This window comes from Taudactylus pleione, unplaced genomic scaffold, assembly GCF_031769625.1.
Source record: "Taudactylus pleione unplaced genomic scaffold, aTauple2 ptg000556l, whole genome shotgun sequence".
Lineage (NCBI taxonomy): Eukaryota > Metazoa > Chordata > Amphibia > Anura > Myobatrachidae > Taudactylus > Taudactylus pleione.
Window position 1 is genome coordinate 21,346,362 of NW_028284958.1, and position 243,366 is coordinate 21,589,727.

At 45.4% G+C, this 243,366-nt stretch overlaps 3 protein-coding genes across 5 annotated transcripts; 1 reads left to right on the forward strand and 2 right to left on the reverse strand.

Annotated features, from left to right (window-relative positions):
• Positions 1-31,863: 31,863 nt before the first annotated feature.
• Positions 31,864-153,076, reverse strand: IGDCC4 (immunoglobulin superfamily DCC subclass member 4). The gene is made up of 20 exons (XM_088452745.1): positions 152,830-153,076; positions 86,458-86,748; positions 81,221-81,362; positions 77,282-77,415; positions 73,606-73,740; positions 64,213-64,368; positions 55,688-56,098; positions 55,414-55,578; positions 51,702-51,839; positions 51,203-51,373; positions 50,184-50,414; positions 45,747-45,854; positions 42,240-42,420; positions 42,026-42,153; positions 41,161-41,331; positions 40,809-40,946; positions 39,386-39,491; positions 34,544-34,781; positions 33,764-33,928; positions 31,864-33,643 (listed from the first exon to the last, which is right to left on the reverse strand). The coding sequence occupies exons 1-20, from the start codon at positions 152,897-152,899 to the stop codon at positions 33,167-33,169; spliced, it is 3,756 nt and encodes a 1,251-aa protein (XP_088308871.1). The 5' UTR covers positions 152,900-153,076; the 3' UTR covers positions 31,864-33,166.
• A 6,712-nt stretch (positions 153,077-159,788) lies between these two features.
• DPP8 (dipeptidyl peptidase 8) lies at positions 159,789-202,024 on the reverse strand. Of its 3 annotated transcripts, none has more exons than XM_088452747.1 (20): positions 201,832-202,024; positions 201,197-201,466; positions 189,230-189,342; positions 188,933-189,106; positions 188,620-188,788; positions 187,971-188,081; positions 187,704-187,832; positions 187,483-187,544; positions 186,407-186,507; positions 176,930-177,107; positions 176,482-176,641; positions 175,876-175,955; positions 174,316-174,468; positions 173,594-173,729; positions 172,755-172,900; positions 172,256-172,402; positions 171,595-171,747; positions 170,703-170,845; positions 170,173-170,284; positions 159,789-162,256 (listed from the first exon to the last, which is right to left on the reverse strand). In XM_088452747.1, exons 1-20 carry the CDS (start codon positions 201,836-201,838, stop codon positions 162,134-162,136), a joined length of 2,667 nt encoding a protein of 888 aa, XP_088308873.1. In that variant the 5' UTR covers positions 201,839-202,024; the 3' UTR covers positions 159,789-162,133. The 3 variants fall into 3 exon arrangements, with proteins under 3 accessions (XP_088308873.1, XP_088308872.1, XP_088308874.1); XM_088452746.1 differs by having other exon boundaries at positions 201,191-201,466; XM_088452748.1 differs by lacking the exon at positions 201,832-202,024 and adding an exon at positions 201,620-201,700 and having other exon boundaries at positions 201,191-201,466.
• A 166-nt stretch (positions 202,025-202,190) lies between these two features.
• HACD3 (3-hydroxyacyl-CoA dehydratase 3) lies at positions 202,191-235,708 on the forward strand. The gene is made up of 11 exons (XM_088452749.1): positions 202,191-202,447; positions 205,066-205,108; positions 205,332-205,405; positions 205,522-205,686; positions 206,832-206,883; positions 213,641-213,751; positions 218,303-218,430; positions 233,334-233,446; positions 233,925-234,031; positions 234,403-234,534; positions 235,078-235,708. The coding sequence occupies exons 1-11, from the start codon at positions 202,370-202,372 to the stop codon at positions 235,152-235,154; spliced, it is 1,080 nt and encodes a 359-aa protein (XP_088308875.1). The 5' UTR covers positions 202,191-202,369; the 3' UTR covers positions 235,155-235,708.
• Positions 235,709-243,366: the final 7,658 nt, after the last annotated feature.

Consider the following 243,366-nt stretch of genomic DNA (forward strand, 5'->3'; position numbering starts at 1 on the left):
GTGCGACTTTGAATCAGGCCCCTAATGTTTATCCTGTCAGGAACGCATTGTGATGTGATGAAAGCCATACCGTCAGTCCGGTATAACAGTACTCTCTATGGAGATGCAGATTCACCATGAAAGAAGGGTCTTCACTGGTCATGCCGTGCAGGTTGCAGCCCCTGTGTGAGTAGCAGACATGACCCTGCTGCCTTCTGGAATTAACTGGCGAAAGTGGAAACAGACAGAATGAGGTATGCGGCACAACTGGAATAAAGCAGACAAGTAACCAGGAGTAGGAGATGGTAGCAGGATTTTAGGCACTAGAAGTTAAATGAAGACAAACTGTATTCCTAGGACAAGGAGTCAAATGGAGCCACTTGAAGCTAGGTAACACAGACTGATACTCTGACACCAGACTAGTGCAGGTTTAAGTGGCATGCAGTGCTGTTAGCACCAGGGAGTGGAACTATATGAGCTTAATTGTCATGTGAAAATTGATCTTGATCTTGAATCTAGACGAACCATGGAGTCAGCTAAACTAAAGAAGGTGCCAACAAGGAGGCAGAATCTGCAGCTTGCTACTGCAGAGATGACCAGGAGCATGCTGGACCCCAGACAAGGTAAGACATCTAGATCCTGTGCATGACTGGACCCCCTGCCTTAAGAGTGGGAACAACCTAGGAATACAAAGATATTTGTGGTGAAATATGTTGACGTAAACAAGGAGCATGAATCTCTTCCGCCGCCACTCAAGAACATTTCTCCGGATGTAACCCTTCCAACTAACCAGGAATTTATATTTTCCTTGAGAAACTTATGAATCTAGAATTTGGTCTACTTCAAACTCCTCTTGATGTTGTATGTTGACAGGAGTAGGAAAACTACGTACAAATAATGCAAAATGGTTTGTAAATAAAGGTATTAGAAGACATACATGGAAGACATGTAAAGAAGAAGGAGGTAATATCATGATGATTACCATCTGATTAATTAGCTGGATAATATTGAAAGGCTCAGTGAATCATGGTGCAAATTTCCTTTAAATGGCATCCGTTCATAGTGAAAAATGAGGAGGAAGAGACGCATTGTTGTATTCAAATAATCTACCCGATTGCGCTGAATGGCCAAGACATATATTTTGAGAAAGATTTCCAAGTTCTGGTTATTTGTGAACATGGAGGCTAGTAGGCAGAATAGGTTGAGGTTGGTAGCAGAAGACAAATTGATCTGAATGTTCAATTGTTTAACTAAGGATCTCCAAAATTTAGAAACTAGCTGACTTCATTCAGAAGCAATGTCTCTGGGACACCTGTGAAGATGGGAAACCTCTTTTGTGTAGAGTGTAGCAAGCACAGAAGCAGATGGTAAACTCAATAGAGGAATGCAGTGTACTGCCTTTAATAAATATCAGTCACCACCTAGATGGTATTACATCCTTTATTGAACAGACTCTCAGAAATCAAATTCATCGATATGTTAGTCCAATGTCTTTCACAAATTGACAAAGTGAGAAGAGAACCATAGGGTATTTGATGTTACAACTTATGCTATACATATAGAGAATATGCTTCTACATCCCAGCAGATAGATGGTCATCAGTAGCTGTGAGAACCTAGTGGGAGACTCTTTTTGAATCCAGTATGTCTGAAGAAATGTGAAACATATTGTCATTGTAGAAGCTTCATATGAAAGTCCACCCAGAGAGAGGTATGACTAGAGGAGCAGTAGTAATAATTGGCAGAGACGTAACTAGACTTTTTGGTGCCCTGTGCCAGAAAGAGCATTGGTGCCACCCCCCCCCCTCCCCCACCCCGACCTTATTTTTCAAATAAGACATAAGATGCACACCCGAAAAATGGGCCATGGCCTCATGGGGAATGGCCAGGGAAAAGATAGGGAAGGCCAGGAGATGCTGGGCATAAAAAAAGAGGAAGCTACAAGTGAGGATGATTATAAACAGAAAATTGATAGGCCCAATCAGTGCCCCCCTGTCCTGCGGTGCCCTGTGCCATGGCACTGGCCGCACTACCCTAGTTACTGCCCTGATAATTGGTCCATGCGCAACTACATGGACAGGGGACCTGTGCAAGCCTATCAATTTTCAGTGGTGCCCAAAGATATTAGTGTACCTTTGAATGGTTTTCCCATTGTGTCAGGCCCAGTTACTCAAGAAATTTGAAATCTCTGTATTGAAACTATTAATAAACACTGATCCTGGATATAGTACACTCTCTATAATTTCCTTTTGTGTTGAGAATACCATGGCCAAAAAAGAACTATCCTATCATTAACTGGCAGACACATGAACTTTCTTTTCCTCCTGCAATTGATCCTAAGACGTATATAGGCTTTGCACTAGAACCTGCAATTGAGGAGCGTAAAGAAAAAATACTTCACTGTTCTCAAGCTTACGCTGATGTATCTGATAAAAAGCAAGCAGAGCAATTGCCTCCGTATAGAAATGATCATTGTCCCATTGATATTGTTTCTGGTCCCAAATTCTTTTTGGGCACATTTATTCTTTTCATACAAACAGAAAAGCAGAATATATGTAATATTTTAACATGTCACATGATTTTATTAGACTTTCCACTTCCCCTGCTGGGATATATTGGATCAGTTTGTTGTCATCTACCTCAATAACTTATTCATCTACTCTCAAAATGTAGAAATACATCGTATTTATGTGAGGAGAGTTTTTGAATGTTTGAAAATCTCTGGACTCTGGGCCTGATTCAGACCCGAACGCTATCCGCAGTGCGCTCGCTATTGTCGATGGTTGCTAATCTGCGCATGAGTATGCATTGCAGTGCACGTGCGCAAACTACACAGTGCGTCCGCAGATCCCTCGCTCGCACAGCAAAGCCAGCCCAGCAGAGTGAGTGACAGGAGAGGCCGTTTGTGGGTGGTAACAGGGGCAGGCCAGTAGTAACGGGGGGTTGGAGGTGCGAACGCAGGCGTGCCTGAGTGTTTCAACGCCATTTTAGAGGTGTGCATAATTAACAGGCAGCGTCATAGTACACGTCACCAGCCATTTTTTTCCTCTGTTTTCCTCGCAATGCTTGCGGTAGAAAAAAGCTACCACAAGCACTGCGTTCACATCCGATAGTGGTCGATGTACCAATATTTTCACAAACTTCCATTAGATGACGTGGGGCAGTGGACATCTCTGCATTCGCTAAGGGGAGTCTGCATACACAAAGCGAACGCTCATACAGATAAGAAGGGCGTGCTTATGCCATGGCGAGCAATCGCTCCCCGCCGCATCACTTTCAAATATTTGAATACGCATCGTGCGAGCGTACGCTCATAGCGACCGGGTCTGAATCAGGCCCTCTATGCTAAGCTCAAGAAATGCACTTTTGAAACAGATAATATTGAATTTCTGGGTCATGTTGTAATAACAAGAGACACACACATGAATAAAATCATAACTCAAGCCAACCAGGATTGGCCAGAAATGCAAGACATTGAAGTGGTGATTGACATACGCCAGTATTTGGGGGGGCAGAGCATAGAGTGGTGACAGGGACCATTGTACAAAATGGGGGGGTGTTGGCCTTGTTTTGTATGCGTACCAAGCCCAGGGTCTGCATCATTGGTCGCAGACTACCTGGACCTGGCAGAGATGTTCAGCCGGCCAGGCTGAGTAAGCTTCAGGCTACACAGCCTGGCCGATGACAGCGATCATTGCGCCCAATGGTTGCGATAGTCACAATGGTGATTTGAAGCACTCAGATCACGCATGCTTGCAGGATGTGTCTATTTCCTACAGACACCTCCTGTGCATTTGCATTTTAGTTGGACGGTATTGCAGAGCCATTTCAGATTCAGGCCTAATGATTTGAAGGTTTCTCTAAAATTGTTCAGCCTATAATAGCCCTTACTCGTTCGTTGGTCAGACACCATTCAATTTGCCTTCAGACAATTAAAAAAGTGCTAATGTTTTAAGCTATCCATATCAACAGACAGCTTTCGCATTGGAGATACATGCTTCAGAGTCAGCAGTAGAGGCAGTATTGTCCCAAAGGAGTGGTCCCAAACAATTTCTATTTCTTCATACTTGAGCTTGTTTCTCCAGGAAATTACTATCTGCTGAAAGAAATTATTAGAATATATGAAAATGAATATATGAAATCTCACAAAAGTTTGAACTCCAGGCAAACCAGTAGTTCCCTGCTCTTCAGCCATTTTAATTCGTGGTAACTTACACACTTGGATTTAAGAATCAGAAGGCGAATACCTCATCTAGACAGTTCAAAAAGGTCTGAACTAAATCGAATTCCACATTACCAATTCTACCTGAGAACAAAGTCATTGTTACTATTACTCCATTAGACTTAAGGAAACGTATTATAATAGTGGTTTCTTCAGATTAGAAGATGAGTGAAAGAGAATTTATTGTAGAGATGCGCACAAGTATAAAAGGTTGTTTAGAAGTTAATTCTCATTTATTTATTCCTTTTCTGACATTACAAAAAGCAATAATTCAACAATTTTATGATTTGCCCACTTCTGAGCATTTAGGCATCAATAAGATCATTGTGTCAATTTCTCAACAATTCTAGTGCTGGGATGTAGTCAGGATACCGGCGGCCGCTATCCTGGCCGCCGAAACCCCGACACTAAAGGCCCGACATGGGACTAAAGATAGGTGTCGAAATCCCAACACCCGGCATAACGAACTAAGGTAAGCCGGGTGTCTTAGGTTCTAGCGGCGGGGGGGTGAGTTAGCTTTAGGGACCCCCGGGGGGACTTAGGGTTGGGCACCCCTGGGGGAGGTCAGGGTTAGGCACCGCCCCTGGGGAGGGTTAGGTTTAGGGTGTGGGAAGGGGGGGTTAGGCTTAGGCACCAATGGGGGGAAGGTTAGGGTTAGGCACCACTAAGGAGGGGTTAGGGGGGGAGAGGGGAGGGTTGGGATACTTTCCAACCCCCGTCGGTATTTCAAACCGTCAGTCTTCCGCTGTCAGCATTACATACCGATTCCCTAGTGTCATTTCAACAATATGTCTAGATAGTACTCAAAACAAAGTGTCTCTTTCGTTGCCCAGTGACAGCCTCTACTAGTTTCTTATTATCTCCTAGGAAGGGAGTTTTTCCTGTCACAGATCATGCACCCTTGAGGAGGATGCACATTAACAAAGTGGTCAACCCCAGGGTTACGCGTTGGTTCTTGACCCTCCAAGAATACAAGTTTGTCATACAGCATTGGCCTGGGGTTCAGCATAAAAATGAGGACGTGTTGTCCCGAAAGTTTGAGAAGGCTGAATGGTCTCGGCTGTCACGAAGGGAAAAGTGTGCTTCCCCAAGCTTAGAAAAGCAAAAGGGGGGATGTGTGGTGAAAGGGGTGGTCTCTCACCTGAATTGCCCACATTCTGGTGGGATCAGCTCCCTCTAAGGGAGAGGAAAACAAGACCAGCACATTCTGCAGCTGCAGTGGAAGTTTGGAACTCCGGATGTTCTGGGCTGCACAGCTCAAAGTGGAAATATGGAAATCCGGGTTTTACAAGTCGCCCATAGCCATTAGGAAATCAGCAGCAAAGGAAGAGTTTAAAACCCTCATAGACCCTGCTCTGGGCACTGATGCTGAATAGCGGCCAGTGAGTAGGCCCAAGTGACTGTAGTGCCAGGGACCAAGGTGCCAGGAGAGCATGGCCAATTGTGGCTGCAGGCCACTGCAGTGGACTACTATGCACAGAAAAAAACATTGCTGATGCACTATGCGATCATTACTGTTTAAATGTATATTGTAGTTAAATATAATTTCAGAGGTAGTTAGCATATCAGTGGCCAATGATACCGGCCTGCCCACCAGCGTCCAGGTCCCTAACACTCTGGGGTTCACATCTGGGGCGCAGGGCACCCCAAACCAGCCCAGCCAAGGACCCCCCCAAGGCATCACACGAAAAAAAGTGACAGTGAAGTGTTATAGTGTATCAGGTGTGTGAAGGTAGCTAATGAGTGTTAAAATAGTAACAAAGGTAAAGAATATGTGAAATAATACATGAATAATAAACAAACATAAAAAGTGATATAAAAAGTGTCTTTGTGTATTAAGTGGTTGTGCCCTGAAGAGGCCCAGCCAGAGCAGCTCGGGGGCCCACGCCCAAATACTCACCCCAAATAAACTGACTCTACATAAATATAGATAGGACTTACTTTGAATTATGCCTGTTACAAAATGCAGTCAGATGCTGGTTTCCTTGCTTAAAAACATATAGAGGGAGGTGGGGGAGGGGTGCCAATCTAGACTGAAGTAATCTCAGACTTCAGATGTGTGTATAGATACACATAACATAGTGTATGGGGAGTGGCTCTAGACTGCACACCCTAATAGTAATGAAAGGTGCTATCAAGCTGAGATTATGAAATACTATGCACAGAAAAAGAAATTACTGATGCACTATGCAATCATTACTGTTCAAATTTTTAATGTATATTGTAATTAAATATTCTTTACCTTTGTTACTATTTTAATACTCATTAGCTACTGTCACACACCTGATACTTTATAACACTTCACTGTCACTTTTCTTTTGTGTGATGCCCTGGGGGGGTCCTTGGCTGGGCTGGTTTGGGGGTGCCCTGCACGCCAGATGTGAACCCCAGAGTGTTAGGGACCTGCTCGACGAGGTGACCTGGATGCTGGTGGGCAGGCCCGTATCACTGACCACTGATATGCTAATTACCTCTGAAATTATATTTAATTACAATATACATTTAAATTTGAACAGAAATGATAGCATAGTGATTCAGCAATGTTTTTCTCTGTGCATAGTAGTCCACTGCAGTGGCCTGCAGCCACAATTGGCCATGCTCTCCTGGCACCTTGGTCCCTGGCACTACAGTCACCTACTCACTAGCCACTATTCAGCATCAGTGTCCAGAGCAGGGTCTATGAGAGTTTTAAACTCTTCCTCTGCTGCTGATTTTCTAATGGCTCTGGGTGACTTACAAAACCCGGATTTCCATATTTCCACTTTGAGCTGTGCAGCCCAGAACATCCGGAGTTCCAAACTTCTACTGCAGCTGCAGAATGTGCTGGTCTTGTTTTCCTCTCCCTTAGAAGGAGCTGATCCCACCAAAATGTGGGCAATTCAGGTGAGAGACCAAACCTTTCACCACACATCCCCCCCTTTTGCTTTTCCAAGCTTGGGGATGCTGTATGACAAACTTGTATTCTTGGAAGGTCAAGAACCAACGCGTAACCCTGGGGTTGACCTCTATGTTAATGTGCATCCAGCTCAAGGGTGCATGATCTGTGACAGAAAAAACTCCCTTCCCAGGAGATAATACTTTAGGGCTTCGACTACCCACCTTATCGCCAAACATTCCAGCTCAACTATAGTATTCTTTGTTTCACGTGGCAACAATTTTCTACATAAGTAGAGGATCTGCTTTTAATGGACTGTGACAAAACAGCTCCTGAGCCTGTTGTGGAGACGTCGGTTTGCAGGACAAAGGGCTTTTGGAAATCGGGTGCCTGCAGAAACGGTTTGGAACACAGAGCCGTCCTCATATCTTCCCAGGATACTTCAATTGTTTTGGTCCAGAGAATTTATTCCAGTTGAGCCTTCTTAATGGTCTCCGTCAGGGGTAATGCTAGGCATGCAAAATTTTAAATGAATCAGCGGTAATATCCTACCAACCCAAGGAAAGTTCTCATCTGTTTCTTGGTGGAGGGTTTTGGCCAGGATTGAATTGCCTAGACTTTCTGCAGTTGGGGCTTCACTTGTCCATTGCCAATCACATACCCTAAATAATTGGCCACTGAAAGTTCAATGGTAAACTTGGCTGGATTTGCCGTAAAACCATGCTGTCATCGGTATAGGCTATAGCGTACCCATGGTGTGGACTCAGCATGCGATCCATGGCATGTTGAAATGTCGCTGGTACCCCATGAAGGCCAAAAGGAAGCATTTTATACTGATACAGACCATTAGGCGTTGAGAAAGCAGTCTTCTCCTTGAAGGTCTCACTTAAGGAAATTTACCAATATCCCTTCGTGAGGTCCAGGGTCGTAAGATACCGGCTATTCGCCAAATTTTCTACTAATTCGTCCACTCATGGCAGTGGGTATGTGTCAAATCTGGAAACCTGAATCAGCCGTCTAAAGTCGTTGCAAAAACTTATGGCTCCTGATGGTTTGGGGACCAACATAATAGGACTTGACCAGTTACTTCTGGACTCCTCGATGACCCCAAGTCAGAGCATCTCTTTCACCACTTTCTGGACTGCTTGCCGCCGCGCCTTATGGATGTGATACAGTTGCTGCTTTACAACCACTCCTTCAGATGTATTTATCTCGTGCCCTACTAAGGCAGTGAGCCCTGGCAGGGATGAAAACACATAAATGTGGGATTCAATGTTTAAGGCGCTCTATGATACATTACTGAACCAATACATCCCTTATAGTGGAGATCAGTGATGCGCACGTCATGTGGATCCTTCTTTCTCATATCCACCGGTCGGAATGGTTTGTCATAAAAAAGAGAATTGTATACATATATTAGATGTGTAATTATTTATCTCTAATAATTGTTAAAGGTACAAATACACCATTGTGTTTAGAACAAGGACAAAAATTATTGAAGACATAGGCGTACCCCAACTCACACTTTAACTAATGGCGTTCCACATATAAAGGTGTCTGTTACACCCATGTGATGTTCAGAAACTGGAATCCCTCACACCATAAAATACTGGATTATTCAGGAAAGTCAGCATATAAAGGTTTCTTTTATCAGAAGAAATTTGATCATAGATGGCGTACCCTACTCACAGTAAATACAGATGTGTTGAAGCATATCTGGGTTTCTTTATGGGGTTTCAGACCTTTCTCGCCACCACAACTCCAACCCCCATTTGGAGGATATCCAAAACACAACTGCTGAGGCAACGATCACTCCCCAAAAAATATTTATTAAAAATAAACCCAAACAATTAGTGTATGTATAACATCAAGAAGCACTAAAAAAAAATGTTGAAGCTGCAGAATGTGAATCGTAATATAAGAAATTCTACTACTGTCAATGGAGGTTAGGAAAATCTCTTGAAGTCCCTAATGCCACAAGTGGTAATTTAATTTTGCCCAGAAGAAGTAGAATTTCTGGTAGAGAAAATACACTCCTGCTAGAAGAAAGAAAATTACACATGGCTCCAGAGTCCAAGGGGTAAATTTACTAAAGTGAGAGTTTTTAGAAATGAGTTTTAGAAGGGACGTTGCCCATAACAACCAATCAGATTCTACTTAACATTTAATTAGCACTTTCTAGAAGATAATAGCTAGAATCTGATTGGTAGCTATGGGCAACATCTCTTTTAAAACTCACTTCTAAAAACTCTCACTTTAGTAAATTTACCCCCAAGAGAGATGAGAGGAAAACCAAACCAAAAGCAGTCCCAAGTGTGACTTGAATGATGAAACCATCAGTCTAACCAGTTGACTTTCCCAGAACCAGTGAGGATTTGTCATTTCCCAGACGCTTGGCAGGTGTCAAGTAGATGATTGGATTCTGCACAATTGATGCTTTAATTTTCTCCCAAATTTCTGGTGAGAGACATATGGTGCTAAGTTTATGGTTACTCAGGGTGACTGCTCTTTGTCCTGGGAGAACTTTTAGAAATTAATATGCACTTGATTAATCAAAGATATGAGATCAGCAAAGAATAATTAATTTCTAATGAAGTCTGAAAGAGCTTGCCAGAAAGTTACAACCAAGGTCCCACTGTTACATTGCAGCTATGATGCCAATGTGCAGAATTGAGTGACACACTAGCCCACTGTACATGGCCATTGGCAGAGGTGTGGGATATTTGAGGCTGCTGAAGATGTGCCTCCCGGTTCATCAAACAAATTTCTGAAAGAGTTATGGAGCAACTTTGGCCTTTCAGAATCAAAATTTCTTAGCAATAATTCAAACTAGCGGGATCATTGATTTAGGAATCCACAATATGTTTTTGGCTCACCATTGTACTTGGCACGAGTAGGAATCTGAAGGGTAGATGCTGTCACACTAATGTGACAGTATCTAATCTTATGGAGCCAATTGCTATAAGGAAACTGCCTTCCCTATTGGCATATGAGTGGAGAAGTGTACTTTATTATGTATAAGGATTACTACATACATTTTCTTGTAATTTGCCAAAGAGAAAATGGTTTGTAAAAATGTCTTACCACAAAGAGAATACTTTTATGGGTAGTAGTTCCTGACACCATGAGTAGACAAAGGTAGGAAACCCCAGAAAGCTCAGTATAGCAGATTCAAGACAGATCAAATTGCAAATCATTTATCTGAAAGGAGAGTACAGCAAATACTAGTGATTGGTCATTGCAAAAAGTGATTTGTTAATAGTTATATGACTAGTACATTATCTGAACTCAATTGTAGACATGCAAGAGCCGACATTGTAATTAATATAGAAAAGACTAGGTGATATGGGAAAGCACTAGATAGATAAAAAATGAGGAACATCCAGGTAATATGTTGATGATCATCCCCAGAGACAGGTAGGATGGAACATATCAGATAGAAGACATAAAAGGAAGTAATCACATAGTAAGTATCCAACTATGTTAAGATCCAAATGTTCATCATGAGCCCTAAATTACTTCCTCTCTGTCTCAACTGGACAGATCTGGTCATTCTGTGACCTGATCTGATGGTCAGACCCCAGGGCGTTCTGCTAGTGCAATTGGTCAATAACTGCACTCACCCAGCAACTGTCACCCAGGCTCTTTCATCCAGGAATAATTCAAAAAGTAAGAACAGAACATGCTCAGGAAACCAGCAAATGCCGCGGAAGGGGTATATGGTAACTGTTATAAAATAAATGGATGTCACCAGTTTAGAAGATGAGCACAAATTTACATAGATGTAAAAACTTTTTTGGGGAAATGAGCAGAGATGAATACCAGAAAGAAGACTCCAATATGTAATCACTAGCGGAAGCACATTAGATTGCTCTACTACGTGCAACCAATGAAGCGTTGCTTTTTAAAGTAAATTGGAAATGTAGGATATTCTTTCTAGCGCTTCATCTGCAGACATACATTGGTATACATTACATTTACTGTCATAGGCCTAACAGAGAAACTTAACCCCTTTTCTGCCACATTTACTTGCACCACAGTCAGTGGGGTTAAAGCTGTTTGTGCAGAAGCTTTCCAGGGAGAACTAAAGGAGATCAGTTACCATAGAAATTAATCGGTGACAAATAATACAAAGGGCATTAACTCTTTCGCTGATGGGAGGTTTGATAGGATGAGAGGGATTAACTGAAAAGAACCAGTGAACTTTCCTCTAACAGTTACAGGGATATCATATGACTGATGGATATTGCAAATATGATTACCCTTGTTACTGTATTATCAATGACAACATATGGGATGACTGCACTACTGACACCTTTCTCTGCTGCAACCACACCTTAACGTAAGGGAACAGAGAATCCTTGGAGGATTGGGCTGGGGATAGTATGAAATATTCATTAGCGGGATGCGGATGGTGGCTTGCATTGTGCGCCTTCAGCAATGACTGTCAGCCTGATGTTCATCTGTGCAGGGAGAGATGTATCCTTGGAATGCAGAAAGTCACCCTTCCTCTTATTTAATGTATTGCTGAGATTTGTATTGTTTTAGCTTATTCACTTTCAGTTTCTTACTCTTGTCCTGTTATTAATAAATTCACCCAAAATAATAAATCACAGCATTAAATAATGTAACTTCATATCTTTCTTGCCAAACGTTGCAGTTACAGAATGAGAGCACTACTAATTGTAGTATGTCTTCTGATCTCCTAATGCACACAGTGTAATCCAGTATCTGCCTGAGTAACTAAGAATGTGCCTATGACTGCCAGCAGTGCATTAGCCAATCACAGACATTTCCCTAGTGCTGGTGACTGTAGTCATCATTTGCACCTGCCCCTGAGCACACAGTGGGTGAATTAAAGTTGCACTCAAGTCAGTCGCATTGTGCGCTTGGCCGCAAATTGTTGCAGCTTGAAACAAAATGGATGCATATATTGAACACTGTGCATCCACATGGACTTAATGAGATGATGTCCTATACATGTTTCCTATGATCTTGGTGACGCCTTAGTTTAAGTTCATTTCTGGTGTATAGCTCTATCAGTATGTTGTTGAAACTTGGACACCATATATTTTTTCTGGGTAGATAATATTTACATAATAATACTTTTTTAGATTGATTGGTTTTCTACTTAACAGTTATTGCAGTCACTATTTAACAAACATATATAGATGACTATTGTCTCAGAATGTAATTTTTATATATTTTTTTTGTGTCTTCTAGTTCTGATTAGAATACGATGTGGGCTTTATGATGAAGTTTAGTATGCCAGCGTGTTTGCACATTATTTCTTATTGTTATTCTTTCAGGTTGTCTTTATGTGTCTCCTGACACATTGTCCGGTTACCCTGTTGTCATGGTGATGGTACACATTTCCCTAACCACGCCCCTGTGAGATGGTCGGACGTTGGCGCTATGCGCATACAGTGACGTCATCCGGTCTCCGAGGTGGGCGGCGGTGAGGAAGACGCTAGAGCACCGGGTGAAGTGATATAAGGTATGTGTTTGTTTTATCATCTGTATGTCTTGATAAAGGAGTAAAACTCCAAAACGTCGACTACAAGGGCTGTGTTGCCAGCATCTTTATTGGGTTTATTTATGTTAGAGTGCCATCCACCTTGTTTTGGATATATATATATATATATATAATTTTTCTTTTTTATATATATATATATATATATATATATATTTATATTATATATATATATATATATATACTTTACATATATATACTGTACATATATAGGGCCTCATTCAGAGGCGGTCGGAGGATGCAAGCGGTCGCTCAGAAACTGGGCGGCCACTTGCATCCTGACCGGCCTCCTCTGTTTCGGTTGTTAGGCTGTGGGTTAACACCCACAGCTTTAACGACCGCTAGGGTGATGGTCGCGATGGTCATCGACCATTGCGACCATCGGGGCTTACGACGAGACCCTAGGGTAGGGTCTCACTTGTCGTAAGCCCCGGAGAGCTTCTGGCTCCCCCAAACGGCAGTCGTAAGCCCCGGAGAGCTTCTGGCTCCCCCAAAAGGCAGGCGTTCCCATGGGAATGCCTCAATTTGGGCTGCCACCCCCCCCTGGACCGCCTTCCAAACGGGGCGAGCTGTCAATCAACATCGACAGCTCGCCCCCTTTGGAAAGAGACCCGCTACGACCAGCACTGTCGGTCGTAGCGGGTCTCACGCATGCGCATGAAGGAGCCGGCTCCCTCGTGCGCAAGCGCACTAGACAAACATCGCCTCTGAATACAGCCCATAGTTTCAAATTAAAGATATAGGGCCTGATTCAGCAAGGATCACAGTTGCTTTTACGCACACAACCGGCCAATCATTACATGCTGCGCATGCGTATGCATCGCAGTGCGCGGCACCACCACTGCGATCGGGACTGCGATCGCAGTGACCACGCAGACCCATCGCAAAGTGAGTGACAGGAAGTGCCATTTATGGGTGATGACGGGGGGGGTGGGACAAATGCAGGTGTGCTAGTTCTTTTCAACGGCATACGCTGAAATACGCAATTCCTGAGTGAGGTCTGACCTGCCTTAACTGTGCGTATGGGTCCGATGTTACTCCATGTTACCGATTATTTAACTGTGTTCCCAAAGTATACGGATGTGAGTGGAGGGAAGTGGGCGTCCTTATGTTAGGCTGCGATTGCAATGCGAATGCAAACATCACATATCACAGCTGATATTAGCAACTGCGTTGCATGCGTATAAGCAGAATAGCGATCCATGCTGAATCAGGCCCATATTGATTAAAAAGTAAGGTGACATCTTAGTGTTTGAGCAGAGATGAATCTCCACACACACATTTCCACATCTGCATTTTGAGTTGCAAGCATCTGAATGTAAATGCAACCTTAATGCTGCTGTATGAATCCAGAGCTAAGATGCACCAATCATCTCCTTAAAACATGTGCACAGTTTTTATGGGTGCAAAAGTGTTAAATGAATATAAGGCACAACTAAGCTGCACTGAATTGCAAATTACTCAAATTAATTTGTGGTTAATTGTGTAAGAAAAATCCATTTTATTTATATTAAAGAGAGAATTTAAAAATTCTAAAGGTTTAGCCAGATATGACTTTCAGCTGCTAATGCTTCCACCTAGTGGCAGGTTTGGGTGTTATGCTTTGAAACACACATGGTTGTCTAATGCTGGGTACACATTGGCAGATATATTGGCTGATCAATTGATCGCAGTGCCGGATTAAGGCTTGTGGGGGCCCCGGGGCAACCAAGTTGTGGGGGCCCACAGCAATGAAATTGATGCTGACCCTTGCATAATAGTACTAATAACACAGATATCAGCATACTGTGGGTGAGACCGGGGAAGGTAGTCTCTGGGCAGCCAAGTGCCACCCAGGGCCGGCCTGACCTATATGCCGGGTACACGGTCGCGTAGAGTGCCAGACGGAGGAGGGCGCCGCTGCAGTCACCTGGCCGGAGGCTCGAGTCCCTGCTGGAGGGGGAGGTGGGGCAGCTCTCCTCCCCTCTCATCTATAGAACGATGAAGTGATCAAATTACCAAAGTGATGATCCACGGCCAGCAGCTGGTCACAGATCATCACTTTGGTAATCCGATCTGAGCAGTGCTGGCTGCACTGAGACCTATGCAGGAGGGGGCGCGGGAGGGTGACGGGTCATGTGCCTCCGGGCAGACTGTGTCACTTTGACACAGCTGCCTGCGCAGGCATGCCACAGCGCTCCGGAGGGCGCCCGCCAATGTCACTGCCAGCCAGACCTGTTCCACACCTTCAGCCCTCTGATGCCGCTGTTGGAGCCAGCAGGTAAGTCTGAGTAAGGGGCTGTGATGGAGGGGTGCTGTGATGGAGGGGCTGTAATGGAGGTAATGCAGGTGACTGTGATGGAGGTGACTGTGATGAGGGGGAGTGAGAGGGGCTATGTTGAGGGGCTGTGAAGAGGGCATATGAGGGGCTGTGATGGGGTGATATGAGGGGCTGTGAAGAGGGGATATGAGGGGCTGCGATGGAGGGAGACTGTAATGGAGGGGCTGTGATGGAGGGGTGCTGTAATGGAGGTGACTGTGATGGAGGTCTGTGATGAGGGGGAGTGAGAGGGGCAAATGTTGAGGAGCTGTGAAGAGGGGATATGAGGGGCTGTGATGGGGTGATATGAGGGGCTGTGAAGAGGGGATATGAGGGGCTGTGATGGAGGGGTGCTGTAATGGAGGGGCTGTGATGGAGGGGTGCTGTAATGGAGGTGACTGTGATGGAGGTACTGTGATGAGGGGGAGTGAGAGGGGCTATGTTGAGGGGCTGTGAAGAGGGGATATGAGGGGCTGTGATGTAGGGAGACTGTAATGGAGGGGCTGTGATGGAGGGGTGCTGTAATGGAGGTGACTGTGATGGAGGTGACTGTGATGAGGGGGAGTGAGAGGGGCTGTGAAGAGGGGATATGAGGGGCTGTGAAGAGGGGATATGAGGGGCTGTGATGGAGTGGCTGTCATGAGGGTGATATGAAGGGCTGTGATGGAGGGGTGTTGTAATGGAGGGGCTGTGATGGAGGTAATGGAGGTGACTGTGATGGAGGTGACTGTGATGAGGGGGAGTGAGAGGGGCTGTGAAGAGGGGATATGAGGGGTCTGTGATGGAGGGGCTGTGATGAGGGGATATGAGGGGAGTGAGAGGGGCTGTTATGACTTGGGCTGTGGTGAGGGGTGCTGTGAGGGGCTGTGATGAGGGGTGCTGGGCTGAGAGGGGCTCCATGGGGGGGATGAGTGAGCTAGGATGAAGGTCCACTGAGGGGCGCCAAAATCTATTCCCGCTTATCAAAAAACGTTGTCTTGGGCCGGCCCTGGTGCCACCTTACAGTGCCAGGTTGCCGGGTGGACAGCCGCTGTCCTTGCAATGGGCAGGGGGAGGCCAGAGTGCACACACTCGCAGACAGGAGAGGGCCAGGAATCGGTCACCGGTGCGTTTACCTGTTAGAACCCTGGTGGTCATGATTTGTGAGAATTATTGATTCGGCCACCTCCTTCCTTCTGCTGGAGCCGCTGTAACAGATGCAGCACTTTGGAGTGGTGGGACTCTAGAACTGTCCCCTACTCACTTTACACCCGCATGCACACTCACATTATTTTGATCCCACTATTGGAGTATTGTGTAACTCTGGAGACCTTTACCTCTACAAATTGCTACAGTGTTAATTCTCACCAGCTACATAGCTTCTATTAAGAAAAGCTACATAACAGAGAACTGCTAAATTTCAGAGACTGTTGTTGGATAGTGAGACCACAATTATAGTGGTTAAAGTAATTATGAAAATATCCACCACAAGCTGATCCACAAGTGTTGAGTTGATATGCATATATGTTTTTTATATTTATTTTTTTTATATTGTGATTTAATCAGAGCCGGATTTAGATCTCATGGGGCCCTAGGCAAGATACCAGTTTGGGGCCCCCTCCCTCAAACAATCCATAGCACTATATGTGAGTACATAATTTTTTTGTTTTTCCTCCTTATATTCAGCTTAATAGAATAAATAACCAGGCAGACAAAATTATGTTTATCATGAAACGTTGAAATTGACACTGACGTGTCTGCCTGGTTATTTATTCAATTAATGAAGACTCCCGCTGATTATGTGTATGTATATATATTAGGGATGTGCGCCGGACCATTTTTGCCGGATTTGGATTTGGATTTGGTTCTAATTCGTCGTCCGGCTTTGGATTTGGATTTGCCAAACTGCGGTGACTGGCTTTGGATTTGGATTTGGATTTTTTTACAAAAATTGACAAAAAAAGCTAAAATCACATAAATTGGTCTTTTTTTTCTTCCTAGAGTATTATTAACCTCAATAACATTAATTTCCAGTCAATTTAGACCATATAACAGCTCATAATATTGTTTTCAACATTATTGGCCAAAGGTTGCAGTGAGCTGACTGGTTCCTAAGCGACAGAGCAGCGGCACAACGACACAGACACCACAGTATAAAGTACATCTATGACACATTGCCACACAGCAGTGGCAGAAATGAAAAGTAGTGCACCCACCCAGTGGTGTACGGCCAGCAGAGTCACAGTACTTGTTTACATAGTGGGCTACGGCCCAAGGAGTCACAGTGCACAATCTTATTCACATTACACCGCACGTAGGGCCTGATTCACATTACACCATAAAGTAGTGTCTCTTATTTATGTTACGACACACAGTAGTGCCCCTTTTACACAATGCCCACAGTAGTGCCCCTTTTACACAATGCCCACAGTAGCGGTGTTCTTTACACAATGCCCCCAGCAGTGGTGCCCCCTATGCAGTCCCCTTAGTAGTAGGGTCCCCTATGCAGTGCCCCCAGTAGAATGCCCCCCAGTAGTATGCCCCCCATTAGCAGGCTCCCCCAGTAGTATGCCCCCCATTAGCATGCCACCCAGTAGTATGCCCCCCTTTAGCAGGCCCCCCCAGTAGTATGCCCCCCATTAGCAGCCCCCCCAGTAGTATGGCCCCCCAGTAGTATGGCCCCCCAGTAGTATGGCCCACCCAGTAGTATGGCCCCCCCAGTAGTAGGCTGCCCCCAGTAGCAGGCCCCCCTCAGTAGTAGCCCCCCTGTAGTATGGCCCCCCCTGTAGTATGGCCCCCCCAGTAGTAGTAAGCCCCCCAGTAGTATGCCCCCCCCAGTAGTAGTAAGCCCCCCCCAGTAGTATGGCCCCCCCAGTAGCAGGCCCCTCAGTAGTATGCCCCCCCCAGTAGCAGACCCCCCCAGTAGCAAACCCCCCCCAGTAGTATAGCCCCCCCCAGTAGCAGGCCCCTCAGTAGTATGGACGCCCAGTAGCAGACCCCCCCCAGTAGCAGACCCCCTCCCAGTAGTATAGCCCCCCCCAGTAGCAGGCCCCTCAATAGTATGGACCCCCAGTAGCAGACCCCCCCAGTAGTATAGCCCCCCCAGTAGCAGACCCCCCCAGTAGTATAGCCCCCCCCAGTAGCAGGCCCCCCCAGTAGCAGACCCCCCCAGTAGCGCCCCCGGACCTTTGACAAGTAAAAAAAAAAGAAAAACTTACCTGATTCCCCGCTCCCGCGCCGTCCGCTCTGCTGTCACACGCTGCGGAGGGAGCCGGAAGACGGAGCTCATGTGTGAGCTCCAGCCGGCTCCCTCCGTACAGCAGCCAATGAGAGTCTGTGTGACTCTCATTGGCTGCTGTGACAAACACACAGCTGCCGCTGGCGGCTGTGTGTTTGTGTCTGTGTAGGGCAGAGCGCTATCACAGCGCTCTGCCCTACACAATAGGAGCCCTGATGTCGGATTCTCTAGTGAGAATCCGACATCAGGCGGCCGCCGTTCGTCCCCGAACGGGGATCCGAGTCAGGCGGTGAACACCCGAACAGGGTTTGGGTGGACTCGGATCCCCAATGTTCGGAGCGGTTCGGATTCCACAGAATCCGAACCGCTCATCTCTAATATATATATATATATATACACACACGACAGGCTCAATCCACGGCACTCGACCATCTGGGGTGCCCTTGGTATGTGACCACACCATCTACATAAAAAACATCATACAAACTCGGCACTCACATGCTTCTCAAACTGCAACTCCTTTGAACATAGGGAATGTTGGTTCCAAAACATTGCAATAATTTGTTAAGCTGGCCACCGCTTCACGGCCACTCCCATCTAGCCAGTCCCCACACTGACTCCCAGACAAATGAACTTGATCTGCCATCTTGGGCTCAAGCTTGCATACAATTTAAACTAGGGGTGAGCGGGTTCGGATTTCTGAAATCCGAACCCCCCCGAACCCCCCCGATCCGAGTCCGATCCGAGTCAGGCTCGACTTTTCCCGCCTGACTCGGATCTGAAATAGAGGCAAAACATCATAATCCCGCCTTCCGAGTCTCGCGGGTTTTGGATCCTATATAAGGTACCCGCGTCGGCGCCATTTTCTCACTCGGCTGTGGACAGTGAAGAGGGAGGGTGGGAGTTAGGGCTGTGTAGTGTAGTGTAGTGTAGTGCTGCTGTTGTCCACTACTTCAAAGTCCATAGGGGCTGGCTGTGTTGTGCTGTGCTGCTGTTGTTAATAGGGGCTGTGTCCACTACTTCAATGTCCATAGGGGCTGGCTGGACTGTGTTGTGCAGTCAGTTCTCCATAGGGGCTGTGTCCACTCCAAAGTCCTGTGCAGTGTCCCAGTCCTAAAGGGGTGCTGTAGTGTTGTCCAGGGGGTGCCCTGTCCATCAGGGGTGCTCCCCCCAAGTGCTAAAAAAATAATATATTTTCTGTGTTTGTGAATTGTGTGCGCAGTAGCCGCACGTGCATCAACAAAGTAGTGCCAAGCGTGCGCCTGTGTCATAAGTAAAGGGCCAGCTGGCTTGACCGTTAAAGGGTGCTGTAACCCCCAAAGTACACTCCAGTCCAAACCAAAAAAAAAATTATTTTCTGTGTTTGTGAATTGTGTGCGCAGTAGCTGCACTTGCATCAACAAAGTAGTGCCAAGCGTGCGCCTGTGTCATAAGTAAAGGGCCGGCTGGCTTGACCGTTAAAGGGTGCTGTAACCCCCGAAAGTACACTCCAGTCCAAACCAAAAAAAAAATTATTTACTGTGTTTGTGAATTGTGTACGCAGTAGCCGCACGTGCATCAACAAAGTAGTGCCAAGCGTGCGCCTGTGTCATAAGTAAAGGGCCGGCTGGCTTGACCGTTAAAGGGTGCTGTAACCCCCAAAGTACACTCCAGTCCAAACCAAAAAAAAAATTATTTTCTGTGTTTGTGAATTGTGTGCGTAGTAGCCGCACGTGCATCAACAAAGTAGTGCCAAGCGTGCGCCTGTGTCATAAGTAAAGGGCCGGCTGGCTTGACCGTTAAAGGGTGCTGTAACCCCCGAAAGTACACTCCAGTCCAAACCAAAAAAAAAATTATTTTCTGTGTTTGTGAATTGTGTGCGCAGTAGCCGCACGTGCATCAACAAAGTAGTGCCAAGCGTGCGCCTGTGTCATAAGTAAAGGGCCGGCTGGCTTGACCGTTAAAGGGTGCTGTAACCCCCGAAAGTACACTCCAGTCCAAACCAAAAAAAGAATTATTTTCTGTGTTTGTGAATTGTGTGCGCAGTAGCCGCACGTGCATCAACAAAGTAGTGCCAAGCGTGCGCCTGTGTCATAAGTAAAGGGCCGGCTGGCTTGACCGTTAAAGTGTGCTGTAACCCCCGAAAGTACACTCCAGTCCAAACCAAAAAAAAAATAATTTTCTGTGTTTGTGAATTGTGTGCGCAGTAGCCGCACGTGCATCAACAAAGTAGTGCCAAGCGTGCGCCTGTGTCATAAGTAAAGGGCCGGCTGGCTTGACCGTTAAAGGGTGCTGTAACCCCCGAAAGTACACTCCAGTCCAAACCAAAAAAAAAATAATTTTCTGTGTTTGTGAATTGTGTGCGCAGTAGCCGCACGTGCATCAACAAAGTAGTGCCAAGCGTGCACCTGTGTCATAAGTAAAGGGCCGGCTGGCTTGACCGTTAAAGGGTGCTGTAACCCCCGAAAGTACACTCCAGTCCAAACCAAAAAAAAAATTATTTTCTGTGTTTGTGAATTGTGTGCGCAGTAGCCGCACGTGCATCAACAAAGTAGTGCCAAGCGTGCGCCTGTGTCATAAGTAAAGGGCCGGCTGGCTTGACCGTTAAAGGGTGCTGTAACCCCCGAAAGTACACTCCAGTCCAAACCAAAAAAAAAATTATTTTCTGTGTTTGTGAATTGTGTGCGCAGTAGCCGCACGTGCATCAACAAAGTAGTGCCAAGCGTGCGCCTGTGTCATAAGTAAAGGGCCGGCTGGCTTGACCGTTAAAGGGTGCTGTAACCCCCAAAGTACACTCCAGTCCAAACCAAAAAAAAAATTATTTTCTGTGTTTGTGAATTGTGTGCGCAGTAGCCGCACGTGCATCAACAAAGTAGTGCCAAGCGTGCGCCTGTGTCATAAGTAAAGGGCCAGCTGGCTTGACCGTTAAAGGGTGCTGTAACCCCCGAAAGTACACTCCAGTCCAAACCAAAAAATTTTTTTTCTGTGTTTGTGAATTGTGTGCGCAGTAGCCGCACGTGCATCAACAAAGGAGCAGCGCCAAGCGTGCGCCTGTGTCCCATAAGTAAAGAGCCGGCTGGCTCATTTCTTAAAGGCTGGTGTAACCCACAAAGTGCACTACTCTCCAGCAAAAATAAAAAAATATTTTCTGTGTTTAGCCGCACGTATATATCAAATCGATATAACATAAATGGAGGACCAAACTTTCTCCGATAAAAATAAAATAGAGAAAGATCAAGAACCACTTCCTCCTAGTGCTGAAGCTGCTGCCACTAGTCATGACATAGACGATAACATGCCATCAACGTCGTCTGCCAAGGCCGATGCCCAATGTCATAGTAGAGGGCAGATACAATCCCAAATGACAAAGTTCAGGAAAATGACCTTGAAAAAAACATTTAAATCATCTGAAGAGAAACGTAAACTTGCCAATATGCCATTTACGACACGGAGTGGCAAGGAACGGCTAAGGTCGATCCCTAGTATGTTCATGACTAGTGGTTCAGCTTCACATGACGATGGAAGCCCTCCTCCCACTAAAAAAATCAAAAGAGTTAAGCTGGCAAAAGCACAGCGAAGAACTGTGCTTTCTAAGAAGATATCACAAATCCCCAAGGAGAGTCCAAGTGTGGTGGTGGTTGCGATGCCTGACCTTCCCAGCACTGGACGGGAAGAGGTGGCTCTTTCCACCATTTGCACGCCCCCTGCAAGTGCTGAAAGGAGCACCCACAGTCCACTTGCTGATATGCAAATTGAAGATGTCACTGTTGAAGTACAACAGGATGAGGATACTGGTGTAGCTGGCGCTGAGGAGGAAGTTGGCGAGGAGGATTCTGATGGTGATGTGGTTTGTTTAAATCAGGCTCCGGGGGAGACAGTTGTTGTCCGTGGGATGAAAAAGCCCATCACGGTCATGCCTGGGCAGAAGACCAAACATTCCACCTCTTTGGTCTGGCAATATTTCTATCCAAATCCGGACAACAACTGTCTTGCCATATGTACCATATGTAAAGGTGAAATAAGTAGGGGTAGGGACGTCAACCACCTAGGAACATCCTCCCTTATACGGCACCTGCAGCGCGTTCATAAAAAGTTACTGTCAAGTTCAGAAACTTTGGCTAAGACCGTAAGCAGTCCAGGGACACCTAAATCCCGTTGTCCTGTTGTATCCAAGCGCCTGCAAACCACACCGTCAACTCCCTCCTCGTCAATTTCCTCCTTAGTCAGGATCGGAAGTAGTCCTGCAGGCCATGTCACTGGCATGACTGACTCTCCTATCCGGGATTCCTCCGGAGGATCCTGCATTGCTACGCCTACTGCTGCCGCTGCTGCTGTTGCTGCTGCTGGGAGTCGTTCATCATCCCAGAGATGAAGTAGGAACACCACTACTTTTACTAAACAATTGACGCTCCAACAGTCCTTAGCGAGGAGGATGAAGTATGACAGCAGTCATCCTGAAGCAAAACGTATAACTGAGGCCTTCACTGCTATGTTGGTGTTAGACGTGCGTCCGGTATCCGCCATTAGTGCAGTGGGATTTAGACAATTGATGGAGGTAGTGTGTCCCCGGTTCCAAATCCCGTCTAGATTCCACTTCACTAGGCAGGCGATACCGAGACTGTACAGAAACGTCAGAAAAAGTGTCCTCAGTGTCCTGAAAAATGCCGTTGTACACAATGTCCACTTAACCACGGACATGTGGACAAGTGGAACAGGGCAGACTAAGGACTATATGACTGTGACAGCCCACTGGGTAGATGTATCACCTTACGCAGCAACAGCAGCAGCGTCACCAGTAGCAGCATCTCAGAAATGCCAGCTCGTTACAAGGCAGGCTACGCTGTGTATCACCGGTTTCAGTAAGAGGCACACCGCCGACAACCTCTTAGAGAAACTGAGGGAAATCATCGCCCAGTGGCTTACCCCACTTAGACTCTCCTGGGGATTTGTGATATCTGACAACGCCACCAATATTGTGCGGGCATTACATCTGGGCAAATTCCAGCACGTCCCATGTTTTGCTCACACAATAAACTTGGTGGTGCAGAATTTTCTGAAAAGCGACAGGGGCGTGCAGGAGACGCTTTGGGTGGCCCGAAAAATTTCTGGCCACTTTCGCCATTCAGCGACTGCGTGCCGAAGACTGGAGCGCCAGCAAACACTCTTGAACCTGCCCCGCCATCACCTGAAGCAAGAGGTTGTGACGCGGTGGAACTCAACCCTCTATATGCTTCAGAGGATGGAGGAGCAGCAAAAGGCCATTCAAGCCTATACATCCACCTATGACATAGGCAAAGGAGGGTGTATGCACCTGACTCAACCGCAGTGGAGAATGATTTCCGTGTTGTGCAAGGTTCTCCAGCCCTTCGAACTTGCCACACGTGAAGTCAGTTCAGACACTGCCAGCTTGAGTCAGGTCATTCCCCTCATCAGGCTTTTGCAGAAGCAGCTGGAGAAAGTGAAGGAGGAGCTAAGACGGAGCGATTCCGCTCGGCATGTGGGACTTGTGGATGAAGCCCTTCATTCGCTTTGCCAGGATTCCAGGGTGGTCAATCTGTTGAAATCAGACCACTACATTTTGGCCACCGTGCTCGATCCTAGGTTTAAAGCCTATGTGGTGTCTCTCTTTCCGGCTGACACAAGCCTGCAGAGGTGCAAAGACCTGCTGGTGAACACACTGTCAGCTGAAGCGAAACGTGACACGTCAACGGCTCCTTCTTCATTTTCTCCCGCAACTGGGGCTGCCAGGAAAAAACTTAGGTATCCTAAGCAACCCGCTGGCGGTGATGCAGGGCAGGCAGGACCAAGTTTGGACATCTGGTCCGGACTGAAGGACCTGGCAACAATTTCTGACATGTCTACTGTCACTGCATATGATACTGTCACCATTGACAGAATGGTGGAGGATTACATCGGTGACAGCATCCAAGTAGGCATGTCAGACAGTCCATACCTGTACTGGCAGGAAAAAGAGGCAATTTGGAGGCCCCTGTACAAACTAGCTCTATTTTACCAGAGTTGCCCCCCCTCCAGTGTGTACTCCTAAAGAGTGTTTAGTGCAGCCGGGAACCATGTCAGCGAAAGGCGTAGGAGGTTGCTTCCACAGAATGTGGAGAAGATGATGTTCATCAAAATGAATTATCAGCTCCTCCAGGGAGACCAGCCTCCAGAAGGTACAGAGGGACCTGTGGTGGTGGATTCAAGTGGGGACGAGTTAATACTTTATGAGGATGAGGATGTACACACTGAAGAGGGTGAGGAATCGGTGGATGAGGAGGATGAGGATGACATCTTGCCTCCGTAGAGCCAGTTTGTGCAGGGACACATTAATTGCCAGCTTGTTTTGTGGGGGCCCAAACGGACCAATCATTTCAGCCACAGTTGTGTGGCAGACCCTGGCGCTGAAATGATTGGTTTGTTAAAGTGTGCATGTCCTGTTTATACAACATAAGGGTGGGTGGGAGGGCCCAAGGACAATTCCATCTTGCACCTCTTTTTTTTCTTTGCATTATGTACAGTTTGGGGCCTAGTTTTTCAAACTGCCATCCTGTCTGCCACTGCAGTTTCACGCCTAGATGGGTCACGTGTTTGTGCCGCCCACTCGTGTCGCTTAGCATAGTCATCCAGCTACCTCGGTGCAACCTTTTGGACATAAAAACACTATTGTGAGGTGTGAGGTGTTCAGAACAGACTGGAAATGAGTGGAAATTAAGGTTATTGAGGTTAATAATAGCATAGGAGCAGAAAAACCTACAAATTCTGTGATTTTAGCTGTTTTTATGCTTTTTTTCAAAAAAATACAGATCCAAAACACAAAACCCAGAACCCAAAACACGGAAGGGTGGTTTTGGCAAAACCAATCCAGATCCAAAACACGAAGAAAGATCCAGATCCAAAACCAAAACACAAAACACGAAAAGTGGCCGGTGCACACCCCTAATTTAAACATGAAACTGGGTCCTGCCTTAAAGAGACAGGACCGCACCCAGGGCTATCAGTTAATAAGCACCTGGAAAAAGAAAAAAAGTTTGTCTTACATTTGAAAAACAGGGTGCCCTAGCAAGTGTGACCACAAAATTTAAATAAACGACAGGCTCAATCCACGGCACTCGACCATCTGGGGTGCCCTTGGTATGTGACCACACCATCTACATAAAAAACATCATACAAACTCGGCACTCACATGCTTCTCAAACTGCAACTCCTTTGAACATAGGGAATGTTGGTTCCAAAACATTGCAAGCCCAAGATGGCAGATCAAGTTCATTTGTCTGGGAGTCAGTGTGGGGACTGGCTAGATGGGAGTGGCCGTGAAGCGGTGGCCAGCTTAACAAGTTATTGCAATGTTTTGGAACCAACATTCCCTATGTTCAAAGGAGTTGCAGTTTGAGAAGCATGTGAGTGCCGAGTTTGTATGATGTTTTTATATATATATATATATATATATATATTCCCATTGAGATAGATACTTCATTTTCATATCATATCTTATACCAGTGTATCAGGGGCATATTATACCAGTGTATATAGGGGCATCTTATGCCAGTGTATATCAGGGGCATCTTATCCCAGTGTATATAGGGGCATATTATACCAGTGTATATCAGGGACATCTTATATCAGTGTATATAGGGGCATCTTATTCCAGTGTAACAGGGGCATCTTATCCCAGTGTATCAGGGGTATCTTATACCAGGGGTATCTTATCCCAGTGTATCAGGGGCATCTTATACCAGGTTAATCAGGGGCATCTTATACCAGTGTACATAGGGGCATCTTATACCAGTGTATCAGGGGCATCTTATACCAGTGTATATAGGTTCATCTTATACCAGTATCAGGGGCATCTTATTCCAGTGTATCAATCAGGGGCATCTTATACCAGTGTATATAGGGGCATCTTATACCAGTGTATCAGGGGCATCTCTTACCAGGGTATCAATAAGGGGCATCCTTCTCCAGTGTATATAGGGGCATCCTATAAAATACATCTCCAGTTCCTGGTAAAAGTATTAGTACATACCAAGCATGGACAGAGGCACCTAGGAAACATCCCCGGACACCGCCATCTCTGAAGCTGTTTACTGCTGTGGGCGGCGGAGGGCCTGGATGGCTGGCTAGCAGAATGGCTGCTGGGGCGGGCCGCGGTGGGGCTAGTTGGATGATGGATGGGAGGGACAGGGCGGCGGGCCGCGGACAAGGTGACCGGGGGATGGAGCACATTCTCCTTTCCTCAATAGCAGGTGGGCGTGTACTCAGTCTCTCCGAGAGAGCTCCGTGCGGGGCTCTCTGGGAGTGGATGCGGGACCGCGTGACGTCATGACTCCTCTGGGAGCACTGTGATCGGTGATTTCTTCGGGCAAAGGGCCCCGTCCACTGGCCCCTTGGATCCCACCAGGCCCTAGGCGAGCGCCTAGGATTCCTTGCGGGAAATCTGGCCCTGGATTTAATTGATGTATCTTTAAACCCCACTCCCATGAGTTTTATAAAGTGTTGATTACTGTTTATTTAGTATGCTCATTTAATAAATAAATAAACATTTGATATACTGTATAACCCCTTACTGGGAGCGATTAGCGCCACCTATTTTTGTCTTTTTCTGGGTAGGAGCAATGTGTGGGGGCCCCCCAGGTGTGGGTGCCCATCGGCCAGTGTGTACCAGCGATATGTCTGTGAACTACGTCCTTCACAGACATATCGTGTTGGCTCTGCTGCACAGTCGATGGCAGATATATCTGTCCATCAGGCAGTCCGGGGGGGGGGGGGGGGGACTGCCAGTCTCCACTGCAATAGCAGAGAGAGTGCTTCCCATGGGAAGCCACTCCTCTGCTATTATGGCAGCCCTATCTGGCTTCTAGGGGTGCAGCTGATGCAGCCCCTGAAAGCCAGCCTGTCTTCTCTAGCAGCTCCGGACTTAAGCCACGCCCCCTTATTTAGGCCCCGTCCCTCTCGGCGGCCAGACCTAAACCCAGCCACCTGGTGACAGCAGATGTCAACCACCGGGATGGCAAGGGAGGAGACGGTTGAATAGACTACAGCCTATGATATGCCTATGATATCCAGACCCCCAGCCAGACAGGTAAGGAGCCGCCACTGGATCTGCTTACTAAAATAATGCAAATTTAAGGGATTGGAGTAGTTTCTTTACAAAAACTGCTCCTACAACCCTCTTAATACATTTAAGTGATACTAAAATAATGTGAAAAGGATGCGAAAACACCCATTTTCACATGCTAAATATGCCCGCTATGCTGGGTACACACCTGAGCGATAATGGGCTACTAGATGGGCCGACCAAACCAATGATTTGGTAAATGGTATGCACAAATAATATTGGGGGAGATGTATGATCTGGCAATATCTGTGTTTAGTGGTATCAGCGCACGTTATGTGCGCTGATACCGCTTCATCTCCATGTATTAATGTGGGGTTGGGTGGTAAATGACAGGGGCACTATTTATTGGAGCTGCTGTCTACAGCGCACCAGTGTGCCACCCAATGTATGAACGATCAGTTGCATTGACTGTTCCGATAGCTGCAGCTACCGATTTCGACAGCACTGTCCCTGTGGCGGCTGCTGGCTGCATGTGAGATCTTGTGATGCTTGCGGGATCTTGCGCATGCCCAGTGGAGCCGGCTGGGCTGAAGAGCTGTGGGCTCTGGCGGGGACCACCAGAGGGGGGAGTTTTCACTCCTCCACTCCAGCAGATGAGATGTTTATACATCTCATCAGTACTGCTTCCTGCTTCACCTCGGTAAAGAGGCGAAGCAGAAAGAGTTATAGCGTGCCGCTATAATACATCTCCCCCATGGTGCATACACAACACACTAACCATGTCTGGCCACAGAAACCGGTAGTGAGGTCATTGTCAGCAGTTCCTGGGCCAGCATATGGGTGGTCGGCAGGTCGGCAGTACAGGCAGACAGATGTGCCAACATATCTGCAAGATATACCAGCATCGGCTTTGCTGCAGGGTCGACACAATATGTCTGTGAACAACGCTGTTCAAAGACATATCTTCTGTACACACAAACAGATGCACTATGCGATATGGCGTTTGTCGGCTGATTGAATGACATATCACATAGTGTGTACTTGGCCATGGATACGCACTTCCATACTCTGTAGGCCTGTTCTGTGAGCTTGCATGGCCCTGGCCTGACACTTTGCGTGTGCACTGCTATTTCTACTTCTCAATAACAACACTCACAGTTGACTGGGGCAGCTCTAGCAGGGCAGAAATGTAGTGAACTAACTTGTTGTAATGGCATCCTGTGACATCCCATCGCTGAATGTCACTGAGCTCTTTAGTGTGCCCCATTCTACAGCTGGTTGGGTACGGGATGCTGGAGCTCAGGATCCCAGCGGTCAGAATCCCGACTCCGGCATCCCGATTGCGTGCACATACAGAGACAGGAACATACAGAGACCCAATATGAGGTGAAATGTACCTAATCTGACCTTACAAAACCATTGGCAGATACTATTTTCTCTAAAACCTCCCATGTTTTTCCTATAATACAGTACATATACTGTACATATGGTTTTTGCATGTATCCTGTACATAAGTAGTACCAACCTATAGAAGATATCTATACTAAACCTAAATTAAATTCTAGTCACAGGGGGAATTAGTGTACCTGCAACTATGAATGTTAACAGCAGAGAAAAGCTAAGTAATACTTACGGGAAAATATATAGCAAATGCCACTTGTATTCCTGACATAAATTACAAAATGGAGCCTTGGAAGCTAAATGGTTATATATATATTCATATGTGTAGTCGAACCAATTTTAAAGCATCCTGCTCATCAGTAATTGCATAATGCTATAGCTGACTGACTGGTATGGAAGGCAATCACAGCTCCTACAGAGGAAATAGAAAGGATGATTATATTTACTTATGTTTAAAATTTCTGCAGGAGTCTCATAAAAGAGCAAATATTAGGATGCATATGGGGTACCCTGCAAACACATTCCAGTTCCTTGCACCCAGTGACATATGGAAGATGTATGACCAGTCACACCAGGTAGAATGACCTTTGTGAGGGCAAGCCATATAGTGGTCACTAAATTGGTATTAATTGTATTGGAGGGAGTCTCTTGAGTTCTTGTTTTCTCTTCTCCTTTGGGGGAGCATTGGGGAAGGATAACTATATACTAGCCACCAGACAATGGGCTCCTCATTGTACAATAGCCACAGACAATGGGCTCCTCACTGTACAATAGCCACAGACAATGGGCTCCTCACTGTACAATAGCCACAGACAATGGGATACTCACTGTACAATAGGATCCTCATTCTACAATAGCCATAGACAATGGGCTCCTCATTGTACAGTAGCCACCAGTCAATGGGCTCTCATTGTACAATAGCCACCAGATAATGAGCTCCTCAATGTATAACAGCTACCAGACAATGGGCTCCTCGTTGTACAATAGCCACAGACAATGTGCTCCTCATTGTACAATTAACACAGACAATTGGCTCCTCATTGTACAATAGCTACTAGATAATGGGTTCCTCATTGTACAATAGCCACCAGACAATGGGCTCCTCATTGTATAATAGCCACCAGACAATGGGCTCCTCATTGTATAATAGCCACAGATAATTGGCTCCTCATTGTACAATAGCCACAGACAATAGGCTTCTCATTGTACAAAAGCCACCAGACACCAGACAATGGGCTTTTCACTGTACAATAGCCAGCAGACAATGGGCTCCTCATTGTACAATAGCCACCAGACAATGAGCTCCTCATTGTACAATAACCACCAGACAATGGGCTTCTCATTGTACAATAGCCACCAGACAATGGGCTTTTCAATGTACAATAGCCACCAGACAATGGGGACAGAAAGGGTCTGCCTGGAGAGACATTGGGGGGCTGGAGAGACACTGGGGACTAGCTGGAGAGACACAGAGCTGTCTGGAGTGACAGAAGGGGCTTGGGTGGAGATACACTGGGGGAGGAGTCTGGAGAGACCGAAGGGGCCTGGGTGGAGATACACTGGGGGGGGGGGGCTGGTGAGACAGAAGGGGGCCGGGTGGAGATACACTGGGAGGGCTGGAGAGACAGGAGGGGGCTAACTGTAGAGACACTGGGGGGGGGGGGGCTGGAGAGTCACTGAGCTGGCTGGAGTGACAGAAGGGGCCTGGCTGGAAAAATACTGGGGGGGTGGCAGGAGAGACAGAAGGGGGCTAAAGCCCCGTGCACACTATAAGTGTTATTCCATAAGCACTGTATTAGCTTGAATAAATATTCCTTTGTGATAGAATTACTCTGGCTGCCTCATTAATAGTTACCTACATAGTATTGTCCATTTATTTCAAGTGGGTGGCGGGGGCCAGAGCGCAGCCTCAAACTGCTTAAAATTATACCCTCACCCGATTTACTATGATAGAAGGTAAGAAGGATCACTCAGGTGAGGTGATTGGGGCAGTTATTCTTGTTTCCTTTTGCCACCCATTCAGCTCAGTGACACTGCTTTTCAGTGAGCCTCTTCCAGTGCATTCCCCCTATGGGCCCTTTATGTCCCAGTCTGACACTGCTGTTAGATATTATGGTCCTTATTCCGTGTTGAGCACAAACATACTGTGGGGCAGATGTATTAAGCTCTGGGAAGTGATAAAGTGCAGAGTGGTAAACGACCAGCTACTCAGCTCCCAACTGTCATGTTATAGGCTGTGCTTGAAAAATGAGTTAGGAACTGATTGGTTGGTCATTTATCCCTCTCCACTTTATCACTTTTCAGAGCTTATTACCCGGGCTTCAGGGTAAGCCTGGGGTGCTCAGGAGAGAGGGGTTCCTCACCTCCCCTTAAATCCCCGGCTTGTACTGACTAGTTTGAGGTGTTAATGCTTTGGCCAGGGAGACCCGGTGAAAGGGTCCTCTGGCTGTGGCATTACACCCCGGCTAGATTTGAGTCTAGGGCTGGTTTTAAAAATAGGGGAACCCCACACTATTTTCCAACTATTTTTAAAACCGGGACTGGCTCTGGGAGCCCAGTGCTGATTCCTCAAATACGGGGGAACCCTACACGTTTTTTTCCACGTATTTTAAGAACCAGGACTGGGTCAGGATCCCAGGGCTGGTTATGCTTTGGAGGGTGGGGGGGGCACATCATTTTTTTTTAACCCTTTAATAAATAACACACACACAAGCAGCCTGCACATATTTTACTGATATGTGCAGGCTGCTTGTTTGGGAGGGAAACACGGGCAGGAAATACGGGTAGGAATGATCACCATCGGGAAACACGATCCTGACAAACGCAGGAGATTGGTAAATTCCAAGATTTATTTTAAAAAAACCCTCCTGGTTCTGATCATTCCTACCCATGTTTAAAAACGAACAGACAAGGGCAGGACACTTATCTTAGTAACTGTACCCCTTAGTGAGCAACAGGCTCCTTTAGCATCATGTAGCCGCTTCCTCTGTGTCTGATATACCTGAGCAGATATCTACTTGATTAGTTATTTAATGCCCAAATGTTTTTGAACTACTGCCTTGTTTTGTTCCTGAGTGGAGATGCCTGTGACTCCTGACCCTGTTTGATTGTTTTACCCCCCCTCTGTCGGCTGTGTACAAACCTCGGCTGTTTATAGGTTTTGATACTGTGGCATCAAATCTGTTTGCAGTGATCTCGTTCATTTTATTTATTCTCCTGCATTGTATAATTAAAGATCAGAAACAATATTCAGGTTAATTAAAAAAAAAAGAAAAAAAGAATCTTACACACCGCTAATGCCTTTAAAATGCATTTATTTTTTGACCTTTGGTGGATCTAGGCCACTATATGTGTCATATTAGTGGCCATTCTTCTGTTGTGGAAAAGAGCCCCCAAGTCTGACGACAGCCCCCTCCACATTCGTAGGGTCCAACCATTGAATACATCTGCAGTCCTGGAGGCTTAACAAAAATAAACAATCAACACTTGTACTAGGAGTTTAACAGAGAAGAGGGCCGCAATGAAACACACCCCTCAATAGAAAACAGACGAGTGCTAAAGACCTACAAGTTAGAAAAGAGTCCCGAGGTGGTAGTGAGGCGCTCACAGAGCGCATACAACAGGAAACATCGTCACAGAAGGAAATCGTGTAGCACCGTCCATATGTTCTCATGCAGTAATGTGTGAAAGTGCCAAGCTTTTGGCACAAGCCTGTGACCAATGAGATGGCTGGGGCTATACAAACTGGCACTGCCTACTGCTACCAAAATAAAATGATTTTAAGTTGAAACTTATAACTGTTAATTACAGTAATTCCCCCTTCCCGTCCCCCTAAGATTGCAAAAAAAGGAATGTGAACAAGCGAATGGACATAAGGCTGCCAGGTAATCAGGTGATACAGAAACGGAATGTGATCAGATGTATCAGAACAAAAATACTATGATATGCTGTACGGGTAATGAGGCCGGGGAGGCACTGATTTGTAGTGGTGGTTCAGGAAAAATCCAGTGTTATAATGTATATCAGTAATCTCTGTCCGTGCAAAAAGGAGAATGCATTACACATAATTATTGTTTCATTGTTTTTGCACTATAAATACAGGAAGGCAACTTATTTGGTGATTTCAGCCTGACCTACGCTTCATCATAGAGATAACAGCACACAGTGCCACACTTAGAATCCTCACGTGCTATCAATTGGTTTTCATTAGACAAAATATTTTGCCTTATAGGGTTTTATTATAATTATTTGCTGGAACCGAGGCAACATTTTAGTGCTGCAGCCTCTAGTTATCTTCCCCTAGCTGACATACTGTAACAGACTGCTGTACCCATAGTGTCCTACTCACTGCTACCTCTAGCTGATCTCCCTCCTGCCCAATGCGTGCGCACTGTAACACTTGTTGTTGCATTATAAAGTTGTCAAAAAAGTCACCAATGTCAGTGCAGGTTTCAATAGCACAACATGGCTGAATAGTCTCAGAATTGTCCACTGCATCCTCTGGAAGGGATTCCTTTGTGGGGATGAGTCCTGTTCTGAATTCTTTGATTTAAGTAAACACGCTACTGATACCAATGCAATATATCTTCTATTCCACATGGTATAATTCAGTGCACAATCTCCTCGGGGTTCACTGGATGCAGCGAGACTGATGTATTGCTTAAAGGCAGTTCTTGCTGAGACACTTCCTCTGAGCACGGATCCCCACCCTCTACAGTGAATGGTGAGTCCATGACTGGCTGACTCTCCTGAGTGTCCACACTCCTGTGGATGCCATTGGCAAGTTGCTGACTCTTTGTGGCCCTAGCATTTAAACTTTGTTCTGTGCTTATGGCCATCAATGGTTGGTTGCTCCAGTCTTGGTTCTCCTTTTCAGTAACCATGGACTGGGTGTGAGGGTTAGAGTTTGGAGTCACAGACTCATTGAGGCTCTTCTCTTGATCCAAACTAAGTTCTTCCTCTTCTTCTGAGTCCAGCCCAGCACAGCGTCCACTACGCTCGGAAGCAGAGAAGTCTGAGTGCACAATGACATCAGCCTCCACTTGATTCTGAGAAGGATTCCTATGATTTCTCCCAACATCAACCTAATGAAGAGGAAATAATTATTTAATGCGTAGGAGGAGAACAACAACAGAAATTAAGTGTCATTCATATAATCCTTTATTATTCTATTGTAATGTTTAGACACCCTTGTCCCACTTTACCCTATGGGGTTCATAAGAAATTTCATGCAGGACCATCCTTAGGCCTCCAGTGGTTAAGTGGTTGGCTGAGCCATTGGCGGTACAAGTGAGGTCTCCAGTCACGGTCTCAGCGTAACTGGTGATGTGGTTCGCCCAGTTTTGAGTGATCGAACCATTCCATGAAGGCTGTAGTAAAAAGAACACGGAGAATTTTGCTAAGGATGTAAAATAATGAACCCTGGACTATACAAATCACTAAACATTCCTATGACAGTTTGAAGCACAAGGCCATAAGCTGAGTGCATCTATACAGGTGGTGGACTCTGAGATGACTGCTAACATTGCTATAGCTGGGATTTAGTTCATTTCCCGGCTGTGGGGATGCCGGTGCTCAGAATGCCGGCGCCGGAATCCTGACGCCAGTCACAATCCCAGCGCCAGCATTCCGTAAGGCCGGCATCCCCATGGTAAGTATTGGGGTTAGGGGGAGGGTTAGACACTAGGGGGAGGGTTAGGCACTAGTGGGGGAGGGTTAGGGATAGACTGCGGGGAGGGTGGGTTAGGTTTAGGGGTAGGTTAGGGTTAGGATACTTACCTGCGGGTGTCGGTATCCTAACCCTGTCAGGATGCCGGCGTCGGGATACTGAGCACCTACATCCCGTAACCAACCCCTATAGATATCTACAGTCCTTAATAAACATCTGTATGATGAATGATATTCCATTCTTACTGACTGCACCACTACTCTCATTGTACAGAACAAATATTGCATTTCTCTGAGTACACTGTATCTGCACACACCTTCAACTTCAGTGGGTTCTTCTCATCTGGTGGTAGATTTGAGACCAGGCCATGGCCTCCTATTAGATCAGTGACCTCTGGAACGGGAAGCGACGGGGTGTCTTCCTGCCGAGAAGGCATCAGTGTCTCTAGCTCGTGTGAGTCCTGGCAGTGGCTCTGGGAACAGGACCCCTGTCTTGCCCTCTGATAAGATGAGGGACCTCTGGTAGTTCTAGGTCCTAATTCAGATCCCACATCCCTATGTAAAAAGCAGGAAGCAATGTCCATCAAATATCTATCAGATGAGTGACAGAGGCTCAGCTGTAATGTACTGAATGCAAGCAAAGCAAATCATGTAGAAGAATAATAAAATCTTTATTTAGTAGCTTAGCTGCTGTATGTTACTGCCTTAATAAATGTATCACATAATTATTAGACTAGTAAAAGAGATGTTGATCATTTTGCAATTATTACTGATCTGCTGCATTATGGGAAGTTAACATTTAATTGCAACCGATTAATTTTAGCACTAATGCAGGATTCACACCTGACCGACGCAGCGCATGGCCGACTGACCCTCCAAACGAGCAAGCGATTTGGTAAGCATACACACTTGCCAATCGGTTGCTCGATATGTCTTCCCAGACATCACAACTGGGAGGGCATTTAAATTTGCCTGCCCAGTTGTGATGTCATTGTCGCTGGTTCCTGCGACCTGTATAACAGGTTGGTTGGTCAGTCGCATGTACACACAGGCAGATGTGCACAATATGTCTTACAGGTATATCGGATCTGCTGTGCTGCACGGTCGATGCGATATCAGTGTGAACGACGTCGTTCACTGATATATTGTATGTACACACGGCCAGATGCACTGAATGATATAACGTTCATCGGCTGTACAAACGGTGTATTGTGCAGTGTGTACCCAGCGTAAGGGTTAACTGTGCAGTAGGTAGCAACACTGTTACAACAATGTTAACAACTAACTAGTTATGGCTGCTTGCCAAGTTCCATGGTAGTGAGTGTAATGGTGCATACACAGTCAGATTTTCTGTCAGATCTGAACGATAATGGGGGGCATCCACTAGACGATTTTAGCAGGTGATTGAACGATAACGATATCGTTATCGTTCAATCGTTTAAAAATCGTTTGCAAATCGTGCAATAATTGTTTCTAACGATGTACGATGCGCGCTCCCGCTGGTCGTTTGATCGTCTCCTCCATCGACTGAACATGCAGGTCAATTTCACTTGATTGCTTACAAATCGTTTACACATCGTTTACACATCGTTCACACTGAATGATCAAACGATGAACCACTATAGCTGCATACACACACAACGATTTTTTTAATGAACGATTTGAGTAAACGATTTTTTCCCTTGAAAAAATTTACTAAAATCGTTTACTAAAGTTGTTCATTTACTAAATGTCATGAACGATTTTTATGAACTACAAACGATTTTTGCATATTCCCTTAATGAAAATCGTTGAGTTGACAAGTCTGACTGAACGACAAACTACAAACGACAAACTACAAACGTGAACGCGCATGAACGAAAATCGTTCATCGTTTGACTCAGAAAGTGAACGATTTTTGCCATCAATTATCGTTAAACGATATCGTTTAACGATAATCATTAAAAAAATCGTTGTGTGTGTATGCAGCTTATCTGCCCACTATAGCTGAAAGCTCTCAATCACAGATTGAAACAACATAGTTTATCGTTAGATCTTTTGCAAATCGTTTGCAAATCGTTTGCAAATCTTTTGCAAATAATTCAGAGTGGAAGATCAAATTTCAAGGGAAACTTCAAGGGAAAATCGTTAAGAGGTTGGACAGGGAGTAGATCGTCTAGTGGATGTCCCCCATTACGATTGTAAAAATCGTTCAATCATTCATATCTGAAAGAAAATCTGACATGTGAGCCTGCAACGATGAACGATGTGCGTTCCCGTTTGTCAAATAACGATATCTGACATCTGATGTGTTTTCCGTCAGATTTGAACGATTCCATTCATTTTAATACTGTCTGAAATCGTTGGTAAAATCGTTGAAATCGTTCATCTGACATATCTGACCGTGTGTATGCACCATAATAGTATATCCCAAATAAAGTGATAGACCTCTGCTGGAATCTGCAGCTCATCAGTAGAAAATAATAAACGTTGGAAAAAAATCAGTTTATAGTTATTATAGTTATTATAGAAGAAAAAGGGGCAATGTCACTTGAAGAATATAAAATGTGTGTGAATTTTAAGTAATTTCCAGTGTTTATAATTTAATTGTCAATTATGCACCACTACTGTATTATATATCTGCACCACAATTATATTATATATGCACCACAATCTGTATTATTGAATTATATATATATATAGATTTTTTTTTTTTATTTATAATTTGTATATTTGTTACGATAGATATATGTATGTAGAAGAAAACACTTTGACAGAGGTGGAGGTACTTCTGCAAATGGCTGCTTAGCTACTACACCGCCATGTTGGCACTCTCCTTTATTGGTTCAATATTAAGTTGTCAGAAACAGCTGAATAATGGTGGGATCTCTAACATTAATCTAAGACGGCAAATTAAGTAAGAAGAAATGATTAGACTATAGCATGCTTGTGCAGCTAATTTATCTTTGGCTCTTCTGGAAGTAGAATCCCAGCAGAGGCTGCAGTCAGGGAATGCTGAGAGTGCTAGATCCACAACATCTTTAACCACTTAAATTACTAGTATTTTTCTAAAAATATCACATTATGTAAATAATAGCTAATTTAATATGATTCAGTTTAATGCTAATTTGTTAATTAAATGAGACTAAACCAAGATTAAATAGCTAAATTAAACAATTTGCTAAAAAAACAAAACTGACCGATTTGGGGATATTTTTTTTTTTACATTTTTTTATTCAGGTGAAAAAACAAACCTGTGTTTTATGTGCGTGCGTGCGTATGTGCGTGCGTTAACACACATTTGATTCTTTTAGAACTGTATAAAGCTACTTCACAGTCCTGCAGGAAGAGCAGTCATCAGAGAGGGGGTGGGTGATCCTGAGGATTGCCCCTCTCTCTTGCCACTGTGCTGCCTGGGAGAGAGGGGGAGCTCAGCTGCTCTGTAGCAAGGAAGCCAGAGCAGACTGTAGACGATCTTGTAAGGATCGCAACCACAGTCTGGGAGGCACCCGCGGCTGCCCTGTGTTCCTTCATTGGATCTCCCCCTTCCCTAGCCCAGCTGAGAGGAGGAGAGCTGAGGGAGGTTGCTGCGGCAACCAAGTGGCTGTCTGAGTGGGCTGAGTCTAAAGCCGGGTACACACTGAGCTAAGTGTACCAGTACAATATGTCGGCCCGACGTGCCTACATATCGTACCTTGGGTACACATTCAAACGAGGTAATGAACGACGGAACGATCCCTCATTCCATCCTTCATTGCCTGCAACGGGACCGTTTGCGATATCCTCCGGTTGGGCATGCAGCACAGCCGACCGCAAGATACTGAATGCGACAGCAGGAGCATGCATATTGGCCATATACACTGAGCGATGCGGCCGATATGTTGTTTTTGATTCAGCCAGAAACGACATATCGAACCGACATTCTCTCAGTGTATACCCTGCTTGAGTGCTGCTGGAAGATTATCTTCTGGCAACCGATGGCAGGCTCCCCTGATGCAACTGTGTCAGGGAATGCCCAGCCTGACGTGGTTGCATCTGATGAGCCCACATCAGGCATGTGGTGAAGAGTTGCCTGCACCGGCACTAGAATAATGCAGCAGGTTTTATGGTTTGAGTCCAGCCTTAGGTTTTTTGCTGTCTTACCCAATTTACGGTACATTTATCTTATTTTCCTGGCCACCTCCCACTCGCCTCTTTCCTCCTTTTTCTTTTTTGTCATTTATCTCTGCTGTCTCTTTTCTTCCCTGTATTCTATATTAGCATTTCAACTTTTTTCCCAAATAAATTTATAGCATTTTCCTTAACCCCTTCAGTGGTAAAGACGAGTGAGACATTTCTTTAGCTGGGAGCCATGAGGGCAGGGACTTATGATATCATCATGGCAGAAGTGTTCACATCATTAAGCCCCAACCTCTTCCAGATAATACAGTACCTACATTTTCAAAAGCCTGGGAATGTCAGGGAAACCATTGTTTATGTTTTGTTTATGTTTTATCTATTCCACAAACCTAGATTTAAATATCACTCCACCATTCCGACAATATGTTCAAGTTTTTAGCAGTGATTCTCTCCAGATCTATGAAAAGTCAGAGCCGTAACAGGGCACAATTGCCCCCTGTTCTAGCCCCACCCACTGAGCGTGTGACATGATGGCGTCGCACAGAGGGGGCGTGTCCGGCAGCTCTGGTAAGTGCAGGATTCCCGATCAGCTGCATATACTGTGCAGGGTGCCCGTCTGGAGTGTCCACTGGACGCTTCACGGGTGCTGAGCAATCCTTGATGCAGGGTGTCAGTCCAGGCAGCCTGCTAGCCAGGAGCAAGGTCCATGGGGCAGCGACAGTGCCACCTACAGAGTCTTCGCGCTCAGGGCCTGATTCAGAGGTGTTCGCTGTTTGCGAGAGCTCGCTCGCTCTGAATCAGGGCGTTTTTTTTTTGTTTCGGCCTCCAGGCCGCTCGCATAGCTGTGGGTGATTGATCCATATACCAAGTCATAATTACATATCAATACCAACTCCTTATATGTGTGTCCTTGCTTTTATTTATCTGATTCTCCATAAAACAGATACAAGTGCAATGAATAGTGGTCGCTAGGTCTATTTTGGTAACCATTTGAAGACATCTCTTTCATTTTATATTTAGATACGACGTTTTCAGGAGTAATAGATTTCTGATTGTCTCACCTCTGTTTGCCCTGCTGGAAACTTGCACACATACAGAGGAGGAGGCACAGGAGACACAGGCAGACCCCGACAATGATACCAGTTACGGAGTTCATATCCAGGACATCTGCAGGGGACATAATTGTGTGTGCACTAGTAAATAGTTTAGCTGTGTCCTCTAACACCAGTCAGATATGACTATAGAGAATGGTTTTATTTCCGTAGATAGGACATAGATAGGATTTTCACTGGAATCTGGAATCGTATCTCGCTAAAACTGTTTTCAGGAAGAAGAACATTTAAAAGCAACAATAATGAAACAACTGATGCTAAACTGCAGTGTTTATTTGTTACACCGATGTAGACAATTGCTTTAAGTTGTAAACTATATTCAGGCAATATGACCCTATGATAAAGGGGTGGGCAATAAGCGGCCCTCCAGATGTTGTTGAACTACAAATCCCAGCATTGCTACAGTTTTAACATGGCCAAATAGCAAAACTGTGGCAGGGCATGCTGGGAATGGTAGTTCTACAACAGCTGGGGGCTGCTTATTGCCCACCTCTCAGAACTAATCCATTACTATATTTCACTTGAAGGACAAAAAAAACATCTTCACAACGGTACACGGTCACAGATTAAATGTTTTTTGCCCTTGTGACAAAGCTTCCAATATGAAATATGGACAGGAGCCGGGGGGGAGAAAGTTTTACAGCGAGAGCCAGCAGGGAAGAAACAGAGAGTGCTAGTCTGTGAGAAGGTTTGACAGCAAGTGCCCAGTGGGTGAGAAGATTTGACACTCAGTAATGGCGGGGGAGAAGGTTTGACAGCAATAGGCAGTGGGTGACACTAATATGAGAGAGAGCAGGAGAGAGAGTAGGGGAGAACAGAAAGGAGATGGAGGAAAAAAATAGTGGATGAGGAAAGAGGTAGAGGGGGGAATATAAAGAAAAAGTGTGGGGGGGAGAGAGAGAGAGAGAGAGAGAGAGAGAGAGAGAGAGAGAGAGGCAGAGAGAAATAACAACACAGTGAAAACAAACACACCCAGGGGCGACAGCTTAGTTGCTAAGTGAGCTTGATATTTATATGATTTTATTGCATGTATCCTATGTACTGTATATATGAGGAGTGTAATAAACCAGTCCATCACCACCATGACGATCCTACACTTTCCCCTACAGAGGAATGATACTGTGGTGCTGTAGGTGGCGATCCTTCATTGTGTAAATGCAGGCACTGTAAGACTGTACATGTCTGTACTGTGTGACTGTAGGGGACAATATGAATGTTAGATGTACAATCTTGCTATGGGTTGTTTCCTGAACGTGGTGTTAGCTGTAATGTCTGACTGTTGTGGGATGGAGCATGTAGTGTTAATATCAGTATAGAAATGGGGCAATTATGTAGTCAGACAACAATAAGAAAAAGAGCTGATATTCTCTACCTGGGGGTCGTGGAGGCAAAGTCTCTGCTGATACCACACTGGAATAGGGCCCCCACCCCGACTCCGTCTTGGCTCCCATCTTGAAGTAATATTTGGTCCCACTTTGCAAATTCTCCACTTCTGTACTGAAAATATTTCCTGTAAAAAAATATAACATAATTAATTGCTAGCACAAAAAAATTTATATCTTCCTCCCTAGTATCTGGCACAAAACAACATAAATATATTATAACTGTCAAGAAGATGTCATATTTTACAGCTAAAAAATCAGGTCCATGTTAAAAGACACACTTCTTTGTTTGTGTGTCTATTTTCCCATATAGCTATTTATTCCAGCATACTAAGGTCTCACCTTCCTTGGTTAAAATAGTCCACGTTTCATCTGGGTGGCTTCGGTTGACAGTGTATAGAATCAGATACTGAACAATTACTCCATTCGACTCCACAGGTGGTCGCCAGTGCACCTGAACTGAATACTGTGACACAGGTTGCAGCACCAGGTCAGCAGGAGGGGATGAGGGCCCTTAAGCAAGAGTCATAAATTAGAAGGAGAGTTGCCTGCAGTTGCATAGAGCACAGGGACAGAGTGACAGTGAAGATGCCCGTGATCCCTAATATGTGTCTCTACTACAAATGAATGAAAAGATAGCACATCCTATGAGATGGTAACGTACAGACAAAAGTGATTAACAATAAAATGCATGGGCTTGGAAGTCTTTACCATAAGATCAGATAGATAGCATGCATAATGCGTCATGGGTTTGATTCCAACCAGGGCTCTCTCTGTGTGGAGTTTCTATGTTCTCTCCTTGTTTGTGTGGGTTTCCTCTAGGTGCTCCGTTTTCCTCCCTCATTCCAAAACCATACTGGCAGGTCAATAAACCCATGTACCATTGATGCAATTAGCACCAACTATTTTCATTGTGTTTATTTTAAACAAATAGTATACAAAAGGGATTAAAAGCAAGAAAACTCCTGGGAAGCCACAGAAAAAGTGGCCTTTCTGGGCACAAAAGGTTAATCCAGATTTGCCCACACTGTGATATAATGACAAACGTGATATATAATATAGTAAGCTGATTTTCTCAATGGGATGACATATGGGATATAGTGTCTGCCTCTTGCCTCGCACTGTGATGCTTATGGCACGAATACAGAGATGAGACAGGAGACTGTCCAATGATATGAGCAGTGACCCATTACTTTCTCTTACTCACTATCTGGAAGTGTCATCTTTTCCACAATGTTATTATAGGGCCCATCAACTCCGGCTGCATTGGTCTGAACTGCAAACTCGTACCTGGTATATGGTTTCAGACCACTGATCAGAATCTCTTCCGAGGTACTGCAAATATACAACGTATGAGTTCTACATGTTCATAGGTCTGAATGAAGGATAAAGAAAGGACATTTGTAGGCTCTTCTTGTTACCTGCTGTGATAGGTGTACTGTGAGGCATTCTTGGCTCCCCATGGTCCACAGCGCACAGTGTAGTTCACAATTTTGCTGCTTATTATGGGCCTTCTCCATCTTACCCACATTGACGTGGAGGTGTTAGGTTCCACCTGAATATGGCTGGGTGGCAGTGGTGGGATCTTGTAGGCTATGAGGTCTGCAGCAGAAATAGGAAAATATATTGTGTATATATCTTCTATATGTAAAAGATAGTCCCTGGTTTAGGGGTCTGCCTGTTCGTTCGGGCTAATCTCTTGAACCACTGGACAGATTTTGATGGGGTTTTCACTATTCTATAGATCATTTGTCGAGGAAGGTTCAAGTGTATGAACCATTCATCTGTGACAAAAGGGAGCCAAGGATTTTAGTGAAGCAAAGTCACAGAAAAATTCTTGCACCAAGCTGCTATATAGGTGCTGACCAGGGTGCTGAAACAGCAAGAGAAAGTGAGAGCCAATCAGATATAGCAATGTGCCCTGTTTCTTAGCAGCAGACTAGAGATGGGGAGGGAGCCAGGGAGTGAGCAGGGTCACGACTGAGCCGGACAAAGAGTGAGAGACAGCCTCCAACGAACCCATGAAGATGCCCTGATGCAGACACAGTAGCCAGGAAGGAGCCAGGGGAGGCACCGCTATCAGAAATTAAAGAAAAAAAAAACCTTCGGAACACAATTGAATGATTTCCATTCGATGGTGGCAAATAGTGGACTGCCACCATCAAATGGTAAAAACACTACCATAGGAACAAAAACATTGATGGTTAGTAACCACTGGATTCTGATGTCCATTCCTAACTGAACCTGCAGACAGACTCCAGCCACCACTCCTTCACCGTAAAGTGCTCCTTCTGCAGCATGGTGTTCCGGCTCAGCCACACGTCCTTGAACAGGAGGCACCTTCCATGGAAGTCAGCGCTGTTCTCGGACAGCGGCACCACGGCGAGGAAGCTCCACAGGAAGTCCAGGAAATACAGGGTACATTGTGCAAAGAGAACATTGCTCATCACCATGTTCGGCAGCTGGTAAGGGGTGCGCATGGAGGCTGCGGAAATATGCACAGGTGCCCCAGCCCCAGGGACATGCTGCTGATAATGCTTAAGGTAGCTGCAATACAAATCTCTCATCCATGATCCTCCTGCCATTCCTAGCACATCCCAGTGGCCAGGCCCCAGCCAGCTGCAAGGCTGTCTGGGTTGTTGTGACACTGGGGAGATGCAGGGGGCAGGAGTGAAAAGCTGGGGACTGTGCTGATATGCAGGGGACTGTGGTGACATGGCGTAGGTTTTTATGACATGCAGGGGGTTTTGGCGAGATAATATTCTAATATTCCCAATTATTGCTGGACAGACCTGATTTTCACTATTAAATGGGCGATGGCTGGACTGAACAAGGCATGGTCTGACTGGATTAGGGGTGTTGCTGTGTTGTCCTAAATATTCATCATAGAATGTTGTGTTGTCCTAAATATTCATCGAAAAATATATACGGCAAATGTTTGCTTACCTACAGTGGTTATATTTAGCTACTGTAGATATGTCCAGCGTGTTTTCCCATCCCTTTATTTTATTAAGAGTTTATTATTTATAAATAAAATAAATTCTTAATTGGCCCACAGTGCCTCAGGTCAGCTGTTTGCAAATGTCCCTTTGTGTTTTTTTTTTATTTTCAAGTTGTGACTATAATGTTATAGTACAGTATGTGCACAGTGCATGCTCTCTGCATGTAAATTCATGGGCACCGCTGTCAGTCATTGCGCTATGGCGATATGTGTCACAGTGTGCATAGTCATTGTCGGCCAGAAGCGGCGACTGCCGCTGTGGAGAGGGCTGACAGAGGTATTTCATACAGTGAGTTGGTTGACAACTTATGCTGGGTACACACTGGCCGATATATTGGCCGATCAATCGATCGGCCAATATATCTGCTGGCCGTCGTTCACAGACATATCGCTTTGGCTGTGCTGCACAGCTGAAGGACAGATATGTCAGCAGACATATCTGTCCATCGGCAAGCGTGTACGGGCGATCTGCAGACTGCCCGTACACACACAGCGGCAGCCATGGGGAGGGAGGTGGCCCCACCCCTGACCCGCCTCCCTGCCAGCGATAACTCGATCTGCAGATATATCTTTCAGGTGTGTACCCGCCTTTGGACAGGTTACACCTCAGCTCATTAGAATTATTTATCATGTAACCAAAGCATTGCACAATATTGATAAGTATGAAATACTATTGCCCTTTAAAGGGTTGAAGCAGCAAGTTCTAAATGAACATCAAGATAACTTGTATTTAAATTTTATATATTTTACTGATGTTCTTTATTTCTAAAGCCCAAATGTATTCTGCAGTATTTGTAAATAAGTGAAAGAAATATAAGCATTCACTATAGTACATTGATAACAATACAGGAAACTAAATTTGAAACAGAAGGAAATAAAGGCAAGAGACTACAATTTAATTATTATGTATAAATTGTCCTGTACAATTATCAGTGCTATTAAATAATAGATATTACGGGGTCATATATATATATATATATATATATATATATATGTACAAAGCTGAGAAAGTCCAGGGTTGCCACATAAATTACTTGTGGTGTACAGGCTTATTCAGACTTGTGCTCGTTGTGGCAGAGGACATAGATTTGCACAACATGTAGGCGCCATCTTGTGGTTGCAGAAAGTTGCATGTTCTGATGGTAGGAGCTGGGCAAATTTACCAAGCCTTTGAAAGAGGACCCGTGGAGGTGGTGTCTATGCCAACCAATCAGATTTTGGCTAGAATTTTAAATAATGTGCCATTACAGAGGTTCCCAAACTTCACCACTAAAGTCCAGGTTTTAAGGATATACATGCTTGGGTCCACATGGTTAAATCAAATGGACTATCATGATGCGGCAGACAAACAAACGGGAGCGCGCAACGTCCGCCATAGTGGATACACATTAGATCATTTTGACGATATGTCGGTCCGATTCGTCATGTCGGGCCAAAAATCATCTAATGTGTACCCAGCTTAAGTCACCTGTGCTCAAGCACGGATATTCTTAAAAGCTGGACTGTAATGGCAAAGTTGGGGAAACTCTGAACTACTAGATACATTATAGATAGAATGTGATTGGTTTTCCATAGACAACGCCTCCACTTGTACTCTGATAAATCTCCGCGAGTGCACTAATGCACCTTATATTACTCTCCACAGGTTAGTGGAGACAGTGCTTCAACAAATAACTTCAGTAGGCATTTTTGTGTGCAGTTTGTATGGGAAGGCATTGACACATGAAAGGGGCAGCCCTGATATCCCCTTACTCTTATGATTAATGTAAAACATGCATGACACTTAAAAAAGGAGTGGTTTTGAAGTGGCATGCAGAATCTGTATAACTATGCGCATTTGTGCAAAATGAACCACACTGTGGGACCACATCTGTCCAGTTCATAGATGAGCCTCAATAACATGTATAGAAAGCAGTGTAATCCCTACCTGGAGGGGTGGTCAGGACCTGTCTGGTTCTTCCCTCCCACATGACGGTCTGTCCTTCCTGCTTCTTTCTGTATGCCACCAGTTTGACTTGGTATAAGTGTCCAGGTACTAGTAATGGAGAAAGTCAGGATTAGGTGAGGAATAAATAACTGTCACTCATCAATGACTAATATAGGAACAAAAAGTGACTAATATCATATAATAATTTTTTTTATTTTCACATAGACCCAGCTTCAGCACTAAGCGCTGACAAGATTTACTCCCACGGTTTTACACCCACATGAATGGTAGATAATTAATGTTTTCTTACATTTTGTTTTATATAAATAATGTATGCACTTTCATATAATATTTAGTAAAGTAGCAAGATGTAATATTCAGTAGAGTAGCTCTTCGTATATTCCACTGCAAGGATCCAAAATTCAGATCCTGCTTCTCAAAGCTGCACCTGCATGTACTAGGTAACAGACAATTACTTCTTATACTGATAGCTGACAGATCAGTGACAGATAAGTGTAAATGTTGCACAGAGAGATGAGATCAGTGACAGATAAATGTAAATATTGCCCAATGTGATGAGATCAGTGACAGATAAATGTACCTGAGAGATGATATCAGAGATCAAAGACAGATAAATGTAAATATTACACAATGTGATGAGATCAGTGACAGATAAATGTAACTGAGAAATGACATCAGAGACAGATAAATGTAAATATTGCACAATGTGATGAGATCAGAGACAGATAAATGTAACTGAGATGAGATCATAGACAGATAAATGTAAATATTGCCCAATGTGATGAGATCAGTGACAGATAAATGTAACTGAGAAATGACATCAGTAACAGATAAATGTAACTGAGATGAGATCAAAGACAGATAAATGTAAATATTGCCCAATGTGATGAGATCAGTGACAGATAAATGTACCTGATATATAAGATCATAGACAGATAAATGTTAATACTGCACAATGTGATGAGATCAGAGACAGATAAATGTAAATATTGCACAATGTGATGAGATCAGAGACAGATAAATGTAAATATTGCACAATGAGATGAGATTAGAGACAGATAAATGTAACTGAGAGATGAGATCAGAAACAGATTTATGTAAATACTGCACAATAGGCCTGATTCACTACAGATCGCTATTGAGATCACAGCTGCAATTACACATGCAGTTCTGCTGCAAAAATATGCTAAAGTCTGCAACTGCTCACCCGGCATAGAGGAGCCCATTACCACTTTCGCACATCCGTAAGACCTCGCAATCCTGCCTATACATCGGTAACATCGAACCCTCACGTTGAAATACAGCTGGTCTGACCTTACTAAGAAATTGCAACTGTCGTCACACGCAGTGCTCAAGCTAGTATGTCGTCACATTGGTTAATTAATGCACACCCAGGAAACGGCATTCAAACAGACAGGCACGCCTGCCTTTCTCCAACCACTCCCCCGTCACCACCCCCAAACACCGACGTCCCGTCCATCGATCTGCGATGGCTTTATATCTGTGTAAGTGATCGCAGTGCAACCGCAAAGCTAACTTACACACGTGCACTGTGGTGCCTGCGCAATACGCACCATCGAATTATCTGTGCACGCTGTTGCCATTGCGATCCATAATGAATCAGGCCCAATGATATAACATCAGAGACAGATAAATGTAACTGAGAGATGAAATAAGAGACAGATAAATGTAACTGAGAGATGAAATCAGAGACAGAAAAATGTAACTGAGAGATGAGATCAGTGACATAAATGTAACTGTTACATGAAAAGATGACATCGGTTACGGTTATATATAACTGAGAGATGACATTGGTGACAGAGAAATGTAACTGAGAGATGAGATCAGTGACAGATAAATATAAATGTTGCATGAAGAGATGAGATCGGTGATGGATATATATAACAGAGAGATGACATTGGTGAAAGATGAATATAACTGACAGATGAGATCAGTGACAGATAAATGCACTGACATGTAAGAGATCAGTCAAAATTTGCTGTTCATGTTACACTGAGAAGGATGAGATCATTAGCAGATACCTGTAAATGTAACCTGCAGAGCAGATCAGAGGGAGTCTGTACATTTTGTAATGATGGGGAAAAGTGGCAGATTACTGTACATGCTAGATTAAGATGGACAAGATCACTAACAGCTGACTATACTCTTACATTTAGAAGTACTAGATCAGTAACAAATGCCGTTATTACACCAGTAATTGGTAACAGGCCTCTAATGAAGACTTGCCAAAAGCCCAGCAAACCTTTAAATACGGCCCCGGCTCTATGCCCTCACTCTGAATTATTCTGTGCTTTATGCCAAACAGCAGAGAATAAGACCAAACGTGACGGGAGAAGCCATTTAATGATCAATCCAGACTACTAGCAGTTATGGGTAGCAAGCCACAGTTGAAGATTCACCAGCAGCCCAGAAAACTATTCAATAAGAGGTAAGAAATCTGTAATGAATATTATTATCCTTTATTTGTATTGCGCCACAAGGGTTCCACAGCGCCTTACAAAGTACAAAAAGAAATTGTTTAGAAACATTGCTACATCAGGAGTCAAAAAAACTGAAATAGACAGCAGGGTGGCAGAACCCAAAGGGTGCCATTGTAGGCAATGGGGAGGATATGGTGGTAGAAACAAGGGAAGGAAAAGCATATGAGTAAAGAGGGTCCTCCTTGTGAGAGCTTACAGTCTAAAGGAACATGATACATGGAACATAAATATGGAACACGATAAACTGATCAGCAAGTAACCAGTGTCAATTGTACATGGTACACTGATGAGCAAGTGACCAGTGACAAATAATTGTACATGACACATTTACATTTAAAGGGAAGAGATCAATGGCAACTGTACATGTTACTCTGAGAGCCAAAATACTGGTTACAGGTGACTGTACATGTTACTCTGAGGGCTAAATACTGGTTACAGGTGACTGCACATGTTACATGGAGAGGTAAGGAACTGGTGACAGATGATTGTACATGTTACTCTGAGAGCTAAAATACTGGTTACAGGTGACTGTACATGTTACACTGAGAGCTAAAATACTGTTGACAGGTGACTGTACATGTTACACTGAGAGCTAAAATACTGTTGACAGGTGACTTACATGTTACATGGAGAGGTAAGGAACCGGTGACAGGTGACTGTACATGTTACACTGAGAGCTAAAATACTGGTGACTGTACATGTTACACTGAGAGCTAAAATACCGGTGACAGATGACTGTACATGTTATACTGAGAACTAAAATACCGGTGACAGGTGACTGTACATGTTACACTGGGAGCTAAAATACTGGTCACAGGTGATTGTACATGTTACACTGAGAGCTAAAATACTGGTGACAGGTGACTGTACATGTTACACTGAGAGCTAAAATACTGGTGACAGGTGACTGCACATGTTACATGGAGAGGTAAGGAACTGGTGACAGGTGACTGTACATGTTACACTGAGAGCTAAAATACTGGTGACTGGTGACTGTACATGTTACACTGAGAGCTAAAATACCGGTGACAGGTGACTGTACATGTTATACTGAGAGCTAAAATACCGGTGACAGGTGACTGTACATATGACACTGGGAGCTAAAATACTGGTCACAGGTGAGTGTACATGTTATACTGAGAGCTAAAATACCGGTGACAGGTGACTGTACATATGACACTGGGAGCTAAAATACTGGTCACAGGTGACTGTACATGTTACACTGAGAGCTAAAATACTGGTGACAGGTGACTGTACATGTTACTCTGAGAGCTAAAATACTGGTACAGGTGACTGTACATGTTACACTGAGAGCTAAAATACTGGTGACAGGTGGCTGCACATGTTACATGGAGAGGTAAGGAACCAGTGACAGGTGACTGTACATGTTACACTGAGAGCTAAAATACTGGTGACAGGTGACTGTAGATGTTACACTGAGAGCTAAAATACTGGTGACAGGTGACTGTACATGTTATACTGAGAGCTAAAATACCGGTGACAGGTGACTGTACATGTTATACTGAGAGCTAAAATACCGGTGACAGGTGACTGTACATGTTATACTGGGAGCTAAAATACTGGTGACAGGTTACTGCACGTTACATTGAGAGGTAAGGAACTGGTGACAGGTGACTGTACATGTTACACTGAGAGCTAAAATACTGTTGACAGGTGACTTACATGTTACATGGAGAGGTAAGGAACCTGTGACAGGTGACATGTTACACTGAGAGGGAGCATGTGCAGTGTGACTCAGACACATGAGCAGACTTAAAACATTGGCCACCTGTGTGCAGCATCGACACTACGTCCGGCCCTATGTGTGGTAGATTAAAAACCACTTACAGCTGCTTAGCAATCTTCCCCCTTAGTGCTGAGTGAGAAATGTACAATCCATGTAAAGGTAACTCACTCAGGTCAGTTATTTCATATTGTTTCCTCTTCTTCTTCAGCTTAATGGGCCCCATATCCCACTCCTTCTCTGGTTGCCGTGGGCAGGAAGTAGGAGGATCCAGGGTCTGACACACCATACGGTAATAGAGCCTGTAACCGGTGACTAGGAAATCGCTGTGGAGCAGCTGCCAGCTGACAAAAAGGGAATCTGTGTGTGCAATGACTTTCAGCTGTATTGGTACCTGCTCCACTGTATAAAGAGGAAAAGAGGAATTACAGATTGTATCTAGTAGAACAGAAAACAGAAAAAGAACTAATGTAAAATAAGGTAAGATAAATTAAATGACATGAAGGGAAGGCAAGGGAAGGGCAGGGCAAGGGAAGAGAAGGGAAGGCAGAGGAAGGGAAGAGAAGGGAAGGCAGAGGAAGGGAAGAGACGGGAAGGCAATGTAAGGTTAGGGAAGGGAAGGCAAGTGTAGGGAAGGGAAGGGAAGGCAAGGGAAGGGTAGGGAAGGCAAGGGAACAGTAGGGAAGGGAAGACAAGGGTAGGGAAGGCAAGGGTAGGGAAGGCAAGGGAAGGGAAGGCAGTGGAAGGGAGGAGACAGGAAGGCAGGGTAAGGTTAGGGAAGGGAAGGCAAAGGAAGGAAAGGGAAGGCAAAGGAAGGAAAGGCAAGGGAAGGCAAAGGAAGGAAAGGGAAGGGAAGGCAAAGGAAGGCAAGGGTAGGGAAGGCAAGGGAAGGCAGTGGAAGGGAGGAGACAGGAAGGCAAGGTAAGGTAGGGAAGGCAAAGGAAGGAAAGGGAAGGCAAAGGAAGGAAAGGGAAGGGAAGGCAAAGGAAGGCAAGGGTAGGGAAGGGAAAGCTAGGAAAGGGAATGGAAGGGAAGACAAGAAAAGTGAAGGGAAATGAGGGGAAGACAAGTCAAGGCAAGGGAATAAAACCATAAAATGGACAAAAGAGTGAAGAAAGTGTGAAATGAAAAACATAGGATGTCACATACACAGGAAATGTACCAGTGCCCCATCCCTTGTAGCTATGTACCTTGTGTCAGGTTGACTCTCTCTAACGTGCGGTACAGCACCCAGTTTGAGGGGACTCCATATCCAGCTGCGGTGCTGGCTGAGATCCGGACTTTGTATACAGTATTGGCCTGTAGAGAGGACAGGGTGATCTGCGTCTCATTTCCATCAACTTCCACCATGGTGACTACACCTAAAATGTCAGGTAAGCATTGACAGGATTAACTTGTAAGGGAAAGGATATGTGTATCACAAGCCTCATCAACAACTACCTGCAACATCATTGGGATTGTCAGTGCTCATGGTATTTGAAAACCTAAACAATATTATTTGCAGAAAAGATTCAAATATTTCACTAGATAATTTTGCTTTCCTTTCCTGTCTGTATTTACAGCTCTAAGCATTGTAATAAAATATGGCAAAAATCTAAATATTATCCATAAAACAGTCTCAGTTAAGTCAAAATAGAAGTTCAAGGTAACAGCTTATGTATAGATAAATATTCTATGCAGGACACATACCATCTCTCTGGGTGCAATATTCAATTCGATACTTGGTGATGAGGCCATTGCTCATCTCAGGCTGTAGGGGGAGCCATTTAACAAGGAGATCCTCCGGCCTATCACTGCTAAGCGACAGCATGGGGGCAGCTCCCGGAACTGACAAAGACAGCAAGTTTCAGAAGAAGAATATAAAATAAATACTTTTCTTCACATCTGACCCATACTGATCATTTGATAGCAGTAATTTATCGGTCTTCATATAAAATTATTCAGCTGTAGATATAAAAATGTCACAATAGAACTTCCAGTCTTACTTATCTTTGTTAATGATCTCTGGGTCTGATTCAGCACGGATCGCAACTGAGATTGCAGCTACGTAATCGCACGCAATGAAGCTACGAAAATATGCTAATGCCTGCCACCGCTCAGCCAGCATAGAGACGCCCACTACTGCCTTCTCACATCCGTAATACCTCACAGACCTGCGTATACATCGGTAACATCAGAGAACATCGGCCCCTCAGCACAATTACAGCAGGTCTGACCTGTCTCAGAAATTGCAAGTCTCGTCGCATGCAGCGAGTACTCAAGCTGAGTAGGCAATCGCAGTTGCTAAACTATGCACACCCATGCAACAGCGTTCAAACGGACAGGCACACCTGCGTTTCTCTAACCAATCCTCCATCACCACGTGGAAAAGCTGACGGCCTGACCACTCACTCTGCGATGGATTCCTCAGTGTGTCCGTAATCGCAGTGCGATCCCTGCGCACGCACAGTGCGGGGCATACGCATGCGCAGCACGGAACAATCGGCCAATCTGCATACGCGGTTGCATGCTGAATCAGGCCCTCTGTCCGCATATCCCTAAGCATAGAGAGTAGAGTAATATCAACATGAATAAGTAATTACTGGGCACTAATTATTTCCCAGCTCACAGTTTTCGTTATTGGAAGTCTAGTCACCATTACACAACCATCTCCTGCCATTCTTCCTACTTATTTTCCGAATGCAATGACCTGTGATGAATGCATCCGTTTTAAAGGCGTGTTCATTGAGCATAGGTTACTGCAACTGCAAAATAAGTGGAAAGGACAGTAGTCATTGGCTATAACTAAAACCTGGGCCTAGTGCAAAATCTTCTATTGGGACACCCAGATTTTATGCATAACAGCACATTTAATAAAATGATTACAGAACAAACCAATGTAAATACAATTCTAAGTTAGAATAAGATTTTATATATATATATATATATATATTATAATATAACTATGTACATAGGGCATTGGGTGTTTTTTTCTGTGATCTGCATTTCCTTTATTGCGTATGATAGGTGTGAATCCAGAGGGAACACCTATCTGAAGATGAAGACAGAGAAGACAGAGGTCCAGGTGAGTGATATGGGGGTGCGCCGCTGTAATTTGCATAATTGTGTCCCTGTCCCGGTGACGATTTGCTGCAGCTCCACATTTTGCATCATTGGGACTGGGTCAAAATAACGTGATTTTTTTTTCTAAATCGCGTCATCATGCCCCTTGCCCTGTCCACTTCACCTTAGAAGGGGTGGCGTCCAACGGATTATAGTAGTCTTACCAACTTTTCCGGTAGTCGGGAGACTGTCCCCGAATTTCAGAGTCTCCCGACAGTTCCGTGAGAGTTGGCAAGTACAATAGAGATTAGGAATTAGGTGGGGACTCCATGGAGCTGGGGTCTGCTTGTGTATTATTGCAGTGATTAGGAGGGGGTAGTGTTCTGCTACACAGTGCACCTCAAATAAAATCCCAGATCTGCCACAGCCACATGCACATAAAAAAAAGTGTCCGTAAGCATCTGTAATTTTGCGTATCTTAGACGTGGGGCCCCTCAATCCAGAAGATGAGGAACGGGCGATCAAGCATAGCTGAGTACAGTAAGATGTGAGTGCATTAGACATGGGTCCCCGATTTGCCTTTCAGCATGTGTCCACTGTCCACCTAATGCCCATAAGGTGTGAAGAGGGTTGGTATTATGTGGGCCCCCCAATGGCGTAGTGGCATGTACAGTAGTGATCATACAGATGTGTCCTCATACATCTAGCCTCAATACACCATGCAGCGTGGCTTGCCTGGCGTGAGGGAGCTGGCTGCTAGCATTGGGCTTCTTTTTTTGCCAACAATGCGTCTAAGTCGCAATTCGATGTGACTAGGACGCAACAGCAGAATGTGCTGATTCATTTGATATGCACATGAGTCTGTATTTGGGAAGCAGTCGGGAAGCCGATGCATGGAATCCCGACCATCGGCTTCCCGACTGTATAATCCCGGCAAGGGTTAAATGACAGGCGTCGAAATCCCGACGCCTGTCATTTTCCCTACGCCGGGAGCCCGACACCGGCTTACCGTTCGAAGGTAGGCCGGGCGCGAACAGCCGCAGGGGGGGGAGGGTTAGGTTTAGGGTTCTCGGGGGGGACTTAGGGTTAGGCACCCCTCCGGGAGGTTAGGTTTAGGCTAGAGGAAGGGAGGGTTAGGGTTGGCACCCCCCCGGGTGACTTAGGTTGAGGCAGCAGGGAAGGAGGGGTTAGGTTTAGAAACTTAGAGGGGCGATTAGGGTTAGGCACTTGGGGGGGTTAGGGTTAGGCACCACTAAGGGAGGTTTAGGGGGTAGAATAGGTTAGTCAATACTTACCTTTCGACGATCGGGATTTTCACTGCTGCCGGGATGCCGCTGTTGGGATTTTAAATCATACTGAATCCCTGTATTTGTAGCACAACGGAACTTGAAATGAAAAAAGCGGCGTCCGCTACATTCTAGCCCTTCGTATACAGATTCGGAGACTCAGTCGTACACAGATATACAAGTGTCGCATATCAAATTTTTTTACAAAAAAAAAAAACTCCCGGTGCTAGCAGAGTCTCATGAGACCTGGCGCGCCGAGAGAAGCTTTTTAGCGCGACTACAGGAAAGATGTGTGAGGACACCTCTGTATTTCTTGCACTTATGGTAGTTACTATTACTTCATTAGCCACTGAAAAGGAAGCAAAGTGTAGCAAACTATATACATATCTGTGCCAAAATCATATGTAGCTACTCTGGGCACAAGCACTCATTGTGCTTGTAAATCATATGTGCCTATTTAAAACAGAATACAAAATGATCAATAGCACAGATGTACATGGGAAAGTACTGTAACACAGTGGTGAGGTTGGCCCATAGCCCCCGCACTCCTGGCAATGGAGGTAGGTCCCCAATTATCTCACAGCATGAGCAGTGAACCCCAGCTCGCAGGCCACCACTCATGCCCAGAAGTGCAGAGCACTACCCCATTACCCAATCACAATGTATTGTCCCGCTTCATTTATGGTGATGACGCAGTGTCATGCTGTAATGTTTCTGCAACCAGGTGAATGTCTTTAATACTTATAAGGTGACCCCAGCACTGGCAACAACCAGACAAGGCACATCCACTGCAGTCTGTAATTATTGACATTGGTAAAACGTTGCTGGTTGAGTAGAATATTCTGCCCTACTCACAGCTCCTCATATCAGCAGCCATTTTGTCTCAAACAAATATGGAGCTGCTACACTCATCATGGAATCATACTCCTAATGATATACAGTGCCTGCTGACTGAGGTTGCTTTCTCAGTCATAGACTAGTCTATATCAAAATTAAATACACCCTGACAATGACACTCAATTATCCTCTCGTAACACATCCACTCCTAGGATTTACTGTCCCCCGTGCCATACCGTCATCCCATGTCTGTACCACTATAGGCTTTGAGGCTCGGCTGGCTCCTTGTTGGGAATACGCTACAACGTAGAAGGTGTAACTGGTCCCAGGCTCCAGGTATTTCACAGTGAGCTCTGTGGTGTCATTATTAACTGCAAACTGGTATTCCATGTTGTCGGAATCTACAAGGAGTGAAAGAGGAAGTTTAACATGCTAGACAAGCATCCTACTGGTATGAATATTATATCTCTTAGTGACTATGGATGCTCGGTGAGCCCAATCCATACATACCTCCTGTCTTGGTGTAATGAAGAGAGAAGCCTATAACTCTTTCCCAGTTGATCTCTGGCCTATCCCATGCCACGGTTACTGTTTTGCTCGATACTGCCAACGCATGAAAGGCTTGCGGTGGACCAGGCAGACCTTCCTGGATTGTCACATGGAGTTTTGCTGTGGCACAAATGCTGCCCAGGATATTCTCTGCCACACACTGATAATAGCCAGCATCCTCCAGAGCAATTTGTGTGATGACCAAGCTGCCTCTGGGCTGAATCCTCACTCTCCCATTGGCTGCAAGCGTCTGTCCATTTTTCAACCAAAAGATGGTAGGCTCTGGATCTCCTTCTGCTCTGCATACAAAGCGAGCAGTGCCTGCCCGTGCCCGAGTGATGGTATCTGGTGGCTGGGTGATAACTGGGGGCACTGAAAACAATACACATACAGAGACAAAATAAGTTGCATATATGACATATACAAACTTAACTTATATAGAGGTGCGTTTGGCACAACAATTTACCTGCATATATATCAAAGGAGCCTCACAACTGCTTGGGGACCCTATTACTATGTAACTGTGAGTCTGTGTCACATAAAACCTTTTCCTTCAAAATATAATCACATGAATGAGTCCAACATAACCAGCATACTCATCTCCTGAGTCTGTACTGCCGCTAGCATTCCAGTCATCTACAGACTGTTATGGTGCCACCCATTTCAAACTGGGGACGTCACACATGAGGTGACGAATAATAAACAAGGTGCTCAGACTCTTCTCATTGTCATCTCTCACACTTAAATGAGTAGAAATAATATAAAAATGTGGATCAGGTTCTAACTTGTAACCGTTCTCTAAGGCACTAAGGCCCTCATTCAGAGCCGCTCGTAAGCGGCAGTACGCTCGTTCCGAGCAATATTTGCACATCTGCGCATGCGTACGGTTTTTAGTACGCATGCGCGAACCAGTCAGTGCGGCCGAAAATCGTTTGTTCGCTATATAGTGAGTGCCTGCTATTTTGAGTGACAGAATGAGGAGTATGTGGGTGGTAACAGGGGAAGGTGCTTGAAAACGGGGAGTGGAGATCAGAACGCAGGCGTGCTTAAAGGTCAAAGCGGGCGTTTTATGGGTGTGCATAATTAATACAGCAGCGTCATTGACCACGTCACTGGGTTATTTTATAGTCAGAACTGCTCGCAATATTGTGGTTGGAAAAACCAACCACAAGAATAGCGAGCAGTTCATACGCTGTTCGATGTACTCGATTAATCTAATAAATAGCGGACATGACGTATGATGCGAGCGGCCAGGGGGCGTTTTTATCAAATAAACGAGCGTATGTTTTGCTCGCTCGTTCAGACATGGAGGTGGCAACAGACCGCAAGGAGCGAACGGTTCATTTGAATAGCCACCCCCTTTTTATGAACGAGCGAGCGCTAATTGCGAGCAGCTCTGAATTAGGCCCAAAGACTTGTATAAAAACCACACAGTATGTGACACTGCAATGTTTCTTTATTGGGCCAGTTTATAGCTGAATGCACGATGTGCACAACTGCACTTGCACTGTGTGGCTGATATTTGTCTGTATCTAGAGATGTACACTTTTATCCAACAGCACTGCCCCTAGCTTGCCAGCATCAATATCAGTATATAATATCAGTATATACTTTGGATAATTATAACCTGAAAAATAGGATTTTGGTTCATACCTGTTGCATCCTTTTCTCTGAGTCCATGGGAGACACTGGAACCATGGGTATAGGCAGGGCCGGTTCTCCCATTACGCATGGTATGCAGCTGCGTAGGGTGCCACATAGTGTTGGGCGCCTCAGCTGCGTACCATGCGGGCCGCGGCAGTCTGTGTCTCTGTGACACAGCTGCACCACGTGTGTAGTGCTGACCGGCACCGGCAGCTGTGTGTTTGCTTTAGCAGCTGATGAGAGTCAGACAGACTCTCATCTTCTGCTGCTCCCACTGCCGGAGCCGGCATCTTCCGGCTCCCGCAGTGGGTAATGGGAGAGACGTCATAATGCAAAGCGGACCGGAGGACTGACAGGGGAGCTGATAGCGGCGGCGGGACCAGGAGCAGGATGTCAGGTAAGTGTTTGTTTTTCATTTTTATTATGTCTCTACTGCGGGGGGGGGATTACTACTGGGGCACTACAAGGGGGGATTACTACTGGGAGCACTACAGGGGGGCTACTACTGGGAGCACTACAAGGGGGGCTACTACAAAGGGGGATTACTACTGGGGGCACTACAAGGGGGGGACTACTATTGGGGGCACTACAAGGGGAGGCTACTACTGGGGGAATTGCATAGGGGGGATCCTCCACTATAGGGACTATTACAAGCGGGGACTACTACTAGGGGCACTACAAGAGGAGGAACTACTACTAGAGGCACTACAAGGGGGGGACCACTAGTGGGGGCAATATATAAAGGGCAATACTGGGGGTACTGCATAGAGGGGGGGACTACAACTGGGGCCACTGTTTAAAGGGCACTGCATAAAGGGTACCACTATTGGGGGCACTGCATGGGGGGACTACTACTGGGGGCACTATATAAGGGGCTTACTACTGGGGGCACAAGAGGCACTGCACAGGGGGGACCACTGCTGGGGGCACTATATAAGGGGCACTGCATAGGGGGTACCACTCCTGGGGGCACTGCATAGGGGGACTACTACTGGGGGCACTATATAAGGCGCTCACTACTGGGGGCACAAGGGGCACTGCACAGCAGGGACCACTACCGGGGGCACTGTAAAAGGGGCACTGCATAGGGGGCACCAAAAAATATACTCGCTTACCAAAAAATTTGGGCTAGGGCCGGCCCTGGCTATAGGTGGAGCTGGAGGAGTCTGGGCACCAAAGTGTTAACATCTTGAAACAGCACAGACACCTCCTCCCCTATACCCCACCCTCTGCCTGTCACAGCCAGTTAATACAAACACATCCCAAGGACAGGGAGTAGAATGAGAGGGGGAAAAGACCAGGCAGGCATAAAGAAAACAGCCACAAGATAGGATGGTGAACCCTGCACTGTTAATAGGCTCTAACTAAGGGCCTGATTCAGCTTCAGACTGAATTGCAAAACTGCTCGCAAGCAGTTTTGCAATTCCGTGTGTGCAGATATGGTAATGCAGCAGGTGGCATCATAGGATACTCTGCGGAACATCGGCTGGCTAAGGTGACCCATGGGATCACGCAGCCGGCCGCCACAAATAAGAGTAAAGAAGCCAGGAAATCTCCCTCAGCTGACAGAGATTCTGGCTTCTCCATCGCCACCCCCTCCCCGCCCACAAACAGCAGCAGACTGTCAGACACTGACAGTCTCCGTGCGGGATCACAGACCCGTTCTGCACATGTGCAGAATGGGTCATGCGCCTGCACAGATTCCCGATTGCAGAGAATCTGCATTCAGCAGTGCACACTGAATAAGGCCCTAAGTCCGGAATCATCTTATTCACCAAAGAGTAAGCCTCGTGGATTCATTATTTTTTTATCCTACAGGCCAGAGTCTGCTTGGTAGCCGGCCAGTCCCTTCTATGAAAATCATAGAGGGCGAAAAGCTAATCCAACCGTCGGAAATCCATGGTCCTGCTTACGTAAATGCGGAGGGCCCACACCACATCTAGTGAAGCAAGGTCGGAACTCGATTCTTGTTACTTGGTTTCCAGAAGAGAGGGTACCACAATTTCCTGGTTGATCTGAAATTTAGAAACCACCTTTGGAGGATAATAAAATCTGCACTGTGGTGATGAAAACTTAGAAACGTCAGAACAGATAGCTAGGAGGAACACCGTCTTCCACATGAGCCAACAAATGTCCACCGAGTCTAGGGGCTCTAATGGATGAGACTAAAGAACCCATAACACCAGAAATAAATCCAACCGAGCAACCGGGGGAGGAAAGGTGGTTGAATATGGAGAAATGACTGAACAGCCGGTAATTTAAACTGGAACAAGACCAAAAAGGCAGAGAGCTGGACTTTCAGGGATGAAAGACGGAGACCTAAATCTAATCCAGTCTATAGAAAGGATAAGACCCTGGAAATGCGGAAGGCTTCTGCATCTATTCCGTACTGTGCACCAGTCAAAATAGGTCCACCACACCCTAGAATAAGCTCTCGTTGACACCGGTTACCTGGCGCAAATCATAATGCACACCACCATGTCCAAATAAAACCTAACCTTTAGGAGGGCTGTTTTAAAAGCCATCACGTCAAAGCTAGCCAAGTGAGACCCGGATGTAGGCATGGGCCCTGTGCCAGGAGCTTCAGTCTGAGAGGAAGATATAAGGGGGGGGGCTACCGACAATCAATGAAGATTTTCACTCCAAGCCCTGCGTGGCCAGTCTGAAGCAACCAGAATGGTAAAACCGCCCTCCAGTTTCAGTTTGGGGAGGATTCAATGTAGCATCGAAATCGGTGGGAAGAGATATATAAGAGGAAATGTCCATAGAACAGACTAGCCGTCTAGCAGCAGGGCTTCTGGATCTCGAGTTCGGAAGTAGTATTGGGAAAGCTTGTGATTGTGGTGGGAGGCCATCATGTCTCTGTCTGGAAGATCCCAGTGGTCCATTAACATCTGGAACATGTCAGGTGGAGAGACCTCATGCGTGCGTGAACGTCCTGATGACTGAGATAATCCATTTCCCAGTTCTAGACCCCTGGAATGTAAACTGCAGAGAGTGGGGAGAAATTGTTCCGTCTAACGGATAATCCTGCTGATTTCTCACATGGCACTGGGACTTGGAATCCAGAAGAGCTCCCAGATGAAGCATCCATTGTGATGGAGACAGGCTGCCTGGAGAACCCGCACTACCAGGAGGAGATGTTCCTGAAGGATGACAGGGGCATGACTTTCATGAAAACACTGGGAGCTGTTGATAGACTAGATGGTAAGGCTTGAAACTGTAAAAAAAGAGAACTGCAAAGCGGAGAAACCGCTGATGGTCCTCTCGAATGGAAATATGTAAATAGGTGTCCTTGATATCCAAGGTCGCCATGAAATCCCCCAACTCCAAGGCATGTATGATAGATCAGAGGGACTCCGTCTGGAACTTGGGAAAAAACATTTAGAGGCTTCAGAATGAGGAACTGATTGGTGTAAAAAACAGTACCTCTATGAAGAGGTGGAACTGGTATGACAAGACCGGAGGCTAGGAGAACCTTTATGGACTCCTGTTTTGCTCAACCAGAAGTCCTGTCGAGAAATACTGGCCTGAAGGGGGCTCTTCAAATTCCAAAGCAAAACCCCACAACACTATTTTTCACACACACGAGTCAGATGTAGTTCATAGCCAGACATTGGAGAAGAGCAGAAGAAGGCCTCCCACCCCGAAGAATCCAAGGTGGGCGTCCATTCCGTCACACTATCTGTTTATCCACAGGCTTGGCCGGTTGACAGCAGCCTAACCAAGCCTGTCTGACCTTGGACATAACCACCTCTTGATGAGGCACCCTGGATCCTAGAGGAGGGGTGAGCTATCGGTTTGCCCTGAGGATGAAAGGATTGAAAGGAAGAAGTCCTGGGCTTAGTAGCTGCAGAAGGAAGAAAAGCTGTTTTGGATTCTAGATCTGCCCACCAGGAACTAAGCTAAAGTGCTCACCTGGTGGCAACAGCTGAAACCGCAACCTTAGAGGAAAGGATACTGGAGTCAATAGCTACTTCTCCCTGATAAGAAGCAGCTTCCTGGATATTATTAACCACGGACGATAAGTATGAGTGAGGAGTTCCTGACCTGAGGCCTTCGTCGTGTGAATCCACCCATCGCTCCAAAACTTTAGAAACCCAAAACTAGGCGAGGGCTGGACTGAGTGCTGCGTCAGCATTACAAAAAATGGATTATAAAAAGGTCACCAGACTGGCGCAATTAGGTAAAACAGCTGTTCAGGTGGAGTGTGTCACTCCACAATATAAAAATAATAATTAATAAAAATAAAGGAACAGTGATTTTGGTTGCACCATTAGAAGTAAATATTACCAATAAAAATGTCAACATAAAAATGGCTTGACTGAATAAGAAAATAAAACTATTTATTATAAAGCAAAATATATAACAATAAAAAATGTTTGGTAAATAAATGGCATGGATATCACAAATATATTCTAATATGATATCATAAAATGTAAAGGGGACCTCTATTTGAAAGATGACAGAAGACAGAAGATATTGAGATATTGTCCAGCAAATAGAATGGATGTTACCAGCTAGTAGAGCTGTTGGAGTACATACAGTTGATGACTAGCAAGAATATCTCGCCTCCACATTCACAGGATTAGGATGTTCACCACTTTGAACGGAGGACGACTCTAGGTCTTCTATAACGGAAGAAATCTCAAGAGTCTGATTCATATCCTGACTGTAGAGGAGTAGAGCTCGGACGGATAGAAGATCTCTGGGTGGCCGAAGGTTCAAACATCTACTGAAGATAGGTAGAAACCTGTACTCGGCCCTGTACTGACTGGGACAAACCCTGTACACATGGAGGTTCAACTGATGTTGGATGGGCTGCTATAAACATGGAGGAGGGGCCGGCAGTAGGTCCATCAACAGCGAAGACCTGGAACAAGTGAATTGTTATGCTAGCTCCAACATGGCCTGGGACAGGTTGGATTGCCATGCTGGTTCCAGTAGGAGGTCCACCACTGGGGAAACTGGTTGCTTTGCCCCTGCAAAGCATTGCCTGCAAATCCCCCATGATCTTGCGGATGAATGAGACAATTTTTCTTGATAGATTCTGCAGGAATTGGCCCCTTTCCTGGGTAGTCTTAGAGGAATATTTGCACGTCCAAGGTTGTGGAATACACACACATAAAACTTATAAGTGGTGATCCTGGGAATTGCTGTGAATAATCTAACAATTTATCTAAGTAAATTTTAAACACTGACTGAACAGATACAGTTGAAAAACAAACTTAAACAGTAAGAATGACATCTAAACTGAAGTGTCTGAACAAGTAATTAAACCATAATTTTCAGTACTTGTGTACTTTACGGACTCATTGCAGAGAGAACCCAAGTGTCCTACACTCATTATTATTATCAATCATGGTAATGTCTTAATCCCCTTCATGGAGAGGACCCTGACATCATCAGCCAATGTCCAGCGTCATTCCCAGAGTCCAGCGTCATTCCCTACCATCCAAGTGGGCATAGAGGGGGAATCTAACCTTGTGGCGAGCCACCGAGCCTGAAGCATAGCGTGCGCAGCGAGCCTGCAAGGGGACAACTTTCTTCTTTAGGTGTGGACAACTTTCAGTATTTGTTATATTACGTAAAGTACACAAGTATCATTTAAAACATTCATTGGGTTCTCTCTGCAATGAGTCCGTAAAGTACACAAGTACCTAATTTCATATATTACATCTAAACCAACTAATATATACAGTATATGTACCAACTAATATATACAGTATATGTATATATATATATATATATATATATATATATATATATATATATATTATATATATATACAAACGCACAAACTAAATTACAACAGCATAAAACCACTTTACAGCAAACACACTGATAAATCAGTGCTCAATATAAAATTACTATATTATTGTTATTATCAGAAACTTACGACTACACTAGGTGAGGTAGTAAAGGTAAACTATAACCTGACACCCTCTCTCTGGCATTATGTTCAACAGATACGTAAAATGGCTGCCTGGCATCTATGAGGAAGAGAAGGGGAACCTTTGGTGCGCATTCTATGAAGGCAGGGAGAACCGGGCAAAGGCTCCTCCCCCATGGCTGACCCCATTGACTTGCTGTTGTTTTAACAGAATCACCATTGCAGATTATGTCCTTGGTGGTCCAGTGGGGAAAAGGAGAACCGGGCCACCACTGAGCCTTCCCACCTAGCGGCCACCGGAGCATGGTTCCTGTGAATTGGCCGGTGAAAGCGCGGTGTTTGTAGCTGCCGGACGCTTTTTTAAAAATAAAGTAAAACAAAAAAAAGAAATGTAATAAAAATACATCTGCATTTTTGTTACCCCCCCATTCTGTGTACTTCATAATTTTCTCTGCATTTATTCTGAAAGAGAATGCGTTTAATGTTTTACTGTTTATTCCTGGTTATGCGCCAATATTCTTCTATACAATGGGATATCTAATTGATGTAGACTAGTATCCTTGTATTGGTGTCTTTTGCTGTGTGTAACCGGACAGTTCCTTTTTTTGTCTGTAACTTTCTACTGCTTATTTCAAAACAATAAACAGATAGAAAAAAAAATACAGCTGCATACTTGCAGTTAGAAAAACGTGCCCAGCTCCTTGGGCACCAAAGAACTACTGGCTGTGACAGGCAGGAGGTGGGGTATAGGGGAGAAGGATCCTGTGCTGTTTTGTGACGTAACAAAACTCCTCCATCTCCACCTATACCCAGGGTTCCAGTGTTCCCCATGGATGATAGAGAAAGTTGTGTTGTTAGATAATGGGATGAGATGAGAAATATTATCCCCTAAGTGTTAGTCTTAAGATCTCCTTGAAGATTGGCTGATCTTAAAGTGCTGTCTGCTCACCAAGAACACGGAGCTGGGCTGAAGTGGTGACGAAGTGCTGACTGTGTGGATTGCTGGCTCTGCACACATAAACTCCAGTGTGATGGGCCTGCAACTGTTGTATCAGGAGATTGCGCTTTCCCACTACGATGACGTCAAAGGGAATTGGACTTCCATCTGTACAAGAGACAGCAGTTAGGTCAGGCTATGTAAGAACAACAATGCTGCAAAATAATGTCAGCACAGACGATAACTCCAAAATACAAAAAGTATACATAACTGCCATAAATGCCTATCCCCACGCCTAGTCCCAGGATGAAAAGATTTGTTACTGGAAAGTGTTGTCCTTGGACATGTCCCTGTATTTTGTTATTTACAGCACAGTAAAATACGTTTTCTCTTCCTAGATACAGTTCATATCATATATCCTTGTCTTGGATTTATAAGTTAATGTCTATTGAAGATTAGTATCTAAAATGCAAAAAGCATATTCACATGAACACGAAATGCTGGTAAATGTAGTAATCCTGGCACCACACAGACAGCTATGTGTATGACGTGTTTAGGATTGAGCAGGGCCGTAACTAGTGTAGTGTGACCAGTGCCATGGCACAGGGCACCACAGGGCAGGGGGGCTGATTGGGCCTGTCACTTTTCCTGTTTATTATCATTCTCATTTGTAGCCTCCTCTTCTTTTATCCCCAACATCTCCTGGCCTCCCCTATCTCTTCCCTGGCCCTTCCCCATGAGGCCATGGCCCTTTTGCAGGTGTACTATCTTATGTCCCTATTTAAAAAATGGGGTGGGGGGGGCGCCAATGCTCTCTCTTGAACAGGGCACCAAAAAAGTCTAGTTACGGCTCTGGGATTGAGAATGTTGGCAGCTATGAATTGCTCCTATAACATCATACTTTTTGATTAATAACACCAGGGTATTCCATTCTCATGCCTAGTTCAAATTATTGCTTGGTAAATTAATTTTCATAAAATATCGGTCACAGGGGATATGTCGCATTGATGTCTGCAAACACATTTTACCCTGGCAGTAATAAGCGGGCCTCTAATTTGTTGTTTAGTTTATTTCTGATTATACCCTGTGGGCCTGATTCAGAGATTTACGCTAATGCAATTGCAGCTACGATCTCTCATGGACCACAATAGCGAAAATATGCTAATGTCTCCAAAGCTTCCCTGGACATAGGGACGCCCACTGCTGCCTTCTCATATCCGTCCAATGGCGTGCAACAGCGTAAACATCGGCAGCCACGCAAGTTCTGAGTGAAGTCTGACCAGTCTCAAACACTGCGTCTCTCCTGACACGCTGTGAGCTCTCATGCTGCACAGGAGATCACGATGGCTAATTTATGCATGCCCATGAAACGGCGTATAAACGGTCAGACGCGCCTGTGTTTGCCTAGCCCTCCCCCCTGTTACCTCCCACAAACACTTACTACCTGTCACTAACTTTGCGAGTGAATCTTTTGTGCGATTGTAATCCCAAACCAATAATTTATGCGTGTGCGCAGTACGGATTTCACACATGTGCAATGGCTAAAAATCGCTCACTCTGCGTAAATATCGGTATTGCGTACATTTCTGAATCAGGCCCTCTGATCACTGAATGAGCAGATCTGAACTGTACAATTATATCTTGTGATCAAGTTATCCGACCAGAAAGGACAGAAATCACCCAATGTGGGGCATATTCTAAAAATGAAATAGCTTACTTCTAATGTTTAAATGTAATTTTCTTTCCGATTTTAATTTAACATTTCGTATATGAAATGTATATTATAATTACAACAGGAGACATGGGGGGTAATTAGGGTGGCCGATCCTGGGATCGGAATGGCAGGATCCCAGGATTTTGACTAAAATCATCGGGATTTGAATCCTGGAATTGGAGCATGCACGCAGCACAAGCAGAGGAGGACTGTCTGGACTGGCCACAGGTATCATCACAGTGGGAGCCAGCCCAGGCAGCCGCAGAGAGAGGAGCACCCAAGCGGAAGCCGGTACTCAGGGGGATAGGGAAGGGGGCGAGAGAGATATCAGGACTGGGGGGGGGGTGAGAGCAATAAGGACTGAGGGAGGGGGAGTAAGAGATAAAGGGCCTGATTCAGACCCACTCGCGAGCGGCTGTCCGCTCGCAAGTGGGTCGATGGTCTGCACTGAGCATGCGCACGACGGAGGGAGCTCCGTCGTGCGCATGCGCCAGACACGACGAGCGAAGGACTTTCCTTCGCTCGTTGTGTCCGATCAAAGGGGGCGTGCTGTCAATGTTGATTGACAGCACGCCCCCTTTGGTGGGCGTGCCGGGGGCGTGCCTCCCTGACGGGGGCGTTCCCACGGGAACGCCTCCCGTCAGAAGCCGGCCCACTGACATCACTAGTGATGTCAGTGGGAGTGATTTTGGCTCTGATAGAGCCAAAATCACTCCGGAGCTTGCGGTTGAAAACCTCAACCGCAGGCTCCGGCTCGTAATTTCGATGGTCGCGATGGTCACGACCATCGCGGCCATCAAAATGCACGCTCGTATAGCCTGTGGGTGGTGACCCACAGCTATACGAGCGTCCAGGAGGACGCTCCATGAAAATGGAGCCCGGCCCTCATTCAGAGCGTGCGCTCTGCTCAGAGCGTACGGCTCTGAATGAGGGCCAAAGACAGAAGGGGGGGAGAGATAAGGACTGAGGGACGGGAGGAGGATAGAGTGCAGCTGCTGCCTACCAGTGACACAACCAACTCAATCCCGGAAATCCTGGGGCTGAGCGTTTCTCAATCCCGAATTCCGGGATTGAAAAAACGTTCCAGGATTGGCCTCCCTAGGGGTAATATAATAGTCTGCGACTTGCAGACATCAGTGAGATTCCAGCGAGTCTGCACGATGTTTTAAAGTGGCGATTATTTAAAAAAAAAAAAACAGGTTGGCTTTGCCTTTTAAACGATTGCCACTTTTAAACTCAGCCCTCAAAACCTAATAGACCTAGGCCCTGATTCATATCCGCTCGCGAGCGCATAGCGCTCGCAAGCGGGTTGATGGTGGCCCAGTGCGCAAGCGCGGCGTGCGCGAGCCCCGGAGCGAGTGAGACCTTCACTAGCTCCGGAGCTCGCAGCAAAACGGGGCGGCTATCGATGTTGATCGACAGCTCGCCCCGTTTTGTAGGTGGTGTTCCCGAACACCACCTACAAAACGGAGGTGTTCCCGAAGGAACGCCTGCCGTTTGTGGGCGGCCCTACTGACTCCAGCTCTATTAGAGTGCTGAGACACTACCACAAAGGTCTCCTCCTCGCAATGCCGATGGTCGCGATAATCGTGACCATCGCCAGGCCGCTCGCACAGCTGTGGGTGGTCACCTACAGCTGTGCGAGCGGCCTGGAGGCCGGCATTAAAAAAAATAGGGATGCCCTGATTCAGAGCGAGCGCATGCAAATAGCATGCGCCGCTGAGACAGGCCCCTAGTTTTAAGCACATTTGACTTAATTAGTACCTCTGTCATTTTAATTTAACCATCAAGCATGGATATCCATAAAACCTAGACTGTAAGAGACCGAGATTGGAAAGTACTGTTCTACACATTTAACACCTCATTCAGAGTCGGTCGTTGCGGCCGCACGGTCGTAAGGGAAAAGGGGCCGGATATGCAAATGATGCACTCGCAAGTTGCGTCCTTAAGATCGGATCGTTAGCTGGCTGACCAAAGGGAGGATGCGGACGTAAGACAAAAAATACGTCCCCTTCTCGTACGCATTACATGTCATCTCCGGCCATATAAGGATTAATCGAGACCATCGGTAACCATCGGAACTGGTCGTAGAGCTTAAGGTTGACCATACCCTCTCTTAAGCACTACGATCAGGTCAGTGTACAAACCACCCATGTCACGTGTGCCATGACACTACTTTGTTAATTATGCACTCCCATAAAACGGCGTTCACATAATTAGGCACGCCTGCGTTCGGATCTCCACTCCCCCGTTTTCAAGCACCTTCCCCTGTTACCACCCACAAACGCCTCATTCTGTCACTCAAACTACCAACCTGACTGTGTTCAAGGAGAGAGAAATTTCTGATCGTAGCAGCTAGTTTGCGCACGCGCATTGCAAACTTTACGCATGCGCAGTTTAGCGAACATCGGTGGCGTACGACCGTGCGGCCACAACGACCGACTCTGAATGAGGTCCTTAGCCTGTTAGAGTAATCGACCATGTTAGAGTATTCGATAATTTGATGTATAAAATGAAAATTGACCTTCATCCAGTAGTTAAAAAAAACTACCACTGGCACCGCCAAGTGCTCAAGCCTTAGGTTCTCAGGGCCTGATTCACTACGGATCGCAATTCTGCTTATATGCACTCACCGCAGTTGCTAATATCAACGGTGATATTTAAATGTTTGCATTCACATTGCGATCGCATCCTGACATAAGGGCGACCACTTCCCCTTACTCACATCCGTATACTAGGGCAACATAGCGAAACAACCGGTAACATGGAGTAACATCGGACCCATATGCACACTTGCACAAGCCCTGACCTTACTCAGAAATTGCTAACATCCACGCACGCTATCAGTGCTTTGGCTGCTTATGGCCACTGCAACGATGTTGAAATGCAATGGCACGCCTGTATTCGCCCGACCACCCCCCCATCACCACCCATAAACGACACTTCCTGTCAATCACTCTGCTCTGGGTCTGCGTACCCTCTGCAATCGCAGTTCTGATTGCTATTGCTAGGTCGCGCACTGCGATGCATACGCATGCGCAGAGCGCAAACATTGACCGATTGCGTGCGTATTAGCAACTGCGTTCCTTGCTGAATCAGGCCCTCAGTCCCCATAGTCTTATTACTGAAAGAGCGCTCGCTCTGTATCAGGGCGTTTTTTGTTTTTTTTCGTGCGGCCTCCTGGCCGCTCGCTTAGCTGTGGGTGACCACCCACAGCTATTATGAGTGGCCAGGTGATGGGTCGCGATGGTCTCAACCATACTGCACTGCTGCCCGGTCATCAGGGGACCGGAACCCAGTACAGTATGGGATGTCAGCTGACCGGAGTCACGGAGGACATCACCGTAGTCCGGATCATGCAGTTAAGTGCAATCAAGGGAGGGGGGGTCGCGGGGGAGGGGGGGGCCATGATCGTGGGGGCGGGGCTTAGCGCCAGGGGCGGGGCTTAGCGTCGGGGGGTAGCAGCGGCGGCCAGCCAGCGCATGCGTGGGCACCTGTCACTGTATTTTTTGCTAAAATACCATGATAAGGCTGCGGAGGGGATTCGCAGGGACAGAGCTTTATCGCAAGCTCTGTCCCTGCAAGGGATTTTTAGTAAATCCCTGTGATATTGCCTGAATTCGCAATGGTAATATCACGCTACAATCTGCATTCCCAATGCGGATTGTAGTAAATAGAGCCCCAAGTGATGTAGCATCTTTTTTGCGTCTTTTTCACTCACAATCACATGCAGCAAAACTGCTCCAGGAAATTCCACTGATTAATGTGATATGTGATACTCGTATATCTGTGTGCGTCTGTGTACATATATCTTGTATATCTGTGTGCATCTGTATACAAAGCACAATCTAACTTGATGAAAAAAAAAGCCGCGCCCGTATGGTAGCACTTCGTATTCAGAATCAGACTCAGTCGCACACAGATATACAAGTGTCACATATCAAATGGATCAGTGCAGTCTCGGGAACAGGTTTTGGCGCATCACGTTGTGACTAAGATGCAAATATCAGCAAAGAAGACGCAAAATAGACGCTTGAAACAAAAGTGTATGAGGACACATCTGTAATCTGTTAGCCTGACATTTGCAGCCCTATGTTTGAATGGACAAGGCATCCAGGCCTCCTTAGAGCCATTGGTCCCAATATACTATCTCATATTCCTTTTATTATAAGGCGCCACTCCCTAAAGCCTTAGGGGTAAATTTACTAAGATTCGAGTTTGGTTGAGTTTTTTCTTTTTTTATCTCAATTGCGGAGCGTACACACGGTCAGATTTGTCAGACTTGTCAGATTTGTCAGATGAACGATTGAACGATTTGAATGATTTGACCAAAGTTTTGAACGATTTGAACGATTGAACGATTTTTGACTGCATTAAAATGAATGGAATCGTCCAAGTCTGACTGCAAACCCATCAGATGTCAGATATCGTTATCTGACAAACGGGAACACGCATCGTTGATCGTCCATCGTTCAGGCATGTCAGATATGAACGATTTTCCTTCAGATATGAACGACTGAACGATTTTTAAATCGTTATCGTCCATATCTGAAGGAAAAATCTGATCGTGTGTATGCACCATTAGCATCACCGAATCTTTGGTGATTTTCCCATTTTTCATCTTGCAAATATACTAAGAAGTGAACTTAGGTGAAAACGACTTTTCCGATGGCGATGCAGATAGAGATTTCTCCCCCGAGTTGCAAGTTTAGATGAGATTACTCACCCGAGATTGCAGTGTTTTCTATCTGCAAAACTCTCCCAAACTAGCAGCCTGCACATATCAGTGAGATATGTGAAGGCTGCTTGTGTCTTATTCCTGTTAAAAAGGGTTAAATCTTAATAAAATTACGTAGGGTCCTCCCCCAAAAGCATAACCAGCCCCGGACTGGTCAGCCAGCCCTAGTTCCAAAAATTACAGGGAACAAAACGAGTAGGGTTCCCCCTTAATTTAGGAAACAGCACCTGGCTGCAGGGCCAGTGCTGGTTTTAAATATAGGGGGGGAAAAATTGCCTAGGTGTCGCCCTATATTTAAAACCAGCACCGGACTCAACCCGACCAGGGGTGCGGGGAAGAGCCCCAGGCTTCAGACCAAGCCTGGGGTTTCAGAAGAGGGGGGACCCCTTTTTTGGGGGGTCCCCACCTCCCCTGAGATCCCTGGCTTAGCCTGACCGGCTTGGGGTGAGACTGCTTTGGCCATGGAGACCCGGTAATAGGGTCTCCATGGCCAAGCCGATGATCTCAGGGGAGGTACTTCCGAGTTTTCCCGATGGTGAGAAGATTCGAGTTTGCGATCTCACCCGAGTTTTACGAGTGAGATTAAAGAACTCTCTCCCAAACTCACCCGAGTTTGTCTTTAGTAAATTTGCGATTTGAAAAACATCCCTAAACTCACCTGAGATTGTCATCTCGACCAAACTCGAATCTTAGTAAATTTACTTCTTAGGGTTAATTGTATGCTATATTACAATTACTCTCAGAGCTATATTTACTATAGTGCGGGTTTTTAGAAGTGGAGTTGTTGCCCATAGCAACCAATCAGGTTATATTTATCTGGCATCTTCTGAAGATAATAGCTAGAATCTGATTGGTTGCTATGGACAACGACTCCACTTCTAAAAACCCGCACATTAGTAAATATTCCACTCAGTATCTGAATATTGCAATAATTGATCTATTCCATCTATGGCTCAATCACATATGTACAGTAAATCCAATCTTGTTTGTGCTCCCACTAGTGACACAGAATAAATATATAAACAAATAAGATTCACTGTTCAAATTAAAATGTGCATAAATCCATCATTTAATGATTTTTTATATATATTTCATTAGCTTCCAAATTTATCTTTATGCGTCTTTTATAGCTTTTATCTTTTCTGGCTGTCGGCTCAAACATCCCTGGCAGCCATCATCATGGTGCAACTTAGGACATGCTGCTTTCTACCTGTACTGTCTGAGACAGCTAATTGCAATATGGTGGTAGGATTGGTGGGCATCCCATTTAATACTTTGCACTTATGCCATAACATGGTATTAAGAACTACACTAACAGTTTGCTCTGTGGCTTGAAATATTTAAGGAATACAAATGTCAAAGAATTCTATTGCAGGAGTATGTGATATACACAACCTGTGCACAGTGGGGTGGCTTCCTTTATGATAATTGAGATGTTGGATACACAAATGATGCCACAACATAGTCATCCATGCTATAAGAAGGTTTCTTTTCTTTTTTTTAATCCAATATTTTTTTATTGAGTTTTTAAATATACAATAATTTAAACAGTACAATAAAAATAATATTACATAAAACAAAAAATTTGTGTGTTTGGTTTCACTTCTTCCTATCCAAATATCATGTATACTGTATATCTTCCACCGCATACATGTCAAACAACAAATATCTATAAGAAGGTTTCTTACTGATCTTTGCACTGCCAATAGTGGCTGTAGCTTCCCCTCTTCTGAAACTAATATCTTGGGGGGAATTCAATTGGGAGCGAGGTTTTCTCAGCAAAAAATCACGCAGACCTTGCGCCCAATTGTGGATTACCGCGGGTATGCTCCCGATACCATTTGTTATTCAATTTTAAAAAATGCAGTGTGAGAAAAAAAAAAAAAAGACTTACCTCTCCGATGGTCTCCACGGCTCCCGGTCATCTCCCCTCCATGTCTGGGAGGGGAGGGGGCTGCTGGGAGATGTAGCTCTCCCTGCTGCTGCCTCCGGGGGGGCTCACACACACTCACACATACTTACAATCACTGACACAAGACCGGGTCCCGATGCTGGAGGGAGAAGACACCACTTCGACACCACTTCGAAAGGTGAGTATTTACTAACTAATTAAGCTAATTGGAAGCTTGCAATTGTTTAATTAGTTATTAGGACGGGTGCCTACAGGGTCCCAGAGCATTTCCCGAACATTTTTCCTTAAAATATGGATTTTAGGAAAAATTGGTCGTGCTCTGGAGGTGCTAAGAAAAAAAACCTCCAGGAGTTTAAAAAATTAAGAACCCTGCACCTAAATGAATAGCAAAAAATCCTGGACCTGCAGGAAAACCCCTGCAGGTGCTGCATTTTTGCTATTGACTCTTAGGGGTATATTTACAAAAGTGCAGGTTTTTAGAAGTAGAATTGTTGCCTATAGCAACCAGATTGCTATTATCTTCTAGAAGTTTCTAGATAACTGATAAGTAGAATCTGATTGGTTCCTATGGGCAAACCTGAACTTCTATAAAGTATAAACCCGCACTTTAGTAAATATACCCCCCCAGTCAGGGGCGTTTCTAGAGAGTAGGGGGCCCGTGTGCAGTCTCCAAGGCTGAGCTGTGCGCCTCCAGCGCTGGAGTTATAGACTCTGAGCACTAGAGTGTGCCCAGAGTCTATAGTGTATGCACAGGTCACCGGGAAAATGGCCACGGTGGCCATTTCCCCTGTACTGCGCATGCGCAAACGACGGGAAAATAGCCGCGGCCATTTTCCAGTCGTCTTACAGTACCGGACCCCCGCGCCGACGTGGGACTCAGGAAAGGTAAGTAATATTATGGGTGCAGGGTGTGCAGTGCGGGGCCCCCCTGGACCCAGGGGCCCGTGTTCCCCGCACACCCTGCACCCATTATAGATACGCCCCTGCCCCCAGTATCTCATAATTGTCCAAGTTACCAAGAATGCAAAGCACAACACTTACCCTGACGAGACCAAGAGATTATTGGTGTCACATCCCCCTCGACTAGACACTCCATTACTGCTGTCTGACCCACTTCCACAGTCAGGTTCTGTGGTGCTGTAATGACTTTTAGTTCATCAGATAATGGTTTCCAATCTGCAAAGGAACACAGACAAGAAAGGTTTGAGGGAAAGATGATGGGTAAGAAGAGCTAATTATATGGAAATCTATCTACGGAACTTAAGCTAGGAACACGCTTGTACAATCATGCTTTCATAATGCTATTTTACTGTCAATTACAATTCTATTCGGAAGTCCAGTTTAAAGTGCTGATTCATGCGCACACACCTTTACAATCAACTGTGATCCAGGAAACTCATCTGTCTAAAATATCTGCTGAAAACACACAAAGGCGGCATTGCTGCTGGAGGATTATGGGCCTGATTCAGCAGCGAACTCATTGCAACTATGTATGCAGATTGGTCGATTGTTCAGTACTGCGCATGCACCACAATACGTGTGCACTGCAATCGCACTGCGATTACGCACGCAGATAAAAATCCATCACAGAGTGAGTGACAGGCAGTGAGAGTCTGGGGCTGGTGGCGGAGGAGTGGTTGGAGAAACACAGGCGTGCCTGTCCGTTTGAACGCTGTTGCATGAGCGTGCATAAATTAGCCATTGCGACGGCATACGCAGCTTGAGTACTCACTGCGTGCGACGAGACTTGCAATTTCTGCGACGGGTCAGACCTACTGCAATTGTGCATGATGGGCAGATGTGCTTCGATGGTACCGATGTATATGCAGGACTGCGAGGTATTACGTATGTAAGAAAGCAGCAGTGGGCGTCTCTATGATGGCTGAGCTGTGGCAGGCATTAGCATATTTTCGCAGCTTCATTGCTTGTGATTATGCAGCTGCGATCGCAATTGTGATCCATACCGAATCAGGCCCTATGTACCATCGAATCGGATGAGAATTGAACTGCACCTGATCTATCGATTGCCACCAGTGTTCTTCCAAGAAAACACGATCGAAGGTATGTACACACTCTTAAAATATTGCATGAACGGGTCGGGAATCAAAGAATGGTCTGACGATTGTATAAGTGTGTACACTGCCAAGTTTTAGAGTCCTGTGATCCAATTGTTATTCTGAAAATACACACACAGGTCCTGATTCAGCAAAGAACGCAGGTGCTAATGCGCACGCAATCGGCCGATTGTTGCGTTCTGCGCATGCATCGCACTGCACGTACGCAAACTAGCTATTGCGATCGGGACTGCAATTGCAGAGGCTATACAGACCTCTCGCAGATTGACAGGAAGCACCGTTTGTGGGTGGAGTCGGGGGGGGCGGACGAGGAAAAGCAGACATGCAAGTGCATTCGCACGCCGTAGTTTCACTATTCTGATGAGTTTTATGGATGTGTGCAATGTAAAGTGGGCGTCCTTATGTAGTGCCTAGTTTGCATTGCGATCGCAGTTGAACAGCGTGCGTACGCAATATTGCATTCCGTAGTGAATCAGCCCCACAGTTGGCAACATTTGAAGATTATTTTCAGGGACACTCTACTACTTGGTAGTTGCAAATACTTAAATTAGATAAATATTAAATAAAAAGATCCACAAACAGATAGAGAGAACTGCATGTTCTATACAAAATAAGAGAAAAGGTAAGTTTATCAGTACTTAAGAAAAAAGACATTTCATCCTTGGACAAAAATGTTTATGGACAGATCCACTCAACGGGTGGTGACACCCGGTGCAGCACCTCTAGATCCCTTGTGTCTGCACCCGAAAGATGGCTTGGCCTCGTATCTGTCCCCTTCTTTTGTCCCGTTTTGGGGACATGCCGTGTCTTGCCCCCTTTCTTCACGTTGGGGGCTTGCCAAGCGCTCCGGAGCATGACACCAAAATAACACAAGCAGCTCTGCTGTTTTGGTGTCACCCAACAGTAATCACACAAAAATTATAATAAATATTTTATAAAAATATTTTTTTTATATAATCACGTAATAATGTTCTCAGAAAAGGAAAATTGAGTATGATCCAATTGTATATCTGAATCACAATGAACTACCATATGGCAGCAGTAAATCTTAAAACCACAAGCTAATATGCAAATAAAAAATATAACAACCAAGTGGCAACATATGGTATACTATGTAACAGTAGTTAATAATAAGAGCGAATGCAATCCCGGGAATGATAAAAAATAAAATAAAAAAAAAGGGACGGATCTCCAGCAAGGAAACCTGCACCAATGTAAATAAAAGGGGCAGGACAGAGGCTAGAGAGCATGCGTGGGACTTGCCTCTGCTGTGGGAGCTGCAAATAGCAAGAACGGAAGACCCTGATCATCAAAAGGTAGTATTTGTGTGCTGGGTGTTGGTAGTGGGGGAGGAGTGTGTGTCTGGGTGTTGCTTCTGGGGTATTAGCAGTAAATGCAGAGGGGGGAGTGTGTGTCTGGGTGCTGCTGGGGTGTTGGCTGTGAATGCAGGGGGGAGGGTGTACATTTGGCTGCTGCTGTGGTGTTGTGCAGTGTATGCAGGTTAGGAGGGTATGTGTCTGGGTGCTGTTGGGTGTCAGAAGTGAATACAGGGGGAGAGTGTGTGTCTGGGTGCTGCTGGGGTTTTGCCAGTGAATGCAGGGGGGAGAGTGTGTGTCTGAGTGCTGCTGGGGTGTTGTAAGTGAATGTGAGGAGTGGTGAGAGTGTGTCTGGGTGCTGCATTGGTGTTGGCATTGAATGCAGGTGGAGGAGAGTGTGTCTGGGTACTGCTGGGGTGTTGGCAGTGAATGCAGGGGAAGGAAAGTGTGTGTCTGGGTGTTGCTAGGGTGTTGGTAGTAAATGTGGGGAGTCTGGACCTCATTCAGAGTCGGTCGAAGCGGCCGCACGGTCGTACGCCACCGATGTTCGCTATACTGCGCATGCGTAAAGTTCACAATGCGCGTGCGCAAACTAGCCGCTACGATCAGAAATTTCTCTCTCCTTGAACACAGCCAGGTCGGTAGTTTGAGTGACAGAATGAGGCGTTTGTGGGTGGTAACAGGGGAAGGTGCTTGAAAACGGGGGAGTGGAGATCCGAACGCAGGCATGCCTCATTATGCGAACTACGTTTTGTGGGAGTGCATACGGTTTATGGGAGTGCATAATTAACAAAGTAGTGTCATGGCACATGTGATATGGGAGGTTTTTACATTGACATGATCGTAGAGCTTAAGAGAGGGTATGGTCAACCTTAAGCTCTACGACCAGTTTCGATGGTTGCCGATGGTCTCGATTAATCCTTATATGCCCGGAGATGACGTGCAATGCGTACGAGAAGGGGGCGTATTTTTTTGTCTTCCGACCGCTTCCTCCCCTTGGTCGGCCAGCTACCGATCCGAACTTAGGGACGCAACTTGCGAGGGAATCATTTGCATATACGGCCCCTTTTCGTGTACGACCGTGCGGCCGCTTCGACCGACTCTGAATGAGGTCCTCCGTGTGAGTGCTGCATGGACTGGGGTGTTGGTAGTTAATGTGAGCAGAGGAGGGAGGCAGCATCGTCTAGCTTGCCTCTTGGCTCCTGGTATGAGTTATGCCCCTGAGTAAAATGTCCCATCAACAGACTGGCGAAATTTCTTTCCCGCTTATCACTAAATAGATATTCACATATGAGTTTAAAGAATTCTTACAGGGCTGACAATTACCTTTCTCTACAGACAGCTGAGCCTCATTGCTGTACCTGGTGCCCAGTGAGTTGTTGGCCACACAGCGGTATAATCCCATGTCCTCCGGCTGGACCCCAGAGATCTGCAAAACCCCGGAAGGAAGGTTGATGAACCTAAAACAAAGCATAGAACATCTGATAGACAGAATAGGGGCCTACACCAAAGGTCACAATACCTTTTTGGGGTGCCATTGCTCATAAACTGAAGCTGTTATTAATATTCCCTGGGCTGTCATACTCATACTATTTCTATTTCACTATATACTGTAACACCAGCTCTGTCTATGCAGCTAATGGCTTGCTTTAATTAAAGAGTAAGATCTGGATAGCAGCAATCTGGAATATTATCACACTGCAACATAAGGACCTTTGGACATGTGCCATCCCTCCAGCAATACACTGTGTCATCGTTCCAGGGAAGTGCAGAGCAGGTTGGGTTGTGCCGAGGTTCTTCCTTCTCTCATATACCATAGCTGCCTATCGCACCTTATTTTCACCTTGTACTTTCACATTATACTTTGGGACTGGTGCTAAGCCCCCCTGGTATCCCTCTCCTTCCTCCCCATCCCCTTTCACTTACCATAGTCATTGGAGTCTTGTGATGCGGTTGCTCTCAGTCACTGATTGGCTGGGAGTACGCTGCACAGTGATGATGACACAGAGCAGTGCGCTCCCAGCCTATCAGTGACTGAGAGCAACTGCATGGAACTCCATGGGCAGATACGGGCAGCTGGGAGAGCCTGGGAAGACCGGATAATGTGACTGAGAAGGTAAGTATCATCCCACTGCCCCAGTCCACAGTGTGTTTTGAATTCCGTAATACCCCGCCCAGGATTTAATGATTATAATCCTGGGTATTTTTGGGACTCGAAATGTCCGGGATTGGCTTCCCTAGCGCCGCTCCAGAGCATGCACAGTGAGCCAATACATTGCCAAACCAACTTACACTCAACTCAGCCTCACAGGGTCACCAGATCCCAGCATCTGCCCCTACTATTGCACCACATACTTCCATTTTTATTAAAACAGAATAACACAGAAGTATTAAAATGTAGCCACGGAATGAAGAATACACTAGCGAAAGGTCGAGAAAAGCCAATAAGAAAAGGGTATGCTAGTTGGGGAAATTATAACTTAAATATCACTATTTTTACTCAAAGATAAATTATTATTATGGTACAGGATGAGTCTTCCATATCCAAATATTCAGAAATAAGGAATATTCTGAAATATGGAATTTTTTGAGCACGACTGAGATAGTGACACCTTTCAGTGCTTTCTGATGGTTCAATATACACAAACTTTATTTAAGGCACAAAATTATTAAACATATTGTATAAAATGACCTTAGGCTGTGTGCATAAGGTATATATGAAACAAAAATGAATTTTGCATATGTACACAACAAACTCAGGACCTCATTCAGAGTCGGTCGAAGTGGCCGCACGGTCGTACGGGAAAAGGGGCCGGATATGCAAATGATTCCCTCGCAAGTTGCGTCCCTAAGTTCGGATCGGTAGCTGGCCGACCAAGGGGAGGAAGCGGCCGGAATTCAAGAAAATACGCCCCCCTTCTCGTACGCATTGCACGTCATCTCCGGGCATATAAGGATTAATCGAGTCCATTGGGAACCATCGGAACTGGTCGTAGAGCTTAAGGTTGACCATACCCTCTCTTAAGCTCTACGATCATGTCAGTGTAAAAACCTCCCATGTCACATGTGCCATTACGCTACTTTGTTAATTATGCACTCCCATAAACCGTATGCACTCCCATAAAACGCCGTTCACATAATTAGGCACACCTGCGTTCGGATCTCCACTCCCCCGTTTTCAAGCACCTTCCCCTGTTACCACCCACAAACGACTCAATATGTCACTCAAACTACTGAACTGGCTGTGTTCAAGGAGAGAGAAATTTCTGATCGTAGCGGCTAGTTTGCGCACGCGCATTGCGAACTTTACACATGCGCAGTATAGCGAACATCGGTGGCGTACTACCGTGCGGCCGCTTCGACTGACTCTGAATGAGGTCCTCTGTTTGATGCACAAAAGTATTAAAAATATTGTATAAAATAACCTTCAGGCTATGTGTATAAGGCAGAGGTTCCCAAACACGGTCCGCAAAGCTCCCCAACAGTTCATGTTTACGAGATATCCATGGTTGAACACAGGTGGTTTAATTAGTACCTCAGTCAATTTGATTTAACCACCTGAACTCAATCATGGATATCTCTAAAACCTGAACTGTGGGGGTGCCTTGAGGACCACGTTTGGGAACCTTTGGTATAAGGTGTATATGAAACAGCATTCTGTGTTTAGACTTAAGTCCCATTCCCTAGAAATCTCATTATGGTATGCAAATATTCCAAAATACGGAAAAATCCGATATCCAAAATACTTCTGGGCCCAAGCATTTTGTATATGGGAGACTCAACCTGCAGTAACATTAGTATGACAATAACTTGGTAGAACCATTTCAGACAACTAGGAAATAACTGAATTCTATGAACAAGAAATAACACCCAAAAAGCAAAGGGGATTAAGAAATAGTCTCAAAGAATATACTAAGGAATTGAAGAAACTGTTTCTAGAGACACTGAAGCCGGGATATTCCCAATGGAGGTGAATAAAGGCTCTTGGGAGACGTGAATTTAGGGCACAGAACGGAATGTTGGGAACACTGAATTTCAGCATTAGGAATGGGTCTAATTATTATGCTCTGATGTTTGGATGCCTTATGTTTCCCAAGACATTGACTGTGCTGTGCATAGATGCAGCTAAAAGTGTACTGACAAATGTATTCAAATGTTTGCAAGAATGTATTGTCTTTTCACTGAGGGCCTGATTCATAACCGATCGCAACTATGATTACGCACGCAATCAACTGATTGTTGCGTACTTTGTATGACTACGCAGAGTGATTGACAGGAAGTGCCGTTTGTTGGACGTGACGTGGGGGTGGTCGGCGAAACGCAGGCGTGCCAGTGTGTTTGAATGCCATTGCAGGGGTGTGCAGATATCATCCACTGCAATGCCTTACGCAGCCTGAGGCCTCATAGCGTGTGCTGAAGTTAGCAATTTCTGAGTAAGGTCTGAACTTGTGCAAGTGTGCGTGAGCAAGCGATGGTACTCGATTGTACCAATGGTTTTGCAGTCTTGCTAAACCTTACAGCTGTGTGTAAGGTAAAGTGGGCATCCTTATGGTGTGCTGTGGCGGCATAGCGATCGCAATGGATTAGCATACAATCGCAATTGAACTGCGTACGTAAAAGCTATTGCAATCGCAGTTGCGATCGGTAGTGAATCAGGCCCTGAGACTGTAAACAACAGCTCATCTAATGCTCGGAGAGTACTTTATATGTTCGGGTTGTGTGCTGCCAGGGGCACGTGTTCATCTTTCCCTGCTACCATATCATTGTGCCAGCATGAAGTACATACATTAATTTCCAAATCCTACAGACATTGAGGCACTGGTCTGCCCATGTTAGATGCCTCTATCTTTGCACACTGCAGTGCTACCACTGCAAAATCAATACATACACTACCGGCCACAATTCCTCAGCACTTCGTCTGATGCCCATGTGATGTTAGTGAGGACAGCAATCTGAGAAGCCCATTAAGCCTGTCATTGAATTAAGGCAGCAATTATTGAGCTGTATTTGTGAACATTTAAGGAAAAACGATATTTTGAGTTAGGCAAATAAACTGTGAAGTTCACATGTGGTCGATGTCCAGGGCTTATGTCCACAGGGCACCATCAGAGTCAAAGATATAACTCATATATAGTAATTGCAGGTTATAGTGCAATGGAGTGAGAGACTGAACTATCAAAGCCTCTTTCCCCAGATTATTAGTACAAGCTGAGTCCTATAACTGCTTCTTCTTATGCCAGAACATTTGTAGTATGATTTACTTACCTATCACTGACAGGGAGCAGAGACTTGTCTCTCTGCCATGTGATCTGTGGAGGTGGCGACCCATCGATGCCGCACTCAAACCTCACCAGGCGGTTCTGCAACACCACTTGAGGTTTAGGGTGCAGGTGGAAGGACGGTAGCCCTTGGGAGACACACAATAACATAGTAAAGCACAGGTATAAAAATTGAGCACTAATCTGAGTGAAAGCTGTTTGCATTATGGGTAAGTAACCTTTGCCAGCTTTTACAGACTAAACCCTACATCATACCAACATAGTCATCACAAATGGAAACCTCGTTATCATCTAAGCTGGATCATGGGCTAGGCAAGTGAGGTAATCACATGTGACCTTATACACTATGGCTTCAGGGCCAGATTCAGAGCCGAACGCTCTGACCAGAGCGCTCGCTCTGAATCAGGGCCCTCCTCCATGAAAATGGAGCGTCCTCCTGGACGCTCGCATAGCTGTGGGTGACCACCCACAGCTTATGCGACCGTCCATGATGATGGTCGCGATGGTCAAGACCATCACGACCATCGGGCTTGCGACGGAGACCCTGCGGTAGAGTCTCGCTGCCGCAAGCCCTGGAGTGATTTTGGCTCTATCAGAGCCAAAATCACTCACACTGACCTCACTAGTGATGTCAGTGGGGCCGGCTTCAGACGGTAGGCGTTCCCATGGGAACGCCTCCGTCTGGCAGCCACGCCCCCGGCACGCCCACCAAAGGGGGCGTGCTGTCAATCAACATCGACAGCACACCCCCTTTGGTGCGAGACCCGGAGCGACGGAGAGCCCGTCGCTATCCGGGTCTCGCGCATGCGCACAACGGAGCTCCCTCCATCGTGCGCATGCGCAGTGGGGCAACATCGACCCGCTTGCGAGCATCCTGCGCTCGCGAGCGGGTCTGAATGACCCCCTCAGTTAGGCCAAATAGCCTCGATCGGCTTGCCGGGCCCCTGGCACCTTGGCCCCACCGAGAATTTTTCTCACACAAAATGTGCTTCTTAGTTGCATAAATAAAACATCATGGAGCGACAAAAGTACATTGCTAGATTACACTGATCAATCTGATGTGCAACATTTTTACATCTGTGTGTGACTGAGTTTGAATTAGGGATGTGCGCCGGACCATTTTTGCCGGATTTGGATTTGGATTTGGTTCTAATTCGTCGTCCGGCTTTGGATTTGGATTTGGATTTGCCAAACTGCGGTGACTGGCTTTGGATTTGGATTTGGATTTTTTTACAAAAATTTACAAAAAAAGCTAAAATCACATAAATTGGTCTTTTTTTTCTTCCTAGAGTATTATTAACCTCAATAACATTAATTTCCAGTCAATTTAGACCATATAACAGCTCATAATATTGTTTTCAACATTATTGGCCAAAGGTTGCAGTGAGCTGACTGGTTCCTAAGCGACAGAGCAGCGGCACAACGACGCAGACACCACAGTATAAAGCACATCTATGACACATTGCCACACAGCAGTGGCAGAAATGAAAAGTAGTGCACCCACCCAGTGGGGTACGGCCAGCAGAGTCACAGTACTTGTTTACATAGTGGGCTACGGCCCAAGGAGTCACAGTGCACAATCTTATTCACATTACACCGCACGTAGGGCCTGATTCACATTACACCATAAAGTAGTGTCTCTTATTTATGTTACGACACACAGTAGTGCCCCTTTTACACAATGCCCACAGTAGTGCCCCTTTTACACAATGCCCACAGTAGCGGTGTTCTTTACACAATGCCCCCAGCAGTGGTGCCCCCTATGCAGTCCCCTTAGTAGTAGGGTCCCCTATGCAGTGCCCCCAGTAGAATGCCCCCCAGTAGTATGCCCCCCATTAGCAGGCCCCCCCAGTAGTATGCTCCCCATTAGCATGCCACCCAGTAGTATGCCCCCCTTTAGCAGCCCCCCCCGTAGTATGCCCCCCAGTAGCAGCCCCCCCAGTAGTATGGCCCCCCAGTAGTATAGCCCCCCAGTAGTATGCCCCCCCCAGTAGTAGGCTGCCCCCAGTAGCAGGCCCCCCTCAGTAGTAGGCTGCCCCAGTAGTAGCCCCCCCTGTAATATGGCCCCCCCTGTAGTATGGCCCCCCCAGTAGTAGTAAGCCCCCCCAGTAGTATCCCCCCCCAGTAGTAGTAAGCCCCCCCCAGTAGTATGGCCCCCCCAGTAGCAAACCCCCCCCAGTAGCATAGCCCCCCCCAGTAGCAGGCCCCTCAGTAGTATGGACGCCCAGTAGCAGACCCCCCCCAGTAGCAGACCCCCCCCAGTAGCAGGCCCCTCAATAGTATGGACCCCCAGTAGCAGACCCCCCCAGTAGTATAGCCCCCCCCAGTAGCAGGCCCCCCCAGTAGCAGACCCCCCCAGTAGCGCCCCCGGACTTTTGACAAGTAAAAAAAATAAATAAATAAAACTTACCTGATTCCCCGCGCCGTCCGCTCTGCTGTCACACGCTGCGGAGGGAGCCGGAAAACGGAGCTCATGTGTGAGCTCCAGCCGGCTCCCTCCGTACAGCAGCCAATGAGAGTCTGTGTGACTCTCATTGGCTGCTGTGACAAACACACAGCTGCCGCTGGCGGCTGTGTGTCTGTGTCTGTGTAGGCAGAGTGCTATCACTGCGCTCTGCCCTACACAATAGGAGCCCTGATGTCGGATTCTCTAGTGAGAATCCGACATCAGGCGGCCGCCGTTCGGCCCCGAACGGGGATCCGAGTCAGGCGGTGAACACCCGAACAGGGTTCGGGTGGACTCGGATCCCCAATGTTCGGAGCGGTTCGGATTCCACAGAATCCGAACCGCTCATCTCTAGTTTGAATCTGTGTAAAAAGGGCTACAAAGTGAGCGTCCACAGCTTTCTCTCACGCCAAGTTCTGTTGTGCTAAATCTGCAACTTTGTACGTGTGTAAAGCTAATTTCAGTGGGGTTAATGACACAGCCCAGCGCTGTAGTACATTGTGAGTGGTATATTGCTGCATCTGTGATGTGTGTAAGACACAAAATGTAAAGAAAAGTACTATTCAGTATGCTCCCCCCTAGGATGGAGTGTCTCCGTCTCGCGCCATATGGCGTATAAAGGCTAGATGTATGAGGACACATCTGTACCTTAGGCCCAAATGTGTAAAAGCACCATTTAGCATATAAGTGAGTTAATCGCCAAGTGTATTGTTCAGGAGAAAGAAGGTTTTAGTTTTATTGAAACTTGTTACTATCACCATCAACCATATTAACAGAAGGTGCTGTGTGCAAGATCCTAACCCCATGATTTTAAATAAATAATAATAATTTTTTAGTGCTCTTTTGTTCACATGTATTATTGGCAAAGTTTTTGGAGACAGGTATAAGAAGATGCAATGGGATAAGAGGAGACAGATATAAGAGGAGACAATGGGATAAGAGGAAACAATGGGATAAGAGGAGACAATGGGATAAGAGGAGGCAATGGGATAAGAGGAGGTAATAGCATAAGATGAGCCAATGGGATAAGAGGAGACAGGTATAAGAGGAGGTAATAGCATAAGATGAGCCAATGGGATAAGAGGAGGCAGGGATAAAAGGAGACAATGGGATAAGAGGAGGTAATAGCATAAGATGAGCCAATGGGATAAGAGGAGACAGGTATAAGAGGAGGCAATGGGATAAGAGGAGGTAATAGCATAAGATGAGCCAATGGGATAAGAGGAGACAGGTATAAGAGGAGACAATGGGATAAGAGGAGGTAATAGCATAAGATGAGCCAATGGGATAAGAGGAGACAGGTATGAGAGGAGGCAATGGGATAAGAGGAGACAATGGGATAAGAGGAGGCAGTGAGAAAAAGAGGCAATGGGATAAGAGGAGGTAATAGCATAAGATGAGCCAATGGGATAAGAGGAGACAGGTATAAGAGGAGGCAATGGGATAAGAGGAGGTTATAGCATAAGATGAGCCAATGGGATAAGAGGAGGCAGGGATAAAAGGAGGCAATGGGATAAGAGGAGGTAATAGCATAAGATGAGCCAATGGGATAAGAGGAGACAGGTATAAGAGGAGACAGGTATACGAGGATGCAATGGGATAAGAGGAGACAGGTATACGAGGAGGCAATGGGATAAGAGGAGACAGTGATAAGAGGCAGAGATAAGAGGAGGCAATGGGATAAGAGGATGCAACCCATGGGATAAGAGGAGGCAATGGGATAAGAGGAGGCATTGGGATAAGAGAAGTCAACAGCATAAGAGGAGGCAATGGGATAAAAGTAGGCAATGGGATAAGAGGAGGCAGAGATAAGAAGGCAATGGGATAAGACGAGGCAATGGAATTAGAGGAGGCAGAGATAAGAGGAGGCAATGGGATAAGAGGAGGAAGTGGCATAAGAGGAGGCAGAGATACAGTAAGTGAAGGCAATGGGATGAGGAGGCAGAGATAAGTGAAGGCAATGGGATAAAAGAAGGCAATGGGATAAGAGGAAGCAGAAACACAGTAAGCGAATTGGATAAGAGGAGGCAGGGGTAATTGGAGGCAATGAGATAAGAGGAGGCAGGGGTAATTGGATGCAATGTTATAACAGGAGGCAATGAAAAAGTGTGGGAAGGGAGTATGAAAAGGGGACTGTCAGGATGAATGAATGAGGAAAACAAGGATGTATTAGTATTTGGTCTGAGTGGTTGTACACCAGGCAATAACTTGTGCACCACCAGCAGCTCTATCTTAAAGTGCCTGGGCGGGTGCTTCAGCATCCTGATAAAATAAGAAAGCAGACTTTTTACTGGTACATGTTGGGCATTACTGGATTACTGAGTCAGACACACTTGCTACGTGCTTAAAAAACGTTACTATGATCCAGTTAAAAAAAGGCCATGCATGGACTGATGGTATCACACCGTAATTTGCCACTCTTGACCCCCAGTGCTGGTCCAGATATCTGGGGCCAAGATTAATATGCTGTGCTATAGCTGGTGTCTATAAGCCAATGTGCTGCTGATAAAATTATTCTCATTCACTCCGATCATCCACAGCCATGTTATTTGGTGAGGACTGAAGATGCATTTGGGGTTGGTGCGACATAACTCCCTGTGAATGGTTTCAGTGAAAGAGATAGGGCTCTGCACCATCCACAATAATGCAGGGTTCTGGTGGGGCTGAATGGATTGTGGATGGGATTAAATGTTTAGGGTCTCTCTTCTATTACTGAAGGATATCACTGCTAGCAATTGTGATTTGAGGTGGGTAATAATAAAATTAGAGGAACCCACCTGACAATCTGATAGTGCCAGTTCTGCCCCTCACAACTCCAAAGGAATTCTGGACTGTGCAGAAGTAACTTCCCTCAATGATAGCGCCATCCCCCTGTGATATTAGCAATGATCCATTAGGAAGCACAGTGAGGTCTTCCATGACTAGTTGCTCTCCATCCTTCCACCAGGTGACATTAGAGGACATATTCCTGTTGCCTTGGTCACAGTCTAAGATGGCTTCCTGGTCTGGCAGGAGCACAGTGTCTGTGGAGCCAGAATGGCAGCTGAGGTCTAGCCAGGCGCTCTCTCCTGCAAAATAGGAGAGGAAAAAACTCTATTTTACAATTGTTTAAAGACAGAAGATAATTATGAATTAAGATAAAAACTGAGCATAAAACATGCTACTGACTGTTTTTTTGACTGGCTTAATAAACATACAGGACATGCTGATATGACACAGACCAAACATGATCAGGATTTCTTGGTATAAATAATAACATCCTGATATAGTATATGACTGTCTACATTTCTTATGTCTACAAAGGGACACAGACCGAGTAGAACAGAGCCTGCACATCCCTTATAATACACATTAGTATGCATTTAAACTGTATATATGTAAACACACTGATTTGTTATACTTAAGGGGCCTATCCATTAGCAGATAAAATGAATGATTGAACGATATATTGTTCAATCGTTCATTATATCTGCTAATGGATAGGCCCTGAACGATGACAGATGCGCACTCCTGCAGCCGATAAATCGCATCTATCATCTCTACAATATGTTGGTCAATTATCGCATATAACTGTACGATATTAGCAATATTGTGCAGTTTATATGCAGTAAACGACAAATGACGAACGATATTAGCAGCAGCTACAGAGCGCTGCAGAGAAAAAAATTCACTCCCTGAATGATGTCATGCGATAACGTTCATCTTTTGCCAAAACCTGTCATGTATATGACAGATATCGTTCAGCACAGCCACCATAATTTTCAAGGGATATCTTTTGTCTTTCATCGCTCAGTAATACATCTGCTAATGGATAGGCCCCTTAAGAAATATGAACTGACACAGGGGCCTATTTAGAGGTTGGTGTATGTCTGTTTCGTTTAGGATAGGTACTGCAAGTGTGCACCAAAAATACATATGCCTGTACATTTATTTATGTATATAAATAAATAGCCTCTGCTTGCAACTGGAGAGGCGGAACAGGGCAGCCAGTGGGGGGGTGCACAAGAGTAGGCAGAGTAAAGTAAAGGTCAGCCCTGTAACAGGACTAAAGTGCGCCCTGTGCCTCCGCCTCCTACTTCAACCTCTGAGTGTGAATCGTCATAAACAAGCTCCCGAGGATGCTCCGCGCGAATGTACAGGTGACACAACACTGTAAGAAACAGAGTGTGCGGAAGCCTGGAGGCGCCTCATTACTGTATCATACTGTGCTCAATGAGCGTAATGCAACTTTATAATTTATACTGTCAAGCCACATCCATGCTAACATGGTAGCCACATGGGTGTATGCCTGAAGCACATTTTACACTTTTTTTTTGTGCTGGTCTTTTCCTACATATGTTTGGTGCACAAATGCATCCAACTCTAAATGAGCCTTCTATGTTATTTAGCATATTCAAGTGTAGTACAAAATTTCTGGGGACACTGGGCAGGGCTCAGGTGCGGATTAAGGTTTGTGGGGATCCCAGAGCAGGTTTGTGGGGATCCCAGAGCAACTAACTTGTCAGGGACTCTACCAATAAAACGGACAAACAAATTGTCAATATGATATTCTGGTGCCCCCCAGTTCACATTATGCCACATAGAAAAAACAATTGACATATGCCATATCCCCCCCCCCATGGTGGAGAAGTAGCTATATGTGGAGTCCCCCCTATATTAACTTTAAAGCATAGATGATAAGAAGAGATGGTGAGATCTTATATATATATAACAGAAGAAAATGTGTCATCATGTGGGCATATCTCTGAAAGCTGTCGCTCATGGAAATGAGAGACAGGGAACATAATACGTGCTGCTAAAAGTCTGCTTATCTGCATCAGCAAGTCTCTATGCATGCATAAAATGATGTCTTTTTAGCGCTCTATCTTATGGAACGTTTTGAGCCATATACAAACATAACAAAAAAAAAATAATAATAAAGCAAAAAACATACATGATATATATATATATGACCCTCTGCCCAAGCAACAAGTCACTGTCCAATTTGGCTTGAATGTGGGTGGCCAAATTAGGAAAAGAACTGGACATTTCCAATTGGAACCCAGGCGCTGGATCACAGTGCGGTTAGAAGCAGACAACACATCAATAGTGGTCGCCTTTCTACTGCATTTTCCAAATTGCCTGCTAATTAAATCAATTTAATTATTATTAGGCATCATGCTTGTTTCAGGCCATACACACTGGAATATCTGGACAGTTGCCTGATATTGCAGACAATACTGCAGCACGTGTGGGAGAAAAGAGGGGTGATTTCACGTGTTAGACCTACCATCATTAGATGCAATCAAATTATGGTCATGCAGAGAATTTCCTACACCACTAGCCCATGCTACTGAGTTCATATGAAAGAGCCATATCCAATCGCCCTGTTATCATTCCTGAAACAATCATTCTTTCATTGTGTATGACATATGAGATATTATCTTTGACAGCTGAACAAAGAGAGGGTTGATCTCATCCACATGTCACGTGTCATGATGATGACTCGTCATACACATGCTGAATGCGCCAGTGTTTGGGGTCACGAGCTTTAGAAGCTCTGCCACCTAGGAGCATGACCAGAGCTTTGTCTGTAAGTGGTGCTCAAGACTTCAGATAAATGTTTTGATGGCTTAACCCAAGGCATCTTTACATAGTATAAAATAAAGTCCCTGGTAGGCGTCTGTCTGTTTGTTTAGGTTAATCTCGAGAACCACTAAATGGATTTTGATGCAGTTTTCACTATTCTATAAAGCATTTGTCAAAGAATGTTTAGGTGTATGACACATTAATGTATGACATAAGGGAGCCGAGCCGTGACAATTTAAGTGAAACAAGTCAATGAAATAAACAGACATCCACATTATTGGGCCTTTACGGCCAGTTTATGTTTTATCAAAGTGATTTCCCAGAGGACAGCGTACAGATTCTCCTACTTCTATACACCACTATTGGTGTTTTATTACGGTTATGTACCTAGCCTATAATGTGCCCGACGATGTATGGGGTGGGAGGCACTGTGACCTTATCTGCCTTGGATCTTTAGGTATCCTGTTTAAATATTGATTTGATGTTGCTCTGCTTATATGGGCTTGTTAATTTTTTTTTTTGTTATTGTGTGTTCTACCTCCCAGATATTTTTAGAGTTATGATGCCTCGCGGGTTCCCTGACTATGTTCCCCGTGGGTTGTATTTATCCTTTTGGGACAGCCTGTCAGAGTTCTCGGTGATGTAATTACATCTAGACACATGTATCCCTGTTGTGACTCCATAACCTTCCTTGTCCTCCCTGGGACACCTCCCCCCCCTCCCCTTATCCCTGCAACTACTTTATCTTACTATGATATGACTAGTACCAAGTGTGCTTCAATTGATTTTACCTGCACATGGGACTTAGGACCTCATTCAGAGTCAGTCACAAGCGCTGATGCGCTCGTAACCGACTCGATGGTTAGTCCTGCGCACGTGCAGCGGCCGCACTGCGCGTGCACAAGCCCTGGAGTGACAGAGAAACTCTGTCGCTCCGGAGCTCGTTACCAAAGGGGCGGTTGTCGACGTTGATCGACAGCTCGCCCCGTTTGGTAGGCGGGCCAGGGGGGTGGTTTCCAAAACGGAGGCGTTCCTTAACAAATGCTACTGTTTTGTGGGCGGCCGCACTGACATCATCAGTGATGTCAGCGGGGAGCTTCCTGCTCCATCAGACCAGAAAGCTCCCTGGGGCTTATGAGTGCCCTGACCCAACCTTAGGGTCTGGTTGTAAGCCCCGATGGTCGCGATGGTGATCACCATCGAGACCATCAACCTGGTCGGTCGTTAAGCTGTGGGTGGTAACCCACAGCTTAGCTAATGACCAGGAGGCCGCACTACAAAAATGAAGCGGCCGCCCTCATTCAGAGAGAGCGATCGCTTCTTGCGCCCGCCTCTGAATGAGGGCCTTAGACTCTACTCCCTCTACATTCATCCTTTCTCTGGACGGCTGTGACCATACCCCCCATCCGGCCCATATGGCCGGCATCGGACATATTAGGCTACTTGACCTATATTTTTCCTGGGTCCGATCTGGGCAGCAGATCCCGATTTCTACTCTGCTCTCTCTTTGCTTTTTTCTCCCACTTCTTGGTCACCCTTTTCTTACCTTCCTTTCCCCTTGGAGGTCCTGCTGGTGTTTCTATGTATGTGTTTTTTTTGTTTTGTTTTTTTGAATATAAATGGTACTTAGGATATTCTCTGTGAAAACGAAGGGTCTGAATAGCCCCCATAAACGCTCTCTATTGTTCCACACTCTCCGACAACTGGAACTTGATTATTTGAGTATTTTTACAGGAAAGTCATTTTGCTGGTATACTGAACTGAACTTCGATCTAAATGGTTCCCAAGTACTTTTCAACCTTGTGATCCCACTCACAAAAAGAAGGGTGTGTCTACTCTATTTGCCCATCACCTTACGTTCACACCCTCAGAGATAATTAGGGACCCTGAGGGTAGATACTTGTTCTTGATTGGGACTTTAAATGGGATTCCATACACATTCACAAATGTCTATACTCCTAATCAATCTCAGGCTACCTTTTTTAACTCCCTTAATAGCTTACTGGCTCTTCATAAACGGGCATAGTAGTTATGGGTGGGGACATTAACGTGACCCTTCATAGATGGGGCATAGTAGTTATGGGTGGGGACCCTTAATGTGAACCCTAAGTCCCTACAACACTCTCACTCTGGTAATTCTGCTGCCCTGAATCTCCTTTTATCACAACACCTTCTCTTTGATGCTTGGAGAGTGACGGAACCCACCGCCCAAGACTATACCTATTATTCTCCAACATATGACATATATATACAAGGTTGGACATTATATTTTTGAGCACTGAACCAGCCCAGTGTATACTGGACACCTCCATCCACCCCAGCACGTGGTCTGACCATGGTCCAATTACAGTGGATGAACGACAAACTCCTTCTTAATGCCTTACTCAAAACCCAATTAGCAGAAGAACTAACACATTACTTTAGATCTAATAAAAAAACAAATATTACCCCTATGCTCTTAAGGGATGCCCATAAGGCAGTTATGCGGGGTTACTTAATCAGAGCTTCCGCCCATCCTACTAAAACTAGGACCAAACGCATTCAGGATCTCTCGGAGCAAATACGGTCTCTTTCTTTAAAATACAAACACTCAGGATCACATACGGATTTATCCGCTCTGTCATCCACTAAGGGTGAATTGAACTTGCTTTTGACAGCTAAGGTCGAGAACAGTCTAAAATGGCTCAACCAATCTTTCTACGAGAAAGGGGACAAAGCCGACAGGCTTCTAGCCTCCAGGCTGAGGTCTAAACTTGCTCAAAGTAATGTTCTTTCCATCCGATCCTCCACAGGTCAAACTTCACGTAATCCCAAACTCATCACCCATGCCTTTTTTCATTTCTATGACAAACTCTACAATGCTTTTGGGTCCTCCCGGGTTTTGACTGAAATTGTTGCAGAGGTCCGGGACTTCCTCTCACACTGCCAACTGCCCAGCTTGTCTCCGGAAGCAGCTTATGCAGTTAATGCTGAAATTTCTGAAGAGGAGGTCGCCACCGCCATTAAAACCCTAAAGAACAACAAAGCGCCGGGCCCCGATGGCTTTACGGCTAGCTATTACAAGACCTTCCAACATCATCTTATACCCCACTTGTCGGTTCTATTTAACGATATTCTAAAAGAAGCTTGCTTCTCTAGCTCAGCTCTTAGATTATTGTTATGCCTAAGGATGGTAAAGAGGCAACGAGCTGTGTTAACTATCGACCCATATCTTTACTTAACATCGATATTAAGATATTTGCTAAAATTCTGGCCTTATGTTTAAATACTGTTTTGCCTCAGCTTGTACATAATGATCAAGTGGGGTTTGTCCCTGGCAGACAGGCTAGGGACAACACAAGTCGCATTATTAGCCTTATGCATTCTATAAACTCTCTGCATACTACTGCTCTTTTGCTTTCTCTTGACGCAGAGAAAGCATTTGATAGGATTAGTTGGCCTTTTATGTTCGAGACTCTTTGGCATTTTAGGTTTGGTGGCGACTGGAGTTCAGGCCTTGTACTCGGGCCCATCGGCTAAGGTTTCTGTAAATGGACTAGCTTCTTGTCCATTAGGGATTGCGAATGGCACTAGACAGGGGTGCCCTTTGTCACCCCTGATCTTTGCCTTCACCATTGAACCCCTATCGGCCTGTATCCGCACTTCAAATGATATCATGGGGATCAATGTTGGTGGGTCAGATTATAAGATTTAATTATTTGCCAACGACGTTCTGCTGTCCCTTTCATCACCCCACACCTCCCTGCCAAATTTGTTCCGACTTCTCACTGAATATGGCCGTTTGTCGGGCTATAAAATTAACTGGTCCAAAACAGAAGCCTTGCCCCTTCACATTACAACAGTCTGTCTGTCACTTTTGCAAACCAACTACAAATTCTCTTGGCGACTTACTAAGATCCGATACCTGAGCATCTCTATTACAAACCACTATAGTACTTTTTATAAGGAGAACTTTCTCCCTCTGATTTTGTCCATCAAAGCAGACCTGCATAGGTGGCAATCTCTTATCATCTCCTGGTTAGGTCGTATAGTGGTCCTTAAAATGAACATACTCCCATGTCTTCTATACCTTGTTTCAAACTTTGCCAGTTAAGGTTCCAGAATCAGTTTTAGCTCAACTACACACATGGTTTCTCCGATTTGTCTGGAGGAACAAAGGGTCTGATTCAAAGCCGCTCGTAAGCGGCCGCTCGTTCGCTCCGAGCGATGTTCGCACATCTGCGCATGCGTATGGGTCGTAATGCGCATGAGCCAACCAGTCAGTGTGGTCGGAAATCGAGCGCTCGCAAAATAGCGAGTGCCTGCTAATTTGAGTGACAGGATGAGGCGTTTGTGGGTGGTAACAGGGGAAGGTGCTTGAAAACGGGGAGTGGAGATCCGAACGCAGGCGTGCCAAACGGTCAAAACGGGCATTTTAAGGGTGTGCATAATTAACAAAGCAGCGTCATCTACCACGTCACTTGGTTGTTTCTTAGCCTGAACTGTTCGCATGATTGCGGTAGGAAAATCCTACCACAAGCACTGCGAGCTGTTAAGACGCCTTTCGATGTACTCGATTAATCTAATAAATAGAGGAGATGACGTAGGATGCGAGCGGCCAGGGGGCATCTTTACAAAATAGCGAGCGCATTTTTCATTCGCTCGCTCAGACATAGAGGCGTCAACAGACCGCAAAGAGCGAGCGCTCAATTTAAATAGCCGGCCCCTTTTTCTGAACGAGCGAGCGCAAATATCGTCCGGCTCTGAATCAGGCCCAAAGTGCCTAGAACAGGATTTTCGATCCTACGAACACCTGTAGCGGAGGCGGGAAGGGGTTTCCCGGACATCTGCCTATACTATTTTCCTCTCATTTAAGTCAAGCTATTGCCTGGTTCGGTCCCACCTCCACTCTTAGGTGGCTTCAGCTGGAGTCGAATTTGAGTCATACTAATTCATTGGCCTCCCAACTGCTCATACCCTCCAAGTCCAGGTCCCCTTACATTGGTTTGCATCCTGTCCTTAATTTCACCTGCCAGACATGGGACTACTGTACCCGCCACTTCAAACTCCTCTCCTCTCCCTCTTCCCTTACCCCTTTATGGGATAATCCTATCTTCCCACCAGGTCAATCCTCGATGCGTGCTCGTCCCTGGATTTGTAGAAATATACGTTTTGTTATAGATGTTTTGGATAATGGTATCTGTATGTCGCTACCTGATATTATAACTAAATTCAACTTCCCGGAGGTGAACCCATTTATATGTTTTCAAATTAGGCATTTTGTGACCTCTCTGACTAATTCTATACCACTCTGCTCTCTGTGAGCCCTATAATCTCTATGTTACCACAGGCCCCTAGCTCAGGGCATTATATCTGCCACTTATTCTCTCCTCCTATCATATAGGCAGTTTCCTTCTCCATCGTTTGTACTTCAGTGGAAAAGAGACCTGGGTCCACCACCTGATGGTAAGCATGGTAAGATATTTATATGTCTGTTTCAAAGACATAATTTTAACTTTGGTTAAAGAGAACGCATATAAGATCTTTTACAGAGGGTACTTGGTCCCTACTAGATTACACAAAATGTTTCCTTCTGTCTCTCCTCAGTGCTTGAGAGGTTGTGGCGCCCTAGGTTCTTTTATTCACATATGGTGGACATGCCCTAAAATAGCGCTATACTGGGACATGATTGCAAATTTGATAAGTAGAGTGATTGTCCCTATAGTTAAAGACCCTTGGTCTTTTCTCTCGAGTCTACCAATTACAACATTAGACACAATCACCAGTAAGTTGGTGGTTCAAATATTGAATGCAGCCAGGTACCTCGTTGCACGGTATTGGAAGCGTTTGGAAACTTCGCCTAGTGATTGCTAAAATCTGGTACCTGGCGAGTATGGAGAAGATCACTGCATATCTTAATAATAGATCCTTTAGTTTCCTACAGATTTGGGACCCAAGGTACAGTTTTCAAAATCCCTCACATAACTCCCATTTGTTGGGTGGACTTTCAGCCCTTATGTTCTGAACGTTTCTTTTTGTTTCTTCATCTGTTTTTTGTGATTATAAATACTCTCTTAAATCTAATTTAGTACCATATGTTATCACCCCATACGTTGTTGTGGTGTTATACCAGCAGAGCCGTTTCTTCTCTTTCTCCCTTTTCTTCCCCTCTTTTTTTTTTTTTTATTTCTTTTTCTTTTACCTTTTTCACTGCAGCTAATTTTAAAAAGTTATCTGTACCATATTACTATGCTCTATACGATCGTCTATAGATTGTTAATGATACTGTTTTTTGCATTACTTCTAATATAAACTCTGGATGTATATCTGATTCCACAATATTCTCTTATTCTCATCTAAAAGCTTATGTTGCTATTGTCTTAAGCATTTTAAATAAATAAATAATAATGAAAAAAAACATTGAAAAAAAAAAACAGACGTCTGAGCGCTTTCTTGGCTTACGCTGCCTAAACCATTAAAGATTTATCACAATGATGGACTTTATTTTATACCATGTAGAGATTGATACGTATTATCCGGTTTCGCCAGAAACATTTAAGCCCAGTAAGCCCTGTTTACTGATACAAAATTTCAGTTTTTCTCTTTTTTTTTTTACCGTTCCTAATTTCAAACGAGTCCAATTCCTGGTAACAATTTACTTTGGCATGACAAGAACTAAAGCACAGGGACAGAAACTTACGTGGCTGGAGTTGACCTAAGTGGAGACTGTTTTACTCATGGACAACTTTACGTGGCCCTTTTCCGTGTCATGTCAACCTAAATCTTTTCGTGTTGATGTTTGGAGGAAAAACGACTAATGTCGTCTACAAGGCAATCTTATAAGATCTCGGTTAGAAAAGACTATGGGCCTGATTCAGAGCCGCTCGCTATTTGCGGTCGTTCGTTTTCTAAAAAGGGGTGGCTATTCAAATGATCCGTTTGCACTTTGCGGTCTGTTCACGCCTCTAAGTCAGAACGAGTGAGCAAAACTTGCGGTTGGAATTTTGAAAAATACGCCCCCTGGCCGCTCGCACCATACGTCATGTCCGCTATTTAATAGATTAATCTAGTACATCGTACAGCGTATGAACTGCTCGCTATTCTTGAGGTTGGTTTTTTCAACCGCTATTTTGCGAGCAGTTCTGAGTTAAAAAAAAACAACTGACGTGGTCAATGACGCTGCTGAATTAATTATGCACTCCCTTAAAACGCCCGTTTTGACCTTTAAGCACGCCTGCGTTCTGAATTTCACTCCCCGTTTTCAAACACCTTCCCCTGTTACCACCCACATACGCCTCCTTCTGTCACTCAAAGTAGCAGGCATTCGCTATATAGCGAACAAAGGATTTTCGGCCGCACTGACTGGTTCGCGCATGCGTATTAAAATCTGTACGCATGCATATTAAAATCCGTACGCATGCGCGGATGTGCGAACATCGGTCAGAACGAACGAGCGGCCGCTTACGAGCGGCTCTGAATCAGGCCCTATAGCCGTAAATTCAAAATTGTTCCCGTGCGAGGCCCGGGGCGGGTTGCTAGTTTATGTATAAGGGTGCTGCACCAAACAGGCCAAAGCAGTTAGGCCAGCTATTCGGAAATTCTGTCATTATGTAGCATCCAATGAACAGTGTTGGATTTTTATTGTCATTTTATAATTATATATTGTTAGCTAACGATGGAAAAAGTAATATATTACCTTTATCAAATCTAACTTAAAATTAATATTTAATTCTGGTAATTTGATAGGCAAATATAATTAAAGTTATAAATTAGTCCATTACTCACAAAGGTGACAGTCACCACATGGTGGACTCATGTGATGGAGCATACACACGGTCAGATTTGTCAGACTTGTCAGATTTGTCAGATGAACGATTGAACGATTTGACCAAAGTTTTGAACGATTTGAACGATTGAACGATTTTTGACTGCATTAAAATGAATGGAATCGTCCAAGTCTGACTGCAAACAAATCAGATGTCAGATATCGTTATCTGACAAACGGGAACGCGCATCGTTGATCGTCCATCGTTCAGGTATGTCAGATATGTCAGATTTTCCTTCAGATATGAACGACTGAACGATTTTTAAATCGTTATCGTTCATATCTGAAGGAAAAATCTGACCGTGTATATGCACCATGACTGAAGTAACTTCTTGCAATTTGAGCTAAAAAGTGATATATTTAGTCAGCTATTCGGAAATTCTGTCATTATGTAGCATCCAATGAACAGTGTTGGATTTTTATTGTCATTTTATAATTATATATTGTTAGCTAACGATGGAAAAAGTAATATATTACCTTTATCAAATCTAACTTAAAATTAATATTTAATTCTGGTAATTTGATAGGCAAATATAATTAAAGTTATAAATTAGTCCATTACTCACAAAGGTGACAGTCACCACATGGTGGACTCATGTGATGGAGCATACACACGGTCAGATTTGTCAGACTTGTCAGATTTGTCAGATTTGTCAGATGAACGATTGAACGATTTGAATGATTTGACCAAAGTTTTGAACGATTTGAACGATTGAACGATTTTTGACTGCATTAAAATGAATGGAATCGTCCAAGTCTGACTGCAAACAAATCAGATGTCAGATATCGTTATCTGACAAACGGGAACGCGCATCGTTGATCGTCCATCGTTCAGGTATGTCAGATATGTCAGATTTTCCTTCAGATATGAACGACTGAACGATTTTTAAATCGTTATCGTTCGTATCTGAAGGAAAAATCTGACCGTGTATATGCACCATGACTGAAGTAACTTCTTGCAATTTGAGCTAAAAAGTGATATATTTAGTCAATTGGGGTCATTCAATTATTTAGGCGGCGGTTATTTTATGAAGGAGCACGGTAGCCGCCGTTGACAGCATTTCTGCTCACACCCCTAGGAGGGTGCGAGCAAAAATTAGCGTTAAAGCCGTGGTTAGGACGCCCTAACCGCAGTCAGGGCGCCCTAACTAGGAATTTATAAGGGTTTATCAGTTTTATACGGGTAAACCCAGTCTAATAGGGCGTAAAGACGGCGATAATTAATGGGAGCCAGAACAATTGAATTGCAACACTGGGTTCCTATTAATTATCGCCGCTGACACAATAACTAATTCACCCCCATTTAATCATATCTTATGTTTGCTTAGTTTTGATACCTCTACTTTCCACAAAAAAAGAAAACAACACAAGCAGATCTATAGAAAGAAAATGACACATGCACTCACTAGCACTTACTGCCACCAAATTATGAAATCTGGGAGTTCCTAGGACCCACCTCACCAGCAGTCACTTCCCGCACTGGACAATTATAATTGGCTGCCAATGAAGGCAGGTCCTGGCAACTCTTGCCATTATTTTGTGTCACTAAGAAATACATTTTAGTTTTTTTTTTCTAATTTGGACAAACAGGGAAGGGCTGGGGAAGTTTATTTTTCATAGAATTAAAGTTTATTTACCAACTAAGGATATACTACCTGTCACAAGTTTTAGAACACCCCCTAATTTCCAGTTTTTAATTAAATGTAAGCACTTCAAGCCCAGTGAATAACCTGAAACGGTACAAAGGTAAGCAGTAAAACTGCTATAGGTTAAAAAAAAAGTTTAGGTTAGCAAAAACTGCAAAATAATATACCTTTTGGCCTTTTTAATGGGTTAAGAACTTACAGCTGTTCTGCAACAATGACAAAGAGGTTTGCCTGGGCCAAGAAACGCCACTATTGGACTACTGAAGACTGGAAGAAGGTCTTATGTATCAATGGATCAAAATTTGAAATCTTTGGTTTATCCCACAGGGTTTTAGTATGCCGCTGAGTAGGCGAAAGGATAGTTCCTCAGTGTGTGGCGTTTATTTACTAAGCTATTTGCGAAAGCAGTCACTTCTTGGCGTGATTAAGCCCAAAGGTTAAGAGGACTTAAACTCACTGTGAAGAGTAGTAAATAAACCTCTGTGACACCCACTAGCAAACATGGAGGAGGAAGCATGATCCCGAGTCGAGGAACTTAATAGAGTGACTGGCACCCAGGATCAAAAGAGCTGGAACAGCATTTTATAGCTCCATGCACTACCCTCTGCTCCTCTCATTATCTATTCCTTGGAGAAAAGTGCATCATCACAGAAACACATTAGACGCTACCCGTGGAATCCTTCTAATCTGCCAGAGTGGAATAGCGGCTCTCTGCTGACACCTTGGGGAAATGACGCTAATCAATAGTGTGACCAGCTGCTCAATGGATCGTAATCCTGTAATCTAGAAACTATTCTAGCCATGGAGATCCATAAGAAACATCCTTACAACTTTTACATATATACTATTGTGCAATTTATTATTATTCACATTGGAAAAACATCACCTCTTTTACTACTTTGCTGCTATGAGAAAATTATTGTCATTTATATGCTAATTGCATAATCACATGAGGGACATTAGATGGGACATTTTTCAGTGCACATATGATCAATAATTCAGCATTGATTAGAGAGAGATATATGTTTTCCACCTGTCAAATATGTTATATATTGCTTTATTGCATTCTTACAATTTTATGGGGGTGAGGGGGGTTATACATTTGTACTACAATCAGTACATTTGGGCAATTTATATTTTATTATGAGTGCAGGTTTGTAAATTTAGTAACCCTCTGGTCTATGCTTAGTCGTGCACGGGTTCATCCTACAGCAAGATAATGACCCATATCCATGTCAGAACTACCCTCAAGGAAAAAGAACAAGACAGTAATGCAGTATGCTTCAAATCATGCAGTGGCCAGCAGTCCCCAGACTGAGCCACTTTAGGATGAAATGGACAGAAGGGGTAAAACAAAGCAACCTATAAGTGCAACACAATTGTGGCTACTTTGATAAGTCAACAACTGAGATAGCATTTTGTTAAACAAAATAATTATATTATTTATTTTTTATCTTCAATTTTTTATTTGTTCTATGCTTTCATTTCAGAGTATATCGAGACATTAAACTGCGTAAATGTAAAAAAAAATAAGGGTTTTCTAAAGCTTTTAAACTACTTCTCAACTACTTCATAGAGACAAAATAGTGTATGTATTATACTATTTACTCTTAGTATACTGAGATCACTGTGGTGGCAAAGCTTCCACTCCACTGAAAAGACTACTGAGTTTACTGGGGTTGGATGTTTCTTATGCTGCAACAAGTTAATATTGGCCCCCATTTCTGTTATTGGATCTCTGCCATGTCTGCTTTTCCCACTGCGGGAATACACATCTACAATAAACTCTCTCGCAATTTTCCCAACACAAAAGGTACACAACAGGAGAGTCCCCTCCCCATTACTTTTTGCTTTGTCCAATGAATCATTAGCCACAAACTTCCGACAAAACTTATATCTTGGCTATCACAGTAGGCAATATGCAAGCTGTATAACCTTGGGGTTACTCAGATATACGATGGTCTCACAGAAGATCTGATGCTACGTCTTAGGATGCAGCACTGGGATCTGCGATGCAGTCAGGAGGCGTCTATTTACACCAGACGCCTCCTGCGGCATTAGCATATGAGCTGTACGGTATTGAACAGCCACTGCCCTGCGACTATGCATTACCGTACAACTCTGAATCAGGCCCACTATGCATTATACAGTAGATTATTCATACATAATTAAGAGCCCTAAGAAGGTTTTGGAAGAGTGGAAGAGATGTGCTATTTTCTGGATATATGGAATGCACCATTTACAATGACTTTCCTACCTTTATAATACCGTATATTACATATTTGCCTGTATGGTGGATTGGGAGTTCCATCATTACAAAACTATTTTCGAGCTGCACATAGGGCCTTATTCAGAGGCGGCCCCTCGATGTTTGTCTAGTGCGCAAGCGCACGAGGGAGCCGGCTCCTTCGTGCGCATTCGTGAGACCGGTCGTAGCGCGTCTCTTTCCAAAGGGGACGAGCTGTCGATGTTGATTGACAGCTCACCCCGTTTGGAAGGCGGGCCGGGGGGGTGGCAGCCCAAACGGAGGCGTTCACTAGTGATGTCAGTGGAGAGCTTCCGGCTCTGACAGAGCCAGAAGCTCTCCGGGGCTTACGACAAGTAAGACCCTACCCTAGGGTCTCGTCGTAAGCCCCGATGGTCGCGATGGTCAATGACCGTCGCGACCATCACCCTAGCGGTCGTTAGAGCTGTGGGTGTTAACCCACAGCCTAACGACCAAAACAGAGGCGGCCGGTCAGGATGCAAGCGGCCGCCCAGTTTCTGAGCGACCACTTGCATCCTCCGACCGCCTCGGAATGAGGGCCATAGTCCCATATTGTAGCAATAGAACAATTCTTTTTTTTCATCAATAAATTTTTATTGAGTATAATACAAAATATTTATGTGGGTACAGAAAAAAGAAAAAATGGAAACATACATAAAATAAATTATAAGGAGGTGACAGTACATTCAAAGACATTAAACAAACACTGAAAACTGCAATTACCAGAATAGAAAATTAAATTAAATATTTTGGTCCACCTGTGGGATCTCATTTAAATCAAAAGGAGAGGCACTTCGAAGGATTGGAGAGGATAACATAAAGATGCCAAGGATGCCATTTCACAGTAGGGGACGAAATAGCCATAGAGTAATCAACCTCCCTCATCTCCATTTTAAAATGGGATTATGTTTTAGTTATAACTTTGGCAAATGGAGGAGGGGAAGGGGACTTCCAATGCTGAGCTATAGTGGCTTTAGCAGATATCAGAATGTGGCCTAGGACGTATCGGTCAGATTTGGGAACGGAAATTGGATACTGGTGGAGAAGGGCGAGGGAGGGATCTAGAGTTAAAGTGAGACCTAGGACATCTTTAATAAGAGTGAATACTTCTTCCCAGAAGGGGCGTAATGAAGGACAATCCCAGAAGACATGGAAAATAGAGCCTTCAGAGTGACAGAGACGCCAACAGAACTGTGAGACTGTGGGCCAGATTTTGTGTAATCTAGAAGGTGTCAAATATAATCTATTTAAAAGTTTTACATACATTTCAATGTAATTAGTACATTTAGACATGGAGAAGGTAGAGAGATAAATAGTCTCCCATTGGGAGAGGGTGAAAGTACATTGAAGACCTGTTTCCCACCGGAGTTGGGCAGGGGATTTAACTGTCACAGCTATAGGAGAGACTAGGGAATACCCGAAAGATATAGCCCCACTAGAAGAGGGGTTATTAAATTTACTCAGAATTTGGTGTGGTGGAGTCTGGAATACAGTAGGGCCGGTGTTCATAAAAGCATACCAATGTGTAAGTTGGTGATAGTAAAACCAGGCAGGGGGTCCCAATGAATACTTAGTGCAGAGGTCTGAATATGAGAGAATAGCAATAGAACAATTCTACTGTCCAAACATGGGAATAACCACACTGGTTGACTTATTCACCACAGATAATGTCAAGACCATATTTCTCAACTGCTTAATAGAGACAAATAAGTATACACTGATTGGACTCCATATTTATAGTTACAACATTGGACATAGACAATCTAGAGACTACCATGAACTTAGATCCAGGAATAATTTACAACTCCTTATAAGACTGAACCCAGCCAACATGGGACTTTCAAAGTTAGTGCCCCTCTTACTTTCAGCATAACTCTATCTCTGGTAATCTGTGATCAATGGTTTTGGAGAAGAAACGTAGGTGAATCTGGATAATATCCAGACAAGTAGCAAAAACATAGTTATAAAATTCTATATATTTGGTTAATACACTTTGGCCCAGCAACACACTATGTTCACCAATGTATCTGCTTTGTACTGGAGAAACTGTGGTAACAGATGTACCATGATCCACATCTGGTAGTGGCACTGCCCACTTAAAAGAGAAACATACCGATCACCAATATACCACTATTCATGGAGCTATTTAGACTGCCAACCTGTCAACGTAGTCTCCGGGGAAATATATATTATTTATATATATATATATACCAAGGAAGAAAGCTGCGGTACTCCCGACTAGTTGCTGTAAAAAAGTTTATATTTGGCAATGAAATTGCTGACGTTTCAGAGCTGCGCTCTTTTATCAAGGCAGCCAAATATACATTGACATCAAAATTGACGACCAAGACATAAAGATAACACTCACCTTAAATAGGAAGTGAGAGACACTGGTCTGGAGCAGACCGGGTAGGGCACGCCCACGCTGCGGCTGGGTCCCGTCGCTGTGACGTCAGTCTGCCGCGACAGGGTAGCCAAGCAACCGCATCCACGCTGCTGGTAAGACCCGTCGCAATGACGTCAGTCCGCCGCAACAGGGTTGCCAAGCAACCGCAGGTGGACAGTACAGCGTCTCCCCGGTCTGCAGAACAGACCTAGGTGATAACACGAAGTGCATGTGACAATCAAGAGAGTAACTACTGGGCACATCTATATCCATATTCAAACAGTATACTGCTGTACACGTAAATGGTGCTGAAAACACATGCCTAATGGCCACTAAATACACAAATACCAAGCCTCTAAGTTAAATGCAAAACAGTTAATAAACAATGCGGTGGAGTGGAGGATAACATCCTCTGCATAATAATCCTCAAATATCTACTCAACTAGAAGTCACTGAGCCCTGCATATAATATATATACTAACAAAGGGTAGCCTGTATGGTATAAGGGGAAAAAAAAAGCAACATGACTGTGGATGTCAATGAACCCATGGATGAATCCAGGGTATAGAACACATTGTAACGAACAAGGGTGATGGACTATAAAGTGTTCCAGTTGATTTTCTCGTTGAGTCCACGAGGTGCAATGGTTCCTAGTTGGTAGATCCAACGGGCCTCCAAACGCAATAAGTTATTATCACGGTCCCCTCCCCTGATGGAAACGGGTACCTGGTCAATGACCATGTGTCTAAGTGACGTCAATGGATGTCCAGCTTCCAAGAAATGCCGGGCTACTGGCTGGTCTGAAGAACCCCTGTTCAGCGCTAGTTTAATGGCAGACCTATGCAGTGCCATTCTTTCTCTAATGGTCCGGATTGTTTTTCCAATGTAGTAAAGTCCACATGGACACATAATCACATAGATTGCATATGTAGACAGACAGTTTAGCACAAAGCGAATATGGTACTTCTTGTCCTTATGTGGGTGTTTCAAAGAATTGCCAGTTAACATATATTGGCATGTAGTGCAGTGTAGGCACTTATAACATCCCAGTGATTTCTGTAAAAACGATGTCGCTGGTCTGTCCAATTGAGAGAATCCTGTGATGTCTGTATGCACCACAATGTCTCTTATGTTACAGCCCCTGGTGTAACAAGCCATTGGTTTTTTGTTACTTAGGCTTGGTAAATCTTTATCAGTGGCAATAATAGGCCAGAGGGCCCGACAGGCGCGTTGGACCACTGGACTGGAGGTTTGGAATCGTTGTTTCCAAGGTATAATGTCTCTGTGGGGCTTAGTCGATGGAAGTAATAGTTCCTCTCTAGTAATTTGCAGGACCTCTTCTTTCTGACGCTTCAACATCCCCATATCATATCCTCTGGTAACGAATTTATCTATAATTTTATCGAGTTCAAGACGTGTATTTGAAGGATCACTTGAAATCCTAGAGACCCTGAGCATCTATGATTTGGGAAGGCCCTGTTTAAGTGGTTTGGGATGGCGACTGCTAGCTAAAAGTAGTGTATTTCTGTCGGTGGGTTTACTGAATACACCTGTATGGATTTGTCCATGGTCGATTGTAACTTGTACATCAAGGTAACTGATGGTATGACCACTGTATTGGTAAGATAGCTTTATAGGGGAGTCCCGATTGTTGATCCGGGCCATCAAATCCTTAAATTTCCCGTCCACAATAGGAACAAGTCATCGATATATCTGCACTACATCAAAATCTCTCCCGAAATGGCTGTATCATCAAAAAACATGTGTTGTTCCTCTTCAAACATGAAGATGTTTGCATATGAAGGGGCGACATTACTTCCCATGGCACAGCCATGTAGAAAGATCCATCATCTAAAAAATAATTACGGGTGAGCGTGAGTTGTAAAAGGGTCATAAAGAGATCGATATCTATGTTGGAGACTTGTTCCTTGAGTAGAAAATTGTGTGTTGCTGCCAGGCCTTCCTGGTGAGGGATAGACGTATATAATCTATTAACATCCAAAACACACAGAAGTGTGTTCTCTGGAATACCACTAATTGATTGAAGTGCCAATAAGAAGCACGTGGCATCACCGCAACGGGACCAGGCCGCAGCGTGGGCGCGCCCTACCCGGTCTGCTCCAGACCAGTGTCTCTCACTTCCTATTTAAGGTGTTATCTTTATGTCTTGTTCGTCATTTTTGATGTCAATGTATATTTGGCTGTCTTGATAAAAGAGCGCAGCTCTGAAACGTCGGCAATATCATTGCCAAATATATACTTTTTTACAGCAACTAGTCGGGAGTGCCGCAGCTTTCTTCCTTGGTGTACTTTTATGTGCTGAGGGCACCCAACTATATTTTCATTTACAGCAACGAATGCCAGTCCTCTCCTACAATCTATATATATATATATATATATATATACAGTATATAGAGATAGATAGATAGATAGATAGAGAAACAAAGTAGGCACTGACAGCCTCAATGCAGGTTTGGTTTCTTACAGAGTATTATAGAACAATGTATATTCATATGTGCATACATTTATATACGTATTTACATATTTGCCTCTATGCATATATTGTCCTCCTGATATTGGATGTGTGTATGCTATTCTCATACATTTGTAAATTGGATTGTCTGACTGAAAGTTGTTTCAAACCCTCTTTCCCATCGCTACAAGAAATTAAGCTAAAATTATTTAAATAAATAAATAATAAAATTAAAAAATATATAGGTTGCCACTCCAGGGTTCCCAATCTTGGTAATTATTTTTCCAGCTTCCAAGGCCCGGAAGGGTGGAAAGTGACCCAGTGCTTTTCAGCCTATGGCTGGTAGCATCTGGAGTAGGGCAGTTTTTTGCATCCTATCTCACCCTATAGTGCCACCAGCCCTTCACTAACCAGTCTGGGGCTGGTTAGTGAAGGGCTGGTCCCATACACTGTCATAGCAAAAACATCAGGCTGTCTAGCGCAGTGGCTAGGTAATATCTGTGTATGTGTTGGGGGATGGGAGTGGTTATGTGTTTATCTACTTTGATAGAAGCACTGGAAATGTTTGGAATGGCTTCTATGTGTGTCCCAGATTCCTGTCCTATGTGTTTTGAAACTCCCAGGAGAAGTCTGCTTGACAAGACAGACTAGAAATGTCGGCTTTGGTGAAAAGCCGGAAATGGTCCTGGGGGTGTGGATGTGAGGAGAGGGAGGGCTCCATCCACAGGCCACTCCAGGTGTTGGGCCTTTCAGTCTGGTAGCAGGCTCATTAGGGCTTCCACCTGGAAATGGCTGATATAAGCTGGGTTTAGTTGTGGCTGAGTGTCTCACACCTGGCAGAGCAGGCCCGCAGGCTAGCTTGCTCTGAGACACTGTTTGATACAAATCTGGAAGTACTGTGGATGTGAACTTGTTTAGTGTTCTGATAGTGAGGGAGTCTGCTGTCTAGTTAGAGCCCAGACGGGCTAGAATTTTGTTTGTTTTATTTTTGTTTATGTGTCTGGTACAATAAAAACTGGCTCCGTCCAGCTTGCACAAGAACCCCAGAACTGTGTCCTGTTTCTCCGGCTGCTGTGTGCGTAAAGAGGGAGTCCATCTACCCCAGGAGAGGGACCTCTAACCCGACTGTGTCACAATTGGTGGAGAATGCGAGCAGTCACACACTGAAATTGCAGCAAGGAAAAAATAATCCTTTAAAATTTAAAGAGACAGACACGAGATTGTGGAATCCATGAAGGTGGCATCAGCAGATGCTCAGAGAGGCCAGGTTCTGCTTTCAGCCTACCCCTAAAGACAAGCCTTGCTTCAGGCTACGTCCGCTCAGCAAGACGCCACCAGAGCTCAGCAAGAATCCACCCAGGTGCAACTATTGGCCTTGGAGACAGCCCAGAGGCAACAACAAGTCACCATCGAGGAAACCCACCAGGCCATAGTAGAAAACAGCCAGGCCATAAAAGAGGTGGTACAACACCTAGTAGCCCGGTCTGGAGATGCTTCCACTGACCCTCCAACCCACACTTGCTCCATACGTGCCAGTTATTTTTTACAGAAGATAACTCCAAGTGATGATTTGGAGGCGTTTGAGAGAACCGCAGATAGGGAGAGCTGGCCCAAGGAACAGTGGGCAAGTCTTGTGGCACCCTTCCTGTCTGGAGAACCACAAAAGGCCTACTATGATTTGTGCCTGGCTGATGCAAAGGACTATGTAAAGCTAAAACGGGAGATTCTAACTTGCTTGGGAGTCACCACATTTGTTCGTGCCCAACGAGTCCATCGCTGGGAGTTCCAAATGGAAAAGCCTCCATGCTCACAGATGCATGACCTTGTCCATCTACCCACAAAATGGCTACAGCCTGAGACACTGACAGGACCACAGATTATGGAAAGAGTCGTGATGGACCGGTATCTGCGATCGCTATCTGCAACTCTGCGCAAGTGGGTGAGCCATGCAGACCCTAAGTCTGCAGACCAGTTAGTTGAACTGGTGGAGAGGTACGTGGCGGTTGAGGAGCTGGTGAGTCTGCCCCACCGAGCCCCGATGGGGCATCGGTGAACTCCCATCAACACTGGTAAGACTGTTCCAGGGGAGAAGGGTGCTGGGCGATGGAATGTACTTAAGACTGAAGGTGTGGAACCTGGAGACAGGCCAGCCAGGCCAGGAAGGTTCCTACCCCGTAAGAGACTAGATAATAATATGATTCAGTGTTTCCGATGTGGTGGTTTCGGCAATATTGCGGCTAATTGTTCACCTGCCTCTGAACCTATGCAATGTGATACTGATCATGTCAATCGCAGGGGGTCTTTCTTTGCACAGCGAGCCTGTACTGCTGACCGGCAGGCTGAGACAGATAAACACATGTGTGTACTCACTGTAGAAGGCAACCGAGTAGAGGCTCTGTTAGACTCTGGTAGCCTGGTTACACTTATGAAAGCTGAACTGGTGAACCCCTTGAAGCATAAGGGGAAAACCGTTGGTGTGACCTGCATACATGGGGACTCTTGCTATTATGTTACTGCGGAAGTGAACATAGAAACACCATGTGGTTCCGCGATAGTCTCTGTGGGTTTGGTACATGGCTTAATATATGATGCAATATTGGGGAGAGACTTTGCTCACTTCTGGAAGTTGTGGGAAAGTCGATTTTTTTACAGAGGTAAACCACCCTGACCCATTTGAGAAGGTTACTGATGTAGTAGCAGAAGAAGTTTCTTCAGGGTTGGAGATGCTCCCTTTTCTAGTATGATTGGCGAACTAGAGAATGCGGAGCATGATGGTGGCTCGCCAGCTGATGTGCCTCCCACTGAGGTGGGAAGTGTTGTTGAGCCAGTTGATCATCTGCCTGATTTAGAGGTCAGAAGAGAGGTCTTTGCCGTAGAGGAGTTAAATGACCCTACTCTGGTAAAAGCCAGGCAGAATGTCAAAGTGATCGATGGTAAACCCATAGACCCCGATAGTCCTTTGTCATATCCTCACATGGCAGTATGTCTGGATTTTTTGTATCAGGTGACTAAGAAAGGGGAAGATATTGTGGAACAATTAATAGTTCTCAAAGCATACAGAAGAACAGTGTTAGATATGGCTCATGGTCATATAACGGCAGGCCACCTGGGTTTAGAGAAAACCAATGAGTGAATTTTGCAAAGGTTTTTCTGGCCCGGAATCAATAAAGAGGTATCTGACTTTTATGCATCCTGCCCTGAATGTCAGTATCATGCTCCCAGACCACATTTTAAAAGTCCACTAGTCCCATTAATAGCTATGGATTTGGTTGGACCCTTAATGAAGTCTGCCCGAGGCCATCAATATATTCTGGTGATAATGGATTATGCTTCCAGGTACACGGAAGAGATACAATTGTGCAATACGTCAACCAAGTCCATTGCTAGAGAGTTAGTCCATGTCTTTAGCAGGTTGGCAATACCTAAGTAAATACTGACTGACCAGGGTACCCCTTTTATGTCAAAAGTCATGAAAGAGTTGTGCCACCTGCTCAAAATTGAACAATTAAGAACTTCAGTCTATCACCCCCAAACCGATGGGTTGGTGGAGAGGTTTAACAAGACGTTAAAACATATGCTAAGAAAAGTAGTCGACAAGGATGGTAGAGATTGGGCTTACTTGTTGCCGGCCATAAGAGAGGTTCCCCAATCCTCCACCGGGTTTTTACCTTTCGATTTGTTATATGGGAGACACCCAAGGGGGTTACTAGACATTGCCAATGAGACATGGGAGGGGCAGTCCAGTCCGTATAAAACAGTTATTGAGCATGTTTCCCAAATGCAAGAAAGAATTGCTGCTGTGGTGCTGATAGTGAGAGAGCACTTGGAACGGGCCCACAGGCACAGCAATGGGTGTACAACCGCAATGCTCGGTTACGCAACTTTGCTCCTGGAGACAGAGTGTTGGTGTTGGTTCCCACAGTAGAAAGTAAACTTTTGGCTAAACAGCAAGGATCCTTTGAAATTTTAGAAAAAGTGGGGCAGGTCAATTATAAAGTTTACCATCCGGGGAAAAGAAAGCCAGAACAGATATACCATGTAAATCTTATAAAACCCTGGAAGGATAAAGCAGCACTATCAGCCGTCCGAGCCCCTCCATTAACCCAGGGCCCTTGGTTCCCGAAGTGACAGTGGCAAATACCCTGTCAGCAATTCAACAGCAGGAAGTTAAGGAATTTCTGATCAGAAATAGGATGCTGTTTTCTGACATACCAGGAAAAACCACAGTCATTAAACATGACATAATCACTGACCCAGGGGTTAAGGTTAACCTAAAGCCCTATAGGTTACCAAAAGCCCCAAGAGTATCAGTATCGAAAGAAATAAAAAAAATGTTAGAGTTGGATATATTTGAATAATCAGATAGTGAGTAGTCAAGTCCCATTGTGCTTATTCCAAAGCCCGACGGGAGTGTGTGTTTCTGCAATGACTTCCGGAAATTGAACAGAGGGCCTGATTCAGACCCGCTCGCAAGCGGGTCGATGTTGGCCTGGTGCGCATGCACACGACGGACCCAGCTCCGTCGTGCGCATGCGCGAGACCCGGATAGCGACGGGCAAGCCGTCGCTATGGGTCTCGCTACAAAGGGGGCGTGCTGTCGATGTCGAGTGACAGCACGCCCCCTTTGGATAGCGCGCCGGGGCATGGCTGGCCAGACGGAGGCGTTCCCATGGGAACGCCTGCCGTCTGGGGCCGGCCCCACTGACATCACAAGTGATGTCAGTGGGAGTGCTTTCGGCTCTGATAGAGCCAAAAGCGCTCCAGGGCTTGTGGCAACGAGACCCTACCACAAGGGTCTTGTCGCAAGCCCGATGGTCACGATGGTCTTGACCATCGCGACCATCATCATGGCCGCTTGCTATAGCTGTGGGCGGTCACCCACAGCTATGCAAGCGACCAGGAGGCTGCCCTAAAAAAAGAGAAGGACGGCCCTGATTCAGAGCGAGCGCTCCGTCAGAGTGTCCGGCTCTGAATCAGGGCCAGAGTGTCGAACTTCGATGGCTACCCAATGCCTAGGGTGGATGAACTAATTGAAAGGCTAGGGACAGCCAGATATTTAACCACTCTTGACTTAACCAAAGGGTATTGGCAAGTGCTGTTAACTGAAAATGCCAAAGAAAAAACAGCTTTTTCTGCACCGGAGGGGTTGTTTTAATAGAAGATGTTGCCCTTTGGGCTAAATGGGGCACCTGCTACCTTTCAAAGAATGATGGATAGAATTCTAAGGCCCCATAGACAGTATGCTGCTGCTTATCTGGATGATGTAGTCATTCATAGTCCTGATCGGCAGTCTCACTTGCCCAGAGTACAAGCAGTGTTGGGCTCCATCTATAAGGCAGGTTTGACAGCCAACCCAAAAAAGTGTTGTCTAGGGATGAAAGAAGTAAAGTATCTTGGATACACCATTGGCAGAGGTTTGATAAAGCCACAGCTTAATAAGATTGAGGCAATACAAAACTGGCCACGACCCCTGAATAAGAAGCAGGTGAGAGCCTTTTTAGAGATTACTGGGTATTATAGGAGGTTTATACCCAATTTGGCACCATTGCAGTCCTGACGGACCATACCAAAGGCAAACAGAAAGTCATGGTGGAATAGAGTCCTGAAGCAGAGAGGGCTTTTCAGGAGTTGAAAATAGCATTTTCAACCAGTTCTGATGACTCCTGATTTTCACAGGGAGTTTGTTGTACAAGCTGATGCATCAGAAATAGGTATAGGAGCGGTCCTGTCCCAGACCAAGAAAGATGAGGAACACCCTATTTTTTACCTAAGCAGGAAATTAAATGTACATGAGAGAACCTATGCTACAGTCGAGAAGGAAGCGTTGGCCATAAAATGGGCATTGGAAACTCTCAGGTACTACCTGGTGGGAAGGAAATTCAGGCTGATCACTGACCATGCCCCGTTGAAGTGGATGTCAGAGAACAAGGAGAGCAATGGGAGAATAACAAGGTGGTTCTTGGCATTGCAACATTTTCGGTAAACACAGGCCAGGAAACCAGCTGGCCAATGCAGACGCTTTGTCACGCGTTCATTGTTTGGGGGCTGCAGTTGTTCCGCCCCACAGGTCGAAACAAAGGGGGGGGGGATATGTGATAGAATCACTGGAAAAGTTTGGAATGGCTTCTATGTGTGTCCCAGATTCCTGTCCTATGTGTTTTGAAACCCCCAGGAGAAGTCTGCTTGACAAGACAGACTAGAAATACGGCTTTGGTGAAAAGCCGGAATAGGTCCTGGGGGTGTGAATGTGAGGAGAGGGAGGGCTCCATCCACAGGCCACTCCAGGTGTTGGGCCTTTCAGCCTGGTAGCAGGCTCATTAGGGCTTGCACCTGGAAATGGCTGATATAAGCTGGGTTTAGTTGTGGCTGAGTGTCTCACACCTGGGAGAGCAGGCCCGCAGGCTAGCTTGCTCTGAGACACTGTTTGATACAAACCTGTAAGTACTGTGGATGTGAACTTGTTTAGTGTTCTGATAGTGAGGGAATCTGCTGTCTAGTTTGAGCCCAGACGGGCTAGAATTTTGTTTGTTTTATTTTTGTTTATGTGTCTGGTACAATAAAGACTGGCTCCGTCCAGCTTGCACGAGAACCCCAGAACTGTGTCCTGTTTCTCCGGCTGCTGTGTGTGTAAAGATGTCCCATACACCCCAGGAGAGGGACCCCTATCCCGTCTGTGTCACACTACATTGTAAAATCCAAGTAAACAAATTTTTTTTTAGGGATTTATAAATAAAGATAAAGACATTAAGCATAAGATATCATTTGCTTGGTTATTACTAGCATTACACTTGATTTGTGGTGCTATGCTGTGGGGTACAAGGTCACAATGATGTGACTGCCCACAAATCACGTCATCAAGCCCCCAGACTGCCCACTTCACTGAGGAACTGGGCGGAACCTGGGAGAGCGATCTAGTCTCCTGGGAGTATGGGAGAACTCCCAAATTCATTTGTGAGAGTAGACAAGTATGCTTATCACTTTGTCATCTGCAAATTGACATGCTCTCTGCCCCTACAATTAGTCTGTAAATATCATAAGCGGGTCTAACCATAAAGCTTGTTCGTCAGCACAAAAAGTGATAAGCAATTTGCGCCAGATACAATACACCACTAAAGCTGTGCTGCAATTGCAGACAGCGGATCAGCTTTACTAGCCTTCGGCCAGTAAAGTGAAGGCCAATCACATGTGGCAATTCTGGATGTGTTTTGAGGAAATCAGCTAAGCTGGATGTCATAATCACTGCGTAGTAGCATCATATAAATCTCCCTGTATATCTTCCATATATTCATCATTCTATCATTTCTGTTAATTTAACTTGTAAAATAATCATGCAAGAAATGTAGTGTTACAAATGTAATTATTCATGTCAAGATCCTACATATTTAATAGTGATACTTTAATAAAATTAATAATTGCAATGCTTTGTGCAAGTAAGTAGGTCAGCAATTTATGGGTTGTCATTATACCAGGCAAAGAATAGTTAAATGATAGCGATTGTCTGTAAAATTAGAAAAGTCTAATTGTAAATTCTTCACAACAAAGTATCATAGTAAAGTCCACAATTAAATATTAATGTTTGTTACAGACATTTTTTTTCCTTATTCATATACATTTTCACTATTTTTAAACTGTCTCTTGCAGTTGCTAGGAGACAGTGATGTCCAGCATTCCGCTCTTCGTGTTTTTTTCCAGCGGCTCAGATAGGAGACAATGCTTACCTGGGTTCTCTCCAGAATCAAAATGTATCACTAAGATTTATAGAATTGATTGAGTTAAAAAGAATAGCATATCTTTATTCATATTTCTTAGAATTTGCCAGGTATTGAGCTGCCCCTCTCCTAAAGGCCCCCATACACGGGGCGATAAAGCAGGCGATCCGACTGATTGGTGTGATTTGCCTGCTATATCGCACCGTGTATGGCACTGATGTCGGGCCGAGCGCGCTCCCGTGGGGTTGTACATCGCACCCCCTGATCTTTTTGCAGGACCAATTGATCAGGGGATGCGATCCCATGGATTGCTATGCGGGTGAGGGAGGAGGGAGCCGGTATATCGGGCGGTCGGCTACCCAATCGCATCTTGTGTGCGGACCGCCCGATATGTGGGACGATGGATCCCCTGTCGCCTCACACGGTGCCATCACATCGTGTATGGGGGCCTAAAGAGTGTTGGGCATCATCTTCTAATTGCCTACAAATGTTGCTACTATTGCAATCTATGAAAATTTCACACCCTGTTAGAAACAGCTATAGCAAAAACATTAGATATTCATGATGGATGTACATAGGCTGTATTTGTCTAATCATCCTCCTCTTAACGTGGACCTGTTTCATGGTAGAGCTTCTAATGAATAAATAGGACTGTATTCTCATGAATATTGGCCCAGCCCACAAATGGCTGCCTTTCCACCTACCACATTAAAAAGAAACAAGGTTTTTAAAAATATAAAATAATACTGTGCAATTTTTATAAGAAAAATAAATGCTTTATATAAATAAATGAAGCATTTTTTCTATGATTACCTGCTTTGGGATGCAGTTATGAGACCGGCGGCCGCGATGCCGCCCATCTCAATACCAACATCCAAATCCTGACAAGGGATTTAAGATAGGCGTTGAAATACCTACACCTATCTGAATCCCGACGCCGGAATGCCAAAGGAGGCCAGACTGAACGAGGTAAGTTCGGGGTGCCCTTAGCGTTAGCTGCACGTGCGGGGGGGAGGGTTAGGTTTTGGGGGGGAGGTTGGGGTTAGGTATCCCCCCAGGGGGGTTAGGGTTAGGCATTACCCAGGAGGGTTAAGGTAAGGGTGCAGTAAGGGAGGGTTAGGCACCCACAGGGAGAGGTTAGGTTTAGACACTAGGGTAAGGCACCACTAAGGGAGGGTTAGGGTACTTACCTGCCCTGTCGGGATCTTCTCCCTTGGGGCTGCCGGCTTTGGGATATGAACTGCCGGGACTTCATACCATTCCCACCTGCTTCTATAGCCATCATGACACTTGTATTACCCTGATTAAAAGAGGCTTTGAATGGGGAAGGCTATTTTCAGGCATTTAGTAGATAGGGAGAACTCCCTATTATCCATTTTGCCAGAGGAAGGGGTTATCTCATTTTCATAAACCGAAACTTTAGGATTAAATGGATTTTGCATGTTGAATAATTATGATCAATATAGATTTTGAAATCTTTAACCATATGCAAAGTATATATTTTGTCTCCTTTGAGTTCCTCATGCTTACCTACAATCCTGGAATGTGCAGGAAACTCATGATTTTTCAGGTAGTACCCAGGACCCCCGAAAGATTGGGTAGATCCCTTGCAAACTGCCCATTTCCTACAGAAGTGGGCATTATGGGGAGATAAATCCATGAATTGCGGGTCCATTTGGAGGTAGTGGAACTAAAATCAAGTAAATCTGTCACTTAAGCCCCCCCCCCCATAGACCCACAATATGCACCATTGTGCATCAATGGGGCGAGGCCTATGACGTGAGAGCTCGGTCCCACCACCGGAAGTGGTCCTCCTCTTCAGGCTTCTCCCAGGGAGGAGAAATGAAATGTCGGCAAATATCGAGTTATACCTACATGTCTTTTAACCTAATAATGAAGACACTATTTATCATGTGTATGTTACAAATAACTTTTTTTTTTTTTTTCCATTAATACATTTTTATTGAATATATTGCAAAATATTTATGGGGGTACAGAAAAAAGAAAAAGGGAAACATACAGAAAAATAACCTATAAGGGGAAAAAGGTGACAGTACATCCGTAGAATTAGAAAAAAAAAACCTTAAAACCGTAAATACAGAAACAGATAATAAGCTAAGTATTTTGGTCCGTCTGTGGGCGCTCATTCAAACCGAAAGGAGAAGGACTCTGGAGATTTGGAGAGGGTAGGGATAGAAATGTACCCCTACCATCCGTAACATATAGATGCCAGGGGTGCCACTTCGTAATGGGGGATGAAGTGGCCATGGAATAATTGACCTCTCTCGTCTCCATTTCAAAATGGAATTGTGTTTTCGTTGTAACTTTGGCAAACGGGAGGAGGGAGGGGAATTTCCAGTGCTGAGCTATGGTGGCTTTAGCAGATATCAGAATATGGCCAAGAACATAGCGGTCGGATTTAGGGACAGAGGCTGGGTACCAGTGGAGAAGAGCAAGAGAGGGGTTAGAGTTAGAGTGAGACCTAGAACATCATTGATGAGACTAAATACTTCTTCCCAGAAGGGGCGTAAAAAAAGGCCAATCCCAGAAGATATGAAGCTATGGGCCAAATTTTATGCAAGCTAGAGGGGGTCAAGTATAATCTATTTAGAAGTTTTACATACATTTCAATATGGTTAGTACATTTAGATATTGAGAAAGAAGAGAGATGGATAGTTTCCCATTGTGAGAAAGTGAAAACACGTTGGAGGTCTGTTTCCCACTGGAGTTGGGCAGGGGATTTGACTGTCAGAACTGTGGGAGACAATAGGGAATACCAGTAAGATATAGCCCCGCTAAAGGAGGGTTTAGTGAGTTTGCTCAGAATTTGGTTTGGCGGGATTTGGAATACAGTGGGGCCTGTATTCATCAGGGCATACCAATGTGTAAGTTGGTGGTAGTAGAACCAGGCTGAGGGTCCTAATGGGTACTTAGCGCTGAGGTATATATATGATAAAATAGAGGACGGAGAGAAAAAGTCTGCTAGGGATTCAATACCCAGGCTCATACAATAGGACATATGAAGGCTGGGCAACACTTTGTCCAATGCCTGAAGGGAAATGGTTCTAGTAGGCAGGGTAAATTCAAAATGAGCTGGGAGGTTAAAATCCCAGACTTTTAAAGTGTTGAGGATTGCTTTAGGGCAGTGGTTCCCAAACTGTGTGCAGCTGCACCCTGGAGTGCCTCCGGACACTTGCAGGGGTGCCTCAGGTTGGTGGTCCAGCACCAAATCAAATTCTATATGGTCAATGTAATGTAAATAGGTGGACAAACAGAAGCGCAAACCTGTCCCCATCACATAACTGACCCCAAGGATGACAGGGAAGCACAATTTATTTCACTTTACTACATTTTTTTCTGAATTTCTCAATAACAAACTTTTGGCTATGAGGTGCCGTGAAAACAATGCTGATACTCTAGGGCGCAGTGATTCAAAAAAGTTTGGGAACACCTGCTTTAGGGAATAGGAGGGGTCGTAGTCGAAGTCGTTGGGGCAGCCATAGAAGGTCAGGAAGGGGAAAACGTTGGAGGAGAGCATGTTCTAGGTCTACCCAGGGTTTGACAAAGGGGGGAAGAAACCAATCGCATATTTGAGAGAGGGGCTGCCTCATGATATCTGGTCAGATCAGGGAGGTTGAGGCCTCCCTAGGGTTTAGAATGAACCATACGACTATAAGCCATTCTAGGGGCTTTATCCTTCCACACATAAGAGATCATCAAACGAAGCATCTGATGCAGTAATTTACGTGGGATAGCATATGGAATAGCATGGAATAAATACATCAATTTGGGTAACAACATCATTTTGAACGCCGCTATACGGCCTAACCAGGAGATCTCGTGGTTCATCCAGGCAGCAGCTAAAGCAGACAGTTGTGTCAGGAGAGGGACATAATTTTCATTAAAAACAGCATTAATAGAGGACGGTATATGAATTCCCAAATAAGATGGGGAAGAATTCTTCCAAATAAAGGGGAAACGTCTCTTCAAAGAACATATAGATAGAGCAGGAATATTAATGGGTAAAGCTTCAGTTTTCATAACATTTAGTTTATAATAAGAAGCTGCGCTGTAGCTGTCTAAAATGGTGTGGAGCGGTAGCAACAAGATCTCCGGGTCAGTTACAAACAACAAAACATCATCTGTGAACAGACATAATTTATGAGAGGTGTCATGAATGGAGAGCCCTGGGAGCTCAGATGATTGGCGGATTTTTTGGGCAAGGGGTTCTATGGCCAACACATATGTTAATGGGGAAAGGGGACACCCCTGTCTGGTGCCGATGGAAATTGAGAAAGTTAGGGAAAGAAACCCGTTACTAAAAACGTGAGCAGAATGGCCGGAATAAAGGGCATTAATGGACTGAAGAATGTCACCCTGGAATCCATATTTGTACAATACCTGGCGCATGGTTAAAGATTGTTGGGTCAGATGCACTTCGCTTTACAGTGGGATTCGGGTATGTGTGTTGGGATTGTGGGGGTACCTGATCCTACTTTCAAGTACGTGATGGAGGGTTGGGTTATGCGCGCTTCTTGGTGGTGTATGTGGGGATAAGGTGGGGGGGGGAGATGGGGGTGGGACTCCTTGAGAAAGGCCAACGGGCCGCAACGCGTTGGAGACCTTCATACAGCTATTTTTATCCACTTGAACTTGCAATCTGCCAAACCGGAACCTACTCCAATTCTTAAAGCACTGCAGCGTTTGCCCACTCGCAAGCATCAGCAACACCACTCACGTCCGGGTCCCGCCCACCCGAGAGCCACGGCAGCAGGCGCACACAGCAGGCTACGTCAGTGACGCCCCCACCGCCCATGCACCGCACACGGCCCCCGCAGCAGCGTGTGAACTCCCCAGCAGGCATGCTGGTCCAGTGAGTCAGTTACCCACGGCTGGCGCTCACCCATGCAGACTGCCGAGCACCAACACAAGGGCTATCACGCATAGCAAGCAGGTAACCCCTGGCTACACGCACAGGCACGTGGACCACCCATGCAGCCGCTACCAGACTACTGGGCCTCAACTGGAAACCTTGAGAACTGCTCCCTGCCACAGAAGTCGGGCACCTACCGGTAGGTAAGCAACACCTCTCCCCACCAGTGCGGGACGCCGCAACTGAAAACACCCCCGATTCACCACATCCAGGGCATCCCAGTTTCCCAAGACTGTAGACCATAGGTCCATCAGGGGTACATGCAGTAGTCAGGACCGCATGCACAAGGAGCCCCCTCAAAGGGTCCACCTACCCCCCAACTGTGGATTGCACCTGCTCACCTCACCTCCTTCTCACACCAACCGGACAGCAAGCCCCCACAAACTATCTAGAGACTATGAATTCCCGAGGAGCACTGTGACTCCACATGAAGGAAGGGACTTTGTGTCAGCAACAACCAACACTAATCAAACAAATAAAATATCTACCATTCCACTCACTAATCCAGCCTTATGTGTGTTCTTTACACCTCAAAAAACGCACACCTGATACCACGCACACTTACCACCCCCACTTCCCCACAATACCTGGCGCATGTTGTCCCAGTGGAGCCGGTCTAACGCCTTTTCAGCGTCAAGAGAGAGGAGGAGGAAGGGCAATTCATTATATGACACCCATTCAGCCAAGTCTAGAACCCTACGGGTATTATCGGGAGCCTGGCATCCATGAACAAAACCCACCTGGTCAGGGAGTAATTGATTCAAACGATTGGCTATCAACTTAGCAAAAATGTTTATGTCCGTCTTAAGAAGCGCAATAGGTCTATCGTTTTTACACTCAGAGGGGTCTTTACCAGGTTGTGGAATGGTGACAATTTGTGCTTCTACCATTTCGGGTGGAAAAAAGAGCCAATATCAGAAGCTTCTGTAAACAAATTTAGACGAATCGGGGCCAAAGTCTCATTAAATGCAGAATAAAAAGAATTTGAAAAACCGTCAGGACCAGGGGCCTTGCCCTTGGGCAATTTCTGAATTACTTCCTGGATTTCCTCCAAAGACCAGGGGGCATTCAGGGACGCCAGGCCATCTGCATCTAGAGAAGGAAAAGATAGATCATCTAGAGAGGAGGAGATAACATTAGCCGAGGGTTGGGGAATTGAGGGGTCATCTCTTAAATGATTTAATTTTGCATAATAGTCCGAAAATAAATTGGCAATATCAAGGGGATTAAGGCATTCGAACCAGAGGGAGTTAGGAAACATTTTATTCTATTGCGAGCCTGATGCCCACGGAGCTTACATGCTAAATGACAAGAGGCTATATTGCCAGCCGTATTAAATTTATGGCGGAGGCGAGCAAAGGCCACTTGCATACGTGATAAAAAAACTTTTTGGAGCTGTGATCACACCTCTTGAAGTTGTTTGCGTAGTGCTCTAGTAGGGCGGAGCTGATTCTGGGACTCCAAAGACCACAGAGTAGATTCCCAACTAATTTGTATTTCACGAGAGCGAGCCTTAAGTTGAGCTCCCTTTTGAATGGAGATGCCCCAAATGACCGCTTTTAAGGCACACCAGTGTGTGAAGACAGAGGTATCGGCAGGGGAGTTAGTTTGTATATATAACGTAAGGGAATCAGTAAGAGCCTTCAGGGTCTCTGGATCTTTTAACTGGTACTCAGGAAGACGCCATGGATGGGTATGGGAGAAAAGACGGCCCATATCCCAAATCCATAAAACAGGCACATGGTCAGACCAAGTTGTCAGGAGAATTTTAACCTTTTTAGTGGATTGGAGAATTCTTTTATCTAAAAGAACAAGATCTATTCTAGAATAGCTATTATGGACTGAAAAAAGAAAGTATTGTCTTTCTCGTCTGTTAGATGGGTGCGCCAGGCATCATACAAATCGTACTCAGCTAGTAATTTCTTAAAGGCCAATGAGGGGCCTGTGTCACGAGGGGAGGAAGAAAGGCCTTGAGAAGAGGATCTGTCCATTTTGGGCTCGAGGACTAAATTAAAGTCGCCCAGCAAAATAAGTGCTCCTTGTCAAACTTTAGATATTTCCTCAAAAGTTTCTCATAAGAAGGGGACCTGACGGGAATTAGGGGCATAGAAAGATTCGAATCTTCTATCTTGCAATGTAACACAAATGGGGTATTGGCATGAAACAATATGGTGACACCATTACGTTTAAGTGGACTATTAGCAGTGTAGCAAACAGGGTATCTATGGTCCTTAAATATGGGGGGGGCTGAGGATGAGAAATGCATCTCCTGGAGAGCTACAATACTAGCCTTATGGTGATGGAATGTAGAAAGAGCCAGGCATCTCTTCTGTGGAGAATTAAGGGCCTGATTCAGACCCAGTCGCAAGCGCTGTGCGCTCGCAACCGGGTCGATGGTGGGCCAGTGCGCATGCGCCCGACCAGGATAGCGACGGGCACTCCGTCGCTCCGGGTCTCGCAACAAAGGGGGCGAGCTGTCGATGTTGAGTGACAGCTCGTCCCCTTTGGTGGGCGGGCCGGGTGAGTGGCTGCCCAAACGGAGGCATTCCCATGTGAACGCCACCGTTTAGGGGCGGCCCCACTGACATCACGAGTGATGTCAATGGGAGAGATTTCGGCTCTGTTAGAGCCGAAATCTCTCTGGGGCTTGCGGCAACGAGACCCTACCACAAGGGTGTCGTCGCAAGCTCAATGGTCGTGATGGTCTTGACCATCGCGACCATCTTCCTGGCCACTCGCTATAGCTGTTGGTGGTCACAGCAATCATTTCTGGAAGATGTTCAAAGCAAAGTCCTAGAGGTCTGCGTTAGACACCGATTCCAGGACACCCCTGATTATAACATTGTTTCTCCTGAATCTATTCTCCAAATCCGCCAATTTGTCTTTGACAGCAACCTACTCCGTGAGGACTGAGTTGTGAGATGTTAGAAAGTCATTATGAGAGGAAACTAGTTCTTGCATCTTAGTCTCCAAGTTGTTTGTACGGTCTCCAATACCAGTCACTTTACTGGTGAGTTGTTTAATAGAGACTTGAAAGTCAGAGGTAAGGTCCGTGCGGAATGCCTGAAGCATTTGATGAAGTGTACAGACTGTAACCGGAGCATCAGTTGAGAGATCAAGGTTGACATCAGGGCTAGGAGAAGGGGCAACCTTGGTTGTCAGTGGAGATTTCCCAGTAGACATTGAATTGGAGGTTTTCTGCTATACAAATTTGATTGGAGGTGCAAGCGTGGACAGCTTGTTTAGTTTGTTGGGCATAGTGTCTTCTTCGGTTAGTAAATTTAGACAGAGATGAAAAGGTAAATGGTTTCTGTTGCGGTCAATGCAATATTAGGTAAACATGATTTGTGGAGGTCTCATAGGGATTAGTGACGGATATCACTGAAAAAACATGGCAGCGTGGGGTGTTGTTACCCTGCTGGTAGGGAGATGCTGAGGAGCAAAATATTTAGCCACTTGCAGGAGTATAGTAGTAAGGAAAATAGGCCATGTAGCTTGTGTGGCAGGGTGGTGAAGGCAGAGCAAGCTGTGTGCAGATATGCTGAAAATATGGGGCCCAAATCCAAGATGGCACCTATGGCATCTCAAAGAGAACTACCACTAACCTGGTGGTCAGCAGGCCTGGAGAGGGAGACATCCGGCACAGCAGGCAATAGGGAGAAGCGGAGAACAGTTGGAATATATCCTCTGTTCGGGAGATCCAGGTTGAGGCTGCCAGGCTTGTGTAAAGAGGCATCCACAAAGGTAGGAGTCAGCAGGAGAGGGTCAACTGTAGCTGAAAGGTGGGGAGTCAGACCGGGTATCCGCAGCTAGCAGCTCAATAGCTGGTCAAAGGAGTCTAGTGAAAGTCAAGATGGCAGACTTCCGTGATTCACGGCACCCCACGTAGCCGTCTCCAGGGGCTCACAGGAGACAGTAGGAAGTTCAGGGGGAGCAGGATCCACGAAGGGAGAGCCAGCAGCACATTTCGGAGGCTGTAGAAATGCCTGGCAGCGGTAATGATGGGACAGCCGAGCCGCGAGTGTCTCAAACTCGAGGCCGCGGCTTCTGAGTCCCAGGTAGGCCACAGCCAGAGCTGGAGCCCAGGGTCACTCCGGAGCCCAGTCAAGGGTCCCGGAACGTAGTGGGAGTCCAGGAGTCCTCGGAGGCTCTATGGAGACCGCAGTAGGGCACTGGCTGAGTCCTGTAAAGGGCAAGCAGGGCAGGAGCTGCACAACCCCTTGTCTACCAAGCTTGCAAGCTAGAACACGCCCCTACAAATAGCTTTTGAAGAAAAAGTTGCTCCAAATATTTGTGATCAATAATATGAGGTGATGTAAGAACTATGATATTCAACTGACTACTGCGAGCCAAAAAGTGACTTTTGAAAAAAAAAAAATACCAAATTAAGATCCCATTAAAGTGAGACGTGACAGGAGCATAAATGTAGTTTCCTGTATGTTAACAAGAAAGGTATAAAGGACGGAATCGGTATGAAATTTCTGACGGAAAGGATGCCGGCTGTCAGTACACTGACATCGGCATCTCAATGGTTCGAATCACGACAGGGGAACGGTAAGTAATGTATCCCTGTCCTATTTACCCCCTAACCCTCCTTTTTTGTACCCTTATACTGACCCTCCCTATCCCCCACCCTAACCCTCCCTCCTTAGTGCCTAACCCTAACCTCCCCCTGGTGGTGCCTGAACCTAACCCCCTGTTTAAGCCTGACCCTAACCTTGCCCCTCCCACAGCCTATCCCTAAGTCCCCCTGGGGTGCCTAAACCTAAAACCCACGGCTGATACTTACCTTGCCCCGGTCTCCTTACGATTGGGATGCCGGATGCCAGGATTTCGGTGTCGGCATCCCTAGTCATATTGGGATTTCGGTAGCCAGCATCCCGATCGTCTGGATATTAACTGCATCCCTAAAAGGACAATGCTGGGTACACTCAAAAAGCAAAATTCCAGTGCGTTTATGTGTAGGTGCTAGCCTGTGTAGATAGCATTAACTGACAACAAAGCTGTGTCCTGCTAAAACCCTTAAAAACAAAGACAAATATGCAAAGACAAATATGCAACACAAATATAATATGTTCATAATCCCAAAGGCTGTCATTCATAAAAAAAAAATATATGTAATAAATGTTTTATGAATTACAGCCTTTGGGATATAATAATAATATTATATTTGTGTTGAAATAATGCTGGGTACACACCTGCAGATAAATTCTTCAGATCCGATAAACAGGGGTATTATCGGATCGTGTGATGTCTGCAGATGTCTTCAATAGTATTGGGATGTCAGGAATGAGCACATAAGAGCCCGGCCTCCCGATCTGACCATTGCAGGAGCGTTTGGCGCTGTTTATCATACACACCGTACAATTAATCGGGCCGATCATACAACTATCATAAAATGATTGGCTTATCGGCCAATAATTGTATTTTGTGTACTCAGCTTAAGGCTCCCATAGACAGAACGCTGGCACACTGGCACTATAATAAAAGCTGTTTTCCAAGCCACTCTATATAAATGAAGAAAGGCGTTAAAGCTTCAGTCTCTCTGGGTTCTAGCTACAGCCTCTATAGTAAGTATAGAAAGTTTCTCATACATTGTGGTGGATTTTTAATGACACAGCTTTTCTGTAGTGGTAAACTTATTAGGTGGAATTTTGTTTATTGTAAGTAATCACCGTCTCCATAGCCTGCCCACTAATGTAACTAGTGTCAATGACACCCAGGCCAAATAGAAAATGGCATCTATTAAAAACTGTTCTTTAAAATCCTTGCTGAATTCCTATATCGAGGTAGAAAATAAACACACACTGGAAACACTAATTAGGGAAATATGAGAGCAAGGCAAAAAGTCAATAAGACAATGAATACCACATGCATATGTACACACTCTTGTGGAATGAACTTCATCAGAATCCAAACTGAATAGTGCATATAGCGGGTACCAGCTAATCGTGATGCCATAAGAATATATAACTTTCTCCTAGCCCTTATTCCCAAAACCCTCTCAATGCTCCTAGAACCTTTGTCCCTACATCAATATCCTACTTTTATTGCCATTCCTACTTTCGAGGTCACATGATACAACCCTATGTACTTGAAAGAACTCTACTCCTGCAACCTCTCCGTTCCAAACAAAATCTTAGCCGCTACTGTATCTCTTCTTCTCTGCAGCAAACCACCATCTGGCTCTTCCCTACAATGACACATACTCAGACATACCTACACATAAATGTAAAGTGGGATAAAATTAATTATCATAAATAATGAGTATGATATTTGCATTTTTTTTTTAACCGCAAACATGGCACCTCCAAAATGTGCCCAGGGCGCATGCCATCCAAGCCAAAATCTGAATGCCCTGGTGATTAAACATTAACTAGGGATAGAAGAATCACCCATACGGGGTGTTTTGAAGGTCGACCTGCTGACATTCTTACCATCTGTAATAATAACTGGCAACAGGGTCCATCTGGATTATAGTATTTTTGGAATTTGTCAAAGTAAGGGAAGTTCTAAAAAAAACAGATGCACATCACTTTGTACCTGGACAACTCATGTTGCAGTGCAAGTGGGGCAAATACAAATATAAATTGTTTATTATTTTGGCATGCAGGGTAAATACTGGCTGCTTTTGCATCTGGCCCACAAATACTGGACAGTTTTATTGTTACACTGTAATTCAGATTGAGTTTGGACACAGAAAGTTCCTTAGGAGGCAAAGGTCTTCAATATTCAGGGGGATGGGGGTCCCTGGGCTACACCACCTCACCTAGATCTTTGGAAGAAGCCAATGAGGTCTCCGCTCCCTGACAAGTGAAGAAGATAAAAAGCAAGGACAGGGACACCCACTTTGAGCATCTTTAGAGGCAACCATCAGTTGCACCATGGAAGTTTGCACCAGCCCCCTGCTAGGCGCAGATTCTACGTGAGAGTATCCTCCAATGTGAGCGATTATGCGTCTGAGTTCCCAACCAATACACTGACACACCCGGGACACTCATATCGCGCCCATAAGACAGACCATATCCGTGCGTCCGCATAGCCTCCTCCCAGGAATGGCCAATACATCTTCAAGACCGTGCGTCTCAATTGCAACAGCAACTCTGTTCATGCGGACCTGCACGAGCAGTGTGATTTAGACACATGCGCAATCGGAGAAAATTGTTCAACTACGTGAAACATTGTGTACAGCTCAGAATAAGGCTCAAAGGGATAGATGTATGAAGCTCTGGAAAGTGATAAAGTGGAGAGTGATAAACGACCAGACACTCAGCTCCTGTCATGTTACAGGCTGTGTTTGAAAAATGACAGTTGGGAGCTGATTGGTTGGTCGTTTATCACTCTCCACTTTATCACTTCCCAGAGCTTCATACATCCGCCCCAATGTGTGCTATGGATAGGCTACATGCATAATACACTGCACTATCCACATACCTCCTCTTGTGCAATAAGCAAGATTTAGATTTAGGCTGCTCACGATGCACTGCACATTACATGCAGCAGTTGTTAGGCAGGATGAGGAGACTGGCAGTTTTTAATCCCTCATTGAAGAACCTCAACTCATCTTGTTCCATGATCCCAGGACTAAAGCCACGTATCCACTTGCCGATTAAACAGTGGGATTAAACGATTGCGACATCATAATCGTTCAATCGCTCATTAATCGTGCATAAATTGGTCAGTATAATGTCGGAAACGACTAGCGATGCGTGCTCCCGCTGGTCGTTTCCGACATCAATCATCTCCTGAAAATGACGGTCAATCTGCCGATAACGACAGATTGACCATGTTCAGGGATGAGGGATGGTGCCTACACTAAACGACATATCGTTCAGTGTAGGCACTACAGGGGATGAGGAACGACTGTACGATTACAATGTTGTAATCATACTGTCTTTCCACAATCTACAAGTGGATACGCATCTTAACATTCTTTTTCTCTGTGGTTTAGGTGTTTAGGTGTTCTTTTTCTCTGCGGTTTAGGTGTTTGAAAACTACAACATATCGCATGCGGTGTGAGGTTTCAGATTACAAACAGAGAGAGTAAACCTTGCAGTGGGTAGGACAAATACAAGCAATGAGGCCGGTTTTAAAACCGTACATAGGTAAATTTACTCCCAAGAGTCCAACTAAATGCAAAAGAGGCCTATTTTCCTCCTTAGCACATAAATAGATGCACACCCACTTTCCGCTCTGAACCTGCAACGGCAACATCGCAATTTAATTACTTTAAAGGTTTTCTGTTCAAAAGAAAAAACACATGCAAGAAAAGTCACTTCAAAGTGCTGCCAACTCCTCTCCAGGACCACTGCTTTCATTCATTTAAACTTTTATATGTTTCTCCTAAACTACTGCTGATTCAAGCATAATTTATATTTTACATTAATCATGAGTTTGAGAGGACTGTGTGTTTGTTTCCCATGATCACTGTTTAAAGGTTCCACTGCTGTATATCAGTGCTGCCCAAACTCATTCCTCAGGGAACAAAAACAGTGCATGGTTTACATTTTTCCTAGTTGGTGCACATGGCCATAGAGAGCCAGACCGGGGGAACGGGGGGTGGCCTAATCAATGGAGGCATGGCCACGTCCCCTTAGAAAGAAAAAAAAAGGAAAATGGTGGTGAAAGAGTTTGTGAGACACACTGCACTATGGGCCTGAAGCAGAGATGTACGCAATGGTGTTTTTTATGCAGAACAAGCAAGTTTTTGCTATTGGGATGCAATTGTCTTGCGATTCCGCACGCACTAAGAACCTATTCTCAAAGTGAGTGACAGGTAGACAGCATTTGGGGGAGGTGGTTTGAAAATCACAGGTGTGTCCTACCATTTAAACGCCATTACATGGGCATGCATAAATTAGCCATTGCGCTCTTATACGCTGCATGAGAGCTCTCTGTGTTTCAGCAGAGCCGCTGTATTTGAGACAGATCAGACCTGCCGCAAGGGCTGCATTGCTGGTCGATGTGCGTCAATGTTACCGATATTTACACTGGTACATGACGTCGGAACGAAGCTGGGAAGGCAGCAGTGGGTGTCCCTATGCTCGGGTAAGCTTTGAAACTATTAGCATGTTTCCGCAATGCGGTCTCAGTGTGAAATCGCAGCTGCAATTGCATTAGCGTCCATCTCTGAATCAGGCCCTAAGTCATTAGCAGCTTTCGTATGGTGTCACTTTAATATTGACCTTAGAAGCCCTTTAATTCACAAATATTGGGAAAATTATGCCAAGAGAAACCGTTTCCTCAAAAGTGTCGGATATTACTGAACATTAGGTGGAACACATAAAGATAGCCACAACTGAATGTCTTATGATCACCTTTGTCACGCTAATTGCTATGCTTCTATTCATGTAGTACCCGTCACCTTCCTGAAGCAGCTTCCCATCTGGAATGTCACACAGAGATACAGAATATTCTACTTAGTGGATTATTTCCTAGAATCTAGCAGGATGATAGATTCTAAAAAAAGAAAAAGAAAAGACAAAACCTTCTGGCAATTTTCAGCACACTTCTGCTCATTACTTTAATAGATACACTTCTGTCTATTAATAGATACACCTGAAGACATACATTTTTCTGTAATAGTGATACCCACAGAAATATAGGACAATCATCTGTTGCTTTCTATCAGAGGCACAATTGAATTTATGAAGTGCAAAACCAGCTTTGGACTCGCTGTGCACCTCGATTTGTCCATTAACTTAGGAGAAACGCAGAAATGTTTATAGAAAGAATGGGCTTCTACAGCGGGAAGAGGCTGGACACAACAATTGCTCTTTTTTTGTTCTACAGTGAAAATCTTCAGATATTTCCTCCTGTCCAGAAGCCTAGAAACCACCTTGAAATGTACTGGATGGTCCAGGAGCACAGGTGCACAACCTAAGTTATTCTTGCCACACGTAACAGACCAGAAAGTTCAAGCTTTGCAGCAACCTATCCCTAACTACCTACTATGGAACATTAGATTTTATAAGCAACAGAGTTAATCGGCACTTAAGTGAAATCCTTTTCTCTGATTCCACAGGGGACACTGGAGGTGCTTACGCTGGGGTATAGAGGCGTGGATAGCTGGAGCCGGCACTTTAAATCGTTTAGAAGTGTGAAGCTCCTCCCCCTCTATGCCCCATCAGCCCTCAGTTTAGAAAATGAAGACCGAGAGGAGATGGAGAACAAGCGGAGTAAAAAGGAGAGAAGAACACACAATAACTGAATCATACAACATAGCCGAACATGCAGGCTAAGAGCGCTGAGGTAGGCGTCCAGTGTCCCCTGTGGAATCAGAGAAAAGGATTTACCGGTAGGTACCAAAATCCCATTTTCTCTTTCATCCACTAGGGGACACTGTAGGTGCTTACGCTGGGGACGTCCCAAAGTTTTCCCCACGGGTGGGAGCGCTCTGCCGCGCCTGCAGAACAGGCGGCCAAAACGGGATTCCCGAAGTAGCAAACGTATCAAATTTGTAAAATCTTACAAACGTGTGAATTGAAGACCAAGTGGCCACACGGCACAATTGTGACGTGGAGGCTCCTCTACCGGCCGCCCATGACGCACCCACAGAACGTGTGGAATGAGCCGAAATGGATGAAAGAGGCCGACGGTTGGCACTAACATAAGCCTGATGAATAGTCAGCCGGATCCAACCTGCCAAAGTCTGCTTAGACGCTGGCCATCCCCTCCGAACAGCATCATTGAGGACAAAAGGCAACCCAGACTTACGGATGGACGCTGTCCTGGCAATATGGATGCGGAGAGCCCTAACCACATGCAAGGTAGAAGAACCTAGAAGATTGTGTCAGAGTCCTCCACCAACGATGGTACCACAATAGGCTGATTGATATGGAAAGCCGACACAACTTTGTGAAGGAAAGCGGCTACCGTACGGAGTTCCACTCTATCAGCATGAAACACAAGGTAAGGTGGCTTATAGGACAGAGCACCCAATTCCGAAACTCTACGATCCGAAGCGAGAGCCAGGAGGAGGACCATCTTCCCAGACAGGTACTTAAGATCAACCTCCTCCAAAAGGTTCAAACATGGGCGACTGAAGAAACAGAAGCACTAAGTTTAGGTCCCAGGGAGCTATTGGAGGTACAAAAGGAGGCTGCACACGCAAGACCCCTTGAAGAAACGTCTGCACCTCAGGAATGAGGGCCAATTCCTTTGAAAGAAAATGGAAAGGGCAGAAAACCTGCACCCTTAAGGTTCCCAGACGAAGGCCAGAATCCAGACCCGTCTGAAGGAAAAACCGAAACCGGGACAAACGAAAAGTCCTAGACGGAAGACCCCGACTGGAACACCATGAGATATAAACACGCCAGATGCGATGATAATTCACAGCCGAGATTGGCTTCCTGGTGCGTAGCATGGTGGGAATAACAGTGTCTGGGATTCCATTGCGTTTTAGGATATCTGTTTCAAGAGCCACCCCGTTAAACGCAGCTGCGCTAAGTTGGGGTGTATGAAAGGACCCTGCTGTACAAGCTCTGGGCGCAGGGAAAGGGGCCACGGATTATCTGACAATAGGAACCGAAGGTCCGAGAACCAACTTCTCCGAGGCCAGTTCAGAGCCACGAGAATTACAGAGGCTGACTCTTGTTTCATCCTTTTTAGAAGACAAGGAAGAAGCGGAATCGGAGGAAAAAAGGTAATCGAAGTTGTAGACCCACGGACTTGTCAGAGCATCTACTGCTTCCGCCTGCGGATCTCGAGTTCTTGACACGTATACTGGGAGCTGACGATTCAATCGTGACGCCATGAGGTCCACCTGAGGACATCCACATCAACGTATCAGCGTGTTGAACACATCTGGATGAAGCTTCCATTCCCCGGGATGGATATCCTGTCGATTTAGGTAATCTGCTTCCCAGTTGTCCACACCAGGGATGAATAACGCCGACAGGATTATTGGTTCTCGGCCCACCGGAGGATCCGAGTTACTTCTCGCATAGCCATGCGACTAAGAGTCCCTCCTTGGCGATTAATGTTAGCGAAGGCCGTTGTGTTGTCGGACTGAACTCTTACCGGACGAGCCTTTAGAAACTCTGTTGCCTTTATCAGAGCATTGTAAATCGCTCTGAGGTCCAACACCTTTATGGGCCACTTCTGTTTTAGAAGGGACCATCGACCCTGAAAATGATAATCGAGGACTACTGCTCCCCATCCTCGAAGGCTGGCATCCGTTGTTACGATGATCCAGTCCCACACTCCGAATCTTCTGCCCGCTAACAGATTGTGTCCACCAAAGAAGGGCCACTCTGGCAACCGGGCTCAGACGGATCTGTTGATGTAGAAGCAGATGGGACCCTGACCCCTGTGCTAGCAGGTCCAGCTGAAACACCCTGGAGTGGAACCAGCCAAACTGTAGTGCCTCGAAAGCAGCTACCATCATCACCAAGAGACGCAGACAAAGAAGCATTGATACCTTCTTTGGTCTGAGGACCAGCTGAACTAACAACCGGATATCCCTGGCCTTGTCTGTTAGAAGAAAAATCCTCTGTGATTCTGTATCCAATATCATGCCCAGAAACAGAAGTTTCTGGAACGTATTGAGATTCGGCTTCTTGAAGTTGATTATCCAACCGTTTTGGATTAGCGTGTGATATGTCAGTAAGGCATGATGTAAGAGAAGAGATAACGATGGAGCCTTGAGTAACAGGTCGTCCAAATAAGGTGTTATGTTCACTCCTGATGACCGAAGGAGGGCGATCATGACTGACATGAGTCTGGTGAAGATGCAGGGAGCCGAGGACCCGAACGTCAATGCCCAAAACTGATAATGATCTTTCAATATGGTGAAGTGCAGAAAGGCCTGGTGTGGTTCCCAAATGGGAACATGGAGATAGGCATCCTTGATATCCAGGATAGTAGGAACTCCCCTGGTTCCAAGCTCGCTATGACTAACTGCAGAGTCTCCATTTTTGAAACAATACATCTTCAGATACAGAATCAAGGACTTGAGGTTTAAGATGTGCCTGACCGAACCATCCGGTTGGGCACTACAAACAGGTTTGAGTAAAATCCCATACTTCGTTGATGCTCCCGACCTAACACATATGATACTATTAGAGACTGGATTGCCTCCTGTAGAACCCTCTTGTCTGCAGTACTGGCAGACTCATAGTGAAGAACTGAGGTGGAGGGGGGACCTCGAAGTCTATTTGGTACTCCAGGGAAATTAGTCTCCACGGTTCTAAAGAGGTCTGGTTCCGAACTTGTTGAAATTTCTGCAAGCGGGCTCCCACCGCAGGGGACCCCAGGTGGGACGGAAGGCAGTCATGCCACCTGTTTCTCAGCTGGTTTAGGCTCCTGTCGACAAGCAACAGTGTGTGGTCGACCTCTACCTCTGCCACTTCTTGCTTGCGTGGGAGCACCTCTGGCTCTACCACAAGAGGAATGTGGCGCACGAATGAAATGAATGTCCAGTGTAAGATCTTCTGGGAGCTGGAGCAGTAGACGGGAGGAAAGAAAACTTACCCCCCCCCCCCCGTGTCCAAATTCCGGGCCAAAAAGCAAATCACCAATGAATGGTGAACACTCCATCGCACGCTTGGATTCTGCATCTGCTTGCCAAGCGCGCAACCAGAGGGCTCTGCGGCTGTCCCTAGAGGCTTCTCCCAGGTAAACTGCAGACTCACGTATGTGTGCTAGTAGACGTAATTCTACTCTGGAAGGACTTGGGTCCAAACCTGTATCAACTGGTCAGCCCGGCAAACCACAGCCCTGTTAACCCAGGTGGTAACAAGGGTAAGTCTATGTTGAGCTTCCACTGCAGTATAGTATTTTAGTACAGTAACTCCTGTACTAGAAGTGCTGTTTTCATAGAGACGGGAGATTGACGCATCTACATGAAGAGACATTTCCCACTTTTCCAACATGGACGATGGAAAATGATAGCTAGCCGGAAACAGACGTGGAATGTTGAACCGCTTATTCGGCTGTTTCTAGGTCACAGAAAGCCGCTGTGACAACGGAAAAACAGCCGGGTACATGAACTAATTCATACTCTGGGACGCAGGAATTATATCCTTAGGTAAATTGAGAATATAACTGACTGCCAAAATTAAAGATTCCACCCCGAGAGAGGCGGACTCTAACTCCCGTTAATGGTGTGAATTGGAGGGTACAGACACCGCTGTACCCATAACCTGTACCACGGTGTCTAGAGATCTGTTTAACCCAGCCACCCAGGGAGGAAATAGTAGATGCAGATATGCATGTACTGACACCAATATTGAGACCTGCATGCCTCAGCTAACTGTGACGTTAAGTCCGTCATAACTCCTACCATGTCAGCGGCCCATGGAGGTGAGTTAGTAACAGCCATAGATGGCTCCATTGTTATACAAGCGTCACATAACGTGGACCCAGCGGCATACGTGTTAAACTTAGAACAGACAAACAACTTTTGAGAAGCCTTTGTTCTGCTTGACATTGATACACACAGTCACTCAGAAGGACACACTGAAAACATAAGGCTGGTCTGGGACACAGAGGAGTAGATACACCCCACTCCCCTCCCACAGATTAGACTCCCTGCACTTTCTCACAGCCTTATGTACCAGGGATGTAGGGCTAATGGTTGTGCAGGAGTCCAGCCATCTGTAGCCATGCAGCTGTACTCTGCCTTCAGGAGGGAGAGAATGCAGGCATTAAGTTTTGCAAAATATGGCAGGCACGCTGTTTGTAACAGCTCTGTGCCTGAGCAGTGTGAGAGAGACCGCGCTGGGTAGCTCCGCCCCCCGTCCTTATCAAGGTCTGTCTGCAGTCTAAAATGGCTGCCCCCGTCTAGCAGAGGAGCTCATAGTGCAGGACAGACTCAGCGGAGTCTGGAGTGTTCAGCCCCGCAATGCACGCCCCCTCCGTCCCTCTGCAGCCCTTAGCGGCGAGCAGGGACTGATTTCAGCTTATCCGTCTTGTATGCCCCCGCCTGAAGCAGCGCTATACTGGGTGGCGAGCGGGCGGGCGGCAGGCGACGTGCGCTGGAGGTGGGTGCAGGTCGGAGTTCAGCCCCGCAATGCAGGCCCCCTCCGTCCCTCTGCAGCCCTTAGCGGCGAGCAGGGACTGATTACAGCCTATCCAGCTGTCTGAATGCCCCCGCCTGAAGCAGCGCAGCAGCGCTATGCACACACTGGGCGGCCGGCGGGCGGCGGCAGGCGACGTGCGCTGGGGGGGTGCAGGTCGGAGCAGGGAATGCGCAGCAATACTCACTGCGCTCCCCGGAGGCTCTCACAGCATGCAGCACACTCTTCTTCCTGTGCTGCTGTGGCGATAAGGAGCTGTCAGTGCTTTTGTAATAAGTGCTGTGCACTCCTTCCTGTTATACTAAGAACAGGGCGCCAGGTACCCGGACCCCACCTTTAGAGAGGTGGCGAAGGGTACCTAATATAGTGTAAAAGATGTACAAAATAAATAAACCTAAATAAAAGAAAATAATAAACATATATGTGCTGCTGGATCACAGCAGATTGTGACCAGCTCCATGAGGCACATTTTCTAAACTGAGGGCTGATGGGGCATAGAGAGGGAGGAGCTTCACACTTCTAAATTATTTAAAGTGCCGGCTCCAGCTATCCACGCCTCTATACCCCAGCGTAAGCACCTCCAGTGTCCCCTAGTGGATGAAAGAGAAAATGTATTATTGGTGCCGAGTGTGTAAAACTTTATTTTTAATGTTATGTATGCATCGTAACCCCTGATCACCTCCGGTGGCTGTGGCTAGGCAGTGGTTTAACCCCAGGTGCATTCTACCGGGGGAGAGTGCAGCGATTCGCTGCACCAGGGGAATGTAAATTAAAAATCCACCAGCCCTGGAAGCTTATAGTTCTCCATCTTACCCCATTCTCAAAGACACTATTGTGAAAAGAATGAAAACTAAATGACAAGAAGTTGTAAAAGCCACATTAGGTTGACTAAGGCGTCTTCAGATAATAGTTATTTGCTATGGTATTCTCAGGGCAGGAGAGCTAAGTACACGTTTAGAAAAACATACTCCAAAGCTGCTGCACATTAATAGAATCTATGGTGGTTGTGCCTGCAACCATGGCTTTGAAGATTTGGATTAGGCAGATGTCTGATGACTCTGGGGTCCCAAGTAAAACATCCTTCCCATAATACTTTTACTTAACTTGGAGGCTGATTTTCCTTGTCACTTGTCCCGAGATTCAAAGGCACTGATATGGTTAGCAGGAGAGCCTTATGGACGAAAATATGGGCAACATGTTTTGACAATTATATTTTCCTTGTGCTGTTTAAATTGGGTAAGTTGCTTGGTTCCCAACTAAACAACATTCTGAAGATACTGAATGTAGTGAAGGACAATCCATTCCCAGCAATAAGGAGGGGAAGATCAAGGCCAGATTTAAATAGCTAGGAAGATAGGTGTCAAAGTGAATTTTGTAAGACATATTGTATTTTGAACTTTGACAGACCAGAATAAAGGTGAACACAACATTATAGGAACATGGCCAAGCCTGAAAGTGCAAATAGTCAACCTCTACAATTTGCATGGATCAGAACATAGGGCATGTTTTGGTGCTCAGTGGTGAGTGGTTTAAAAAATAATAATAAATAATAATAATAATAATAATAGAAGTACATCAAAACAGATGTTTAGTTTTTATGAACAATAAAAAAAGGGTTATGAGTTATAATACCTAACATTCTCTCACCCTATATTCTATGTCAACAGTCAGTCGATTTAATTAACATGCATATACACTAATCAGTTCTAAAACAAAACCAGCAGACAACGACGGAAATTGCCGTCGCCTAGAAGTGTAAAAACGACTATTTATCATCCGTCAGTTTTTTTCAGCTCTGAATGCTTTCTGTTTTGATCTTTCATTTCAAAACAGACGACAAAGTCCCCTGAACAGAAGCAATGACAAAGCTCCAAGATGGGAGCGAAACGCGTCGAAGGGGACTCTCATACACTGTGACCAGTGCTGATACACATTTGGAGTGTACTCTTTTATTCAATTGCCAACTTTTAACTCCACTTTGAACTTTTCATTGCACAAGAAAGGTGCCGCTCACCAGAGCGCAGCCAGGCGGTAATCAGAACGTGGAGCAGTGCGGTGGACAACACAGCAGTAGAGACACGAGGCCGCTGTCAGACCGCAGTGTCGGCCAGGTACGTATCTCACTCTCAGTCGCCACCCCGGCCCCGCAACTATGAAGTGACTCCTATCACATATGCCAGTTGTGTGTGGAGTATTACACACTCTCCCCACTACACTCAGTGGGCTGCATACAAAGGAGCTCCGGCGCACTACAAGTCCCAGCCCAGTGCTGACACACATGCAACTCAAGGGCAGGAGGTAAATTCTTGTTCGACTCATCATTGTGTGAAGCTTCATACAGGCAGACAGATAGTGCTCAATCCACGCTTCTATAGATTATTCACTGCAAGAGCTTCAGTGTATTACAAGTATCATCCAAATATTGACACTGTAACATTACAACTGTGTTGTTACATGCAGCGGTGAGCAATTCAATTAAATGATATCAGCATTGGATACAATATTAGGATTTTAAGAGCAGTCACAGATACAGTTATATTTTATAATTTGATACTATATTCTCTGTGGAGAGATTTCTATTATCATTACCATAGTCATTTATGAATATCATTTATTATATGTGTATATTAAATGTTTTTATGATTCAGAGAAGTTTCCAGTGTGGATCATTTTTGGTAAATTGCACCTCTATTACAGCAACGCAACTTATATATAGTTTTTCTTTTTCCCTGAGTAATCAGGAGGGCTGGTACAGTTTAATGAAAAGATGCATTTTAAGGGTGAATTTAAAGCTGGGGAGACTGGTTGAGATACTGAGTGAAGGAGTAAGTTTCAAAAGATGGGAGTAAAATCTTGGAGGCGAGCATGAGAAGAAGTGTCCAGGCTGGAGGAGAGACGCTGGTCAGGGAAGGAGCGGTGTGAAGGAGTGTGGAGAAAGATGATGTTGGAAGTGTAGGAATGGCTTAAGGCTTTGCGAGGGTAGCTTGAACTGAATTCTGAGCGGGATAGGGAGCCGGTGAAGTAGGTTGCAGAGGGCAAGGCAGACGCCGTGCTGCGAAAGATGACATTCAGACGAGCAGCAGCATTGAGAATGGATTGAAGTGGGGAGAGGTGAGAGAGAAGAAGTGGGGAGAGGCGAGAGAGAAGAAGACCAGAGAGGAGGAGGTTCCATTTTCAAGTGTGGAAATGATGAGTGTGCATGAGAATTCTGGCGACAATGGCGGTAAAGAAGGCTCAGATTCTAGCAATATTTCCGTAGCTGGAAACGGCAAGATTGAGAAACGGTCTTAATGTTGGAAATGAAGCAGAGAACAGAGTCGAGGATAACAGACTTGGGAGAAAGAAGAGAGGAAGAATTTATCAGTAGAGAGAGATGGGGAGAGATAGAGGGACTCTGGAAGGGGCAGAAACAATAAGTTCAGTCTTGGCCATGTTAAACTGAATTGGTGCTGAGGAGGAGGCTGGAGAGATTAGATATAGCTGCGGATGGCTTTAATTTTAGTAAAGTAAATGCATCAGAAAAAGGGAAGGTTGTGCCCTGATCCATGGTCCCCTAGGAACAAGTCAAGAACTTTCACAGATTTGAAGGTGGTAAGAAAAACTTGAATAGGCTTCTAAAACTGCTGAAGAAAAACGGTCAGTCTCCTCATTTAAGAGTGTCACAAAATTATTGCTATGGCAGAACACAAACTATTACTTTTTAACAATCATTCATAGCATGGACAATGAGGAAGGCAGATTGGGCAGAAGGGATCTCTGGAATGTCCTATGCAGAACTCTCACCAATTGTGTTATTGAATGTCTTAGTGCTATTTACTATTGGATGTCATCTCACCACCGCAAACTCAATCTTTCAAAAACAGAGCTAATAAGATTCCTACCAGCCAACAGAAGTTACCTACCGGACATCTCTATTTCTGCCGACAATGCAACAATAAACTGTGCCCGTCAAGCTCGCTGCCTCTGTTATCCCTGACTTAACATTGTTCTTTGCTTCCCACATTTATTCTGTATCCAAATCCTGTTACATACATCTAAAAATACGCACATTGGGCCTGATTCAGAGTTGTATGCTATGCTGATGTATGCACAGTTCAACGATTATGGGTCTTAGTCACACTGCACATGCATCAAGATACACTATCGTAGTCGCTCGCAGTGACTATTTATTCGCAGCGTGATTCACAGCCAGGGAGTGTTTTGGAGAGGTAAGTGGGACTGGCGACATGGAACGCGGGCGTATCGTTCCCATGGCAACTCTGCGGGACCATAGACCTACTCAGGACTGCGACAATCGAATGATCTGCAACCGATGCTGCATCTTTGTATGCAGATGCTGCAACATTTTATACAGGTGCCTGGATTTGCAAAGCTCAGTACATCTCCCAGCAGTTGCAACATTTGCTTATTTTTGCATCTCAGCTCAGTATACACATACATTGGCATACAACTCTGAATTAGGTCCATAGCTCAAACAAGACAATGCAAAAACTTTCATTTAAGTACTTATTATCTTCCACATTGACTATTGCAATAGCCTACTTACTGCTCTGCTTCTAATCAGACTTTCACCGCTATAATTTACTTTGAAAGCTGTGACTAGACTAATTCTTCTTCCAAAACATTCTTCTACTACTGCTCCACTTAGTCAGTCATCACATTGGTTGCCTGAATTTTACTGATGCCGATATAAAACCCTTCTGTTAACATACAAGATTATCAACAAAACTACATTAACATACATCGCTTCCATTATCTCAAAATTTCTCCAACACAACTATGTTCTGGGCAAGATCTATGTCTCTCATCCAAACTCATAACTAGCACCCATCGAGGGTTCAGGCCTTTTTGTGGAATACCCTCACTAATGCAAAAGTACTTTCTTCTACCCTGCAGACCTTCTAGACAAGCTTATCAAATTCCTGAACCACCCATTTAACCTCCATGAGCAGAGCCGGCCCTAGTATAGGCAACCTAGGCAAATGCTTAGGGGAATTCCAAGCCTAGGACCAGCAATTGTTTGGGGCATCTGGATGGCAGTTCTCTGGCTACTGTGATTGGACCTCAGCTCCGAACTGGAAGCAGACAGTGGGCAGCGGTGGGATGGGGCACCTGGACAGGCGGACGGCAGCTCTGGCTACCGCGATCAGAGCTCAGCTCAGCTCTGATCGGGCAGCTCAGTATGCAGTGGGAGCGGGGTGGACAGAGTCTGGGCAGTGGGCCGCAACTAAAATGGCCGCTGGATTTGGGCCGCTTTGCATGCCCATATGCAGTAGTTCCTCTTCTCATGGGCCTCTGCAAAGTCCAGCACGTTGAGACTGCAGCCTGCCAGCCACCCCCACCAAGCATAGGAAGGAGCTGCAAAACAATTGCAGGGGCGACGCACGGTAGCTCAGCTTTACAGGCAGCCAGCCAGCAAGCTTTGAAAAGTAAGTTTTGTAAAAATGTTTTGATTAAAGTCAGCTCAGCATGTATGAGTGAGGGGTGCTGGTACTGTGTACTGGCCAGTTGAGGGGTGATGGGTGTTGCTGGCTGCTGCACCTGCTGTGATCTGTGCTGCTGGGTGAGGGGTGCTGTGCTGGAAGAGGGGTTTTGTATGAGGGGTGCTGTGCTGGTTGAAGGGTGCTGCGATGGGTGAGGGGGGCTGTGATGGGAGAGTGCTGCTGGTTAAGAGGTGCTGTGCTTGGAGAGGGGTGCTGGGTGAGGTGTGCAGTGCTGGGAGATGGGTGCTGTGAAGGGAAAGCCTTGGGTGCTGTGCTGGGTGAGGGGAGAATGTGCCCTATAGAATGTCAGACGCGCTGCACTAATGAGAGAAGATAGCAGGAGACTTGGTAATGGCGGAAGGCTGAAAAGGAGCCTGACAGAGAGGTAGGAACATCAAGAACTTGAAAAGGCGTGCCCTGGAGAAGAAAAAAAGTAAGTGTTTTATTACAAATAATTTTACACAAGATAGAAGATGCTGGGCTGGGGCTAGAGACAAAAAAAGGGGGGGGGGAAAGGCTACATGGGATGGGAGCACGGCACAATAGGGGAAGGGGAGCACAACACAGCGAGGCCACACTCCTTTTCAGAATCCCACTTGGGGGAGCACCAGCCAAAATCTTGCCTAGGGCACTAATTTGCCTAGGGCCGGCTCTGTACATGAGCTATTCTACTCAACTAATTCCCATCTACACAGTTCACACAGAACTTACATGTGTTCTCTTTCTTTATTCAAACAACCCTCCGACCTTAGACCAACCATTGCAATCTGGCTGGAACAGTGGCACTTAACTTCTCGTATATTGTAAGATTGCGAGCAGGGTCCTCTTGCCTCTGTTAATATCTGGTCTGTCTTGGGGGTCTCAATTGTAAAGCACAATGGAATATGCTAGCTATAATTAGATACAGATATGCCCAGCTATATTGTTGCTGCTACCGCGGTAAATCACGCCACACATAAAGCGAGCAGATACGTGCACTGTGATCGCCATAGTGTAGCGTAGCATATGCAGGTGCAGGGATTCGCATGGCGCGATGGGTGCGCATGTTTGTGGCACAATCAGCAACAAAGTAACTGGGCGCATCTGTAAATGTTATTATTATTATTATTATTAATAATATGATTCTGGAAGTCTTTAGCCAATAATCCGCCTAAAGGCTAGGACACTCAATACCAAATTACCTCAATTGCTCCCTGAAGAGGCAAGATCACTCAGAGATTCTCAACACTGTGATCCTACTTATCCTATGTTTGTACCTTGTGCATTACTAAATAATGGTGACATAATTTGTATGAGGCTCTTATTTTATATACATATATATATATATATATATATATATATACACACATATATATATATATATATATATATATATATATATATATATATATATATAGAGCACTAATCCATGGCACTCACCATTCCTAGATTTGGGGTGCAACATGGTATGTGACCACATTGTTTACATAGAAATCTCAGGGGCTCTGCACTCACCATAATAACTTTTGGTTCATGAATTGATAACTTTTGGTTCATGAATGCATGCATGCATGCAGCTTGCAGCCCCCGTCACGGGACCCCACATTACTGCAAGTCCCTACTCTATTGCTCAGAATTATAACATGGATATAGCCATCACATTAGTGTTAAACTCAGGGTATGCTATCAAGGTTTAAAGCTCACAGCAACTTTGCTTTTAAATGTGACACAGTTACCAAGCACACCTGTTTATTTATTACCAGTTATTTATATAGCGCACACATATTCCGCAGCGCTTTACAGAGAATATTTGGCCATTCATATCCGTCCCTGCCCCAGTGGAGCTTACAATCTATATTCCCTACCACATGCGCGCACACACATACACACTATGGGTAATTTTGTTAGGAGCCAATTAACCTACCAGTATATTTTTGGAGTGTGGGAGGAAACCGGAGTACCCGGAGGAAACCCACGCAAGCACAGGGAGAATATACAAACTCCACAGAGTTAGGGCCGTAGTGGGTATCGTACCAACGACCTCAGTGCTGTGAGGCAGTAATGCTACCATTACACCGTCTGTGCTGCACCTGTTACAAAGCACCTAGGAAAACAGCTGACACAAGTTAGATAACTAGTTAAGAAGGGTGCATGAGAAAATGTGGTCACAAAAATGATTAATTATAAAAATTAATCATGATAAACAAAAAGCACTAATCCACAGCACTCACCATTCCTAGATTTGGGGTGCAACGTGGTATGTGACCACATTGTTTAAAAAGAAATCACAGGGGCTCTGCACTCACCATAATAACTAACAATAATAATAATAAACATAATAAACAGTGGGGTTTTGGTTCATGAACAGAGGTATAAATATAAACAATTTACAATACAAATGAATACATAAATAGCATAAAACAACTTTTACAGAAGGATAGATGTTATCTGCCACCTACACCTTTACAGGCGTGAGCTCTTAGGTGGACTTCTTATGTGGTAGGTGCAGGTTTTTTCAAAGCGATGAATAATATCCAAAACATAAACTTATGGTGATTTGAAGACTAACTAGAAGGTTGTGTTTGACCAACAGCTAATTTTGCAATAAATCCCCCTAAGTGGTGGAAATTTCTTCTATTCAATTAATACTCAAAGTTGTAGCGCACCAAAGGTACCCCTTCTATTATATATATATATATATATATCTCTATCTATATACATACATACACACACACATACATACATACCCGCATTTTATTATATATATACATATATATATATATATATTTTAATACGTATACAATAGGCGGCACTCAAGCATATGTATGTAATAATAACACGGAGTTCCTGTAATCCAGGTCAATGTTTCAATTCACAAATGAATTTTCATCAGGATATATAACACAGTGCTTTTTGTGGAGCTCAGACTATTTTTTTTGTCTAATATTTCATTCTAACAACTAGTTCCAGAAACAGGAGAAAATCTGTGAAATTGTTTCAGAAATAATCAAGGGGTCCATCCATCATGCTAATTATAGGGGGCCGGGCCCCAACAATTAAGTATCCAACTCGCTGCGAGTAGCAGTGGTTGATACGAATTGAATTCAACTCAACATTGCTCCAGTGCGGAGACAGCTGATCCGAATATTAGCTGTCTCCAGGGTCCCCTTCACTGCTACTTTCATAGCAGCAAAACTTTGCACTGCAGAGTGAACTGGGCTTCACGCAGGCACTCAAATTCCCAGCGTCTGGTGGAAGGAGCCAGACAGGGGTGGAAGGATCTGAAAGGATCCCTCTTCGCAACTCTGGACTCCTTTCCATAGGAAAGGAGTGGGGGTGCGGGAAAGGATCCCTCTTTGTGACTCTGGACTCCTTCCCATAGGAAAGGAGTGGGGGTGCGGGAGCAAACGCCATATGAAGATGGCGAATGCTGCTGCAGTCAAGCTCCTAAAATACAGATGTGTCTTCATACATCTAGCCTCAATACGCCACGCAGCGCGACTTGCCTGGTGTGAATGAGCTGCCAGGTCCCGTGCAACTCCGCTAGCAACTGGTGTTTTTTTTCTCGCAGAAAATGTATCTAGGACATAAAAGCAGACTGTGCTGATTCATTTGATATACAACACTTGTATATTTGTGCGCACCTGAGTCTGTATATGTAGCACAATGGAACTTAATCAGCACAATCTGTTGGTGCATCATAGTCACATCACATCGTGACTTAGACGCACTTATTGGCAAAAAAAAAAAAGGACACCTGGCGCTAGCAGAGTCTCATGGGACCTGGCACGCCAAGAGGGGCTGCAGCAAAGATGTGTAAGGACAGCGACGGTTCTAGGTGCGGGCTAACAGGGACGTCGCCCAGAGCGCCGACAGCTAGAGGGCGCCACTGAGTCCCCCCCCCTGAAGCCGCAGGGAGGCTGCATTTGCCTGGCGCCTGCTGATATTTGTTATCAGCAGGCACCCGGCTTCCTCCCTGCAGCGGCAGCCGAAAGCCGGAGCTCACTCCTGAGCTCCGGCTTCCGGCAGAGAGAGTACTATGGCAGGGACGTCATGATGTCATGACGTATCTCCCATAGATCCGAGGAGCCGCGGTCGGAACCGGACGGCAGCGGCAGCAGGAGCGGGGCTAAAGGAAAGTATTGTGGGTTTTTTTTTCAGTCGGAAGCACCAGCACTGGGGGCACAATTATAGGGGGAATTACTACTGGGGGGCATTACTACTGGGGGATGACTATAGGGGGCATTACTACTAGTGGGCACAACTACAGGGGGCAATATTTCTGGGGGCATTACTAATGGGGGCAGTACTACTGGGGAGCATTACTAATGGGGGCACTACAATAGGGGGGATTACTACTGGGGAGCATTACTAATGGGGGCACTACTGTAGGGGGCATTACTACTGGGGAGCATTACTAATGGGGGAACTACTATAAGGGAATTTCTACTGTGGGCACTACTACTGGGGAGCATTACTAATGGGGGAACTACTATAAGGGACATTACTACTGTGGGCACTACTAATTGGGGCATTACTACTGGGGAGCATTACTACTGGGGGAACTACTATAAGGGACATTACTGTGGGCATTACTACTGTGGGCACTACTAATGGGGGCATTACTACTGGGGAGCATTACTAATGGGGGGCATTACTACTGGGGGAACTACTATAAGGGACATTACTACTGTGGGCACTACTAATGGGGGCACTACTAATGGGGGGCATTACTAATGGGGGCATTACTACTGGGGAGCATTACTACTGGGGGAACTACTATAAGGGACATTACTACTGTGGGCACTACTAATTGGGGCATTACTACTGGGGGAACTACTATAAGGGACATTACTGTGGGCATTACTACTGGGGAGCATTACTACTGGGGAAACTACTATAAGGGACATTACTACTGTGGGCACTACTAATGGGGGCACTACTATAGAGCACATTACTAATTGGGGGCTTACTACTGTGGAGCTTTACTACTGGGGGAACTACTATAGGGGGCATTACCAATGCAGACACTGCATGGGGGGTACCACTACTGGGGCCATTGTGTAAGGGGCACTACTACTGTGGGCATTGTATTAGGGGCACTACTACTGTGTGCCTTGTGTATAAGGGACACTAATTTTGGCACTGTGTGTCATAAATAAGGGACTACTGTGTGGTGTAATTTGAATTGGGGATAATGTATTATAAAGGTAATTACTGTGTGTGGCACAATGTATTATAAAGGGCATTACTGCATGTGGCATAATGTGTTATTACTACATGTGGTATAATGTGTTATAAAGGGCATTACTACGTGTGGCATAATGTGTTATAAAGGGCATTACTGCATGTGGCATAGTGTGTTATAAAGGGCATTACTGCATGTGGCATAGTGTGTTATAAAGGCCATTACTGCATGTGGCATAATGTTATCTTATCTAAAACAATTATTTCTTTTTTTTTGGGGGGGGGGGTGCAACTGGGAACTTTCGCCCTGACCTCCACAATGTCTAGAACCGGCCCTGTGTAAGGACACATATCATGTATCACTAATCAGTCATATCTCTTACATTACCTTCATAATTAGTAGCCCCAAACCTTTATGTCTACAAAAGTAGGTGAAAATATTAATTTAGAAGTTAGAAATTAGGTGATGATGAATAGACCCCTAAATCTTGCATCAACCTGTAGCTTCCTGACAAATGGGACCTTTTCCATAGAGAATCTTATATATATATATAATACATTTGCGTATGTATACAGTGATAGCAGTGAAGTGCTTACACTTTATGCAGAATTCAAGCCTAATTAGGTGCCAGCCATTTAGGAGACTTAACTGCAGAGTTTTGTCTGAGACTGACATATAGGTAAACAATACTGGCTGCAGTTTAATAACAATCCCTTGCTGTGCAGTAGGGTTTAGGTAGTGAATTATAGTACAGGTCTGTCATATAATTAGACATAGTTTTGGTATAAGTACAGTGCTCTCCACCATATAATAGAGAATGTAGTCCTCTCTGTAATTAGTCACATTCCTCACTATGATTTCTCTGCCACAATGTACCCACATTAGTTTGTTACACACACACAAAGCTAAATGATGTGCATATTGGTGCAGAGCTGAGCGCGAGTGGTCCGTAATTACACCCACATTGCTGCATGGATAATACCTCAGTTATGCTCCTCTATGTTATGACACCACCCCTGTCTGTACACTTGGCTCCATAGACGTCATTATCAGTGCGCACGTGTACCAGCTCTACGGGGAGGAAATTCAATTCAAAGCAAATTGAATAGCACCGGGAGGGAGCTCCCGGAGCTATTCAATTCAGGGCGCTGTTATGTCGGAGAATGCCAGTTCTCGTGACTTAACCTGGGTGTTTAGCCACAAGAACCGGTTTTCTCTGACTAAAGTGCCGGGCTCGCGGCTGTTAGCACCACGCTAAGCAGGAAAACAGCTGCGCGCCCGGCACTTTTGTCGGATTGCTCCTCGCATCCCCAGGGGGATGCGAGAAGAAATCCGTAGCCCACCCAAGCACTGCGTTGAATTGAATAGCATCGGGAGCCAGATGTAAGCAGAGGCTCCTGGGACCTGGCGGCTCACTCACGCCAAGTGTCTCACGCTGTGTGGCGTATTGAGGATAGGGGGTAAATTTACTAAGATGGGAGTTCTATTAAGAAGTGATGTTGCCCATAGCAACCAATCAGATTCCAGGTATTATCTTCTAGAAGGTGCTAGATAAATGAGAATCTGATTGGTTGCTATGGGCAACATCACTTTTTTTACACAAACTGTTTTTATTGAAAAGAAAATCAAACACTTTTAGATATATCAGAATGGAAAAAGCGTATAGGATTCAAACAATTCACAATTGAAAGTTCCATTTCAAATAATACAATCAAAGTTCTAATATGATGTAAATAAATCGCATTGCAAGTTATATAATAAAATAAAATAAACAGTAGACAATAATAATAAAATAGACAATCAATAAACAATATAGGGGGAAAGTTCAGGAGGGAGGTCAGAGGGGAAGGAGGAAGCTAGCGGGAAATGGAGGGGGGGTGATCTGTGGAGGCGAAATACATAATCTCAAATAGATTATATCAGAATCAAGAAGAGACAGCTACGGGTACCGGGTTGGAGCCATTAAACATGGAATATTGTGTAGATCCCTTGAATAACGGCCAAGGAGACCATACAACAGTAAAGTCGGTGGGACTACCTTTAGAGAAGGATATGATATCCTCCATATCCATGTAATAATCGATCCTCTTGAACCAATCTTTAATGGAGGGAGGAGAGGTGGACTTCCATAACACAGGGATTACCGCTTTAGCTGCATTGTTTAAGTGCCTCAGCAATGAATTCTTGTATGATGCCGTGTGAGAAGAGGTTATGTTTAAAAGCCAAAAGCCAGGATCTCTTGGGACCTCTCCCCCAAGAATTATCTTGGCGCATTCAAATACGTTCAACCAAAAATTAGCCAAGGAGGGGCAGTCCCACCATATGTGGAGAAGGCTACCTGGTGCAGAAGTACATCTCCAGCAGACTTTTGGAACCTGCGGATACATTTTATTTAAAAGTACTGGATATCTATACCAGCGTGCAGAGCCGTAACTAGACTTTTTGGTGCCCTGTGCCAGAAAGATAATTGGCGCCCCCCTAATTTTTCAAAGGGACATAATGAACCCAAAAAAGGGCCATGGCTTCATGGGGAAGGGCCAGGGAAGAGATAGGGGAGGCCAGGAGATGCTGGGGATGAAATAAGAGGAAGCTACAAGCAAGAATTATAATAAATAGAAATTTGACAGGCCCAAACATAGCCCCCTGACCTGTGGTGCCCTGTGCGATGGCACCGGCCGCACTACCCTAGCTACGGCCCTGCCAGCGTGTTAGGACTTTGTAGAGGGTTTCAAGAGTAGCTATACAAGAAGAACTGGCAAAGGTGTTTGTTTTTACTATCTCCCAATCAATATCCTGAACTGTATCTTGAAGTTCCTTCTCCCAAACCACAGTAAATTGAGAGGGTAGTTTATACAAATTTCCAATAATTAGTGAATACAATTTGGATATAGTATGGGATGGAGCTTGAGAGGAAGAACACAAAGACTCAAATAAGGTAAGTGTCCTGGTGAGATCAGGGAGCTTGCAAGAAGTGGTGATAAAGTGCCGTATTTGGAGGTATTTCCAAAATTCGGATTGGGGGAGGTGCCAGGATTCCTGGAGTTCTGTAAACGGACGCACCCCCGACGAACAAACCATCTGACCCAGTCGAAAGTGACCATCACTCATCCAGTTTTTGAAGGGCAGTATTGAGAGCCCAGGAAGAAATTCCAAACTCCCAAGGAAGGAAGTGAAAGTGAAACATTATATGAAATGTGGGGGAGACTTCGCAATTTCCGCCAAGTGCGTAGTATGGGTGTTATAGTGGGATGCCTAACAGTTGGCAGTTTGGGAAGCCATGGAACAATTTCTATGGGTTGAGCCAAGCTGCTCTCCTCCAACATGATCCACTGTTTGAAACCCTTCGCTCGAGTCCATTCAAGAACATGATTAAGCATTATGGCCTGATAATAGCTAGCAATGTGGGGAAGTTGCAGACCTCCGTCTTGTTTACGGCGTTAGGCAACATCACTTTTTAATAGAACTCCCATCTTAGTAAATTTACCTCTAGGTCTATGAGGACACATCTATACATCAATTTAAAGTGTTGTGCCTATCCATGACCTGTACAATGTAGTAGATATGGTACACGATGAAAGAAGTGGTACATCGTCCCCACATAACGTATGGGAATGTCATATACCTGCAATTTTCCAAGTTTTTCAGAGCAACAGTGATAGCTATTGCCATCTTAAGATAGTGGGTCTGATTCAGATATGTTCGCTAATGTAATCGCAGCTGCGATCCCGTACACAGTTACTATGCGAAAATATGCTAATGCATGCAGCCGCCTGGAAATGAATTGAGACGCCCACCTTCGCAGATCCAAAGAAGTGCATACAACACGCAGCGGTGATCGCAGATCATTTGATAATCGAACCATCTGAGTACTCCTATGGTCACGCAGAATGGTTGCAGGAACTGACGCTGTTGCCATATATTCTACGTACAGGATTGCAGATGTAGGCAGATACACTCCCCGAAACTGGTCATGACAAGCCCACGTTTTGCCGCCATTCCCGGATATATCCCACAAAAAGGCCTCTGTCTGTCAATCACTTGTGAATAAATCCTCACAACAACCGCAGTCACAATTCATCACAATTCAACCGCCGCACGTGCGCATTGCGGGTAAGACGCATGGGCAGTCAGCCGATAATCGCTCGACTGCGTAAATACCGTCATTGCGTGTGTTCACATCAGAATCAGGCCCAGTGTTAGCCAATGTAACCTATAGGCCACAGTTTCACCGGAGAAGGATATTCCGGTCCCTCCCTGGTAGCCTGTGATAGCTAAAACTTTGCTTTAAATAAACTACTACATAAAATGCCTGGAATAGTTATTGCTTACTGCATATCCAGCGATAAGACATTATAGATGGGCTTTATGTGTTTCAGAAACCTGAAGTCAAATACTGACACGGGGCCTGATTCAGAGCCGCTCGTAAGCGGCCGCTCGTTCGCTCTGAGCGATGTTCGCACAACTGCGCATGCGTATGGGTCGTAATGCGCATGCGCAAAACAGTCATTGCGGTTGGACATTGTGCGCTTGTAAAACAGCGAGGGGCTGCTAATTTGATTGACAGAGTGTACCGTTTGTGGGTGGTAACAGGGGAAGGTGCTTGAAAACGGGGGTGTGGAGATCCGAACGCAGGCGTGCCTAACGGTAAAAAGGGCGTTTAATGGGAGTGCATAATTAGTAAAGGAGCGTCATCGACCACATCACTTGGTTTTCTGTTAGCCTGAACTGCTCGCAGTGATAGCGGTAGGATAAACCTACCACAAGCACTGCAAGCAGTTCAGATGCCTTTCGATGTATCCGATTAATCAAATAAATACCGGAGATGACGTGTGATGCGAACGGCAAAGGGGCGTCTTTACAAAATAGCGAGTGCATTTTTCATGCACTCGCTCAGACATAGAGGCGTCAACAAACCGCAATGAGCGAGCGCTCAATTTAAATAGCAGGCCCCTTTTTTGGAACGACCGTCCGCAAATAGCGTCCGGCTCTGAATCAGGCCCACTGTTTATTCCACATAGACCTATCTTCAAATCGCGCCAAAGAGCTCAGCTTAGTGCGCCACGGACTCTTGCAATTTTTTCTTAAAATATGCATTTTAATGTTATACTTACTCAGGGCCTGATTCAGAGATGGACGCTAATGCCACCGCTACTTGCGAATTGTACTCAGCGGCTGTGTGATATGCAAATGTGTTATATGCAAATGCCACAGCCCTTGGGATTTGTATGCAGACGCCCACTGGTGGCTTTCCAATTACAGGCAACTGGGTACAATGACGCAGCATTGGTCACAGATTGATCGATTATCGCCTTTCTTAGTAACCCTATTGTTACTCAGAATGGCCGCCTGAACTGGGACGCCAGAGACATTTTTGCTGCGTACAGGATAACAGTTGCAGGCTGAAACATCCTGAAAACAGTCGCGACATGCCAGTGTTTGACTCACCGTGCGAAATTCAAGAAAACGTACATAACCTGGGTAAACAGGCAAAAGACAGAGGTCCTATATAATGGACGCACGCCACACATCGTTATGTTAATCTGCTACTTTATACAAATTTCTTCACAACAAAATATACTAATCGTAAGTACAGTACATCATACCAGCTGACCTATTGTGCATACACGGCCATTGTCCACACTTGTGCAAGTTTAGGCTACTGGGGAGGCAGCTGAAGATCCATCTCCACCGGATAGTCTGCAAAATTGTAACCTATCAGCTATAATGGCCAACCCCATGTAAAACTGGAGATAGCTACTGGGGCCAAGCTTTTCATAGCTTGCTAAACTGTCCATTTTCAAAGACCCCACACGTGGACTGCTTATGCAATCAAAAATATGGACAGCCAAGGATATCTGTAAAGCTGAATAGCCCCATTACTTAAATATTGCGGTAATCCTTCCAAGACAGGAGTTTTTCGGGGGATTGACCAAAAATGCCTTAACAAGTAAGCCCTTCTGTGAAAAAGTAATCAACTTGGGACACACTACACAAAAGAGAAACAGAAAATGGGAATTCGGATAGACTAGGGAGTGAACATACTGTATGGTAGGAGAGTGGCAGGAGTAGATAGGGTATGCTCTTTTGACCTGTGCCATGCTGTGACACTGATTGCACCAATCTGACAGCAGTCTCCCGGTCCTGACTTTTATGGACTGATAATACCATAAAGTACATTTTTTCTGATGCTCTCTGCCTGTAAAATGATCACGTTTCACCATTTCCACCATGAAGAGAACGATCACACAGATCATTACTTCAGAAACAATTGTCACTTCCCAATTTCTGTCTGGAGCCCTGTAGTTATATAGTCATTTTTATGGAATCAAACAATGGCTATATATATATATATATATATATATATATTTATATATATATATATATATATATATATATATATACACACACACACACCTCATATGTATTTTTGAACACTTATTTCCAACAAATCTGATCAATTTTGCAGTCAACAATTGATACCCACTGCATTATATTCAATTGTCTTCAAATCCCCAAGGTTGCATTACAGAAAATTGCTGTAATGGACATGTTGTTGCCATCACCTACTGTAATAAAGGAAAAATGAAGATAAAATAAACTGAAAAGGCAAGTAAGCTTTTGTTCAAGAGCATAGTTGTTTCCCTCTGCAGTGACTGTGGCAGTAGAATGCTGAGTGTTTTGTTCAGGTACAAGATTTCATGTTAAAAATTATCTTATCAGACCTTGGGCCAGTGGCCAGTAGCTGATCTTTGGTCAGGTCTCGCTCTTTCCCCAGTGGGGACCTGTTTTGAGGTGTGGGATATAAACAATGACTGTCATTTGGTCCTCTGTGACTATAATGTAACTGTATAATGCTTCTAGATGTGACAGAAACAAGTCTGTCAGTGAATGTTTTTTTTTATTTTTTCAGAAAGATAAACTGCTGCCATATACCTGTATGACTAATGACTTGTGTTTTTACCATCCGTACAGGAAGAAACAACTGTAATGACAGCTCTCTATTCATCTTCTAAACCACACTACAGAACGAGAGAGAGAGAGAGAGAGAGAGAGAGAGAGAGAGAGAGAGAGAGAGAGAGAGAGAGAGAGAGAGAGAGTGTGTGTGTGTGTGTGTGTGTGTTTGTATGTATAATATATATTTATTTGTTTAGCATCTTAGTACATGTCTTAACATGTTTCCGTTACATGCAATAAATAGAAAATTATACAAACATACTTCGTAACAATTACCTGCTTCTTTGAGCTTATAATCTAGGTGGTATGTTTAAAGAACCACAAAGAGTAAATTAAAAGTTGCTGTCTGGAAAAATGTGAATATATAAAAAAGGAGCGATTAATAACATTTCACGAATACATGCGTAAAACATGCTTATATGGGACCATTGGACTGCATCTGTCCATTAATATCTGCTGTGGGGAAATCAGACATGTTAGACAGTAAATTCAGTTGAATGGGATAGCTCCTGAGCAGGTTTGCAGTGAAAGCCTGGCCGCACTAATGGTGAGTTTAGCACTTTACAGACAGATATTTCAGATTTGGCCACACACATGAATTTGAACTGTTTTTGGCCATATTAAGACCAACTAGGTACAGAACCTATAAGCTAGTTTCTGAAATGGCCAATAACAGAGCAATAGCTTCCACCTGGCTCTACAGTAAATATGAATAGAAATTAAAATATCTCTAGACACTGTATATGAGATAGATAGATAGATAGATAGATAGATAGATAGATAGATAGATAGATAGATAGATAGATACCTTCAACAAGTCATTGTTTTAGTGAAAAATTGTCTGCACATGGTGTGAGAAGAGACAATCTGTGTGTTCTACTGTCTGTGCTACTAATTTCACCGTCTAGCCCAACTTAATAAACCGAGACCCCATAATGTGTGTGCACATATATCACAGTGGCCAGGAGGAACAAACTAGAGTGTACTAACAATTTTTCTGACATATTGCAGAATAAAGATTCATGTCTAGGGTCTCATCACCATAAAAATAATTGATGTGACTGCAGCTACAGTATGTACCCCTACATATTTGGATAGGACATGCATGTCTGCCCACATAAATGTATCTGAAGTATGTAAATTCAGTGTTCCTGTAACTGAACATAAGCAAGTGCTGAAGTGTACAGCCATTGTATCAATGCAACCATGTATCTACAAATAAAAGGCAAGATATACTGTAACTTGTCAATATATGAATAGATCATCATATCATTATCACTGTCACCTGTCATTTGGAAAGAAATGTATCTATATATTGATATATCTGGGTATCAACATTATTGCAGCACACCGGCATGTCATTGTGTTAGTGTCACTGTGTAGTAGTGTGGAGACTGAAGGGGTCTCGACTGTGCCCAACGCTAATCCTCCATGGGGGCATAAGGATCTAGCTCAGATCATGCCTATGCCCATTTGCCCCCCTGAGGCTCGCTTGTGATCTACTGCCACTGGCACATTGCAAGAATGCAGCATCACTGATAGGGCACAATTTGCAAAAGGGTTAGGAAAAATAAAGAATGCACCATGCAAACAGTGACTAGTGTATGGGCAAATATATACCCCTCAGACAAATTAGGGTGGGGAAAGGGGGTAAATCTGTCACCACTCCCTCGTTTCCCATTCGGCACCCCCGCCTCGCACATCTGCTGTATCACATCAGCCCCAAATCTCAAGACTTACCTCCAGCTACCACCAGGACGCAGCCTGCCCAGTGCCATCCCCATAGCAGTGCCAGCCTTCCCAGCGCCATGTAGTGTGTGCAGTCCCCTCCCAGGCTGCCCGAGCCCCTCTCTCACCAACCCGTGGCAGCAGAGAGGGGCTCCCTCTCCCTCCAGTCAGACGCCATCTTGTACAAGTTTTTTCTCCTCTCCTTTTTTTTTTTTTAACCCCCTTTATGTTTATTTAGGCATTTGGTATCTCAGTGTCCTCTTACTGCCATCTATTGGTTACCGAGCCAGTCTCAGGACATCTTTACTGTCTCATTCTAACAAAGGGGGTCACATGTTTGGGAGAAGCTGCTGCCCCCCAGCACGTCATGTATCACTGCAGGAGGGCGAGGAATAGATTCTGTGTGACTGCTGCAATCACAATGTTGATGTCTCATTGTGTAAAAGTTACATTACACACCGTACACAGCAAAGCAATGAGCCAGGTTATCATTCATCTTGGAGCTATGTGAAGAGTATCAGATAATGACTGACATGGGCAGGGGGACATTTCCCTCTGCCTTCAATGTGGTCTCCCTGTGGATCAGATTTTTTGCAACCATAGGGCTTTGTGGAATTACAGGTCCCAGTGCCAGCCTTCATTGCTTTGACGGAGGTAAAGTTGCCCATAAAGAGTAACAGCGCCCTCCTGTGTTTTCTTCTCAGCAGTGATTTATAAATACACATTTTCCTTGCAGAAGTTACTCTATTACAGTCATTGCTAGAGTATATTTAGTGCTTGTTGTCCTAAAGGTTCCCATCTGTGTAGTCCTTGGAGCATCCAGCCCTGGCTGCAGCTGTCCCGATGAACAGTATGGTCTCGCCAGGATCCTGCATGCCAGCGTCCGCTGCCATGGCAATGTGGACTCCAAGACAAGATGACAAACAAGGCTGCAGAGGGCCCCAGTGAGAGAATGGAGAGCAGCTGGCACCTGGTCATGGCATCCCCCAACGCGCTGCTGCACTCCATTCCAAGCTGCAAACACAGCACTGCCTGGGCTGCCTCCACTTTAGTATAAAAATGGCTGCAATTTAGCTCTTACTGTATGCGCATTTATATATATATATATATATCTATCTATCTATCTATCTATATATCTCTGGGGGTCACATACTTTTCTGTAAATCAGTCCAAGGTTCAATGGAAATATATAAAACGTCTCTAATATATCTCATACGTTTTAAACTAGGGACACAAAGGTCGGGGGAGACAACAAATGATTCTAAAGTGCACGTGTTTTACCTTGAAATAACAATTATTACTAATTCACTTATTTCTGCAGCTAGGTGCAAAATTTGGGACGTACTAAAAGGAATGCCAATTGACTAGAATGGGAGCAGACTGAACTTTTATGTACATTTTAAACAATCTTAAACCTATGCAATATATCTTCTGTACACGTTTTGCTAAGATGATTGCACATATTTTACAGGCGGAATGGCATGGAATGATGGCAGCTTACTACGGCATGACGCTGTTTTATTCACCATCCCTATGCAAAAATGGCATCAAAACAGTGCATATATCCCACAGTTACAGGCTCATTTTTCTATGATCCCCTAAGCATACACACTTTTCCCTTTCCATATGCGTCCACCTGTACCCTACTATACATGTCACATAATGCGGAATGACAGCTGTTTTACATAAAAGTATACACAAAAGTTCAGTCTGCTCCCATTATAGTCAATTGGCATTCCTTTTCTGCAGACCAGACTGTCATTCTTTTTAGTACGTCCCTAAAATTTACCCTAAAACATATACTGTACCTCCTATATTCCTAGTGTGCCCACTGGCATATTATGTTAGCAGTACGTTTCCCAGGGTCATGCCTAATGTTTCTGAAGAACGAGGAGGCACCCCCAACCTTCCCCCTCAAAACCTCCCACCTGTATTACAGTGTAGAGCAGGTGTGTGCAGGTGGGACAAAATCTTTGGACATTAGTTCCCTAAAATTGGGGCACAGAACTCACGAAGGCTGTATCATAGCATCCAATCAGCCAGTTGGTTTTATCTATGTAGAGCGGTTGTACAATGAAAGAGTGCATTTGATTGGTTACCTAAATAAAATGCTGGCAAGGGAGCTTAAGAAATGGTATACGTTTAAGATGCCGGCGGTCACTATGCCGACCGCTGGAATCTAGACTACAGAATCCCGGCATGTATTAACTAACCTATGCTGGGAGACGGGTGCCCGGCGTCCCGATCGAAAGGGATGCCGGGCACCGACAGCTGCGGGGGGAGGGTTAAGGTTCCCGGGTGGTACTTAGGGTTAGTCACCCCCCCCAGGAGGTTAGGGTTAGGCTAGGGGGTTTACTTTATCTCACTAAACATCTTAACTGGTATTTCCAAATTAAGACTAGGCTCTAAATTCTATGTAGACCAGTGGTTGTCAAACTCTGGGCCTGATTCAGACCCGCTCACTCTGAATCAGGGCCGGGCTTTTTTTTTTTTGGAGCAGACTCTTGTCCCCATCGACAGCTCGCCCCATTTGGTGCGAGACCCGGAGCGACAGATGCCCGTCGCTAGCCGGGTCTCGCGCATGCACACAACAGAGCCGGCTCCGTCGTGCGCATGCGCTGTGGGCCAGCACCGACCCGGTTGCGAGCGCTCAGCACTTGCGACCGGGTCCGAATCAGGCCCTCTATCCTCAGGACCCCACACAGTTCATATTTTCCAGGTCCACAAGTATATTCATTTCTCACTGACTCATTTTAAAAGATCCACAGGTGGACCTAATTATTTCACTTGTAATCCTGTGAGGAGACCTGGAAAACATGCACTGTTTGGGGTCCTGAAGACAGAGGTTGAGAACCTGTGATGAAGATTTTAGGGACATACTATGCATACACTGTAGTTGTGGAAATAAAAGATGGTCGCTATAAGCATACTTTGGAGAATAAATGAGGGTAATTGCTTAAACAAGACATAGCTGCTTACACTACTTGTAGGTCTGGGGTACTCCCAATTTAGGAGAGGCCTCCTGTACCCCATATAGCAGGGGTGAACCTTTTTTCTGCCAAGGGCCATTTTGATATATATAACATTATTTGCGGGCCTGGTATAGACCACACCCCTCCGTGTGACGTCACACGGGGCCAGGGCCACATTTGCCGGTGATAACAGCATTGCCCGCAGCATCCTGAGGATGATTCAGGGAGCTGTAAGGGCAGCGGTGTGACTGTTTGAAGCATCCTAAGGACAGAGGACCAGAGCAAAATATTCCGAGGACCTTATACAGCCCCCGGGCCTGAGGTTCCCCATCCCTGCCATAGAGAGTAGTCAATTCTCTTGCAAGGAGGCTCACCTACCTATGAGGTGGACAGGGACAGGACTTGGCACACTGAGGGAACACAACACTGAGTTCCATACAAAAGGCTGACAATGAAAAAGTAGTCAATGATTTGGTCGACATGGAAATGGTCAACACTTTTTGTTTCTTTGTTAGGGGCACTAGGAGGGACAGTTAGGGTTACACGCCAAGGGGAGGGTTAGGGTTTGGGTGATGATTAGGGTTAGAAAAACAGAAAATAAATGTGTAGACCACTTCTGTGTTAACCTTCTGTACTGTTTAACTTTTTTTCATGTAGACCTTACTCTATGTCAACCTTTGGTGTCAACCAAATTAGTGTTGGCCTTTTTACTGTCGACCGTTTGTATCACACCCCACAAAAGTGGTGAAGCACTGAGTCATCATAAGTCTTGGTCCGCCCATTTGAGGATGATATCAATGGTGTTACCAAGTCACACACCTTTGAAAAATAGGTGAATGGTGAAGACCAAGAAAATCAATAAATGCAAAGATTTAAAAAAAAAAAATACAATAAATTAAGACACCATAAGATCCTCTGAATAGGAAGCACTTTTGTTAAATGCACACACAGACTGTTATTCACACCTTGTGTTACCTGACCTATCATAAGGAGAGCCGAGCGGTACCATGAGGGGAGATGAGGGGCAGTTATAACGTTTCCCACCGATTTGCCATGATAGTTTCTGCTTCTGAACCCTTTATGGTTCCACTTGCGATCATTCGCCTAACACACGGCACTGTTGCTTCCTATTATATTACTAACAGCCAATTACACTGCACAACAATGAAAATGTTTCCAATGTGAAAACAGTTACTTCTAATTGATTTCAGCATGCAAAGAATGAATATGACATTTAAAACTCTGTTAGCTCTGAGTTCCGAGATATAGCCCATTTATGACGATGTAGGGGAATTCCTAGTGAAGTGGGCAGAATGGAGAGAATCTTACCAGCAATCTGTGTTCTGCACAGAGGGGGCGGGGCCTAATGACCCAATTAAATCAGTTATTTGTCCCCTCTACTATTCAAATATATGCGACTCACGGGATTACCCACACAAGATAACTGTGGTGCACTGAGTGACAAGCATAGTGAGCGATTCCACCAAGACATCTCAGCAATGGAACAAAGATATCAGGGTAGGTGATCACTACTGTTGGACAGTGACAAGAGATGCCCCAGCAGAGGAGTACCAGCGAAAAGCAAAGAGAAAGCACCCCCATGAGTAGGCCACTATATTAGATAGTACTTTCGTATGCTGTATGTTTGTTTCATTTTGTGTTCTTATTTGTGATAGAAAAATAAATAACAGTTGTTTTAATTCAATCAAGACAATATCAATTATTTTAAAATAGCTTTTCACTATGACTATATTACGAATGTACATACAGTATAGTGCAAGTAGTGTAGCTCAAAAAATAGAGCTAGTATAAACATTCTGAAATCATTTTAGTTTTTCTTGACCTCAAATTAATAATGTATGACTATTTTCAGAAAGGAAACAAATTAAAAGTATTAATTTGCTGTAGTGTTATTTTATGATCAGCTTATCCTACAAGAAACTCTGATCAGCTAGGTGGGACCCTGAGGAGTAGGGAAGCTCAACCGAGGGCCAGTAAGTACTTGGCACCAAATTTGGCCTTGCAATTTACACTTGGCAATAGATATGTCTCTCCCTTTTATACACATAGCCAGGTATAGCTCAGTACTTTATATTTGGTATCAGATATAGCCCCAGTATATTCTAACTGGCATCAGATAGGTCCAAAATATGAGAGGAGTGCCATATCTGGTCATACCGGTTTATACAGTGCCTCCACAGCTTGCCCTGCTTCGCAGGCATGATCACTCAGACATTGCCTAAACCTAACGCCCCCATCCCCGGACTAAGGGTTCTACTTACCCATCAGAGGACGATCAGGATGGCGGGGCTCGGGTCTTCCAGCGTTGGGATTAAGACAGGCGTCGGCATTTGAACGCCTATTTTAAGTCCCCTGTCGGACAGGACGAGTCTGGATTTAGACCGGCAGCATCTCGTCCGACGGACTACTAACTACAGCCCCTCTATATGGCTAAGGATTTCTTTTTTGTTACAAGTATTATCCAGCAATTGATTATTCCCCTTATGAAACCAGACATGCTAGAGAAACACATACTCAACTGTTGTCCGTTTGATACAGGACTATTATCAACTGCTGGAAACCCATTTCAGACTGGATAGAAAACTAGTGCTTATGGAACTGTTTGTACCTTCCTTTGACTATCTCCAAGTTATTCTATTTTTGGAAGAGTCAGTTATAAAGCAGTATTTGGTGCATATGATTTTAATTTAATGTGCTTGTTATGGTTATAGGTCTTTAAGTATATAAACACTTTTTGACACATTAAATTTGAAGTGTTTTTTGCTATTATCACGGTATTCTATCTATCTATAATTTGTGCACCGCACATTCTTCTTTTTGTTTAGTTACACGCTTGGAAATTCCTCTTATTTCACTTTGCTAGTGCGGCAATTACCTAAATTACTGTATTACATACTGGGGGCTGGCGCTCGGTTTTTGCATCTATTACTCAATTTACTCAAACTCCAGACATTTTACCTTAAAGCTTCATAAATAAATAGTGAGGCTTTAATGATCTTCCAGAGTGATGACCTAGGTACATAATATATCACTCCACGCATGGCCTAGAAACTACTACGATGCCGATTAAGAGTACTTTGAAATTGATCAGCTTTATTGGGCATGATAATATATGTAGTTGGAAGATGACTGCAGTTGGCCCCATTCAGTCACCATCCAACCACATTAACAGGTCCATCTGGCCCAGAAATAATGCCATTCACAATCAGATCACATATGGAATTTCCAGGAGAGGGATGTTTTTGTTTCTTTTTGCAATACCCCTCTCCCCCCCTTCAACTAAGTCTGTAATTCACAATAATGTATTTTACAAAATATTGACTTTTGACACAACCTAACCCAATAGTCTTTTATCACACATTGACCTTATTTCAGGATCCAAAAGATGGGCTCTTTTCTGGTCAGAACAAACCTCAGCTCCCATATCCTTCGTTTTTTTAATTGCAAAATTCTGGAACACTTACTTGGAATATAAACCTGCAGTCTCCAGGTCTGAAGGTTAACATTGTTTCATAGCCGCCAAATTTTAATTGGACTGTGGCTGATTAGTGGACATGCCACAAAAAGGTTGAATACTTTGTATTCTGTTTATATTCAGGGAAAAACAAAACAAACAGTCTGTCACTTCACTAGCCTACACATAGCAGTCAGTATTAGACAGAGCCAGTGATGTCACTGATTAACAGCATATTATCCATAAAATAGATGCGTCTACTGTGTATAGGGGATGTGCCCACATACTGTAGAAGGGATAATTTGGCAATCACGAAACATAGTAATGGATTTGCCTGAAAGGAATAGGTGTAGCCGTCTGGTTCTAAACCTTTGTGGGGATACAGATGATGAAAGCATTTTTTTGATTCTTAAGAGAAAACACAAAATGGTTACTTCAGCTTCCATAAGCACTCAACCCATTTGTGTCATTAAAAGAATCGTAACCAACAGCAGTTTGTGAAATAATCAAAGACACAGACCAAATGTTTTCCCTCTTTTTTAAAGACTATAGTATCTCTAGTTTTCAAACAGCAGAATATGGCACCTTTAAAAGAGTTTGTGTGAGAAGAGAGCATACTGCATTAATGACAGTGACATGATGAGAATAACAGTTGAAGATTTAACAATTAAAATAAAAATTCGTATAATTACAGTTTAGTTTAAAACACTTGACATTCTAGAAATTTGTACATTATCACTGAAGGAGGGAGACAGAAATTTGTCCCACTTGGGCTGACAACAGTAAAACTAAGATATCCAACATCCCCCTGCACGTCAAGCCTTTAAGCTTTAAAGGCAAGGACAAGGCGAGGCGGAATTCAGCCAATTATACCTTTAACTACAGGTACTTACCAACAATTCTAGGACAATGTTCAATAATAATTTAAATGTGTATTTATCAGTATTTATATTACTAAAAACTATATTTGAATGAACTCTTCCACAATATGACCTTACTTAATGGGGGTGCTGTCAGTCATCAAGCACCTCACGGATTTCGTGTGTTCTCCTGTCCATAAAGGGATGCACAAAGGTAGGACCAAATGTAAGAATACAGCAGCAGACAAGTGATCTCCTGGAGAATGAGGCTGTATAGCTCTCACTGTGCAGCACATTGTGAAATCATGGGAAAAATCTATTAATTTTAAGTTCACCTAAGTTTGGGATCATTTTTGAAAATTGAAAGGAAGGGTGAAAAGAATTTAGATTCACAAAAGGTTCCACTCTATTTAAATTGATGCAGATAACAGGCTTAAAAAATGTACAACATTGTCCAAGTATATTTTTTTAAATCATCGGTGACCGAGTTCCATGTTAAAATAGAAAGGCATTATACACCATGCTACAAAATATTGTGAGAAGACAGAGTGAGGTATAACAGCAGTCGGGATTGTATTACGACAGTTTGTACAGGAGGGAAAGGAGGAAGAGACATAAATTAAGTAGTGAAGTAGCAGGTTACACCTACCACACTAGTCTTGCTTCAAAAAACTGCCACAGACTTTTCATAAGATGCATTTCAAAGCAATGGGCTTTGGAAAGATGAATTATGTTCAAGTAGTTCAATTAGCACCTTTTTATAACATGTAAAGTGCTTTACATTACAGGTGAAGTGTATAAACCACCTCTAGAGTGGAACCCTGGCACTGCACGATGGTCCTACAAAACGCGAGCAATGCTATATTACCTCAAGGAAGTAGAGGAGCAGCAATCATCAGACAGGTAAGTGGGGATTTTCTGCCACTGGGGAGTGAATGGATAGCTGCAGCTGCAATGCTGTTCATTGCCTTAATTGCAAAATGAAAAGTGTAGCTGAAAATGTAACTGTAATGGAGAGCATGGGAGGTGTATACACTGTTTGGAGAGACAGATATGTTATATGCAACTCCAGGTCAAGAACTCATGCAAGGAAATTCTGCATGACCTCAGCTATCAGGACCAAAAGAGAAGGGGTGAAAAAAAAAAAAAAAAAAGGCACTCCAAAACGTGCACAATAATGATGAACAGTGTGCTCTAAAATCATGATCCACAGGCAACATTCAGCACCTTTATACCATAAGGGCTATGTTTGTTTTACAAATTTTCATATAGCAGGGAATGAAAGTTGCATCCGCCTGCCCCTCTCCCTGCATTCCCCAAGTGGCAGAAGTACCATGGTGGGTCATTCACCATTCCAGGATCAAGTGCCATCCTGCTGCCAGACTCCACCACATTGGACTGACATTAAAAGCATTAGCAGAGCGTTTACACATCCTGTAAAGCACCGCAATCTATTAATGAGTGAGAATTGGTGATCAGCATAACCAATCAATTAATGATTAGCATGTCACTCTGATGTCATATCAAGGGCAGAGTACATGCAGCAGTAAGGAACGCATTTGCAATCCAATGGGTTAATGTAATGAGCAGCCTCTTTTACCATGGTAGAAGTGCATCGGCTGTAGTATGATGAGCTTGCTCTGAATCTGGTAATAAACCAAACGCAATAGCCACTACAACAACTTACTGATCGACATAGACCTAGGGGGCCATATGCAGATGAAAAGAAACAACACTTAGTGACACGATTAATATCTTTAAAAAGACACGTAGTGTAGCGGGTTACATACTCCCCAACTATGTAAATGCAGTTAGGAGCTGCCATACATGTATTTATCCTCTCACTGGTAGAATGTGTTGGGATATCACTGTTGTACAGGGATTATGCCTTCAATTCCCTCTCCTCTGTAGGTCGGTCTAGAACCAAGCTGTGTATATAGGGCCTCTCTTTGGTGGTAGCAGGGGTGCCGCACTGCCTAACCCCACTGTGACCACCATTAACACTTTGCTCACAAGGCTTTGGTGACTGCTATGTGAGAGCCCAGGTTTTCCTGCAGGTAATACAGGAGGTGCAGTTCATAATGTTCTCCTGACTCAGGAACCCGAATGCTGTGACGCTCCTGAGGATAGATCTGTAAGGAAGAAAGCACTTTACTAGTATATTGTTCACATATAAATGTTACCAGTCATTACAATTAATTTAATAATTTATTCACTTATTAAAGTAAAAAATATGCTCCTGTGCATAAACAGGTATCAGAATACTCATCCATCAGTGGCAGTTATAAAAGTGTTCTGCCGGTAATCTCACTATTCTATGGGCACAGAAACACTTGTTGACATCCACCATCATTTTCATTCTCACCAACTCCTGTACTAATATTTGAGAAAATATGAGTGTCTTTATTGAAAGTGTAGTGCACACACTATAAGATAAATCGCACCATATAATCAAATCATCCAAAGCGGACTAGAATGATACATCATACACATCGTATAGTGTGTACGCCCGATCCGTCGTTTATGACACCGTCCCATTTGCTGTTCCGCACAGCAGATGAGACGATACAATAACCACTTACATGCACATTGTGCCGTTGTACACCTGATTGTGCAGTGTGTACTGTGCGTGTGATGTATCGTTACATTGCACTGTCGCTGGGTGCACACATCGTATAGTGTGTACCCAGTTTAAGACTGTGGGGGCTTGAGGCACAAATGGCATTCTGCATGTCCTACAACTTACTACTGCACAAAAGGGGCACGTTTTCAATTGGAAAGTGATGGTCAAGATGCTGTCACCCGCAATGTGCAACATTTAACAACACGGGAGAGCAGGTAAAATCAGGTTGTGCATTGAGGAGTGAGGCTTATGCTGCCCGTCCACTACACCACATAGAAACGACAGCATGATTACAATGTCTGTGATGTGCCTACACTGAGCGAGCAGTCGTTCAGTGCAGGCTCATCAATCATCTGGTAACATGCTGAACCTGACGTTATTGTCAGGTTGACCAGCATGTTTGCCCGATGATAGATGTCCAATACGACCAGCGTGCACGCGCATTGCTGGTCGTATTAGACATTAAACTGCACGATTCGCGAGCGATTAGCAAGCGATTGAGCGATAACTATCGCTCAATCACTAGGTTTAACCGCTTAGTGGATGGGCAGCATTAAGAATATGAAGTCTTCTATTTATGTGCCCATATGCAGCATTACATAGTAAGCATGGCCGTAGATTGCCAAACTGCACCGAAAATGGGATTTTGGTACCAGTAAAATCTTTTTCTCCGATTCCATAGGGGGGACACTGGAGTATAGACCCTGAAACTGAAAACTGGCTCCTCCACCTCTATACCCCACCTGACTCAGGTAAGACTAACCAAGCCCGAGTGGAGACTGAAAAAGAGAGGTAAACACAAAGATATGGAACATAGGAGGAACCAAGGAACAAAAAGAACAGACTGCAAGCAGCACATGCAGACCCAACCAAGAGGATATAGGCCTCAGAGCAGAGGCGGGCGTCCAGTGTCCCCTATGGAATCAGAGAAAAAGATTTGACTGGTAAGTACCAAAATCCCATTTTCTCCTTATTCCTAAGGGACACTGGAGTCACAAGTCCTAAAGCTCCTGTCACGGGTGGGAGACCGCTGAGGCGCCTGCAAAACACTCCAGTGGAGACCTATGAGAAGCAAAATACGCCTGACTGATAGTAAAACTAATCCACCTTGCCAAGGTCTGCTTGGAATCTGGCCATCCTCTCCTAGCAGCATCAAAAAGAATAAATAAGGAATCTGACTTGCACAGGGACTCAGTACGAGAGAAATAGATAAGCAAAGTCCGAACCACATCCAGAGACTGGGAAGAAGCATCTGGTAATACCGGAACAATCATCGGCTGGTTCAAGTAAAAAAGTCAAAACCACCTTAGGTAAGAAATCAGGCCTAGTGCGAAGCACTGCCCAGTCATCATGATAAATCAGATAAGAAACGGCAAGATAACGCCCTGAGCTCAGAGACCCTCTGTGCCGAGGCCAAGGCCAGAAGAACAACAGTCTACCAGGACAAGAATTGAAGCTCTACGTCCAAGGGCTCGAAAACAGGCTATTGGAGAAAATCCAACACTAGGTTCAGATCCTACAGGGTCGTAAGAGGCACAAATGGCGGCTGGACACAAAGCACGCCCTGCAAAAAGGTCTGAAGCTCCGGAAGGAGAGCTAAACTGCGCTGCAAAAATATGGAAAGGGCTGACACCTGTACCTTAAGTGAACCTAACCGGAGACCTGCATCTAGACCCGCCTGCAGAAAAAGAAGAAGGCGGGACAGGCGGAAAAAAGAGGCAGAGAACTCTCGCCGTTCACACCAGGCCACATAAGACCGCCATATATGATGGTACTGAGCAGCCGTTATTGACTTCCTAGCAAGAAGCATGGTGGAAACAACTTTGTCTGGGATGCCCCGACTCCTTAGAATGGTGGTTTCAACAGCCACGCCGTCAAACGAAGACGCTGTAAGTCGGGGTATTCACAGCCTCGGACGAGGCCATCATTCTGCTCAGCAGACGAATACAAAAATACACACACACCTTCTTTGGCTTGAGAACCAAGTGGACGTGATCCTGAATCCTCTGAATCTTGTCTTCTGGCAGAAAGATTCTCAGGCGTGCAGTGTACATAACCATGCCCAGTAACTGAAGACGCTGGGTAGGCACCAGATGGGATTTTTTGAAGTTTAAAATCCAACCATGCTGGATTAATACCTGATGAGTCAAGGCAACGTGTCGAAGAATGTCAACAGATGGGGGCTTGATGAGAATATCATCCAGATACAGAACAACGGACACGCCCTGGGACCGGATATGGCAAACAAGAACAGCCAGCACCTTGGTGAATACCCTGGGAGCTGAAGACAATCCGAACAGAAGGTTCCGAAACTGTTAAGGAGCATCCCTTATGGCAAACCTGAGAAAAGTCTGATGCGGTTTCCAAATTGGGATGTGGAGGTAAGCATCCTTGATGTCCAGGGACACCAAGAACTCTCCTGCCTCCAGTCCTGCAATCACTGAATGCAGGGACTCCCATCTAGAACCATTCAAGGATTTCAGATTCATAATAGGCCAGACTGAGCCATCTGGCTTTGGAACCACAAAAAGATTTGAATAAAAACCGCGGGAAAGCTGATCCTCCGGAACTGGAACAATCACTTCAGAAATTAGAAGCTTCTGAACTGCCTCTTGTAGGGTCATTTGATTTTGTGGGGTAACTGGTAAACCTGTGGTAAAAAAAAAAAAACGAAACGGAGGAGAGCGATAAAGAAACTGAATCTTTTAGCAGAGAGCCACCAGATTCTGAACCCAAAAATCCGAACAAGTCTGAAACCAAACGTCCAAGTGGGAAGGAAGACCGTCCTGCTGCAGGTTTCCTGCGGTCTTGGGCTCCGGACGACGGCAGGAGCCGGCTGACGTCCTCGATTTTCCTCCACGAACTGCTGCTGACGATCCTCTTGGGGCTGCATGTAGATCGACCCCCCCTCCCTTGTCCAGCTCCGGTCCGAATAAGACATCACCAGTATATGGTAAAGACTCCACCGCCCGTTTTGACTCAGCATCAGCCTGCCAGGACCCAAGCCAAAGGGCTCTGCGAGCCGCAATCAGAGAGGTAGAAATCTTAGAAGAGACCTGACCTACATCCATAGAGGCATCCCCCAGAAATATAGGCAATTATTTAATGTTCGGCCAGGGGAATCAAATCTTTATGCGGAACATCTGACTGAAGCCCTTCCACCAGCTGCTCCGCCCGCTTTTCCACAGCTTAATTAACTCAAGCACCAACCCACATTGGTCGGAGAGATACACCAGCTGCTAAGTAAATGGGCTTTAGGGAATTCTCCAATTTTATATCAGAGCTATCCCGCAAGGACGTGGCCCCTGTAACCGTAAGCGCAGTCTTTCTGGATAACCTAGAAGGATCCACCGGAGGAGAGGTCTCCTACTTCGCCCGGTCCTGAGACGCAAAAGGGTAAAGAGAGAGAAAACGTTTATGTCTGAAATTTCTTATCCGGCTGTTTCCACGCTGCGTAAGCTGGTTTTCCAATTGAGGGGATGAAGGGAAGGTAACTGCTAACCTCCTCTTTTTGCTGAAAAGCGAAACATCATGCGAGTCCACATCCTCAGAATCTGGGAATTTAAGCACATTGCGAAGCGCTAAAATAAGCGCCTCAAAACCCTGCGTTCCTGTATTGTTCCAGGGAAACCTCCTCCTCGGATTCCACCTCTAACTCCCCTTCTTCTTCTTCATGAGAAGAATACTCCTCCTCAGAGTCATCCCCCGACTACAATACCGCCGGGAGATTACGCTTAGAAGCGGGATATTTTGCCATACTAGCAGAGCTCCTGGAAGAAGATTCCAGCATCCTGTCCCCCAGCCTCTCTAATGTAGAAGAGACCTAAGTTAAGGCCTCCACAGAACGGGCTAAACCCTGAACCAAAGTAGACTCCTGGGATCTGTCACCTCATCTCTCTCTCCGAGAGAGACAGCCATTTCCTGAGATAACTCAGACATAGCCCCAGCTAAGGTAGCAAACCATGCTGGAGTATCAGGAGGAGCCGTAGCAGATACACTAGGAGCAGAGTCCTCAGTCTCACACAAAGCCCCACTGTCGGAGTGAGCATGTGAAAATTTCAGAGATCAGAGACAGAATAAGGAGAAAAAAAAAAACAAACAAAAAAAAAAACATGCAGGCTGGAGTCTAACTTGAGCAGAGAACACAATGGGGAGGAAGCTAAGGATAATCGCAAATTGGGCTGAATCCTCCCTCACCACTACCCCCAGTGTAACTCACAGGTTCCTGGGGAGGATGTGCAGCCTGTCCTCACGCTGTCTCAAGATGGCGTGAGACCGCTGGAGAGAAGCACGCCAACTGTGGAGGGAGTATCATCTCTCTGGCTGCAAATGCTCCGGGCCAATGGGCAGCCACCTTTCAGGCTGTACTCCCCAGCGTAGGCATCTGAGCGGCGGTGCATAGCTGGCCGCGCTGCCAAGCCTTGCGCCCAGCCTGACACTTTTGCTGCGCTAGAGCCGCAGCTTGCTAATGCCTGGCTACAATTAGTGCACCGGGTGTCCCTAATTGACAGGGGGCACCCGTAACTTATCTACACCGCTGCTCTCCCTGCTAGCCAGGAAGAGCAGCTCTACTCACCACTGCTTTTGCCAGCCAGTGCGAGGGAGGCCGATAAGGGTCCGATGACAGAAATTAATACAACTGTACACCACCTTGGGGTCCCAGAGTACTGCTGCCGGACTGTGTTGCCGTTGCCATGTAACCCGGCAGAGGAAGCTTTAGTACTCAAATGTTTCTACTAATGCCCCTCAGTTTTGGTGTATAAAATTTTATTGAAAGATGAATTACAGTATGTGTACAAAATGATAAAATATAAAATAGGGCAAAACTAATTTTAAGATTGTATGGCCGGCACCAAACATAACAGCACCAGCCCTGTAGAGAGGAGCAGAATTTTCAGAACTTCTCTGTGAAATATTCTTGTTCCACATTTGACTTCAAGCGTTTCAACTTTTACCCCAACCAGAGCAGAACAATGATTATATTATGGCACAAAGGGGGGCGATTCAATTCAGTGGCGCTATTCAATTCCCATTAAATTGAATTGCCCCCTAATACTATAAACCCCAGTGAGGCAGGGACTGATATGAATGATATCTATTCTCAGTTCGGCGCAAGGCAGAATTAATTTGACCATTTCTAGATGCAAGCTCTACTCATTCTGCAAAATGTGACTTCATAAATACAGTGCAGAGCTGGGAAAGTACCACTCTTTCCGCTGATGAGCTTAATAAGCTTTTGACCAGTCCATATATCCTTAAATGCATTCAATATTGTAAACTGCTTTGCATTGGAATCATAACGAGTAGGTTTTGCTTCAATATATTCAAGAATGGAAAATTGTAATTCAGCTCAACTCCCAATCTAAAGGTGCCCATCCACTAGAGGATATAATTGAGCGATTGAACGATATCGATATTCTATCGTTTGCAAAAATGTCTAAAACGACCAGCGATGCGTGCTCCCGCTGGTCATTTAGACATCTATCATTGGGCAAACATGCTGGACAACCAGACGATAACGTCAGGTTCAGCATGTTAGCAGATGATTGATGTTCCTACACTGAACAACTGCTCGTTCAGTGTAGGCACATCACAGACTGAAACGACTGCACGATTACAATATTGTGCAGACTTTTGCCTGTCTGCTAGTGGATGGGCAGCATAACACACATCTATCTATGGGTTGGGTATGGGTTCCCGGCGGTCGGAATGCCGCCGGCCTGAATTCCGACAGCGGCATCCCGACAGTCAGAATCCAGACACCATCAGGCAAGTACTCCAACGCTAACACTTACCCTTCCTCCCCTAACTTCCGCACCCTAAACCTAACCCCCCTCCGCCTTAGTGCCTAACCCTCCCCCTAAGCCCTGAGATACTTACTGTCGGGATGCCGGCAGTCAGGATTCTGGAGCCAGGATTTTTACCGTCTGCATCCCGCACATCGGGATGCAGACTACATCCCTTATCTATATATCTCTCTACATAATAGTCCCCAATTAGACATACGCGGTGGGAGCTGGGGCTCGCACACACCCCTTCCCCTTCCTCATGGCCAACAGCTTTCACTGAGGGGGGACAGAGAATGATGGGGTGATATGTGTTGAGGATGCGAGCCAGCAGAGGGAAGAGATTTGCAATGGAGGTCTTTTGCCCTAGCCACTTAGACGCATTTTCGACTTACACGTTGAGGGGGCTGGGACGGGGGGGTTTGAAGGGATCGTGTGGACACAGCCAAAATATATTAAGAACATGTCCACTCGAAACGTGAGCAAAGTTGGCCACCTAGCAGGGGTAAATGTGCTCGTTTGAAGTGGGCTGACTAACAGGTACTCGACCCCTGTTGCAAATTGCGAGCTGATGAGGGCAACTGGACGCATTTGAAGCGCTGAACGCATCCAAGACAAACGGCCAAATATGCAAATACAGTATAACGGCGGAGGCTGCGATCTAATAGCAAGATTACAGTGTACTGATCACTTGTATTTTAAAACAAAGCCTACTTTGCTTTGGATAGCTGCCGAGGGATGTCAATTTTTAAAGAAAAAGTGAACAATGTTTGCGCCTTGTTCAATTTGCTTTAAAACATGCCCCATATGACTTAGGTACCTGGCTACACTTTCTGGTCATTTCTGTAATGTGTATGAATCATGTGCGGAGTGTTTGCCCATCTTTTGTACTCACAGTAAAGCCCACTCCTCCTGTCATACTCCTGGCACATTTCCCAATGGTACTTGCATGGGGAGGGAGTTGCCTGTACTACCCATGGAGAGTTGGTCGCCTCTTTGCATTTGCAGCCAACTCTGCACAGGTAGCGAAGTGCAATTTTTTTATATTTCTTTTCCAGGACACATTTTAAATTTGAGCTTGGACATGAATTGCGTCCAACTATGAATCAGGACCAGAATCAAAGTGTTTCATTGTACAATTGCTAAGAGTAGCACTGAAATCATTTAAAAAGCTTAATGAAGACAAAATTAGAGGTAGAGTAAATAGAAAGGGGTCACTTGTGTGACTTAGGATGCTTTAAGTGGTGCTTCAAATCATGGATAAACCCAAACATTCAAGAAATTGGATCCCATATCTGTAAGTAACCACTGAGCAGGCCATGAAAATAACCAATATTCCATAGAAGTTAGGTATAATGTGTGAAACGGGTAGAGCCACCACAGTGCTGCATTTAATTCAGCTTTATGGTATTCATTAAGTCTTATTTCACAACATGATGCATTGCCCTTTCCTGTGCCATTACCCAAAGCTACCAGTTCCCACCAGTTTTCTAGAGCAGCTTAGGACGTAAAGCAATAGGTAACAGCTGTGCGTTACAGCACATTTAGCGCTCATGGTACTGTGTCATTAAATATGCTCAAATTGTTCCCTGTATGCTTCTCGTGTTTCTTTTCTGCATAGACATACATTAATACTCACCTGTAGGTCATATGGTTTTCCACTGCGCACCAGGAAGCTAAGCAAGATGCTTGTGTGGGCAAAGTGCACATTTTCATCTAGAAAACCATGCAAGAGTAGCAGGCGGCTTGGTCTGAAAGTGCAAAGAGAAAAAGGGATGACTGAAAGAATAGATAGACACAAACTACAATAAGACCTGTGTACTTATGGCATTCATCTGAGCAAATATCCAGTTTGTGGGATGCTAGAATGTACATTGGCTACAGTTTCATCACACGCAAACCTGGATGGTTCTCAAACACAGTCAACATATTACATATATAACGAGAACAGTGACCCACATGAAAAACGGTTTAGCAGAGAAGATTTTGGGGGACAAATACACAAAATTGGCGTAGAAAAATTGCTTGGCTGAGCACTAATACATATACCAACACCCGGGGGGGGGGGGGGGGTTGCGTTTTTGATCACAAATTTAAAGTGCTCCAGTCACTGCACTCTGTACCCCACAGTACCCAGCGTCCCCAAGTGGTTGATGTTGTTACACTTACTCAGAGGGAAATTTCTCCGCCTGCATTGCCACAGAACCCAGGTAGTAGCCATGTTCATTTTGGTCGGGATGGCCCATGTACCGCTCTGTATATCCCGTGTCATAGAAAATCCAGAGTGTCACGGGTGCTCCAGCAATAGCCACCTGGATTAGAGGAGCAGCAAACATTAGTACATGTGGCAGAATTGAAAAAGAAAAAGAAAACCGTGCATATAAAAAGGGAATGTGATTGGATGAATGGTGGAAAACAAGCCATTATACAAAAACAACAGTATAATACATTACGCATAGTGGTGCTCCCAGTGAATTGTATGACCCATCACACGACTAAGCAAGAATAGGCACAAATGCATATAGAAAGAATACATCTTCCAAGAAGTAAGTGCATATGTAGGGCCGAGTCAGACATGGACACTATTCTAATATTTTACGCAGTTGAGCGTTTAGCTGACTGTGCACGCATCATGGTCGCACTGCGCACGCACCAAGGTATCTTTGCGATGCCGCTCGGGGCGAGGATTACTTTGCAAAGTGACAGTCAGGGACTGTTAGGTGGAGGTTATGGGGAGTGTCGATTGAAAACGCAGACATGCTGCGACCGTTTCAGGGGCATGTGACATCCTGCGTCTGCGATCCAGTACGCAGTAAACATGGTTTCGGGTGTCTTATTTCCTGTGGCCATACTGCGCAACCATAGAAACAGTCAGGACTGCTAACAACGTTGCATATTTGTACACCCGATGGACGTGGGAGTCTCCATACTTTTCCAGACGGCTATGGCATTAGCATATTTTTGCACAGCAGTTGTGTGCGGGATCACAGCTGCAAATGTGAACGTAGACCTCTGAATCAGGCCTGTAGTCACTATGTCAAAAGAGATTACAGCTACTTACTCTGAATATGTCAGGTCGTTGAATCAAGGCCATTAGCGAGAGATAGCCTCCATAGGACCAACCGTGGACACCAACTCGGTCAAGGTCTATGAAGCTATGTTTAGCAGCCAGATACTGCAATCCCTCAACCTGATCATCTATCTCGACTTGACCCTATGGGGAAAAAAAAAAAAAAGGTAGAGGTCAGTCACCATAGTACAGTAATGAGAGTAGAGCAGTATTAATCAGTACAGGAGCCAGATCTTATACAGTGCACTGATTCTTTTAACTACACAAATTCTTTTGATGGCCTATTAGCCATTTATATCGCATGTTGAGCTTTATGGAATATTATTATTATTCACCTATATTCTAATAAATGTTTGAGTCTTATAAACCGTCCCTTTATTTTATTCTATAACTGTTACGTGTTTAGCGCTGGCATTATTTATTCATTCATATCTTTTTGATGTAGTGGGGGATGACACCCCTCATACCAGCAGCTCTGACAGTGCATTGGCCTTATATTTCCTAACTAATATTACAATAATGCATTACTCATACTGCAGGGCAACACAAGGGGGCACTATCAGGGCAATGCAGGCAGATGGAAATTAGATCCTAAGCAGTAAGTGAGAGAAAATCATTCCCATCATACTATTAGCTCTTCCTTTGTCCTCACCATCTTATACTTGAAAGCTCCTTCAAACTTCAGCCCACGATGACAGGAACCCCGATTGTCGATTACAACAACTACGTACCCCAACGATGCAAGGGTATTCAGCCTGAAATACTTAACTCCTTTGAATCGATTGTTGACCAACTGAACCTAAGGGGTCAAAGAAACACACAAGCATCAGATTTCAATACTGTACTGGTGTGTTTTAAATATTAAGATGATCACTACAAGAAATAACAGCCTCAGCCCTCCTCTCCATGAATGATAGCGGCATGTATTCGGAAAACAAGCTCTGTACATTCCCTGTACTTGCATACATAGCTAGTGCCAGATGAGTGGGATGCATCTGCATAGGGCCAGCATGTTCCACAAGCAGGAACATAAAGTAAACATACGGGAGCAGTTTCCGGCATCAAAACAGGAGGCGAGAGCAGCTCTCAGTTGCCCAAGTTCAGTCAAACACAAATCCATCCTCTGCCATTTGTTTTTTGGAAGATCTCACCTGCGGACCCCCATAAATGAAAAGCACAGTTGGGTATTTCTTCCCTGGCTGCAACTGATGAGGCCGATACATCATGCCGTATAGAGTGAATCCTGTCCGACTGGGGAAGGAGAAAATTTCTGGGGCTATGTACCCGGGGACGGTCCCTAGAGAAAGGAAAGTGGTATGCTAATATCAGATTAAATGTATAAAAAACACTAGTGCACTCTATAAAATACCCAATTATATAGGTTTACCCTATTCTACACAGTAACAAACTAATTTCTTCATATACCTGTATTTACTTTCACCCTCATATCAGAGTAAAACTGACAATTTAACTAACATAACATACACATTTTCCTTCCCACCAAGCCCCCTAAAAGATAAATGTAACCAAAACAGCACCAAGCTGGTGGGCAGGACATTAGACATCGCTGGACACTCCATGCTCCTGCTGACAGGCAGCGTGTTACCAGCGGAAGCACACAGGAACAAAAGGAGCAGCAGTGGGTAAGTGGTGATCCTCCATAGATCCCAGGATTGCCTTAATACCAGATCATAGGTATGACCCTTTGGGACAGAGCTGTACTTCCTACAGTATATTCTAAAAACGGATTCATAGTGTCGAACAGGATTTTCTACTATGCTGTAAAACAAATATTACCACTCTTACCCACGGCACAACATACAGATAATCCAAGTAAATCAATGCACCAAAATGCTAATCCCTAGAAAATGACATGTTGTATGTCCCATGTCACCCTGTACGCTAATACAGTTATGATACAGGATCTTATTTCATTGCAACATACAGTATATAACCAGATTTCTAAGAAAATCATCTGCTGCCATCTCACCTGGTGACTCGAGAAGAGTAGCCCAAAATTCCTTATCCCTTTGGGTTGGATCGGAGCCGCTGCCTTTTATTTTAAAAAGATGCACTGAATGTGGTAGAGTCTGGCTGCTATATCTACTAATGAACATATCGCAGTGCTGAATGGGAGAAAGCACAATAACATTGTATCAGTGTTTTTTTAATTCGAATAAAGTTTTTAGTGTCCAAATCCATGCAAATTAACAAACCATTTTATTATTGTATGAAAATCCCGTACAGACTAATACAGACTAATACAATTACTCGGTTGGTGCTGGTTGAACAGTGCTGACCACATTTCGCACACATGGGTTGCCTTAAGTGTTCCTGGCTCTGAGTGGGGGCCAACACTCTATTTGCCACAGAAGTGTGTGGACAGGATGGCAGCGAAGAAACGATTAAGGTGATACTTGATGAGTGCCAGGTGGAAGTTTACCAGCAGTGGGAGTTGTAACCATTTTACCCAACACAGTAGGCCCATCCTGGTGCAATATGCAAATCCATATTCTAAAACACGGTTGCATTTTGCACAACCAGGTGAATGACGTGACGATGGCAGCTGCATGTTTGCACTTTTGTAAATTACCCTTATCGACAATTTTCACTTTAGGTATAATTTTCCCCTTAAAAAGCAGTATTTTTCTCAGAGAAAATATATTTTAGCTTCATTTAGAACTGAATAATTTTGTATCAGAAAACTCTTACCTTGCTGATGCAACAAGAATAGGAAAAGCCCAGGTCTGTAAGTCTCGTCACCTCTCCAGGTGTCTCATAGTTTGCCACATACAGATGGTGCTCTAGAGGGGTGTCCTTTGTAGCCTCAAAATAGACCAACTTATTCACCTCATCAACCCGAATCTGAAGGATAAAAAGTTATTACAAAGCAGCACCCTGACAAATAATGCACACAGGTTTGGGTGCCATCTAATAACAAAACTGGAGGGACAATTTCAAGTCTGAAATGTACATTGCAGGGCAGCATTATGAGGCAGCCTGAGGGTGGGAGGTGGGTTGTAGTGTTGGCCGAACCAATCACAGTAGGTAAACAGCAGCCCATTGTACACTCAGCCCCTCCCATCCGGCATCTAACTGTTTGGCGGGCACCGGGTAAGAGAGAGGGAGGATGTGATGCTGCAATGCTTTTCTCTAGTGCAGGGGGTGCAGGGTTCGAGGGGGAAGCTCTGACAAGGGCTGGGAGTGAGGGGGAGGCTCCGACAGGGTTTGCAGAGAGTGAGGGGAGAGGGTGGCCGGCATACTCCTTCCGTGGGTGTTGCTCCGAGCAGGGAGCTACACTGTGAAGCGGCCAATAAGTTGCACTGCGCTGACACTGCAAGCCCGAGCAGGCTGTGGTGTCCTTCCCATATTGAGATATGCAAGTAAAAGTCTTTGAGGTCTATAAAAGCAAGAAATTTGTCCTTCATGACAGTAATAAACAGGCCTAAGAGATTCCATTAGGAACCTGGGCACCCGCATGTGATGATGCAGAGATTTTAGTGTAGGTCGAAAGGACAGATCTAATTTCTGAACTAGGAATAGATTTGAGCCTTCTTGTATCTTCAGAACTGGGACAATACCTCCTGATAGAAGCAATGATTGAATTGCCCCTTGGAGAGCATGACACTGCCCTTTGGAAGAGTGTCGAAAATACGGCTGGGTAGAGTTCCCAAGATGTGTAAAATATAGCAGATGGGTACCCAACACAGATCTTTCCTCATGGAAAGACCCGACCATGCAGACTACTTGCCAGCAGCCTTATACCCTGGGTGCTTCCTCGCCCAGATTGTTTGCCTCAAGGGGACTACTGCCGGGATAACCTGAGTATGTTTTGGAAAGGTCTCCATCAGATATTCCATTCAAAGCATTACATTGAAATAATAAATACATAACTAATAGCAGACCTGCTGGAATCTCTGAAGACAAAAAAACATTAAAAAAAAAAGAAAAAGAAGTATCTCTTGGTTATTTAAAAGAAAAAAAAATAAATAAAAGGAATAAACATACAGGTCATAGAAGTGTGTACTAATTCCGATCTTTTACACACCTCTCATATTAATACTTTCCTACACTTTCTGTGAACAGAGCGGTTGGTGGTTACATACACCACAGAGGGTGGCAGAGGCGGGGGGCTGCACACAGTGCAGGGGCTGCACACAGCGCAGAGGCTGTACACAGCGGAGAGGCGGGGGCGTCACACAGCGCAGAGGCGGCACACAGCGCAGAGGGTGGGGTGGAAGAGGAATAGAAAATAAATGAAAAAAAGCTTACAGTGGATCCATGCCTGCCAAGAACCTCCCATTCTCCACTGGTCACAGCCACCTCCTCCTTTATCGGACATCGGAAGTCACCTAAGTGTTAAAGAGTCACATATTTAAAAGCTCCAGCCCATATATGGGACACTGAAAAATCATTAACTTAATTTAATTACAATTAACCTATCACTGCTCAACTGCCAAGCACTAATCTTCCCCGCCCCCACCCAGAAAAGCTCACTTTGCTTTGCTGCAATCTTATTAGGGAATACCAATGCACGTCAGAACTCAGAATACAGATGTCCAATGATAAGATGGAAGGTGTAAGTGGTTATTTGAATATGACAATGGTGCCATCGTATTATTGTTCAATGGCTTGCTGCTTCGCTCATTAAATCTGTGCTTTCATTAGGTACGTTGTAGCCATCACCAACATAACATTAGTACTGTATATTGTACTGCTCTTAAAAGAAACTTTTTATAAACATATACATCTGAAAATAGTTATGTCTTTGAAGGCCCACATGCATAGAGTTTTCAGGTTTCCTGTAGCTCAGTTTGCAAGACAAGGTCACATACGAATGATACTTAATTATGCAGAATAAGAGGACAGGCAACTTACTGAGCCCCAGCAGGTCAGCTCCTGCCCTACCAGAACTGGCAGCTCTCAATACGCTGGTGATTCGGTAAAGATGACGAAAACCCGTCTTGCACTCAGAAGCAAAAAGGAACTGGATCTCATCATCCCGGGTTTGGGGGAAGAAGTGCAAGATATCATGAATCTGAGGACGAGACAAAAGCAAGTAGAGTATGGAGAAGTATAAATATACACACAAATACGAGGGTGGTTCAATAAATAAGGTAACAAGACCTCTCATTGCGTAAAATTATTCAACTCGTTCATATATGTATAATCAATAGTATGGCCATGGTACAGATTATTTTTTCATAGGTCTACAATACATTTGTAGGAAAATATGGGGTCAACAGCTAAGTAGACCTGACAGCACAAAAAACAGAGTGTATTATAAGCTCTTATTTCCAACTAGAGATTGGTGCCATTCACATACATTTATCCAAATGTCCGTTGTTTCCTCATAGATCACAAGAGGGGTCACAGAGTCAGACACAGAATCTGACAGTCGATGGTGTTCCGAAAGCTCTTTATAAGGAGCCACAAACAGTGAGGGTGGGATAAGGACAATCTGCAAACGTGTCTGTGGACGATCTAAGAGGACAGCCCAGGCACTGCACAGAGAGAGAAGTTGAGAAGAAATGGATACAGCATAACTGAAGACAAGGAGGCCTAGAACAACTGAACAGTTAAACAAAGTAACTATTTAATTACATATAATTTCATACATTCAAACAAGCTAAATACCTTTAAATCACAATATAATGCATTTTCAGCTCAAATTACTAATCTTTTATTATCTTGTGTGTACCAACTTGCACATTTTATTCAATAAACAGCTTTAATCTGGCCATTTCCTTTTTTTTTTCTTTTATATATTTAAAAAAAAAAAAAAAAAAAAAAAAGCACACACACACACACACACACACACACGCAAAAAGGAAAATGAGAAAGCCAAATTTATGTTTTAGTAAAAGTTGCAGAAGACCAAATACAAGCCACAAAAAAAAAAAAAGTAATCTTTTATAGTGTTGCAGAAAATAAAAAATTGAACAAAAAGTTTACATTTTTGTTACTTTCCAAGTCCTTTTCTCCAATGCCAATAGGGCCTGTTTAGTGCTAGTCACACAGGGTAGGAAAGAAAAAAAATACAAGGAGCATTTACAGAGAACAGAGGTCCTGGATGGGTTGATGTGTCACACTATATAAAAAAAATAAGAATAAATTAATACATAACAAAAAAAAAGAAAAAAGGAATTCAACAGCAACAACAGGGGGCAATTAAAATCAGTACAAAGTTGAGTCCACGGAACTATTCAATTGACCACACTTAGGCCCGTATTCAATTAGCGTTGTACTTTCCGCCGCATTCACCTGTTTGGGAGGCGAATTTGTGGCATGCGAGTCCCCGTGTTTCGCCCTATTCAATTACAGAACAGGCGAAAATTTAAATAGGTGAATGCATAACAGGCGTAAAAGTACTGAACAGATTGGGGTACAGATTGATTTCCCCAAAATATGATGCACTGGACATCATTACAGATGATGTACTATTAGCCCTAATGAACGTACTTTGTGTCCTTAAGTTTTGTTAAAAGCTTTCTAGATGCTTTTTTGAAAAAGTGGTGAAAAATGATTAAATTAAAAAAAAATAAAAAATAAACAGTATTTTTTGGTTAAAATAAATAGTCCAGTCAAATGTGGGGTACTTGAAAATGGGTGCTATCATATTTTTGTGTCTCTAAAGTGCACTTTTAACAAATTTAAAAAATCCACCTGCTGCAAGCACCTGCAATCCCAAAAAAACACCTGCCCCATACAAACAACCCACCAAGGAACCTATTTGCTAGTTTTCGCGTTAAATTGAATCCGCCCCTTAGTCGGGAGATGCTGGTTACCACGCCTTAAGGTGGGTGTCTAGTCACGGTAACCGGCATTTTCTTACTTCATTGCCGGCCACGATGCTGTTAGCACAAGCGCCAAGCCAGAAACCAGTATCGCAGAAATAGTTTAGTCAGATTTCTGCTCGCAAATCGGGAGGGTGCGAGGAGAAATCCTCTAGCCTGGAGTTTATAGCGCAGTCAAATGAATAGCTATGGGAACTCCTTCCTGGCGCTATTCAATATTGCACTGAACTGAATTGTCCCCACAGATTGTGCCTTCTATTTCAAAAGGATAAACTGACTTGTGATGACCCCCACCCCTCAAAGCCATACATTATTGGATGGAAGGAGTGCCTGAGGGGCTATGATGCCAAAAACAAGCATGTGCTTTTTATAAACTCTAGAAAAACATTTAAGATGACAGGAAGCACTCTGCTGGCCTGGAACATCACAGAAACTCATGGAACTGAAAAAGAAAATTCCAGTTATCAGAACTAAGCCCACCTGCCTGTAGTTTTGATTGATTAGGCCATTAACTGAAAGAAGGCGCCTGAGGACTTCCTATGCCCACCTGAGCACTTCATATAACAGAACTTCAGGTTTCCAGGAACACGCACAAATTCATTGAGTTAGCCACTTTGAGGGTGCAAAGAGGAGGAAAAGCTGGGAAAGGCTGAATAACTCCAGTTGAAAACCCTGCTATTTGGTTCCTACAAAATATATTATTAGACACAGGAAAAACCTTCAACACAACGTGCCAAAGGCACAACCAAGGCAATAAACAACAAGGGAGGGAACACAATGTCCCCCAGAAAGACTAAGAGGAAGTGATTTTACAATGAGTACAATAAGTCCTTTCGTCTCATCTGGGGAACACTGCTGACTGTAGGACTTCCGAAAGAAAGCCTCAAGACGGGTGGGGGGTGAGCGATAATATTTAGCGAAAGTGTGCACCAAGGACCATGTGGCGGCCCTGCACAGCTGTTTAACCAGTGCACCATTCTGTGCCGCTCAAGAAGCATTCACAGCCCGAGCAGAATATGCCCGGATAGGATTAGGCACTGGCTCGCCCAAACAAACCTAAGCATGCTTAATAGTAGAAGTAATCCAATGAGTCACGGATTTCTTGGATGCAGGCCAGCCCCGCCACTGAGCGTCATGGAGGGCCAAGAGTCTGTCTGACTTCCGAACTGCCATAGTCCGGTCCACATAAATCCACAAAGTCCTGACAACATCCGGAGAGGGCTGTGTGAATCAGAAGTATGAACAGCTGGTAAATCAATCTCATGAGTCAGATGGAAGCGAGAAACCAACCTAGGCTGAAGAGCACCACCCGGTCAGAATGAAAACTCAGGAGAGGAGAACTGGCCGATTGCACTGCCAATTCCACAGAGACCCTGAGACTACAGAGATTGTAAAATGGAAGGAAGAAATGGCAAGAGAAACTGAGAAGCCAATACACCCCAGTACTCATTCCACTCAATGTAAGTTTTCCACGCACAGTGGCAAATTGTGGCCGTCTAACAAGACGAAGCATAGTCTTTGTGACAGCCGCAGAAAACCCTTTAGACCTTAAGATGCTGGTCTCAAGTGCCATGCTGACGAAGCCAGCCGAGGCAAATCAGGGTGTAGGAATGGTCCCTCAGTGACAAGATCATACCACAGTGGCAGCCACCACTGTGGTTCAACCAATAGAGACAGAAGGTCCACACGCTATGCCCGCCCTGGTCAATCCGATGCAATGAGAAGAATGTATGCCTTCTCCCTCTTGATTTGACAGAGCACATGAGGTAGCATGGAGAAGGATGCAAATAGGTAACCTAGATGAAAGGACCACCCAGCAGTGAGAGCGTCCACTAGGACATCCGAGGATCCCTGGACCATGCAACATAACAAGGAAGCTTCTTGTGACGTTGGACACCATGATGTCGATGTCTGGGAGACCCCAGCGCTCTATAACCAGGCTGCACGTGTCCTGGTAAGACCCACTTGCCCAGGTGAACCATGTGGCGGCTGAGGAAGTAGACTTCCCAATTATCCACACTCGGAATGAAGATTACAGAAATGGCAAAAAACTAACTTCTCTACCCACTCTGCATGATCTGATCGGTCTCTGCAGTAGCCTGTTGACTCCTGGTCCCGGTCCCGCCCTGCTGGTTGATATATGCCACAGCCGTGGCATTGTCTAACTGGATGTGGAGAGGCCTGCCTGCAGATAACGTTGAGCATGCAACAGGATTTTCCAGATGATAATGTGCCCATGAGTAAGGCATGAGAGTGATCCCTTGTGGCAAAACAGGACTTTCATAGAGCCCATGACCTTGGTAAATACTCTGCAGTAGTAAGTCCAAAGTGCAGTGCCCCAAATTGGAAATGAAGGGACCCAATGGTGAACTGAAGTAGCTTGTGATCCCATACCCTACCTGAACCAGATGGCCCGGAACAGGAGCAGGCAGGCACCTACTCTCACGAGGTTCAGGACAGACATGGAAAAGGTCATGCCAACTGCTTTTCACCCTAAGGGGAGGAGAAAAATCTAAAATCTGGGCAACACTATTTAGTTCTGTGATAGAGACCTGAAGCTGGTCAACGATGTTTGGTCCTCCTGCGGACCCATGTACCTGCACTGCACAAAGGCAGTGTCCATGTACCTTCAACATAGAATTCTCTCCCACCTGCAACCTCCTTCCAGATGATCGTGAAGAGAGGAGATATTCAAACCCCTCATGTAAGTCACACAGTGGTGGCTAGAGTGGATGGACCATAACAGAACTTTACCCTACTGAGCAAAGGAAGTGGTTCTACTGTACGCATGCCTGGAAAGAGGAGCTATTTAAGGTATGTCACAGTGGAAGCAAACAGGAGGAGGTGCCAGGCTCTATGAGTCATCTATGTGGGCACATAAGTAAAATGGGTTGGGGGGGGGGAGAATGTAAAAGGCATAAAACCTTGTGTCAAACTTCTACGCAGAGCACAGGAAACAAAAAAAACAAACAAACAAACATGATTTTGGTACTTACCGTGACATCCCTTTCTCCAATTCCACAGGGGACACGGGAGCTTGACAGTGGGGTATAGAGGGTGGGTTGAGTAGAGCCTGCCACTTTAAAAATCTAAAAGTGTGACTGGCTCCTTCCCTTTATGCCCCATCAGTTTTAAGAACTGAACCAGAGAGGAGACGGAGAACAACCTGTAACACTCGAGGCAGATGCCGCAAAAGTGTCAAACTTTTAGAAACGTATAAAAGGTATGCAACGAAGACTACGTAGCAGCTCTACAAAGCTGGGAAGCAGAGGCACATCTACGTGCCGCCCGTGAAGTACCCAACAAGCGTGTAGAATGCGCGGAGATGTACACAGGTGGAGGCCAAAGTCTGTTTTGATGCAGACCAGCCACGGCGATGTGCGTCATAAAGGACGAAAAGAGTCTCCGATTTGCGTAGACTTTCAGTAGGGGCCACATAAATTGGAAGCGCTCACACTACATCCAGGGAGTGAGAACCCCCTGGAAGAGTCCAACAAGGCTAGCACCACAATCGGCTGATTTAGGTGAAAGGCGAGACCACCTTAGGCAAAAAAGGTCTGGTGCACATAATCGTGAAAAAGTAAGGGTAACGGCAGGACCAAGTTCCGACACCCACCCAGCCGAAGCAAGGGCCAAAAAAAAGTAACACCTTCCAGGTTAAACATTTAAAATCCACGTCCTCCAAAGGCTCAAACGTGGCCGACTGAAGGAAGGATAGGACGAGGTTCAGGTCCCATGGAGCCGTGGGTGGCACAAACGGGGGCTGAACTCTAAGCACCCCTTGAAAAAAGGTCTGAATCTCCGGAGTCAGAGCTAGGAGACTCTGGAAAAAAATAGAAAGAGCAGAAAACTGCACTTTTAGCGATCCTAGACCCGCGTCAAGCCCTTTTTCAACAAAAAGAAGACGTGGCAAATGAAAGGTTGAAGTGGAAGAGCCACGACCTTCACACCAGGAGATCTAAGCCTTCCAAATGCGATGATAATGTGCTGTCGTCACTGCTTCCTCGCTCGAAGCATGGCAGGAATTACCACGCGTGGAACACCATGGCTTCTTAGGATGGCAGTCTCAACAGCCATGCCGTCAAACGCAGAAGATGTAAATCCGGGTATACGAACGGACCCTGCTACAGAAGATCCGACCGTAGTGAAAGGGGCCAAGATTAGTCTGCTAGAAGGAGTAGGAGATCGAAATACCAAGCCCGAAGAGGCAGTCCAGAGCCACTAGGATGCAGTGGACGACTTGCGCTTGAGAAACAGAGGAAGAAGCTGAAAAAGGTGGAACAGGTATTCAAGGCTGTACGGCCAAAGAATAAGTAAGGCATCCGCTCCCACCACTGCTGGATCCCTGGTCCTAGAGCAGTAGCTGTTGATTTGTCCAGGAGGCCATGAGATCTATCTGTGGCCTCCCCCATCGTGAACTAGTTGAAGGAAGACCTCAGGATGAAGGGACCACTCTCCGGGGTGAAGATCCTGACTGAGGTAGTCCTCCTCCCAGTTGTTGACTCCCGGAATGAAGACTGCGGAGATGGCCTCAACGTCTTTCTGCCCACAGAAGACTACAGCTGGCCTCTCTCATTGCCAGACGACTGCGGGTTCCCCCTTGACGATTTATGTACACCACGGCCCTGGCATTGTCGGATTGTATCTGAACCAGGCGGCCTTGTAGAAGAGGAGTAGTCAGTATCAAAGCTCTGTAGACTGTCTGCAATTCAAGAACGTTGATCGGTAAGAGGGATTCCTGCCGCTCCCAACACCCCTGGAAGTGATTGTCCAAGACCACAGGCTCACAGGCTGGCATCTGTAGTGACCAGGGTCCAATTACAAATTATGAAGCGTCGACCGCTTCAGATGGTCCGTCCGGAGCCACCAGAGCAAGGATATGGGGGTTTGAGGAGACAGATGCACCAGCTGATGCATCTGTAAGTGGGACCCAGACAATTGAGACATAGGATCTAATTGAAACGTTCTGAAGTGAAATCTGCCGAATTGGATGTCCTTCACTAGGAGACGAATGTAAAGATGAACAGACACTTTCCTGGGCCTGGGTACCAAGCAAACCAAATTCCTGGATGGCTATAGCCTTGTCCATTGGCAGGAAGATCCGAAGCAGGACTGTGTCCAGAATCATACCCAGGAACAGAAGTGTCTGTGACGGCATCAACCGAGACTTCTGGAAGTTGACAATCCAGCCGTGTTGTAGGTGTATCTGATGTGTGAGGGACACTTGGCGCAGAAGGCCTTCTGCCGACGGAGCCTTGATGACAAAATCGTCCAGGTAAGGCATAATAGTCAGCCACTGAGAGCGCAGATCAGCCACCATTACGGCCATCACCTTGGTGAGTACTCTGGGAGCTGACGAGAGACCGAACGGCAAGGCCTGGAATTGGTAATGAACCTCCTACGCTGGTGAGGCTTCCAAATCGGAAGAAGTAAATAGGCATCTTTGATGACAACAAAAACTCTCCCGCTTCTAGTCCCGCAATCACAGAATTAAGTTACTCCATCTTGAACCTGTGAAAGGAGAGATACTGGTTCAAGGACTTGAGATTTAGAATGGGTCTAATTGACCCATCTGGCTTCGGGAACCACAATAAGGTTTGAATAAAAATCCTGGTTTCTTTGTGCAGTTGGAAACGGAACCAGAACTTTGGCCAGCAGACGTTTGTCGATCGCCTGACGCAAAACTAGTTGTTTTAAAGGATCGACAGGAAACCCTGTTGTGAAAAATCGCACTGGAGGAGACCAGGAAAACTCGATCTTGTATCCATGAGCTACCAGATTCCGAACCCAACTGTCGGGAGAAGTCTGCCTCCAAGAGGCGCTGGAGATAAGCACCCAACTTGGAAAGCCCGAGGTGAGATGGGAGCCAGTCATGCCACGGACTTGTCTGCTGGCTTGGGATCCAGACAGCGGGCACTGGCCGTCTGACATCCTCTAGCGTGACCACCGCGATCTGCAGAAGACGAACCTTGACCCTGAAATCTCGCTGGAGCTTGAAAGGAGCAAAAAGAAGAAGGTCCTTTAAATGAGCGAGGAGGAGGAAGAGGTGCTGTCGAAGGTAAAAAAGTACTCTTACCCCAGTGGCCAGAGAGATCCACTTAGCCAACTCTGGACCAAATAAAATATCACCTGTGAAAGAAAGAGCTTCAACCGCTCTTTTAGACTCAGCAAACGCTTGCTAAGCGCGAAGCCAAAGTGCCCGGCAAGCAGCGACAGCCGAAGCAGATATTCTAGTGCCTACCTGGCAGATATCTTTGGAGGAGTCTCCCAAGTATACTGCGGACTCCTGAATATGCTCTGCCAAGATAATCAGATCTACCCGCGGAGTGTTGGACTGTAGACCTTCCGCTAATTGTTCCGCTCCACTGCCTTGTTGACTCAAGAGCCAACCAAGGCCAGTTGAGAAGTGGCAGTATAAATGGATTTTAACGTAATTTAAAGTTTCCGCTCTGAGCTGTCCTTTAACGTATTAGCTCCTGGAACTGGTGAGAGTTGCTAGGTTTATCATTGGCAACTTCCCGTTCCCTACGGGAAGCGGACAATTCATATGCAAGATCTGCCATGACCCCTGCCAAACTATTTATATATGAGGGTGTGACAGTCTGTGCAGTGTTAGCACTCTCCGCTTCACACGCATTGCACAGGGATGACCCTTCAGAGTGAGCATGTGTAAAATTTATTTTTGCACCTAGTGCAGGCAAACAGTTTCCGTGAAGCAGTTTTGTCTGCCGCTTTGGAAGACATCATAACCAAGACACACACAAGCGTATCCACACACAGTTGCAAATAGACTGACACAGACAAGGTAACTGAGGCAGACAGAGCAACAGATGAGGAGGAGCAGAACTTTAATAATAATGCTACTCAATATAACTGAGGCAGGCAGAGCAACAGATAGGGAGGAGCAGAATTTCAGTAATAACACTACTCAAATAACTTAGGTAGGCAGAGTAACAGTTAAGTAGGGTACAACTAAATGTACCCCACTGTATAACTCACAGACCCCTTAGCAGCTGGATTTGCCGATACCTCCAGGGGCTAGGAGAACTGGGACCGCATGCCTCCTATAGTCTAAGCGCCGCTCTTTGTGAGCAGAGCACACCAATTCTGCCGAGGTCGAGGCGGCGCATAGCCCTCTGTAAGACTATGTCCGCCACCAAGAAGCTCCGCCCCCTTCCCGTAGCGAACTCTAGCTATGAACTAGCCGGAGCCTCTTGCATTTAACAGCTTTTGCTTTTAGAAAGCCGGCGTCTCTATTAAACAAGCACCTAGTCAACAGTTGCCCCCGTAGCCGGCACCAGCGCTTCTATGTGCATGCACCAGCGACTGACAGCCGTGCTATTAAGCGGCTGAGGTCCAAAAGGGAGCAGCCCATAAGTGACAGTGTAGCAAGCCGCCTATCACTAGAATAACACCTCACGTGTTGCTGCGGCCAGAGTGCTGGGCAGTATGGGGGGCGGGGGGAACCCGCACACGAGCCTGTTTCAACTGTGGCGGGGCCGGCAGAGTCTGTGGACTCTTTCCTCCTGGTAGGAACCGGACACAGGCTGCAGTAGCCGTGGCGGTACCCTCCCTGGTGGCTCCCACGGTGCAGGCAAACTGTCACTCAATGATCGGTTGTGCATTATTATAAAGTTTATTAAAGGAGACAGAACCATGTACATCGGCTCTTCTTGGATACATTTTAAAAGCTAAGGCTGATGGGGCATAGAGGGGGAGGAGCCAGTCACACTTTTAGATTAGTAGTGCCAGGCTCTATTCAACCCACCGTCAATACCCCACTGTCAAGCTCCAGTGTCCCCTAGTGGATGAAGGAGGGAAAACAAAACAAAAACAAACACTTGCCAGGAGGGTTCAATCTTTATTCAGGATCTACAAGGAGATGAAGCATACACACCCATCTGTGTCCCATATCTAAAGAAAGGAGGGGGGGGCTACCAACAGGGTATTTGCAGAGGATTAAAATGTGTACACATATTTAAGCATAAATTTTCAAAAATACTCACTACTTTCCATCTGGAGTCCAGCCGGCTCTGGCTATGTATTCACTTCCAGCAAATAGTACCTCAAATGGCTGCCTGAGCTCCTTGTCTACAACATCTAACACCTATAGGAGAGACAAATGTCAGTCACAGCAGTGATCGCCACAGTGAGGGTTTGACCAAAGAAGCAGCACTGAGCAGTAAACAGAGACAATAATGTCCCCACATCACCATACACCAAATGGCAGAGCTACAGTGGTGTTAGGAACTACAGCAAGCACAATCAGTCTACTCAGTTTAACCTTGTGATCCAAGCATATACCCCCAGAGAGGATTATATGAAGATTATTCCCAGGTAGTATTGACTGAAAGGTCCCAAATTCTACTCATTTCTGAAGTGTGGCTGCTTCTATAGCGTGTTACCCTGCTGACCAGAACGGCTATGATGAGGTCTACTGGCAGATAATTCTGTGTTGTAATTTCCCTACTGCGCTGACATGTGACAGGGCTGACATGTAACTGCCATTTTCAAGAAGACCAGTTGTCACTTAGCGAGGCTTACTTGGGTATGTATTTATAACAAACGTATGGAAGAAAAATAAAAAGCAGAGAACCAAAGTTGTGGGAATTTACATAAACCCATCTTCACAACTCCCCCCCATCTCCCAGTCATAGGGAAAACTGCTTATATAGCGTGCACTATGTCGACACGGGTAAAATGTCCACAGCATTTGCAATACTCACGTTAAAAACACAGGTGTAAACATTTCATCAGTCTCTACATGCTGAATGTTGGCCTAAAATCCTGTACCCTCTTATATCCCCCTTCCCCACAGGGCATACACACACAATGTAGACATCACCTTTCAAATTGGCATGGATTTACTCTAGGGGGTATATTTACTAAAGTAAGTTTTTCGAAATGTTGCCCATATCAACCAATCACATTCTACTTAACATTTAACTAGCACCTTCTAGAAGATAATAGCTAGAATCTGATTGGTTGCTATGGGCAACATCTCCACTTCTAAACACTCTCACTTTAGTAAATATATCACTAGGTGTTTAATATAGAGCTACACAAATCCAGAGAAACTCACCCTGCCCTCTGAATCCACAGTTATCTCCGACAGCTTAAACGTCACTCTTGGATTTGCCGTTCCTGTGAAGTTTGACAGATTATTGGAGTAAACATTCATACAATTCCAGCTTCTTACCATTATGGTGAAATGTTAGCACAGCCACGCACTACAAAGCCCAGAAGCTGCTACAGTCACACAAAACATAGGACCATTCCTGAGGTTGTAGCGATGATGCTCACCAGCTTTGGGGTACCTAAAAGAATCCGTCCTGCGAGTCTCCAGCATTGGGGAGGTCACATGAATAATCTCCACCTCAGACTCGTCATTCTCCTCGTAGAGGATGCGCAAAATTTGACCACCGGATGCAGCTGTGACATGAAAACAGGTGATGACGACAGACTCGTGTTACAGAGAGAATGGCAACTTCAATAAATTATAGATTAAAAACCAGTTTACAACTCTGATAGGATTCAAAATCTGTCCCCCATCAGTTAATTACTACTTACTTGTCTCATTACTGGGGCACCACCAGTATCCTGTGTAACGATCAAATTCCTCTTGTAGCACAAATGAGGCTACTCCAGCTGATCGGGAGTCTTCCTCCACACCAACTAAATCTGTGTAAAACCATACATCAAGCTTACAGCACAGAACCACAATCCATTCCTTTAGATGCAAGGAACATTTGCTACAACAGCTGTTCAATAATGGGACCATTATAAATGCTTATAATAAATTATATACACTGTACAAATTCTAGCTCCACACGCATTAGTCTTGTACAGTGGTTCCCAAACTGTGCGCCCTGGCACCCTGGGGTGCCTCGGGACACTTGCAGGGGTGCCTCAGGTTGGTGGTCCAGCACCAAATCAAATAATTTATGGTCAATGTAATGTATATATGTGAACAAACAGAAGCACAAACCTGTCCCCGACCACATAACTGAACATAAGGATGACAGGTCAGCACAATTTAGCTTTACTACATTTTTTTCTGAATTGCTCAATAACAAAACTTTTGGCTTAGGGGTGCCGTGAAGACAATGCTGATACTCTAGGGCTCCGTGATTCAAAAAAGTTTGGGAACCACTGGTCTAGTAAGATATAGTATATTTAATCTTAGTCTTGTAGTTTTGTTAGGTATCCAGGGCCTAACCTTTGTGTACAAAGGTCAACCGACGCTCCTCCCCGCTCTCTACATTAGCGACCCATAAGTCGTTGCTGTGCACAAATGCCATCCAGCTGGGGTCTGCAGGACAGATGGTAGGGTCCATGCGTATGTTGGGACAACTGCTTTCCAGTAACCGAGGCTGCAGTGACTGCTTCTACAAAAAAAAAAAAAACCAGACAAGAATGTTACGAGAAGCTGATGGTAAACGCTAATTCCAGCTAGGATTTTATTAATGTACAACATCAGCAATGTCATAGCTTTATTGTATTATATAGAAATGACATTCAGTTTAGCCTACCGTGAAACCACGGGTACCTCCATCACGAACAGTATAAATGGCGCTTCCAGCTTGGAAAAGGAATGTTCCGCTTTTTGCATGGTAATCAAAAGCAGAGATGCCAACTGTCCCTATACGTTTTCTCTCTCTCAGTAGCTCTTCCTCACGGGAGTACATGCCGTAATCTGGGGTAGCCTATAGGAACAGCAAACATAACATATAATTGGCATGATGTTCTGAAAAAGTCCTATTCAGCTGTGCAAAAATACAAAGACAGCAAACGCAAGACACAAATAATCTCCCTGTCCATTGTCTCACCTGAAATGTGTCCAGCAGAGGTTTCCAGGACAGCATGAGGACTGCACCACGGTTAATGTTCTTTGGGATCTCCGAGTAGAACAGAGTGTTTTCCCGGTTTTCTCCAGACATAGCTGAAAGGAAAAAAATTAGATAAGATAATTAGATAAATTCCATGGTAAAGTTAAAAGCCCCCCTCCCCCACAAAAAAAAATAAATACATTTCTGTAAGATATGAGGAAATACTTGTTCACTGTGCAACTGGCATTCCACTGCAGCCCCGATAACATTTTATAAAACATGGGACCCCTGGATTTCATATTTTCACTTCCAGCTCCTCTTCATCTAAGATTCTGACCTCCCAGTATTTCACCTCATGTCTGGATCCTCCACCCTCAATTTCCTCCCTTCCTCTCTCTATCCCTCTCTGCGGATTGTCACTCTGCTGATCCATCTCTCTTTGTTACTATATTGAGACTTTTGGTAGGTAACGACCTGTTAGGCCTGTAATAAGTGTCTTTAATTGTTTTGTTTTATGGGAATTCCTGTTCACATTGGGTTCTCATATTTACATATACTACTGGTCTAGTTTCTCATGATTATGAATGTACCACTATATAAATAAAGTTTTAAAAAACCTACAAAAAAAAAAAGAAGGGATCTTATAAAAGTTTATAAGGGTCTAGTTACTAAGCAGTGTTAGGTAAAGTGAAGAGTGAAAAGTGATAAGGTGCCAGCCAATCAGCTCCCAACTATCATTTTTCAAACCAAGCCTGTGAGATGGCAGTTAGGAGCTGATTGGCTAGCACCTATTCACTTTTCACTCTGTCTCCTAACACTGCTTAGTAAATAGACCCCAAAAAGTTGCGATTGCCAGAAAGTGAGCAGAAGCAAGATCACTAGCCTTGTCCCTTGTGCATGAATCCACCAATCTGCAGAGTAAAAGGTGCATATCCACTACTCGACTAATGAACGACTGAACGATAACGACATTGTTCATTATACTGAACGATATGTCGTTCAGTGCAGACACCCTCCCTCATCCCGGAACATGCACAACCTGACGATATAGTCAGGTTGAGCAGTATGTTTAGGAGATGACAGGTGTAGCGCGCATCACTGGCCGTTGCCAACATATTCACTGCACGATTAATGAATGATTGAACGATATCGTTAAAGTTCATTTATCCTAGGGGTGTGCACCGGCCACTTTTCGTGTTTTGTGTTTTGGTTTTGGATCTGGATCTTTCTTCGTGTTTTGGATCTGGATTGGTTTTGCCAAAACCACCCTTCCGTGTTTTGGGTTCTGGGTTTTGGATCTGTATTTTTTTGAAAAAAAGCATAAAAACAGCTAAAATCACAGAATTTGTAGGTTTTTCTGCTCCTATGCTATTATTAACCTCAATAACCTTAATTTCCACTCATTTCCAGTCTATTCTGAACACCTCACACCTCACAATAGTGTTTTTATGTCCAAAAGGTTGCACCGAGGTAGCTGGATGACTATGCTAAGCGACACGAGTGGGCGGCACAAACACGTGACCCATCTAGGAGTGACACTGCAGTGGCAGGCAGGATGGCAGTTAGAAAAACTAGGCCCCAAACTGTACATAATGCAAAGAAAAAAAGAGGTGCAAGATGGAATTGTCCTTGGGCCCTCCCACCCACCCTTATGTTGTATAAACAGGACATGCACACTTTAACAAATCAATCATTTCAGCGCCAGGGTCTGCCACACAACTGTGGCTGAAATGATTGGTTCGTTTGGGCCCCCACAAAACAAGCTGGCAATTAATGTGTCCCTGCACAAACTGGCTCTACGGAGGCAAGATGTCATCCTCATCCTCCTCATCCACCGATTCCTCACCCTCTTCAGTGTGTACATCCTCATCCTCACAAAGTATTAACTCGTCCCCACTTGAATCCACCACCACAGGTCCCTCTGTACCTTCTGGAGGCTGGTCTCCCTGGAAGAGCTGATAATTCTTTTTGATGAACATCATCTTCTCCACATTCTGTGGAAGCAACCTCCTACGCCTTTCGCTGACAAGGTTCCCGGCTGCACTAAACACTCTTTCGGAGTACACACTGGAGGGGGGGCAACTCAGGTAAAATAGAGCCAGTTTGTACAGGGGCCTCCAAATTGCCTCTTTTTCCTGCCAGTACAGGTATGGACTGTCTGACATGCCTACTTGGATGCTGTCACCGATGTAATCCTCCACCATTCTGTCAATGGTGACAGTATCATATGCAGTGACAGTAGACATGTCAGAAATTGTTGCCAGGTCCTTCAGTCCGGACCAGATGTCCAAACTTGGTCCTGCCTGCCCTGCATCACCGCCAGCGGGTTGCTTAGGATACCTAAGTTTTTTCCTGGCAGCCCCAGTTGCGGGAGAAAATGAAGAAGGAGCCGTTGACGTGTCACGTTCCGCTTCAGCTGACAGTGTGTTCACCAGCAGGTCTTTGCACCTCTGCAGGCTTGTGTCGGCCGGAAAGAGAGACACCACATAGGCTTTAAACCTAGGATCGAGCACGGTGGCCAAAATGTAGTGGTCTGATTTCAACAGATTGACCACCCTGGAATCCTGGCAAAGCGAATGAAGGGCTTCATCCACAAGTCCCACATGCCGAGCGGAATCGCTCCGTCTTAGCTCCTCCTTCACTTTCTCCAGCTGCTTCTGCAAAAGCCTGATGAGGGGAATGACCTGACTCAAGCTGGCAGTGTCTGAACTGACTTCACGTGTGGCAAGTTCGAAGGGCTGAAGAACCTTGCACAACACGGAAATCATTCTCCACTGCGCTTGAGTCAGGTGCATACCCCCTCCTTTGCCTATGTCATAGGTGGATGTATAGGCTTGTATGGCCTTTTGCTGCTCCTCCATCCTCTGAAGCATATAGAGGGTTGAGTTCCACCGCGTCACAACCTCTTGCTTCAGGTGATGGCGGGGCAGGTTCAAGAGTGTTTGCTGGCGCTCCAGTCTTCGGCACGCAGTCGCTGAATGGCGAAAGTGGCCAGAAATTTTTCGGGCCACCCAAAGCGTCTCCTGCACGCCCCTGTCGCTTTTCAGAAAATTCTGCACCACCAAGTTTATTGTGTGAGCAAAACATGGGACGTGCTGGAATTTGCCCAGATGTAATGCCCGCACAATATTGGTGGCGTTGTCAGATATCACAAATCCCCAGGAGAGTCTAAGTGGGGTAAGCCACTGGGCGATGATTTCCCTCAGTTTCTCTAAGAGGTTGTCGGCGGTGTGCCTCTTACTGAAACCGGTGATACACAGCGTAGCCTGCCTTGTAACGAGCTGGCGTTTCTGAGATGCTGCTACTGGTGACGCTGCTGCTGTTGCTGCGTAAGGTGATACATCTACCCAGTGGGCTGTCACAGTCATATAGTCCTTAGTCTGCCCTGTTCCACTTGTCCACATGTCCGTGGTTAAGTGGACATTGTGTACAACGGCATTTTTCAGGACACTGAGGACACTTTTTCTGACGTTTCTGTACAGTCTCGGTATCGCCTGCCTAGTGAAGTGGAATCTAGACGGGATTTGGAACCGGGGACACACTACCTCCATCAATTGTCTAAATCCCACTGCACTAATGGCGGATACCGGACGCACGTCTAACACCAACATAGCAGTCAAGGCCTCAGTTATACGTTTTGCTTCAGGATGACTGCTGTCGTACTTCATCCTCCTCGCTAAGGACTGTTGGAGGGTCAATTGTTTAGTAAAAGTAGTGGTGTTCCTACTTCCTCTCTGGGATGATGAACGACTCCCAGCAGCAGCAGCAACAGCAGCAGCGGCAGCAGTAGGCGTAGCAATGCAGGATCCTCCGGAGGAATCCCGGATAGGAGAGTCAGTCATGCCAGTGATATGGCCTGCAGGACTACTTCCGATCCTGACTAAGGAGGAAATTGACGAGGAGGGAGTTGACGGTGTGGTTTGCAGGCGCTTGGATACAACAGGACAACGGGATTTAGGTGTCCCTGGACTGCTTACGGTCTGAGCCAAAGTTTCTGAACTTGACAGTAACTTTTTATGAACGCGCTGCAGGTGCCGTATAAGGGAGGATGTTCCTAGGTGGTTGACGTCCCTACCCCTACTTATTTCACCTTTACATATGGTACATATGGCAAGACAGTTGTTGTCCGGATTTGGATAGAAATATTGCCAGACCAAAGAGGTGGAATGTTTGGTCTTCTGCCCAGGCATGACCGTGATGGGCTTTTTCATCCCACGGACAACAACTGTCTCCCCCGGAGCCTGATTTAAACAAACCACATCACCATCAGAATCCTCCTCGCCAACTTCCTCCTCAGCGCCAGCTACACCAGTATCCTCATCCTGTTGTACTTCAACAGTGACATCTTCAATTTGCATATCAGTAAGTGGACTGTGGGTGCTCCTTTCAGCACTTGCAGGGGGCGTGCAAATGGTGGAAAGAGCCACCTCTTCCCGTCCAGTGCTGGGAAGGTCAGGCATCGCAACCACCACCACACTTGGACTCTCTTTGGGGATTTGTGATATCTTCTTAGAAAGCACAGTTCTTCGCTGTGCTTTTGCCAGCTTAACTCTTTTGATTTTTTTAGTGGGAGGAGTGCTTCCATCGTCATGTGAAGCTGAACCACTAGTCATGAACATACTAGGGATCGACCTTAGCCGTTCCTTGCCACTCCGTGTCGTAAATGGCATATTGGCAAGTTTACGTTTCTCTTCAGCTGATTTAAATGTCTTTTTCAAGGTCATTTTCCTGAACTTTGCCATTTGGGATTGTATGTGCCCTCTACTATGACATTGGGCATCGGCCTTGGCAGACGACGTTGATGGCATGTTATCGTCTATGTCATGACTAGTGGCAGCAGCTTCAGCACTAGGAGGAAGTGGTTCTTGATCTTTCTCTATTTTATTTTTATCGGAGAAAGTTTGGTCCTCCATTTATGTTATATCGATTTGATATATACGTGCGGCTAAACACAGAAAATAAATTTTTTTTTGGTTCGGACTGGAGTGTACTTTGTGGGTTACAGCACCCTTTAACGGTCAAGCCAGCCGGCCCTTTACTTATGACACAGGCGCACTCTTGGCACTACTTTGTTGATGCACGTGCGGCTACTGCGCACACAATTCACAAACACAGAAAATAATTTTTTTTTGGTTTGGACTGGAGTGTACTTTGGGGGTTACAGCACCCTTTAACGGTCAAGCCAGCCGGCCCTTTACTTATGACACAGGCGCACGCTTGGCACTACTTTGTTGATGCACGTGCGGCTACTGCGCACACAATTCACAAACACAGAAAATAATTTTTTTTTAGGTTTGGACTGGAGTGTACTTTCGGGGGTTACAGCACCCTTAACGGTCAAGCCAGCCGGCCCTTTACTTATGACACAGGCGCACGCTTGGCACTACTTTGTTGATGCACGTGCGGCTACTGCGCACACAATTCACAAACACAGAAAATAATTTTTTTTTTGGTTTGGACTGGAGTGTACTTTCGGGGGTTACAGCACCCTTAACGGTCAAGCCAGCCGGCCCTTTACTTATGACACAGGCGCACGCTTGGCACTACTTTGTTGATGCACGTGCGGCTACTGCGCACACAATTCACAAACACAGAAAATAATTTTTTTTTTGGTTTGGACTGGAGTGTACTTTCGGGGGTTACAGCACCCTTAACGGTCAAGCCAGCCGGCCCTTTACTTATGACACAGGCGAACGCTTGACACTACTTTGTTGATGCACGTGCGGCTACTGCGCACACAATTCACAAACACAGAAAATAATTTTTTTTTGGTTTGGACTGGAGTGTACTTTCAGGGGTTACAGCACCCTTTAACGGTCAAGCCAGCCGGCCCTTTACTTATGACACAGGCGCACGCTTGGCACTACTTTGTTGATGCACGTGCGGCTACTGCGCACACAATTCACAAACACAGAAAATAATTTTTTTTTGGTTTGGACTGGAGTGTACTTTCGGGGGTTACAGCACCCTTTAACGGTCAAGCCAGCCGGCCCTTTACTTATGACACAGGGGCACTCTTGGCACTACTTTGTTGATGCACGTGCGGCTACTGCGCACACAATTCACAAACACAGAAAATAATTTTTTTTTAGGTTTGGACTGGAGTGTACTTTCGGGGGTTACAGCACCCTTAACGGTCAAGCCAGCCGGCCCTTTACTTATGACACAGGCGCACGCTTGGCACTACTTTGTTGATGCACGTGCGGCTACTGCGCACACAATTCACAAACACAGAAAATAATTTTTTTTTGGTTTGGACTGGAGTGTACTTTCGGGGGTTACAGCACCCTTTAACGGTCAAGCCAGCCGGCCCTTTACTTATGACACAGGCGCACGCTTGGCACTACTTTGTTGATGCACGTGCGGCTACTGCGCACACAATTCACAAACACAGAAAATAATTTTTTTTTAGGTTTGGACTGGAGTGTACTTTCGGGGGTTACAGCACCCTTAACGGTCAAGCCAGCCGGCCCTTTACTTATGACACAGGCGCACGCTTGGCACTACTTTGTTGATGCACGTGCGGCTACTGCGCACACAATTCACAAACACAGAAAATAATTTTTTTTTTGGTTTGGACTGGAGTGTACTTTCGGGGGTTACAGCACCCTTAACGGTCAAGCCAGCCGGCCCTTTACTTATGACACAGGCGCACGCTTGGCACTACTTTGTTGATGCACGTGCGGCTACTGCGCACACAATTCACAAACACAGAAAATATATTATTTTTTTAGCACTTGGGGGGAGCACCCCTGATGGACAGAGCACCCCCTGGACAACACTACAGCACCCCTTTAGGACTGGGACACTGCACAGGACTTTGGAACTGACTGCACAACACAGTCCAGCCAGCCCCTATGGACTTTGAAGTAGTGGACACAGCCCCTATTAACAACAGCAGCACAGCACAACACAGCCAGCCCCTATGGACTTTGAAGTAGTGGACAACAGCAGCACTACACTACACTACACTACACAGCACTAACTCCCACCCTCCCTCTTCACTGTCCACAGCCGAGTGAGAAAATGGCGCCGACGCGGGTACCTTATATAGGATCCAAAACCCGCGAGACTCGGAAGGCGGGATGATGACGTTTTGCCTCGATGTCAGATCCGAGTCAGGCGGGAAAAGTCGAGCCTGACTCGGATCGGACTCGGATCGGGGGGGCTCGGGGGGGTTCGGATTTCAGAAATCCGAACCCGCTCACCCCTAATTTATCCATTTATATCGTGTAGTGGATATGTGCCGTAAGACATGGGATTGAGTCTATTAAGATAGGAGACGTAATTGATCCATTTATAGAACACTGTGGTCACAAACTCCATCAACATATGTATGATTTAAGCCAGAGTTTGCTTACCGTGCCAGCATATAACCCTGTACAAATAGTAAGATCTCTTTAATATTTTTATTATGTTTTGCATTATCTGACTGTTTTTCACTTTGGGTATTGATTGCACAATATTGTGGTTTGTGTAGGTTTATTGCTTATCATGTGTGAATTATACATTATTACACTCCGTGGTATCCATTCTGTTTCTCCTTTTAGCTCTGCCTCTTCTTTATCTCACTCCTGTATTCCACATCAAGCCAGTCACGACCCCTTCCATCTATATCATAACACTGCGCCAACACTCCTCTTCAACACTATTGCCATCCTGTCCTCCTCCACACCCTTCACAATCATATTCCCTCTATTACAATCATAATAATTAACCCATATCCACAGTTTTCATTAACTCCCACAATCTCATTAACATACTGAATCCTCAGTCATAATTAACCCCAAACCTACATGATCCTTCTCGGTTTCCTCTCAGGACTCCTCTCCCCCCCCCACAGCCTCTTGCAGTAGGTGGTCCCCAAGATTCTGTTCTTGGACCTCCCCTATTCTCCCTCTATACATCCTGTCTAGGTGAACTCATCAGCTCTTTTGACCTCCATTATCATCTCCTAGCTGATGATACTCAGATCTACCTTTCCTCCCCTGACCGCCCCCAGTCTCTCAAACGGTCTCTCTGCTAGCTCTTCCTGGATGTCCCAGCGATTTTTTAAACTTAATATGTCTAAAGACTCTCCCACATAACCTCACTTCCCACTATTTCTTTATCAATTGATGGCACAACTATCTCATCTAGTGTCAAAGTGCCCTGTCTTGGAGTTATCCTGGACTCATCCCTCTCTTTCAAACCACACACCCAGAAACTTTCACAGTCCTGTCGTTTCCATCTCAAAAATATTTCAAAGATCAGACCCTCTCTCACCCAGGATGCTACTAAATCATCTCCAGATTGGACTACTGGAAACTCCTCCTATCTGGCCTCCCCAACTCCCATCTCTCTCCTCTCCAGTCTGTCCTCAATGCTGCTGCTCCGCTCATCTTCCTCTCCAAACGTTCTACATCTGTCTCCCATCTCCTACAAGCCCTCTACTGGCTCTCCTTCCCTTTCAAACCCAATTCAAGGTTCTCAGGCTCACTTACAAAGCCCTCACTCAATCTTCTTCCATTTACTTCTCTGATCTCATCTTCCTTCACTCTGTGTGCCTTCTTCGTTCAATAAATGCACGCCGCCTTTCATGCCAACTGATTACTTCCTTCCACTCCTGCCTCCAAGAGTTTTCCCCGTGCCGCTACTTACCTTTGGAACGCTCTCCTTCTTCCCATCAGACTCTCCACAACCCTTCAAACGGGCTCTCAAGACCAACTACTTCATTAAAGCCTTCCAGCTCTCATCTTAATTTGCTGCTACAAGCTCCTTCCTCCCTGTCTGCCCCATCTCTGTCACACCGGTTTGTCTGTCCCACCCTTTGAGAATATAAGCTCTTACGAGCAGGGCCCTCTACCCTCTTGTGCTTCTCCCTACTTTACTTTCATCCAATTCTTACTCCCCACTAGGGCACCTAACATTTGGTTGCTTATGCCCTGCTGCTTATTTGGGTGTTATGGTCGCTAATGTAGCAATGATTATTATCCATGTCCTATATATTGTACTGTAAGTCACTGGTCACTTATTTGTTCATGTACTTTGTAAGGCGTGCAGCCTTACACTTGTGGCGCCATATAAATAAATTATAATAATCATTAAATTAACCTAGTCATAACAAACCCTCCAGTAATAATTATTAATATTAAACAGTCAGTTCTTAACCGCTTTCTATTACCAACTGCCTCATCATTTACTGTAAGTCCCTGATCATTAACATGTCCCTCTCACAGTTACACTGCTCCTCTGCACTAACTTAGCTGGATATGGATCATACAAACGTTCTCATCTGAGTACTTCTGTGCCACTGCAGGCATAAACCTGTGCAACCAGAGAGGAAGTTTAAATTGGGCACCCCCAATGCTGGGTCGTGCACACAACTTTCTGGGGCTTCATTTAGAAGCATCACCAGTCAGAGCAAAGAGAGAATTACAAAGTTGACATGTACACTGATCCTTCTCCTATGAAAGCCATGTAAAAGTAGCTTCTTCAGAATTCTATGCCTAAGGGCCCACCGATGCAAAAGGAGAGGGGGAACTGAGTGTAATGGTGCATACACACGATCAGATTTTTTCTTCAGATATGGACGATAACGATTTAAAAATCGTTCAGTCGTTCATATCTGAAGGAAAATCGTTCATATCTGACATGCCTGAACGATGGACGATCAACGATGCGCGTTCCCGTTTGTCAGATAACGATATCTGACATCTGATGGGTTTGCAGTCAGACTTGGACGATTCCATTCATTTTAATGCAGTCAAAAATCATTCAATCGTTCAAATCGTTTAATCGTTCAATCGTTCATCTGACAAATCTGACAAGTCTGACAAATCTGACCGTGTGTACGCTCCATAAGTGTAAGCCTTTACCAACTCTGGGAAAAACTAGAGAAGAGTACTTTACCCAGCACAACGTTTATGAGGTTTTGTGGCCTATGCAGGAGTTGTGCTTACACAGGGATCTGCCTGTTTTAGGATGGATCTCCTGCACTACAGATAGGGTTGGGGCAAGAGTGCACTGATAATGACGGCTGTAACACTAAACATATGGATAGGAGCAGTGCAAATGCATAAACAAGTCGGCATACGGGCAAATCTTTGCTTTTAGTTCAGAGCACACAATGAAGGTGTACTTGTGTGCAACTCTGTATAGTGTTACTTTTTCTTACATTGTTACTATATTAAAATAAAAAAATTGCTTCACAAATAGAAAAAAATATGTCAGCCAAGAGAAATTGTACAGGCTTTCATGCAACTCGGCGGTAATTAGACAATAGTCACAAATACACAATTGTGGATCTGAAGACAGTCTGCAATGAATGTTATGAGGATTGTATAAGAGAGGATTTAATAAGTAGGTCATAGGCTGCCTGTTACACTTTGGTACCTTTGAACTTGCAAGAGATTAAAATTCCAACTCAAATCAGAAGTGCAGAAAAAAAAAAGCGACTACTAAGACATCTCACCATCAAAACATTCTAGGAGGTAAACAAACAATCTTTTCATTCAACTTTGGTTTACGTAATTAATCACATGCAGTCGTCTGGGCAAATACATTTACATTCATCAGATGCAAAAAGAAAAAACATTCCTAATAAATGTTATTAAACTTCAAGTACATCTACTGTATACAAGGAGCTACTCTGCACTGTATGATTACTCTGAGGGGGCGATTCAATCTTTATCTGGCAGCTATTTATTTATTTATTTTTAAGTTGCCCGACGGAGCAATTCAATTGTTGCTCCGTTCTGATAGCCGCCGGCAATTCTGCTCGCACCCTCGGGATGAACTGCAATAAACCGCTTTCAAAACGTTTTACATGGCTAAACCCGGTCTAATAGGGCGTGAATGCCACAATAATTAATGGGCGCACACTGGACGCCCATTAATTATCACGGCTAATAAACAATTGAATTATTTTCAAAAACTTTAATAAGTTAAAAATACTTGTCATGTTATGGTCTATGCAAACACCAAATAACTAAGAAACATATCTTTTGAAAAGCATCACTCTCTCACAATGTGCCAGAGGGCCTGATTCAGAGGTTGCTGCTGCGACTTTGTACACAGCGGTACAGAGAATTCATGCTAATGCCGCAGTAATTTGTACAGAGATGCCCACCATCTGAGTCGCCAATCCGCCGATTGCATACACAGACGCAACATCGGTCACACCATTGAACTTCTGAGCTACCCTCTGGCTCCTCAGGACTTCCGTCAGAACTAAGCCACCGGGGCCAGGAAAACTGCTTACAATGTCACTCTCCTCCCAAATACTCGCTAGTAAACCATCGCGACACATGCACAGTGCGACTCAGACGCAGTACAAAAAACATCGGCTAACTGAGCAAACATGGGCAGAGAATCCACCTCCGAATGAGGACCAGTGGATGAAATTCCGCCATTCATCTGATCTCTCCATTCAAATAAGCATATAGATGGCAGCCATGCAATTACCTTTTATTGCACCTTAATGCTAAAGTGTTGTGCCAATATCATGCTCTAGTGAGCAAAACAATCTCCTGTTCCTATATTGTTAGTAATGTATATTCCCTTTATTCCACTTTACAGAACAGCAGAATGTTTCGGTACTTTATAGAGAATGATGACATTATTGATTTAGTAGCAAATATAGAAAAGAAATGTCAGTCCCCTCATATATTCAATGGCAAACTGCATGACAAGCATAGAATGGTAATAAGTTTCATAAAGGTATAGGATCTACTACCCAGAAAGCTTAGTGAGCTTTTATAATGTAAAGCACCATGCCTAAATTGTGCTAAAATGACATGTAAACATTTAGCATCTTCCCCTTTGTCACGATTTTGTGCTCATCAGTGGCTATAGAACTAAGCACTTTGTGATCAGGTCTGTGTGAATTATATTCCCAAAACTTCCTGGATAAAGGAGCCCATACATGTATACAGGTAGTACAATAAGAGTCTTTATTAATATAAATAAGATAATACTTACACATACCCAGATAGTACATGCGATCAGAGTGAGGGCTATCTGGGTCATTTCTTTTAACGAAGGTGAAGCTGTGCGGAGCCTTGGCCATCATGTATCCGTGGTACTTCCTAGTGTCCGCCAGCAGCTTCCGCATCTGGCTCCATGAATGACGCTCTACATAGAAAGGCTCTGGCTTGGGCTCGCCTCCACCTGACTCTATGCTTCCATGACTGCGTGCGGACTCAAATATTTCTACGCCAACTTGTTCGGTCTCCATGGCTGCTGCCATGTTGCATCCTGTGAGGTCAAGGACAGACAAATAAATCACATTTATATAAATGATAAAGTCACTTTAAAGTAAATGACTTAATATAAATACAAGAAATGGGCCATAGGCATCAGGTAGCACCGCTGTATTAGCCCCTGTCACCATTATAGTACATTACAGACCATTGGGAGGGGTGTTACTGGGCTGAAAGTCTACTAGGGACCAGGGCCAAATCTCTGATCAGGATCCACCAGGGAGCCCCAGCCGGCTGCAGCGCCTCACTGCTGACTGCTCCCTCCTTGGGCTCTGCCCTGCCCCCCAGTGGCTGCCAGCTGCGCCTGATCCAGCGCCATCCCCACCCTATCCTGCGCCACACGGAGCCTGTGCCCTTTACCTAGCATGGGGGAAGCGGGCGGGTGTGGGCGGCCGGGCCCGGCTTCTACTGCTCTCTCTCCCCGATTATGACTTGGCTGCTCTTCTCACTCCAGCCCCGGTCCAACAACTGCCGCTCACACATCCGCTTCCTGAGAGCAGGCCGGCGCGGGCGCCCCCTGCCGGCTGGAGGCGGCGATACACCCTGCAGCGTACGTTGAAACTCACGATTGTGTAAATAACGCACTGTAGGAGAGCGTGTGATGTGACGACCACTAATAACGCGCTCCTTTACACCAGAAGCCTAGCACATATCTTTCTATCAAGGTGAAGTAGTGACACCTTTCCCTTACTTAAGATGGCAGGTCAGGTGCCCTCACTAAACATGGCTGCTCTCTTCGTTACTGCAATGCATGCCCTCAGCCAGCATGGCCGCCTAAGCCTCCTCCGCCTGTCCACGCTGGCGCAGTGACTGGCCGACTGTCCGTCTGGATTGTTCTGTGCCTGGCGGTAGAAGCAGAGTGACGGCGAGTGAGGTGCCAGCATCCCTGAGGACAGCGATGACTCTCACCCCGCAGGTCTACTGGGCGCAGAGGCACCATGAGTTGTATCTCCGGGTGGAGCTGAGCGACGTGCAGGTATAGTCTTCCCGAGGTGCCCACTCTCCATGGTCACCCCCTGGGGTATATTTATTCGTGGTGCACACTGCACAGAGCTTACTGTACTAGGCTGGGTGCTCGCCTTAACATCCACCTGCTGCTGCTGCCGCCCCTCTACCTACTACTGTGTGCCAGTCATCCAGGGATTCCAGTGCTCTTCATTCATTCTTATTCTCATTATGTATGATTAGCACCAGCTCCATGTTAGCCTTATACATGGCTATTATCACTGTGCTGTCATCTCGATGCTGGCAGCATGAGTCAGCCCTATAGGTAGGGTGGTCACTATCCAAACCTGTGTCTGCCCACCAGCAGCACTTGCTCCTGTTCCCTACTTGGCTGTGTCTGGGTGGTGGTGATCTGTGACTTGTCATCATGTGCCTGCTGCTCAGGAAATGGGGAAGTGATTATTATTAGCCAATTCAATGAAAACATTTTATACTTCATCACCACGAAAACTTGTTGTCAAATGCAGATTAGAGCCAGTCATGTTTGTCTATATGTATGACCGTTTGTTACTGTGAGTTTTGTCTTTACTAATAATGTGTAATTTAATATAGACTCATGTTTTGTAGTTTTGCACACATTTATCATGTTATAAAGGATTAGCCAATCAAATATAGGGGGCAATTCATTTAGGCGGGGTGTGCCACCAAGCATCGCCGCATTGCTCGGCTGCGCACATATCCACCATACCTATTGGATGTGAGTAAAAACTAATAATGTCGCTGCCTGGAATACTTCATTCTGAAATGGCATAGTGAGGCATCACAATTAATTGGAGGGAATGGGTATGTAATGCCGGCTGTCAAAATACAGACTGCGGCATCCCAATGGTTGGTATCCCCACAGGGGTCGGGTAAGTATAACTAGTATTACCCTCCCCCCTAGGTGTGCCTAACCCTAATCTCCCCCACCAAAACCTAACACTAACGCCGCTATGCTACCTAAACCTAACCCTCCTCCCCCCCCTAACACCCCCCCGTTAGTGCCTAAACCTAAGCTTCTCCCCTTCATGCCTACATCCCCCCCCCAGTGGTGCCTAACACTAACGCCGCTATGCTACCTAAACCTAACCCTCTCCCCCCCCTAACACCCCCCGTTAGTGCCTAAACCTAAGCTTCCCCCCAGTGGTGCCAAACACTAACCCCGCTATGCTACCTAAACCTAACCCCTCCCTGTCGGGATGGAGACCGGTGGCATCACAGCCGCCGGTCTCATAACTACATCCCAGTTGGAGCTCCCCCATAGATTCAGATATTTGTAATTTAGACCTACCTTCGTCTATTTTGCACATTTATCTTCTAAAAGAAAAATTCAGTCATACAGATTTATTTCTGAAATGTATAAATAAATAAAAAAATATATATATAATTTATTTACAAATTAATACTTTGGGCCTTAAGCAATAACTAATATATAAAATAAGTGATTATTATAACTTTTGTTTTATAGTAAAGCATGATGCTGAGCATGTACCATTCTATATTATTGTTTTGGCTAATGTCTTAGTTTTGTTTTAATACTTAGAGAAGCACTTCCATGATAAAAATAAAGTGATACTGCGATTACTGATCAGTACTGCTGGGCAGTGTCGTATGGCTACCACGGCAACCATAGGAGGCAACTTTTCAAAATTATTGTGGTTGCTCATGTTAACTTTCTACATATGACATGGCAGTACAAAAATTGGGTGAACCTTAAGTCATGCATGTGCATTGCATGGCATTGGAAAGAGCGTTCTAACTATCTGTTATCTATAAGAGTTAAGCTTCAAAACTTTTACTTTTCAGAGCTTAATAAATAGCACAATCGCATTGTCCTCATTCAATAGTGACGGAGGTGTGCTATGATACTGATGGTAATGCACATTACACATTACTGTCAGTGTCTGAGGCATCTCATGTGTTATAGGCTGACACAGATATCTGAGGTTATCTCCTGTGTTATAAGCTTTATAAATACCAGTTTAACTTAATTCGGTGTTCATGTGGAAGCTGCTGTTTTTGTGTGATTAACAGGAGAGATGGGTTTGATAAATAGGCACTAATAGCTCAATGGTTCTGCAAATTAAAATTTGAATAGTGATGTAAAGCTCATATAAGATTCCTCATCTCTCTGCAAATATGTGACACTCACGTGCACAGTTGGCTCCATTATAGAAAAAAAGGAAATTCCAATAAAATGAATTTTATATTATGATATTCATAGTGGGTGAAGTCAAGTAGCTCAAGATTCGATAACAACATTTTTTAATTACTTACAGATTCATATGAAGTTACCCTCCTTTTAGACCTCGGTGTCTGTTATACCTTTACAAATCAGCTTTAAATAATTCCCCTTTGTTTCTCTTTCTTTACAGTTAAATTCTATGTACTCGAATCACAGTTTGAGAGCAGTCTGTATAGATTTTCTCTTAGAGAAATATCCTGATGGCTTTTTGTTTTTTGAAGATTTCTGGTTACAGGAATGTCCCGTTACTCAATAGTCATTATCTTTCTTTTTTTGTAGATACAGTATTATGAAATCCCTCAGATGTCTAAGCACTTGCTCTTGTATACACATTCAATATTAACATCCTTGTTTGCACTCTGCAGAATCCAGATATCAGCATTACAGACAATGTCCTGAATTTCAAAGGTGAGATCCAATGTCTTTCTACCATTACCATATTCACCACCACAATCCTTTCATGATGCAGCTTACAAAATCCTTTACTGATGAGCTCATAGAATAGTTAACAGAGGGAAACATTCTCATTTAAGCAAAGATAGTCTAGACCTTAAAACATTTTGATGTGTTTTGTATTGATCAGTTATTGGAAAGTGGGAATGATGACCAATTTCTATTTTCTCCTTGAAAGCTCTGGGACATGGCGCCAAAGGGGTTAACACATACCAGTTTTCATTGGAATTCCTTGAACCTGTAAAAGGAAAGGTATGTCTTCATCCAGCAATATAATGAGTGGATAGAGCCAAATGCTATGTCTTGGTGGTTGGGATCATAAATAATGTCTCTTTGTGTTGCTATGTTCTGCATGGATGTCTGAACAGTTTCTGCAGCGATCCACGCAGCGCCATGTTACCTTAACTGTGAAGAAGAGTGAAAATTGTTGGTGGCCGCGCTTGACCAAGCAGGAGCGCAAACCCTTGTTCCTGGTTCCAGACTTTGACAGGTGGATTGATGAATCCGATGCAGAAATGGAGATCAGGGAGAAGGTAATAGACATACTGGTATTTGTAAGTCTTGTATGGTTAAGAGTAAACATAATCCATTTTTAGAACCAGGCAACGCTATCTTAGCCCAAAACCATAGTCTGAGATATAGCCTGCATCTTCTCATCCAGGTGTGTCCATTAAACACTGCCAACATTGACACTCCATAATACCTAACCAGAACCGATGTACTGCGCGGCTGACCCAATCAACATTGTAGTCGTTCACAAGAACGTATGCTGGGCACACACTGGCCTATATATTGTTCATACAGGCGAAGAACGATATATCCTCCCGGTCATCAACCAGTAAAATAGTCAGGCTCTCGAGTAGTTAAGGTGTTAAAAACAATGGAATATATCAGTCATTCAGTGTTTTAGGCCTCCCCTAACTATTGGGCGTCCTAGGCAACTGCCTAGGTTCCGTTAATAGTAGCGCAGAGCCTGGCTGTGTAATGTAATGCACACTGGAAGAGGCAGTGTGAAACCCAGTGTGGCACAGTGGTTAGTATTGCTGCTTCACAACATCGGTGTCATGGTATTTTATTCTGACTGGGGGTTCAAACAGTGGGGAGTTTGTATGTTCTCCCCATGTTTGCACTGTTTTCTTACTACATTCCAAAAACATAACTGACAGGTTAATTAGCTTCTGACAAAATCAACCATATTGTGTGTATGTTGTTCCGTGTGGTACGGTGTCAATGGGCGCATGGTGTGTGGTGCACATTGGTTCCTGAGTCTAATGTATTTCGTAGGAGATAGTAAATCAATAGAGATCAAGTTTATTTAAAGCTGCATACACGCGTTATGATCTGTACCACCGACGACTTCAAAGATATCTTTCAGTGAAGTCATCCTTCCACATCTCGGAACAGGCAAAGTTGACAATATCGTGCAAGTTGGCCTGCATGTACGGACTCTCATAGATATTGTTAATGTTCTTGCGGGAACGCGCATCGCTGGATGTTCACTGCATAAAAATTACCGATGTGAACGATCTATATCGGTGAATGATATCCATATCGTTCATAGATATCGTACCGTGTGTACCCACCTTAAGACGTGCTGGATAATTTAATTAAATCTGTGTGTTCCAAGAACATATTACTCTCAGGAATTCCAGAATCCAACCTTTCCATTCTCTTCCAGGAAGAACAAAGAATATCAAAGATAAGAACCGAGTCCAGAGTGCGGGAAGATCGTAAGTTGTGAGCAAGGGAATGAAGATAGATATTAATGTGCTGTGCTCATTCCATTTCCACCTTGTTGGTGATATGTCCTTTGTTGGAAATACAGGGAAGTAAAATAAACCGTTGCAGAAATTTGTCAGGAAATAAGAAATCGCAACTTTGCTGAAGATCTGTTTCCTGTTGTGCATCTGTTTCATGATCCAGCGCTGGTATATTCAGATGTTGGCTGTAATAGGTGCATAGTTTAGGCTGAATTCATAAAAAAAAGCCAATTATGCTGTCTAAGCTCCATAGTGAAATGTCAGTCATACAGAAAATGATGGGGAAATGTCATTGTAATTTTTATTAATTTCAGTCATGGTCATTTTGTGCATTCCCTGAAGTGGCTTTTATTAAAATGTTACTGGAAAGCTGGGTACACATTATACGATCCATCCTACAATATATTGTTTTGTCGCAGATCGGAACGATATATCATACAGATCATATAGTGTGTTCTCCTGATATATTGTACACGATGGTCTGCACAACAGATGAACGATGCAATTATTGACGCCATGCTGCTACATGCAGCAGGGAACGATGCATCACGTTGCCGTACACCGGATTATGCAGTGTGTACAGCATGCGCGACGTATTGTTCCATCTGCTGGGTACACACATCGTATAGGTGGCCTGATTCCGACTCGGTCGCAAGCACTCAGCGCTCGCAACCGGGTCGATGGTGGCCCAGAGCGCATACGCACGACGGAGCCGGCTCGCGACGGGCACTCCGTCGCTCCGGGTCTCGCAACAAAGGGGGCGAGCTGTCGATGTTGAGTGACAGCTCGCCCCCTTTGGTGGGCGGGCCGGGGCGGGTGGCTGCCCAAACTGAGGCGTTCCCATGTGAACGCCTGCCGTTTGGGGTGCGGCCCCACTGACGTAACGAGTGATGTCAGTGGAGAGATTCCGGCTCTGTTAAAGCCGAAATCTCTCTGGGGCTTGCGGCCACGAGACCCTACCACATGGGTCTCGTCGCAAGCCCGATGGTCGCGATGGTCTTGACCGTCGCGACCATCATCATGGCCGCTCGCTGTAGCTGTGGGTGGTCACCCACAGCTATGCGAGCGGCCAGGAGGCCGTTCTAAAAAAAAAAACCACAAAAAACCTGGCTCTGATTCAGAGCGAGCGCTCTGTCAGAGGGTCCGGCTCTGAATCAGGGCCAGTGTGTACTACACTTAAGTGTTAGTGCACATGCTGTAACCTCTGTTGGACATTGGAACCACCATCTAACACAATGCAGCCATTTCATTAGAGTTCTGTCTTGTTCTTGCTACTATATAGCAAGAATGTGCAGTGTCCATTATTATCATCCCTTGCCACCCATACAGTATACTAAATTATTTGTATACTGTATGTTAGTAAAAACACTCTAAACTGTTTTCAGGGTAATAAATATTTGTTGTTCAGGGTCCACGGGGAGACATTGGGGTGTTGGAGGGACCTGGAGGTCAAACACCAACAGCAAAGCTTTTCAATCCCAGGATGCTCCGGTCCTTCCCCCTATACCCCGCCCACAGCCGGAGGGCACTTCATTTTTGTTGGTGTCCGGCAGGAGCTGGACCACCATTATAACAGGGGCTGCATTAAGCAGCCCAAGCTTTAATTTTATGATTTAATTTACTTTTTATTTTTGTTACCAAACGGGCGAGCAGCACCAGACCCACCGGAATTCAGGGGACAGGTAAGGCGGAACCCCGTTCGCGGGGACCCACATTGTCTCCTGAGTCTTGTCTCAGGAGACAGACCGGAGACGCTGATGTGGACACTGGTGCGCCCACGACTCCACTAGACCCCAGGGCATATAACATACTGTTGTAGGGCATATGTAGAGACCAGGGGACCCGGTGGTTAATGTCAGCAGAGGGAGAAGGCGCTCCACCTGCAGCCCCTTCCCCAGTCCAGGGCGCCATTCCACTGCGGTCTTGGTGTTCCCTGGGCTGCTCCTCCATCACCCTCCACATCCCCAGAGACACACGGCAGCCATTTTCTGCAAGCAGGTCTCCGGGAATGTTGATATCTCTCTGTATATCTCTCCCACAGGCCGGGTCATACAGCGCTATAGCCTACCAGCCACTGTGGTCTGTGTAGTTGAGTTTAGTGCCCATTGTAAACATGTAATGTTTTTCTGCGTTTGTATGTGACTTGTGCTAGCGCTAATCTCTACTTTCTATACTGTACAGCTTATACCTTTCTCTTTATTCTACTATACCCTGACATACAAAGTTATAGGGGTTTCATTGTACCTCACATTTCCCAGATACTTGTGAGGGCTATCACATACTGTATAACGAGGTTGCACGCTACACTGTGCCATATTATCCAGGGTGTTCATTGCACTGTATCATACTGTGTATTCTGTTATTCTTGTGGCTATGGCTGGTAGAGGAAAGAATAACTAGCCACCTGATGCTGCTCCTCCTACTCTGGTGTCTTGTAAGTCCTGCTCTGCAGGCTTAGCCACAGAGGACCTCATTTAGGATGGTCTCTGTATTAATTGTTGCACAGCCCCAGGTCCATCAGCCCCGGTGTCTCTCCCTCAGGACCCACCCTGGGATGCCTTTTCACAAATGCTGGCAAAACTTGCAGACCAAGTAGCAGTCCCCGTGGTAGCGCCCCCTATGGGATGGCCACAGCAGGTACTCCCGGCAAATCCTTTGCCTCTCCCATGGGTAGACGTACTGTCTACTTCAGTACAGAGCTTGGCTAATACCTCTACAGGTTTTTCAGCAAATGATGCAAAAAAAAAAAACCTTTACCTACTAAACGTACTATGATATCTTCCCAATCCACTCAGTTATCTGATTCTGAGATATCTGGGGAGGCAGAAGACAGATCTCTCTCACTCTGCCTCCATCTCAGGAGAAGAGGAGCCACCCTCTAAACTAAATATACCTGCTCTTGTGTGAGCTGTTAAAACTATTCTACAAATAGAAGAGAATGAACCCGCTCTTAAGAAAAAAACATGCCCTTTTTAAGTGCCAAAAGGTTGTTTTATCAGAGTTTCCTCATTCTGACCAGCTATCTGATCACATGAGTGAAGCTTGGAATATGCCCGGTAAAAGATTTCAAATCCCAAACCGTTCAGTTCCTTTTACCCTCTTCCAGCTACTGATTGTACTAAATGGGAAGTTCCCCCAGCAGTGGATTCTCATGTAACACTTCTGATTAAAAATGCCACCTTGCCCATTCATACTGCAACCTCCTTGAAGGAGACTACAGTTGGACGTATAGAAGCTTGTCATAAATCTATATACTCTCTTACAGGAGCTATTGCTCTTCCTGCTAGGGCTACGGCCTGGGTGTCAAAAGCCATTGAGAGTTGGGCAGAGGCCCTAAAAGAGACTTTTCCCCTGATGCTTCGAAGGAACAGCTGTCCTACATCTCTCACATTAGAGATGCAGCCTCCTACTAAGGTGAAGCAGCTATGGATACGGCTCTCCTGACCTCCAGGATATCTGCCACTTCGGTAGTGGCCTGCTGTATTCTTTGGCTACGTTCCTGGAAAGCAGATTCTGGCCTGCCGGAAAGCAGATTCAGAATCAAAATAAACTCTAGAGTCTCTGCCTTATGCAGGAGACATCCTATTTGGTCCAGAATTGGATAAAATTGTGTCTACTTTGGTGGCTAACAAGACAGCGTTCCTGCCCTCCGCATGTAATACAAAGCCTCTGACGTCATCCCTTCGATCCTTTCACCCTCAAGGAAAAGCCAAGGGTCAGTCTTTTCCATGGCGGCCGACATCAACCAAGGCCTCCAAGCCTAGGGCAAATCGGGCCTGGGCTACTAGACGTCCACCTGCCAAGTCTGAGGATGCCCTTTATTGCATCTCTAGACATTCAGGACGTTTACCTACATGTACCTATAGCGTCTTCTCATCAACAATATCTCCGGTTTGCTATACTACAGCAACATTACTAATTTCAGCCTCTGCTGTTCGGTCTTTCAACAGCCCCCCCGGGTCTTTACCAAGATCATGGCAGTTATGGTGGCCTCTCTTCGTTGTCAAGGGATCACACTGCTCCCATACTTGGATGATCTCTTGTTGTTGGCCAGCTCCCCAGAGACTCATTACTGCCATCTACTGGTAACCATTGCCTTCCTTCAAATGCATGATTGTCTGATCAACTGGAAAAAATCTTCCCTTACACCCTCTCAAAGGATGGCACATTTGGGAGTTATCCTGGACTTTCGAGTTCAGAGAATCTTCCTAACGGCAGAGAACATTTCAGCAATCCAGCACAGACTACGCAGAGTCGCAGAGTGTCGATTCAATCTTCAATGCAGGCCTTGGGATCAATGGTGTCCACCTTCGACATGGTGGAGTTCGCAAAGTTTCACTCCACGCCCCTCCAACACCTAATCCTCTGCAGGTGGAATGGGCTACACCATCTGCTCAAATCCCAGACGATGAACCCTCCTCCCCAGAGGTTCTCCTATCCCTAGCCTGGTGGCTTACAGGCTTCCCATTTGAACAAGAGTCGTCCCTTTTGGATCCCGGACTGGGCTCTCCTCACCACGGATGCAGTAACAGGCCAGCACTCCTTCCAGTGCCGATGGTCCCCATTCGAGGCAGTGTTACCAATCAACATCCTGAAACTTCGAGCCATTTACAGAGCTCTCAGTCTGGCTCAGAATATTCTGAAAAACAGGCCAGTGCAAGTACAGTCCGACAACGCCATGGCTGTGGCCTACCTCAATCGCGAAGGGGGCACTTGAAGTTAGTCAGCAATGACAGAAGTGTCACGCATTCTCACATGGGCCGAACGCCATCTCAGCTCAGATCCCAGCTATCTCCACAGTGTTCATCCCGGAGATTCTCAATTGGGAAGTGGATTTCCTCAGCCGTCACGACGTGCATGCAGGAGAATGGTCTCTACATCCAGAAGTCTTTCAGCTTCTAATGGACAAATGGGGTCTTCCAGAAGTTCATCTCATCGCCTCAAGACACAACAACAAACTTCCAATTTATGGAGCCAGAACACAGGACCCTGACGCCGCCTTCATATATGCATTGTCGGTGAAATGGAACTTCCATTTGGCATATCTCCCCTCCAATATCCCTACTTCCTCGAGTGCTTCAAAAGTTCAGACAGGAAGGGGACACAGTCCTATTCATAGCTCCGTCTTGGCCCAGACGTCATTGGCACTCTGATCTTCAAAGGCTCTCCATAGGCGTTCCTCTTCAACTTCCACTATGAGTAGACCTGTTGTCTCATGGTCCATGTCCACATCCGGACCTAGCCCATCTGTCTTTAATGGCTTGGCTCTTGAGACATCCCTCCTTACGGCTAAGGGTTTCTCCAGCTCTGTGGTCCAGACCATGCTCAGAGGATGTAAACCGGCCTCAGCCAGTAGTTACCACAGAATATGGCATACATATTTCCAATGGTGTGTTCCAAGAAACTAGACCTGCAAGTCTTTAAGGTTTCTCGAATTCTTGCCTTCAGACTGGATTGGATCTAGGCCTCCGCCTAGCATCTCTGAAAGTGCAGGTCTCTGCTTTGTCTATATGGTTTCAGCGCAGAATTGCTAATATACCCGTTGTTCACACCTTATTGCAAGGTGTTCTACATATACAACCTCCCTTTGTCCCATGGGACTTGTCAGTGGTGCTCCAAGCACTTCAGGAACCTCCATTCGAAACCCCTGGAATCAGTGGATGTCAAGTGGCTCACTGCGAAGACTGTTTCTTCTAGCTGTAGCATCTGCCCGTAGGGTACCGGATTTAGGGGCGCTTTCATGTCGCTCCTCCTTTTTAATATTTTGATCAGGACAGGGCTGTTCTTCGTACACACCCCGTTTTCCTTCCCATGGTGGTTTCTCGCTTCCACCTGAATGAGGGAATTGTGGTTCCGGTATTTCATTCACCAAACCTCTCGGCAGGTGAGGCTTATTCCACAAGAAGGGATGGCCAACTAACAGACAGACTCTGGCCAGATGGATTCGCATGGCTATCTCACAGGCTTACACGCAGACTGGCCTTCCTGTGTCAGCTTCAGTCTCTGCTCATTCTACTCGCTCTGTGGGTCCCTCATGGGCAGCCCGGCGTGGCGCCTCAGCTGAATAGCTATGCAAGGCGGCCACCTGGTCTTCTGTCCATACCTTTCTTGGGTTTTATGCCTTTGATACATTTGCCTCTCAGGAGAATCCTACGCCCGAAGGAAGCATCCTATCGGCTCAGGAGCGTTCCTGCCCTTGAACAACTGCTTTGGGAGATCCCCAATGTGGAGCCCTATGGACCCTGAAGAAGAGTTATGGTAAAACTTACCTTGGTTAATGCTCTTTCTTCGGAGTCCATAGAGCCCACAGGGCACCTGCCCTGTTGATCCTAGCTTCTATGGGTTTCTTCTCCTGGTCACTTGTTTCCTTCTCTGTATGAGAGTGTGATTCCTCAGTGTACCAGTCTTCCTTCTCTCCTATCCTGCTCTTGCCTTGGGCTTGTTAACAAAACTAAAGTGCTCTCAGGCTGTGGCTGGGTATAGGGGGAAGGACCAGAGCATCCTGGGATTGAAAAGCTTTGCTATTGGTGTCTGGTCCTCCCAGGTCCTACCTACACCCCAATGTCTCCCTGTGGACCCTATGGACTTCGAAGCAAGAGAGTTAACCAAGGTAAGTGTTACCATAACTTTAATTTTTTTTTTTTTTATAATTAACGCCTATACTGTGACTGAAGCATACATTAATACATAGCTACTTCTGTTTAACATAATTTTCCCTTCTCACCAGCTTTCCTCTATCTTAAGCGTGGGTACTTGTTCATGTATAATCTTGTGCAGTTCCTGGGATTCTCCTGGATCTTCATCAATATGACTATTAGACTTTTTATTTTAGGAAAAGGTGAGTGGACACTTTCTTTATCCTTAATTCTTGTTGTTATCTGCCATTCTGTGCATCTTATGCTAACCACACAGGTAGGTTTGGTCCACAGACTGGCTGAACATTGCATGTGAGCCCTTTATACAGATGTAGCCACGTACATCGTTGCCACGATGCGTGTACGCATGCATCGCGGCATAGTGCAGCAATCGTCAGGCTGCAAGCACTCTCAACCGGCGATTACCCCATTTAAGTCTATGGTGGGCATATGCACGCAATAGCCGCAGGCACGCTAGCCCGCCGCATAGCATAGATGAGCGTGGTGACATCTGTATATATAATTACAAGCTGATTAGAGTTTATCCACAGGGCAGAAAATTAGGTTAGTCCCTGTATCCACAATTGGAAGCATTTGTGGAGAATTTGTAGGCAAATTAATTTTGAGGTTCAGCCTGATACTTAAATCGGTGCAATTTGGACTTTTTGACAATATGGTGCGACCAGAATAATAGGTGAGAATAGTAAAAGGAATATAATGTAATTAATTCTTTGAAAAGACAACTCCTTTAAATCCATGGCATTAAATGAAATATAGATACTTATGTGGGAATGTCAATAACTTGCTAGGACTAATACTATACGGATGTTATTAAAGGAAGTAGTGTCTATATTTGTATACCAGACTTCTTCCTGCCTTTCCAGCCTATTGAAGCTTTGAGAGATTACAGAGCACAATACAGGTACGGGATCCATAATATAGAATTATTCGGGTGTGGTGACGGATAAGGTTTTTTCCCTGTAAATCTGATCCCATACCAGCAATTTAATAAAGAACAAAAAGTAATAAATTAATTGCACAAATCCATTGTCACTTTAACTGTATAAGAACAATATCTATGCATTTGTGTTATTATGCAACATCCTCCAACTTCCTAGTCTGTTAATAATCTACAGAGGGGTTAGGTACGGGATCCCGATGGTCAGGATGCCAATGCTCAGAATGCCGACAGCGGCATCCCGACAGTCAGAATCCCGAAAGATTTTAGTATTGCAACCCTATCCCTCCCCTCCCCTCCCGCAACTTAACCCTCCCCCTAGTGCCTGACTTTAACCCTCCCTTCCCTAGCCTAACCCTCCCCCTAGTGCCTGACCATAACCCTTCCTCCCCTAGCCTAACCCTCCCCCTAGTGCCTAACCCTTCCTCCCCTAGCCTAACCATCCCCTCCCGCAGTCTAACCCTCCCCTTAGTGCTTGACCCTAACCCTCTCCCTAGTGCCTGACCCTAACCCTCCCTCCCCTAGCCTAACCCTCCCGATAGTGCCTGGCCCTAAACTTCCCTCTCCTAGCCTAACCCTCCCCTATCCTAACCCTCTCCCTAGTGCCTGACCCTAACCCTCCCTCCCCTAGCCTAACCCTCCCGATAGTGCCTGGCCCTAAACTTCCCTCTCCTAGCCTAACCCTCCCCTATCCTAACCCTCTCCCTAGTGCCTGACCTTAACCCTCCCTCCCTAGCCTAACCCTCTCGATAGTGCCTGGCCCTAAACCTCCCTCTCCTAGCCTAACCTTCCCCTCTCGCAGCCTAAACCTCCCCCTAGTGCCTGACCCTAACCCTCCCCTCCCGCAGCCTAACCCTAAGTCTTCCCCTGACCCTAATAATTACCTCCGCAATCTGTCGGGATTCTGGCAGTCGGGTTGCTGCTGTCTGTATTATGACCGTCGGCATCCTGATTGTCGGGATGCAGACTACATCCCCTACAAAGTGTGCATGGATGACAGGGATTACGTCACATTTCTATGGCGTTTCCCATCCCACTTCACAGTGTGTGTACAATTTAGCATTTTATACTTTGAAGTTTGCAATTTCATTGCTCTATCAGTGCTTGAATGTCAGGAAAATCAAATCTGTTTACTAAATTACATGATTGAGGGGAGCGAACTCTGTATAACAGTGTGTGATGTCACATGTTCCCTGTTACTTAGTATGAGGGCAATACAGAGTGTCTCCTCCCTTACCAATGCTGCCATTATTAGATTATGCATTTGAGAGATAGGAAACCCAAACAATCCTGTTTCTATGATATTAATAATTATACTTTTACAAAATGCATATGGAAAATGGATATTATCAAATAATATTGAAGATATTATATATATTTTATTTTTTTATTTTATTTTTTTCGAACGGAACCACAAATGTTCTATGGGGTTCAGGTCTGGGCTGTTTCCCGGCCATCCCAGCACCTCTATGTCATTCTCCGTGAACCACTGTTTGCATATCCATGCAGCGTGGCAGGGAGCTGAATCTTGCTGGAAAAAAAATGGGACATTATCTGGAAAAAGATCCCTGATGGAAGGTAGAAGTTTTGGTTGTAGGATGGTATCAAATGTACTTTCTGCTGTTCAGTGTGCCATCTATGACATAAAGGCGGCCTCCAGCATCTGCTGTCATACATGCCCAGATCATGACACTTGTACCTCATCCCCGATGCGACGTCTCACATATTTTCCCCCATCACTACCAAATATCGATATCTTAGTTTCGTCACTCCATATCACTTGTTTCCACTGACCTTCTGTCCATGCAATGTGTTCTTTTGCCCACTGTATTCGTTTCTGCTGCTTTTTATTCAGCAATGGCTTTTTTCTGGGAATCCTAACTTCTAGGCCAACCTCCGTTAGTCTTCTCCGTACCGTTCTTGCACTGACGAAAACACCAGTTGCACTCAGTTTACTGCTAATGGCCGCAGATGACATCCATCTGTCCCTGACGCAAATTCATTTTATTCTCCTATCATCAACAGCTGTTGTGCACTTTTTCCGGCCTTTTCCTTCTTTGTTTTGTATAGATTGTGTTTCCTTTATAGCGTAAATAAAACTTTCGTACTCCTGATGATGTCACATTCCCACCAACTTCTCTTGCAATTGCTGCATACGAAAGACCATTTTCACGTAACGCCACAATCCTGGATCTCTTCCTGGGTGACCAGTCACCACTTTGCCTGGACGACATTGTTGTATTTATTTCTTACACCGTCAATAGCACTAAACACAAACATCCACCATAATTACACTTCAGTAACCAACTTTATTCTGCAAAATGAAACAGCCAAACTGACCTTTCCCACCTTTGAACATGACCTTGCACCTGCTCATAAACACCAGCTGATTGGTCCTCAGGACGACTATTCCAATTGGCTGGTAGTAGCTGTTACTACAATCCGCTTCTTGAATCTCACGCATCTGTGCTTCGTTGTCTGACTGAAATTAGCATAACTTCCCTTGTAATGCAAATATTTGACCTCAGTTTATTGTGCTGAATTCAGCATTAAATTTCCTTTCAATTGTTATATGGATCATTGCACTGCATGAAGTGAAACAGTTTATATAAGCATTCAAAGTTGAAGAACATTAAAATTTCAAAATGTGTCCGCAATTTTGGCCACCAATGTATGTGTGTGTATGTACATGTGTGTATAATATATATATATATATATATATATATATATATATTAAAATGTGTGTGTAAGATGAGGAAGACCGCTCCAAGTTGTGATTCAAACACCACAATATACAGCAACATTTCAGGCAGCTAATTGCCCTTTCTCAAACGATGTTTCTGAGACTTGGGTGTCTGAAACCTTGCTGTATATTTCAAATGCTGTAAATAAACACCTTGGTATTTGAATTATAACTTGTAGTGCCGTCTTTATTACGCTCTATCTACTATATCCTGGCACCCTTGATACAACATTGAACACTGGAGTACCTATTTCATTTATACGTCTCTCTACCTAGCAGGAATAGGCAAAGCATGCTGCAGAACTCGGGAAGAAAAACTGTCTGACCTCTGCTGTTCCCCGCTATGACATGAGACACGCACTCACCTGAGATTGCAGTTACCTCCTATAAGTAGTTCTGGCTCAGAGCTCCTGCTGTTAGTCTGTACACAGATCATGCTGCTCCATTGTCTCCCTTTTGTCTTTCCTGTTCCTTGTGGTGTACACTTCTAAAGAGAACAAAGTAAAGGTGTTGCCCGTATCAACCAATCAGATTGCAGCTATCATTTTATAGAAAGTAGTAGAGAAATGGTAGCGAGAATCTGATTGGATGCTACAGACAATACCTCCACTTATGCTATTTAGATTAAATGCCCTCCTTAATGAGTTATGTTCTGAGTTCAGTACAGGAGGAAATGTTTTTTCTAGGGAGTAAATTTACTAAAGTGAGAGTTTTTAGAAGTGAGTTTTAGAAGAGATGTTGCCCATAGCAGCCAATCAGATTCTAGCTATTATCTTCTAGAAGGTGCTAGTTAAATATTAAGTAGAATCTGATTGGTTGCTATGGACAACATCTCTTATAAAACTCACTTCTAAAAACTCTCACTTTAGTAAATTTACCCCTAGGAATTAGTTCATCTGCATTACATCGGTTTCTATGGGCAATACCGTGTGTTTTCCTAAGTGTCTTGAATTGCTTCAGTTTTAATGATGCAACGCCCTTATTCTCCAGCATCAGGAATGTTTGTGGTACGTGACCTTGCCTTCATGCCTGATGCTGTTTCTCTCCTTTCAGACTCTTTCTACGACACATTTCACACAATGGCCGACATGATGTATTTCTGTCAAACTCTGTCCGTTTTGGAGATAATAAATCCCTTAATAGGATTGGTGAAATCAGGAATTGTGCCAGCAGTGATCCAGGTACTATGACACTGACTTCTAATGCATATTTGATACATCTCAAACACTTATGTGGCACTAGCAACCATGTTTTTCTTTTCCACATTATTTGGATGTAAAACAGTTGGTGTGGATTGGAGGTTACCTGTACTGACTTTAAGACCAGAAAGGGGAGAGGTATCAAACCTGTGTGAGAAATAAAGTGAAGAAGTTTCGCATAGCAACTTCAGCAGCTTCTAAATGTCCTTTATCTAGTGCAGTTTAACCACTTGCCTGGCATGGTCATATCAGATACGACCATACCAGACTGGGCTTTCCCTGACATGGTCGTAGCTGATACGACGAGTCAGAAAAGCTCAGTGTGCGGCTGCTGGAAGATGATCTTCCAGCAGCCGCCTAGCTAGGAGGGACCTCCCGGTCCCTCCGCACTTTTCACTAATCCCTGTATGCCTCCTCTCCCTACCCCAGCCCTGCTAGAGCCCGGCGCCCGCAACTCCCACACACCAACAGCGCGCTTTCGGCACTGTCATAGTCTCCCTCCCCTGCCCTATTGCTAGCGGCAGCAGAGTGGGACTCAGAGCCCTGCTACGAGCGGAAGCCCGGCAGGACTCCCCACACCTGGCGGCTGCAAAGGACAGATCAGCCGCCGGAAAAATAAATAACGCAGCGCTCAGAGCTGACAGGCTCCCACCCCCTGCCCTGCTGCAAGCGGCAGCATAGCGAGACTCCCCACACTCGGCGGCTGCAAAGATCAGAGCAGCCGCCGAGAAAATAAAGAAGAGCGCTCGGCGCTGTCAGGCTCCCTCCCCCTGGCCTGCTATGAGCGGCAGCCCAGCGGGACTCCCCCACACCCGGCGGCTGCAAAGGTCAGAGCAGCCGCCGGGATAAGAAATAACACGGCGCTCAGCGCTGTCAGGCTCTCTCCCTCCCCCTGCCCTGCTGCAAGTGGCAGCCCGATGGCACCCCCCACACACACACACACACACACACACACACACACACTCACACTGCAAGGATCAGCCTGCTGTCCTCCAGTCCTCTCCCTCCCCCAGCCCTGCTAGAGTGAGGTGGAACTGAAGCAAGCTCCACCCCTAATGCAATACCGTGCCTTCAAAAAAAAAAATATATATATATATATATATATAAATATATATGGGTGTGTGTAACTGTGTGTGTGTATGTATGTATGTATATATATATATAATTATATAATTTATTAGGGATGTGCAGGCTCGGATAGGTTCGAGTTTGCACGTTGAGTTCGGATTTTTCCCTCCAAAAAAACGGAACTCAGAAAGAGGCTAAACGTCATCTTACGTGGACGAACATCATCATTCCTGGACTTTTGTACAAAGGTCAGGGATCTTTCTGCATGTTGAAGAGATCAATGACCAGCGAGAGCGCGCATTGCATTGTTAACGTGCCCACACACTGCACATTTTTAAACAATGTCGTTCCAATCAGTTGGAAATGGCCATATAGGCTAAAAAATCGTACCGTGTTTGGGGGACTTAAGAGCGATAGCAGTTTGAATGTCAAAGTGATTTTGGACTAGTTACTTTAGTCTTGTCCCTCTGTCCTAACAGTAGATCTTAAGATATGTTGAACGCAGAAGCCATGGTGGACAAAATGAGTAACAATGTACAAAAACTATAATCTGTTGTAAAAATCGTAATTATTACTCATTTGTCAGTGACGTATTAGAAGGATAACTCTACCCAAAACCTATTTTTCACCCAAATAATGAAATCTGCCAGGGTGTATGCCCAACGTAACAGACTATGGTCCCGATTCAGACCCGGTCGCTAAGCCGCGGACGCACACTATGGGCGATTATCGCACGTATGCATCAAAATACGCATGCGCGAACCAGTCACTACCGGGAATTGTGTGCTCGTAGTACACAGACTGGACGCTACTTCGAGTGGCAGATAGTGCCGTTTGTGGGTGGTAACAGGGGAAGGTGCTTGTGAACGGGGGAATGTTGCTGCGAACGCAGGCGTGTCTGGGCGTCAAAACGGAGTTTTATGGGTGTGTATAATTAGCAAAGATGCGTAATTGTACACGTCACTTGGTTGTATTCCAGCCTGCAGTGATCGATTTGCTTGCGGCGGGGTAGGGTCTACCTCAAGCGCTGCGTGCAGCTCCGATGGCTCTCGATGGTTCTGATCATACACTTCCTGGAGATGACTTATGTTAAGAAAGAAAAGTGGGCGTCTTTATACCAGTGTGCGTTTGCTCTGCCGTCGCTCTCTAATGCATAGAGGGCGTCCTTACACTAGACAGTGCGATCGTGGAATTTGCATACCCGGACCCTCTTGGCTGCGAGAGAGCGCAGCTTAGCGTCCGGGTCTGAATTGACCCCTATGTTCTTCTTTCTACTCAGACTATACAAAATGAGCCCTGGAACATACAGAAAATTATTATTGTTTAATCTTCAGGATCCATAGGGCTCCACAGGAAGACATTGGGGTGTAGGTGGGACCTGGAGGACCGGACACCAACAGCAAAGCTTTTCAATCCCAGGATGCTCCTCCCCTATTCCCCGCACACAGCCTGAGGGCACTTCAGTGTCATTGGTGTCCGGCAGGAGCTGGACCACCATTATAACAGAGGGCTGCATTAAGCAGCCCAAGCATTAATTTTATGATTTAATTTACTTTATTTTTTACGAAACAGGCGAGCAGCACCAGACTGTGCTCTGGTTGTCTGTGCTGCCACCCCATCACCCCTCTGCGGCGCTGTAACACCAAGCCTGTGCTAGGTACTCTCGGCGGGGTTCCAAGGGGGATTAGCTAGCAGGCTCCCCAGACTGCAGCCCGGAACGGAATCCAGGGGATAGGTAAGGCGGAACCACGTTCACAGGGACTCGCGTCTTAGTACAGTCTTGTCTCAGGAGATAGACCGGAGGCACTGATGTGGACACTGGCTTGCCCACTACTCCACTGGGGCAGAACGATAGTGACGCAGAGGAATATTATAGGCCAGGTGGTTAACGTTAGCCAGAAGATAAGGCGCTCTCCCTGCAGCCCCTCCCCCAGCTCAGGGTGCCTTTCCACTGCGGTCTTGGTGTTCCCTCAGCTGCTCCTCCCTCACCCTCCGCCCCCTCAGAGGCGAGCGGCAGCCATTTTAGGCAAGCAGGACTCCGGGAAACACTGGGTTCATCTCCCTGTATACCTCTCCCACTGGCCAGGTTCTAGAGCGCTATATCCTACCAGCCACTGTGGTCTCTGTAGTTGATTTTAGTGCCCATTGCAGACATGTTTGTATGTGACTTGTGCTAGCGCTAATCTCCACTTTCTATACTGTCAGTTTATACCTGTTTCTTTTTTGTACTATATCCTGACATACTAAGGTATAAGGGTGTTCATTGTACCTCACATCTGCAATATACGTGTGAGGACTATCACATACTATATACTGCCGTTGCACACTACACTGTGCCATATATAGCTCGGTTGAACACTAAATTGTGCCATATTACACATACTGCAAGGTGTTCATTGCACTAAATCATACTGTGTATTCTACTATTCTTGTGGCTATGGCTGGTAGAGGAAAGAATAACAAGCAGCCTGATGCTGCTCCTCCTACTCTGGTGTCTTGTAAGTCCTGCTCTGCGGGCTTAGCCACATAGAACCTCATTCAGGATGGTCTCTGTATTAATTGTTGCACAGCCCCAGGTCCATCAGCCCCGGTGTCTCTCCCTCAGGACCCACCCTGGGATGCCTTTTCACAAATGCTGGCAAAAAATGCGGACCAAGTAGCAATCCCCATGGTAACTCCCCCTATGGGATGGCCACAGCAGGTACCCCCTGCAAATCCTTTGCCTCCCACATGGATAGACGTACTGTCTACCTCAGTACAGAATTTGGCTAATACCTCAAAGGTTTATCTTTCTGCAGCATTTGCTGAAAAACCATAACCTACTAAACGTGCTACGATATCTCCCCAATCCACACAGGTATCTGATTCTGAGATATCTGGGGAGGCAGAAGACAGATCTCTCTCACTCTGCCTCCGTCTCAGGAGAAGAGGAGCCACCATCTAAACTAAATATACCTGCTCTTGTGAGAGCTGTTAAAACTATTCTACAAATAGATGAGGATGAGCCCACTCCTAAGAAAAAACATGCACTTTTTAAGTGACAAAAGGTTGTTTTACCAGAGTTTCCTCACTCTGACCAGCTATCTTATCACATGAGTCAAGCTTGGAATATGCCTGGTAAAATGTTTCAAATTCCAAAAAGGTTCAGTTCCTTTTACCCTCTTCCAGCTACTGATTGTACTAAATGGGAAGTTCCCCCATCGGTGGATTCTCATGTAACACGTCTGATTAAAAATGCCACCTTGCCCATTCATACTGCAACCTCCTTGAAGGAGACTACAGACGTATAGAAGCTTGTCATAAATCTATATACTCTCTTACAGGAGCTATTACTCTTCCTGCTAGGGCTACGGCCTGGGTGTCAAAAGCCATTGAGAGTTGGGCAGAGGCCCTAGAAGAGACTTTTCCCCCTGATGCTTCGAGGGAACAGCTGTCCTACATATCTCACATTAGAGATGCAGCCTCCTACTTAGGTGAAGCAGCTATGTATACGGCTCTCCTGTCCTCCAGGTTATCTGCCATTTCAGTAGTGGCCTGTCGTATTCTTTGGCTACGTTCCTGGAAAGCAGATTCAGAATCAAAACATGCTCTAAAGTCTCTGCCTTATGCAGGAGCAGGGGCGTAGAGAGCGCTGCCGGGCCCCGGTAAAGAGGGGGGTGTGGCCTAATCGCGTTAGGCATGGCCACGCCCCCTTGTGAAACCCACAAAACATAGTTTTGCCGCGCGTGCAGGGGAGGGGGTGCTGTGAGCCCCTCAGTCCGAGGCAAAGCGAGGGGGGGGGGGCACGATCAGTGTGATCGCTCCCTTCCCCCTCAGGCATAGGAGATTGCTGTGGCTGCGAGCAATCTCCCACTGCATCCCAGCACACGCTGTGCGCTGGGCTGCTGCAAGGGAGGGGGGCGGCGCCGGGCCCCTCTGGAAGCCCGGGCACGGGTAAATTGTACCCGTTCCGCCCCCCTCTCCGCGCCCCTGTGCAGGAGACATCCTATTTGGTCCAGAATGATCAATATTAACCAAAAATTACAGTTATGGTAAAACTTATCTTTAACTCTCTTTCTTCGAAGTCCATAGGGTCCACAGGGAGACCTTGGGGTGTAGGTGGTTGTTGAGGACTGGGCACCACGCAGTTAAAGCTTTCAGTTCCCAGGATGCACTGGTCCAAACCCCTATACCCCGCCCGCGAGCCAGAGGCACCTCATGACAGCCATGATTTAGGTAAACACCCGTGGAGCTGTGGATAGTCCACAGGGCAGAGCCTGAAATTGGAAGTGTTGCTGTAGTATAGCAAACCGGAGATATCGCTGATGTGAGGGCGCCATAGGTACATGTAGGTACGCGTCCTGAATATCCAAAGATACCATAAAGTCCCCAGGCTCCATAGCTAGGATGATGGAGCGTAGAGTTTCCATCCTGAACCTGGGTATTCCTGAGGAATTTGTTCAGGGATTTGAGGTTGAGGATAAGTGGATGAGACCCAATCGGCTTTTGAACCAGAAAGAGGGTAGAATAGTAACCGGTCCCTAGCTGAGATAGTGGGACTGGCACAATTACCCCTGGTTGCAGCAAGGACTCTATGGCTTTCTGGATTTGTAAGGCCTTGTTTGGGTCTGAAGGAGGGCCTGTGTAGAAAAACTGGTGGGATGGCCGTCGAAGAAATATGAGGGCGTACCCGTGAGAGACCACTTTTCTTATCCAAGCATCCGAGGTGGTTTGACACCAGAACTGGGCAAACTGAAGAAGTCGACCTCCCACTCTGGGATCCCCCAGAGGGAGGCCGTCCCGTCAGGTTGAAGGTTTATCCTCTGGTTGTGAAGCAGGGTGTCTGGTGTTCCAGGTCTGTGTTGGTCCTGGGTTTGGCGGCCTTAGTGGAAGCCGACTGCCTAGGAAAGGACTGACCTTTTAAGTTTTCCTTGAGGATGAAAGGACCTAAAAGATGTAGTCCGTGGCTTTGCATTAGTAGTTGCTGAAGGCAGAAATGCAGTGTTTGATGCCGCAAATGCGGTTACAATCTTGTCAAGGTCTGGGCCAAACAAGATCTCCCCATTCTAGGGTAACACTTCTAGGCCTTTCTTGGAGTCCGCGTCCGCCTTCCATGAGCATAGCCACAGGGTACAGCGGGCAGACACTGCCGTGGCCGAGTCTCTGGAGGTTAGGAGACTAGTATCTAATGTCACTTCTCCAATAAAAGAAGCTGCATCTCGTATGTGAGCAACGAAAAACATCTGATCCCTAGAAGCATCTGAGGGAAAAGAGTCCAAGTGCGTCAGCCCAGCTCTCTCTAGCTTTAGCCACCCATGCAATAGCCATGGGCGGACGGGCAACAGCCCCTGAAAAAGAGTATATTGATTTAAGACAATATTCAACCTTTCTATCCGAAGGGTCCTTCAAAGAGGATACTGTAGGGATAGGCAACGTAGCGCTTTTAATTAAACGCATAACATGCAAACCCACCGCAGGGAGAGTCTCCCATTTTGAACAGTGAGCAGCAGGAAATGACTAACAGGAAGTCAAACCTTTTTGGGGTTGAAACCTCTTACCAGGCAATTGCCAGGCTGCCGCCATGTGTTCAGCTAATTGATCCGATAGAGGGAATTCTGCTGAAACCACTTTCCGTCGTTTAAACAGTGGGTGCTTTGATTTAGGGGCTGGCTCGTCATCTTCTATTAGTAAGATGGATCTAACAGCTCACACCAAGACAGGAATATTGATTTTAGACTGACTCTTGTCTTTTCCCTGAGGGGAGTCAGTGTTAGAGAGATCAGCATCTTCTGCCTCCTCAGATGACACTTCAGAATCTTGAGAGCTGCATGGACTGTGAAGATATACAGGACGCTTAGAAGGCTTACTGCATAGGTGCTTCACGCATTGCAACATAGTTTGAAAGGCTGTAGAGGTAGCCACTAGATTCTGTACCGAGCTAGAGAATATGTCTACCCATGGAGGGGGCACAGGAGGTACCTGTATAGCCTGAACCTGTTGTGGCAGACCCAGAGGGGGAATTATTGCCTGCTGTGGCAAGCCCATAGGGGAAATTACAGTCTATACCACTTGGCGGTCCTCAATAGTAGTCAGCACCTGAGAAAAGGAAGCCCAGGGGGGCTCTTGTGCAGAAGCTGGGGGGTCTGATGGGCCTGGTGGAGTATAACAATTAACACATAACCCATCTTGTATCAAATTCTCCTTACTTAAGCCTGCAGCACATAATTTGCATGATAGCAGTATAGGTGCAGATGCTTGCTTGCTACTCTTGCCTTTGCTAGACATAGCTGTAGAGTAGTTTCTACTTCAGGGTCCATAGGGGGTCCACAGGGTTGACCTTGGGGTTATAGCTGGAACAGGATCCATGGGCACCACACAGTTAAGCTTTTAGCTCCCAGGATGCACTTGGGTCCTCCTCTATACCCCGCCCCCGAGCCACAGGCACCTCAGTGTAAGCTGGTGCCCGGCTGGAGTCGGTCACCGCGCAGGGGGGCTGCAGGAGCAGCCCCCAGAAGCTTTTTATTTTAAGTAAAATTTTATTTATTTTTAATCTATTTTTACTACAGCCGGCAGCGAAGGGCTGTCTGTACAGACGCCCACGCTGCCGCTCTGATCCCCGACTGGCGCCGCGACGCCAGTACTGATCTGGGGATCGCGGCGGGAGGACAGAGTCCGTACTAGCCGGACTCTGTCTACCTCCCAGGACTGCTGCCGGAGTCGCCGGGGATTCAGGTAAGCCGCGCGTCGCTGGCTAGCGGCGGCGCGCGGAATGCCTTAAATGCAGTCCTTTAGCCTCCGGTCCTGGGGACAGACCGGAGGCTGCTGGCAGTGGCGGCGGGCCCCCCCCCATAACCCGTGGGACCACTAGACCACCAGGGATAACCGGCAAGCGGGAAGCCAGCATCCCTGGGGTTATGGCCAGCCAGGGGAGGAAGCCTTCCCTGTCAGCGGCTCCTCCCCTCAGCTCAGCGCGCCTTTCAGCACGCAGTCTGGCGTCGCTGAGCTGCAGATTACTCGGCCACTCCTCCTCTGAGGTCTCCAGCGGCCATTTTCCCACAGTGGCAGCGCAGATCTCAGGGAGCACGCGGACCGGTCCCCCTGTGTACCTCTCCCCTGATTAAGGACAGCGTACACAGCACTATAGCCCTCCCAGACACTGAATCTGGGCAGGTTGATGGTAGTGTAAAGGTGCAGTGAGTATATCTTCCTGCATGGTATGTGACTTTTTGCTAGTGCTGCCTGTCTGTGCTTATTTTCTACTTACTGTCAGCTTATACCTATCCCTTTACTTCTCCTACAAGCCCTGCAGGTGTGTGGGGGAGGGGCGTTTCTACTGACCTCACTTATATAGATCACGTATTTGTGAGGTCACATACAGTTGTGTGCTACTCAGTGCCATATTGTGGGCTGTTGTTCAGCACACCGGTGAGTGCGTTTCACTTCTACCCTGGTGCCAGATATATAATATATTCTGTCATGTCAGACGAGGAGGTTGAGCGCTCAGTGGCTCCGGTGTTGGCCTCCTGCGGACGCTGTTCTGCAGGAGTAGATAGGGAGGATTTGTCACAGGATGGCCTGTGTAGTCGATGCCAGGTGGCTCCTGGCCCATCCAGACCTTCTCTGGCGCAGGAACCACCGTGGGCGATGTTTTTTCAAGTGCTGGTGTCTATTGCGGACCGTCTGTCGGTCCCGACTGCTCTCCCTACTAGGGTGGTGCCCCAGCCGACCATCCCCCATTCCCCGGGTGTCCCGCAGTTATTGCGGAGTCCTCCTGGGTCTCAATCAGTTGGTCCCTATGCGGGGTTGCCTATGTATATACAGGCTTCCCCTGTGCCGCAGCAGCCTGTGGTACCTTTTCAGGCCCCTATGGCGACGCCTCCACCATGGGTGGATGTGCTCTCCAACTCCGTGCAAAATTTGGCGGCCGCTTCCTCGGCTTTTCAGTCAATGTTGCAGACTGACATGCCTTCTAGGATTTCTAAACGCCCACTCATGACACGGGCTGCTCAGGTATCGGACTCAGAGGGTTCCTCAGATGATGGGGAGGTCCCTGATGACACTGACTCGGACGCCTCGGTCCAGGAAATGGATACCAAGTCGTCCATTAATGTGCGAGCACTAGTTAGGGCGGTGCGAGCTATTCTTCTTATAGCGGATGAGGCACCGGTTCCTAGGTCGAAGTTTCCTAGTTTCAAAAAAACTAAGGTGGCTTCTGCGGTGTTTCCCCTGTCGGATCAGTTGACGGATCATATGGCGGTAGCTTGGCAGGCGCCCAGTAAGAGATTCCTTCCTCAGAAGCGGTTGGCTTCTAATTACCCCTTCCCTGAGGCACATTGTAAAAAATGGGAAACTCCACCGGCGGTGGATTCCCATGTCACCCGTTTAACTCGGGGCGCCACCTTACCATTACCGTCGATATCCTCGCTGAAGGATCCCACGGACAGGAAAGTTGAGACTTGCTTAAAGTCTATTTACTCCCTCTCCGGGGCGGTGGCCCGACCGTCCATGGCCATTTCCTGGGTGGCCAAGGCCATTGAGGGGTGGGCCAATGCATTGGAAGATACCTTCCCGGACGACGCTCCGGATGTCCAGCGGGCGTTGTTGGGACAAATGAGGGACGCAGCTTCTTACATTGGAGAAGCTTCTTTAGATGCTAGTCTGCTGACCTCGCGGGTATCGGCTGCAGCGGTGTCTGCCCGCCGATCCTTATGGTTGCGGTCCTGGAGAGCGGACTCTGATTCAAAGAAAGGTCTGGAGGCCTTACCTTTCAATGGGGAATTACTATTTGGTCCGGACTTGGACAAAATAGTGGACACCCTGGCTAAATCCAAGTCGGCCTTCCTCCCTTCGGCGGCACTGCCTGCTAAGGTTCGGAGTTCGGCTTTTCGTTCCTTTCGGGTTCAGGGTAAGGCGAAAGGTCAGTCCTTCCCGAGACAGTCTGCGAGTAAGACGGCCTCTAAACCCAAGAAGCAAGCCTGGAGTGCTCGGCGCCCTTCTTCCAAGCAGGAAGATAAACCTGCAGCCTGATGGGACGGGCCTCCCTCTAGGGGACCTAAGAGTGGGAGGCCGACTTCTTCTATTTGCCCAGTGCTGGCACAATACCACCACGGATGCCTGGGTTCGAGAAGTGGTCTCCCAGGGGTACGCCCTGTCTTTTCGGCACAGACCACCCCACCAGTTTTTCTGCACAAGTCCTTCTCAGAACAAGACCAAGGCGTTACAGGTTCAGGAGGCTATAGAGTCCTTGCTGAAAGCAGGGGTCATTGTTCCCGTTCCTCTATCACAACGAGGGACGGGGTATTATTCGTCTCTGTTTCTGGTGCAGAAACCCAATGGTTCTCATCGCCCTATCCTCAACTTGAAGTCTCTGAACAAATTCCTCAGAGTTCCCAAGTTCAGGATGGAAACGTTACGTTCCATCATTCTGGCGATGGAACCGGGGGATTACATGGTGTCCCTGGACATCCAGGACGCCTACCTCCATGTTCCGATAGCATCTTCACACCAGCGGTATCTGAGGTTCGCTATCCTTCAACACCACTATCAGTTCCGGGCGCTACCCTTTGGTCTCTCCACGGCACCGAGGGTGTTCACGAAGATTATGGCGGTCATGGCCGCACATCTTCGGAACCAGAATGTACGGCTGCTGCCGTACCTGGACGACCTCCTGTTGCTGGCGAGCTCCCCGGAGGTACTGCTTCAACATCTCCACCTGACGATCGCTTGCCTGCAAGCACACGGGTGGTTGATAAATTGGAAAAAGTCCTCTCTGATTCCATCACAGCGGATGGTTCATTTGGGAGCCCTGCTGGATTCGCGTCAGCAAAGGATCTTCCTGACTCCGGAGAAGGTCGCCTCACTACAGCTGCGGATACGCAGTTGCCTGAGCCGTTGCCGCCTGTCGGTCCATTCGGCTATGAGAGTTCTGGGGTCCATGGTGTCGACATTCGACATGGTGGAATTTGCCCAGTTCCATTCCCGGCCCCTGCAGGGGCTGATTCTATCAGAATGGAACGGGTTACCTCACCGGATCCGCTCTCAGGTGCTGGTGTTGTCTCCGGACGTTCGGCTATCTTTGGCTTGGTGGCTTCAGACAGCTCATCTGGTCGAGGGGCGCCCATTTTGGATCCCGGACTGGGTCCTGCTCACGACGGATGCCAGTCTCCGGGGTTGGGGGGCAGTGACCGGCTCTTTGTCGCTTCAGGGTCGTTGGTCAGCGGAAGAAGCACTTCTCCCCATCAACATCCTGGAACTGCGGGCAGTATACAAGGCCCTGCAGTCGTCCGGCCCCGCTCTTCACGGAAGGGCGGTACAGGTGCAGTCCGACAACGCCACCACGGTGGCGTATATCAATCACCAAGGCGGAACTCGCAGTCAGGCAGCGATGTCGGAGGTGTCTCGTATCCTGTCTTGGGCGGAGGGTCACATTCCAGCGATCTCGGCGGTCTTCATCCCCGGAGTCCTCAATTGGGAGGCGGACTTCCTCAGCCGTCACGACGTGCATCCCGGGGAATGGTCTCCTCACCCAGAGGTGTTTCAGCTACTCGTGGACAGGTGGGGACTGCCGGAGCTGGACTTGATGGCCTCCCGTCACAATCACAAGTTGCCCGTTTACGGGTCAAGGACAAGAGACGCAGGTGCAAGTCTGGTGGACGCGCTGTCGGTGACATGGACGTTTCACCTGGCGTATCTGTTTCCTCCGATATCCCTGCTTCCTCGGGTTCTGCGGAAATTCAAGCAGGACGGCGGCATGCTCGTGCTGGTAGCTCCGGCGTGGCCCAGACGTCCTTGGTACTCCGATCTGAGGAGCCTCTCCATCGACGCTCCGTACCTTCTTCCTCAACGTCGGGACCTGTTGTCTCAGGGGCCCTGCCTTTACCCGGATCTGGGTCGGCTGTCTTTGACGGCATGGCTCTTGAGACAGCCGTCTTGAGGTCTCGGGGCTTCTCCAGTTCGGTTATTGGTACGATGCTCAGGGCACGCAAGCCTGCTTCAGCACGGATTTATCACAGAGTGTGGCACACTTACTTTCAGTGGTGTGAGTCCAGACTTTATGATCCTCAGGTGTTCCGAGTTTCTAGGATCGTGGAATTTCTTCAGTCAGGATTGGATCTCGGCTTACGCCTTGCATCTCTGAAGGTTCATGTGTCCGCCTTGTCCGTGTGGTTTCAACGGCGGATTGCAATACTACCAGACGTTCACACCTTTTTCCAAGGTGTTCTCAGGATCCAGCCTCCCTTTGTGCCTCCTGTGGCTCCTTGGGACTTGGCGGTGGTGCTACGGGTCCTGCAGGGTCCTCCGTTTGAGCCTCTTGAGGCGGTGGAGCTCAAGTGGCTGACATTTAAGACGGTTTTTCTCCTGGCAATTGCTTCGGCCAGGAGGGTGTCTGAATTGGGGGCGCTTTCCTGTCGCCCTCCTTTCCTGATTTTTCACCAGGACAGAGCGGTGCTCCGCACTCGTCCTGAGTTTTTGCCCAAAGTGGTCTCGAAGTTCCATATTAATCAGGAACTTGTTGTGCCAGCTTTTCAGTCCCCTGATCTTTCAGCTGGTGAGACTTCCTTAGATGTGGTCCGGGCGCTTAGAATTTATGTAGACCGGACGGCTTCGGTTAGGAAGTCTGATTCCTTGTTTATCCTCTTTGGTTTTCACAAGAGGGGTTGGCCTGCCAACAAACAAACGTTAGCCCGTTGGCTTCGTTCCGTTATTTGTGAGGCTTATGCACAGGAGGGCTTACCTGTGCCAGCCTCTGTTAAGGCTCATTCCACTCGTTCTGTGGGTCCCTCTTGGGCTGCTAGACGTGGCGCTTCTGCTGTTCAGCTGTGTAAGGCGGCCACTTGGTCTTCAATTCAAACGTTTTTGAGGTTCTATGCGTTTGACACCTTTGCCTCTCAGGATGCATCCTTTGGGCGCCGGGTACTCCTTTCAGCACAGGAGCGTCCCCGCCCTTAGTTGTACTGCTTTGGGACATCCCCAAGGTCAACCCTGTGGACCCCCTATGGACCCTGAAGTAGAAAACAAGAGATATGGTAAGAACTTACCTTTGTTATCTCTGTTTCTACGAAGTCCATAGGGTCCACAGGACGCCCGCCCTGACGCACCTGGCTTCAAATGGGCTGTGTGGCTGGTCACCGGTTTTCCGTCTCCTATTGCTGTGAGTATGGTTTCTTGTGTGTTCCAGTCTTCCTTCTCTCTGTTCCATATTCTCCTCCGGCCTAGGCTGCTTACCAACTGAGGTGCCTGTGGCTCGGGGGCGGGGTATAGAGGAGGACCCAAGTGCATCCTGGGAGCTAAAAGCTTAACTGTGTGGTGCCCATGGATCCTGTTCCAGCTATAACCCCAAGGTCAACCCTGTGGACCCTATGGACTTCGTAGAAACAGAGATAACAAAGGTAAGTTCTTACCATATCTCTTGTTATAGCACACAATATGGCACTGGGTATAATGCAACCACTGGGTATATAGGATAGAAGTAGGAATGCAATATACTGATTCTGTCTTAGGCTTGGTCAAGCTGCAGGAGCGCCCAGCACAAATATGGCATTGTGCTGTAACCAACTGTATGTGACAATCCTCATCAATACATTAATTGTAGAGATGTGAGGTACTGTGAAAAACCCTGAATACACCTGTATGTTAGGGCAAAGTCAGAAATAAAAGGGAAAGAAATATGCTGACAGTATAGAGTAATAAACAGACAGGCAGCGCTAGCATAAGTCACATACAATGCAGAAATACAATATAACTGCAGAATGGCACTACAATTAACTACACAGATTCTGTGATCAGTGACTCAACATCTGGTAGGCTATAGCACTACATAACCTGACTCCAGGGAGAGGTATGTGGGGGTACCGGATCCAGCGTTTCCCAGAGAGCTGTGGCTGAGCCTGGAGAAAATGGCCGCCGGAGACTTCTGAGGGGGCGTGATTGGAGGATAGCAGCTCAGGGAAGCGAGACCTCAGAGAGATGGCACTCTGAGCTGAGGGGCTGCTTTAATGGGGAAGGCTGACCTTCCCATGCTGAATTTTTAACCACCAGGACGCTTGCTTCCCGCTCCATATGTACTCTGGTGGTCTAGTGGATCAAAGCCTGTGTTCACTCTCTGCTCCTCCGGTCTGTCCCCTGAGACCGGAAGTATGACTGCCAATCCGCGGGTCACCGCGAGCGATGACCCGCCTTACCTGTCTCCTTGTGTCCGGGCTCCAGTCTGGGGCCGTCCATGGGGCCGGCTAGCGAGGACCTCGGGATGCCTGCCGAAATCCCCAGCCGAAGCTGGCGTTGCGGCGCCCAGAGGGGTGACGGAGCGGTAGCGCAGACATCCTGAGGGACAGTCCGCTGCTGCTCGCTCAAGATAAAGTACAAAAGATAAATAGAATCATAAATATAAAACTATTTCGGCTGCCTAAGCAGCCTACTGCATAATGGTGACCCCACTCCGGCCGGGCACCGACGAAACTGAGGTGGCTCGGGAGTGGGGTATAGGGGGTTGGGCCAGTGCATCCTGGGAGCCGAAAGCTTTAACTGCGTGGTGCCCGGTCCTCAACCATCACCCAAACCCCAAGTTCTCCCTGTGGAGCCCTATGGGCCCTGAAGAAGAAACTACATTTTTATTGATGGATGAAGATATCCTTTAATCAGAATTCTTAATGTGTTTTCACACTGTGCAGTACATGCTAGATGACTCCTCCATCATCAGTGGTGGCAAGAATAGAGTAATGAGCACTAATATGCTATGCACAGCTGTGTCTATATAATCTGTACATTGTGCAGGCTGACTGATAGGCTGCTATGGATACTTGGGTTCTGTATATCTAACACATCTTTTCTGCCTCCCTCAGGTGGTAGGCAGGAGCTTTTTACTTTTTATCATCCTGGGAGAAGTGACTGAGATACAGAACAATGGAGTCATCTTCTTTATATTCTACTCGTGGAGTGCCATCGAAGTCATCCGGTACGCCTGTGTGTCCTGTGAGAGAGGTGTCTGATAAGAATTCATCCTGTACAAATTACTCTGACCCGTCGGGAGAGCAAAGGTCAACTAGGGAGGAGGAGCAAGGCTCCGCATTGGTGCGCACAATACACTACAGAACATGCAAAGCTGGGTGTGGACACGCACTCACAACTGGCCACACCCCAACTCAAACCAGTCTGATGTCTCGTCTGTCCTTACTACGCTCCCTAAGTAGCTTCTATACAACAGGGAAAACCGTTTGATTGATGTATGATTAAGATTTTTGAGATATTAAATACTATGACATTTCTCCTTCATCCACTAGGGGACACTGTAGTGAAAACACTGGAGTATTAATACAGTACTTCCAAATGTTCAGTGTTCAAAGTTCCTAGATACATAGGATTAGAGATTCTACTTTGATTATATAGAAACAAAAAATGTTGCATGGTGCAGTTATTGCCTCCTTTGCCACCAGGTACCCATTCTACATGCTGGCCTGCATAGACATGGAATGGAAGCTGCTTACATGGATCAGATACACCATCTGGATACCACTCTACCCGCTAGGCGTTTTGTCAGAAGGTACGTTGTGACCTATATGAGAGGAGTAGCACAGAATCTCCATTTGTGTACATAGCTTTGCATTACCACCATCACCAGCATAAATACTTTATAGAAGTTCTGCACTTTTTCCCAGTGAGAGGAATAGGCTGCACTAGCTCCACTGTGTGTAGGTTACAGATACCCTTAAGTGTAAGGGGAGAATATTTGATTGCTTTTACTGGGAACCCGCGGCTGGTCCTTCCCCCTTTTTCCTCATGATATAAGGTCATAATCTTATTTTTTCCCATCATCTATCAATTCTCTGTAATATGTTGCTAGCTGGTTTACCCAGAAGAAGAAGAAGAAACATTAACATAATTAAGGTACTAAACTGAACTCTCATCCTACAGCTGCCTCCATTGTCCTGACAATACCAATCTTCACAGAGACTGGGAAATTCAGTCTCCACCTTCCATCACCCTTGAATGTGAACATCAGTTTTTCGGTCTTTCTAATTATTTACCTAGTCCTCTTATTTTTGGGTGAGTTTACTGTATTCTTACTATATCCTTTCATGTATTTCTATTATTACATAAATAAATTGCTGTAACAAGGCACACGGAGGGTGCAGGCTGATGTATTACAGTTGGCTAGTCCTACAATGTCATGCGTGGAGCTTGGTAATCTGCAAACAAATAGGTTTTTCTGTTACACTGTTGTCATTTGTATTTAACAAGTGAAATATTAGAGAAGTCCGCCATGCAGTGACTGCCAATATAAGTACTTTACTGCACGGACTCTAGTTAAAGTTGGGAAACAAAATGTTCCATTGTACAAACCAACAACTGAGAACATCTACTGTGCAGTGTGGTCAAATTAATTAATAAGATTTACAGTGAGTTTTTGTGGGAGGGGGGTTAACAAAAGTTAAAGAACTCCATACCCCATTTGTATTTGGACAATAAAACATGTTCCTACCAACTAACAGAATAAGAGACACAGTGACTAGAGTTCTTCTTTAAAGGTCTTTACCTGTAACATATATGGCTGCCTTATTAACAACAATCGCTTTTGTCTTACAACAGGACTTGTCATCAATTTCCGCCACTTGCACAAGCAGAGACGCAGGCGCCTGGGAAGTCGGAAAAGGAAGATGCATTAATGATGAGCTTTTTTTTTTTCTTTGGCTTAAAGGAGAATCATTTGATTATTCATGGTTATTGTTCATTCCCCCTCCCCTCTCCTTCCCTGAATGCAGTTTTTTGTTCCCCCAATACTGGGACCAATGTGTTACTTCTGAGTGTGTATCTCGCACACATTCCTGCTGTCTGTTTCACAGGCCTCATGAGGTCCAGCACTTCAGCAGCAATTGAAGGGTCTGCGATAGCAGCCTACACCTACTGTAGCTTCAATGTATAATATAGAAAGAACCATGGTGCAGTGCACATTTTACTCCCCACACTCATGGAGGTGGAATATTTTAATCATCACAGATTTAGCATAGAGACAACTCTCAGACGACTTAAATGTGCATCAGTAGGTTCCGAAATTGTATAGTTGAGAGATTAAATATACAATCCCTCTTTTAAACTGGTTATTAATTATATCCACAAGCATTAAACATGGTGCTGCGTCACCAAAGTTCTTGTGTGCTCTGGAACCGGAAGGAGTCGCATTATAATATTGTGCAAAATTAAACAGAATTTACAGTTTTAATGTATTGAGTTCTAAAATATTCATCATTTTATTTTGTTATATTGTGACAGTGGCCCCTTATTATTCAACATCTAAAATCGGAGCCACAAAACTGCAGACAAGCTTTATATGATATAGAGCTCTTTTTTTGCAGAAAGCAGCAGTAAGATTAGAGAACCCTAGGACTCAGGTTAGTCAGGAAGATCAGTGTGTGGTTAGATGCTGCAACAATCCCCCAGTTAGGCATTAATATGAAATAGTGTGCTAGAGAATGAGTGGCCTAGTCCTAGTACTGCCGTTGTCAGCCTTGCTGTAGCTTTCTACATGCTATTGGTAAAGAAGCACAACTTCTACCGGTGACATTGCAGCCAGGTGATTACCATCTTCAGCATTTGGAACTATACGATAAAATTACTTTTTCAATAAGTACAGTGCATCCGGAAAGTATTCACAACGCTTCACTTTTTCCACATTTTATGTTACAGCCTTATTCCAAAATGGAATAAATTCATTCTTGTCCTCAAAATTCTACACCCAATACCCCATAATGACAACTTGTGTAAAGTTTTTTGAGATTTTTGCAAATTTAATAAAAAAAAAAAAAAACACTTATAAAGAACAGTCAAAGTATGTCCACACTCACGTTTTTGTAGTCCAAGAGTGCTGGGGTAGCTGCCCAAGAGGGACCTTCAGGTCCTTTGTATAACCTTTAAAGAAACGGGTGCACTCACCAGTCTTCTAAAAAAAGTCCTTTATTCCAACATTTAAAAGTAAATACAGGATCAATAAATAACATGTACTTTACATAAGTATTCATGGCCTTTCCCATGAAGATAAAAATTGAGCTCAGGTGCATCCTGTTTCCACTGATCATCCTTGAGATGTTCCTACAGCTTAATTAGAGTCCGCCTGTGGTAAATTCAGTTGATTGGACATGATTTTGAAAGGCATACACCTGTCTATATAAGGTCCCACACTTGACAGTGCATGTCAGAGCAAAAACCAAGCATGATGTCCAAGTAATTGTCTGTAGACGTCCAAGACAGGATTGGCTTGATTGGCACAAATCTGGGGAAGGGTGCAGAAAAATTATCTGCTGCTTTGAAGGTCCCAATGAGCACAGTGGACTCCATCATCCGTAAATGGAAGAAGTTCGGAACCAACAGGACTCTTCCTAGAGGTAGACGGCCGTCTAAACTGAGCAATCGGGGGAGAAGGGCCCTAGTCAGGGAGGTGACCAAGGACCCGATAGTCACTCAGTCAGAGCTACAGCATTCCTCTGTGGAGAGAGGAGAACGTTCCAGAAGGACAACCATCTCTGCAACAATCCACCAATCAGGCTTGTATGGTAGAGTGGCCAGACGAAAACCACTCCTTAGTAAAAAGCACATGGTAGCCTGCCTGGAGTTTGCCAAAATGCACCTGAAGGACTCTCAGACCATGATGAGACAAAGATTGAACTCTTTGGCGTGAATGGCAGGCGTTATGTTTGGAGGAAACCAGGCACCGCGCATCACCAGGCCAATACCATCCCTACAGTGAAGCATGGTGGTGGTAGCATCATGCTGTGGGGATGTTTTTCAGCGGCAGGAACTGGGAGACTAGTCAGAATAGAGGGAAAGATGAATGCAGCAATGTACAGAGACATCCTGGATGAAAACCTGCTCCAGAACACTCTTGACCTCAGACTGGGGCGACAGTTCATCTTTCAGCAGGACAACAACCCTAAGCACACAGCCAAGATATCAAAGGAGTGGCTTCAGGACAACTCTGTGAATGTCCTTGAGTGGCCCAGCCAGAGCCCAGACTTGAATCAGATTGAACATCTCTGGAGAGATCTGAAAATGGCTGTGCACCGACGCTTCCCATCCAACCTGATGAAGCTTGAGAGGTGCTGCAAAGAGGAATGGGCGAAACTGCCCAAAGATAGGTGTGCCAAGCTTGTGGCATCATATTTTGAAAAGACTTGAGGCTGCAATTGCTGCCAAAGGTGCATCAACAAAGTATTGAGCAAAGGTTGTGAATACTTATGTACATGTGATTATTTTTTTTTATAAATTTTCAAAAAATCGCAAAAAAATTTTCACACGTTGTCATTATGGGGTATTGTGTGTAGAATTTTGAGGACAAAAATTAATTTATTAAATTTTGGAATAAAGCTGTAACATAACAAAATGTGGAAAAAGTGAAGCATTGGGAATACTTTTCGGGTGCACTGTATGTAGAGCATTTTAGGGTATTCATATATAAATAAATAATGCATCTCATAAAACGGTCAGACTCTATAGTTACAGGTTCTTGGTCCCGTTTACAGCACACTTTATTTTGGTAATCGTATTTACAACCAGTTATTTTTCTGTAATGTACAGTATGTTATGCTGCATACACACGCTACGATCTGTACCACCAACGACTTGAAAGATATCTTTTAGTGAAGTCATCCTGCCACATCTCTGAACAGGTAAAGTTGACAATATCAAGCAAATTACCCGGCATGTACAGAGGAACATAGATATCGTTATCGTTCATGCGGGAACATGCATCATTGGTCCTTCACTGCATAAAAGTAGAGATATCGTTCATAGATATCATACCGTGTGTATGCACCTTAAAAGGTAAAGAGACATAAATCATACAGAATGTATCTACAAGCCTAAAGCAGAAAGCGTGTTGTCGGACCTGAACATACATAAACTTTAACCAATGCAAAGCTTTTAAATCCTGTTTCAAAGACTGCTAAATAAGCTCTTAATGTCTCAGTGCTCAATACTCCATCCTGGCTCTGTATTTACCACCAGCAGAATATGATCTGTATACACCATGTATGGAAATACAGTAAGGCACAGCCATGACCTACACTGATCAGCTACAACATTAAAACCACTGACAGGGGAAGTAGATAACACTGATTATCTTGTTACAGTAGCACCTGGCAAGGGGTGCGCTATATTATTCAGCAAGTGAACAGTCAGTTCTTGAAGTTGATGTGTTGGAAGGGAATGTAATTTGGAAGCAGACGGTCTAAATCCCGACTGCCGGCTTCCAGCGTTCTAATCCCGGCGTGGTACTAATGACAGGCGTCTAAATCTAGACGCCTGTCGTTAACTAGACGCCGGAACACCAATGCCCGGCATAGCGTTCGAAGTGATACCGGGCGCTATTTATGCTAAGTGCAGTCTAGACAGCGTGTACAACACTCCACATCCTTGGGGAGAAGAGTGACTGACAGCTCCAGTCTGCAAGGGGTCTGAGAGTAATACAGTGGGGTAGCATTTATTGCTACCCTATCTATTCTTCATTGGGTAGCATTATTATTGAAATTCTGCTCCTCTCTATCTTTGCTCTGTCTGCCCCAGTTTACTGTTTCAGATTATCTGCAATTGTGTGTGGGTATGATGTCTTCCAGAGCAACAGACAAAACTGCTTCACAACAGTTTGCCTGCACCAAGTGCAAAAAGACATTTACCCATTCTCGCTCTGAAGGGTCGTCCCTGTGCGATGCGTGTGAAGCACAGTGTGCAAACACAGTGCAGACAGTCACACCCTCCTTAATAAAATAGTTTGGCAGGGGTCATGGCGGATCATCTGCCACAAATTTCTTTTGCATTTGAAAGATTTACATCTCTTGGTGTGAACGGGAGAAAGCCCATACGTATTCGTTCAACTTAGCTCATCTGCTGTCATACTTGCAGAATGGCTTGGACAGAGCGCTAAACATTTCCTCTCTGAAGTTTCGACTTTTTACATATTTTTCAGTCTGTTCACTGCCATTTCTGAAGTTCAGACCTTTCAGTGCTTCAGAAGCCACCTTTCTCCTTCATCCACTAGGGGACACTGGAGTTCAAGACAGTGGGGTATAGACGGTGGTAGAGCAGAGCCTGGCACTTTAAATAATCTAGAAGTGTGACTGGCTCCTCCCCCTCTATGCCCCATCAGCCCCAGTTTTTAGAATGTGCCCGAGAGAGCCGGTCGCACATCAGGCTGTCTCCAGCCTTTCTCATATATATTTTTAGTTATTAGACAAGCACTGAGGACAGGCAGGCTGCTTACTGTGGCAGTCTGCCTGCTACGTGGGAGCCGCCGGGAAGGGCACCACACGGCTACTGCAGCCTGTGTCCGGTGACCCTAAGGAGGGGGCACACATAATGGAGTCATCTGACCCTGCGAGGACCCGCCACTGCTAACACCGGCATGTGTCCGGGTTCCACGCCGCCCCCTCAGCCCAGCATCCCGGCCGCAGCAGTCTGTAAGTATGACCACTGCTCCTGATTAGCAGGAGCAGTGGACGTTAGCTGGGCTCAGTGACATGCCGCTAGCGGTCACTGTTAAGCCCGCCATTTCAGCGGTGCCATTTGTAAAGCGTCTGTGGCTCAGCGTTAAGGCGGGCTCTCCCCCTCAGTGCTCTGCACTGCAGCGAGGTCAAGCGCTGACAGGCCGCAGTCCGGGTCCTCCTCCCCAGAGGGGAGCAGGAGGGGGTAGCTGCGGTAGGCGCGCCACTAGCAGGAGCTTCCCTGTACTGCGCCGGGGCTTGTAATGTAGAAGCTCCGGCGACGGCATGGTCAGGGGCACGTGGACACCGCTTCAGTGCATGCACCGCGCACCCTAACAGAGCCGTTCAGCGACTGTCTGTAATCACCGCGCCAGTGCTTAAAAGAACACCGGCGCCGGGTTGATCTCCCGCGCGCCCGTTAGACGCCGCTACAGCGCGCCTGTCTACCTGCAATGTCCCTCCTCTTGTTACAGGAGGAGACGCTGCACCGCGGATTATAGAACCACGGCTTGCGAGTCAGGTCTCTTATTAGGGGAGTGGTGCGATGATAGCGGGAGAGTCTCTGTTGCACCGTGCACCCTCTTGCCCTGTATTCCCCAGTACAGTCTATGTGCCCCAGGCAGCAAGTGCAAAGAATCATCTTAAGCACCGCGTGGAGGCCCGACATTCTCCATAACAGGAGCGCTGCGTCTGCCTTTTCAAAGGGCGAGCTAGTATAGGCAGCTGAGGCACAGTCAAAGTTACAGACCTGCTGGACATAGAGCAGCGTGGTTCTGCTATCATTGTTCTATAACAGATAATGGTTGACATGACTGCCTTTCAGCGCTGACGTTGTAGGCTCAGATCCCTCCGCAGCCCTTTGCTGTGTGGAGTTTGTGTGTACTCCCTGTGCTTGCAGCACTACCTGAGGTTTCATAGTGTAGTGGTTATCACATCTGGATTACAGACAGCAGGTCCTGGGTTCAGTCCCCAGTGAAACCACCAAATAGCTATTAGCAGCTCTCATCTAAACTCAGGAGGAGACGCTGCATCCCGCAGCTCCTGGCGGGGCTGAGCAGGCTTCCCTATTGGCTAGTCTATAGCATAGGGCTAATAGCCTTAACGTTATACCAAATGCAGCTCCCCAATGTAGCGATGTATGACCGGCACGCCCTGCCATAGCAGCCTACGACCGCCTGGGAATACCGGGAACTGTAGGCCTAGAACAACATCAGTGCTCCCATGAACCCTCTCCGGTCTAGCAGGAGAGAGGTTCAGTTAATGAGGGGTTTTGCATTAGGAGCCTTGAATGCTTCCGCTTTATGCAAAACCAGTCGGGGACAGCACGCTGCTAAAATATCCTGCCCCTACGCAGTAGCAGAATGACGGCCACATGCGGCACATGAGCAGTCTCCCTGAGTGGAGGTAAGCCACGTGTGTGTATGTGTGTACATATATGTGGGTGTATGTATATGTAATACATATATATATATATATATATATTTGTATGAGGTACGCGTATCCATATGTGGATATCGCTTCTTAGCCTTACCATAAGAGCAGAGGTAGGATCTGTTCTTATCAGTTTTATGTCGGATACCTAGCATATTGAAAGAAGGAGGCTGCGATTGGTTGCTGGCTCTCCTGATGCGCTAGTTGGTACAATAACTCCGCTTTACACTATCTCTCCTTGGGGTTTGAGTTGTGTGTGTGTGTGTGTGTGTATACATTCATATATATATTTATGTATATGTGTAGGTATGTTTATACTTCCACTATCATTAGGTTTACCTATAATACCACGCATGCGAAAGCCGCCTGGGCTTACCAGAAGCTGTAGGCTAGTTCCATACATATTATATGGTGCTCTATAAACTAGTCATGTGATGCGGCTTACATAGTGATACTCTTAGGCATTGCTTCCAGTATGGACCCTATACATGTCCTGGGGCCTTCTTGTATGTCCACAAATGTATATAAAGATACGTACTTACACCCTCCTGGGGTTATAGTTCGGTTTCCGTCAGTCTATATCTACAGCGCCCTGTTCAGAGGACCTATTATTACTTGGTAGCAAACTTATTAGACACCCATTCCTTGTATGAATACTTGGGATGACAAACGCGTTATATGTCTAAGTACAGGTACCCTTCTCAATATCAATTCTGGTACTCCATATTATTGTCGCATATCTCAATAAAATTAGTCTCTAAGGGGCCCTTGTGTACACTTCATATCATGAAGGCCTAGAGCCACCTGCCGATATAAGTAGTGTCAGTTCTATTAATGGGGTTAGCAGCGCTGTGCTGACTGGAGTGTGACACTTCGCACACTCAGAGCGGTATTCCAGCGCCCCCTGCTTCCCTTCTAAGGACAGTAGTTATAGAACATACACAGGCTGGGGTGAATTTTGTCCTTGGGCTCCGTTCATTTCATGGCTCTTAATTATTGCTCATGTTCTTATTTAGAAATATTACTGTCATCTCCTGCACGCAGGTAGTATAGCTTAGGCACTACCTGCAGCAGGGAGTGCTTTAGCGTGGTCTCCTATCCCCTCCACATCCCACGCTGGGAGTCCTTCAGCGCAAACGGTAGGGATGCCTGTCACTGGATGACAGGAGTATAGTGATGGCTGGTTTGCTAGCAGAATGGGAACTAGCCCAATCCCCTTTTATTTTTGAACTATAACACCGCGTTATGAGGTTCTGAGAGGAGCCAGTTATTCAGCTGGTGCACATCCCGGCTAGTAGCGCTGTGCTGACGAGACACAGTCCTGCCAATTGCAGCGCCTGCTATTACCCCCTGTCAGACTTCCCCTTGGAACTGCCTCACCGCATCTATCACAAAGGGTGCCTAGCTTCATCTAAAGTCTGAGCTATCTCATGGTATACTAGCTACCTTGCCTAAATGTATAGTATTAGCCACTGTTCTGGTGCTGTGGCCAGAACTTATGGTTATAGCATACCCTTCACTCAGGGTTAGCTCTTTTTTTTTTTGGGTCCCTTCCCCAGGCTTATGCCTCACATTGGCTTACCTTTGAGAGGAGCAGTACTCTTCCCATGCATATATGTGAAAACCATATACTACATTATAGGCTGATCTTAAAACCTTTTTTCATTCTGTGCTCACGTTAGAGGGTATGCATATGTGCATCTATATAGATTTATATCTTCTGTGCTCCATTCGGTGGCTCATACAAGAGGAAGTTAGTGATGCGCGGCTAGTGCGGTGGTATTACTGCCTCACAGCATTGAGGTCGTCTTTTTGATTCCCACTTCAAAAGCGGGTTCATCTGGAGATAAAATGGCTCACCTGATAAGGCGAGTACACCAGTAACAGAAGGGTCCCAGGATCGAATGCCTGGGTGGTATTAGATTGGTGGGCATAATACGCACTTCACCATTATACATATTTATGTAAGGACTTACAC

Coding starts and splice junctions, on each gene's coding strand:
- IGDCC4 (XM_088452745.1), bottom strand. CDS start 152,899: ATGGCGCTGGGAAGGCTGGCACTGCTATGGGGATGGCACTGGGCAGGC. Junction 73,741..77,281: donor TCAGCTGTCTGTAGAGAAAG/GTAATTGTCAGC, acceptor GTTCCTTTGCAG/ATTGGAAACCATTATCTGAT. Junction 39,492..40,808: donor TTTGCCTCCACGACCCCCAG/GTAGAGAATATC, acceptor TGTCCCCTGCAG/ATGTCCTGGATATGAACTCC.
- DPP8 (XM_088452746.1), bottom strand. Junction 172,403..172,754: donor TCATTTATGGGGGTCCGCAG/GTGAGATCTTCC, acceptor TTGACCCCTTAG/GTTCAGTTGGTCAACAATCG. Junction 171,748..172,255: donor GAGCTTTCAAGTATAAGATG/GTGAGGACAAAG, acceptor TTTTCCCCATAG/GGTCAAGTCGAGATAGATGA.
- HACD3 (XM_088452749.1), top strand. CDS start 202,370: ATGACTCTCACCCCGCAGGTCTACTGGGCGCAGAGGCACCATGAGTTG. Junction 202,448..205,065: donor TGGAGCTGAGCGACGTGCAG/GTATAGTCTTCC, acceptor TGCACTCTGCAG/AATCCAGATATCAGCATTAC. Junction 205,406..205,521: donor TTGAACCTGTAAAAGGAAAG/GTATGTCTTCAT, acceptor ATGTCTGAACAG/TTTCTGCAGCGATCCACGCA.